We start from the raw sequence: 288,358 nt of genomic DNA, 5'->3' as shown, positions 1-288,358 counted from the left end.
CTGCGCCTTGGTCCTCCCTTCAACAAAACGACAACAACTGTTACACATATTGTGGAATTGATCTTGCTTTTGGGGAGAAAAGCTTTGGGTTTTGGTTAATGGTGCTTGCCTGTATGGACAGAGAGAGCTAAATGATGACTTCACTCAACATGCAAATGACTAGTACGCCATGCAGTGCATTTTAGTTAGATATGATATGCATGGAGCCGGCCCGTGATATTAACTTGTGTAATTTAGCATGAAACCAAGTAAGAGGTAATTTACTGAGTCTCCAGTCTCAACTTCAACAGTGAAGAGACGACTCTGGGATGCTGGCCTTCTAGGTGGAGTTGCAAAGAAAAGCCATATCTCAGACTGGCCAATAAAAATAAAAGATTAAGATGGGCAAAAGAACACAGACACTGGACAGAGGAACTCTGCCTAGAAGGCCAGCGGAGTCGCCTCTTCACTGTTGACGTTGAGACTGGTGTTTTGCAGGTACTAGTTAAGGAAGCTGCAAGTTGAGGACTTGTGAGGCGTCTGTTTCTCAAACTAGACACTCTAATGTACTTGTCCTCTTGCTCTTGCTGCACCGGGGCCTCCCACTCCTCTTTCTATTCTGGTTAGAGCCAGTTTGCGCTGTTCTGTGAAGGGAGTACTACACAGCATTGTACGAGATCTTCAGTTTCTTGGCAATTTCTCGCATGGAATAGCCTTCATTTCTCAGAACAAGAATAGACTGAAGAGTTTCAGTCATTTTGTTTCTGGCCATTTTGAGCCTGTAATCTAACCCACAAATGCTGATGCTCCAGATACTCAACTAGTCGAAAGAAGGCCAGTTTTATTGCTTCTTTAATCAGAACAACTGTTTTCAGCTGTGCTAAAATAATTGCAAAAGGGTTTTCTAATGATCAATTAGCCTTTTAAAATGGATTAGCTAACACAACGTGCCATTGGAACACAGGAGTGATGGTTGCTGATAATGGGCTTCTGTACGTCTATGTAGATATTCCGTAAGAAATCAGCCGTTTCCAGCTACAATAGTCATTTATAACATTAACAATGTCTACACTGTATTTCTGATCAATTTGATATGATTTTAATGGACAAAAAAATTGCTTTTCTTTGAAAACAAGGACATTTCTTAGTGACCCCAAACTTTTGAACGGTAGTGTACGCTACAACCCATGGAGCTGAGCATTCCTTTCTTCCCAAACATCTTAATGATCATAATTTCCATTAAAATGGCTCTGTGTCGTAAAAAGCAGCACAGGTCTTGTGATGCCTTACTGGTTGAAGACCCATCAAGTCTAAATAGGAGAGATCCTAATATGTCTGCTTCTCTTTCTCAAACTTGCAGATATGACTTCAGTTCAGCTGAAAATACACACACAAATACACACAGACATTTTGTCCTGAAACAACCCCAATGTCTCTCAACACTGCTTATACCACGAAGATGCTTTGCACATACAAACATATCCACCATCCTCCATACCATTGTTCCACAGTGTATTAGTCTTAGGCCCAGCTCCTCAGCTCATTGTATAGTCCTTCATTATCCTTCACAATTGCTTTGTCCACAATTCAAGAGGAGGATAGAGGAGTGTGTGTGTGTGTGTGTGTGTGTGTGTGTGTGTGTGTGTGTGTGTGTGTGTGTGTGTGTGTGTGTGTGTGTGTGTGTGTGTGTGTGTGTGTGTGTGTGTGTGTGCGTGCGTAGTTTATTTCCTGACTGACAAAACATCCATAAACAAGAGTTCCTCCCCCACGTCCTGTACATACTAATCAAGCGGATATCAAATAAAATAACATTTTATTGGTCACATACACATGGTTAGCAGATGTTAATGCGAGTGTAGTGAAATGCTTGTAATGAGATTAACCTATTAGCATTTCTGACAGTCCGGACTTTAAAGCTGCATTATATCACCCCAGTGGCTTCCTCAGTTTTATCTTTTTCACCCAAGGGAGTGTCAGAGGGGGTTTTAATCTCAGTATAGACCATGTGGAACAGAAAGCCCATATGTTATTTTACATCAGACATGTCCATCTATATTTGACAGATGCTTTGTAAATGACAGGCTCATATGAAAATATGGCCTGGTGTAGTGGCGTCACCCTGCCTGAGACCTGAAGTCGACTGTGGTCCCTACAACAACAAGCACAAGGAGTATATGAGAGTATGATATTGAATCAGGGTTACTGTAGGGTTACTATAGGGTTACAGTACATGCTACTGTATACAGTTTATGTTCTATGTTCTATATACAACCCCTTGTCTCCTGACCTTACCTCACCTGCCTGAGATTTTTTTGGTAATACCAAATGACCGCTTCCCATGATGCCTCTCTGAACTGAGACAAAGTTTACTATGCCCCCCTCCCCCAATCACCACAAACACACACAGACAGAAACATTCCTCACCTCCCAGTCTTTAGACTTGTCAGATCCTTGTCCAAATAAGCAGCAGAGTCGTCCTTGTTTTTCAACATACAAGCCATTCGACTCAGGTACTCAACTCCCTGTTAAACCCCCCTCAATGTGTCTGGGTAAACACAAACTCACACATACACACCTTGTGTAGCTATAGAAATTGTCAACATCATTGCCGCAAGGTCTGGTAGGTTTCAGACAGACCTGTACAGACAGACCCCTGTCTGTCTGTACGTTCCATAGAGAGAGATTTGATTGTTCTTGAAAAGACTCTTCACTTACGCACTTAAATGGTTGTTAGATTATAAAATATTGGAAACGTGTTTCTTTTTTGACTATGAAATAGAATGACAGTCAAAGAGTTTTGTATGAAAGATATTTTTCAACCAGATTTTCTGGCTTGGCAGTTTTTCCACCCTTAATTGTGCTGTGTGTGTGAGAAAGAGAGGGATACATGCAGGGGCTGCTCAGCCATCTGATGGTAGTGACACTCCAGCAGGACCATGAAGCCCCTCATGCATTTCTTCCAGTATTTTGCTTTTGGAAGGCAGATACAAAGGACACATTTTGAAATTAAATACTATATTTCATTGAAAGTCCCCCTGTCTCTCTCCCTCTCCTTCAGTGGCAGGTAGCATAGCGGCTAAGAGCGTTGAGTGATGGGCCAGTAACTGAAAGAGCACTGGTTTGAATCCTAGAGCCAGCAAGGTGGAAAACTCTGCCGTTCTGCCCTTGAGCAAGGCAGGTAACCCCTGAAAACAACCGCTCACCATGCACCAATGACAGCCCCCACACCTCTCTGATTCAGAGTGTTTGGGTTAAATGCGGACGACACATTTCTGTTGAATGCATTCAGTTGTGCAACTGACTAGGTATCCCATACCTCTCTATGTGTTGTTAGAAGTACAGGCAACGACACGAGGTGAAGGAATATTGGCCAGTGTTACCTAGTGATGTATAATTTCTAGTGGAGATTGAGGAGTTAAATTAACTCTCTAGCAGTGAAATTAACACACATTGGTGTAAATGAACCCCAGTGTTGAGAGTGTGATTGTGTTTGTTTTACTCTGTGGGGACTTAAACATTCCCATCAAAACCATGCTCAACATTATCTTATTTCCAAACATATTTAGGATTGTTTTAAATATGTGTTTTTGTATGTACATTGATTGATTGATTAATTTTACGCTACATAAAGATAAATAACATACATTTTTCTAAACTAATCCAAGCAGTTGGTTAGATTTATTGCACACGTTACTGAAATGGTTGTTCCATGTTAAAGTTAAAGTTGCTGTATGGAGGTGGCAGGTGTGGTTGGTTGGGGCTGTGTCCAGGGTTGTTGCTGGTGTTGGATCTGGGACCGGGAGAAATCTGGGTTGGTGTTGGGTCCGTGACTGGAAGTTGTGCTGGTACTGGGATTAGGGCTGGAAACTAGGGGTTGGTGCTTGGTCTGGTGCTGGGACTGGGGAACAACAGCAACCGGAAAACAGGAACGGGAACTGGGGCTGCTGTAGGTCCTGGGTCAGGATCTGGGTCTGTAGAGGGGAGGAAGGATAACCTGAGCAAGCAGACACACAAGGGAGCACTTGACCGAGAGGTCAATGGTGGTCCTCCTCTGTGGCCTGCTCGCTCTGGGTGAAGGTCTGATTCTTGGTCCTTCCTCCGCACCTCATCTGGTGGTCTGGTGCTGGGGCTTGCGCTGGAAACCGGGTACTGGGTGGATGCTGGTGCGAGGACTGGTACTGGATCTGCAGAGGGTAGGAAGGACAACCTGTGGAGCAAGCATTCACTCAGAAGGAGGAAGAAGGAGAGAGATGGAGAAGGGAGCGGTGGAGAGTATGTCCATCGGCATTGGCTGGTGCTGTAGAAGGTGTAAGCGTCAGCAAGGCTGGAGGGAACAAACAGGGCCCAGACCTGCCTCGGAGCACTCACCAACAGTTGGTTCAGTTTGAGTGCCTTTGTGAGGGAATTTCTCTGTATGTACCTTGTGCCGTCAATGGATTGATTCCCTAGCCGGGAGGCAACCATGAACAGTCATCTGGAGTGTGTCTTTCTGTTCTGAGTGCATTTTCAGGGTCATGGTGATGGGTTTTTGGGGGGGTCCCGTTCTGGACTTGATCATTTCATTGCAAATTTGGATGAGGCCCTCTAGCGGGTCGTTTGTGTTGTTGGGTGGTACTTGGCTGTTCACAGGTCTTGGCATGTCTCCCCACTGACTGCTTGGTGTCCTTCTGTACTGACTTGGCTATAGAATGGAGGATGCTGGGTGGAGTAAAGGCAGTTTGGAGGGTCCGGGGGGTCTGGATTGAGAATGGCTGATTTGCTGCTGTGCAGAATCAGGGCCAGAGAGGCCTAAAGGGGGTGGATCTGGGTCACTAAGGAGCAGGGGGGAGGAGTCAGGGGCAGTAGAGGTAATGGTAGGGGGTTCAAGGGCAGTTGGTGTACGATGGGGGATGCCTGTGGAAAGGTCTGGGTCTGGTTGTTGTCTGGTGGAGGGGGGTTGGTGAGTTTGGGATTTGGGTTAGTAGGGTTGGGTTGGTGGTGTTCACCCTTGCCCTGCCGGCATAGGAACTCGGGCAGATTCTGAATAAGTGGCCCCCTTCCCTCACAGGTTGCAGGAGCGTGTGCAGGTACAGTCTGAGGTGGGATGGTTGTCTTTACAGATCTCACAGATGATGGCTGTGTAGATGGCAGCCAGATGGCCCAGTTGGCTGCAGTTCCTGCACATTTTGAGCATGCCGTAGTAGTGGACGGAGCCTTTCTTGTTCCCCAGCGTGATGGTGCTGGGGAGGTGTTGGACTCCGCCCACTCTAGTTGGGTCCGACTGGCCTAGCCATGTTTGTGCCCCAGTCCAGACGTTGTCTTCATCCAGGACCCTCCTAGCCGCTGACTTCAGGTTGGCGAATCTGCTTTACCAAACTTGTGTCATAGTCCTGGATGCATTCATTGTGACGCTGTACTGTTACTACCTTGGATTCTGTGTCGGAAAGGGGGTATGCTCTGAGTATGTTAAATGGGGCTGAATCATTGTATTCTGACTGACCAATATGTGGTGGCAGGTTCAGTGGAGAAGAGGTTGGGGACTGTTGGTGAAAGTATCTCAAAGTGGATTTGTGATGATTTATTGTGTTTCACCAAAAGTTACTGATCCCCTCCTCTATATCACACACTTGGATTCAGGAGGACGGATTATTGAAGAGATAGGTTGACATCACCCTAACTCTCATTTTAATACACCAATGGTAAGATATTCTCTTACCTACAGTGCCTTACAAAAGTATTCATCCCTCTTAGCGTTTTTCCTATTTTGTTGCATTACAACCTGTCATTTAAATGGTTTTATAGTTGGATTTCATGTAATGGACATAAACAAAATAGTCCAAATTGGTGAAGTGAAATGAAAAAAATTACTTGTTTCAAAAAATTCTCAAATAAAAAATTAAACAAAAGTGGTGCGTGCATATGTACTGTATTCACCCCATTGCTATGAAGTCCCTAAATAAGATCTGGTGCAACCAATTACCTTCAGAAGTCACATACTTTGTTAAATAAAGTCCACCTGTGTGCAATCTAAGTGTCACATGATCTGTCACATGATCTCAGTATATATACACCTGTTCTGAAAGGCCCCAGAGTCTGCAACACCACTAAGCAAGGGGCACCACCAAGCAAGCGGCACCATGAAAACCAAGGATCTCTCTAAACAGGTCAGGGAAACAGTTCTGGAGAAGTACAGATCAGGCTTGGGTCATAAAAAAATATCTGAAACTTTGAACATCCCACTGAGCACCATTAAATCCATTATTAAAAAATTGAAAGAATATGGCACCACAACAAACCTGCCAAGAGAGGGCCGCCCACCAAAACTCACGGACCAGGCAAGGAGGGCATTAATCAGAGAGGCAACAAAGAGACCAAAGATAACACTGAAGGAGCTGCAAAGCTAGGACCACATTAAGCCGTACACTCCACAGAGCTGGGCTTTACAGAAGAGTGGCCAGAAAAAAAGCCATTGCTTTAAGAAAAAAATAAGCAAACACATATGGTGTTCGCCAAAAGGCATGTGGGAGACTCCCCAAACGGATGGAAGAAGGTACTCTGGTCAGATGAGACTAAAATTGAGCTTTTGGCCATCAAGGAAAACAATATGTCTGGCGCAAATCTAACACCTTTCATCACCCTGAGAACACCATCCTCACAGTGAAGCATGGTGGTGGCAGCATCATGCTGTGGGGATGCTTTTCATCGGCATGGACTGAGAAACTGGTCAGAATTAAAGGAAGGATGGATGGCGCTAAATACAGCGCAATTCTTGAGGGAAACCTGTTTCAGTTTTCCAAAGATTTGAGACTGGGACGGGGGTTCACCTTCCAGCAGGACAATAGCCCTAAGCATACTGCTAAAGCAACACTCGAGTGGTTTAAGGGCAAACATTTAAATGTCTTGGAATGGCATAGTCAAAGCCCAGACCTCAATCCAATTGAGAATCTCTGGTATAACTTCAAATTGCTGTACATCAGCGGAACACATCCAACTTGAAGGAGCTGGGTCAGTTTTGCCTTGAAGAATGGAAAAAAATCCCAGTAGCTAGATGTGCCAAACTTATAGAGACATACCTCAAGAGACGTGCAGCTGTAATTGCTGCAAAAAGTGGCTCTACAAAGTATTGACTTTGGGGGGGTGAATAGTTATGCACGTTCAGGTTTTCCATTTTTCTGTCTTATTTCTTGTTTGTTTCACAATAAAAAATATTTTGCATCTTCAAAGTGGTAGGCATGTTGTGTAAACCAAATGATACAAATCCCCCAAAAATCTATTTTAATTCCAGGTTGTAAGGCAACAAAATAGGAAAAATGCCAAGGGGGTGAATACTTTCACAAGCCACTATAATTGAAATAAGTACCTCCTTGGAACCAACATTGCAGAAGGCAAATTTGCGGAGGGGTGTGGTGTTGAGAGAGAGAGAGACACAGCTGCATGTGAGCTCTCACATTTTTCAACATGTTTTTTACAAAAATATAGATTTGGAGTTAGATAAACTTGGATTTGTTTGGCAGGAACCTATACAGGATGCTACCCTTCACAGCATAACCTTCAGTCCAGATCAAAACTCCAAACCTACAACCTAATTTTGGACTAAATTACCTGGAAGGAATAATGCACCATCCAACCTGGAATGAGACAGACCAGACAAACCCTGATACAACTTCAGTTATCACTGACGTGTGAAGTGAGTGGTGTCGAAGCCTTTGAGCCCAACAAATGGCGGGCTACCCCACCCAAATCCGGAGGTCTTGAAGCCCCTTCCTGCTGTTCAGAGACCATCTACTGGCATTTTCTACAAGACATCTGCCTCCAGAAATAAAAGCTTCTCCCAAGTGGGTGTGACGCCTACTCCCGTTGCCTGCTGCACTGCTGCTTGGATTCCACCTGGCGATCTGTTCACCGTCTGCCCTGGTTGTCTCCCCCTGTCTGGTACAGGTACCCCCACCACACTCCCCCCTCTCTCAGAGGTTTCGCTCACCTCCAGCACATAGGCACTGTTGGGGCGAGTGACTCTGAACATACAATGGCTAGCCCCAAGTCGTCAAATTTTTGTCTTGTGCATTTTTCTATTTTGCTATTTGCCTCATGACTCCAGCATGCTTTGCTGACTATGAACGTTCTTGTTCACCCAACCGTGGGACAGACTATGTTCGTTTCCACACTCAGGATTCTGACTCTCTATTGGTTACACAGACTTTTGGCCTCCCATCCTATTCTAACTACCTCTCGCCAGCTTTGTATTCACGTTGCCTGATGAAATTGCTGTATAATAGGATATCTAATGCACATTCAAATGTCATAAATCAACACTGCAGAGCTGTTGATGATATCTGGAAATGTGCATGTACACCCTGGCCCATCTACTGTTGCTAGCCCCAATTCTGACTTGTGCTCTGATATCTGTTTCACTGATTTCTGCTCTCGTAAAAGCCTGGGTTTTCTGCACGTTAACACTAGAAGCTTATTACCTAAAATGGATCAATTGAAAGTGTGGGTTCACAGCTCCAATCCAGATGTGTTGGTCATTACTGAGAAGTGGTTAAGAAAGAGTGTTTTGAATACTGATGTTAACCTTTCTGGTTATAACCTTTTTCGTCAAGACAGATCTTCCAAAGGTGGGGGAGTGGCAATCTTTACCAAGGATCTCACCTTCAGTGCTCGGTTGTCTCCATCAAGTCTGTCCCCAAACAATTTGATTTGCTGGTTTTAAGCATTAAACTTTCAAATAGATCTTTGTTGACTGTTACTGGGTGTTATCGTCCTCCATCAGCACCGGCCTGTACCTACCTGCCATAAGCTCTCTCCTGGCCCCTTTCTTATTTGTCCTGCTAGGTAACCTAAACTGGGACGTGCTTAAACCACCTGACCAAGTCCTAAACCAATTGGACTCCCTCAGTCTTTCTCGGATTATTACCAATCCCACAAGGCATGACTCCAAACACCCAGAAAAGGCTACTCTCCTCAGTGTAATCCTCACAAATAATCCTGATAGGTATCAGTCTGGTGTTTTCTGTAATGACCTTAGTGATCACTGTTCGTAATGGCTGCTCAGTGAAAAGACCTGTCCTGATTTGTCATAGACGTTTGCTAAAAAAAACTTTAATGAGCAAGTCTTCCTTCATTACATTTACATTTTTTTTACATTTTAGTCATTTAGCAGACGCTCTTATCCAGAGCGACTTACAGTAGTGAATGCATACATTTCCTAAAAAAAATTGTAAATTATTTTTCCCCCCCGTACTGGCCCACAACCCTGGCGTTGCAAACACCATGCTCTACCAACTGAGCCACACGGGACACTAGACAGCTAGCCTACCATTAGACACTAATGCACAGCCAATCCATCCAACAAGTATACGTTAAGGACAGTAGGCCTATAACGTGACTCTCAGATGAGGTTAAAATTCAGTTAGAAGCATTCGATTTTGCAATGGCATAGGCCTACATTATTTTGGATTTGTGTGCCCTTGAGAACTTTTCACGCTGAAACATAATGAAATGTTAAATTCATTATAAATTTAATATTCATTATAAATTCTTCATGACCTGTCCTCTGTAAATTGGTATAGAATCAGCTTGATCCCCTTTGTCGAAGACACTTGGACATTCTTTTTTAATATTTTCAGTGATATTGTTAACAAACATGCCCCCATAAAGAAAATGAGAATTAAAAACAGGTTCAGGTACTGGTTCAACCGTGATCTTGCAGAGTTACTCCACCCCAAGAATTGCATTTGGCGAAAGTCTCGACACACGCATACTCAGGCTGATTGACACTTGTTCAGGCAAATGAGAAATAAGTGCACTCATGCTATCTGGAAGGCCAAAGTTAGTTACTTTGAGGAGCAGTTCTCTCTCTGTGGGTCTAACCCCAAGAAGTTCTGGAAAACAATTAAAGACCTGGAGAATAAACCCTCCTCACAGCTTCCCATGTCCCTTAAAGTTGATGATGTGGTTGTTATTGACAATAAGCACATGACTGAGCTTTTTAATCACCACTTCATTAAGTCAGAATTCCTATTTGACTCAGCGATGCCTCCTTGTCTGTCCATTATTTCCTGATCTCCCACCCCTTCTAATGATACTAGCCCCGATGCTCCTCCCTCTTTTTCCCCTGCCCCGCTACAAAGTTTCTCCCTGCGGGTGAAGGTGCTAAAGGAGCTCCTTAAACTTGACCCCAAAAAAACATCTGGGTCAGATGGTTTAGACCCTCTCTTCTTTAAGGTTGCTACTCCCATTATCGCCAAGTCTATCTCTGACCTTTTCAACCTGTCTCTCCTCTCTGGGGAGGTTCCCATTGCTTGGAAGGCAGCCACGGTCCATCCTTTATTTAAAGGGGGAGATCAAGCTGATCCTAACTGTTATAGGCCTATTTCTATTTTGCCCTATTTATCAGAAGTGTTGGAAAAACTTGTCAATAATCAACTGACTGGCTTTCTTGATGTCTATAGTATTCTCTCTGTTATTCAATCTGGTTTCCACTCAGGTTATGGATGTGTCACTGCAACCTTAAAGGTCCTCAATGATGTCACCATTGCCCTTGATTCTAAGCAATGTTTTGCTGCTATTTTTATTGACTTGGCCAAAGCTTTGGATACGGTAGACCATTCCATTCTTGTCGGCCGGCAATGGAGTATTGGTGTCTCTGAAAGATTTTTGGCCTGGTTTGCTAACTACCTCTCTCAAGGAGTGCAGTGTATAAAGTCAGAACATCTGCTGTCTCAGCCACTGTGTCATGTCCTGACCCTAGTAAGATGTCATTTTCTATAGTAGAGTAGGTCAGGGCGTGACAGGGGGTGTTTTGTGTTTTTCTATGTTTTCTATTTCTATGTTTGTGCTCTAGGTTTTCTATTTCTATGTTGTTGTTTTTTGGGTTGATCTCCAATTGGAGGCAGCTGGTCCTCGTTGCCTCTGATTGGAGATCATATTTAAGTAGGGGTTTTTCTTCCTGGGTTTTTGTGGGTAGTTTTCCATTTTGTGAAGTGTACCTGACGGAAGTGTTGGCTGTCGTTTTGTTTAAGTGTCTTCATTAAAGTAAAAAAATGAACACTCTACACGCTGCGCCTTGGTCCCCTTTATACGACCCATGTTACACACTGCCTGTCACCAAGGGTGTACCCCAAAGCTCGATCCTAGGCCCAACGCTCTTCTCAATTTACATCAACAACATAGCTCAGGCAGTAGGAAGCGCTCTCATCCATTTATATGCAGATGATACAGTCTTATACTCAGCTGGCCCCTCCCCAGATTTTGTGTTAAACACTCTACAACAAAGCTTTATTAGTGTCCAACAAGCTTTCTCTGCCCTTAACCTTGTTCTGAACACCTCCAAAACAAAGGTCATGTGGTTTGGTAAGAAGAATTCCCCTCTCCCCACAGGTGTGATTACAACTTCTGAGGGTTTAGAGCTTGAGGTAGTCACCTCATACAAGTACTTGAGAGTATGGCTAGACGGTACACTGTCCTTCTCTGAGCACTTATCCAAGCTGCAGGCTAAAGTTAAATCTAGACTTGGTTTCCTCTATTGTAATTGCTTCTCTTTCACCCCAGCTGCCAAACTAACCCTGATTCAGATGATCCTACCTGTGCTAGATTACGGAGACGTAATTTATAGATCGGCACGTAAGGGTGCTCTCGAGCGGCTAGATTTTCTTTACCATTCAGCCATCAGATTTGCCACCAATGCTCCTTATAGGACATCACTGCACTCTATATTCTTCGGTAAACTGGTCATCTCTGTATACCCGTTGCAAGACCCACTGGTTGATGCTTATTTATAAAACCCTCTTAGGCTTCACTCCCCCCTATCTGAGATATATATACTGCAGCCCTCATCCTCCACATACAACACCCGTTCTGCCAGTCACATTCTGTTAAGGGTCCCCAAAGCACACACATCACTGGGTCGCTCGTCTTTTCAGTTTGCTGCAGCTAGCGACTGGAACGAGCTGCAACAATCACTCAAACTGGACAGTTTTATCTCCATCTCTTCATTTAAATACTCAATCATGGACACTCTTACTGTCAGTTGTGGCTGCTTTGCGTGATGTATTGTTGTCTCTACCTTCTTGCCCTTTGTGCTGTTGTCTGTGCCCAGTAATGTTTGTACCATGTTTTGTGCTGCTACCATGTAGTGCTGCTCCTGCCATTCTGTATTGCTACCATGTTGTTGTCATGTGTTGCTGCCATGCTATGTTGTTGTCTTAGGTCTCTCTTTATGTAGTGTTGTGTTGTCTCTCTTGCCGTGATGTGTGTTTTGTCCTATGTTTTTATTTAATTTATTTTCATTTTTAATCCCAGCCCCCGTCCCCACAGGAGGCCTTTTTGTCTTTTGGTAGGCGGTCATTGTAAATAAGAATTTGTTCTTAACTGACTTACCTAGTTAAATAAAGGTTAAATAAAAATAAAATACAAAATATAGTTTTAAAGCTACTCTACTGGTGGCATAATCTGATTGTAGGGTGTCAGCAAATGTAATTACAAGTTTAAACTATTAATCTATGACAAAGATACTTATATGCCGTCCCTTTGATATGTGTCTGGTGTTACCTTGTTACTGGGTCGCTAGTGCTTCAGCCAGAATGGAACAAAATGGGGGGGAAGGGTCATTCAAGACTCTGACACAGTTATAATGTCAACACATCCTTCAGTGCTGCTGTGAACCACATCACAAGAGCCATGCCAGATGACAAATATATTACATTGATGCAAAATTGACATGGATGCAATTTCAATGTTGTTTGAGTTGTTTTGTGTATCATCAACTTTGTTTGAGCTGCTTTTGTTGCAGCACTGCTCACTGCATCCAAGGTTCCTGAAATAGGCATTTCAAAGAGCTGTCAGTCAAGGTGTTCATGAATATAACCTCCCTGCCCACTCAGCCTGTCTTTTCAAACTTCCTGGTAGTTAGCCATGAGAGAAAAATACATTTTTCTACCCCAAAAATGTATATCGCCCAAAAATATTATGGGTGATATTAGTCACTCAAAAGGCTTTTTTACATTGGAATTGTTCAGGAACTACTATATAAGGTGTTATTGCATAACACCGTTTGTGTAAACTATATACATTTATATTTTAGTCATTTAGTCGTTAGAGGTTGAAAAACCAATAATAAGATGGAAATGGTTAGAAGAAAGCCACTGTTGTCTTCATTTTTTTTTTATATGTTAATTTACCATATCCAGAGCGACCTGCAGCAGCCATTAGGGTTAAGTTTCTTGCTCAAGGGTACATCGACAGATTTCTCACCTACTGTAGTCCGCTCCTATTGTTAGAAATTCTATATAAAAATGTTAATTCCCTAACACTGACAAAGTGGAACAGCATCAGCACTAAGCGCAGTGTTTATTCAACACTCAAAAGTGTGGACACGTATAGACACTGGCCCAGTGTTAAATTTAACACTGTCAGTGTTTATTTAACACTGGAGAATTTGATGTGTGGCATGTGAGGATTCAATATATTATTTTTATAAATTCTACATTAAAGTCATTGCAGATAAAGATATCGACAGGAAACGGGACAAGAGGAAGTGATTTGAAGACAGAAGGACACATGAATGAGATGCAGAGCCAAAAAAAGATGGAGAGACAGGGAGACAGAGAGCATTGTTGGAATGCAGCCCACATCACTCCCACACATCTCCCTGCACCCACACTCTCTCTGTTGCTGTGACGTCCTCTCATCCTCTCTTCCTCTCCACTCCTCCGCTTCACTGTGTGGGCGCTCTGTTCTTCATTCATCCGTCCAACTGCACCATTCTGCTTTTTTCCCCTCCCCTGGGAGAGCTGTTTCCGTTCTTTCGGTTTTGGAGGAGTGAGTTGGAGTGTAAAGATGAGGGCAGGAAGAGGGGGAGGAAGAGGAGGAGGACGAGGAATAGGAAGAGGGACCATGTTTGGCTTTATCCGAATACATTGTCGGATGTCCGATCATATTAAGATTGGGATCGTTGTTCACATGAGAGCCAAGTTCTACAGACGGAATCATTATGGTCACCATTTAACACCATTATATAACTAACACACTAGTATACAGTACATTAATATACACCAACATAGAGTTTGGGCTACAGTTAACCCTTGAGTTGGCTGTCACAGTGCCTGGCTGGGGTGTATCTGTTTGTATTAAGTCATAACAGAGGGCTCATGTACCTGGCAGGGCTGTGGTGTGAGCAGGTGGCTCAGGCTTGTCTATGTGTAAATAAGGATTTGATTGGTTGAGGTGAGACTAAGGATGTGATTGGTCCAGGTGTGAATCAGATGCTGATTGGATGATGCCTCTATGGGGAATCTTCAATGGGAGGAAACGATCACATCACAGATAGACATATAAAGTAAATATATAATTCCATATTCTGACAGAGAACCCTGTCTGTTTTGAATATATTTTCCTTGAATATTCTGTTGCTACATATGTCCTCCTGAATAATCCCTTCACATGAGACGATGTGAAACTAGCCATAATGATTGACTATAGGAGTTAATCCAGAGCTATTCTATGATTTATTAATTATCATCATTCTGTACTGGTTTGGCAACTCAGTTGTGATTGATGGACTAAGATGGGGATGAGCGGGTGAGAGAGGGGGCAGGAGAAAGCTCTTATGGGCTTCAAGTACTGCACCGAGCTCACCTGGTTACGACGCTTGTCTCTCTGTTTACCTGTGTGGTTACACTATTTGTTTGTGGTTTGTGGTTGCGCCCAGCACACATATAGCCTACCATTCATAAACACCCTGATCAGGTGTCAGAGTGTTGTGTTACAAAATGCTCCAACATACTACATTTTGAAAAGGCTAATACACATCCACTGCACTGACATTAGGCATTATACCTATAGTTACCTTATATTATGTCATCAGACATTTATTGATTTCTTTGTCTCAACTGTACAACATGTAAATGTATGTGCTTGTGTGTGGGGGTATTGTGTGTGCTGAATTTGCACGTGTAAGCCAAGCGCCACCATTACGATCACTGTCAAAGCTGTACAATACTGCATTGGTAATAAGGCATTATTTGTTTGACCCGAATGGGAAAAAGTCTGTGTGAGGATTTGAAATTAGATCAGGATCAAACGAGCAGGATCAAAAATGTTTGCAAATATCTTTGATATAGATGTTATTAGCAACTTCTGAGGTAGCTAGCTAGCTTTAGCGTGGTACCTAGCTAGCACCAATGCAACCAGCCTGAAAACACTGACCATTTTAAATATTCTTAGCAATGGTTTAGGAATCCATGTGATTCCTAAGTAGCCACTTGTTGTTAGTATGGCTTGACCGGACCGGGTTATGTATTGTGAAGCTAGCCACAATAAGGATTCGCCACAATAATGGAAAGAAACTAGCCACAATAAGAATAAGCCACAATAGTGGAATTTGCATTTCGCCTTCAAAATAAAAGGCCCTTTTGAAAGTGATGCAGAAGGTTACAATTGGTGGAATCATGCCATATTTAGACTAGGTAATGTTAAACAAGGTTGGAGTGTTGTAATGTGGAGCAATGGAATGGAGTATGAGTCTACTTGGTGACACCCACAGAACACAACTGTGAAGAGTTTACACAAATATTAGCGTCGTAGTAGCTCTTATTGTGGGACTTTGACTGTGGGAAATCACTTCCCCAGCCAGCCTATTGTGTGTATTGACATTTGTATTGCACTGTACAGCCTTACCTAAGAATTGGGGATCAACAAAATAGTGTATCAGTCTACTCAGTACCCAAGTGCTTTTTTACAAAAGTCCTCCTCAGAGATATCAGGCTCAAAAACATCCACGTCGTATTGTTTTTCCTCTGGAATAGTGTTCAATACACATAGTAGGTTGACTGATACAATAAATGTGGCTCAATTCACAGTGGTTTCAGAGTCCCACAATAAGAGCCACGACGCTAATGTTCTCTGGGTGTCACTGAGTAGACTGATACCCCATGTCATTGATCCACAATCCATAGGTAAGGCTGTACAGTGAAATAATTATGCCCCCAATGCAATTCTAAAGTCTAATACATCCAGTGTGATTAACAGATTTTTGTCAAATTAACAAATTATTGTCTTTTGTTGAATTTATATAAGAAAATTCCAACCTCGCTAGCATGATCTACTCCGTTATGGCATGATTCCACTATTTGTATTAATTTTAATCACTTTCAATGTGACTTTTATTTTGAAGGCGAACTGCAAATTCCAATAAGAATGTTTTATAAACAGTGGCGATCCGTTATTCAGGGCAGAGCCCCACCTGTTTTGGCCACCACACTTTATGCCTGTTTTGCTTGTTATTTTGGCATTAATTTGTGTTTGCAAACAATGTTTTTGTTTCTTGAGTAAGGCAGCTCCAAAATGCAGGTGTTTCAGCCTAGCTCAGTGCTTTCTGTGGTGGGGCTAGTCAGCAGAAAACACAGAGCGTTATGCCTGATTGGTTCAGTTTGCTGTCATGATTGGCTCAGTTTTCTGTCACTCATGGGACTGTACGTCATCCCCAATTCTAAGGTTAGAGCCTGAAAATGTTGGCCCGTCGTGTACTGCCATAGAGTTATATTAGAAGTCCACATCCAAGAAGGCTCAAGGTCATTGGCCACAGATAGAATAAAATCAAATCACGTTATAACTACAGTAGCTTTGATTGAACTGTCAACATCTTACTTTCAAAGTCTTAGCTAGCAATCATCATCAGTTGTCAACAAGTCGACAATCTACTGGCAAATCCTTTTTAATCCTTGTCATATGAAGAGAAATAATGAAGAGAAATTATAGGTAAAACGTATCGGTGCTATTCAGCCATTGTACACTGCTCAAAAAAATAAAGGGAACACTAAAATAACACATCCTAGATCTGAATGAATGAAATAATCTTATTAAATACTTTTTTCTTTACATAGTTGAATGTGCTGACAACAAAATCACACAAAAATAATCAATGGAAATCCAATTTATCAACCCATGGAGGTCTGGATTTGGAGTCACACTCAAAATTAAAGTGGAAAACCACACTACAGGCTGATCCAAATTTGATGTAATGTCCTTAAAACAAGTCAAAATGAGGCTCAGTAGTGTGTGTGGCCTCCACGTGCCTGTATGACCTCCCTACAATGCCTGGGCATGCTCCTGATGAGGTGGCGGATGGTCTCCTGAGGGATCTCCTCCCAGACCTGGACTAAAGCATCCGCCAACTCCTGGACAGTCTGTGGTGCAACGTGGCGTTGGTGGATGGAGCGAGACAGGATGTCCCAGATGTGCTCAATTGGATTCAGGTCTGGGGAACGGGCGGGAGCATCAATGCCTTCCTCTTGCAGGAACTGCTGACACACTCCAGCCACATGAGGTCTAGCATTGTCTTGCATTAGGAGGAACCCAGGGCCAACCGCACCAGCATATGGTCTCACAAGGGGTCTGAGGATCTCATCTCGGTACCTAATGGCAGTCAGGCTACCTCTGGCGAGCACATGGAGGGCTGTGCGGCCCCCCAAAGAAATGCCACCCCACACCATGACTGACCCACCACCAAACCGGTCATGCTGGAGGATGTTGCAGGCAGCAGAACGTTCTCCACGGCGTCTCCAGACTGTCACGTCTGTCACATGTGCTCAGTGTGAACCTGCTTTCATCTGTGAAGAGCACAGGGCGCCAGTGGCGAATTTGCCAATCTTGGTGTTCTCTGGCAAATGCCAAACGTCCTGCACGGTGTTGGGCTGTAAGCACAACCCCCACCTGTGGACGTCGGGCCCTCATACCACCCTCATGGAGTCTGTTTCTGACCGTTTGAGCAGACACATGCACATTTGTGGCCTGCTGGAGGTCATTTTGCAGGGCTCTGGCAGTGCTCCTCCTGCTCCTCCTTGCACAAAGGCGGAGGTAGCGGTCCTGCTGCTGGGTTGTTGCCCTCCTACGGCCTCCTCCACGTCTCCTGATGTACTGGCCTGTCTCCTGGTAGCGCCTCCATGCTCTGGACACTACGCTGACAGACACAGCAAACCTTCGTGCCACAGCTCGCATTGATGTGCCATCCTGGATGAGCTGCACTACCTGAGCCACTTGTGTGGGTTGTAGACTCCGTCTCATGCTACCACTAGAGTGAAAGCACCGCCAGCATTCAAAAGTGACCAAAACATCAGTCAGGAAGCATAGGAACTGAGAAGTGGTCTGTGGTTACCACCTGCAGAACCACTCCTTTATTGGTTGTGTCTTGCTAATTGCCTATAATTTCCACCTGTTGTCTATTCCATTTGCACAACAGCATGTGAAATTTATTGTCAATCAGTGTTGCTTCCTAAGTGGACAGTTTGATTTCACAGAAGTGTGATTGACTTGGAGTTACATTGTGTTGTTTAAGTGTTCCCTTTATTTTTTTGAGCAGTATATATAAAGATTACACAACAAGTTGGAAATCACAAATTCAACAATGAGTCATTTGGAAGGAATCAGTGGCTAACTGCAAGCGTTGCAAAGAAACCACTAACGTTAGCCTGCTATTCAATGGAGTGGCTGTGATTTTTTCAGAGTTCCCACCATAAATCCAGAGAATGCCAGACTTTGATGACAAAGTTTGATGACAATATTTGCCCACAAAGGACCACTGCGCCACCTTCACAAGGTAAGTCCAAAAATGTCTTGTATGCTGCTGCATAAATGATGTAATATGCCAGGGAAAAATGTATACAGTAGCTAAGCTTCCTGGGAAGCAGCATCACACCGATCTGGCTAGCATGATGAACCAGGATGAGAATACGAAGATGGGGAGGATCTTTCCAGGAGTGTGGAAATGGATCAGCCTTTCCAGAGGCCGATCTGTCCACTCCCAGAGGATCCAGGACTAGGTCCAACAGAGAGCTATGAGGGCCCCCACCAACCACATCTGGTTGGGTAATTTTTATTTTACCTTTATTTAACTAGGCAAGTCAGTTAAGAACACATTTTTATTTACAATGACAGCCTACCGGGGAACAGTGGGTTAACGGCCTTGTTCAGGGGTAGAACAAAATATTTTTACGTTATCAGCTCGGGGATTCAATCCAGCAACCTTTCAGGTTACTGGCCCAACGCTCTAACCACTAGGCTGCCTGCCACCACTCATAATGGGCAGTGAGTGGGCAGTGGGCAGTGGCTACCAGGACTGGGCCCCTGGCCATGGGTTTAGCATGTCGTGGGTAATTGGGATTCTTGTTGGACCTCCCACTCTACTCTGGAATCACAATACATTTACAGAAAGCCGCTACTTGCTATAGATTTCTGGAGTTTTTGATGATATTACTTACTGATAGCATTAAATGACTTTAAGGATTAAGTGGAGGGTAAGGAATGTATTTTCTAAATAGTATTTTAAATGTTAAATACTCCAAATGCAATTAAATGTAACAGTTTGAATTTAATTGATAACAGATAAACTGTACACCTAAAACTAGCTTCATTGATGATACTGTATGTATACTGTACTTCTGCTGATTTGAGGGAGTAAACTTCCGTCTATCACCAGTTTGTTTGTTTATTTGGATCCCCATTAGCTTTTACAGAAGCAGCAGCTACTCTTCCTGGGGTCCACAAAAAACACAAAACATGACAACAAACACTCATAAACTAATAGACATAGTCACACAAAAGTAAAATACAATGATATCCAAACAATACAACAACAAAAATAACACAAACAATACAACAAATAATGATGTGTGTGTTAGAGTGTGTTTGGATGTGTGTGTTTGTGTCTGTGTCCCCTCAGTCCCTGCCGTTCCATGAGTTGTTGTTTATTCCTTTTTTTAAATGTAATTTCCAGTTGGGGTGCTGTTTACCTGATCTGTAAGATAGAGTTGGATAAACATGTAGGCAAAACACAAAAACAACACCTTTTATCTGACCCTACTCCTTCAGTGTTCAGAGATCTAAAGGAATTGGATTGGTGTAAGCTATATGGCGAAAGATCTCTCTCTCACGCACACACGCACACACACACACACACACACACACACACACACACACACACACACACACACACACACACACACACACACACACACACACACACACACACACACACACACCTAGCCATGCCAGGAGAGAGGGCTGCTGCCTTATGTGATGCCTAAAAAGTGAAGGAAGAAAGGTATAAGACAGGGAAAAGAGGGAAAGGAAGAGGTGAAGGTTCATGTCCTAATAAGACAGAGCAGTATTATCAGGGCCTGGAGGGGTTAAGTGTTTGGTCCACTGTGTATGTGCATGCAGACATGCACAGAAAAACACACATAGACACATGCGCGTGTGTGAGATGGGGTGAATCTATTCCTGTCATACATGAAACTGTGTAAGACAGAAGGACAATGTTATGGCTACGTGAGGCTGCCCAAGGCTCTTACCCCATCTGGGACATCCCGGAGTCCTGGCTAGTTTATCATAGAGATACCTTATAAACACAACTGTCTGTATTCTACTGTTGGTGAGACATGCAGTAAGGCCCTTGCACATTTCCTCTTTCCAGGGAAAAAATAGGAGCATCATGTTCGCATGTTGTACGGTTGCATGCTGCTCAGAAGGAATGAATAACATCACACAGACATTGTAGCATCAACAACAGCATCCCACATAGGTAACATCAAATATCTAACGTCACTCAACAGAACATCACATAGATCCAGAGAAGTCATGAACAGGAACTGTAGGATGGTCATATATCGGTGCAGGATATAACTGAGATACAGGAGGATCAGAACAGGCTGGGAGAGGGACACACTGGTAACAACAGGTGAGCTCTACTTTCAGTCATACTGGGTGTTACATAAGTTATTTTTGTTGTATTAACAATACAACAAACCACTGACCCAACACACATAGAACTGACATAATGCAGCATATTATGCTGGAATAATTTATTAGAATTAATTACATGTTTTGATCACAGATAGCTAAAATAGGTACAGTACCACAAAATGTATATAAAATAGTGATATTAAAGGCAACTTGGGAAAAAAATATTGTTCATCAAATGTATACAAAATCATTGTTTTTGCCCTTACCTCAACAGTGGTTGGTCTGTGTGATCATCCTAAACTCAGGTCAGTGCGTGCGTGCCTGCATGCTTGTGCTTGGGTATGTGTCCGTCCGTCTGTCTGTCCGTCTTTCTGAATGTGTGTAATGCATTCCATCTGAGCTCATAATATTTATATATTTATTTACACAGGAGTTTGGTTGCTTTCTTCAGGTCTCAGTCATGAGTTTCACTTTGTTGAAGACCTCATGACCTGGTCTGAAGCCCTGGCCACCATATACAACATGGAGGATATAGACAGGCTAATCAAAACTTTAGACAGTGGTTATACAGGCGAGGCTTGGGCTGTATGATAGCTAGCAGTGGTCTCTGGTTGATTAAGATTTTTATGGAGCGGGAGAGGCTGAGTTTAGGAACTGGAGGTATGGAGAACCAAACCAATCAAAAGGGTCAATACATCCTAGTAGAGGAATGGAAGACCTGGGAAGCAGCTCAGTTACTGCAGAGAGAATCACACCGACCTGGCTAGCGTGAGGAACATTGATGAGAATACGAAGGTGGCAAAACTTCTTCCAGGGTGGAATGGATCGGCCTTTCCAGAGGCAACTGGGGGTGGTCTAATCAGAGGAACACCTTATTCACCAACTGGCAGCAGGGAACACCAGACATTGATGGCAACAAGAAAAGGAAGACTGCTTTGTCCTTGTTTGAATATGAAGGAAGATGGAAGGATGTGCCATGTGATTGAAAACACCGTTTTTGTCTGCTATGATGATCTTTTCCTGCCACAGCGTTTTGGCTGATCTTTACTAATGTGATTAGATGACATGTCTATAGGTGCAGAAGAGTTGATAGACTATATGAAAAATATGACAATAAGGATTATTCATACAAATTTACCAACGCTATCAATATTCCCCCTCAAAATTATTTCAAAAAGGATATTTGGGAGTAAAATATGCTTTCTATGTCAAATCTGTATGATTTCTTTCTGTCTTGGAAGTGTTCAATTCACTGAATCCCTCTTCTCTCCCCAGACAAGCTACGAAGAGAACAAGACGTGGGGTGAGGCCCTGGATTACTGCAGGGAGAAGCACGTTGACCTGGTCTTTGTCCACTCCCAAAGGGTCCAACAGAGAGCTAGGAGGGCCTCCACCGACCACGTCTGCCTGGTCCTGCGCTCGGGCAATAGAGACGGACAACGATTGTCAGTGGGTCACCAGGTCGGAGACGAACAACAATTGTCAGTGGGTCACCAGGCCGGAGACGGACAAGATCAACTTATTTTGCACCAAGTATGAGGGTGAGTGTGGCTGGGACTCAGTGATCTGATGGGAGAGAGATTCATGGTGTGTGTGTGTGTGTGTCTTTTTTGTCCCCAGAGATGAGCTGAAGCATGTCGTGGGTCATTAGGATTCTTGTAAGACCTCTCACTCTACTCTGGAATCACAGTACATTTACATTAGAAAGCATCGACATATGCATTGCTACTTGTAAAATATATTGTTTTTGATGATATGACTTATTGATAGTGTTAAATGATTTTAAGGATTAAAGGTATAGGGTAAGGGTTGTATTTCCTAAATATGTATTTTGTTGTACTGTACTCTAAATGCCTTTAAATGTAACAGCATGAATTCCCTTGATTACCTCAGGTTCTTCTCTGGCAGTATATTTACATTAGAGACCATCTACATATCAGTTGCTATACTACATCTGAGCATTATGATATTACTTCTTGATAGAGTTAAATGACTTTAAGGGTGAAGGGTAAGGGTTGTATTATCTAAATATATATTTTATATGTTATGAACTCGAAGGCCAGGACTCGGAAATCTGCAGCATTTTACTGTTTATGCAATCTTCATCAACACGATAGCATTGCCTTTAAAAGCAGCATAGGCAAAACCCGTAATCGGATTGAATCCCAACCATTATGCCTTGATATATAACAGCTTGAATTCCCTTGATAACACCTGGTTATTGTCTGGCATAACAGTACATTTACAATAGAGACTATCTACCTAACCAATGAGCATTAAAATTATTTAAAAAAAAAAAAATTGAGTTGTTGATGATTTTACTTATTGATAGTGTTAAATTACTTTAAGGATTAAAAGTGGAACTGACAGCATTTTAGCAACATTAAATCTAGATTTTTAAAAATTGAATATTAAAACATGCAATCTACTTGCAGTGAAGCCGCTTAACCTGTCTGGGATAGGTGGCAGTATTTTCACGGCCGGATAAAAAACGTACCCAATTTAAACTGGTTACTACTCTTGCCCAGAAACGAGAATATGCATATTATTAGTAGATTTGGATAGAAAACACTCTAAAGTTTCTAAAACTGTTTGAATGGTGTCTGTTAGTATAACATAACTCATATGGCAGGCAAAAACCTGAGAAGATTCCAAGCAGGAAGTGGCCTGTCTGCGAATTTGTAGTCCTTCTGTTGCTTCTCTATCGAAACTACAGTATCTGAGCTGTTACGTGACACTTTCTAAGGCTTCCATTGGCTCTCTACAGCCTTCAGAAACTGGATTGAGGCGTCTCCTGTCTCTGGGCAGATAACAGGAGCACAGTTTGTCAGTGGACTGCCTGGTGACAAAGAGATTGGAGATGCGCGTTCACGAGACCTCACCATTTTTTCTCTTCCTTTTTGAATGAATACAGCATTGTCCGGTTGGAATATTATCGCTATTTTATGAGAAAAATAGCATAAACATTTATTTTAAACAGTGTTTGACATGCTTCTAAGTACGATAATGGTACATTTTGATTTTTTTTGTCTGGAAATGCGCTCGCGCGTTACCCCTTGGATAGTAACCTGAACGCACGAACACAACGGGTGTATTTGGACATAACTATGGATTATTTGGAACAAAAAGTAGCAGTGGAAGTAGCAGTCCTGGGAGTGCATTCTGACGAAGAACAGCAAAGGTAATACCAATTTCTAATAGTAATTCTGAGTTTAGTGAGCGCTGAAGTTGGCGGGTGACTGAATAGCTAGCCTGTGATGGCTGAGCTATGTACTCAGAATATTGCAAAATGTGCAATATTTTGTATCTATAATTCTTAAAATAATTGTTATGTATTTTGTCAATGTTTATGATGAGCAATTTAGTAAATTCACCGGATGTTTTGGGTGGGAATGCTAGTTCTGAACATCACATGCTAATGTAAAAAGCTGTTTTTTGATATAAATATGAACTTGATTGAAAAAAACATGCATGTATTGTATAACAATGTCCTAGGAGTGTCATCTGATGAAGATCATCAAAGGTTAGTGCTGCATTTAGCTGTGTTTTGGTTTTTTGTGACATATATGCTTGCTTTGAAAATGGCTGTGTGATTATTTTTGGCTGTGTACTCTCCTAACATAATCTAATGTTTTGCTTTCGCTGGAAAGCCTTTTTGAAATCGGACAATGTGGTTGGATTAACGAGAGTCTTATCTTTCAAATGGTGTAAAATAGTCGTATGGTTGAAAAATTGAAATGATTGCATTTTTGAGGTATTTGTATTTCGCGCCACGTTCTTCCATTGGATATTTGGCGAGGCGTTCCGCGAGCAAGAGGCTAACATTTACATTACATTCAGTCATCTAACAGACTCCCATTCAGAGCGACCCACAGAAGCAACCAGGGCGACGCCCTGCTCAAGGGCACATCGACAGATCAGCGATCTACCAGCCACCGACCCAAGCTCCCAACCGCCAGACCACCAGCCCTCCAAGATCCTCCGAACAGTTCCCCGAGAGCTGCCCCTCAACCATCCGAGACCCCCCCATCACAGCCCCCCCCCCAAAAAAATGTTTTAACAATGGAGAACTTTTGTTAGTAATCTACTTGAGAACCATTTAGGGTTCAAGTAAAACATTTGTATAAGTGAAGCTTTTAGAGAGAGGTTTAGTGCTTTTATATTTAATCATCTCAACCCACCCAGTTGATATTCACTATATTGATAGGCACACTTGATCTTGTCTGGTTTGGCATCCCAGATAAAGCAAAATATTTTTTGCTCATATGATTTGAAAAAACTGTCATGACCCATCTATTTACACTTGTAACATATAGAGATATTTTATGGCTGCTAATGACACCTACATAAAAGTGTCACCAGATATACACCAAAAACTAGTTTTATTGATTCTATCATTTATGATACTAAATGTATACTGTACCTCTGCTGATAGGTGTTGGGCCAGTAACCAAAGGTTGCTAGATCGAATCCCCGAGCTGACAAGGTAAAAATACGTCGTTTTGCCCCTGAACAAGGCAGTTAACCCACTGTTCCTAGGCCATCATTGAAAATAAGAATTTGTTCTTAACTGACTTGCCTAGTTAAATAAAAATATATATAATTAAAAAAAATATGAAGGAGTGAACTTCCATGTGTCACCAGATCAACCAGATCTGTAAGATAGATGTTGGATAAACATGAAGGGCAAGTACAAAAACAACCCCTTGCATCTGCCCTTACTCCTTCAATGTTTGAAGAGCTGAAAGGAACTGGATAAATGTAAGCAATATGGTGGAAGCTCCCCTTCGTCTACTGGAAGGTTAGGTGTAGCCAATCAAGTTCCTTCCGATCTACTATATCCAATAGGTAGTGGTTAGGTTAAGGGGCTGGACATTGCTTATGGATGAGGACGTAATAGGAGCCTATATTCTCTGCTCGACCTGGGTTACCTCAGTCTCTGTTTACACTTCCTGGTCATTGGTCAAGCGCAACATGTTTTTATTGGGCTGCTGGTGACAGCAGAGGAAACAAGGGGGTAGGATTCCAGTAAGGGATGAAAAACAAGAGGCGGAGAGATGAAGGGGAGGTTATCGTGCTCCCTCTCTCCCCGGAGTGCATTGATCCGTTAATGTTTAGCAGCCTGGGGTGAGTGGGTTTGTTGGCCTCGGGCCTAGTAGAAGTGCTGATGTAGAGGCTGCCATCCCCTATGTGGTGGTGCATACTCTGCCACTGGAAGCAGGTCAGAAACACACTCAAGGTGAACATCCAAGTTGATTGTTGGGCCTACTTGACATTGGTGGCTCGGCTGCATTGTAGTCTCGACCATCTTCACTCTGGGTAATATCATCTGCTGAATGACTAAAATGGCAAGGTGGAAATTAAGTGAATATGGCTTCCCACTGAACTGTAGTCTTCACTACAGTGGACTGAGTTTTCCCTCTAGTGGATGAGACTACTACTATAGTATATCACAGAGCTTTTACATGTACAACACAATGGACAGAAAACATTGAAATTGATTTAGGCTGTTGGTCTTCCCAACAGTGACTATCCCACCGCTGCCACCAATAGGAGACAGTTGTGATTACACACCATATTTTATACAAATCATTTTATTGTATGATTTACACAGCATGGGAACTGAGAGGTGAGAAGAATAGTTGGCAAAACATTTGGTCGATTGGTTAATCATGAGCTAGGGACTACAACCAAGAACTCTCATGTGAAATTTGCCAATGAACTCAAACGTATTCCTCAACAAGTGCTACTAATATTGTATGTATGAATGAGCATTTTCTGAATAATAATAAAACAAAAACGTTTTGAGTTCAGTCTGCTAATGATAAGAGCCTTTTACTTTCAAAAGGCTTTGATTGGAGCAAACCTATGAATGATTGCCGGTTACAAGTAGTTTGAGGTTTGGAAGCTTTATTTCTTCCATCTCAATAATTTAGTACTCGACTGATTCTGGGCTTGGACAGGAGAGTCTTGGTTCTAGGGTTTTTGTGTTCACCCTCAGACAAAAGGGGGAGCAGCAGGGTAGGATTCATGTAGTAGATTAGGGACAAGTGCCAAACAGAGCAGTAGGGAATATACGTACATTTTAAAAGGGAGATTGAAAAGTTGATTCAAAATACCCAGGAATATGTAAAAGCACTTAGTCATAAATATATCCTTCTCTGTCTTTGACCAAAATGGAAACTCTAAATATATCTAGCTAATTATCACAGGAATAATATTGCAGGAGGCATGATCAAGTATATCAGCGTAAGAATAAGAGTACACATAGGTGTGCGTGTGTATACATGTCTTTCTTTGGCTTCTAGCATTTGATTAATAAGCTTTAACACACAAAATAATATGAAGGACGTATTCAGGAAACGTACATTACACAGAACTATTGATGCACACAGAGTAGATTGAGTGGCCAAGTGAACTGACGAGTGTTTTGACGACTCTCTGTCTTAAGGATTGTTCTGCACACAAACTACAAGCCATGAACTTCTTCTGTCAACAGGTCCGTGTGTGAAAACTCTTATGGCTTGTGACAACACACACACCCTCTGCATACTACAGATGACAAGCTGTGTCAATGTTCCCGCTCGTACTGACAGGGTGTGTACGCGCTAGTGTGTGTGTGATGCGGGCGGCACCTTCATTGAAGAGGACAGGCTCGTAGTAATGGCTGGAACGTAATCAATGGGATGGCATCGAACATATGTTTTCCATGTGTTTGATACCATTCCGTTAACATGAATTATTATGAGTGGTCCTCCCCTCAGCAGCCTATGTGATGTGTGAATATGTGCGCTCCAATGAAATAACACACTATCAGTGATGCTGCCACCACTATGTTACTGTTCTGCATACTGACAGGTAAGGCACTGAGGGTGTTGGCCTATAGCGGCAGGACTGATGTATGCTAACTGTAGCATGTAACATTAAACCCAGTATTATAACTATAAGTGCCTAGGTCAGGTTGGAACAGAATTACATACTGTACTTTCTTTAGTCACATTGATTATGGTTCTTTGGCAACTCAAATCCACTCGAGCTCTACATTTACTCAAATAAATACAAATTGAAATAACACAAATTAAAATGTAAATACCTGAAGAGATTATGGTGGCTGTTATTTTAGGAAGGAACAAGAAAAGTAATATATTTACAACAGAACCATCGCTATGCATGCTAGCAACCGTTAAAGCTCTATTCAATCTGCGTCGCTGAAGCGGTAGATTGCATGATATAAATGTAAAGGTCATTTCCGATTGAGCCGACATATGCAGCGTTTACTGTGAATGCAGTCTCTGCTAATGTGGGAACATTGCCTTTGAATTTTCAATCATGCTTTAACGATGAACTTCCGTGATAGATTGAATAGAGCCCTTAAACTTACAGTGATGACTCAGCATGACAAGCATCTGTAACCAGTGGTAACTCCCATCCTTACATTAGTATTGTGTTATTACAAAAATAAAAGTGAGGAGCAATAACAATATATATAACTAACTCAGAGCTGAAAGTCAGTGGCATTGAGTGAAAATACAAACATACTGTACTGGAATAAGGCAAGTAGATTAGATTCAATAGCACCTGACTTACACAAACACCCCCTTTCAAAATGGACGCCAGTTTACTAATGGGGAGGGGGGCGGGATGTACTCAGTGCAGTCGTAAACTGGGCGACATTCGCTAGAGAAACGTTGTGAAAATGTTAGTAAAGTGTTCTGCATGACAGAGCGTAGGGCCAGTTGATCTTATGGTTTGGTCTCTGGTGTATCAGAGGAGGCTGGTAGGAGGAGTGGCTCATTGCAATGGCTGAAATGGAATAAATGGAACGGTATCAAACATATATGAAACACATACTTTTACTCCGTTCCATTATTCCATTCCAATGAGCCTGTCCTCCTATAGCTACTCCCACCAGCCTCCTCTGACGGTGTGTTCTGTTCTTTCATCAATCTTTCTGGGTGTTTTTTTTGTTCTGTTTCACAGTGTGTCTGTCTGTTCCTCTCACACACGCAGTGAAATAGCACCATCCTTTGGTCAATAACACGAAGTCACGCCCCGGACCGTCGGACTGGGTGGGGTCAGGGGTTGTGGTGGGTGGTTAAGGGTCACAGAGATATCAGGGGGTAGGGCCTATGTCCTCTTCATGCACACCTGGCAACGGCTAATGTTACTCCGGAGATTTCCTGCCTTTTGTGTGGTGGGCACAGGTTTCCTGGAACCAGACAACATCAGTCAATCCCTCCATTCAATCAAGACCATGTCAGAGCACTGATGAGAGAGGAAAAGAGAGAGAAAAAGGAAGTAAACTTACGTAAACATCTCCTCGTCCTCGATGGTGGCCAGCCAGAAGCTGTAGGAGTTGGCGTAGTAGTTGCAGGTTCCACGGCCGTGACACTCGATGAACGGAGCACCACGGAACTCCTCTAGACAGGAGCCAGGAGATGCCAGTGCCTGTCCAGAGCCCTCAGCACCTGCACTGGTGTGCTGCACAGAGACAGAGACATGGGGGGTTAAGGATATGTAAACAAAAACATTGGTAAGTTTATCAAAGCAAGTACAGATAAGTACACTAGGTATGGCGTTGCAATACGAGTTGTTTTTCTCTCACCATGACGAAGGAGTAGCCAATCCAGAGTGAGTCCCAGCCATTGGGGCATGATGGGATCATGATGTTCTGACTGTGTACTGCTATCACCATGGCAGGAGCCTCACACACTGAACACCTGGAGGAATAGACTGAGGTCAATACACAGACAGTCACACACACACACATACCCTAGGTGAATACACAAACATATACTGCCATCAATGCAAGCGCCAAATGCACCACATATAGAAACAAGGAACCCACACACCTGCTAATGAAGGGCCTGATGCTCTGGCCGGTGATAGGGGCCATGTTCATTGGCATGGGCTCAGGGGAGGTGAGCCAATAGGAGTAGTCGTTACGGGAGGCAAAGTTACAGACGTTGTTGATGTTACAGAAGAGGAAGGGCATGGGACTGAACTTCCTTAGACAGCTACCAGCCGTACCTACACACAAGTAGTTTAGTGTGATGCTGATCTGAATCACAAGATAGATACAAGATAGCCTCATCTACAGTACCTCCCCTCCCTCTCTAGCTTACCCAGGTCCTGGCCGTGGGAGCGCTCGTTGCCCTGGACGTAGAGTAGGGAATATCCATCATAGATCACTGACGTTCCCTCAGGACATTGTGGAACCTCCACCGATTGGCTGTGCCTGGTTACCAGGAAACCATGTTCCATGGAGGAGGGGCCAGGAGGACCCACCTGACCCGGAACACCGTCAGGTCCTGGGGGTCCAGGGTACCCTCTGGGTCCTATAGGTAGGAGAGATAAAGTTGAAATGGAACGTTTTCTGAGAATAACCCCAAGATATAAATAGTACATCTAGAATGATCAGACATTCTATTCTACATGCAGTGTAGTGACCTTTTTAGTGTGGCTATTAACTGGACAAAGAGGGTGTGACTCACCTGAGGGACCAAGCAAGCCTGGTTCTCCCTTGGCGCCGGGGAGACCATTAAACCCTGGGTTCCCCTCATCACCTTTAATACCCTGAATACCTGTCACACCTGGGAGACAGAGGGAGGAGAGAGAAAGAGAACAATGAATGAGAGGGGTGCAATATTACAGGGTGATCAGAGCTGATGTTCAGTCATAATAGATTGGCTCGTTGTAGATAGGATGGTTTGAAAAAAGGGGATACCTAGTCAGATGTACCACTGAATGCATGCAACTGATATGTGTCTTCCGCATTTAACCCAACCCCTCTGAATCAGAGAGGTGCGGACTCTCACCTTGCTGTCCTTTCAGCCCAGGGATACCCGAGGGCCCCACAGGCCCCTGAGGGCCCTGATTACCAGGGAAGCCGCTGTCTCCCTTGATGAAAGTGTGGGGGCCAGGAGGACCAGGGGGACCATCATTACCTGAAAGGAGGAAGGGAAGGATGATTAATACCATTTCATGTAATGAAACATATCAGAATCCATATACTCATAACATCCGCACAGTAATAATATAGGTGTTCGATGCTATAGAAGCTCAGGAGAGCTTTTCACAGTGAAACGAGCACTAAGTGATTCGGTTTAATGGCGGTTATGTTTCTCTTCCTTTCACCTTTGTCTCCTGGGAATCCTCTGTCCCCCAGCTCTCCTTTGAATCCAACCACTCCGAATTCACCCTTTGTCCCTGCAAGAGAAGAGATTTAGCCACAAAACCAACAGAACCACAGACTCATACACACAGTGTACAGGCACAAAGAAACTGTGTACACCATCTAAATCAGCTGCACCACTCACCTGGGAAACCAGGCACTCCCGGCAGTCCCATCTCTCCCTTCAGTCCATCAACACCTGGAAGGCCAGCTTGACCCTGTAACACATACACACCAGTCGGATGGTGGACACTAGTCAAGTGTCATGATAAACAGACTAGACTGACATGGATCGGTCAGTGAGCAACAGGAAGTGACCTACAGAAAGTCCAGGGTATCCTTGATCTCCTTTGAAACCCTGCTCCCCATGTACTCCTGGTTCACCTTGGTCCCCTTTTTCTCCCTTCCCCCCCACGCTGCCTGGAACACCAGCAGGACCTGGAGCACCACTGGTACCTGAGATGGGGATGAGAAGAGGAGGATAATGAGAGGATGGTCATATGTATCCAAATGTACATTACAGCAGGACTCAGGTGTGTGGCATTCAGTACCTGGTTCTCCAGGCTTTCCTGGCATTCCTTGGTCTCCTTTGGGCCCCTCCATGGCGGGTCCTGGGAGACCCCGTTCTCCTGGCTGGCCATGGGAGCCCTCGAAGCCTGGTGTACCCTTGTCTCCCCTGGTCCCTGGGATACCCGGGATACCTGGAGAGCCTGGGAAACCTGGAGAGCCTTTGTCACCTTTATCCCCAGACGATCCTGGTGTCCCTGAGAAGCCCCTGCCGGGTAAACCTGTAGGAGAAACACAAAGAACAGAGTTGATAAAACTCTAGGCCATGACTAGAAACACTTCACTTGCCTGCGCTGTCAATTAACTGTTTGGATCCACAGTACATGAGTTGATATGGAGACAGTCAAATGTGGGGCTTCTAATAGAAATATAGCACAAATCATTAAACCATGTGGTTCACAAGTGGTTTATAAGATGATAAACACACCTGATCATCTTCAAGGTCAGGAGAGGTCACTCACCTGTGTCTCCTCTCTCTCCTGATGATCCAGGTATGCCGTCCACTCCTGACGCTCCTTTCTCTCCGGTTGTACCTGGTGGACCCTGCAGACCAGGCTCACCTAGGAAACAATATACAGTGGGGGGGGAAAAAGTATTTGATCACCTGCTGATTTTGTACGTTTGCCCACTTACAAAGAAATGATCAGTCTATAATTTTAATGGTAGGTTTATATGAACAGTGAGAGACAGAATAACAACAAAACAATCCAGAAAAACGCATGTCAAAAATGTTATAAAATGACTTCCATTTTAATGAGGGAAATAAGTATTTGACCCCTCTGCAAAACATGACTTAGTACTTGGTGGCAAAACCCTTGTTGGCAATCACAGAGGTCAGACGTTTCTTGTAGTTGGCCACCAGGTTTGCACACATCTCAGGAGGGATTTTGTCCCACTCCTCTTTGCAGCTCTTGTCCAAGTCATTAAGGTTTCGAGGCTGACATTTGGCAACTCGAACCTTCAGCTCCCTCCACAGATTTTCTATGGGATTAAGGTCTGGAGACTGGCTAGGCCACTCCAGGACCTTAATGTGCCTCTTCTTGAGCCACTCCTTTGTTGCCTTGGCCGTGTGTTTTGGGTCATTGTCATGCTGGAATACCCATCCACGACCCATTTTCAATGCCCTGGCTGAGGGAAGGAGGTTCTCACCCAAGATTTGACAGTACATGGCCCCGTCAAATGATGCAGTGAAGTTGTCCTGTCCCCTTAGCAGAAAAACATCCCCAAAGCATAATGTTTCCACCTCCATGTTTGACGGTGGAGATGGTGTTCTTGGGGTCATGGGCAGCATTCCTCCTCCTCCAAACACGGCGAGTTGAGTTGATGCCAAAGAGCTCCATTTTGGTCTCATCTGACCACAACACTGTCACCAGTTGTCCTCTGAATCATTCAGATGTTCATTGGCAAACTTCAGACGGGCATGTATATGTATTCTTGAGCAGGGGGACCTTGCGGGCGCTGCAGGATTTCAGTCCTTCACGGCGTAGTGTGTTACCAATTGTTTTCTTGGTGACAATGGTCCCAGCTGCCTTGAGATCATTGACAAGATCCTCCCGTGTAGTTCTGGGCTGATTCCTAACCGTTCTCATGATCATTGCAACCCCACGAGGTGAGATCTTGCATGGAGCCCCAGGCCGAGGGATATTGACAGTTCTTTTGTGTTTCTTCCATTTGCGAATAATCGCACCAAATGTTGTCACCTTCTCACCAAGCTGCTTGGCGATGGTCTTGTAGCCCATTCCAGCCTTGTGTAGGTCTACAATCTTGTACCGGACATCCTTGGAGAGCTCTTTGGTCTTGGCCATGGTGGAGAGTTTGGAATCTGATTGATTGATTGCTTCTGTGGACATGTGTCTTTTTTACAGGTTACAAGCTGCAGTTAGGAGCACTCCCTTTAAGTGTGCTCCTAATCTCAGCTCGTTACCTGTATAAAAGACACCTGGGAGCCAGAAATCTTTCTGATTGAGAGGGGGTCAAATACTTATTTCCCTCATTAAAATGCAAATCAATTTATAACATTTTTGACATGCGTTTTTCTGGATATTTTTGTTGTTATTCTGTCTCTCACTGTTCAAATAAACCTACCATTAAAATGATAGACTGATCCTTTCTTTATCAGTGGGCAAACATACAAAATCAGCAGGGGATTAAATACTTTTCCCCCCCACTGTAGTTACCTGTGTGTCTCTCTACCCGCTGGGGTATAGTAGCTACCAGTGGCGGATTGGCCGTCGGGACATTTCCCGGTGGCCTGAGGGTCGTTTTGGCCTGCCGTGATTAGTCAACTTGACCAGCGATAATATAGCAAGCAGGAATGAGTTAACGGAGAATCCACGCATCAGACGCGACTCTCACTCTCTCCCTGCAGTGTGCTCGCGCCAAAAATGACATCAGGGCTCTCCGCGACGCACATAGCAACCGTCTACTTGCTTCTCTACCGATAACGGCGAAATGGACGGTCAGTAAAGGAAAGGTGGAGCAGAGAGGGAGAGAATAAAAAAAGAGAAAGGCCCTTTCCACAGATGCAGGTAAATGCTGCAAAATAAACAACATGTTCGCCAGTAAGGAACCAGGTCAGTCAAAAACACCGGCTAAAACACACACACTGACACACAGCATGGCTAGCTAAGTCGCCTAGCTATTAACCTGTTAGGGCTAGGGGGCAGTATTGACACGGCTGGATAAAAAACATACCCGATTTAATCTGGTTACCACTCCTACCCAGTAACTAGAATATGCATATACTTATTACATATGGATAGAAAACACCCTACATTTTCTAAAACTGTTTGAATGGTGTCTGTGAGTATAACAGAACTCAAATGGCAGGTCAAAACCTGAGAGATTCCTTTACAGGAAGTGGCCTGTCTGACCATTTCTTGAACTTCTTTTCCATCTCTATCATTTACTAAGGATCTCTGCTCTAACCTGACACTTCCCACGTCGTCCATAGGCGCTCAGAGCCCGGGAAAAAACAGAATGTCGTCATTCCAGCCCCAGGCTGAAACACATTATCGCCTTTCTCAAGTGGCCGATCAAGGGACACTGGGCTTATGCGCGTGACCCCGACCGCCCCCGCCTTTGGGATTTTTTCCTCTGTTTGCCGAAAAGGAGATTCCCTGTCGGAATATTATCGCTTTTCTACGAGAAAAATGTCGTAAAAATTGATTTTAAACAGCGGTTGACATGCTTCGAAGTACGGTAATGGAATATTTAGAATTTTATTGTCACGAATTGCGCCATGCGCGCGACACTTCTTTACTATTTCGGATAGTGTCTGGAACGCACGAACAAAACGCCGCTATTCGGATATAACGATGGATTATTTTGGACCAAACCAACATTTGTTATTGAAGTAGCAGTCCTGGGTGTGCATTCTGACGAAGACAACAAAAGGTAATCAAACTTTTATAATAGTAAATATGATTATGGTGAGTGCTAAACTTGCCGGGTGTCTAAATAGCGAGCCCGTGATGCCTGGGCTATGTAGTTAGAATATTGCAAAATGTGCTTTCACCAAAAAGCTATTTTAAAATCGGACATATCGAGTGCATAGAGGAGGTCTGTATCTATAATTCTTAAAATAATTGTTATGCTTTTTGTGAACGTTTATCGTGAGTAATTTAGTAAAATGTTAGCGAATTCCCCGGAAGTTTGCGGGGGGTATGCTAGTTCTGAACGTCACATGCTAATGTAAAAAGCTGGTTTTTGATATAAATATGAACTTGATTGAACAAAACATGCATGTATTGTATAACATAATGTCCTAGGGTTGTCATCTGATGAAGATCATCAAAGGTGAGTGCTGCATATAGCTGTCTTCTGGGTTTTGGTGACATTATATGCTGGCTTGAAAAATGGGTGTCTGATTATTTCTGGCTTGGTACTCTGCTGACATAATCTAATGTTTTGCTTTCGTTGTAAAGCCTTTTTGAAATCGGACAGTGTGGTTAGATTAACGAGAGTCTTGTCTTTAAATGGCTGTAAAATAGTCATATGTTTGAGAAATTGAAGTAATAGGATTTTTAAGGTTTTGAAAATCGCGCCACAGGCTGGCAGTGGCTGCAAGCGTCCCACCTAGCCCATAGAGGTTAATAGTGACACAACGGCCGGTAGGCTAAACAGTTTGCACGTCTACAGTCTTCATGGAGGAATTATATCATAGCAATGAGTGCAACATAGTGATCATAATATGACATTGAAGGCAATATGTTTCAAATAGTAAAAAAAATGTTAACCTGTTGGGGATAGGGGGCATTATTTGCACGGCCGGATAAAAAAACGTACCCGATTTAATCTGGTTACTACTCCTGCGCAGTAACTAGAATATGCATATAATTAGTAGATTTGGATAGGAAACACTCTAAAGTTTCTAAAACTGTTTGAATGGTGTTTGTGAGTATAACAGAAGTCATATGGCAGTCAAAACCCTGAGACAAATCCTAACAGGAAATGGAAATCTGATGTGTGGAATAACTTCAAACCTTTGCCATTGAAACACACAGGGACTTATTAATCATTGAGCACTTCCTAAGGCTTCCACTAGATGTCGACAGTCTTTACAAAGTGGTTTGAGTCTTCTATGGTAGAAACTGACCCAAAGAGAGGCTTGGGAAGTTGGTCACAGGGGGAGGGCCATTTACTACTATGACGCGGGCGCCCATGGCTACCCTCCCCTTTCGAAACGTTTAGTAAGACAATGCAATCGTCCGCCTTGAATATTATTGAAGCTCTGGTTGAAAAAGGCCCTAAAGATTTATGTTATACAACGTTTGACATGTTTGAACGAACGTAAATATATTTTTTTTGCACATTCGTGACGAGAAGTCCCGCGCGCTTCAGTACATTATGAGTAGCCTTCGGAACGCGCTAACAAGAATGAACTATTGGGACATAAATTATTCACTTTTTCGAACAAAACTACATTTGTTGTGGACCTGGGATTCCTGGAAGTGCCTTCTGATGAAGATAATCAAAGGTAAGGGAATATTTACAATAGTATTTTTGATGGTTGATGGTTCCAAGATGGCGCTAACATGTATCGCCTAGCCTATTTTTCTGAGCATACCACGTCGTTTATTGCAAAGTTTGATTTCCCAGTAAAGTTCTTTTTAAATCTGGCAATGCGGTTGCATTCACGAGATGTTAATCTATAATTCTTTGAATGACAATATTACATTTTAACAATGTTTTCGAATAGTAATTTTGTAAATTGTAGCGCTGATTCACCGGAAGCATTTGAGGGAAAATATTTTATGAACGTCACGCGCCGATGTAAAATGCTGTTTTTATATATAAATATGAACTTTATCGAACAAAAAATGCATGTATTGTGTAACATGATGTCCTAGGAGTGTCATCTGATGAAGATTGTGAAAGGTTAGTGCTGCATTTAGCTGTGTTTTGGGTATTTGTGATGCATGCTAGTTGCTTTGAAAATGGCAGTGTGATTATTTCTGGCTGGGTACTCTCCTAACATAATCTAATGTTTTGTTTTTGCTGTAAAGCCTTTTTGAAATTGGACAACGTGGTTCGATTCAGGAGAGGTGTATCTATAAAACGGTGTAAAATAGTCATATGTTTGAGAAATTGAAGTTATAGCATTTATGAGGTTTTGTATTTCGCGCGACGCGATTCCACTGGCTGTTGACTAGGGTGGGACGCTTGCCCAGAGACTATGGACTTGCCAGCATTCGGTCATGACTCATGCCACATAAGCTAGGGAAAGTGCAGCCTGTTTCGCTGTACAGTGTAACGTAACCATAATACATCCATGAACGTAACACAGTAGCCTGTGTGACACAGCACAGGCAATGACAAAGTTCATTTGAGCCATTAGTACCAACATTACAAGTTAATACAATAATATACAGCTCTGGGGAAAATTAAGAGACGACTCCAAATTAAGAGGCCACTCTTACATTTTTCCAGAGCTGTATTAATGTAGCCTACTGATACACTAATGATAGTGAGTATGATAATAGAGTCTTTTCTTTGTAAAGGTGGAGAAGGAAGCAGCAGCAGCACTAGAGCTACTGATACACTAATGATAGTGAGTATGATAATAGTATTTTCTTTGTAAAGGTGGAGAAGGAAGCAGCAGCAGCACTAGAGCTTCAGGTGCTCCTGCAGAACTGGAGATGGTGGTCAGTACAGAGTCAGACTCAGAGCAGGAACCTTCAGGTACAACTTAAGAGCACAAACCTAAACATGTAGGCTATGATTTTACATTAATATGTGCTTTATTTATGAGATTATCAGTAGGACTGTAATCGTGGGCATACAATCGATGACTGCACAAGTAATGCAAGTTTAAGTTATTTACAATGTTAATCTCATTCTGCAGAGCAACCAGATGTAGAGAGAGAGAGAGAGAGAGAGAGAGAGAGAGAGAGAGAGAGAGAGAGAGAGAGAGAGAGAGAGAGAGAGAGAGAGAGAGAGAGAGAGAGAGAGAGAGAGAGAGAGAGAGAGAGAGAGAGAGAGAGAGAGAGAGAGAGAGAGAGAGAGAGAGAGAGAGAGAGAGAGAGAGAGAGAGAGAGAGAGAGAGAGAGAGAGAGAGGTAAGGGACATGCCCATGAGAGAAGCAAGAACCATAGAGAAAGTGCAGAAGCCTTTTTCCTCAGAGCCAGCAAAGCAGACATCCGTACCCTTCTGAGTGATAATGTCAGTTCAACGAGACCAGGTCAGAAAGAGGAGGCAGGTCATGGAACGTGTGATTGATGTAGTTAAAGTTATTGTAAATGTGGGCTTAGCTACAGAGGACACAGGCACGAAGCTGCATATAACTTGGAAAACATGGCCGTCAATCATGGCAAGTTTCTTGAGCTTATATTGTTATGATGCAAATATGATGTCTGCCTACAAGAGCATGTTAGTGATTGCATTGAGAAGAGCAAGAAGCAGATGGGAAATAAAGGAAGAGGGCCCTTGGTAACTATGATGCCCAAAACAACAGCAAATAAAGTAATTGAAGTCATCAGAATGTTGATTTAGCAGACAATTGCTGTTGAAGTGAGAAAGGCAGGGATGTTCTCAATACAAATGGACACAACACAGGATTTAACATCCAAAGACCAGTGTGCAGTAGTTCGTCAATATGTCACTGATGTTGTCCACGAGAGACTCATTGCAGTCATTGACTGTGAGTCATCGACTGGACAGTACTTTGTGGACCTTGTGAAACAGACCCTTGAGAAGATGGACATAGATATCAAACAGTGTGTTGGTAATGCAACAGACGGAGCAGCAAATATGCAGGGACAGTACAGGGGCTTCTATGCATTGCTCACAGGAGAGTCTCCTAACCAGGTGCACATATGGTGTTACTCACATGTCCTCAACTTTGTGCTAACTGACACCACAGGGGTTGTTGTGGCAAGTGAATCCCTTTTCTCACAACTGAATGACATTTCAGTGTTCGTTTGAGATTCCTACAAGTGCATGAAGCTATGGGAGGAAACCAGTGAGGACAGGAGACACAGACGGCTTGATGTAATTGGTGAAACACGCTGGTGGGTCAAAGACGAGGCCTTGAGGAAAGAATTTGGAAGCTTTGCAAAGCCTGACCGTGCACTTTACACGGATGTGGTCATCACTATGGAAAGAATTGAAAAGGATGTGACCATAAAAACTGCCATCCGAAGCAAGGCCCAAGGGTACTAAGATGCTCTCCTAAAGTATGAAACCATACTTACAGCTGAGGTTTTTCTCAGGATTTTTGAGCAGACGTTCCTTCTCTCTACATACTTGCAAACAAGTGGCATGGATATCGTAACAGCACAGCACTTGGTGACGGGAACGGAGGATAACTTGAGAAAGTATGCCCGAGACTTTGAGGGTGTGAAGAGAGCAGCAGACGACATTGTTGAGTGGGCCAATAGCATTCTGGAGGAGCAGCAGGACTGTGATGCCGAAGCTCAGACTGCTCTCCCAGAGAAGAGAACAACAAAAAAAGAAGAGAAAACCATGTGAGCTGGCAGAAGACAAGCCCATTGCTAATGCAGACATGGATTACAAAATCAAGATCCACAATGTGGTACTGGGCACTGTTGTTGAAAGTATTCACTGCCGTTATGCAGCAAATGCAGTGCTGTGTGCAGATGTCTCCTGCAGGAATCCGAAGCATTTTCCTGAGATCAGAGAAAAGGGCCTTCCAAAGACAGCCATGAAGGAGCTCAGCAAATGCTTACTGGAATTTGATGATCATGCCACTGTTGAGGCATTGAAGGCTGAACTGATCAGCCTTGCACAACAGTGGGAAAGACTGAAACAGTCAGCATTGGAGGAGTACAACACCAGGGCTGCCGCCGGCAGTGATGAATCAGGGGAAGGCTTTGAGGATCCTGATGAAAGTGTGGAGTTGGTGAGCAGAAGTTGTTCCACATGTAAAAACTGCCCAATATGCTGCTATCTTCTCCTGTCTCAGTACAATCTGCTCACGGATGCGTATCACATCATTGGTTTGGGCTACAAGTTCCTCCTCACCCTATCCATCCCTCAGTGGCTTGAGAAGACCTTCTCCACCCTGAAATTTGTGAAGAACCACCTAAGAACCTCCCTCACGCAAGAGAACCTTGAAGCGTTCCTTTTGATGGCAACAGAGAAGGAGATTCTTATGGGACTTGACAAAGATGACATCATTGACAAGATGGCAGAGAGCAGTGAGTTACTGCGCCGCCCACTGGTTTACTACAGGTAATTACTTACTGGTTACTCTGAAGTAGCTATGCTATGACTCTTCCTTAACCTGTTTGGGCTAGGGGGCAGTATTGAGAATTTTGGAAAAAATATGTGCCCATTTTTAACTGCCTCCTACACCAACTCAGAAGCTAGAATATGCATATTATTGTTCAGGTTTGGATAGAAAACACCCTGAAGTTTCTAAAACTGTTTGAATGGTGTCTGTGAGTATAACAGAACTCCTATGGCAGGCAAAAACCTGACAAGGTTTCATGCAGGAAGTGGCCTGTCTGACAAGGAGTCGTGCGTCTTGCATCTGTTTATTGAAAAGTAAGGATCTTAGCTGTAACGTGACAATTCCCAGGGCTCCAATAGGCTCTCAGGACGCGGGAAAATCATGAAGGTTGACGAGGCAGCCTCAGGCTGAAACAGATTATCATCTTATTCAAGTGTCCCATTAGGTGACAATGGAGTGAGGCGCGTGCGCGATTAGCCCCCGTGGAGTATTTTAATTCGGCTGTTTAGTTTATTGCAGATTCCCGGTCGGAATATTATCGCTTTTCTACGAGATAAATGGCATAAAAATTGGTTTTAAACAGCGGTTGACATGCTTCGAAGTACGGTAATGGAATATTTAGACATTTTTTGTCACGCCATGCGCTATGCTCGTGACCGTGGATTACCATTCTGATAGTGTCTAGAACTCACGAACAAAACGTCGCTGTTTGGATATAATGATGGATTATTTGGGACCAAACCTACATTTGTTATTGAAGAAGAAGTCCTGGGACTGCATTATGACGAAGAACAAGAAAGGTAAGAACATTTTTCTTATAGGAAATGTGATTTTGGTGAAGGCTGAACTGCGTGGGTGTCTAAATAACTAGCCCTGTGATGCCGGGCTATGTACTTAGAATATTGCAAAATGTGCTTCATCCGAAAAGCTATTTTAAAATCGGACATATCGAGTGCATAGAGGAGTAATGTATCTATAATTCTTAAAATAATTGTTATGCTTTTTGTGAACGTTTATCGTGAGTAATTTAGCAAACTGTTGTAAATTCCCCGGAAGTTTGCGGGGGGTATGCTAGTTCTGAACGTCACATGCTAATGTAAAAAGCTGGTTTTTGATATAAATATGAACTTGATTGAACAAAACATGCATGTATTGTATAACATAATGTCCTAGGGTTGTCATCTGATGAAGATCATCAAAGGTGAGTGCTGCATTTAGCTGTCTTCTGGGTTTTGGTGACATTATATGCTGGCTTGAAAAATGGGTGTCTGATTATTTCTGGCTTGGTACTCTGCTGACATAATCTAATGTTTTCCTTTCGTTGTAAAGCCTTTTTGAAATCGGACAGTGTGGTTAGATTAACGAGAGTCTTGTCTTTAAATAGCTGTAAAATAGTCATATGTTTGAGAAATTGAAGTAATAGGATTTTTAAGGTTTTGAAAATCGCGCCACAGGCTGCAAGTGGCTGTTACGTAGGTGGGACGAATTCGTCCCGCCTAGCCCAGAGAGGTTAACAAGCTGACAAGGGTGAAAGAACATTTGCTGGGACTTAAAGCTTTTGTACAGAGGCATGTTTTTGGACTTTCGTATTATACCAGACATAAAGAAGTGGATGGCTGCAAACGTTCTACTTTTAAACTCGGACAAAACAGAGATGCTTGTTTTAGGTCCCAAGAAACAAAGAGATCTTCTGTTGAATCTGACAATTAATCTGGATGGTTGTACAGTCGTCTCAAATAAAACTGTGAAAGACCTTGGCGTTACTCTGGACCCTGATCTCTCTTTTGAAGAACATATCAAGACTGTTTCAAGGACAGCTTTTTTCCATCTACGTAACATTGCAAAAATCAGAAATTTTCTGTCCAAAAATGACGCAGAAAAATTAATCCATGCTTTTGTTACTTCTAGGCTGGACTACTGCAATGCTCTACTTTCCGGTTACCCGGATAAAGCACTAAATAAACTTCAGTTAGTGCTAAATACGGCTGCTAGAATCCTGACTAGAACCCAAAAATTTGATCATATTACTCCAGTGCTAGCCTCCCTACACTGGCTTCCTGTTAAGGCAAGGGCTGATTTCAAGGTTTTACTGCTAACCTACAAAGCATTACATGGGCTTGCTCCTACCTATCTTTCCGATTTGGTCCTGCCGTACATACCTACACGTACGCTACGGTCACAAGACGCAGGCCTCCTAATTGTCCCTAGAATTTCTAAGCAAACGGCTGGAGGTAGGGCTTTCTCCTATAGAGCTCCATTTTTATGGAATGGTCTGCCTACCAATGTGAGAGACGCAGACTCAGTCTCAACCTTTAAGTCTTTACTGAAGACTTATCTCTTCAGTAGGTCCTATGATTAAGTATAGTCTGCCCAGGAGTGTGAAGGTGAACGGAAAGGCTGGAGCAACGAACCGCCCTTGCTGTCTCTGCCTTGCCGGTTCCCCTCTTTCCACTGGGATTCTCTGCCTCTAACCCTTTTACAGGGGCTGAGTCACTGGCTTACTGGTGTTCTTCCATGCCATCCCTAGGAGGGGTGCGTCACTTGAGTGGGTTGAGTCACTGACGTGGTCTTCCTGTCTGGGTTGGCGCCCCCCCTTGGGTTGTGCCATGGCGGAGATCGTTGTGGGCTATACTCGGCCTTGTCTTAGGACGGTAAGTTGGTGGTTGGAGACATCCCTCTAGTGGTGTGGGGGCTGTGCTTTGGCAAAGTGGGTGGGGTTATATCCTGCCTGTTTGGCCCTGTCCGGGGTATCATCGGATGGGGCCACAGTGTCTTCTGATCCCTCCTGTCTCAGCCTCCAGTATTTATGCTGCAGTAGTTTATGTGTCGGGGGGCTAGGGTCAGTCTGTTACATCTGGAGTATTTCTCTTGTCTTATCCGGTGTCCTGTGTGAATTTAAATATGCTCTCTCTAATTCTCTCTTTCTCTCTTTCTGTCTTTCTCTCGGAGGACCTGAGCCCTAGGACCATGCCTCAGGACTACCTGGTATGATGACTCCTTGCTGTCCCCAGTCCACCTGGCCGTGCTGCTGCTCCAGTTTCAACTGTTCTGCCTGCGGCTATGGAACCCTGACCTGTTCACCGGACGTGCTTGTTGCACCCTCGACAACTACTATGATTATTATTATTTGACCATGCTGGTCATTTATGAACATTTTAACATCTTGACCATGTTCTGTTATAATATCCACCCTGCACAGCCAGAAGAGGACTGGCCACCCCTCATAGCCTGGTTCCTCTCTAGGTTTCTTCCTAGGTTTTTGGCCTTTCTAGGGAGTTTTTCCTAGGGAGTTTTTCCTAGCCACCGCACTTTCACATGATTTGCTTGGTGTTTGGGGTTTTAGGCTGGGTTTCTGTACAGCACTTTGAGATATCAGCTGATGTACGAAGGGCTATATAAAAATAAATTTGATTGATTTGAAATTTGATACTTGCAGTTATGTAGCCAATGTTCAATTTCATTGACTCAGTGTATAGATGTGTTTATTGTTGTGCTGTTTGCTTTATAGACACCAGTTAGTGAACATTGTAATCTACTTTTGTAGAGGAGTGCTTTTTCGACTTTTGTATTATACTTACATTGTTGTAGCTTATGTTCAAGTTCAGTGAATGTGTGAAGTGCTGTGATACTTTTGATATGCTGGATGCTTGAATATAAAGATAATCATTTGAACATGAGAGATAACTACATATCTCATTCTCTTTTAAAAAAAGTGTAGGCTAATTGTTTTGTGTGTCTAGCCCATTTGTATGTGCTATCATTGGTGTATTCCTAGTGAGTTTGAGGGTGCACCCATAGCCATAGCATACCTTGAAAACTCAGTGTTCAGATAGGCTACTTGTTGGTCAGTCCCAAATGTTTGTATTTTGTAATGTGGATAACTTTCTTCCCAGATGAACATAGTGGTCAAATGTATAACTCGTGTGGTACCCGTTACATCAACAAATAGGGTAAGCCTACAATATTAGCGATCTGGTGGTTTGCATGAACAGGGTGGCCAGGGATGGAGTCAAATTCCCGGCCTGAATTATTGTTTCAGCCCCTGGTAGCTACAGTATGTACACTTGGGAAATGATTCAGGGGTAAGCTTCTTGACTAGCTGTCATATTGTACTGAAAGGAACCTGGGGCATTGTTACTGTGTTCCATCTGTTAGAGTACTTACCTGGTCGACCTGTTTGACCTGGCTCTCCTGGTGACCCGGGAAGCCCACCAATACCCTTCTCTCCTGGCTGACCCTGCTGACCTGCACATTACAACACACACCTGGGTTTAGAGGTTGCCAAGCAACAAGACATATCTCTGGGTTTGTGAGATGATCAAAAATTCTATGTACCAAATAATGCTTATTTTTAAACAAAATAAAATCAACCAACTAATCAATCAGTCAGGTCGAACAGGAGTAGTTCTGGTCATGGAGACCGGAGCCTCACCTTGGTAACCGATGTGTCCAGTGTCTCCCTTGGTTCCTGGTGTTCCTGGCATCCCGGGCACTCCCATTCCTCCCTTCTGACCCTTCTCTCCTGCGTTACCAGGGAAACCAGGCAGACCCAACTGACCCTGAGAGAGAGGGAGGGGGAAAATGAATAGAAAAGAAGAGCATAGAAAGATTGATTGAAAGAAAAAGACAGACGGTTAGTGGCATCTAATTACAAATATGTATGTACTGTAGCAGACACACAAACACAAGTAGCTTACCTTCTCTCCAGGGGCTCCTGGTACTCCAACACCTGGCAGACCGGTTTGTCCCTTGTCTCCCTTCACCCCCTCTGTACCCCTGAACCCTGGATGACCCGGTGTGCCCACAATGCCTTTATCACCCTTCGTACCTACAGAACCTGTGGAACCATCAGGAGAACCCGGTTAGAACCAATTTAACCAGAACTGAAGCGCATCAAGACCAGTAGGCCAGTTAGCATATCTTAGCCTTAGACTTGACACTTCCACAATTGACACTTTTTTTCTTGGAAATAGCAAACAGATCTGAGTGGATGTTCTATTTAAAGGATGATGTCTGTTCTTGTCAGTGAAAGGATTGTGTTGTTTTCTTACCTGGATATCCCATTTCGCCAATGCCTCCTTTATTTCCAGGATATCCAATACTGCCGGGCTCTCCAGGAAAACCTGTGTCTCCTTTATCACCTGAGAAACAAGAATCATAGTGTCTGAAAGAGAGTTTCATTTTATCACTACATTGACTGTGTCCCAATACCCAAACTACAGTGCCTTCAGAAAGTATTCATACCCCTTGACTTACTCCATAAGTTCAAAATTATTAATTGATTATTTTTCCTCACCCATTTACACACAGTACCCCATAATGACAAAGTGAGAATGTTTCTAGTAATTGTAGCTAATTTATTTAAAATGAAATACATATCTGATTTACATAAGTATTGACACACGTCAATACTTTGTAGAACCACCTTTGGTGGCAATTACAGCTTTAAGTCGTCTTGGGTATTTCTGTATCTGATTTGGGGATTTTCTCCCATTCTTTCTTCCTGAATCTCAAGCTCTGTTAAATTTGCTGTTCATCGCCACTCCCCAGCTAACTTCAAGTCTTTCCACAGATTTACAATGGGATTTAAGTATCGGCTTTGGCTGGGTCACTCAAGGACTTTCACATTCTTGTTCTGAAGGCATTCCAGCATTGCTTTGGCTCTATGCTTGGGGTCATTGTCCTGATGGAACATAAATCTTCCCAGTCTAAGGTTATTGGCATGCCAAAGCAGGTTCTCATCAACTCTTTGTCTGCATTTGGCTCCATTCATTGTTCCCTCTATCCTTACCAGTCTCCCATTCCCTGCCACTGAAAAGTATGCCCATAGCATGATGCTGCCACCACCATGCTTTACAGTAGGGATGGTGTTTTTTATTTTTATTTCATCTTTATTTAACCCGGTACGCTAGTTGAGAACAAGTTCTAATTTACAACTGCGACCTGGCCAAGATAAAGCAAAGCAGTTCGACACATACAACAACACAGAGTTACACATGGAATAAACAAACATACAGTCAATAATACAGTAGAAAAAGTCTATATACAGTGTGTGCAAATGAGGTAGGATAAGGGAGGTAAGGCAATAAATAGCCCATGGTGGCGAAGTAATTACAATAGAGCAATTAAACACTGGAGGTGCTATGGTGACCAGTGAGCTGAGATAACGCGGGGTTTTACCTAGCAGAGACTTGTAGATGACCTGGAGTCAGTGGGTTTGGCGACAAGTATGAAGCAAGGGCCAACCAACGAGAACATACAGGTCGCAGTGGTGGGTAGTATATGGGGCTTTGGTGACAAAACAGATGGCACTGTGATAGACTGCATCTAATTTGTTGAGTAGAGTGTTGGAGGCTATTTTGTAAATGACATTGCTGAAGTCGAGGATCGGTAGGATGGTCAGTTTAACGAGGGTATGTTCGGCAGTATGAGTGAAGGATGCTTCATTGCGAAATAGGATGCTGATTCTAGATTTTTATTTTGGATTGGATATGCTTAATGTGAGTCTGGAAGGAGAGTTTACAGTCTAACCAGACACCTAAGTATTTGTAGTTGTCTACATATTCTAAGTCAGAACTGTCCAGAGTAGTGATGCTGGACGGGCGGGCAGGTGCGGGCAGCGATCGGTTGAAGAGCATGTATTTTGTTTTACTTGCATTTAAGAGCAGTTGGAGGCCACGGAAGGAGAATTTTATGGCATTGTTGTACTTGGTGGATCCATTGATAATTTGTGAGAGATTGAGGGCATCAAGCTTAGATTGTAGGATGGCCGGGGTGTTAAGCATGTCCCAGTTTAGGTCACCTAGCAGCACGAGCTCGGAAGATGGATGGGGGGCAATCAATTCACATATGGTGTCCAGGGCACAGCTGGGGGCAGAGGGTGGTCTATACCAAGCAGCAACGGTGAGAGACTTGTTTCTGGAAAGGTGGATTTTTAAAAGTAGAAGCTCGAACTGTTTGGGCACAGACCTGGATAGTAAGACAGAACTCTGCAGGCTATCTCTGCAGTAGATTGCAACACCGCCCCCTTTGGCAGTTCTATCTTGTCGAAAATTTTTATAGTTAGGGATGGACATTTCAGGGTTTTTGGTGGTCTTCCTAAGCCAGGATTCACACTCGGCTAGGATATCCGGGTTGGCAGAGTGTGCTAAAGCAGTGAATAAAACCAACTTAGGGAGGAGGCTTCTAATGTTAACATGCATGAAACCAAGGCATTTACGGTTACAGAAGTCAACAAATGAGAGCACTTGGGGAATGGGAGTGGAGCTAGGCACTGCAGGGCCTGGGTTAACCTCTACATCACCAGGTGAACAGAGGAGGAGTAGGATAAGGGTACGGCTAAAGGCTATAAGAACTGGTCGTCTAGTACGTTTGGAACAGAGAGTAAAAGGAGCAGGTTTCTGGGCGCAATAGAATAGATTCAAGGCATAATGTACAGACAAAGGTATTGTAGGATGTGAGTACATTGGAGGTAAACCTAGGCATTGAGTAATGATGATAGAGATATTGTCTCTAGAGATGTTTAAACCAGGTGATGTCACCGCATATGTGGGAGGTGGAACTAAATAGTTGGTTAAGGCATATTGAGCAGGGCTAGAGGCTCTACTGTGAAGTAAGACATTTATCACTAACCAGGACAGTAATGGACAAGGCATATTGATATTAGGGAGAGGCATGCGTAGCCGAGTGATCATAGGGGTCCAGTGAGTGGCTGGGCTGGCTGGAGACACGGCGATTCAGACAGCTAACAGGTCGGGGGTAGCAAGCTAGCAGAAGGGCCTTAGAGGGACGTCGCGACAGAGGAAAGTCTGTTTTAGCCTCCTCGTGCGTGTGTTAGACCGGTGATGAGCTGTGCCTGGTTTTCTCCAGATATAATGCTTTGCATTCAGACCAAAGATTTCAATTTGGGTCTCATCAGACCACATTATCTTTTTGGCTTGTGCTCAGAGTCTTTCGCATGCCTTTTTTGCAAACTCCAGGCGTGCTGTCATGCCTTTTTCTCAGGAGTGGCTTCTGTGTGACCACTCTCCCATAATGCCCATATTGGTGAAGTGCTGTAGAGACAGCTCTAGGCAGAGTCTGGGTGGTTCCATATTTTTTCCATGGACACCAGTGCGCTCTTGGAAATGTTAAACACTAACACTAATCACACATCTATCTTGCAGCTCTACTGACAGTTTCTTGGACTTAATGGTATAGTTTCTGCTCTGACAAGCACTGCCAACTGTGGGACCTTATATAGACAGGTGTGTTTCTTTCTAAATCCGGGCCAAACATTTTAATTGGCCCCAGGTGGACTCCAATCAAGTTGTAATGACATCTCAAGGATGATCAAAGGAATGCTGATGCACTTGAGCTCAATTTGGTCATAGCAAAGGGGTGTGAATACTTATGTACATGAGATATTTCTGTATTTCATTTTTAATAGATTTGCTAAAATCTCAAAAAACATGTTTTCACATTGTCAATATGGGATATTGTGTGTAGATGGGTAAGAAAAATATATATTTAATCCATTTTAAATTTGGGCTGTAACACAACAAATGTGGAATAAATCAAGGGTCATGAATTCTTTCTGAAGGCAGTGTATATATTGTGCAAGACCAATACATACTTTCAGACTAGGTAGTATACAATTTGGGACCATTCCCGATAAACCGAGGGGTGGTGCGAAGCCTACGCAGGTGACTTACCTGGCTGACCAGGTGTACCGGGCTCTCCATCCTTTCCTGGCATACCAGGTACTCCAGGCTGTCCTGGATAACCTTTCTGGCCCGTGTATCCAGGGTCACCTAATGAGAAAAAGTGGGATTTAGCACAACTAAACTATTCACAGTGACTGTTTGAAAATACCATTTGAACTAATCATCTGACACAGACATACAGTGCAGTAGGACGGGCCATGTTCATGTTGTATACCTGGGTCTCCGAGGTCTCCTTTCTCTCCCTTCATGTGCTCCATGTCAACGTCAGTCATGTTGCCAGCAGGGCCTTGGAGACCTTGCTCTCCCCTCTCTCCTTTAGGTCCAGGCTCACCGAACTCCCCCCTTGGCCCAGAGATACCAGGGTCACCTGAGAGAAAGAAATTAGTTGTGAGAGATGTAATAGTATAGTGGTGTAAAACACACTGATGGGTATTCTAGAAGTGCAGAGGCTGTAGTTCTACTGCCTCACCTCTCAGTCCTGGACTTCCAGGGTTCCCAGAAGGACCCTGATATCCTGGTGTTCCAGGTGTTCCCATGACTCCCATCTCTCCCTTGGGGCCTGGGAAACACACACACACACACACACACACACACACACACACACACACACACACACACACACACACACACACACACACATCAACAAATAAATGAAAATGGAATGGAAAAAGATCTGAGTATTGAAGGTCAGAGCTTACAAAGTATTGAAGGTCAAAGCTTCTCAATTTCACCAAATGCTCATTCAATTCAAAAACAATCAACAAAGACCTGTCCAGTCAACGAGTGTCAATGTCCTTCCAGTTACATCAGACCTCCTACACTGTTCTGAGGCATGTCAGTCTTACCTGCCTCCCCAGGGAATCCATCTCTGCCGGCGGGGCCTGGTCGTCCTGGAAACCCTTTGGAACCAGAAAGTCCAGGTAATCCTGAGTCTCCCTTCTCTCCCTGAGGGCCGGGCATGTCCAGACCAGGAAAGCCAGGCAAACCCTTATCACCCTTCACACCGTCACGACCGAAGAGGCCTGACTCTCCAGGGGGTCCCATGGGTCCAGGGGCACCAGGTTCTCCTGCTCCAGGGGGTCCAGGGGGTCCAGTGCCACCATGCTGACCAGGGGGACCGTGGTCACCTTTGATGCCCTGAGCTCCAGGTGGTCCTGTGTGTCCCTCTTGTCCAGGAATACCAGGTAGACCAAGGTTGCCTTTCTCTCCAGGGAAACCTGTCACTCCAGCAGGACCCTGAGCACCTTTAGGTCCAGGTAGACCCCTACCTGGCTCACCCTAGAGAGGACAGTAGAAGATTGGTTGGTTGTGGAGTTTGAAACAAGAGGAAGTGAAGCAATGACACACGCATATAAAATACACACTTTTGGACCAGGTGTGCCTGGTATTCCAGAGAAACCATCCTGTCCAGGTCTTCCAGGCTCTCCTGGCAACCCAGTGGCTCCTGGAGCTCCAGAATATCCTTTAGGCCCAGGTGGTCCTGAGAATCCAATGCCAGGTGCACCTGTGTCACCTTTCTGTCCTGGGAATCCTGGCATTCCTGGGTCTCCATGAGGTCCTCGGTCACCTGGGTAGGGATGGAGAAGATGTTCATGATGAGCTGTGCAGGGCCATGCAGGACCATAGCCTACCATAAGCTATACCAATACATATAAACACAAAGCTGATCCTCACCTTGTAGTCCACGTATGCCAGATTCTCCTCGAGGTCCAGGGGTGCCTTGGGGTCCAGGTGAACTCACACCTTTTCCTGGTTCACCTTTCACTCCTGACACGTAGGGAGAGAGCAGATACATATGGTCATAGGCTCCTTATACCTGCATGTGTGTGTGTGTATATATATATATATATATATATATATATATATATATATATATATATATAGTGGCAAAGAAGGGGGTCGAGTGATAAATGGCAGATATGTGAGGGCAGAACTAATAAACGGGCTCTGCCCGATCACTAAAATGGCCACCCCGATCAGAACTACAGATCACAAAATGGCCGACTGCCAAAGCTACAATTCCCAGAAGCAAGGGGAACCCTCAGAAGGTGGAGCCGACCCACAGATAAAGGGTCAAGAAAAACCAGGAAGAGAGAGAGAGGGCGGGAAGGATCTATGAACCATAGAGAAAGAGACAATCTACATCGGCTGGATTTACCATGTACGAGCTGGACTGTTTTGGACTTACCTGTTGGTGTTTAGACCTGGACCTACCGAGAACCAGATTTATGTACCGAACCCTGCGATCCTTGAACTTATCTGCGGCCTGGGTGGACCAGGACAGAGAAACAAACATACAGGTACTGTCATGTTCGAAATAACTTTAATTCTGGGCTGACTTTGGTGACAGTTTCCCACTTAATTTGTGACAAACGCTCCTAGCTTTGAAGAGGTTTGCCACACGTGGTAGAGAATGTGGGCATTGGATTAACCATACCGCTGGTTAGGCTGGGCGAACCAGCGGACAGGATAAGACTGTCCCAACAGGTGGAGGGGGGGAGAGCAGCGTGGGGCCTTAACCTGTTAGGGCTGGGGGGCAGTATTTACACGGCCGGATAAAAAACGTACCCGATTTAATCTGGTTATTACTACTGCCCAGAAACTAGAATATGCATATAATTATTGGCTTTGGATAGAAAACACCCTAAAGTTTCTAAAACTGTTTGAATGGTGTCTGTGAGTATAACAGAACTCATATGGCAGGCAAAAACCTGAGAAGATTCTGAACAGGAAGTACCCTCTCTGACCATTCCTTGGGCTTCTTGGCTCTGTTTATTGAAAATGTAGGATATTTGCTGTAACGTGACACTTCCTACGGCTCCCATAGGCTCTTAGAACCCGGGAAAAAGCTGAATGATGTAATTCCAGCCGCTGGCTGAAAAACTTTAGCGCTTTTGGCAAGTGGCCGATCAGAGGACCATCAGACTGAGGCTCGTGCACGAGGGGATCCCATGTTTTTATTTTGTCTCTCTTTGAACGTAAACACGCTTTCCCGGTCGGAATATTATCGCTTTTTTACGAGAAAAATGGCATAAAAATTGATTTTAAACAGCGGTTGACATGCTTCGAAGTACGGTAATGGAATATTTAGAAATTTGTCACGAAACGCATCGGGCGCGTAACCCTTATTTACCCTTTCGGATAGTGTCTTGAACGCACAAACAAAATGCCGCTATTTGGATATAACTATGGATTATTTGGGACCAAACCAACATTTGTTATTGAAGTAGAAGTCCTGGGAGTGCATTCTGACGAAGAACAGCAAAGGTAATAACATTTTTCTTATAGTAAATCTGACTTTGGTGAGGGCTAAACTTGTTGGGTGTCTAAATAGCTAGCCCTGTGATGCCGGGCTATCTACTTAGAATATTGCAAAATGTGCTTTCACCGAAAAGCTATTTTAAAATCGGACATAGCGAGTGCATAGAGGAGTTCTGTATCTATAATTCTTAAAATAATTGTTATGTTTTTTGTGAACGTTTATCGTGAGTAATTTAGTAAATTCACCGGAAGTTTGCGGGGGGTATGCTAGTTCTGAACGTCACATGCTAATGTAAAAAGCTGGTTTTTGATATAAATATGAACTTGATTGAACAAAACATGCATGTATTGTATAACATAATGTCCTAAGATTGTCATCTGATGAAGATCATCAAAGGTTAGTGCTGCATTTAGCTGTGGTTTGGGTTTATGTGACATTATATGCTAGCTTGAAAAATGGGTGTCTGATTATTTCTGTCTGGGTACTCTGCTGACATAATCTAATGTTTTGCTTTCGTTGTAAAGCCTTTTTGAAATCGGACAGTGTGGTTAGATTAACGAGAGTCTTGTCTTTAAAATGGTGTAAAATAGTCATATGTTTGAGAAATTGAAGTAATAGCATTTCTAAGGTATTTGAATAACGCGCCACAGGATTCCACTGGCTGTTATGTAGGTGGGACGAAATCGTCCCACTGGCCCTAGAGAAGATAAGGAAAGAATCAGAATCGGGCCGAGACACTAAGGAAAAAGCCAGAAACCGGGACTGGGGGTCGAGGAGGTCTCCCCCCCGAAACCCTATTATCTGTTACAATTGTAATCGACCGGGACATATTGCAGCCTACTGCCCTATTAAAGAAGAACCAATGCAATGTAACCTCGGTGAAAAAGAAGATGAGATATGGTATGCATGTCCTGTGGTAACTACTGTATTTGAAAGATCAAGAAACAAACATATGTGCAGGGTGAAGGTTGAAGGGAAAGAGGTTGAAGCACTACTGGATTCCGGCAGTATGCTAACCCTGGTCTTTGCAAACCTAGTGCCGACTCATAAACTGGATACAAGTCAGGATATCAGTGTTACGTGCATTCATGGGGATACCCGTCTGTACCCCACAGCATTAGTGAGCATACAAACAGAGGACGGTCTGCTGGATTATGAGGTCGGCGTGGTCCCAAAGATGCCATATAATGTAATATTGGGTAGATACTTTCCTAACTTTGCGAAGTTAGGCCAAAAGAACGGCATATTTGAGAAGCCAACAACCTTGACCAAGCAGGAAGAAGCATGGGGCCTTCAACCAAGGCCAAGAAAAGAGGTCTCCCAGGGGCCAACCTCACAGGTACTAGTAGGGGAGGATGAGGATGAAGTGGCAAACCTCGTTGATAATGAACAGCCCAGTACTAGTGGGGCTGGGGTCGATCTGAATCCAGAGGACGACTATCTAGAACCAGCAGACCTGGCAGGGTCCATGACTAATTTCGGGACGGCCCAACACCAGGATCCAACCCTGCAGCAAGCCAGAGCAGACGTGCAGGTCGTAGATGGTACTCCCATAAATGATGGGATGATACCCCACTTCATCATGAAAAATGGTTTGGTGTACAGAGTCTCAAAAATAGGGGTTGATGTGGTGGAACAGTTGTTGGTCCCCACCCGGTACAGGAAGACAGTACTGGATCTAGCTCATGGGCACATTCTGGGTGGACACCTTGGTATCGATAAAACCCGAGACCGGATTGTAAGGAGGTTTTACTGGCCAGGAATTCAGGCTGAAGTGGTTCGACATTGTGGAGAGTGCCTGGAGTGCCAGGTAACAGCTCCCCGACCAGCGTTTAGAAGCCCGTTAGTGCCACTCCCCATAATCGAAACGCCATTTGAGAGGATAGCGATGGATATAGTGGGCCCACTACCCAAATCCGCCAGAGGGCACCAATACATTCTGGTCATTCTAGATTATGCCACTCGCTACCCAGAAGCCATTCCCCTTCGGACAATGGCTTCCAAAAATATCGCCAAGGAACTAGTGCTATTGTTCACCAGGGTAGGGGTCCCAAAGGAGATCCTTACTGACCAGGGGACCCCCTTTTATGTCCCGCCTTATGGCGGACCTGTGTAAATTGTGGCAGGTGAAACAGTTGAGGACATCGGTTTACCATCCACAGACGGACGGGATGGTTGAGAGATTCAACCGGACCCTGAAGTCAATGCTCAGGAAGGTAATCGACAAGGATGGGAAAAACTGGGATTGCATGTTGCCATATCTGATGTTTGCCATTAGAGAGGTTCCTCAAGCCTCGCTGGGGTTTTCTCCCTTCGAGCTGGTATATGGGAGGCACCCCCGGGGAATCTTAGACATCGCCCGGGAAACCTGGGAACACCAATCCACCCCGTATACTAGTGTCATAGAGCACGTCACGGCAATGCAAAACAGGATAGCCACAGTCATGCCCATCGTCAGAGAGCACATGAGACAAGCACAAGAGCACCAGCGGCACACTTATAACCGGCAGGCTACCCTGAGGGAATTTCAACCGGGAGATAAGGTGTTAGTGCTGATCCCCACGGTAGAGTGCAAACTACTAGCCACATGGAAAGGACCATATGAGGTAGTGGAGAGAATAGGAGAAGTTAATTATCGGATCCGACAGCCAGGTCGACGGCCCCAGGAACAGATCTATCACATAAACCTATTAAAAGCATGGAGAGAGAGAGAGAAACACTAATTGTCACGTACCCCACACACACTCAGGAGACAGCCGAAGTAAATATTTCACCTACTCTGTCCCCAGCACAAGTACAGGAAGTAAAGACCCTGATCCAGAAAAACAGAGATGTGTTTTCAGAGGTACCCGGCCGAACTGAGGTTACAGCTCATGATATCGTTTCCCTACCAGGGAGAAAAGTGAGCATGAGGCCATATCGGGTACCCGAGGCTCGACAGGCAGCGATTAGAGCAGAGACGGAGAAAATGTTGACAGCTAGAGTGATCGAAGAGTCACATAGTGAGTGGTCTAGCCCAATTGTGATGGTCTCCAAGCCCGATGGGTCTTTGCGGTTCTGTAACGACTTTCAGAAGGTAAATGAAATCTCCAAGTTTGATGCCTACCCCATGCCCAGGGTAGACGAACTACTGGAGAAAATTGGTAAAGCTCGGTACATTACGACCCTGGACCTGACAAAAGGGTACTGGCAAATTCATCTGACCCCCAGGGCCAAAGAAAAGACAGCCTTTGCAACCCCTGATGGTTTGTTTCAATACACCGTCATGCCATTCGGCCTACACGGGGCCCCAGCCACCTTTCAACGGCTCATGGACAAGGTCCTAAAACCGCACCAAGCATACGCCGCAGCTTATTTAGATGATGTGGGGATCTACAGCCCAGATTGGGAATCCCACTTACCTCGGGTACAGGCAGTGTTAGACGCCCTTAGAAAGGCAGGGCTCACAGCGAACCCTGCCAAGTGTTACGTGGGGTTAGAGGAAACGGAGTATCTGGGATACACCGTGGGAAGAGGATTAATCAAACCCCAACGTAAGAAGGTGGAGGCAATTAGAGAATGGCCGAAACCAATAAATAAGAAGCAGGATCGAGCCTTCCTAGGGCTGACCGGGTACTACCGGAAGTTCATCCCAAGTTATGCCACAGTGGCCGCCCCACTCACCGACATGACTAGAGCCAGAGGGCCAAACATGGTCAAGTGGGATGAAAGGGCCACCAAAGCATTTAGGACATTACAGGAGGCCCTCTGCTGTAATCCAGTGCTGGTGGTACCAGACTTTGAGAGAGAGTTTGTGGTTCAGACGGATGCCTCAGAGGTCGGCTTGGGAGCAGTGCTGTCCCAAGAGGTAGAAGGGGTGGAACACCCCATCCTGTTTTTAAGCAGGAAGCTGGAACCACGGGAAACCAACTACTCAGTTGTTGAGAAAGAGGCGCTGGCAGTAAAGTGGGCTCTGGAAAGCCTGAAATACTACCTGCTGGGGCGCCACTTCACCCTCATCAGTGACCATGCACCACTCACCTGGATGCATAGGGCTAAAGAGAAGAACGCTCGGGTGATGCGGTGGTTTTTGAGTCTCCAACCGTTTCACTTTGACTTGAAACACAGAGCAGGAAAGGAAATGGGAAATGTGGATGGGTTATCCCGCATGCATGCATATTTTGCTGCGGTAGCCCGACCTAGGGGGTCGGATCTAGGGGGGAGATGTGTGGCAAAGAAGGGGGTCGAGTGATAAATGGCAGATATGTGAGGGCAGACCTAATAAACGGGCTCTGCCCGATCACTAAAATGGCCACCCCGATCAGAACTACAGATCAAAATGGCCGACTGCCAAAACTACAATTCCCAGAAGCAAGGGGAACCCTCAGAAGGTGGAGCCGACCCACAGATAAAGGGTCAAGAAAAACCAGGAAGAGAGAGAGAGAGGGCGGGAAGGATCTATGAACCATAGAGAAAGAGACAATCTACATTGGCTGGATTTACCGTGTACGAGCTGGACTGTTTTGGACTTACCTGTTGGCGTTTAGACCTGGACCTACCGAGAACCAGATTTGTGTACCGAACCCTGCTATCCTTGACCTTACCTGCGGCCTGGGTGGACCAGGACAGAGAAACAAACATACAGGTACTGTCATGTTCGAAAGAACTTTAATTCTGGGCTGACTTTGGTGACAGTTTCCCACTTAATTTGTGACAAACGCTCCTAGCTTTGAAGAGGTTTGCCACAATATATATGTTTAGCTGCATCTATAGCTTCATCTGTAGCTGCACACCCACCTGGTTGTCCAGGGATTCCAGGTCGGCCTCCTTGGCCAGGTGTACCCTTCTCTCCAGGCTCCCCCTGCTGGCCAAACCCTGGTACACCAGGAGGACCCCTCTCTCCTTGGGGTCCAGTGATCCCAGGTTCCCCATCCAGACCACGGTCCCCCTTGATGCCATCTCGGGCCTGTAGGCAGAGATCAGAGAGAGAGGGATGAGTGACTACATCACTGCATGAGCATAGATGCTGCAAGCTTTAAAGCGATGGCTGAAACACACCCACGCATGTGTGCACACACTTACAGGTTCTCCTTTGGGTCCGGGCAGGCCTGGTTGTCCAGCTTTCCCTGGCAGTCCATCCACACCTGGCAGTCCTCGTGTGCCCACGAAGCCAGACCCTCCTTTGTCACCCTTCAGCCCTGGAGCCACGTAGATATCCCCAGGCTCCCCATGGGCTCCTGGAGCCCCTATCAACCCAGGAGTACCGTAATTACCCTGAGGAGAGGAGAAGAGACAGCAGGATCAATCAACAAATCTATTTTATTAGAAAACTACTAGACAAACATACATAGCAATGACGTGTCAATATTGCACTATAAATTGTGCCTTCCTGTATTACACTTATGCTAAAAAATGTATTCTACTCAGCCATTTACTTTATGTTCGTTTTCTTATCTTCTATTATTTCTAATTGCTGTTGCATTGTCGAGAAGGTACCTGGAAGTCAGCATTTCGTTGGACGGTGTATCCTGTACATACGACTAATAAAACTTGAAATGTGAACGTCCTCTGACTACTTGTTACACACAAATAAGGATCTTGATCTTCATGGAGCTATAGTGATGCAACATTTCCACCGTAATGGTCTTCATCATGTTCTATTAGAGGAATGAGTAATGTGATGAAGATAACTCACAGGGCTTCCATCAGGCCCAGTAGGTCCAGGAAGGCCTTTGTCTCCTTTAGTGCCTGCTGCTCCAGGATATCCTACAGGAGACGAACCACACCTCTCAATCAAACACATCAACACCATCTCAAAGGAAAGAGTGTGGAGGTGGATTAATATAGGCCCTAGGGTCAGGATCTTAACCTGAGACACAGGCTGAAGATGTGGAACTCAATCTTAGCGCCAATCACTTGTTGAAATCAATGGCACCAAAGGTTTCAATGCTGTATATGTAATCTCAATTTATGATTCATTCAATAGTGTGGGTCACCTCACCTTGCAGTCCTTTAGGTCCCTGTGGACCGGGGAGTCCAGGGGGGCCGAAGGCTTCACAGTGCACACACGTGTCTCCCTGATCACCTGAAGGTACAACGCAATACAAGTTTACAGTATAGAAATAACAGGTAGGTGACGGCGTGGGATGAGATGTTTCGCTAACAAAGTCAACTTCTCAACTGCACTATATGAAATGACCAAGTCTCACCATCTCCTCTCTCCCCTCCTTACCTTTCTGTCCCAACTCCCCCTGTAGTCCTGGTGGGCCAGGGGGCCCAGGTGGTCCCTTCTCAAGGGCTGGATCACATGGCTCATCACCTATACAGAAAGCACAACACACACACATACAGAGAGAGGTGGTAAAAGTGAGAGACATCTCAGGTAACACTGAGGCACATAAAAGACTCCAGTGCTATATGTATAATCAGCTACAGTACATGACTCCAGAATGACAAAGGTCACACTATGAATGTGTAAAGTGTACCTACCAGGAGGTCCGGGAGGACCAGGGGGTCCGATGGATCCATCTTGTCCAGGCTTTCCTGTGAGAGAGTCCCCATCTGCACCCCTGTCTCCCTTCTGACCGATCTCTCCTGGTTGGCCCTTCTCTCCGGGAGGTCCTTCAATATGCCTGCCTAAGATACACCAGAGAGGAGGCACACGGTGAGGTTTGGGGACGTCAACTAACACACTACATGACAGAGAGGAAGTAAAATGTGACCAAGTCTCAAAGAATGCACTGATCACTTGATGGGTGTGTTTTTGTTCTCTTACCTGGTGGACCAAGGTCTCCTTGAAGACCAGGGAAACCTTTCAGAGGAAAAATTTACAGTTGGTGGTACATAAGGCCTATATAGAACCTTAGTGTGCATTCTTCTATGGATGCTGGTGTGATAACATAAACAGTGTAGTTTTATAAAAGGGTGGTGGTGGGGTGTACTGTACCTCTTTCTCCTTGTAAGCCCGGGAGACCAGGGGGGCCGGGAGAGCCAGGAGCACTATCAACCTTAAAATCACAGAAAACAAAAATGTATACAAAATGTTCATCCCCCTGCATACCAGACTCATATATTACTACACTATTTAAGAATAATGCTGATGCTCAGCACTCTGTTGGTCTCATTTCAATTTCAAAGACTGTATGGTGACATCTGGTGGTAGAAAAAGAGAATTGCACCTAAATGTACAAAAGTTAGATAAACGTGCTTAACGGTCTCAGCACATCTACATAGAGAGAGAACAGAGCAGAGGTTCCTAAACTAGGGGTTGCCTGATATGAAAATGAACATTTTTCTAATCTAAAAGTAAGAATTCAACGACGCACCCTTAGATTGCACCCTTAGAGTGCCGCACTTGACCGTTGCCCTTGAATCATTACCACGGTGAATGGCTAAGCCTGCAATGCTATGAAATTACACACTATTGAAGATATTTTGATATTACAGGCTGCAATTGATATGGTGAAAACAATGTGTGGGGGGGCAGAGGAACAGAAACTCACACCAATACCTTTGTAAGATAACACTGTGAAACTAAGAATTGATGCTAGCAATCAAGAGGAAACTGACTGAATGACTCAAACTCCCCACCATATGCTCTCCAAATGGACGTGAGCTGTGTGGGCGGAGACGCATAGTACTATAGTGATGAAAAACTGATTTCATGGGATCGAGTGGTGAGCTTTTGCAAAGATGGGGCTCCATCTATCACGGGACGGCGGGCAGGCCTCTTCACTCTAGTTATGTTCTCAACTGGCCTACCTTGAAGGCCATGAAGGTGAAATAAAAAAAAATGAATGTGTCTCCCTCTACCATATGGATGATACACCCACTATATAGAGATATGGGATCAGAGCAGGACAATGTTCTATTTCATAATGAGGCTTGATGGTTATCGAGGGAGAGTGTTGGAAAGATTTATCAAATTGAGAGAGGAACTGTTGTCATTCGCAATGGATGTTAAAAAAATTGACTGTTGTCTTTCTGTGTAATGACAAAATGTGTATCCTTGCCTATGCAACGACATCCAGTATTTGGGGAACTGAACGAACTGAATGCAAGCATGCAGGGGAAATACAACAAAATTCTACAGAGTGACAGAATCAGCGAAATCTGTTTGACGGTGATCCTGGCTCAGTTGACATGCCGGTTCCTGACTCAAAGGGAATACGATGCCGTCTCCCTCCGAGCATTAAATCTCATGGTATGCTGATTCAGTGCTCTCGTCTACATTAAAAACAAATATCCTTCCAGGTTGGATGTGACAGGAGAGATGAGGTGCGACCACGCCCCCTGACCTTGAGAAGCTCCGATGCGACATGGATCAAGCACACCCATCTCATTAGTGGTGGTGAGATTAGAGAAATGATGTCAGACTAATATGCAATTGACTGTCATAGCCCCAATTAAAAAAGTAAACATTGGCTGTTAATTACATAATTTGTTTTCACGTGGTGGGGTCATGATCATTTTCAGATATCAAAATGGGGTCGTGGGCCAAACATGTTTGGGAACCACTGGTATAAAGTATGCAGAGACAGTACTTACATATGCTGGAGGTCCTTTCTCTCCTTTTTCACCCTAGAACACAGAGAGATGTCCATTTTATTAGCCTCAGAACTGAAAGGTAATTCAGAGATCATTTCTAATAAGCATATGACAGGTGTGTACAGGTTGACAGGTACAGTATAAATGGTTGTGTAGTTACCGGTGTTCCATGGTATCCAGGGCCGCCAGGAAAGCCTCTCTCTCCCTGTATGACAACAGGCACATCACAATGATCAGGACAAAGACATCAAACTGAACTACTGAGACAAAACCCCAAGAGAGAGCGAGAGAAGGACAGTGACACAGACATAATGAGAGGGAGAGAGAGAAATACAAGAGGGTAGAGTGAGAGACTAGGTGTATACATGTATGACCTTGTATGACCTTACTTTAAATCCATTGTCGCCATCTTTGCCAGGTTTTCCCTGAAATCCAAGACACAGAAACTCAGTTCTTCCATGAAAGCAAATAATGTTGTTTTACTTCAATAAAATATTGAAATGTGATCATCGTCACTCACCCTTGGTCCTGGTGGGCCTTGTTCACCCTTGACCCCGTTTAGATAGGGAACGCAAGAACCCTGCAGACAAAAATGGAAATTACATCAATGTTACTCATAGTGGCCATCAAAATATTTACTTAATGTACTGTAATGTCATTTCATGTATGAACAAGTTGAAAAATAGTAAAACACTCACTTTCTCTCCTCTGTCTCCTGTCTCGCCTCGCTGACCCTGAAGGACAGATACAAACACCTTTAGTAAGCAGGCAGACCTACTTTCCCTTCATCCATTCATCAATCCATCCATCCACCCATTTATCAATCCATCCACCCATCCACTGATACCCATAGATGTGTTAACAGAATGAGGAGGACATTCGTCAGTGGCCTATGCTCCATGAAGGATTCAAGGACTTAGGTCAAAGTAAGTTATTGATTATAAAGAGCTGGGTACCGGTGGTCCAGGGAGGAAATGCGTAATGGTATTTCCTCCTACTTCCTGTGATGGGAGTCCAGGGGGGCCAGGGGGACCACGGAGCCCTTGTGCACCCTATCAGGAGAGGGAAATACCAAGGGTACTGATCAGAAACGGGAGCAAAGAAAACTATATAGAGTGGAAAGGCAGAGGGCTTTGTCCTGGAAGAAGAGGAGGTGAAGGGAGATTGGGACCAAATCTGTCCCTCAATGGTGAAGGAAGGAAGTTATAACTGTTTACAACTGATTTATTATGGCTAAATAATTTCTCATAAACTCTTTATAAAGATGTTATGAACATAAAATTGTGCGTGTTTCACCTTGTCTCCCTTCTCACTCTGGAATGACAGCCGGTCACCCTGGAGAGAGAAGGCCAACGTCATTACTGAGACAACTTATTGAACATCACAAATGAGAGCAATCTGATTGGATGAACAACAATATACAGTACAATAGGTGGGAACTTTGGCCTTTTATTAGAAGATAATTGACAACAAGCCTACCTTTTCTCCTGGGGGGCCAGGTGTACCAGGGAAACCCTAAAGGGAAAGAGCAATATAGTCAGTGTTCTAAAGACAATATGATCCAAAGGTTAACATTCTTCACAAAAGTAGTTAGAATAAGGTATTATCATAGAATTGGGTATCATTTAAGTCTAAGTGATCCTGTGTTGGCCCAGTGTTAGAGTGGTCGCTCACTCTGGGTCCGTCTGATCCCTGGTTTCCTGGGGGGCCTTCGGGTCCTGAGGGGCCATTAGGTCCCTGTAGGAAAGAAAGGATGAATATTCTGTATAAGTGAGTTGTTGTCAGGCACGCGCGCACACACACAATCACAAGCACGCACACACATACAGTGCCTTCGGAAAGTACTCAGACCCCTTGACTTATTCCACATTTTGTTACGTTACAGCATTATTCTAAAATAGACTAAATAAATAAAAATCCTCAGCAATCTACACACAATACCCCATTATGACAAAGTGAAAACAGGTTTTTAGACATTTTTGCACATTTATTAATCATAAAAGACAGAAATACCTTATTTACATAAGTATTCAGACCCATTGCTATGAGACTCGAAACTGAGCTCAGGTGCATCCTGTTTCCATTGATCATCCTTGCAATGTTTCTGCAACTTGGGTACCAAAACATTTCTGCATTATTGAAGGTCCCCAAGAACACAAGACTCTTCCTACAGCCCGCCTCCCGGCTAAACTGAGCAATCGAGGGAGAAGGGCCTTGGTCAGGGAGGTGACCAAGAACCCGATGGTCAGTCTGACAGAGCGCTAGAGTTCCTCTGTGGAGATGGGAGAAACTTCCAGAAGGACAACCATCTCTACAGCACTCCACCAATCAGGCCTTTATGGTAGAGTGGCCAGACTGAAGCCACTCCTCAGTAAAAGGCACATGTCAGCCTGCTGGAGTTTGCCAAAAGGCACCTAAAGACTCAGATCATGATAAACAAGATTCTCTGGTCTGATGAAACCAAGATTGAACTCTTTGGCCTGAATGCCAAGCGTCACTTCTAGAGGAATCCTGGCACCATCCCTACGGTGAAGCATGGTGGGGGCAGCATCATGCTGTCGGGATGTTTTTCAGCGGCAGGGACTGGGTGACTAGTCAGGATCAAGGCAAAGATGAACAGAGCAAAGTACAGCGAGATCCTTGATGAAAACCTGCTCCAGAGCGCTCAGGACATCAGACTGGAACGAAGGTTCACCTTCCAGCAGGACAATGACCCTAAGCAAACAGCCAAGACAACGCAGGAGTGGCTTCGGGACAAGTCTCTGAATGTCCTTGAGTGGCCCAGCCAGAGCCCGGACTTGAACATGATCAAACATCTCTAGAGAGACCTGAAAATAGCTGTTCAGCAATGCTCCCCATCCAACTTGACAGAGCTTGAGAGGATCTGCAGAGGAAAATGGGAGAAACTCCCCAAATACAGGTGTGCCAAGCTTGTAGACTCATACCCAAGAAGACTTCATGCTGTAATTGATTGCAAAGGTGCTTCAACAAAGTACTGAGTAAAGGGTCTGAATACTTATGTCAATGTGATATTTCAGTTTTAGATTTTTTATAAATTACCAAAAATGTATAAAATCCTGTTTTTGCTTTGTCATTATGGGCTATTGTGTGTAGATTGATGAGGGGGAAAAAAAACAATTTAATACATTTTAGATTAAGGCTGTAACTTAACAAAATGTGGAAAAAGTCAAGGGGTCTGAATACTTTCCGTAGGCACTGTACGTACCGGTAAACCAGGTGTTCCAGGGAATCCTTTATCTCCTTTCAGTGGGATGATTCCTAAAACACCACCTGGGTCTCCCTGAGAGAGACAGACAGAGACAGGTTAGAGACTGATACACTACACACAGGGCCCATCAACAATGTTTTAGTAGATGTCTTATGATGCTACAAATGCTTCCATACCTTTAAACACTGAAATGTACATACTTTATTTAGGATGTAAAAGTCCTCGGTTTTAACTTACTTTCATTCCCATTAGTCCAGGGATACCCTGAGGAGAGAGATAGAGTTGTAAATCTCGCCCGATCGAATTATAAATACATTTTATTAAGAGCTCATTATAACATCTTTCAGTCTAGTGCCTTTTGTTTCGTTAATTGATTTAGGTCTAGTATGAAATACTGGTCTAAGGTGAAGTCTGTGGCAGCGTTGAAGTAAACACTGTGACCATGTTGGTAATGTTGATGGTGCAGAGCGCTTACAGGAGGACCCTGTAGACCAGGGAAACCAGACTGTCCATCTGTCCCTCGATCTCCCTGGAAAACAGACACACAGACAAGAGACATCAGTTCACACCGAAGACAGGGTTGAGACAACATGGTTAGGTAGAAGTGGGTAAATAACAGGAATTATTAAGTCAGTTTCTACACAGGTGTGTAACAGCAGAGTTGATACCAAACAAATGACTCACCTTTGTTCCGTTGCACCCTGGAATACCTGACGATCCAGGGGGGCCGTCTTGCCCGGGGATACCCTGTGGGGGAGAGGCAGGACACACGAGGACAGGTAAGACATTTGTGAGGTAGGACACATGGCCTAAACAGTCAAAACTACTTGCATGTGTGGTTATGGTTTACAGGAATTAACAGAACTTACCGGAAGCCCTGGATTCCCTGGGAAGCCTGACAAACCATTAGATCCCTGCAAGACATCACAACACAGTATTTATATTTGAGCAATTTAGCAGATTACTTTGAATACAAGTAATTGCATTCCAAAAAGAAGGCAGAATCACATTAATCCAGTAATATGAAGTTATACGCTGTTCAAGGTAGTCCAGACAAAAGCCAAAATGCTGTAAGAAAGTAAAAACTGGTTTCCAGACTAGGAGAGGTCTGCTCTGACAGCGTTATTGTACTTACACGTGTTCCTTTCATTCCAGGAGTTCCAGACTCGCCATATTCTCCCTGGGAAGAGACAAGTGACATTGAGGTGACATTAAGACAACATAGAAGTGACATAACAAATTTTTTTGTAAATAAAATGATGAATGCGTATGTGTTATAATATAAGCATAGTAAATCACATTATACTGTCTCAAGTAAGGACTCCTGGAGGGTTGGGGAAACTCTGAAGGGGTGTGGTCTGGAGCTGACACTCACCTTAGGGCCCATCGGCCCGGCGGGCCCCTCGTTGCCCTGCATGCCCGGGAACCCCATGTTGCCTTGGAGACCAGGAAACCCCCGCTCACCCTACAGGACACACAAAGCAGGTTGAACAGATTCGAATGAAGTTACCCGTATAGATGCTGATCTATGTTTTTCAGAATCATGGTTGAGTTTAGGGTTTAAGTAAGGTAAGCTGATCCTAGATCTGTGCCTACAGGCAAGTGGGGTTAAACAAATTATGATTAGAAAAATATATGAAGGGGATTGATGAGACAGCAGCAGCTTGTCAGTAGTGATTGCTTCATGTGTTCCTTCTATCTGCCACTAGATGGAGCTACTGTTCTTTCACGGGGCCATGTAGTCTGCCCTCACCCATTGAACACTGAACAAAAATATAAACGCAACATGTAAAGCATTGGTCCCATGTTTCATGAGCTGAAATAAAAGATCCTTGAAATTATCCATACACACCAAAAGCTTTTTTCATCACACAACACAATGCCACAGATGTCTCAAGTTTTGATGGCGCATGCAACTGGAATGCTGACTGCAGGAATGTACACCAGAGCTGTTTCCAGATAATTTAATTTTCATTTCTCTACCATAAGCCGCTTCCAACATCCTTTTAGATTATTTAGCAGTACACCCAACCGGCCTTACAACCGCAGACCACCGGTGCATGGCGTCATGTGGGCGAGCAGTTTGCTGATGTGAATGCTGTGAACACAGTGCACCATGGTGGCGGTAGGGTTTATGGTATGTACAGGCATAAGCTACGGACAACAAACACAATGGCATTTTATCAATGGCGATTTGAATGCAGAGCGATACCGTGACGAGATCCTGTGGCCCATTGTCGTGCCATTCGTCCGCTGCCATCACCTCATGTTTCAGCATGACAATGCACGGCCCCATGTTGCAAGGATCTGTTCACAATTCCTGGAAGCTGAAAATGTCCCAGTTCTTCCATGGCCTGCATACTCACTAGACTTGCCACCCATTGAGCATGTTAAGGATGCTCTGGATCGACGTGTATGACAGTGTGTTCCAGTTCCCGCCAATAACCAGCAACTTCGCACAGCCATTTACGAGGAGTGGGACAACATTCCACAGGCTACAATCAACAGCCTGATCAATTCTATGCGAAGGAGATGTGCCGTGCCAAGAGTGAGAGAGAGGGATCTAGAGGGGGGGTGAGGAGTGGAAAAGCAGTGTTTTTTGGAGCCCGTTTTTGTGTGTGTGTTTCTGTGTCTTACTCTCTTGACCTCCTGCCTTTCTCTTTCCATCCCCCTCCCATATCCCTCCATTTCTAAAGCTCACACGGGGTTTGAAGTTGAACATTCAATTCTGGGCCATGAGAACCAGGACACGGGCCAGTCGCCAAGGGAACAGAACTCCGATCGTGGGCGGCAGGAAGTCACATCATCACAGCGAAACTATGCAGGGAGAATTGAAACAGCGGTTGGTTTGCCAGGCAATAACACCTTTCAACAGACAGACAGACATGAAGTATGACTTCACCAGGCTCAGTCTGTCAGACAGTCAGTAAAGGCCTGGGTCCAGAGAACACACAGCTCCTCTGTGGTATGTCTGTGTGGCTACTGTTTCTAAAACAGTGAGTCATCTTGAGAGCTTAAGGCTACACATGCAGGGCAGATAAGACACTGTTGCTAGGCTCTAATGTGAGTCAATACATACAGTAGCAGCAACATAATAGTTTTTGTCTGGAATCACTGAGAGGGTGGAGATGTAACTGAGTGTGTCATTGTTACTTTGAGATAAGACAGGCTCCCAGTGTGCAGACTTTGTCTTCAAGTGTCTTGTAAACTTCTAACCACAATTGTAAACCACTGATTGCTGGATGTACTGTAACAGTGTGATACTCTTTCAAAAGCGAGTGAGAGATTGTTCGGTCTGGTGGGAATGCGGCCTCAGCCCAGCTGTGTGTCTGGGCATGCTCTAATTCCGCCTGATTCCTGCTCCGTGTCGGTCTTCCGTTTCGCCGTTTTCCACCCAGGACTAGACTGACCTGCCTCGACTCAAAGACTATACCTAACATAGTAAATGTACAGCTGTGACACACAAATTAGTATGATATGATATGTTACGTTTGGTATGGTTACATAAGGCAAAAACGAAAGGAATTAAGTAGGTCGGGAGGATGGTGGCCTATGACATGGGTAGAACGCAAACATCTAGGAACCCAAAAAGCTGCATGTTAAAATCTTTGCATTTTAACTTTTTAGCTACTTTGCTACTACTTAGCATGTTAGGTAACCCTTCCTCTAACCCTAACCCGTAACCCCTAGCCTAGCTAACGTTAGCCACCTAGCTAACGTTAGCCACCTAGCTAACGTTAGCCACCTAGCTAACGTTAGCCACCTAGCTAACGTTAGCCACCTAGCTAACGTTAGCCACCTAGCTAAGTGTAATTCGTAACATATCATACGAAATGGATGATGGACATCCAAAAATGTTTACATACTGTACCATAAGAAACGTCCCTAGACAGTCACCACCACTTTGAGCCTAACAGGGATTGTGGAATCTGTAGTTTGTAGGTGAAAGAGATACGGTGTGAAGAAAACAAGAGAGTGAGAGAGCAATGTGAAACTGGTAGACAATGGAGTGATGGACATAATGCTTACCTTTTCTCCTTTTACTCCACTGCAGTCACATTTTCCTCCGCACGATGACCCAGAACACCCCTACAGAGAGAGAGAGAGAGAGAAAAATTAGCAATCAATCTACTTTACAGTCAACGGCATTAGTGATCAGTAGACTGAGACTGAGACCATTTTACATTTACAATTTACATTTAAGTCATTTAGCAGACGCTCTTATCCAGAGCGACTTACAAATTGGTGCATACACCTTATGATATCCAGTGGAACAACCACTTTACAATAGTGCATCTAAATCTTTTAAGGGGGGGGTGGGTTAGAAGGATTACTTTATCCTATCCTAGGTATTCCTTAAAGAGGTGGGGTTTCAGGTGTCTCCGGAAGGTGGTGATTGACTCCGCTGTCCTGGCGTCGTGAGGGAGCTTGTTCCACCATTGGGGTGCCAGAGCAGCGAACAGTTTTGACTGGGCTGAGCGGGAACTGTGCTTCCTCAGAAGTAGGGGGCCAGCAGGCCAGAGGTGGATGAACGCAGTACCCTTGTTTGGGTGTAGGGCCTGATCAGAGCCTGAAGGTATGGAGGTGCCGTTCCCTTCACAGCTCCGTAGGCAATCACCATGGTCTTGTAGCGGATGCGAGCTTCAACTGGAAGCCAGTGGAGAGAGCGGAGGAGCGGGGTGACGTGAGAGAACTTGGGAAGGTTGAACACCAGACGGGCTGCGGCGTTCTGGATGAGTTGTAGGGGTTTAATGGCACAGGCAGGGAGCCCAGCCAACAGCGAGTTGCAGTAATCCAGACGGGAGATGACAAGTGCCTGGATTAGGACCTGCGCCGCTTCCTGTGTGAGGCAGGGTCGTACTCTGCGAATGTTGTAGAGCATGAACCTACAGGATCGGGTCACCGCCTTGATGTTAGTGGAGAACGACAGGGTGTTGTCCAGGATCACGCCAAGGTTCTTAGCACTCTGGGAGGAGGACACAAGGGATTTTACACCACTAGAGGGCAACATAATCCCCCCCCCATCTGATCACCCCTAGTTTCCCAACGCTCTCTGCATTATTTTACAGTATTTAGCTCTTCTGCCAGTGGGAACACTGACACTAACATAAACACACACACAGCATGAACCAGAATCAAGTTCAAATGAAGTTCAGTTCAAATGATAAGAAAGGCAATAGTGGTGTTAACTGTTGTCATTTGCTTTGCAGCTTTGGGGCAGCTCTCCTGCAGCAACCCTACCAGGCAATTACCCACATGACAATTTACCAGCTGGCCTCACTACTCTCTCAGCTCCCTCTCCCTCTCGCCTCTTCCCCTCTCGCCAGGGACTAGAGCCTGGGAACTGGCCTGTACCCTATCTCTCCTCTCTTATCCACCTGTTCCTTCACTCACGTGTGAGGCGTGCTGTCAGAGCCCTGTCAGGCAGAGCAGGCTGGAGTATATCTACTGAGACTGGGCTAACACTGAGGACAGGGCTAAGGAGCACACAGCCATGTGAGTGACACTCCCAAGAAGCACACACACATATACACGTGTGACTAACCCTAAGTAACCCCTACAGAGCACAGTCGTACAACCCCAAACATACAGTACACACATACATACAAACATACATACAGTACACACATACAAACATATGTACACACATACATACAAGGGACTCCAGAGTGGGGCAGCGGTCTAAGGCATTAGGAGTCCCATAGGGCGGCGCACAATTGGCCCAGCGTCGTCCGGGTTTGGCCGGGGTAGACCGTCATTGTAAATAAGAATTTGTTGTTAACTGACTTGCCTAGTTAAATAAAAAAATATATAGAAACATACAAACATATAGTACAGACATTCAAACATACAGTACACACATACATACAGTACACACATACATACAAACAAACATCTCCATCATCTACCCTCACTTCCTTTCACAATTCCCCGTTCACTCCCCACTCTCACACACTTGCCTCCGCTCCACCTCAAGTCCAGGCTAAGTGGATCAATGTGTACTTGCTGCTGCTGATCTGAGAACCCTGGAAAACATGGGTATCAGTCACCCTCTAAAACTCAAATCAGATTGGATCTCCATCCTGCTATCTTCATCCTCACCTCAGGCCCCATCTGCATTCACTGTACATGTGTGGCCTGTAGCAAGTCAACCTCTCTTCTTCATACAATCTCTCTTTTTCGCCCCTTCTTTCTTGCTCTTTCTCTTTTCCTCACTCTGTAACAGTGTTGCTTCCATCCCTCTCCTTGCTCACACCTGGACTTGAACCACGGACCCTCTGAACACATCGACAACAGTCACCCACAAAGAATCGTCACTTATCGCTCCACAAAAGCCACAGCCCGTGCAAAGCAATGGAAACTCAGAGCGAGTGACATCACCGATTAAAACGTAACTAGCTCGCACCGCTAACTAGCTAGCCATTTTACACCAGTTACCTTACTTTCCTATTGTTTTTATAGAGATTTTACTAGATTTCCTTCTAATGTGCTGGAGGAATAGTCAATCAACATGGTAGAGTGAGTGCCTGCTTAAGAGCGAAAGCGAACGAGAGAGCGAGAGCAAGATTACTGACTGTATGAACCATCTACGTACATGTGTTACTTGTTATGGTAAAATCTTCTAGCTCACACCAGTATGGCTTCAGATGTACATAACCTTTTACTGTTCATTATTTTGACAAATCCCCATGATTGTTAGATACTGTATGCCAAGAAGAGCTGAAACTGACATTTGTGACATTCACAAATGTAACTGATTTCAGTGATCAATGTCCATGTGTTGTTCTCTCCGTTTCCCTCCGCCTCCAATTCTCTCTCTTTCCTGTTTGTTCCGTCTCCCTCTCTATCTCCTTCCCTCCATCCTCCTGTTAGATAAAACGTCCTTCTCTGATCCGACATTCCAGCAGGCTCTTTGCATGACTGAGATACCCCCAACCCTCTAACCCAGAAAACATTGACACGCATGATGTGGTAATGTCTCCACGTGTGTGTCATCTCCTGTGTATGTTCTCACTCTGCCATTCTGCGATGTCTATCACACACTCTCTAACCACAACATCAAAGCAAGAGTAGCTTATTTTTAGATGTCCCTTTTTGCTTTCTTTCTCAGTCTGTTTCGCATCTCACTAAACCAAAACACCAGATCGTCGAGATAGCAGGCTGACTGAACTGACATCCATACAAAAACAGATTTGTAGTTAATGACCTGTGCTGCTATAGAGAGAGACTGTCCACTGGCACAGACGTCAATTCAACATCTATGCCATGTTGGTTCAACGTAATTTCATTGAAATGACATGGATACTATGTTGATTCAACCAGTGTGTGCCCAGTGGGTTGGCTGATTGAGTATCTGGTCCTATGCGAAAAAGGGATCGTAAGAGGGCATTATCACCTAGATTCCCAAGTCTATAGGGCTATGGGGACTATCAGTAATAACAGAAAGCAGTAGAATGTATAAAACATCTCTCTGCGCGCTTGTGAGTATGTATGTGTGAGGGTTTCTCTCCACTAGTTCACATACTGGACCAATAGTCCACGACAGCAGAATTAAATGAGTGTGAAAATGATGAGAACAGAGAGGATGAGGAAGGAAATGATTGTGAAAGTACAGGGTAGGAGGTGAGGATGATGTATGAGTCTTGACTTGGCTGTAGTGAAGCCATTTTCCCAGAATGGTTGCATACTCAAACACTAAACAGATTCCAAAACAGATTTCAGATTCCAAACAGACTTCAAAAGAAAATAACCTACAGTATGAGGTGGGGAGAGATTCCTGGGTGTTGAGTGGAAGGTATTGAGTTTCTGAGTAACCAGTACACAATGGCCATGGCCAAAATCTGGCTTTCCTACTACTTACTTAAACTGCATACTGTGTACTAATCGTACTCCATACTTTTTAGAACGTATTGTTTAGTAAAAACAAATTCAGTAAGCTACAAATAACAGCATACTAGACTACTGAGAATGCAATTGTGTTGATTCCCATCATTCGTTCATTTTGGTATAGTGTGTCACCTCAGCTGATTGTCAGCTGTTGTCAGACATACCTGGGTCTCGAAATAAGATTCTATTTCTCAATAGTGAGTACAGAATTATATTAGATGAAAAGCCAAAATGAGTGTGACATCCTAGCATGTAAAGCATACTACATTTTCAAAATTTCACATACTATAAAACAAACAAAAAAAATCGGATAACCAAAATGCCTACTATTTAGAACGCAAGTAGGGGTATTCGGACACTGCCAATGGCCTGGGTCTGGAGTAGGTACAATAACCACCTCAACATAAACCTCACAAGTCTGTGTAAGCGTGGTTGTGTATCATTTGTATCCTTGTGTGTCTGCCTGTCAAATCTGTCCAAAATTATTTGTATTGTGTATATTTTTGCCAGAAGACCTGCTGGTGCTTATGTGCATGCCTGTAGAATTTTGCATGTGCATGTGTTTGCTTGTCAGTGTATGTATGCGTGTGTAATTGTGGGCGTGAGTGTTTAATCCATGGCCATGCTGCACAGGGCCCATGGGCTCCAGTATTTGTTTAGAAACAGACAGATAGCATCTCAGAGTGCCAGCAGATGAGTGAAAAAAAGGGAGAAAGGAGGAGAGAGACCAATTACCAGAGCTCATAGAGTGCGAGAGCGAAGGTCAGTTTAGAAGGAAGGGACTGTGATGGGACCAGAGGTAGAAATATCTACAAGCTTTGTGTGTATGCATGTGGGGGGATTCCACCATTTAGCCATAAATCTCCCAGTAGGCTCAATCCCAAGAGCTCAGACAGTTCAACACTTTCCCACTAGTTTGTCTGAAGTCATCATTGGTTTGTCTAATGTCACTACTCAGAAAGTAAAGCTCTTCTTAGAAACTCCCTATATTGAGGGCACAAGACACCAAGAAGAGAGGAGAGAGGTAATGTTTAGACTCCAGATTAAAGGGCTGAGGCCGGGGGAAGAGTGGATTGATACTAGGGGGTCTGACAGCCATATAAACAGTCATTATATGAGAGAGGATGAGAGTGCGAGAGAGTTATGTAACTGTATATGTCCATAATCACCTTGGCAGAGATAAGCATACAGACCTGCAGATGGATGTTCACATAGAGCCTGATCATCACTTCTCAGTGACCACGCCCGATTGACTGGCCGACTGACCATGTGCCTCTCATCAAGACAACCCTAAAATAGCCCTAAACATGCTGGAAGACTGATTCTCTGAAGGACTCTCCAACTCAATTACTGTAGAGGCCTAGCTAGAGAGACATACACACACAGAGAGAGAGAGCATGTTTGCCCTCTCCTAGCAACAGGACTTTCCCTGAAATCCTAAGGCTAAGACAAACAGGGTTCCTCTCACTGTGAAATTCTGAGGGTATTTCTGTACAAATCTGCACTTTACTGTAACATGCCATCTATATGAAGCAGCTACACTCGGTTCTCCTTCTCCCTGTTACAGACAAGCAGTGGAACAAGCTGTGATCAGACACAGATCTGGTCAAAACATCTATACTATGAAAAGAGTCCAATCACAAGGGTTTGTTTCCATGGTGATTTTGCTATGAAAAGGCAGCATGACTTTTTCCTCCCTGTGTGGGAAAGACCATTTTGGCTGGTATCACTTTTAATAGCTCACAAGGTTGCTGCCATGTCCTATGGTGGTGAGCTGAGAGTTAGGAAAGCAGTACTGTTGTTCACCAGACGGGGGCAGAAACATACCTTGGCTAGAAGCCTTTGAAACTGCAGTGTGCTCACCTTTGATACCGTAGGTTAACCTACTGGCACTTTCCTGAATGGTCTGTATAGTGTTTATGACCGTGTCTAAATAAGTGTGTACTGTAAATAGGTGTGTCAGATGCGTCATCAACACATGCATATCTAACCTATAGGTCAGGCTAATGTATGTCGAATGTCCTGTAGCAACCTTTGGAGCTTACAGCCACACTTTTGTGCTCTAGCACAACATTCCCTTCATAGCCGCCCACCACTGATTGATGCACCCCACAAACCCCCAGTCTATCCCAAAAACCCTCAGCAGCTGACTTCAACCCATGCCTGGCATGTGGGAGAATCAGTCCCTCATTCCTCATTCCACCTCTCTCCCTAAAATGTTGCTGCAATAGCCTGATGTGCATGTGCACGCATGCAGTGATTGTGATTCTGCGCTATAGACAGTCAGACCACTGCTTAGCTTTTTATTGAATGAGATACAATGGCAGTCAGTCATAACAATGTTTTGTGTCTGGCTTGAAGGTATTTCCTCTGTCCTACCACAGAAAGTACATAAGATCTCACTCATTCATAAACATGGCTCTCCTCCATAGCTCCTCAGCTGGAGTGAAGAGGAATTGCTATGGGTATTATCTCAACTGCTCATATCAGGAAGTCAGAATGTGGAAGAAGACTGCTTGTTGATGTTTTCAGAAACTAAAACAAAAGTCTTCCTGCTCCGAGTGTGTGTCTGGTCAGCCTCAGAATGCATACAGCACTGACAGTAGCGTTTTCTCCTGAAAGATGGAGGAAAAGGGGAAAGGAGAGAGACGAGGGCAGAGGGCAGAGAAGGGGATGGGTCTTCCTTACTTCCTTTCCCACAGATACGGATTTCACTGAGGGGAAAACCATGGAGTAAGTATTATTAGAATTAACAAAGTAGACAGCTTACACTGTGTTTGAACCCACAACATATGGAGTATCCAATTGGACCATTCGATCATCACCAGATTAGCCTGTTGCGCTAAATACCCTTTCAATAGAGGATAATGAGTTACAGTAAGGTTGTGCAACTATCTGGTTTGTTCCACCTGTCTCTACTGAGTTGTGAGATGTTCTAATGGGCCATAATGACCTCTGATGTAGTCTGGCTCCTTTTCCCACAGCTAGGATGATAACCATTGCAAAATATTCTATCACTGAAGATACCTCTACCAAATGCCTGGATGCTCTTGGGTGTGTCTTAAATATTCAAAGTGGATTCCACAGCAAATTCTCCAGTGTTAAATTTAACACTGGGCCAGTGTCTATACGGGTCCACACTTTTGAGTGTTCAATTAACACTGTGCTTAGTGCTGACACTGTTAGACGGTCAGTGTTAGGGAATTAACATTTTCAGTGTTATGCAATAATGCCTTTTTCTTCTTTGTGTGCATTTCCGGCAGACTAGACGCTGTGTTGCGTATTGCTGCCTTTCACAGGTCGGAGTGTGGATAGCACATTTTGGTCACAAAAAAAAGTGGAAAGAAAATTGCACCACCATCTAACCGTGCACCTATACACTATCCCCAAAAACCCACCACCCCATTCCACTACGTTGGCCCTAAACGATCCTACTCCAGGCCATCAGCCTGGGCGAATGGAACCCATTCTCTCAAAACGTCTTGTAGATATTCTGCACTAAAATCTCTCACACCCAAATATTTCTCTGCTGCTGCAACTACCACCTCTATCTTCTGTGACTTCCGCTCCATCAGCTCAGTGCAGTTGATCAGGCCAACTCACTGGAGGGCTCCCAGTCGAATCACACCCTTGGGCTATTCTCTCTTCTCTTCACTGCCTCAGCATAGGAAACGTTCTGCCTCTAGTGTGGTGCCTCTGTCCCTCTCTCACAGAGTTCTGCCTCTGTCCCTCTCTCACAGAGTTCACACAGGGTGCTCTCTCTATCCCAACTGTACACTCCCTCTAACTATGCCTTCCTGCACTTTTCTCACATCTGGAATCTCCCTTCTACACACTGCTGCGACATGTCCGAATCCTGTAAGAATATAGAGACGAGACACCATAGTGTTAGCTTTAGGAAACTGTTTAGTAAGTTAACACTGGATATCATTACAGAGCATTATGGGTAGTGTAGTACATCATGCTACATCTCCTTTTAGCTCAGCAATACTGTTTCTGAATAAACATGTTTTTTCTTTCAACATAACACTGTTCTGTTCTCACATGAACTGTTCCTTTTCTGAGGACACTTGTTACGTGTTACGTTTTTCTTGTTCCCCATTTTTCCCCTGCTAGTGTGTTTGTCTTGGGCATTACAGGTGTACCGAGTTGCGGCTAACGATGGTGGGCGTGGCTGTAGCTGATTACAGAGAGGATATCTGTTTTGCCGTGTGAGAAGAGAAGAGAAGAGAGGAGGGGGAGAGAGAGAGAGGACACTTGTTTTTTGTTTGATTATTTGTGTTAATTTCCTTGTGTTTCAGCCTGTCCTCCTGAGGCGCTCCACCCTACCTAGGTCCTGGAGAAGGGAAAAGGTAGATCTGCCCATGGGTGTACATTCTCACGTAGATAACCCATTGTTTTATACACTAGGTTAGCCGGGCGGGTGTCACCCTTGTATTTTTCTTGGAACCAGGTAGGACAGTGGGTTAGGGCTTAGAGTGTGTTAGGAAGGATTAGGAACCAGGTAGGACAGTGGGTTAGGGTTTAGAATGTGTTAGGAAGGATTAGGTGTGTAGAAGAGGAGGGACCTTTTGTTTATTTTCATTACTTGGACCCCGAACCCAAACATTTCCCTTCTCTTACCTTCCCTTGTTGTGGTTGTTTTGTTTCTTATTAATTATTTATGGGTGTGTTATATTGTTTATTTAACTAATTCACTAAACATCCCCTGAGGGTTAAAATTGAGTTCTGGTTGTGGTCTGATTTATTTATCGCTCATTGCACCCCACATTTCTTCCCTTTTCATCTGTATTACCTGGTGTGTTTAGGCCCAGGCATTTACGTCTCCTCCTCAGACGAGCTACACCCGAGGGGAGAACGTAAGAACACTGAACTCAGGTTTCTTTTCAGTCTTTACAAGTCCAGCCTTTCTAGAGCTTTTGAAACCCTGCCTGATCTAGTGAAAGCACTGGGGGAATCACCAGTAGGACAAAGGTGAATTCTATCTCTCCTGAGTACGCCCATGTCAGTCTCTACCAAATAGGATCTCAGTGTTGGGGCTGTTCTCAGAACTGATCCTGGAGTTTGTTCTGTAGTGATCCAAACTTCCTGTCCAGATGTGAGCTCTGGTAGTGATCTTGAGCAGTGGTGATGGTTGTAGTTCTTTGCTTGCTTTCCCCTTCCTTCCTCATCCATTTGGCGAAAAGCCTGCGTATCCGGCCACAAGGGATCCAGTTTGGTTGTTGTTTGTGGTAGGCTTGTGCATAGATGTCGCCCCATTAGCAGTTGTGCTGTAGAGAATACATGCTCCAATGGTGTGGCTCGGTATGCCAACAGCACTCTGCTATGGTCCATGTCTCTTTTCCAGAGATGTTTTTAAGGTCTATATGGCACGCTCCACTTCTCCATTTGCTTGCGGGTACAGCGGACTGCTTGTGATGTGTGTGAAGTTGTTCTCTTGAGCGTATACTCGGAAGATCTCTGCTGAAAACTGCAGTCCATTGTCTGAAACTACAGTCTCTGCGAAACTACAGGCTCATTTCAGCTACCTCGATGTATCTGGAGAAGTAGTCAACAATCAGCAGGTATGTTTTCTTGTTCCACTCAAACAGATCCTTTCCCACCTTTTTCTACGGTCGTTCAGGTACTCAGGTAAGTATTTGCAGCTCTCTGTACTGTGTTCTGTGTTTGAGACAGATTTTACACCGGTTAACTGCTTGTCGGATCTGGGCTGAAATTCCTAGCCACCACACTGATTGCTTGGCCCTTGCTTGGCAGTTTGAGATTCCTTGATGTCCTTCATGGATCTTTTGAAATATTTCACCTCTGAGTGTCTGTGGTATTACGAGTCTTTCTCCTTTCAGAAGGTCACCTGCCCCGAGAAGCTCTGCCCTGACCTGCCAGAAAGGTGCCACGTCTGTTTGCAGTGTTGTGTTTGTCTGGCCATTCGGTAAGGCTTGTTGTGCCTCTGATCTGTTTCTAAACCAATGGCAGATGGCTCATCACACAGCAATTCCAAAAGTTCCACAGGCTTAACTAAGCACACATTAAAACACACAAAGGAACATTGTGTCAACACATACATATAAGCAAACTCTTTCGTACATCATACAGTACACACACAGGTGACTAGCAGATTTGGGATAGTAGGAAGATCAAGGAGGCTGTGTGTGTGTGTGCGCTAGACACAATACCCACAGCGGGGGTTATTAAGGTTACCAGCTCCAAGCATTCTGATTCTAATCCACGCCAACAATGCTTTGTCTCCAATCCAACCACTTTTATTAAAAGTCCAGAAAAAGAACATCTCTTTCACTCTGTCTTTTTATGGACACTTTTTCCTCATTTCTTCCCATTGTGTTGACGTATGATTAATGAGGTCATACACTCGTAAAATTACCACAACCAACCAACACCATTCTCAACTGATTTCAAACCATCAGCTGTGTTGACCACAGTGTCTATAACCACAAACTGTAGACAGCCCGGGAGGAGAAGAGAATATTTCCTTTACCCACTCTGACTGGCTGGGATATGCAGCACGACATTCCTAGCCTTCTCTGGAGTTGGGCGGGAAGAAGAGAAGAGAGCAGGGGGAAAGGAGGAGAGGAGAGCAAAAGAGTGCAGGAGGATCTCACTGCCTTACTTGGAAGACGAGGCTACTGGCTGGTACTACTGGTTCTGTAAACAGTGTGTCTTGTGCCGTGCCATTTGTGTCATTCTTGTGCGTGCGTGCGCTTGGCTTGGCACAGTGTGCAGAGGCTGGCTTCTCTCGGCCGAAATCAATACACAGAAAACGAGTCACACATATGGCTAAGTAGCATTGCAACCAGGATTAAAGACGTACATTAGTGCTTAAATACAAACATAAATCTTACATTTCCTCTGGTTAAACTCAAGACATGGGAAACGTACACTGGACTGTACAGCTAGCTCCTGTTTCCTTCTGTTTCCCTTAGTGACTTTACATAGAGCAGAAACAGAGTACACACACAGTAGCTACACAGCAGAAAGAAACCCACCATTTAAATGTAAAACATGTCTCTTGGGCTAGAGGGCAGAAGGTATTCATCTACATTGCAGGAATATGTACACAGCAAATTCCCTAGGGTTAAATTAACATTGAAACTGCTGACCCATATAGACACTGAACAGTGTTCAATTAAAAATAGCAAGGTTGGTTTGCTGAGATATGACCCAGCGGGTCAGAGCAGAAGACTGGTGGCTTAGCTTAGTAGGGGCGTGGCTTTCAGGAAGTTATTTTTGGCCACCCATGAGAACTAACGTCATTCCGGTTCATCCATTCCATTGACTTGTTATCATGTTACGGTCAAACACTGACACCTTTGTAGCTTTAATGAAGCTTACAGAAGTTTATGCAGTCCTGAAAAGCCTACGCAACACCCACTGTGATATCCCCAAAGGTATAGCAACCACTTTTTTGCAAATAATAATAATATTTTCCCATCAGAATATTTAATGTTATATTGCTGTGTACAAAACTTAACAAGTTCAACAGGAATGACATTTACTCTCTCAGGTAGCTCAAAAATAATTATAGAAAAGCTGCACCCCTAATAAGCCACGCCTACTGGAAATAACCTATGGCTGTAACACTCCCCAGTGTCTATACCGGTCCACACTTTCAGTGTTAATTTAACAATCTCAGTGTTGATATGCTGTGTACTGTTCTTATAACCTGGACCATCACGCACACACACACACACACACACACACACACACACACACACACACACACACACACACACACACACATGACCGACCAAGCATGACCACAATATTAACATGTGACTGTGACACAGGTCCAGGTCAAAGTGGACCCGGTAGAACTAAGGCCCTGCGTTTCCCCTGGTCAGGTCACATGGTCAGGATAAATACTGGCCCAATGTGTAATCACCATGACAAAACATGCGTGACTGAAAACATAGCCAAACTACTCATAATGACCTGCTCGTAAAAATGAATGTGGACATTCCCTGATACAAAACAATCCAATGTCCATTGTTAAAACCCATAGGAGAGAGCTGTGGACAGGAAGGCTAACATATGGCATTGACATGGAAACTGGCTCTTTAACATGTGAGATAAAGTAGGAGCACTCTACTGTAGGAACCATTAGTGTACGAGACAAATCTACTGTAGAAACAGACACACAACTGTCCGAGGCAAGTCCAGGAATTATCCCATGCCAAATTCCCCCTCATTCCTTAGAGGAAATGTGACAATTGTTTTAGAGAAATTCTCAGGCCTTCTGACCTGCTCACAGTGTGTGTGTGAATAAGGAAACCTCATATGTTTGCCAGATGACAGGAAAACTGTAGCTAGTACAGACCACTTTAGAACATTTCCCTATATAACAGACTCACGAGAGAGAGAAAGAATGTGGCTGATGAAAATCCCATATTCCATTAAACAAACCCATTGCAATTCATTGAGAATAATTTGAGGGTGTTATGGTAGTAACTACAGAACACGTGCGGTCACCACCATCACCAAGTCAACATGAGTGAGTGAAGCACATGAGTGAATGAAACACACACACACTCATGCACACCGACATTCCAACACACATATCATGCACATACATGTATACTGACTCTCTACACACACACAATCGTATTAATTTATGTGGCTGCTACTCTGTTTTTCATACATCCTGATGACTAGTCACTACCATTCTACATACAGTGCCTTTGGAGAGTTTTCATACCCCTTGACTTATTCCAAATGTTGTTATTAGCCTTATTCGACCTGTGGTAAACTCTTTTGATTGGACACATTGGAAAGCACACACCTGTCTATATAAGGTCCCACAGTTGACAGTGCATGTCAGAGCAAAAACAAAGCCATGAGGTCGAAGGAATTGTCGTAGAGCTCCGAGAGAGGATTGTGTTGAGGCACAGATCTGGGAAAGGGTACCAAAACATTTCTGCAGCATTGAAGGTCCCCAAGAACACAGTGGCCTCCATCATTCTTAAGCGGAAGAAGTTTGGAACCACCAAGACTCTTCATAGAGCTGGCTGCCCGGCCAAACTTACAGTGGTTCTTCCTTTAAAAGTTTGGAGTTTATGGCGCGACCGTTTGTGGTAGATGGTGGCAGAATGTGGTAAATTGCGTCATTCTGGCAACAATGGCTTACACTTAAATAACATGCCACAGAAATCTGCGGCTCCCTGCAAGCTGTGCTGCAGTACGCCGCAACTTTTAAAGGAAGAACCACTGTAGCAATCAGGGGAGAAGGGCATTGGTCAGGGAGGTGACCAATAACCCAATAGTCACTCTGACAGAGCTCTAGAGTTTCTCTGTGGAGATGGGAGAACCTTCCAGAAGAACAACCATCTCTGCAGCACTCCACCAATCAGGCCTTTATGGTAGAGTGACCAGACAGAAGACACTCCTCAGTAAAAGGCACATGACAGCCTGCTTGGAGCTTGTCAAAAGGCACCTAAAGACTCTCAGACCATGAGAAACAAGATCCTCTGGTTTGATGAGACCAAGATTGAACTCTTTGGCCTGAATGCCAAGCGTCACCTCTGGAGGAAACCTGGCACCATCCTTACAGTGAAGCATGGTGGTGGCAGAATCATGCTGTGGGGATGTTTTTCAGTGGCAGGGACTGGGAGACTAGTCAGGATCGAGGGAAAGATGACCAGAGCAAAGTACAGAGAGATCCTTGATGAAAACCTGCTTCAGAGCGCTCAGGACCTCAGACTGGGGCAAAGGTTCACCTTCCAACAGGACAATGACCCTAAGCACAAAATAGCTGTTCAGCAACGCTGCCCATCCAACCTGACAGAGCTTCAGAGGATCTGCAGAGGAAAATGGAACCCAATTGAGTATCTCTGGAGAGACCTACAAATGGCTGTGCAGCAACAGTCCCCAAATACAGGTGTGCCAAGCTTGTAGCGTCATACCCAAGAAGACTTGAAGCTGTAATCTCTGCCAAAGGTGCTTCAACAAAGTATTGAGTAAAGGGTCTGAATACTTATGTAAATACTTATGTAATATTTCAGTTACGTATTTTTTTTTATAAATTAGCAACAACAAAAAAATGTCTAAAACCCTGTTTTTGCTTTGTCATTATGGGGTATTGTGTGTAGATTGATGAGGGGGAAAAAAACGATTTAATCAATTTTAGAATAAGGCTGTAACCTAACAAAATTTGGAAAAAGTCAAGGGGTCTGAATACTTTCCAAAGGCACTGTTTCTACCTCTATCACTCCAGTATCCCTGCACATTGTAAATATGATATTGGAACTGACCCTGTATATACTGCCTTCAGAAAGTATTCATACCCAATTACATGTTCCACATTTTGTTGGGTTACAGCCGGAATTTAAAATTGATTAAATTGAGATTTTGTCTCACTGGCCTACACACAATAAACCATAATGTCAAAGTAGAATGATGCTTTTAAAAATGTATAAAAAATGAAAAGCTGAAATGTCTTCAGTCAATAAATATTCAACCCCTTTGTTATGGCAAGCCTAAATAAGTTCAGGAGTTAAAATGTGTTTGACAAGTCACATAATAAGTTGCATGGACTCACTCTGTGTGCAATAAGAGGGTTTAAAATGATTTTGAATGACTACTTAATCTCTGTACCCCACACATACAATTATCTGTAAGGTCCCTCAGTCGAGCAGTGAATTTCTAACACAGAGTCAACCACAAAGACCAGGGAGGTTTTCCAATGCCTCGCAAAGAAGGGCACCTATTGGTAGATGGTTTGGAAAAAATACATTGAATATCACTTTGAGCAGGGTGAAGTTATTACACTTTGGATGGTGTATCAATACACCCAGTCACTACAAAGATACAGGCATCCTTCCTAACTCAGTTGCTGGAGAGGAAGGAAACCTCTCAAGGATTTCACCATGAAGCCAATGGGGACTTTATTTTATTATTATTATTATTATTTAATCTTGTCTCATCGCTGAAACTCCCCAACAGGCTCACCAATGGGGACTTTAAAACAGAGTTTAATGGCTGTAATTGGAGAAAACTGAGGATGGATCAACAACATTGTAGTTACCTAAATTACTGTACATAATGAAAAGGATGCCTGTACAGAATTAAAAATATTCCAAAACATGCATCCTGTTTGAATAAAGGTACAAAAAAGAAGTTCTCTGTATAGTTGTCTAATGTTGGTGGTGCATATTATCTTGTTTCGATGTTAGTCATGAATCAATGTGATATAGTTTTTCTTGTCTATTTTTAACAAGCTGAGATTTACTTTGAAGTCCAACGTGTAGAAATGCAGGTGAAATAATATAAATAGACACAATGTAGTCATGTGTGTCAAATATTTAAGTTGAAAACACTATGTTAAAAGCACTGTCTGTGTGTGTATCATAGCGACTAATTTTTGTTGTCACATGTAAAATGTCACATGAAGAGTTCCAAAAACACATTTTCCGTAAAGGTCCCCCACTGCATCTTTCCCCCACACGTTTCCATGACATTTCCATTGTTTTGGTCGAGTTCCATTGACCTTTTTACTGCATCTATAGAATGTATTTTTTGTAATGTCAGTTGAGTTGAATCAACAAACAGCACATATTCACAACAAATATACTGTATATATATTTTTTTTCTTCTACTCAGTTATTACGGTGACTGCGGTCATTTGGCTGGCCAATAACCGTTATCCAAAATTCCATGACCGTCACAGCCCTATACGTGTAAGTGTTTGTGCGCGCTTGTCCGTGTTAGTATGTGCGTGATGGATGCTGTATAAAGGTCTGTTTGTGTGCCTACGCATCATTACTTTTGAGCGGTTATTGTTGCACACAATAAAATAAGAAACATTCCTTAACAATCCTACAGGAATACAACGCACACTAATACGCACACACATACACAAACACACACCCAACCACATTGTTCTCAAATAAATTACGCATAAAACTGATACACACTTCTATATAAAAGTTGCACTGGCCAAATAAAACACACACACACACACACACACTCACATACACTCCCATCTGTGTCTGTTTTCAGTGTTGTGAGACTGTTCTCTGAATAATGCAGAGTTGTGTGACCTACAAAACACCAGTAAATCAGAAGACGCTGAAGCTGAAGCACCATCATCCCCAGTGAGACTCTCAGCACTTGACCTACAAACTGGCGATTACTCTCCCTACGGTGTGCGATGTGAAGGTGAGATACTGTTGCTTCTGCGCTCTCTTGTAATCGCTGTCTCTCTTTGTCTCTCCCTTTCTCTTGAAATAGAGTCTATGAAGGAGAGCGAGTGGGTGGCTTAGGAGGACAGCAGCATTTCTGGAGTCTGCTCTTTCTCTCTATGAACAAATAGGGTATTGAGAGAGGGAGAGAGCTGTTTTGTTTTATTGAGTGTGCCAACCCTCTCTTTGAGCTATTGCATGCTTGAGAGAGTCTGAGTACCCCTGCTCTGTCTCTGGCTTGTCTTCCTGTGTGACTGTATACTACTGTAGAATGTAAGATGTGGACTAAAGGAAGGAGAAAGCCCTTCTTTCTTAACCTGTCAAGGTATAGGGGGCAGTATTTTCGATTTCGGATGAAAAGCGTGCCCAGAGTAAACGGCCTAATACTCGAGCCCAGAGTCAAATATTTGCATATTATTAGTAGATTTGGATAGAAAACACTCGGAAGTTTCTAAAACTGTTTGAATGATGTCTGTGAGTACAACAGAACTCATATGGCAGGCAAAATCCTGAGAAAAATCCAACCAGGAAGTGGGAGATCTGAGAATTGTAGTTCTTCTTTTGAATCCCTTTCGAAACTACAGTCTGTGGGGTCACGTTGCACTTCCTAAGGCTTCCATTGGCTGTCAACAGCCTTCAGAAGGTTTTTTCATCATTCTCCTGTTACCGGGCAGAGAATAGTAGCTCAGTCAATGAGTGGACTGCCTGAGGACAAAGGGCTTGGTGATGCTTGATCCGGCCAGCGCGCCCCTCCTTCTTTTTCTCCTGGAATGAATACGCTATTGTCCGGTTGGAATATTATCGCATTTTTACGTTAAAAATACCCTAAAGATTGATTGTAAATAATGTTTGACATGTTTCTACGAACGGTAATGGAACTATTTGACTTTGTCTCTGGTACTGCGCTCGTGCGTTATGCCTTTGGATAGTGATCTGAATGCACGAACAAAACGGAGGTATTTGGACATAAATATGGAGTATTTCGAACAAAAATAACATTTCTTGTGGAAGTAGGAGTCCTCGGAGTGCATTCTGACGAAGTTCAGCAAAGGTAAGAGAATATTTAGAATACTAATTCAGAGTTTTGTTGATGCCAGAACTTGGCGGGTAGCTGTATAGCTTGCTTCGATGGCTGAGCTATGTACTCAGAATATTGAACAATGTGCTTTCTCCGCAAAATTATTTTGAAATCTGACAAAGCGGTTGCGTCACGGAGTAGTGTATCTATAATTCTTTCAATAACTGTTGTAAATTTTATCAACGTTTATGATGAGTATTTTTGTAAATTGATGTGCACATTCACCAGAGTTTTGGTGGGAATACATTTTCTGAACATCATGCGCCAATGTAAAATGCTGTTTTTGGATATAAATATGAACTTTATCCAGCAAAACATACATGTATTGTATAACATGAAGTCCTATGAGTGCCATCTGATGAAGATCATCAAAGGTTAGTGAATATTTTAGCTGTACTTTTGGTTTTTGTGATGCATGTCCTTGCTTGGAAAATGGCTGTGTGGATTTTCTTGTGAAGTTTATGTCCTAACATAATCTAATTTTATGCTTTCGCCGTAAAGCCTTTTTGAAATCGGACAATGTGGTTAGATTAACGAGAGTCTTATCTTTAAAATGGTGTAAAATAGTTGATTGTTTGAGAAAATGAAATTATGAGATTTTTGCTGTTTTGTATTTCGCGCCATGCTATTTCACTGGCTGTTGAATAATGTGGGACGGTCACGTCCCACCTAGCCCAGAGAAGTTTTAAGTGGGAAGGCCCCTTATCCTTGGCTTTTAAGCTGGCAAAGAAGGGTCTGCCTCACTCTCCTTTTAGAAAGCTCTGGAATCTGGAAAAGGGAGCACATGAGGAGTGTGTGGGTGTGTGTCAGTGACCTCTGTGACTTGGGAGAGACCCCCTACCAAACAAACACTCACATTAACTAATCTATTACTTTACCTACCTTTCTCTTACACAATCTATATCTCATGTTCTCACTCACTCTGTCTCTTTCAGCAAAACATTTTAGAAATAATGTGTGTTTTGATCCCATACAGGAAATATCCCATCTCCCAAACAAGGAGGAGGAGGCGGGGCCTTCAGGTCAGCGAGTGTGTGGCAAGAGGTTATGTCAGACCAACACCCATGTTTACTTTCAATGATCACGCCAGAGGTGTATTCATTACGCAGATTCTGTTGCAAAACGTTTAATCTAAACCGTTTACCTGAAATGGAAAACGTTTCGCAACGAAAACGAGAGTTTCTACTCCACATATTCAGGTAGGTCCCTCCGTTTCATTCCGTTTTCTCTGTTTGGTTCTTATAACGGTAAATGGTTTCCATTGCAAGACATAATAAATACACCACAGAATAAAGGCTCTGGCAACAGTCCTCTGATATTAGCTCCTCCTGGAATGCAGAAGTTAGCCAATATGTGAGATGTGGAATCAAGAGGGATTTGACAGTAAAAAACATATCCTTTTTATGGGAGTTATGGTTTCAACAGACCCTGTTTTGTATTGTCCAAGAAGGTAATATGAGAACATCATTAAGACACTTCTGAAATCCTTCTGGTTGACCAGGACTGGCCAAGAAACCACCAGTTTAAATATTTATCCAAGGAACCATCTTGGAGATCTATTGAAAGAGAAACAAAGAACTCTACTGAAGCCAGTGAGGTACTTATAGGGAGAAACAGAGGAACACACTAATGGGCTGACTCAGTGACTCCATATGGGTGTATACAGGTGTCTGCTAGACCATTTGGACCATAGCTACAGGAGCAGTTCCATTGTCCAAAAGTGTGTGTGTGTGTGTGTGTGTGTGTGTGTGTGTGTGTGTGTGTGTGTGTGTGTGTGTGTGTGTGTGTGTGTGTGTGTGTGTGTGTGTGTGTGTGTGTGTGTGTGTGTGTGTGTGTGTGTGTGTGTAAGGAAAGTGTTTGTTGCCATGGAAGGAATTACCCTGACGCAATCACCTCTGACATGGGACCAGGTCCACATGGATACAAATAGGTCAAAACAAAGCCTCTAAGGAAAACGAGTGGAGTGGAAACAGACAGAGGGCGAGAGGGAGAGAGGGAGAGAGAGGGCGAGAGGGAGAGAGAGGGCGAGAGATGCTTCATAACTTACTCCATTTCCCCATCTCTCCCAGACCCCTCCAGCCACCACTACAGAACAGTACAGCTGATTACTATTAAAACTATTACCATACCAGCCACATCTCTTAGATGCTTACTCAGGGCTGCCAGTTCCCCTGTTTGTCTTTACCTGTAGTCATCACTAGGGCTGTGTATTTTTTCCATGGCAAAAAAGAAAACACAAATCAGATCAAACTTCTTGGTCCTTAAAAATACCTGCTGTATATAAAACATTGGGTGCTCTAGTCTGGATGACAACATAATGTTGTTTGTTTGTTTCGAAAAAAAATCTGTTTTCCTAAATAAGTAAAATCCACTTTGTGTTTTGTTTCCTTGCCACGAAACTGACGAGTATTGCAATACTTGTATCGTCTAGTGAAGGGGGAAATATCAACAGTTCCAGAACAACAACCATCTCTGCAACACTCCACCAATCAGGCCTTGATGGTAGAGTGGCCAGACGGAAGCCACATGACAGCCCACTTGGAGTTTGCCAAAAGGCACCTAATGACTCTCAGACCATGAGAAACAAGATTCTCTGGTCTGATAAAACCAAGATTGAGCTCTATGGCCTGAATGCCAAGCATCTGGAGGAAACATGGTACTATCCCTATGGTGAAGCATGGCGGTGGCAGCATCATGCTGTGGGGATGTTTTTCATTGGCAGGGACTGGGAGACTAGTCAGGATCAAGGCAAAGATGAACGGAGCAAGTACAGAGATATCCTTGATGAAAACTTTCTCCAGAGTGCTCAGGAACTCAGACTGGGGCAAAGGTTCACCTTCCAACAGGACAACAACCCTAAGCACACAGCCAAGACAACGCAAGTCTCTGAATGTCCTTGAGTGGCCCAGCCAGAGCCCGGACTTGAACCTGCTCAAACATCTCTGGAGAGACCTGAAAATAGCTGTGCAGTGACGCTTCCCATCCAACTTGACAGAGCTTGAGAGGATATGCAGAGAAGAATGGAAGAAACTCCCCAAATACAGGTTTGCCAAGCTTGTAGCGTCATACCCAAGAAGACTCGACATTGTAATTGTTGCCAAATGTGCTTCAACAAAGTACAGAGTAAACGGTCTGAATACTTATGTAAATGTGATATTTCAGTTTTATATACAGTATATACACACACACACACACACGTGCCACAAAATCAGTGACAAAACTTTACAAAATCTGGCCAGATAATTTCAAGTAATCAGTCTAAGTTGAGTCCCGAGTCTTGAGGCTTCAAGTCAAGTCTCAAGTTGTTTTATTTTCTATCAAGTCAAGTCATCAAATTTGTGACATGAGTCAGACTCGAATCCAAGTCATGTGACTCGAGTCCACACCTTGCTTTTATTGCAATGACTGATCAAAATAAATTCTCATGCTCTCTCGTCTCTCTGCAGCAGACATACAGAGCAATATGTTTTGAACATCAAATCGCAATACATACAGAATCGTGAGCTGCGAGATTGGCACCTAAGTATCGTGATAATATCGTATCGTGAGGTCCCTGGCAATTCCCAGCCCTAGTATATCGTCCCGGCCCTAGTGATCACATACACCCAGTCTACAACCCTACATTATGACATTAGAGACCACTACAACTGACATGCACCACTGTTCTCATGCCTGTTCTTTGTTGAAGGAGATGGGAATAGAGATAACAGGGATTGATGAGTGGCTCTGATATAGGTTCAGTTAAAATGATAAATCTGCCTTCACACTGGCTCAACAATGCATAGAGGGCATATTATAAGACAATACTGTACATGTCTATGGATGCTTGTGACCCAGAGATTGAGATATAAAGTAAGTAAATACAATCATATGACTGGCTTAGCTTGTCAGATACCACCACAGAATGCTCAGGAAATCTGCAATATAATAGAATCATATCAAGCCGAATAAATGAATAGTCCAATAAGCCGACGGGGCGAAACAACAAGCAACAACAAAAAGTAGGGCAACGTTGAGAGAAATGAATTGAGCATCTGTTCTTTAAGGAAAGCGGAATAAAGAACCAGTCATGGCTATGTCAGTGTTCTCAGGTCGTGTGAATTAGAGCCTACAGTCACTCACATGACAGAGAGAAGGACCATAACAGGAATCTGCTCTCACAAATCACCATGCTTCCATAAGAACTAATAACATGTCTGATATATGGTAAAGTAACTATACACCAGTGTGTGTGTGTGTGTGTGTGTGTGTGTGTGTGTGTGTGTGTGTGTGTGTGTGTGTGTGTGTGTGTGTGTGTGTGTGTGTGTGTGTGTGTGTTGCAAAGTACAGTAACCATATACCAGTCAGGCTTGAGTGCATAACCTTATGGTCCAGACAACAGAGGGAAGAGGATATAAGGGGTGACCACTAAAACATATTACACAAGCAGACCTTCAACAGGTATCAGTATCCGCATGTTCTGTACAGCAAAATGATAAATGTTGCTCTATTTTTCTAGACATGGGCTGGGTGGTTAGTATGTCTACCACTTTAAAACATAACACTGACAAAACACGGAGATGATTTGACTCTTTTCTACTTTAGGTGTGTCTATGTCCATCCAACCTCACCTCAGCTTCAAAACACACATACACACACCCTTCCACCTTGTCTTACAGTGTTTCCCCATATATTTTTTTAAGGGAAAACAGTGTTTTAGGCGTGGCAAAGGCCCCCAAAGCAACATAATGGGCTAATGGCAATAACAATTATATTGAAAGAACAAAGCTATTTGAAGGGGCCCAGTCATGGAGGGTGACGAAAGGGGAAATGATCTCTTTCAGAGGGGAAGGGAGGGACAGAGGGAAACATCTCTCACAGAGGGGAAGGGAGGGACAGGGGGAAACATCTCTCTCAGAGGGGACAGAGGGGACAGAAAGTCAGGAGGTTCACCTCTGGTCCTCCCCGTCTGAACCTAAACCGCTAACCCTGGGCTAACCCCATGAGCTCACCATGTGACCCAGTTACATACGTGAGGGGTGTGGGGCGTAGGGGGTTGTGTGTGTGTGTGTGTGTGTGTGTGTGTGTGTGTGTGTGTGTGTGTGTGTGTGTGTGTGTGTGTGTGTGTGTGTGTGTGTGTGTGTGTGTGTGTGTGCATGTAAGTTATCACTCCCTCCTTATTCACTGCATTCTCTGAGCTTCACAGACAAACAGCTGCACAAACAAGCCAAAAACAAAACAGAAACACAGTTCTGGCTTATGAAGGACAGATCTCAAGAAAGACATCCAGACAGCTGTCAATTCATCAACAGAACAGTATGTGCTGTGTAAGGCAGGCATTACAAATCTGTGCAGCCAGAAAGCTTCTATTAATTAGATTTTATTTGTATGGTGATATTTAGTCCCGTGTAGCGCCAGGGTTGTGGGTTCGATTCCTATGGGGGATCAGTACAAAAAAAGAATTAAAATGTATGCACTGTATAAGTGTCTGCTGAATTACAAAAAAAGCTAGAGCCTGGGAATCTGCCTGGTGATTCCGAAAGTTGAAAGGTAACAGAGAAATATCCCTAATGACGAGCCATGACCTGCACATTCCCTTAAGAGCCTGAAAAGGTTACAACTACTTAATAATGTCACAGGTTAAAGACTTGAGACCAACGTGTTCTAGAAACACACAACATAGATAATAAGCCAGTCATGAACTAAACTGATGGGCGATGTGGGGCAGAGGAGAAACAGACGTGCTGTTTATCTGTAACATTTTTAAAAGTATTATTTATAACAGAACATCAAAGAGTGTAACATAACATTTAGAAAGGAGAGAGAGTCAAAAATAGAAAGGGCTCATGACCGATGTGAATTTTGATAGTTGCCATGGAGATGTCCTAAGTTGTTTTAGAATACTGGACACAAACTAAGCAAATGTTCCCTTCTTAGGCCAGTTCAAATATCCATCCGTCTGACACACTCACACACACAATTACACAAACAGTGTTTTCCATTTACTGACCTGGTCACAGACTCCAATAACAAAAGCTTCCCAGTGTTACTCACATGTAACTCTAAGACACCCATTTCTATTCTGCCTGATTCATAAATGATGGTACTGTGACCCCTGAGCCTTATCCTGGTCTGGTCTCCATATCTGCTCTAGTAAGTAGAGGCTGGGGTGACCTATGGGGTCTAAAAATGACAGAGCATGGCAGAGTAGGTGAAAACACAGAACATTGCTTAACAGATCTAGTTAAGTCATCAGCCTCATTATAATCACCAGCAGAGAGCACCAGAGAAGGCTGAGGCAGGGGAAGGGATGACAGGGGGGGCTAGTAGACTAGGTCAAGATCCAAAGAGCTAGACTAAAGTCTCTCTCTCTCTCTCTCTTTCACCTACCCTTTTCTTCCTCTACATCCCCCCACTCCTTCCCTCTCTCTTTACACCCCCACCCTTTCTGCTGCCCAAGTGTCAGACGAGGGGATGTATTACATCGTTACACATTAACTACAGCTGAGGATTAGGTTTCACCCACTTCACCCATAAATGTCAACACAATACCTTGGGACATGTTCACTCTAACCACTCTCTTGGGATAGCTGAGCTTACAGACTAGGCCTCATGTAAACAGAGTGGACCTTAATTCTGTTGGGATAGTGGCTCTTATAGAGTATGGGATCCTATAGACAAGGCCAGTTGCATATAGAGTGGATCTTCAGTTGGGATATGTGATATTAAAGACATTACTGATAAACTGTATAGAGTTAATATTGTGAGAGAAGACAGAGAGGCAGGTATTTCCATTGTCAGTCTGTGTGGGAGAGAGACAGAGGAACTGCATGTGCTTTAGTGGTACCATCACAGATCAGACTGAGCCTTAAACCAGGCTGAATAGAGGGGTTTCACTGTGATTATCCATCATCTAATCCTCTCCCTGCCTGGCACAGAGAAGGAACACACACAGAGGGGCATACCTGACACACTCGAGGACTGAGGGCAGAGGAGCATTAACTTGGGAGTAGCCCACCCAGGGATCCCTATGAAAACACATACACTACACACACACACACCTCCCACAAATGTAGGCATTTTTACAATGGGGGAGTCAGGTGTCAGGCATATGCTGTGTCTGTGACCTGTGTGTAAGCATTTCTTTGGACAGTGTATAGAATATGTATCCTGTACATTACGACTAATAAAACTTCCCCAAATAATATCAATACTGTTCCTTTGGAGGTTAGTTCCCCAGTGACCCAAAATCCTGATCTTCTCAACCAACAATCCACATTAGCAAACAATCACACTCTGGCACACACACACACACACACACACACACACACACACACACACACACACACACACACACACACACACACACACACACACACACACACACACACACACACACGGTGGAGCAGGAAGATAAACAGCAGTAAGTGCCGCTACCTCCGCCTTGGCATTCCAGGCTTCCTCCCTTGGGAAGACCTCGGGAACACCATGATCCAAACAGGAGGAAAAACTAGGAATCACTGAGGAGTTCATCTTCAATTCCCACCACTCTCCCAATCCCCCCATCCCACACACACATATTTTCCATCCAGTAATCTGTTCATCCTCCTGAGACTGATGACTCACTGGCCTGACTGACCATGACCGCCCAGGGAGAGAGGATTTGTAAGTGTATGCGTGTGTGTTAGCCCCACTGATTGAGAGGGAGACCAAACCGGAGGCACGTAAGTAGCAAGGTCTTTTCCCTCTCAAGAAACAAGCGATAAACACACGCAGAAAAAAACAAACACAGCTGGAGTACAGCCAAGCCACTGACCAGTATCACAGGACTTACATTAACCTAAAGGCAGGACACACATGTGAAACTTATGGCACAATATTTCAGGCCAGGTCGGGTTTTTTTCAACCCCAAAATAGGGCGTCCTAAATAAGTACTTGTATTGAAAGGCCCAATATTCCTCAGAGAGAAATCTGTTTATCTATTGGCTATGTTAGTCTCGACGGGCGTATGGAGAGAACATCTTTCCCGGGATCACAAGCTTCCTGCTGTTGATCCAAACACAGCTCCCGCGGGTGGGTCAGAACACTTTACGTAAATCCATACCTACCGCAGATCCAGATGAGCAGAAAATGTTGCAACTCTTCACTCTCTCCCTCACTCTTTCTAGCTCTTTCTTTCTCTATTCCCATGGTGTCATCCAAACAACAACACTATTGAATTCAACAGAACACAAAACGTTCTGCCAAATGTTTTTTCTCACACCCACGTTCACTTTTCCTTCCCCTTTCCTTTCCTTTCCCCACCCCTCTCCCTCTTCCACCTCTCCTCAGCCCTCTAAATCTCTGGGGGGTAGTCTGTCCAGATGTACAGTGTCCTACTGTCCTCCTTCCAAACACACACACACACACTGATTTAAAAAGGCCCATATTAGCATGGTATGTGTGTAGCATGGTATGTAGCATACATGTTTTTCTCCAAGCTCCCCTCATCATCTTCTTCCTCCCCCTCTTCTTCTCTCTTCTCTGTTTATCAGTAATTCTCAATCACAGACCAGAATTCCAACATGAGTATTTCTGGGAAAGTTTTCAGTGTAACATTTCTAGTTTCAGGTGTTAAATTAACTCTGTAAGTGTAAATTAAAACTCATTTGTGTAAAATAACCAATGTGTTAGTGTTTATAATCAGTGTTAAGCCAAAAGCAATCATTATCATATTTCCCAACAAGCTCTATTGCAGGTAGATTTTTTTTATGTGATCAGTAGATGCTGTTGTTTCAAATTGGTCTCGCTTGTGCGTCACTATCACTAGCTAACAGGAAAGAAATCAGAGGGTGAGCACAGAGCGTAACTGGGCCAAGCTAGAGCAACTTGTGAAGTTGCTAGAGCTGTTCGCAATCCACTCTGACCAACTTGCTGACCAGCGACTCGGCTAAGCTAGCGCAGCTTGTGAAGTTGCTGAAGCCGTTCGCAATCCACACCAACCAACTTCAATCTGTCTGATGTGGTGCCGTGTCTTCTCAACCTTGAGGCACACTTGCAGTCAACTACGGTTGCAAAACAGTTGGCACAGGTCCCCCTGAAGTCACTGTGTGAGCGCTTCACATGCATATGGAATTCTCTGGCAGCCAACTTCCATCCAACCCCTGCAGCAGCTTGCCATATGGACCCAAGTTCGCCTCTGGCACTTCGCTCAACAGAGATGGAGCCACTGATGAGGGAAGAAGAGTCTTGTGTACTTCAGCAAATCAGAGAGTACAGCCGTGAAAGCAGCAGGAATCCCGCAAGATGCCAGCACGTTGAATTCGGCAAGCATCTCGACCACAGTTATTCAGAATTATAGCTTCCTCGCACCAAATATTCACACCAAATATTGTGTCTGAGGTCATCCCAAGCGTTCATGGAGAGAATATTCAGCATGTCATCAGTCTTGAGAAAACAAAGGACCACCTCTCTGGAACGCAAAGTCTACTTGAAGATAAACCAGAAAATCTTGTTTGGTTGAACAGAAAACACACACACAAGCTGGCTGGCTGTCAACTGATAGATTTGTGAAGAAGTGTTGTATTGATTATGTTTTTGCTGCAGCTGTTTTTATTAACCCTACGGGGTTAGTCAGTGATACATGATTAATAGTACATAAACATAACATGTTAAATGTGCCATGACTTAATTTGTTGTACCTGATTCTTCTTACATCTACTACCAAAGTTTAAAAAAGCATTGGATTGGTGTAAACATGGGCAAAAGAGTTTCCTTGCACCATATTTCTTGCACCAGTCTAGGCACTTATCATTTAAATCCAAGTCACATTAAGATTGCTTTATCATTTAAACCTAACCAAACCTATGTCCTGGCCATGGAGTTGTGTGGAGTCCTATAGTGGCCAAAAGCCTGTGTTTTTGGCTGATCATTGGTTGGCATGAGTGGTGACAGACGGGTCATCAGGAGGGATCAGACAATTAATTTTACTTGTGAAGAAGAAAATTTACTATTTCATGATGAGATGGCCTCAATGGCTCCCCAGACGCCATTATGACACAGATACAGAGATGTTATATCTATCCAAGTCTATGATCCTGGCCCATCACCTTATTACTGACTGCAAGAGACAAGAACTGACATCCCAAAAAATGAACTATAAGCCTACAACGCATAAATGACTCCTAGCCTCCCATGCATAGGCTACTTTCTGTCCCCAACACTAAAAATAAAAACAATCTAAATATATGCATCACAAAGAAACTAAACAAAAACTAGTAAATCAAGTCTAAAAACTAACTGCAACTGCATTTAAAATACAAATCTAACTAATAGAAATAAAAACAAATATTGAATCACAAAATTATAATAACCTTGCTACAAACCCACATGCACGCATGCTACAAACACACACACACACAGAGATCAATCTGTGGGGCAGATTTACTTATTTCTTCTTATCAAAAATGTAAATGCAGTGTTAAAGGGATACTTCAGGATGTTGGCAATGAGGCACTTTATCTACTTCCCCAGAGTCAGATGAACTCGTGAACACCATTTTTATGTCTCTCTGTGCAGTTTGAAGGAAGTTGCTAACTAGCGGTAGCTCAATGACTGAAAGTCTGTGGTAACTGCTAGCATGCTAGCAGATACCATAGACATCCAGGCATTGTGCTAACACTAGTTAGCATTGGCTCATGAAACTACCTCTAACTTCCTTCATACTGGGTGCAGAGACATAAAAATGATATCCACGAGTTCATCTGACTCTGGGGTAGTAGATAAAGGGCCAGAACCCTGAAGTATCCCTTTAAGTACTAATAGACTAATAACACTGTAATTTATGTACATGTCTGCCCTCTATCCTTTCTAAAGCTTCTTTCAAGTAGATAGGGGAGTTATGGCTCCAGTCAACCTGTCCAAACAGTCTATGTCTTGACAGTAATACTCTCCTAACCATCCATATACCACTGCCTTCCCAGCTAATGAAAATGTATAGCCATGTCCCTATGGATGGGAGGGGAGGTGGGGGGGGCTGCATGTTCAGCATTCTCTACACATTACCAGAGCACAGCCAGGCTGTGATAAAAGACACACTGGACATTTAAGAGGTAACAGAGAAATGCAATGTGAGCTGTCTGTCAGTGTATGGAAGTGAAGTGTTGGATGGTGCAGACACTTGCAGCTGATATAGATACACACTGACACACAAATTAACTGACCACAGGCTTCTATATAATTAAATACATTTCTGAAAGCTTAGAGTTAATTTACAAACTATTAAAAAAGCACAGAGATACAGAAGTAGGTATGCCATATGAACATACAGTACATATACACACGCTGCCGTGACTAGGCTTTACTTCCCCCTGGCCCACAGCACTCCTCCCCTACTTTTTTTCCCCATCAGCCCTTCTCAGGCCACCATCCAGACAAGGACCATCCAACCGCCAACCATCCGGAGCAGTTCAACAGAAGGAGAGACCAGACCAGACTCAGAGAACACCACCACAACAAGGGTGCTGAGGAAGGAACCCCGTAAAGCAGTGTTTCCCAAACTCGGTCTTCAGGACCCCACGTTTCATATTTTTGCCCTAACACAACACAGAAGACTCAAATAATAAAATCTTGATGATTAGTTGATTATTTGAATCAGCTGTGTCGGGCTTGGGCAAAAAAAAAAGCACTCCTTGGGGTCCAGAGGACCGAGTTTGGGAAACACTGCCTTAAAGATACCAACCTACGGCTGGAGCGACCTGACCACAGGGGACTGCCTCCTTTGACCTCCGAGTCACTGGCTTCCAGGTGTGTCTGCTCACTCTGAGGCTGTCCTTCCTCCCCTCTGCAGATCCAGCACCAGTCCCAGCACTAGAACACCAGACGAGGCGCAGAAGAAGGACCAAACATCTATTCTTCACCCAAAGCGAGCAGACCACAGGGGAGTACCACCACTGACCTCCAGGTCTAGGGGCTCCCTTGTGTGCTTGCTTGATCATCAGGTTATCCTTCCTCCCCTCTGCAGGCCCAGTCACAGCACCAAACATCTAACCTTCACCCGGAGAAGGCGGACCACAGGGGAGTGCCATCATTGACCTTCCTCCCCTCTGCCCAGTTCCCGGTTTCCAGTACCTGTCCCAGCAGCAGACCACCAGACAAGGTGCAGAGGAGGGACCAAACATCAGACCTCCACCCGGAGTGGGCGGACCACAGGGGAGTGCCTGTGTGCCTGCTACCTTGTGGGCTACCTTGTGTGCCTGCTTAATCATCAGGTTGTCCTTCCTCCCCTCTGCAGGCCCAGTCACAGTACCAGCACCAACCCAGTTCCCGATTTCCAGTACCAGTCCCAGCACCAGAACACCAGATGAGACCAAACATCAGACCTTCACCCGGAGGGAGCAGGCCACAGAGAAATGCCACCACTGATCTCCGGGTCAAGGGCTTCCTTGTGTGTCTGTTTGCTCCTCAGGTTGTCCTTCCTCCCGCTCAACAGACCCAGATCCCGACCCAGCACCTACAGCAGTCCCTTGTTTTCCTGATCCTGGTTCTCGGTGCCCAGTCCCAACACCAGAACCAGCATCAACCCCTTCGCCAACCCTGGATACAGCAGCGGCCAAACTAACTGCCACCCTACCCAACTGCTGCGAGCCCAGACCCCACCCCTTCTCCTGCCCCAACAAAAGGACACAGACAGACTGCCAACCATATAACCAGACCAACCACTCAAGCAAAAAACCCAATCTCAAGCAAGATTCCCTCACACTGTGAAATGAAAGCAAACATCCAAGAAATATGTATTGATTTCCCTTCTCCCCCGCTTTCCTTTGACTATTTGATTTTCCTTTTGATTTGATCTGCCCGTTTTAGCAATGATTTGATGACTTATTGATTTTATTTCTTATTTATTGAACCTTTTGAATTATCTTTTAAAGTGACTGATATCTAAATAATGATACCGTATTTATATTACATTAGGTTTACTGTAATATGAAATACAGAGCTTTACTCGTCACAGAGCTGCATGTAAGATACTGTCAAAAACAGACAGAACAGAGCGCTCCTAGCAGAATAATGTCTCTGTAGAGATTCTCAGACCCACATTAAACCCTGTGACTGACAATGCTGCCTTGCTCTGGAGGTAGGATGCCAGAATAAGTCAGAGCAGCATGTATTGTGAAGGTGAATCAATTACATTCAGAGTATCATGATGTCTAATGTAAGTATTTTAATAACAAAAATATAATGAATATGTTTATATATTTGGAGCACGTATTTAAATTGTGTTTGTTTTTCACATAAAAATCAAAAGAAAATCTGTCTATGTTTTTAATTGTAATTCTGAAGCATTCATTGGATGCCCAATATGATCCTGATAAATGGTGATAAGTCCTAAGAATTTGCTACCCTGAGTTTGGACATAACAATGTTTGGCAATATTCACAACTACTGCATAGCTCTATATATTGCAATATTAGAAATGGATAAGTTCCAATACATTTTACAACATAACACACGCACTCACTGGTCACTGCTGAGTCTTGGAGAGACATGGAGCGCACCATGAGTGTGCCTCACAAAACTCCAAACTCTAAATACACAACTTATAGCCTACTTCTCAAGTTGACACATAGATAGTAGTAACATAATACAGTTTGTACATGTTCATTTAAAAAGTTAGTTAAATTGTCCTTACCTTAGCCTCTGTCCGAAATATAGTGCAGGATACAGCCACCAACAGAACCAGCGTACCACTATGGACCATCATTGCGATGGGGTGCAATGGACACGTATGTACAACTGTGCCGAATGCCCACTAAAGACCACTTGTTGAAACGTTCTTGTTCTTCAGGGGGAATGTAGATTACCAGCAGATCATGTGCAGTGCGTTGGGCTGCATCTTTGCCCAAGACGTTGTGAGCTTCTGAGCAATGCAACTTGTTCTTGTTTCTCGTCCACCCCACCCCCTATTTACGACCACCCTCACCCATACGCACGGACACAGCCCTGTTACAAAGGACCACTTCAACTTTTGACTGTTAGGAGAAAGACTGCCCTCAGTCTTTTGGTAATTTTGTCTGTACATTTGAGGCTAGTGTGGTGCGCGAGCGACCGGGACAACTGTGCGGTGATTTGAGTTCTTGCCGCGAGACTCTTCCCCGACAGCGCAACACGTCCCTGGAAGAGTGCACACAACGACTGTAAGTGCTTTTTGTGCTAATTGTTGTCTCGTTCATTAGCTATACAGACTAGAGGTCTTATGTTGTTTTGCCATTTCCATTGTTAATAGCCTACAGGGGTATGACAGCCCATGCGTAAAGCCTACAGACAAAGTCGCTTTCCAAATCCAACCATTCTTGAAAGCTATTTCTAACTGCATCCATTTTTATATGAATATCATGTGTAAATCAATTCATTGAATAATGTTGTCCACCAAAAATAGGTACCTTTCACAAACGTTTACGCACGCGTGGGGCGAACGGTGTCAAACGTGTTGATATTCTAAATGTACTTTTATAATGTCCAGTTCAACAAATAAATTGCATTTTTTTGTCTCAGTTTCGTTCGTGGCCCGCCCGATATGCATTAGGGCAATCGCACCTGGAGAAGAAGATAGGCGCAGTAAGAATGAAGTTTGAAGTTCGGATGAGCGGGACAATGCAGACAAGACACCAGATTGAACTGAAGAGCCTGAAGTAAGTGACATTGTGTGCTCAATGGGCCCGGTTATGTGAAGCAATTGTCCATGTAAAATGTGTATTAAATGTGTATTACTCTCCCTTTTCTTTTAGGTTTCTGTTTCTATGTCTTTCCGTTGCCATCCTAGCATCAGGAGTTGACGCAGTAAGTTTTATTTGCAACTCTTCATGGGGGGAGTATTGTTGACAAGTCGTCGACTTAACATTTGAATGATTTAAATTGCGCTATTAGCACATGCATAACACGGAACCAAACCGGCTGTGCGCGTGCGCAATCGTGCATACATTTATTTTGTCCCCCACACCAAACGCGATCACTACTCGCAGGTTAAAATATCAAAACAAACTCAACCAATTACATTCATTTGGGGACAGGTCGAAAAGCATTACACATTTATGCAATTTAGCTAGCTAGCTTGCACTTGCTAGCTAATTTGTCCTGGGATATAAACATTGAGTCGTTAATTTACCTGAAATGCACAAGGTCCTCTACTCCGACAATTAATCCACACATAAAACGGTCAACTGAATCGTTTCTAGTCATCTCCCCTCCTAGGCTTTTTCTTCTCTTGACTTTATATTGCGATTGGCAACTTTCATAAATTTGGTGCATTACCACCACTGACCTTGTTCGGTGTGGTCAGCCTGTAAGAGGGTACAGTAGGCCGATTGCGCATTGGTTCAAGTTCCAGGCACACATTCAGCTAATAAATATGTTTCAAGGGGACAGTTGTGTGCACGCGTACATTTACGGTAATGGATGCGGATTTTCTACGGGCTGTGGGCGTGTCAGCTCAACTCGAGCATTTCTAGGTAATAGTTGCAGCCCGCAACTGCGGGCATTCCTGCATATAGGCATTCCATTTGCAGGAACGCCCCCCTCGAGTATGCCATTGGTTCCTGCATGAATCAAGGGGCAGGTTCCAGTCTAGACGCACGGTTTCGACTGCTCCTACAGTTTTTGACATGCGGCCCAGAAAGACAATTTCCATAGAAGGCCACATAGAGTAGTCAGATTTAATAACCTCCTGAGACCCCCCAAAAAGTTTGGTATTTGCACTTTTGTTTTTAAGTAACATAAGTCAAAGTGTTTGGGGTGAAAAAAAAACATGTTACCAAAAATGTTTTTGTCCTCTGTTGTCTACTGTAGTGGTCTTCAGGAAGTAAATATTTTTTTTAAATGGCATTACAGTCAATGGGTACAGTAGGTGAAAGACAGTTGAGGCAGGACAATTTTTTTGTTGATAAGTTCTTATTTCATGTAAAAAAAAATTACACAGTGATGACAACTCGCTAATCTATTCCTGAGATAGTCACTTACTAGAAACATTTTGAATATCAAATTCATAGAAATGTAATAATTACACACTTTTTAAAATGTCCATAAAATGTGCACATTGTTATTTATTTTTATCAGAATTGTTTTATTAGCCCAGTTGTGTTGTGACAAGGTAGGGGTGGTATACAGAAGATATCTCTATTTGGTAAAAGACCAAGTCCATATTATGGCAAGAACAGCTCAAATAAGGAAAGGGAAAAGACAGTCCATCATTACTTTAAGACATGAAGGTCAGTCACTGTGGAAAATGTCAAGAACTATTAAAGTTTCTTCAAGTGCAGTCGCAAAAACCATCAAGCGCTATGATGAAACTGGCTCTCATGAGGACCGCCACAGGAAAGGAAGACCCTCTGCTGCAGAGGATAAGTTCATTAGAGTTACCAGCCTCAGAAATTGCAGTCCAAATAAATACTTCACAGAGTTCAAGTAACAGACACATCTCAACATCAACTGATCAGAGGAGACTGCGTGAATCAGGCCTTCATGGTCAAATTGCTGCAAAGAAACCACTACTAAAGGACACCAATAAGAAGAAGAGACTTGCTTGGGCCAAGAAACACAAGCAATGGACATTAGACAGGTGGAAATCTGTCCTTTGGTCTGATGAGTCCAAGTGTGAGATTTTTGGTTCCAACTGCCGTGTCTTTGTGAGACGCAGAGGTGGTGAACGAATGATCTCTGCATGTGTGTTTCTCACCGTGAAGCATGGAGGAGGAGGTGTGATGGTGTGGGGTGCTTTGCTGGTGACACTGTCTGTGATTTATTTAGAATTCAAGGCACACTTAACCAGCATGGCTACCACAGCATTCCGCAGCGATACGCCATCCAATCTGGTTTGCACTTAGTGGGACTATCATTTGTTTTTCAACAGGACAATGACCCAAAACATCTCCAGGCGGTGTAAGGGCTATTTGACCAAGAAGGAGAGTGATAGAGTGCTGCATCAGATGACCTGGCCTCCACAATCACCCGACCTCAACAGAATTGAGATGGTTTGGGATGAGTTGGACCACAGAGTGAAGAAAAAGTAGCCAACAAGTGCTCAGCATATGTGGGAACTCCTTCAAGATGGTTGGAAAAGCATTGCAGGTGAAGCTGGTTGAGAGAATGCCAAGAGTGTGCAAAGCTGTCATCAAGGCAAAGGGTGGCTACTTTGAAAAATCTAAAATATATTTTGACACTTTTTTGGTTATTACATAATTCCATATGTGTTATTTCATAGTTTTGATGTCTTCACTATTATTATACAATGTAGAAGATAGTAAAACCAAAGAAAAACCCTTGAATGAGTAGGTGTGTCCAAACTTTTGACTGATACTGTATATATACACACACACACACAACATTTTGAATAGTTAGTACTCGGACATCTATCTAGTGTTTTCAGTAATAATTATTACCGATCATGAGCTTGAATTAACAACTGTTGAATCAAGCTTTGTTTTGTGTATTAGTTCATACACCATGAGTCGGGGAATTACCATACACACCTGTATGGCACAGCTGTCAACATTTTTGTCCTCAAATGAAACTCAAATGAAACAGCCATAGAGTTGATCAGGCTGTTGATTATGGCCTATGGAATGTTGTCCCACTCCTTTTTTAATGGCTGTGCAAAGTTGCTGAATATTGTCGGGAACTGGAACACACCATCATACATGTCGATCCAGAGCATCCCAAACATGCTCAATGGGTGACATGTCTGGTGAGTATGCAGGCCATGGAAGAACTTGAACATTTTCAGCTTCCAGGAATTGTGTACAGAACCTTGTGACATGGGGCCGTGCGTTATCATGCGAAAACATGAGGTGATGGCGGCGGATGAATGGCACAACAATGAGTATCTCAAAGTATCTCTGTGCATTCAAATTGCCATTCTCTAAAATGCAATTGTGTTCGTTGTGTTCTGAAGCTTATGCCTGCCCATACCATAACCACCACCGACACCATGAGGCACTCTTTTTACAACGTTGACATCAGCAAACCGCTCGCCCACACGACGCCATACACGGGGTCTGCAGTTGTGAGGCCAGTTGGACGTATTGCAATATTCTCTAAAACAACGTTGGAGGCAGCTTTTGGTAGAGAAATTAACATTCAATGTTCTGGCATCAGCTCTGTTGGGCATCCCTGCAGTCAGCATGCCAATTGTACGCTCCTTCAAAACTTGAGACATCTGTGGCATTGTGTTGTGTAACAAAACTGCACATTTTAAAGTGGCCTTTTATTGTCCCCAGCACAAGGTGCGCCTGTGTAAGGATCATGCTGTTTAATCAGCTTTTTGATATGCCACACCTGTTAGGTGGATGGTGTCACGTCCTGACCAGTAAAAGGGGTTGTTTGTTATTGTAGTGTGGTCAGGGCGTGGCAGAGGGTGTTTGTTTTGTGTGTTTCTGGGGTTTTGGTGTATGTTCTATATTTTCTATTTCTATGTGTTTATCTGGATTTTCTATTTCTATGTTGGGGTTTTGGAACGACCTCCAATTAGAGGAAGCTGGTTGTCGTTGCCTCTAATTGGAGGCAATATTTAAGTGGGTTAATTTTCTCTTGTGTTTGTGGGTGGTTGTTTCCCTTGTATAGTCTGAGCACATTACGGGACTGTTTTCGTTGTTTGTTTTGTGTAAGTGTTTTGTTTTGTTTTTCTTCAATAAAAGGAAGATGAGCATTCACATACCCGCTGCGTTTTGGTCTACATACAACGACGCTTATGACAGATGGATTATCTTGGCAAAAGAGAAATGCTCACTAACAGAGATGTAAACAAATGTGTATGCAAAATGTGAGAGAAATACGTTTTTTGTGTTTATGGAACATTTCTGGGATCTTTTATGTCAGCTAATTTAACATGGGACCAACACTTTACATGTTGTAGTTATATTTTTGTTCAGTATAGTACTGTTCTGGATTTGTGAAGAGACCTCTGGTGGCAGGTCTTGTGGGGTATGCATGGGTGTCCGAGCTGTGTGCTCGTAGTTTAAAACAGACAGCTCAGTGCATTCAACATGTCAATACTTCTCACAAATACAAGTTAGCCCTCCTTATACATTTAAGGGCCAGCCGTTCTTCCCTATTCTGGGCCAATTCTAATTTTCCTAAGTCCCTCTTTGTGGCACCTGACCACACGACTGGACAGTAGTCCAGGTGCAACAAAACTAAGGCCTGTTGGACCTGCCTTGTTAATAGTGTTGTTAAGAAGACGGAGCTGTGCTTTATTATGAACAAAACTCTCCCCATCTTAGCTACTATTGCATCAATATATTTTGATCATGACAGTTTACGCTCCAGGGTTACTATTAGCAGTTTAGACTCCTCACCTTGCTCAATTTCCACATGATTCATTACAAGATTTAGTTGAGGTTTAGGGTTTAGTGAATGATTTGTCCCAAATGCGATGTTTAGTTTTGTAAAAATATTTAGAACTGACTTATTTCTTCCCACCCATTCTGAAACTGACGGCAGCTCTTTGTTAAGTGTTGCAGTGATTTAATTTACTGTGGTAGCTGACGTGTATAGTGTTGAGTCATCAGCATACATAGACACCCGGGCTTTACTTAGAGACAGTGGCAGGTCATTAGGAAAGATTGAAAAAAGTAAGAGGCCTAGACAGCTGCCATGGGGAATGCCTGACTCTGCCTGGAATATGTTGGAGAGCCTTCCATTAAAGAACACTCTCTGTTCTGTTCGACAGTAAAGCCATAACACATTTTTCCAGCAGCAGATTATAATCGATAATGTCAAAAGCTGCATCCAATGGATTTGGATACTGCTTTGGAGCAGATTTCTGCAGCATTAGTAAAGATGTGATCAACACATATGGATGATTTCATTCCTGTGGTGTTTGTAAATACCCTAGTAGGTTTACTGATAATCTGAACCAGGTTGCAGGCACTGAAAGTTTGAAGCTTTTTCTTGTGTAGGCAGCTTGATGAATGCCAGTCAATATTGTGGTCACCCAGAAAATACCAATCTGTTGATATCACATATATTATCAAACATTTCACACATATTATCCAGATACTGAGTGTGGTCCTGTTTGCCCCTGATCAGTAATGTTTGTGCCAGATATGGTCAGGAGGTCTGAGGGTTCAGATCTACAATAAGATATTTAATATCATAAAGTGATTTTCTGGGCCAGATAAAGATGCTTGTTGTCCTAGTCTCTTATCAGATTTTGCCTGATGAAAGCATGTGACATGGCTCAGGCCCTCTGTGTATTGTGCTGCTTCTGGCCAAGCCTCTGATACCAGTGATACAAGGACAGAACACAGGCTATTTTTAGACAGGCAGTATCCAAGACTACCCTGTGTTCAGTTCAGCATTGGAACTTTTTCAGATTCAGTGTATGTCAATGTGGCTACTGTGCCCTTTTAGAATTCCATATTTTATGTCAGGTGAATATTATTAAGCTTTTTACATAGCATACATGTTATACCTATCAAAATCATATTTATTAATTCCTTGCCAAAGTAGATGTTATCATATAAATACACTACTGGTCAAAAGCTTTAGAACACCTACTCATTCAAGGGTTTTTCTTTATTTTTGCTATTTTCTATATTGTAGAATAATAGTGAAGACATCAAAACTATGAAATAACACACATGGAATCATGTAGTAAACAAAAAAAGTTAAACAAATAAAAAAATATTTTATATTTCAGATTATTCAGCACCCTTGATGACACTTTTGCACACTCTTGGCATTCTCGCAACCAGCTTCACCTGGAATACTTTTCCAACAGTTTTGAAGGAGTTCCCACATATGCTGAGCTTTTCCTTCACTCTGTGGTTCGACCCATCCCAAATCATCACAATTTGGTTGAGGTCGGAGATGACGTGACTTCCACAATCCTAATGCAGCACTCTATCACTCTCCTTCTTGGTCAAATAGCTCTTACACAGCCTGGAGGTGTGTTGGGTCATTGTCCAGTTGAAAAACAAATGACAGTCCCACTAAGCCCAAACCAGATGGGATGGTGTATCGCTGCAGAATGCTGTGGTAGCCATAAAGGTTAAGTGTGCCTTGAATTCTAAATAAATCACAGACAGTGTCACCAGCAAAGCACCCCACACCATAACACCTCCTCCATGATTTGGGCTGCAATTTCTGAGGCTGGTAACTCTAACAAACTTATCCTCTGCAGCGGAGGTAACTCTGGGTCTTCCTTTCCTGTGGCGTCCTCATGAGAGCCAGTTTCATCATAGAGCTTGATGGTTTTTGCGACTGCATTTGAAGAAATGTTCAAAGTTCTTGAAATGCCGAGGGGTGCCGTATACCTGCGCCCAGAGGAGAGTAGTTCAAAGTCCGGGTACAAGGGGTGGCTTGGGTCTAAAATGATTTTGTGAGCCTTGCAGAGGGCCTTGACCTTAAATATCTGCTGTGGTGATAATCCTTCTCAGCATATTTCACTGGCTGACAGTGAAATTGCCAAACCAACAAACAATACAAAAAGTTAAAATACTCTCAATGAAAGATTTGTAAAACAGAGTCAGTATAGTACAATTAACATTAACCAGGTAGGCTAGTTGAGAACAAGTTGTAGCCTACCTGGTTAAATAAAGGTGAAATGAAAAAGGACCGGGCCATGGTGTTCCTCGTCATCATGCAACAGGCTGATCAAGGCAGTGTCATCAGCGAACTTAACGAGGTGTCTGTCAGGATGGAAACTAGTACAACTATTAGTGTACAAGATGTACAGGAGTGGGGACAAAACACATCCCTGAGGAGAGCCTGTGTTGGTGTTGCATATGTTCGACACGTGGGGACCTATTTTGACCCGCTGTGACCGTTGGCTCAGAAAGTCCAACAGCCACAAAACCAGCCCCCATCTAAGGAGAAGTCCCGAATGAGTCTCTGTGCCAGAATGTAGGGCTGGATTGTGTTGAAGGCAGAAGAAAAGTCAACAAACAAAACCCTGACATGGGAGTTGGCTCCTTCTAGATGTCTATAGACCATGTTGAGGAGAGTACACCCTCTAGATGTCTGTAGACCATGTTGAGGAGAGTACACCCTCTAGATGTCTGTAGACCATGTTGAGGAGAGTACACCCTGTAGATGTCTCTAGACCATGTTGAGGAGAGTACACCCTCTAGATGTCTGTAGACCATGTTGAGGAGAGTACACCCTCTAGATGTCTCTAGACCATGTTGAGGAGAGTACACCCTCTAGATGTCTGTAGACCATGTTGAGGAGAGTACACCCTCTAGATGTCTCTAGACCATGTTGAGGAGAGTACACCCTCTAGATGTCTGTAGACCATGTTGAGGAGACGACACCCTCTAGATGTCTCTAGACCATGTTGAGGAGAGTACACCCTCTAGATGTCTGTAGACCATGTTGAGGAGAGTACACCCTCTAGATGTCTGTAGACCATGTTGAGGAGAGTACACCCTCTAGATGTCTGTAGACCATGTTGAGGAGAGTACACCCTCTAGATGTCTGTAGACCATGTTGAGGAGAGTACACCCTCTAGATGTCTCTAGACCATGATGAGGAGAGTACACCCTCTAGATGTCTGTACACCATGTTGAGGAGAATGGCATCATCAACTCCTCTGCTGGGCTGATATGCAAACTGAAATGGGCCGAGGAGCTTCTGGGTGACGCTGAGAATATGACTTTTCACAATTTTCTCAAGGCATTTCATTACTAAGGATGTCAAGGCGACAGGGCGGTAGTCATTCAGCACAGAGGGATTAGATGCTTAGACATATTAACTGACCATGGAACGTCCTATAGCATGTCATCTGTTTAATATCTCATTCCCATCTGATCTCCCTGACCATGTTTTCCCTTTACAGTACAACTCTTTCCCAGGAATCACAGCAGCTGCACTCTCGATATTCTAGTATATTCGGAAATCCCCCAGCTTTACCCCAATGCCTCCTTGTTAAGATGTTTGCCTGTGAGATTTTATAATCTATTACCATTATATTTACGTTCCTCTGTAGCCAAACAGATGTGGGACTGCATAGGGAAGAGTGCTGCTTTCTAGCTCACTAATTGAGATATGGTGTGGTAATAAGGAGAGCTAGAGTCCCATATGTACATGAGCAAGGTCATGTGCATTAGTCTTGACTGTTTGACCCTACTGTGCCAGAAGCCAAGGACTCAGGGTTATGGACCACAATGCAATGGGATATCATATTTCATTATGATTTCCTGTTGTTTGGTCTCCATGGAAATGCCATACTTTTTTGGGTTAATGTGTTGAGAGAAAATGCACACACACACACACACACACACACACACACACACACACACACACACACACACACACACACACACACACACACACACACACACACACACACACACAGGGGTTTTATATTTGACCTACCTGCAAAGGGAAGCAAAGGTTTGGAGGCAGTAATGTTAACAGGATATTCAGAGTAGGACCTTCTTGTGATTCTTGTGATTCTCCATTTGGAGAATACATTTACAGATGTGTCTCATATTGGCGGGAAGCGGATGCCTGAGGTGATGGGAAGCGTGTTTGATCAGGGGTTCTGTGGGAGGAACAGGATATTTCTGGATGCAGAATATTTAACCTGGCAAACAGTCTGCTCTAGTGATTATTGGCTTCTTAACTACATAACAATTAATATTAGTGCTGCTTGTAGTATGTGAATACTCCTGCTGCAAAATCAACAGTTGTCCTCGAGGAGGAAAATAGTAACTGACCAAAATCAGTATTCTAGTAGCGGGAAACACAGTATTCTAATAGCGGGAAACTGCTACACAACAAAAAAAGAGGTACAGTGGCCACTAGGGCATGTATTAGAGGATCGTGGTAGTGACCAGGATGAGTCTGGCCTACTGTGGCTGCTGGGTTATTTTATTTTATCAGGGTGTCATACTGAGACCAAGGTCTCTTTTACAGATGATCCCTGAATTACATAAATTACAGAAAATACACACCCAAAATAAAAATACAAAATGCAAACAGAAAGAAAAACACGGTCATAAAACAAAGACATTCATCAGTAAAAAGGTCCTCAATCAGCGTTCTGAATTGGCCTAGAGGAACTAAAACATCACATTCCAAAACATTTTGAAGATTGACTCCAGACCTGACTGCCCTTGACCAGCATAAAAACATTCTGTGGCGTACTGCATTAGCATCGAATAGCCCCCGCGATATGCAACTTTTCAGGGAAGTTAGGAACCAATATACACAGGCAGTTAGGAAAGCAAAGGCTAGCTTTTTCAAACAGAAATTTGCATCCTGTTGCACAACTCCAAAAAGTTCTGGGACACTAAAGTCCATAGAGAATAAGAGCACCTCCTCCCAGCTGCCCACTGCACTGTGGCTAGGAAACACTGTCACCACCGATAAATCCACCATAATTAAAATGTTCAATAAGCATTTCTCTACGGCTGGCCATGCTTTCCACCTGGCTACCCCTACCCCGGTCAACAGCCTTGCACCCCCCACAGCAACTTGCCCAAGCTTCCCCCATTTCTCCTTCACCCAAATCCAGATAGCTGATATGCTGAAAGAGCTGCAAAATATGGACCCCTACAAATCAGGCGGGCTAGACAATCTGGACCCTCTCTTTCTAAAATTATCCGCCGAAATTGTTGCAACCCCTATTACTAGCCTGTTCAACCTCTCTTTCATATCGTCTGAGATCCCCAAAGATTGGAAAGCTGCTGCGGTCATTCCCCTCCCCAAAGAGGGAGACACTCTAGACCCAAACTGCTACAGACCTATATCTATCCTACCCTGCCTTTCTAAGGTCTTCGAAAGCCAAGTTAACAAACAGATCATGGACCATTTCGAATCCCACCGTACCTTCTCCACTATGCAATCTGGTTTCCGAGCTGGTCATGGGTGCACCTCAGCCACGCTCAAGGTCCTAAACGATATCATAACCGCCATCGATAAGAGACAATACTATGCAGCCATATTCATTGACCTGGCCAAGGCTTTCGACTTTGTCAATCACCACATTCTCATCGGCAGACTCAACAGCCTTGGTTTCTCAAATGACTGCCTTGCCTGGTTCACCAACCACTTCTCAGACAGAGTTCAGTGTGTCAAATCGGAGGGCCTGTTGTCCGGACCTCTGGCAGTCTCTATGGGGGTGCCACAGGGTTCATTTCTCGGGCCGACTCTCTTCTCTGTATACATCAATGATGTCGCTCTTGGTGCTGGTGATTCTCTGATCCACCTCTATGCAGACGACACCATTCTGTATACTTCTGGCCCTTCTTTGGACACTGTGTTAACTAACCTCCAGACGAGCTTCAATGCCATACAACTCTCCTTCCGTGGCCTCCAACTGTTCTTAAATGCAAGTGAATCTAAATGCATGCTCTTCAACCGATCGCTGCCCGCACCTGCCAGCCTGTCCAGCATCACTACTCTGGACAGTTCTGACTTAGAATATGTGGACAACTACAAATACCTAGGTGTCTGGTTAGACTGTAAACTCTCCTTCCAGACTCACATCAAACATCTCCAATCCAAAGTTAAATCTAGAATTGGCTTCCTATTTCGCAACAAAGCATCCTTCACTCATGCTGCCAAACATACCCTCGTAAAACTGACCATCCTACCGATCCTCGACTTCGGCGATGTAATTTACAAAATAGCCTCCAATACCCTAATCAATAAACTGGATGCAGTCTATCACAGTGCCATCCGTTTTGTCACCAAAGCCCCATATACTACCCACCACTGCAACCTGTACGCTCTCGTTGGCTGGCCCTCGCTTCATACTCGTCGCCAAACCCACTGGTACCAGGTCATCTACAAGACCCTGTTAGGTAAAGTCCCCCTTTATTTCCGCTCACTGGTCACCATAGCAGCACCCACCTGTAGCACGCGCTCCAGCAGGTATATCTCTCTGGTCACCCCCAAAGCCAATTCCTCCTTTGGTCGTCTCTCCTTCCAGTTCTCTGCTGCCAATGACTGGAACAAACTACAAAAATCTCTGAAACTGGAAACACTTATCTCCCTCACTAGCTTTAAGCACCAGCTGTCAGAGCAGCTCACAGATCACTGCACCTGTACATAGCCCATCTATAATTTAGCCTAAACAACTACCTCTTCCCCTACTGTATTTATTTATTTATTTTGCTCCTTTGCACCCCATTATTTCTATTTCTACTTTGCACTTTCTTCCACTACATATCTACCATTCCAGTGTTTTGCTTGCTATATTGTATTTACTTTACCACCATGGCCTTTTTTTGCCTTTACCTCCCTTATCTCACCTCATTTGCTCACATTGTATATAGACTTATTTTTCTACTGTATTTTTGACTGTATGTTTGTTTTACTCCATGTGTAACTGTGTTGTATGTGTCGAACTGCTTTGCTTTATCTTGGCCTGGTCGCAATTGTAAATGAGAACTTGTTCTCAACTTGCCTACCTGGTTAAATAAAGGTGAACTAAATGTTTAAAAAAAATCTTCTGCACATCTATCACTCCAGTGTTTAATTGCTATATTGTAATTATTTCGCCACTATGACCTATTTATTGCCTTACCTCCCTAATCCTACCTCATTTGCACACACTGTATATAGACTTTTTCTATTGTATTATTGACTGAATGTTTGTTTATTCCATGTGTAACTAACTTTGTGTCACACTGCTTTGCTTTATCTTGGCCAGGTCGCAGTTGTAAATGAGAACTTGTTCTCAACTAGCCTACCTGGTTAAATAAAGGTGAAATAAAAAATATATATTAAAAAAATTGTTCCACAAGTAAGGTTTAAAAAAACTAAAAGCTGATTTACCTAACTTGGTAGACACCAAAGAAATTTCCAGAGTTAGCCATCCCTGAGTCCGGGAGTGGTAACTCGTATGTCTAAAGTTTAGTAATGATGTTAGGGTAGGTACAGTGGGACTTTTTGTAAAAGGGCTTTATAAATGAAAACATAGCAATGTATCAACCTACGTCACATCAAAGAGGGCCAACCAACTTTCTAGTAGAGAATGCAGTGATGAATGCTAAACCCGTCGCCCATAATAAAGCACAGTGTGCTATTAACAACTGCATCTAACAGCTTTAATGAAGTTGCAGATGCGTTCATATAGATGATGTCGCCATAGTCTAGGATCGATAGGAACATCGACCGAATAATCTGCTCTCTACTATTTATCGAGTGGCAGGACCTATTTCTATAGAAGAAGACCATTTTTATTATCAGCTTCTTAACTAACTCGTCAGTATGCTTATTAAAAGACAGCTTTTCATCTATCCAGATGCCCAGATTCTTATAAGCAGGGACACAATCATTATAGACACCCTCCAAATACATATGCTTAAATCAGAGTTATTTTTATGTGCTTTGGAGAACAACATATACTTAGTTTTACCTGCATTCAATACTAATTTCATGTCAATCAAGTTTTTCTGTAATACAATGAAGGCAGACTGTAGTTCTAAAGTAGTACTCAGGTCCAGCATTCCATATCCTGTGTCAATGGAGAAATGTATTGTATTGAAAGAAGACAATTTTTGTTTATGTGTGGGAAGTCCTCCTTAATGAATGCTAGGGGAAGTGTTTGTAGGCGTGTGAATACCCTCGTGTATGTATGTGTGTGAGCATCCATGAAATCATATTTGTACATGCTTGCGTCTGTGCAGACATACAGTCCATGCGCATGTGTGTTTTTGGGTCACCCGAAGAGTTGACAGGCAGGGACGTGAGTGACCCACCTAAGTGCTCTGTTAAAGGGTAGGTAGCACAGAGTAGATTATCTGTATGACGTTGAGAAATAGTGCATTATGGGTAGTTTAGAAGATATCCAGAAATAAGTTAATAAATATGTAATAACCCCAAAACATAGCTATGTTCTTACTTATAGATAACCAGATCGTTACTACAAGTTACTAAGTCTTTGACCACACTGTTGTTACATTGCTAAGTAAAAACTCATGCTTCTTACCCTTTAATGGGGGAGGAAGGCCTGTGTCCGGTGCGAAGAGGGGAAGATGTCTAGTGGCGATAAGGCCAGGAAAATGGCCGCCACATCCTCTGCCAAAATAATGCCTGTGTTATAAAGAGTACCCTGCAGTACAATTAGGGGAAGTAGCCATTGTACTGGTTATCAGGAAGCAGCTAGGAGCCTCAGATGAGAAGCCCATGTGTGGAGGAATGGAATGGGGCTCCTAGGTCACTGTTTGAGCTGCAGCATGTGTGTGTGTGTATGTAGCATGCGGTCTTAAATGAGGTCCCACTCATGTTTGAGAGGTGCCGCCCTCACCCCAGTAACCCTCCCAACCTCCCTGACCCTCTCTGGGCAAAGTCTGTTCCTGGATCAGTATAACTTCATTCCACACACAAATGCACACACATACCAGGCCTCACACATTTGCACGATTCCCATTAAGACATAAAATCAAAGCTGAGGGAATGTGTGAGTGTGTCTGTGTGATTATGTGTGTTCTGTTTAGTTAAGCACTGTTTCATCGGCTGTGGTGCTTTCCATAAAATAGGACATTGTTTGGTGATCGCTTTATGAGACAGTGAGGCTGGACAGATGGACAGAGTCAGGAAATTCTGTGGCGGCCTTGCTGTTTTCCTTCGTATTGGTTTATATATCACTCATTACTGTTATGAGCCCAATAACTAGCCTACGGATATTGTTGCATTCACTTTGTCTAGGGGTCCTAGGCCAAGTTACATGGACTGTAACGTAATGAATGTTTATGTGAGAAATCATAGTTCAGGGCCAGCTTCGTCTTCAAGGCCAGCTCCGTCTTGACCTCATGGTTGGCCAGTCCAAGAGGATTATTATTTGTTCAGATGGTGACGAAACATAAATATGTACAAAAAGGAAAAATTCCAAAGGCATGCCCAAACTCGAAACTCAAAAATAGACTCTGACTGACAATCACCCTAATTGGCAGCATCTGATGTGCTTATCAAGCTTTGGCTCAGAACCTAGACCAGGTTGCTGCCACCTGGGGATGTAGTGTGGAAGTGTATCCTGGATAGTGTGTTGTCTATGTCCTAACACTACCCAGCTAGCACATAACGTTCTGAGAACCATATGTTTCTTAGAGCTTGGTAAGAGTGTGGTTGTCCTATGGTTATTTTGCATACAACCTTCCCACAACTTTCTGGGAATGGTGCAAGATAGTTGCTTGACATTTAAGGAACTTGACAAAATTATATTAACAGATCGTTTCCTAAAATTTCAAACATAGTTACGTATAATTTCAATTTTGGTAACGTTTGTCTATGTTTTTCAGTACTTCAGCATAACATTTCCTACAGGTTTTCTCATGATTCTATTTAGAGTCATGTTCTCAAATAGTTTGAAGAACGTTAAGAAAACTTTAGGCTTCCCGAGTGGCGTAGTGGTCTAAGGCACTGCATCTCAGTGCTATCTGTACCACTAAAGATCATGGTTCGAGTCCAGGCTCTGTCGCAGCTGGCCGTGACTGGGAGACCCATGGGGCAGCACACAATTGGCCCAGCGTCATCTGGGTTAGGGGAGGGTTTGGCCAGGAGGCATGTTCTTGTCCCATTGCGCACTAGCGACTCCTGTGGCGGGCTGGGCGCAATGCACGCTGAAACAGTCGCCGGGTGTTTCCTCGGATACATTGGTGCGGTTGGCTTCCAAGTTAAGCGGGCATCGTGTCAAGAAGCAGTGCAGCTTGGCTGGGTTGTGTTTCAGAGGACGCACGACTCTTGACATTTGCCTCACCCGAGTCTGTACGGCAGTTGCAGCAATGGGACAAGGCTGTAACTACCAATTGGATACCACGAAATTGTACGTTTGCCCACTGACAAAGAAATGATCAGTCTATAATTTTAATTTTAATTCCCTCACTGTATAAAAAAAAATATATAACAAATTTTACTTAAAAACCACAAGAAAACTTTAGTAACGTTTTAAGAATGTTATTTTTTTTTTAAACATTCCGTTCTCAGCATCAACACAACTCTCTTTTCTCTATCTTGCTAAGTGTGTTCAGGTGTGGCCAACTAATTGGTCACACCTGATCTTAATGAGTGCTTGTTTCCTGTGAAATGGGGTATCCTTTGAAAAGGAAGTTATTAAAAAACCTCAGCATAACCTATAATTTCCTTTCTCAGAGCGTTAAATAAACCCCCCAGGAAAACCTTTGAGGAACCTCCCTGCCACCTAAAAATAAACTTTCCCAGGACTGCCAAAATGTTCACTTCCATTCTCAGAACGTTTAACAAATTTTCTATATTACCAGTCAGAAAACTTATGGCTTCCTTCCCAGAACCAATGGGAAACCAAAAAGGTACGTTCCAACAACATCCAAGGAACCAAATGTGGTAGCTGGGTGACCTTCCCCCCCATATCATAACACTACCCCTAGAAAAGCTGTTGACCTATTGAGGATGCTCATGAGACATTTCTCATTTGAATTGTAGTGAAGTCATTTTTGAATTGAATTTTTGTACTCTGTCAATTAAGAGTCTTTATCCGTTAGTCAATAAGTCTAGTTTGGTTTGATAGAGTGGTCTATTGCCCTGGCTCTTTCCTTTCCTTTTATTACACATCTAAACCCTCCGCTCATACCTTCTTCTTCATCCCTCCATCTTCAGCCCAATTCGGTTAGTTTTATCTGGGTCAGTCCCGTCAAACAGGGGTGCCTTCACACGCTCCCTCAAATGTGACATGGGTCAAACTGGAGGGTCAGAGTAAAGGGAATGTACTTGTAGTTTTACCATAAGGAATGCCTATCAATTGTGCATACAAAGGGCATATGTTGGGACACACACATGCCATCACCACCAAAAACACCCCAACTGTGCCAGCCACAGGTTAATGATAAAAACTGCTGAAGTAGATCATTGGTGATAGAAGGGACCAAGTGAAGGAGAGTGAGAGAGAGAATGAGACAGAGAGCGGGAAGGCGAGTTAAAGAGACAGAGAGCAGGAAGGAGAAAGGGGGTGATGAAAGGGAGATCTAAAGCTAATGGGACACCTGCGCTTACCTTTAAGTGGCTAGAATATTATTTACTTAGCTGAGCTATTTATTTCCATGTGTGTGTGTGCATGTGTGTGTACAGTGTGTACAGTGTGCATACATTAGTGGTTGCATGTGTGTGAGTGTGGGTCATGTTTGCCTAATCCTTGGAGAAGTTAGATTTGGAGCATCTGTGGAGAAAAAAACATCCTGATCACAAATTGTGTGAACAGCAACCTGATGGATTGACTAAAGTGGATCTCCTAAAAAGGAATGGGAAATGTGGGGGGTACCAACTGGGTGGTCTTTGGGGCCTGATTCCATTGTCATCTCATGCATTTTCCCAAAGCTCCTATGCCTTAAATTGTTCTCAATCTGATGGGTGTTAAGAACATGATGAATTCTTCTGGTTTATTTATTTCACTGAACAACTACTTTCCGATCTGTGAACACTCTAATTCCTGGCCATGTTTGTTTACATTTACATAGCAGACGCTCTTATCCAGAGCAACTTACAGTAGTGAATACAGTTCATACATTTCATTTGATGCATTTTTTTTCTTTCTTTTTTTTGTACTGCCCCCCCATGGGAATCAAACCCACAACCCTGGCGTTGCACACACCATGCTGGCATTGCAAACACCATGCTCTACCAACTGAGCCACATGTGACTTGTATCTGAATGGTCAAATATGATTTGTTTGCCCTTGAGGGTTTTTTAGACTGTTATTCAGTATATCTTGTTGCTTGCTTGCTACTCTGTTGACAGTTTGACATGTGGTAGCTAACTAGCTTGTTAATTGTTTACAATGAAATGAGTGAATGTGATAGAAAGCCAAACAGCTACCTAGCTAGCTAGTTGACTGCTGTGGCTAGCCAACAATTATATTTAAAAGAAGTTGGATCATGTTGAGTGATAGGAAGCACAAGCACCACCACCAATCAGCCTACACCACTGCACACACACCCATCGTTACAATGACAACTAGCGTACCGTTGTCAGTAAATGACTGCTGTCTGACCACACACAAATCCGATTTGGTCACTTGTAACTTGCTGTTTGACAGTCAGTAGTCCAAAACGGATTTGGAAAAAAAAGACGGATTTGAGCATTAAGACAAGGGGTCAGGGGCCAAAATGGAACTGGACCATGGTTCATTTCAGGGTGTTTAGTACAGAGTGTTAGATTAGTGAACTAGTGACATAGTCCTGTAGCTACAGATGTTGTTGACTTAGACATTTATGAGAAATACCTCAGTGATATACGACAAGATATATGAAAAGCAGATCCTGTTGGAAACACATGTCTGATCTAAACCAGTAAGAAAACTCCTGTTGGACCTTAATGTATATATTTATGTCACTGTACATTATGTATTCATGTCTTTGATGTGTTGTGTAGCGTGAGAGGTTCATATTCTGCAGATGCATAGCATGTGACTGTGTGTTAGACCATAAAGGGAATGGATGGGAGTGGGGCTTTTATTCTCAGAACAGTGGAGAGAGATGGGTGTGGGATTTCCGGGGTATCTGATGCCATGGATACCTGTTTCTCTTCATGCCTCATATTCAACCTCAGTCTTGTGTGACAACCTTCATAATGGTCAGACTCACACACACACTTTGGGTTTGGACACACACATACTTTGAGCATACATTGAAAAAAATGTAGGTTTTTAAATGGTTCTTCCTCAGCTCTTAAGGTTCCTTGGAGACCTCTAAAGAACCTTTCAGTTAAGTGTGGGGTTCTTGATGTGGCATCTACAGTTCTTGAAATGTATGGAAGCCTGCAGATGTGTGTGATCCTTTCATAGCACACCGAAAATTGGCTAGTGTTGATTTTTCAGTTTAACATTTCTAGTATTGATTCAAGAGATACATTAACACTGTAAAGAGTTAAATTAACACTCATTGGTGTAAAATAACCCCAGTGTTTGGTGTTAATAACCAGAGTTGATAACTAGAGTTAATACAATTCAAAATGTTGGATATCCCCACTCTGGCTGGATACCAATATGAATTACACATCACTTTGCAAGCCAGCATAATGTGACTTGGGTTTACCTCATCTGACCTTTCATCTCATTTGGGGGAAGGATCACCTGGGTGTTGGGTGGTCTTTGGGGCCTGGTTCCATTTCCACCTCTTGCACCTTCCCAAAGCTCCTATGCCTTATATCATTTTTGGATTTTATGGGAACTGATTGGTGTTAAGAATATGATGACTCTTCTGGCATATTTATTTCACCAAACAATTATTTTCTGATCCGTGAACAGCAAAATGGGTAGGGCTCTAAGAGAAGAGGTTAAGGGCTGAAATGGAACTGGACTTTGGTGCATTTCAGTCTGTAGAGTACAGGAGGTTAGAATCTATAATTTAATAATAATATAATATATGCCAGGATGCTCATATCTTAATCTTCCCAACCTTAGCAGTCATTCTGAATGCAGGTTGTGAATGAATAAAAATTCAAAATGTTGGATATTCCCACTCTGGCTGGATTCTAATAATAATTACACATCACTTTGCAAGCCACCATAATGTGATTTGCAGACCGGATTAGGCATATAATCCAGTGATGGGAACCGAGGCTTTCCGAAAGGCTTCGACACTTTCTGTAGGCTTCTGCGCTTTCACCAAATTGGGCTGAAAAACAGTTCATTACTCTGAGCTTCATTATCTGTTCACAATGCAAATAAGTGACATCTGCTAGTCAGTAATAGATAACAATGTGTGATTATCAGATAGACATTTTTTCCCCACTATTTTCATCAAAACTCCTTGGCGCAGCAGTTAATTGTTGGCGTTAGTAGTCTACAATCAGTTGGAATACCAGGTTTGTAGCTTACATCATGCTTCCCTTTTTTGCATTCAAGTTTACTAGTTTTCAAAAACGGAATCTATGGCATTATTTAGGATGCTTAAGAGAGAAGCTTATACTATACTAAATGAAACAAATTATTTGAACAACAGAAAGTGTGGTTTCACAAAAAACAATTTTAAAAATAGTGTGCCTTCAATAAGATTTGACCTCATACCCTCAGGTCCCTGACTGTTCCATCGTTCCCTACTCTACCTGTTAAACTACCAGTCAGGTGAACATTTTTGTAAAAAATCCTAATTATATTTGTAAGTACACTGTCCAGTAGAGATTGGTGTTTGAAAGCAGCTTGGAATCGAAGGAAGCACTAGAACCACAGCGAAATCACTGGGATCTTGCATTTGCAACACATGGTTTGAAAAGCATGTGATCCAACAAAGCTTCGGATGTCATTGATGACATACTTCCGATAAAGTGATGCATGCATCGGCACACTGCTCCGAAGTTTGCAGCTTAGTAATTTTGACACATGCGCCGGAGCTCCGGTATCAAACGTAACATCACTGCTGTAAACTAGTTGTATTAGGGTAAAACTAGGCACTCAAAAGAAGGCCTCATGAAATATGTATTGTGTTCTCTTAAATAATTTAACTAACACCATATTCACTTAGGGTCTCACTTGGTGAAGGTCACAGCACTGAAAGTGAATGAATGCAACTGTAATCGGCCTGTGTGTAGCTGGTGTAGAGAGTCAGGCGCAGGACAGCAGATATGAGTAATCAACGTATTTACTCAAGTATTTCACAAATACAACACAATATACCGTGCCCACAATAACGGACCGTATACAAGACAAAAAATTACTCACAAACAAAAATGGGGGAACAGAGGTTTAAATAATGAACAAGTAATTGGGGGATTGAAACCAGGTGTGTAAGACAGACAAAACAAATGGAAAATAAAAAGTGGATCGGCGATGGCTAGAAGGCCAGTGACGTCGACCGCCGAACGCCACCCGAACAAGGAGAGGAACCGACTTCGGCGGAAGTCGTGACACTACCCCCCCTTGACGCGCGGCTCCAGCAGTGTGCCGACACCGACCTCGGGGACGACCCGGAGGAAGAGGCGCAGGGCGATCCGGGTGGTGACGGTGGAACTCCCGCAGCAACGAAGGGTCCAAGACGTCCTCCACCGGCACCCAGCATCTCTCCTCCGGACCGTACCCCTTCCACTCCACGAGGTACTGAAGGCCCCTCGCCCGACGCCTCGAGTCCAGGATGGCTCGAACAGCATACGCCGGGGCCCCCTCTATGTCCAGAGGGGGCGGAGGAAACTCCCGCACCTCAGACTCCTAGAGTGGACCAGCCACCACCGGCCTGAGGAGAGACACATGGAACGAGGGATTAATACGGTAATCTGGGGGAAGCTGTAACCTGTAGCATACCTCGTTCAGTTTCCTCAGGACATTGAATGGCCCCACAAACCACGGACCCAGCTTCCGGCAGGGCAGGCAGAGGGGCAGGTTTTGGGTTGAGAGCAAGACCCGGTGCGAACACCGGGGCCTCACTGCGGTGGCGGTCGGCGCTTGCCTTCTGCCCGCCTCACGGCCAGTTGCAGGTGCACATGGGCAGTGTCCTAGGTCTCCTCTGAGTTCTTAAACCATTCGTCTACCGCAGGAGCTTTGATCTGGCTCTGATGCCAAGGTGCCAGAACCGGCTGATACCCCAGTACGCACTGGAAGGGTGAGAGGTTAGTGGAGGAGTGGCGGAGTGAGTTTTGGGCCATCTCTGCCCAGGGGATGAACGCCGCCCACTTCCCCGGCCGGTCCTGGCAATATGACCGCAGAAACCTACCCACATCCTTGTTTACTCTCTCCACCTGCCCGTTACTCTCGGGGTGAAAACCTGAGGTGAGGCTGACCGAGACCCCCAGACGTTCCATGAACGCTCTCCAGACCCTGGACGTGAACTGGGGACCCCGATCAGAGACTATGTCCTCAGGCACCCTGTAGTGCCGGAAGACGTGAGTGAATAGGGCCTCCGCAGTCTGTAGGGCCGTAGGGAGACTGGGCAAAGGGAGGAGACGGCAGGACTTACAAAACCGATCCACAATGACTAGGATCGCGGTGTTGCCCTGTGAGGGAGGAAGATCGTCAAGAAGTCCACCGACAGGTGCGACCACGGCCGTTGTGGAACGGGTAGGGGTTGTAACTTCCCTCTGGGCAGGTGCCTGGGAGCCTTGCACTGGGCGTACACCAAGCAGGAGGAAACATAAACCCTCACGTCCTTGGCCAAGGTGGACCACCAGTACTTCCCACTAAGGCAACGCACCGTCCGACCGATGCCAGGATGACCAGAGGAGGGTGACGTGTGGGCCCAATAGATCAGACGGTCGCGGACAGCAGACGGAACGTACAGGCGCCCAGCTGGACACTGGGGGGGAGTGGGCTCTGTTTGTAACGCCCGCTCGATGTCCACATCCAGCTCCCACACCACCGGTGCCACCAGGCAAGAGGCCGGAAGTATGGGAGTGTGATCCATGGACCGCTCCTCTGTGTGTTACATCCGGGACAGTGCATCTGCCTTAGCGTTCTGGGAACCTGGTCTGTAGGATAGAGTGAAAACAAAACGGGTAAAGAAGATGGCCCACCTTGCCTGTCGAGGGTTCAGTCTCCTCGCTGTCCGGATGTACTCCAGATTGCAGTGGTCAGTCCAGATGAGGAAAGGGTGTTTAGCCCCCTCAAGCCAATGTCTCCACGCCTTCAGAGCCTTGACAACAGCCAACAGCTCCCGGTCCCCCACATCGTAGTTTCGCTCCGCCGTGCTGAGCTTCTTCGAAAAGAAAGCACAAAGGCGGAGCTTTGGTGGCGTGCCCGAGCGCTGCGAGAGCACTGATCCTATCCCAGTCTCGGATGCGTCCACCTCTACTATGAACGCCAAAGAGGGATCCGGATGAGCCAGCACGGGAGCCGAGGTAAACAGAGCCTTCAGGTGACCAAAAGCCCTGTCCGCCTCAGCCGAACACTGCAGTCGCACCGGTCCCCCCTTCAGCAGTGAGGTAATGGGAGCCGCTACCTGACCAAAACCCCGGATAAACCTCCGGTAGTAGTTGACAAACCCTAGAAACCACTGCACTTCCTTTACCATGGTGGGAGTCGGCCAATTACGCACGGCTGAAATGCGGTCACTCTCCATCGCCACACCTGAAGTGGAAATGCAGTACCCTAGGAAGGAGACGTACTGTTGGAAGAACAGACATTTCTCAGCCTTGACGTACAAGTCATGCTCCAACAGTCGACCAAGCACCCTGCGCACCAGGGACACATGCTCGGCGCGCTAGCGGAGTATATCAGGATGTTGTCGATATACACCACTACACCCTGCCCGTGCAAGGCCTGGAAGACTGATGGAGCATTCATCAACCCATACGGCATGACGAGGTACTCATAGTGCCCTGAGGTGGTACTAAATGCCGTCTTCCACTCGTCCCCCTCCCGGATACGCACCAGGTTGTAAGCGCTCCTGAGATCCAATTTTGTGAAGAAGCACGCCCCGTGCATTGACTCGATCGCACTGGCGATGAGAGGCAGCGGGTAGCTGTACCTCACTGTGATCTGATTGATACCCCCATAGTCAATACATGGGCGCAGACCTCCATCCTTCTTCTTCACAAAAATGAAACTCGAGGAGGCAGGTGAAGTGGAGGGCCGAATGTTTCCCTGCCCCAGGTATTCGGAGACATATGTTTCCATAGCCGCCGTCTCCTCCTGTGACAGAGGATACACGTGACTCCTGGGAAGTGCTGCGTCTACCAGGAGATTTATCGCATAATCCCCCTGTCGATGGGGTGGTAATTGAATTGCCTTCTTCTTGCAGAAGGCGAGAGCCAAATCAGCATATTCTGAGGGGATGCGCACGGTGGAGACCTGGTCTGGACTTTCCACCATTGTCGCACCGATGGAAACTCCTACACACCTCCCCGAGCACTCTCGTGACCACCCTTTGAGAGCCCTCTGTTGCCACGAAATAGTGGGGTCATGACAGGCCAACCAGGGTAGGCCCAGCACCATGGGAAACGCAGGAGAATCAATAAGGAAGAGACTGATTCTCTCCCTGTGACCCTCCTTCGTAACCATGTTTAGTGGAGCGGTGGCCTCCCTAATCAGCCCTGACCCGAATGGTCGACTATCTAGGGTGTGCACAGGGAAGGGCATATCCACAGGAACAAGAGGGATCCCTAAACTATGGGCAAATGAACGGTCAATAAAATTCCCAGCTGCGCCTGAATCTACGAGTGCCTTATGCTGGGAATGCGGGGGAAACTCAGGAAATGTAATAAACACATACATGTGAGCAACAGTGGGCTCTGGGTGAGCCTGGTGCCGACTCACCTGGGGTGACACTATAGTGCCCTGCCTGCTGCCTCGACTCCCTGAGGAACCCCCCCAGCACCGACCAGCAGTGTGCCCTCTGCGGCCACAGATGGTGCAGGGAATGGCCCCTCCTCCGGTCGCCCTAAGCGCAGCGCCTCCCAGCTCCATGGGCGTCGGAGCGGAGGTGTGCTGGGGGATGGAACTGACAGGCCCCGATCCGGACGTCCGTGGGTAGCCAGCAGGTTGTCCAGCCGGATGGACAGGTCCACCAGCTGGTACAGCGTGAGGGTGGTGTCTCGGCAGGCCAACTCCCGACGGACGTCCTCGCGCAGACTGCACCAGTAGTGATCGATCAGGGCCCTGTCGTTCCATCCCGTGCTGGCGGCTAGGGTCCGGAAGTCCAATGCGAAATCCTGCCCGCTCCTCGTTCCCTGGTCAGGTGGAACAGACGTTCACCCGCCGCTCGACCCTCAGGCGGGTGGTCGAAAACTGCCCGAAAGCGGCGGGTGAACTCTGCGTAATGGTCCAACACCGCGTCTCCTTCACTCCGCCATACTTCACTCCGCCAAAGACAAAACAAATGGAAAATGAAAAGTGAATCGGCGATGGCTAGAAGGCCTGTGACGCCGAACGCCGCCCAAACAAGGAGAGGGACTGACTTCGGCGGAAGTCGTGACAGCAACAACCATGTCTCTGTCACTAGCAAAGACACTTATGGGTGGTACTGGTAACTCTAAAATTAACTCAAAAGACACCTTTGGAAATATGCAAATAAGGCTTAAAACCCTGTAGCAAGTCTATTCAATTCCTGTCCTGGAAGGTCGAAACATTGCTGGCTTTGGATTTTTGTATGGTTCTTCAAAGAACCATCCCATGTATGGTTCTTCAGAGATCCTAAAATTGTTCCCCTATGGTATCGCTCTCAAGAACCTTATTTATGTATGTAGTTCTGGCCTTGAGCTGTTCTGGTCTATTGATATCAATTTGGCCTTGTTTTGCTACAGACATAGACTTTGGCATAAACTGGTCCATAGAAGACTGTGTTGCTGTGGGTCACCGAGTAGGCTTACCTGACTGAGTGGATACTAGTTTCTCGAAGCTCTGCTACAGCTAGCTTCACAGTTGGGTGCACAGTTCGCATATGTCGGTGTAGGTTGTGCGTAGAACCAGCTTTATATGAGATTTTGTTTTGGCAAATTCTACACTGTGCTCTAACATTGTCTACATTATTAAAATGCATCCATATGCTACTGTGCTTCTGACTCATTTTCCAAGTGTGGTTTTCACAGCTGTTTTTCCTCTCTCTCCTCGGCTTCTAAGTGTGTGACTGTGAGTTGGCTCGGCCCTCCCTCACGCATCTTTGGTTCATTGGTTGACACTGCATGTCTGATTGACAGGAACAACGGGTGAGGCTGTTAGTCTGAGCAGACAGGCAGAACGAATGTGTGTGCGCTTGAGCATTTAGGCCTGTGAAATTGTAATCAATTTGGCACAGATGGATTTTAGTCCTCTCTGTCCATACAGAACATTTTGAAGTCTTGTTATTGAGGAGATAAGAAGGCAGGGAGAAGCTAAACATTTCTCTCAGATACAATTTTCTCCGTCTTCACAGTTTGGAAGCGTTTGCTATATTATTTTATTTCTTTTTTCGTTCTTTGAATTAGTTAATTCTATTCATTTAAATCTTTTGATTGTTCATATCTTAATTTTTAAAATATTTTTATAAATAGATTTGGCTCTTCTGATATGCGAGCCCTTAGAGCCGACTCGTTCGTGGACGACCCATCACTACTACGAATCACATTATTCTGGCAGTCTGCTTTCAGAATGACTAAAGCAACTAAACTTGAACAACCATTTCATTAACAGGTTCAAATTAGTCCAAGTAACAGATTGGAATAGTTTTCAAAAATGTATGTTATTTGAGTACAATATAGATGTAATTTGAGCCAGTTTACTACACCAGGAAAAAATCCTGCAGCACAGGAAAATGTAATTATTATGTGACTTATAATTCATGGAACTTTTTGTAGGGGTTGATACATTTTTCACCAGGGCAAATTAAGTCTGAAATTTCAAAATAGTAATTACAAACTTTAGAAGCCTTTTTAAAACTCATACACTACAAGTTTGCATTTCCTACTGTGTAGGAAAATTCTCAGCAACATTTAATTAAGATCCTCCATCTGTACGATTAATGAATGTACATGCAAAAACATAGATATTGAAATGAGCTATTCTAAAAATCAACCTGCGATAGAACATTTTGGGAAATATTATAATGATGGGCGTGGTTTTGGTTCAATCAACACTGTAGTTCTTTTACACCACTGAGTGTTAATTTAGGTCATTAAAGTGTTCATTTAACTCCTGAAACAACACAAAAAATGTTACACAGAAAAATCAACAAAATTTAACACTGGCAAATTTGCTGTGTGCTACAAAAGGGAAACATCTGCAGGCATCCATGCATTTCAAGAATCTTTTAGAATTCTGAAGAACCGTAGATGCCATGTCAAGAATCCCCCACTTAACTCAAAGGTTCTTTATCGGGCAAAAGTTCTCAATAGAACCTTAAGAGCTGAGGAAGAACCACACATTCTTCTAAATGTCTCTCCCTCTGTATAGCCCCTGTTCTTCTGATTTTGTCCTGTTTTGTCTCTCTTTTCCCCGTACAAGCTCAAAGTTATACAGTATGTACTGTGCAATGTATTTTTTTGCTTCTTGAAAGGACAGTATTCTTATGAAGGAAGTCCTCTGTTCAGTGTGTTTCTCTGTTGACCTCCTATGGAGAGGAGACTCTGGGGAGTGTTTATGGTGTGAATGGTAAGTGTGTGTTCTGGGATGCCCCTCTGTAGATGTGTCCATTCTGTATGTGTCCAAACCTTAATCAGAATGGCCATAACTGCTCTTCCTCCCAAAGACTCGCTCGCTCGCACGCACGCACGCTCGCACGCACGCACGCACGCTCGCACGCACGCACGCACGCACGCACAGTGACGTGAACCTACCAGAAGAGCTAAATGCCTTTCATGCGCGCTTCGAGGCAAGTAATACTGAATCATGCATGAGAGTACCAGCTGGTCCGGACAACTGTGTGATTACGCGCTCCATAGCCTATGTGAGCAAGACCTTTAAATAGGTCAACATGCGGGGCCAGACAGATTACCAGGACGTGTACTCAGAGTATGTGTGGACCAATTGGCAAGTGTCTTCACTGACATTTTCAACCTGTCCCTGATCGAGTCTGTAATACCTACGTGTTTCAAGCAGACCACCATAGTCCCTGTGCCAAAGAAAGCGAAGGTAACCTGCCTAAATGACTAGCGCCCCGTAGCACTCACGTCAGTAGCCATGAAGTGCTTTGAAAGGCTGGTCATTGCTCACATCAACACCATCATCCCAGAAACTCTAGACCCACTCCAATTCGAATACCGCCCAAACAGATCCACAGATGATGCAATCTCAATCGCACTCCACACAGCCCTAAAATGTATTAAATCGTTTTTCCCCCTTGTTAATATACATGCAATACCCCATAATGACAATGGAAAAACAGGTTTTTAGAAATTGTTGCTAATTTATTAAAAATAAAAACCGGAAATATCATATTTCCATAAGTAGTCAGACCGTTTACTCAGTACTATGTTGAAGCACCTTTGGCAGCAATTACCGCTTCGATTCTTCTTGGGTATGATGCTACATGCTTGTCACACCTGTATTGGGGGAGTTTTTCCCATTGTTCTCTGCAGATCCTCTCAAGCTCTGTCAGGTTGGATGGGGAGTGTTGCTGCATGGCTATTTTTAGGTCTCTCCAGAGATGTTCGATTGCGTTCAAGTCCGGGCTCTGGCTGGGCCACTCAATGACATTCAGGGACTTGTTCCGAAGCCACTCCTGGGTTGTCATGGCTGTGTGCTTAGGGTTGTTGTCCTGTTGGACAAAGGTGAACCTTTGCCCCAGTCTGAGGTCCTGAGCAAATGTCCATTGCTACTTGCAAATGTATATAGGTGTTAATGAAACACATTACAAAATGCAAGTATTTTGTAGTTTATTTTGATACATTGATCTTTATGGTATTTTGTGTCTGTATTTTATCATTGTATTTTGATATTTTTGCCCGTCCCTGCACTTACACATCACACTCACTTTCCCATAGGAAACTAGTGTACCCAAGCCTGGGAAACCTCAACCCAACTACTTATAAGCTGCTGTTGGCTTATTTATATGGCTCTAAGTTATACTATATGGTAGATTAATGGTTTTTGATAGCCGCCTCCTATCTAGCTGAACATATTTAGCTGTACTCTGTTATAAGTGTCTTTTATTCTTGATTAGTCAAAAGGAAATGGAGATAGATTCTGTGCGATCTGTCTCTTTTTACAATCTCTACAGACTTCCTAGCTCCCTCTCTTTTTCTCAATCAATCTCTTTTCTTTCTCTCCTCCTTTCCTTACCTCCCTTATCTTACCTCATTTGCACTCACTGTTTATAGATTTTTCTTTTTTTCTACTGTATTATTGACTATATGTTTGTTTATTCCATGTGTAACTCTGTGTTGTTGTATGTGTCGAACTGCTGTACTTTATCTTGACCAGGTCGCAGTTGTAAATGAGAACTTGTTCTCAACTAGCCTACCTGGTTAAATAAAGGTGAAATTAAAAAAATAAAAACAAATAATGTACCATTCCCATGTTCCCTTTCTTTTCCTCTCTGTATTTCTCCATGGTATGTCTGCCTCTTTCTCTCTTCCCCTTCTCGCTCCCTCTCTCTTTATACAGTACACCCCCTCTCTTTTTCTCCTTCTCCCCTTTTTCTCTCCCTCTCTCAGTGATTGATAGAGAAACTATGGGGTCTCTTCAGGCTAAGCTGAAGAGATTCCAAGACCTCATTCTCCCCAATCCTCCTGGGCTTCCAAAGCCGAGCAGAATTCCCCTCCTCTCCATCTCTCCCTCTCATTCTTCCTTTTATAGTCTTGTTTCTGCCGTCGTCTTTCGCTCCTCTGTTTCCCTCCATTTATCTTTCAAACTGGTACAGTCTTGGCAGAGGGGCAGGAGAACTGGGAGTCTGTCTGTCTGTCTGTCTGTCTGTCTGTCTGTCTCTCTCTCTCTCTCTCTCTCTCTCTCTCTCTCTCTCGCTCCTTCGTATCAGGGTCTGGTCTTCTGTGTCTCCTCAATGGGGATGACTGAAGAGAATGAGCTCAGATGGAAGGATTGTTTCAGCTATGTTTGGATGTAGGACACACACCTCACACTCACCCACTCATGCCCTGGACACTGCTGAATGCTGTGTTTTTCTGTCTGCAGGTGTCCTATGCTGAATATGGGGTTGTCATTTGTTTGACTCCATAGTTCAGACTGAACCTATGCATGATCTGCAGATGTTTTGAATCCAGAGTGATGTTCCATATCCCCTGAAGTCATGTTCTGATTGTTCACGTTGAAAACTGAATGACTAACAGTACAGTACCTTAAAGAGATAGTGTGACATTTTGGCATGTAAGCCCTTTTTTTTATACTTACCTAGAGTCATACATTCCTTGAAATAAATTAGAATCTTCATTTAGCAAACCCTCAGTCGCTCCTCTCTCAGTACCTCTGTATTTAAGATAGAAGTGCATGCCAAGCCTCCCCTAGCCCCCCATGTGCAGACAAGAGGGGGTGAAGCAGTCGTGTTCAGGTCAGTTGTTGATTTGTTGACCTTCTCTCACCTGTTCCACTCAGGTTTGGAGATAGGACATCTCACTCCATGTGACGATGCACTGTGATCTGATTCGATAGAATCATGTCTTATCAGAACGAGAACGCTGACACACAAACACACACAACCACTCATTCACCGTTTCTTGGCATAACCCTCACCAGGTCTGTTTTATCTCTGATAACACAGCCCAATCCACATCCTCTTTCTGTTTTTCCTTCCCCTTTTCTCTCTCTCTCCTGTTCTCCTTCACCACAGTCTAGTTGAGAGCCACATGACAGTAGGCCAATTAATCTGTGTTACTGACACTACCACAAAGAGTGGAATGGCAAGATGGCTGCCATTTCCCTCTGTCTTATCTTGTCTGGTTCTTCGGCCTCAGGAATCACACACACAAACACACTCTAGGGCCACACACTCACTCTGGGGCTGGCACAATTACTGTCCACAGTGCCTTCCGATTATCCACATTGTGTTTTGTTACAGCCAGAATTTAAAATGTATTAAATTAGGATTTTTTTTGTCACTTGCCTACACACAACACTCCATAATGTCAAAGTGGAATTGTGTTTTTCAAAATTAATTTACAATTTAATTATCTGAAATATCTTGACACAATAAGTATTCACCCCTTTGTTATGGCAAGCCTAAATACGTTCTGCAGTAAAAATTTGCTTAACAAGTCACTTATTAAGTTGCAAAATAGTGTTAGAATTTTTTTAGTTGATTTTATCATTCTTTCTTTTGTTTAATATTTGTTTTTGTTTTTTAAAATGTATTAAAACATTTTAGATTTTTTTTTTCATTTTCTTTACCCCAATTTCATGGTATCCAATTGGTAGTTGCAGTCTTGTCTCATCGCTGCAACTCCCGTACGGACTCAGGAGAGGCAAAGGTCGAGAGCTGTGCGTCCTCCGAATCCCAACCCAACTGCTTCTTGGCACAATGCCCAATTAACTCGGAAGCCAGCCGCACCAATGTGTCAGAGGAAACACCATACACCTGGCAATTTGTAGCCCTTTCCTGCAGTCAAATTACCTAGTGGCCTCATGGGTGGAATGTTATTAATATTTTTCATAAAATAAAAACGCTGAAAATCTGGTGATTCTGTCTTCTGTGATGTATATAAAGTGTGATATTGGGTTGCAAGCTAAAATACATTTCAACTCTATATTTGACATGCTACAGTTGTCTTCTTTTTCATAAGCCCATAACCATGTGTGTGAAGTGTATACTTTTGTTTCAAATTAGATTTGTTTAAGACTACCAAGAACCCTCCGTGGCCCTGATTTAGCCCACTGCAGTAAAAGATTGTAACTTGTTTAGCATATTCCGTTTGTAACTCCGCTCACTACTTGAAGCTGTAAAGTCTGTTTGTTTGTGTTGATCTTGGCTAGCTCAATGTTCCGGTCAGTAGCTAGAACGAGGGAAGCCCTACAATATCTTTTTTTCTAAGTAGTGAGAACGCTCGGGAGCAGGCAATGTTGAAAAGTAATCTTTTTGTACCTTTCTTAAATGTAGTTTTATAATTGACTAAAACAAGCAGACAACAAAAAAGTTGCATTTGGAAAAAAGTCATGTTTTTGCTGTGAGCCAATGGGGTAACTTAGGTAACCACAGGTTGTTTTCCCCACAGGCAGGCGAGGCCGCGATATTCTATCTAATACCGAGTGGGACTATGGCAGCCAATTCACCAATTAAGCCATAATTAACTTGAATGGGGGATGCCATTTCTATTCATTTTATTTCTATGGCAGCTGTATGCAGTCAGGAGCGTAGGAGAGGAGAAAATGATTTTTGCTATTCAAACGGTTATTATGGTGACCGCGATCATTTGGCTGGCCAATTACCGTCATCTACAACTCCAGGACCGTCACAGCCCTAACATACATGCACACACACAGTTCTCAGGGCTCTCAGGTCCCAGTGTTGTTATTGAATGAATCCCCACCACCTGGATGTCATTGATTAACTGATTAGGCTCAGTTGGTAGAGCATGGTGTTTGCAACGCCAGCATGGTATGTGCAACGCCAGGGTTGTGGGTTCAATTCCCACAGGGGGCCAGTACTAAAAAATAAATAAAATAAAAAATAATTTGTAAAAAATGCATGAAATGAAATGTATGCATTCACTACTCTGGATAAGAGCGTCTGCTAAAATGACAAAAAAAAAGTTTTAAAAAAATAAATAAATAAAAGAGAAGCTGAGGTGACAGAGGGAGACAGGTTAGCCTATTAGCAGTGGTGGAAAAAGTACTCAATTGCCATACTTGAGAATAAATGAAGATACCTTAATAGAAAACGACTCAAGTAAAAGTGAAAGTTGCCCAGTAAAGTACTACTTGAGTAAAAGTCTAATAGTATTTGGTTTTAAATATACTTAAGTATCAAAAGTAAACGGATTTGCTAAAATATACTTAAGTATCAAAAGTAAAAGTATTAATAATTTCAAATTCCTTACATTATGCAAAGCAGACAGCACAATTTGTTGTATTTATTTTTTATTTACGGATAGCCAGGGGCACACTCCAACACTCAGACATTAATTTAGAAACAAAGCATTTGTGTTTAGTGAGTCTGCAGTAGGGGTGACCAGAGATGTTTTGTTGATAAGTGTGTGAATTGGACCATTTTCCTGTCAAAATGTAATGAGTAATTTTGGGTGTCAGGGAAAATGTATGGAGTAAAAAGTACATTATTTTCTTTAGGAATGTAGTCAAGTAAAAGTAAAAGTTGTAAAAAAATGTAATAGTAAAGTAAAGTACAGATACCCCCAAAAACTTCTTAAGTAGTACTTTAAACTATTTTTACTTAAGTACTTTACACCACTGCCTGTTAGCAACTTAGCTCTAGGAAGGCACACCAGAGAGCCTAATCCCACGTCCATTTACCTCAGTCAAAGCAGGAAGTGCTGATTAGAAGCACGGCCCCCTGGGAGGTGGAGTTGAGGCTCTTTGTGACCCAGAGCTGGTTTAGTGTGGAGGGGTGGAGCTGTGAAGGGCCCAGGGCAGAAACCAGACCTGTGTTTATTCTGGAGCACAGCCAGTCACAGCACAGTGAGAGACTCTTGCTCTCTCTCTTCTCTCGTTTTTATCCTTTTCTCTCATTCACACACTCTTTCTACTCTCTGTCTCGCTCATTTGCTTTTTCAATGATCAGTTATTCACATTAAAATGTTCTACTATCTTGCACTTCTCCTATGATTTTCTCCCACCATTCCCTCCCTCCCTCCCTCCCTCCCTATCTCTCTGTTCGCTTCATCTATCCTCGTTCTCAGACTTTTCTGCTCTGAATGGTTTCCAGGAATGGTCCGTGGGGACCTATTAAATCACAATCCAGTCCCACAGTCCAGTCCCACAGCTGTTCCCATACTGGAGCTCATGGAATGTTCTGTCACTCACATTCCCTCTCTCTCCCTCTCTTCACCCGTAACTAATTTCCAGGCTTCCTCACCCTCTCCCTATTTGTACATCATTTATTCATTGGTCCATCTGTTCATGAATCATCAATCTTCTTTCACAACACTGTGTGTGTTTATGTGTGCAGTAATGTGCATATGTGAATGTGTAGTGTCTCTGAGGTGTTCTGGGCTTAGGCTATCTAACACTCCTGAGTCCCACAGGAAGTGGATGGTGATGGGGCAGGAAGTTGAATGTGCTGAACAGGGCCGATAGTGAAGACTGTGGGCAACAATGCGACTGAAGGAGACAAAATGGTCAACATGAAGTGGCCCTTAGTGGAGAGTGGCCCTTAGAAATCCCCCCTTATCTATGTAATGGAGGGCTTTTATGGGAGATGCATTGTTGCTTCAAGATATGATTCAATAACAAAACGTTAGCCAAGAAAAACATCAATATGTTTGATGTATTGCATTGTTAGTGTGTGTGTGTGTGTGTGTGTGTGTGTGTGTGTGTGTGTGTGTGTGTGTGTGTGTGTGTGTGTGTGTGTGTGTGTGTGTGTGTGTGTGTGTGTGTGTGTGTGTGTGTGTGTGTGTGTGTGCGTGCGTGCGTGTGTTCAACACAATTGAGAATAGACTCTAGCATCAGATTTGTATCAGATGTTATTTTAAGCCTTTGTTAATGAAATTACATTTACAGTAGCTACTGTTGACTGGTGTACAGTGACATTACTAAAATGTTATAAGACCACTCAATTGAACTCAAATCAAAATGTAATTTTATTTGTCACATGCGCCGAATACAACAAGTATAGACTTTACTGTGAAATGCTTACCTACGAGCCCTTTCCCAACGATGCAGTTAAAAAGTATGAAAATTAACAAATAGATCAAAAGAAAATAGTAACACAATAAAATTACGATAATGAGGCTATATACAGGATAGATATAAGTAGTATCAGTACTGGGTCAGTGTACTGGGGTACGAGGTAGTTGGGGTGATTGATTGAGGAAATAAGTACATGTAGGTTTTGTTAGGTGACTGATTGAAGTACTATGTACATGTAGGTAGCAGAAAGTCCAGGTAGCCGTTTAATTAACTGTTCATTATTCTTATGGGTTTGGGGTACCGCATCCCGGTACCGATTACCATGCGGTAGCAGAGAGAACAGACTGTGACTTGGGTGGCTGGAGTCTTTGACAATTTTTAGGGCTTATCCTCTAACACCACCTGGTATAGAGGTCCTGGATGGCAGGGATTTTGGCCCCAGTGATGTAGTGGGCCGTAAGCACTACCCCTGTAGCGCCTTACGGTCGGATGCCGAGCAGTTGCCATACCAAGCAGTGATGCAGCCAGTCAAGATGCTCGCAAGGGTGCAGCTGTAGAACTTTTTGAGAGCCCATGCCAAATCTGTTCAGTCTCCTGAGGGGTATGTGTTGGTGTATTTGGACCTTGATAGATCCTTAGTGATGTGGACACTGAGGAACTTGATGCACTTATTAATGAAGCCGGTGACTGAGGTGGTATACTCCTCAATGCCATCAGATGAATCCCGGAACATATTTCAATCTGTTCTAGCGAAACAGTACTGTAGCTTAGTGTCCGCTTCGTCGGACCACTTCTGTATTGAGTGCATTACTGGTACTTCTCGTTTGAGTTTTTGTGTGTAAGCAGGAATTAAGAGGATGGAGTTATGGTCAGATTTGCCAAATGGAGGTCGAGGGAGAGCTTTGTAATGCGTCTCTGTGCGTCGAGATGATATAGAGTTGTTTTGCCTCTAGTTCCACAGCAGACATGTTACTAGAAATGAGGTAAAACAAATTTCATTTTCCCTGCATTAAAATCCCCTTCCACTAGGAGCACCACATCTGGGTGAGCATTTTCTTGGTTGCTTATGGCCTTATACATCTCGTTGATTGCGGTCTTAGTCCCAGCCTCGGTTTGTAGTGGTAAATAGACAGATACAAAAAATATAGATGAAAATTCTCTTGGTAAATAGTGTGGTCTACATTTTATCATGAGGTATTCTAACTCAGGCGAGCAGAACCTTGAGTCGTCCTTAATATTAGAGATTGAGCACCAACTGTTGTTGACAAAGAGACACACACACACTCCCCTCAGCTTACACAACACAGCTGTTCTGTCCTGCCGATGAATAGTAAAACAGCTAGATTTATATTTTCCATGTCTTTGTTCAGCCATGACTCTGTGAAACATAGGATATCACAGTTCTTCAGATCACGTTGATAGCATAGTCAGAGCTCATCCAGTTCATTTTCCAATGATTGCACGTTCGCCAATAGAATGTAGGGTAATGGCAAATTATCCACTTGCCGTCAAAGTCTTGTTAGATATCCCGCATGCCAACCTCTCTATTGCCGCTTCCGCCTCCTCCGAGTGATGGGGATTTGGACCTGGTCTGGGTTGAGCATTATGTCCTTTACCTCCAATTCATTGAAATAGAAGTCTTCATCCAAATCGAGGTTAGTAATCATTGTTTTGATGTCCAGTAGCTCGTTACGGTCAAATGAAATGATGGTCGAAACATTATGTACAAAAAGTTAGGATCAGCGCAAAAGAACACACAAAATTGGTCAGGAGACCGTAAAATGGTGGCCATCCCCTCCGGTTCCATTATTACACCCTATTCTCCTACCCTACAATCTTAGAAAATATGGACTTTTTTAACACATCTGTGTGTCTAGTTAGGGACAACACATTGTTACTTTTAACCCAATCACAGTGTTGGCACAACATGATTTCTGTAAATGTTCCAACACATTTTGTGTCAATTCCTTCAACTAATATGTTAAAAGCTGAAAACCATACAACACACCCTAGATGTGTCAGATTATTGACCAATCACATTGCAGATCTGAAGTCATCATGCATCTGCACTCTTAGTTAGGGACGACACGTTGTGTTATTTTTAACACAATCACCGTTTTGGCAGTTTTAACACATGATTTCTGTATATTTTTCAATGCGGGGATTATGTTCAAAGTAACATGTGTCCTCCCAACTAGATGCACAGATGTGTTAAAACATGTATTGTTGTTTTATAACACATATTGTGTTGTATTACACTTAAATATTCTGTAATCGACTGGGGAAAACATGTATAAAAAAGTTGACATTTTTTCAATTAATTTATCACTTCATATACAAAATCTTACACAAAACAAATTCTACACATGGAAAATATACTTTTTGTTAGTGCCAGTTATGTACGCAGTCCAGAGAAAACCTACACATACAATTTTATATTTGAGATGGAGGAGAACAGACTGTTGTTAGATATGATTCTTGTTAAAGTACAAAATGTACCTCTACCATAGACAGTTAAACTGGTAAAACACTTCCACTCATGGGTGGCCAAAAATAACACACTGAAAGCCACGCCTCCAGTATAATTTCCCAGTGTTCCTTGCCTTTTCAAGTGAATTGGAGAGTTACCACCCATGACTGTATTTGTAAGTGACAGTCACCAAGTCAGTTCCAAGGCAAATGCTATCAATTAAATTAATTATAATGGCAATTACATATCTTATATGGCCATATTGTGAGGCCCAGTTTCTAGAGTAGCCTGAACCTCATGGTTTACAGGCCACATCAGGCCTTCAAGTGGGGTTGTAAAGTTCCCAGAAACCCTGATTGAAGGAGTCCAGATTTTCTGCCTATTCTCTCCCACGTTGAGAAGTTTCCAACTGGGATTTTTCGAAAACTTGGGAATGTTGCAACCCTAACTGCAAGTCACATTATGCTGGTTTACAATGTGATGCATAATTCCTATTGGAATCTAATCAGTGCTAGGCTATCCAACAGTTTGATTTTTGTTATTGTCTTTTTCTGCAACATGCATTCAGAATGACTGCCATGGTTAGGTGTGTTGTGCGGATCACTACCTAAGTCATTTAAACTGGAACAACCATTTCAGTAACGGGTGCACAAAAATCGAACTAACTGATTGGATTAGTTTAGAAAAATGTATGTTATTTATATTTGTGTAGCAGAAGATGAATCAGTCAATCAATGTACATGCAAAAACACAGATATTAAAAACAATCATAAAAAAATCTATCTGCAGTAGAGCATGCTGGGAATATGATAATGATGTATGGTAAAAATCTGCCAACATATATCTTTTGCCTAACTAGCCTCACTTCTTGAAAACTTGTCTGAGACAAATTATATTTCTATAAATCAGGGCTAAAATGTTACCGTGTCTGCTCAGCGTTAGCCTTAAATGGTCACCTCATTCGGATAGAGTCAATTTACCTTGTTTCGTATTCCTCCTGCTGGCTGGCTAACGCTCACTCCAGGCTATCAATTGTTACTTCACTTTTCAGAGCTTTAAGACAAGGGTTTTGACTTCAACCCTAACTAGACACACGGATTTGTTAAAAATCAAACACATATTTTGTAAGAGTGTACTTTCTCTTTACTAAATAAACTAAAGTAAAAAAAAGTTAACACAATAAAATAATAATAATGAGGCTATATACAGGGGGTACCGGTCGGTACTGAGTCAATGTGCGGGGTTCAGGTTAGTTGAGGTAATTGAGGTAATGTGCACATGTAGGTACGGGTAAAGTGACTATGCATAGATAATAAACAGCGAGCAGCAGCAAGGGGGTGTCAATGCAAATAGTCCGGGTGGCCATTTGATGAATTGTTCAGCAGTCTTATGGTTTTGGGGTAGAAGCTGTTAAGGAGCCTTTAGGACCTAGACTTGGTGCTCCAATACCGCTTGCCGTGCGGCAGCAGAGAGAACAGTCTATGACTTGGGTGACTGGAGTCTTAGAATTTTTTGGGGGCCTTCCTCTGACACCGCCTAGTATAAGAGGTCCTAGGTGGCAGAAAGCTTGGCCCCAGTGATGTACTGGGCCATACGCATTACCCTCTGTAGCGCCTTGCAGTCGGATGTCGAGCGCTTGCCATTCCAGGCGGTGATGCAACCGGTCAAGATGCTCTCGATGGTGCAGTTAAATAACTTTTTGAGGATTTGAAGACCCATGCCAAGTGTTTTCAGTCTCCTGAGGGGGAATAGGTGTTGTCATGCCCTTTTCACGACTGTCTGGTGTGTTTGGACCATGATGGTTTGTTGGTGACGTGGCCACCAAGGAACTTGAGGCTCTCAACCCGCTCCACTACAACCCTGGGCGTGTTCGACCCTCCTTTTCCTGTAGTCCACGATCGGCTTCTTTGTCTTGCTCACGTTGAGGGAGGGGTTGTTGTCCTGGCACCACACTACCAGGTCTCTGACCTCCTCCCTATAGGCTGTCTCATCGTTGTCGATGATCAGGCCTACCACCGTTGTGTCGTCAGCAAACTAAATTATGGTGTTTGAGTTGTTCTTGGCCACGTAGTCGTGGGAGTACAGGAGGAACTAAGCACGCACCCCTGAGGGGCCCCCGTGTTGAGAATCAGCGTGACAGATGTGTTGTTGCCTACCCTTACTACCTGGGGGTGGTCAGGAAGTCCAGGATCCAGTTGCAGAGGGAGGAGTTTAGTCCCAGGGTCCTTAGCTTTGTGATGAGCTTTGTGGTGTTGAATGCTGAGCTGTAGTCAAAGAATAGCATTCTCACATAGGTGTCCCTTTTGTCCAGGTAGGAAAGGGCAATGTGGTGTGCAATTGAGATTGCGTCATCTGTGGATCTGTTGGGGTGGTATGCAAATTGGAGTGGGTTTAGGGTTTCTGGGTTGATGGTGTTGATTTGAGCCATAACCAGCCTTTCAAACCACTTCATGGCTACCGACCTGAGTGCTACGGGGGCAGTAGTCATTTCGGCAGGTTACCTTCGCTTTCTTGGGCACAGGGACTATGCTTGAAACATGTAGGTATTACAGACTGGGTCAGGGACAGGTTGAAAATGTAAGTGAAGACACTTGCCAGTTGGTTCGCACTTTCCTCAATCAAAAGACTGAGAAAGAGAAAATGTATTAAAACAAAGGATAGAATACACACAGAGATAAAGGAAGATTGAGGAAAGGGCGAAAGAGACTAATGGATAACGTACCGAATATGTGTTTGAAGTTGCGATACAATGTCTTGGTGTCAATGGTTCCAATGACCCTTATGGGAGTCATGGAGACAGACGTAAGCATTGAGCAGCAGGACTTGTCCAGTAAGTCTGCTTTACAGCCCACATCTACTGTACTATGTGTGTGTTACTCAAATTGTGTAGGCCTGTCTGTGAACTGCAGGAACCATAATTTGCTTTGTCCTCAGATGAAAACTTACAACCCATGAGGATATATTAAGGAAATTATCTAAAAATGATCTTGGGATGGGACACACACTCGGAGAGAGAAATACGTTTTTTATGTTTTATTTTTTTATTTAACCTTTATTTAAACTAGGCATGTCAGTTAAGAACAAATTCTTATCTACAATGACGACCTGCCAAAAGGCAAAAGGCCTCCTGCAGGGACGGGGGCCTGGGATTAAAAATGTAAAATCATTACAATAGAAATATAAGACAAAACACACATCACAACAAGAGAGACAACACAACACTACATAAAGAGAGACCTAAGACAACATAGCAAGGCAGCAACACATGACAACACAGCATGGTAGCAACACAACATGATAACAACATGGTAGCAACACAACATGGTAGCAGCACAAAACATGGTACAAACATTATTGGGCACAGACAACAGCACAAAGGGCAAGAAGTTAGAGACAACAATACATCACACAAAGCAGCCACAACTGTCAGTAAGAGTGTCCATGATTGAGTCTTTGAATGAAGAGCTTGAGATAAAACTGTCCAGTATGAGTGTTTGTTGCAGGTCGTTCCAGTCGCTAGCTGCAGCGAACTGAAATGAGGAGCGACCCAGGGATGCGTGTGCTTTGGGGACCTTTAACAGAATGTGACTGGCAGAATGGGTGTTGTATGTGGAGGATGAGGGCTGCAGTAGATATCTCAGATAGGGGGGAGTGAGGCCTAAGAGGGTTTTATAAATAAGCATCAACCAGTGGGTCTTGCGACAGGTATACAGAGATGACCAGTTTACAGAGGAGTATAGAGTGCAGTGATGTGTCCTATAAGCAGCATTGGTGGCAAATCTGATGGCCGAATGGTAAAGAACATCTAGCCACTTGAGAGCACCCTTACCTGCCAATCTATAAATTATGTCTCTGTGATCTAGCATGGGTAGGATGGTCATTTGAATCAGGGTTGGTTTGGCAGCTGGGGTGAAAGTGGAGCGATGACGATAGAGGAAACCAAGTCTAGATTTAACTTTAGCCTGCAGCTTGGATATGTGCTGAGAGAAGGACAGTGCACTGTCTAGCCATACTCCCAAGTACTTGTATTAGGTGACTACCTCAAGCTCTAAACCCTCAGAGGTAGTAATAACACCTGTGGGAGAGGGGCATTCTTCTTACCAAATCACATGACCTTTGTTTTGGAGGTGTTCAGAACAAGGTTAAGAGTAGAGAAAACTTGTTGGACACAAAGAAAGCTTTGTTGAAGAGCATTTAACACAACATCTGGGGAGGGGCCAGATGAGTATAAGACTGTATCTGCATATAAATGGATGAGAGAGCTTCCTACTGCCTGAGCTATGTTGTTGATGTAAATTGAGAAGAGCGTGGGGCCTAGGATCGAGCCTTGGGGTCCTCCCTTGGTGACAGGCAGTGGCTGAGACAGCAGATTTTCTGACTTTATACACTGCACTATTTGAGAGAGGTAGTTAGCAAAGAGGTGAGAGAGAGACAGACTGACAGAGACAGGGAAACAGTGACAGAGACAGAGAGAGAGAAAGATAGAGGGAGAGAGTGAAATGGGAGAGGGAGAGGGAGATAGGTGCATGTTATGACTGAGTCTATCTACAACATATGGGTCATTAAATGTAAGACATACTTGTGTGTGTATTTGCGTATGTGTATTCCCGTGCCACGTCCAAGAGAAGCAATGGGGATGTAAGAGATAACATCTGGAGACAAACATAATATACCACCTTTTTCTTCCTCTACAGTTTCTGTCCCTCTAAAAGATTACTGCCATTTCTCATAGTAACATTGGCCTTTTGGTCAGGCCCTACTGGCCATTTGTGAGGTAGTGCTTGAGTCTGTGTGGTTTTTAATTCCAATCTTTGACATTCAAGAGGGTGATCTAACTTTCTCTTGCATAAGGAGACTCTGACCCATGGAACTAACCTCATCTTATTGACCTGAATGTTTGGTTCACAGTCATTGACTGACTGACACAAGCCCAACACTCTCTGTTGGAGTGTACTGATTTTACCAATGAATTGGTCATGGCTGGTTAGCAGTACTGAACTAGGACATCAACATGTGGGTCACATTCCTGTTTCCATTTAAGAGATTTAATTTGTCACCTTCAGCCAGAAACAGAAATCGCTGAACATCAGTTAAGTGAAAGAAACGTCACTCCCATTGATTCCTGCATTATTGCTCACATAGCCAGATCACATACCCAGCTCTATTTTCATGTCATCTGACCATAGTATCGGTTCCAATCCAAGTTCCGATGCTGTTTAGCAAACTTAAGGCATTTACATTTGTTGGATGACATGAAAATAGAGCTCTTCGGCTCCGCACACCAGTAGTGGGTTTGGCGTCGAAATAAGGATGAATAAGCAGAAAAGAACCCCATACCTACTGTAAAATATGGTGGTGGATCTTTGATGTTATGGGCTATATTTTGCTTCCACTGGTCCTGGGGCCCCTTTTAAAGTCATGCTTTTCTACATCTATTAGTGTGAGGTACTGCAGCTGCCGTGGTATACCCTGGCCATATTTACACGCACACACACACACACACACACACACACACACACACACACACACACACACACACACACACACACACACACAGGGTCAGTCACATTCCATCTCATAAAGCATGTATTGAGTGGACAGGTGGAGTCTCTTCCTCCCCCATACTCCTCTTCTCTCTGAATCAAACATTCCTTCCCATCTTCACCGCCTACACACACACACACACACACACACACACACACACACACACACACACACACACACACACACACACACACACACACACACACACACACACACACACACACACACACGCGCACACACACACACACACACACACACACACACACGCGCGCACACACACACACACACACACACACACACACACACAGTAAAAAGGTAAACTAAAAGGGGAGACTGGGTCTTAAGTCCTAATCAAGGGAGAGCAAGCTGCTTTGGGAGAACAACACAACCTCCAAGTTAATTAAATGCCAATTAATTATATTGCATATAGACTAATAGTGCTGGTTTCAGTTCAGTAGAAAGTGTATTATGACTCTTGTAGAGTTGATCTGAAGGTTGATGGTCCATTAAAACTTTCTCCATCACTTTGGGAGCATGTAACCATGACAACAACCTTTTCAGCCCCTTGCGGCCCCCTGCCATAGCTCAACAGTAGAGTGGAGTAAGATCAGACATTCTTCTGGGCCAGGGTCAGGGATTAAAAGTCAAAGTTCAGTACTCCACAAAGCATGAGCAACTACAGTCGCCAAACGGTCTGACCATGAGGTGCACGGGCGACCAAAGCTGAACCGCTCATGGTCATGTTTCCTGTGGTTTAAAGTCAGGAGATTCACTTACCGTCAACACCAAAGGCATTTAGACTGAGATTGGTGTACTTAGAGAACCTTTATTTTACCTGCGTCTGACCTCTGATGTATTTCCTCTATATTGTACTGATATTGGAATACCAATCGTTATTAGTGAAGCAGTATTTTACTGTTATTTGCTCTAGTGTTTCCTTTGAACACAGTGTCAGTGGTGATCAGACGATCACAGATCAAACAGTGGTCCTGACCTCCCGTCCTCTCTGATCTGTGATCTGGGTTCATCTGATCTCCTGGAGCTACGGGGAGTCACAAAGAAAACAGTATTTGTGCTCCACTTCACCGTTTCATGTGTGTAAGATGAGAAGCCATCTTTGAAGAAATATTGGTCATATCCTTCACTTCGGGTTGATTGAGCTTGATGACTGTTTTGGCATGGCGGTCATGATCTGTCAATATATGTAACTACCACTTTGTGAGACTTATGGTAGAAGTTAACCACTGATACAGGGTCTCCCTCGTGGTATAGCTAGGATGTGAGGTATTTTCCTTGATCTGTGGTTAAGGACAGCTTTCACCTTGAGCCATTATAAAAAAGGCCCAGAGCACCACACATAACATACCCCTATTTAGAAAAAAGTAAAGTACAGGTGGAAACAGGAGATTCAATTAGTTAATTAGAAATGCCGTCATTGTCCTTTCCCCAAAGTCCAGCTGTCATTCCCTAAATGAAAAAGCTATCTTTATGTTTCCTCTCCATATGTCTCTATCTGAAGTCTATAAGTGTGGGACAGATTAATGACCTGATACGGATTACAAAATGTCACAGGAAATGATGTGCCCTGCATATGTGCACAGCTGTGCGTCGGCAGGGTTAGAGTATGGGCCGGAGACGTACGTATGTACGTATGTCCTCATTGATCCAACGAGGACCTCATCATCAGGGGACAGAGGTCTGGTTTTCTTTGAGGTGCTGTAAACCTCCCATGATGCTGTGGGACAGCGTGGGCTGTACAGTGGAACACTGTTCCTCACTGGGGGTTCAGTAGCAGTAGCGGTGGGTAAAATCACTGGGGAAGCCAAGCCAGGCAAAAAATACATATTACAACCTATGTGTTGTGATAATTGCATTGTTTGCGCTATAACCTATTAGTTCATATGCCTTGCCACCCTGATATAGGCCTAAGGCTGAGACAACCAGAAGGCACAGTGGCATAATAATTTCATCACAAAACCTGTCTGGAGAAGTCCACCAAGAATTTTGCATGTACTGTAACAAACAGTTACATGACCAACAGCATGGTCAAGCAAGTTAATGTTTCCGACATTTTCTGACTACTAAACAACCATTTATTTAGAACCATGGAGAGTTACCGCAAGTCGAAAAGAAAACAGGAGCTGCCTCCACTATTCCAGCACCACTTCAACATTTCAACATCATCAAATCACCTATACTTAGTTTAATACAGGGACAACTAAAAGATACCAAAAACTATTTAGTCCAATCAACGTAAGCTAAATACAGTATGATGTGGTTGCCCATTTGTGTGTGTGTGTGTGTGTGTGTGTGTGTGTGTGTGTGTGTGTGTGTGTGTGTGTGTGTGTGTGTGTGTGTGTGTGTGTGTGTGTGTGTGTGTGTGTTTGTTTGTTTGTGCATGCAAGTAGAAAAACATGTTTACTACTTGTAGAGAAACGTCAATGGCATCTTTCATGTTGATGAAACGGTCTATCACTCTGTCATAGAGTACATGCTTTTAGTTTTTGTTGTCGTGGACTTACTCTCCAGCTTAACTTCCTTTCATGGGCTATGATGCACCAAGCTAGCTAGTTAACATTAGCCTACTACATCAATCTACATATTGAACTTCCATCCTCTCAGGCCAGAGGCACAATGTATGAATTTATGGTTATATCATAATCGCCGTTATAGTCATTGGCCAGTACAGAGAATTAAGTAAAGCCAAGTCCAAATCCCTATCTTCATCCATGGCTAATTTAGGAAAGGGAACATTTTAGCTAGCTAGCCACTGGAGGACAACGACACGAGAGGCAATTATTCAAATGTAATAAAAATTGTAAATTACTTTTTTATTTTGATGTGATGTGATTGGTGTGAGGCCAAATCTACACTGGCGTCCCTTGACACTTTTTTATGGTGCGCCAGGACCTCTGATTGGCTATTATGTTATATATTTTTTATCAAGGGAGGCCAAAAGCTCACTGGCTTCATTTGCATTCAATGCTAAGGGTGGCAACAATATAATACTCTTTTTGACCAGACAGCATCAGATAGATGGGCTACACACACTGGAAAAGAAGGGCGCTGTTTTGCTTGCTCGGATGCTTTCTCCGATGAGATACATTTAGCCTTTTGCAAATTGAAGGAAAATTATGAAACACAGCGAGAGGAAAGATACATTATTTTATACTGAACAAAAATATAAACGCAACATTTAAAGTGTTGGTCCCATTTTACATGAGCTGAAATAAAAGATCCCAGAAATGTTCCATACACGCAAAAGCGTATTTATCAAAAAACAAACAAATGTATCCTTCGCCAAGATAATCCATCCAGCTGACAGGTGTGGCATATCAAGAAGCTGATTAAACAGCATGATCATTACTCAGGTGCACCTTGTGCTGGGGACAATAAAAGGACACTCTAAAATGTGCAGTTTTGTCACACAACTCAATGCCACAGATGTCTCAAGTTTTGAGGGAGCGTGCAATTGGCATACTGACTACAAGAATGTCCAACAGAGCTGTTGCCAGAGATTTGAATGTTAATATATCTACCAAAAGCCGCCTCCAACGTCGTTTTAGAGAATTTGGAAGTACGTCCAACCGGCCTCACAATCACAGACCATGTGTAACCACTCCAGCCCAGGACCTCCACGTCCGGCTTCTTCACCTGTTGCATCATCTGAGATCAGCCATCCGGACAGCTGAAGAAACTGTAGGTTTACAAAGAATTTCTGCACAAACGGTCAGAAACCGTCTCAGGGAAGATCATCTGTGTGCTCGTCGTCCTTACCAGGGTCTAGACCTGATTGCAGTTCGTGGTCGTAATCTACTTCAGTGGGCAAATGCTGGCCACTGGCACGCTGGAGATGAATCCCGGTTTCAACTGTACCGGGCAGATGGCAGACAGCGTGTATTGCGTTGTGTGGGCAAGCGGTTTGCTGATGTCAACGTTGTGAACAGAGTGCCCCATGGTGATGGTGTGGTTATGGTATGAGCAGGCATAAGCTACGGCCAACAAACACAGTTGCATTTTATAGATGGCAATTTGAATGCGCAGAGATAAAGTGACGAGATCTTGAGGCCCATTGTCATGCCATTCATCCGCTGCCATCGCCTCATGTTTCAGCATGATAATGCACGGCCCCATGTCGCAAGGATCTCTACACAATTACTGGAAGCTGAAAATGTCCCAGTTCTTCGATGACCTGCATACTCACCAGACATGTCATCCATTGAGCATGTTTGGGATGCTCTGGATCGACGTGTACGACAGCGTGTTCGAGTTCCCGCAAATATCCAGCAACTTCGCACATCCATTGAAGAGGAGTGGGACAACATTCCACAGGCCACAATCAACAGCCTGATCAACTCTATGCAAAGGAAATGTGTCACGCTGCATGAAGCAAATGGTGGTCACACCAGATACTGACTGGTTTTCTGATCTAAGCCTCTATCTTTTTTTAAGTTATCTGTGACCAGCAGATGCATATCAGTGTTCCCAGTTATGAAATCCATAGATTAGGGCATAATGAATGTATTTCCAATTGACTGATTTCCTTATATGACTATAATTCAGTAACATTTCTGAAATTGTTGCATGTTGCGTTTATATTTTTGTTCACTGTATATGTATTTCTTCTTGTTACATTTTTGGGGGAAGCCTGGCTTTCCTTGGAATCCATGAGTAGACTCCACTATCGAGGTTGGAACTGCAAACAAAACAAGTAATGAATAGAAAAATCTGACATTCCCACAGTAGAATAGTTTATCCATTTACCTAGTCGGCTGGTTGTTGTATGTTCTATGCGAGATAAATATTCCTCTCGAGGCGCATTCAAGTTATGAGTGCCATATGGAGGGAAACATACATTGAAGTTATGAATGCCATATAGAGGGAAACATACATTCAAGTTATGAATGCCATATGGAGGGAAACGTACATTCAAGTTATGAATGCCATATGGAGGGAAACGTACATTCAAGTTATGAATGCCATATGGAGGGAAACGTACATTCAAGTTATGAATGCCATATGGAGGGAAACGTACATTCAAGTTATGAATGCCATATGGAGGGAAACGTACATTCAAGTTATGAATGCCATATGGAGGGAAACGTACATTAAAGTCATTGCACAACAATTCTTGCAATCACGGGGAAAAGAGCAGTTTTAACGAGTACTTTTGGGTGTCAAGGAAAATGTATGGAGTAAAAAGTAAAAGTAGTCAAAAATATAAATAGTAAAGTAAAGTACAGATACCCCCAAAAACTACTTAAGTAGTACTTTTACTTAAGTACTTTACACCACTGCTCTTGAGTCAATAAATATTGAACCCCATTACAAACGGCAAGCCTAAATAAGTTGAGGAGTAAAATGTTGCTTAAGAAGTCACATAATAACTTGCATGGACTCACTGTGTGTGCAATAATAATGTTTAACATGATTTTTGAATGACTACTTAATCTCTGTACCCCACACATACAATTATCTGAAGGTCCCTCAGTTGAGCATTGAATTTCAAACACAGATTCAACCACAAATATCAGGGAGATTTTCCAATACCTCGCAAAGAAGGGCACTTATTGGATATCCCTTTGAGCATGGTGAAGTTATTAATTACACTTTGGATACAGGCGTCCTTCCTAACTCAGTTGCCGGAGAGGAAGGAAACCGCTCAGGGATTTCACCATGAGGCCAATGGTGACTTTAAAACAGTTACAGAGTTTAATGGCAGCGATAGGAGAAAACTGAGAGTGGATCAACAACATTGTAGTTACTCCACAATACTAACCTAATTAACAGCATGAAAAGAAGGAAACCTGTCATCAAAAAAATATTCTAAAACATACATCCTGTTTGCAACAAGGCAGTAAAGTAATACTGCAAAAACTGTGGCAAATCAATGAAATTTTTGTCCAGTTTTTTCTGTTAAAGTAGACTTCAGCTTACATCACATCTCTCCAGTCTTAGTATGGTAAGAGATAGCTTAGGCACAGACAAAGTAAATCATCATGTGTTACACAGTCTTTGAAGTGTGTTTCAATGGGAAGAGATTCTTTGTACCTGTTTCAGGGAAAGATAGACTGTACAGGAAACAAAGCCACTAACGTTGCTCGTAACGCTTATCTGGGTGAGGTACGATGTGCACCACTTCCGCAACTAGACAGACGTGTTTTTATCCAAGAAGTCGTAGGCATGTCCAAGAAAATAAATACATCACAGTTTGACAGTGTGTGTGTACGAGCGTGCGTGTGTGTGATGTTTGTCTAATTTATCCCAGACTCTCTTTTTTGTCTCATTCCCATGTAAGACAGCATGTCTGACTGTTTGTTTATTGTTGTGGTCAATGTTGTCTGGAATATTCTGGATTCAGAAATATGGGAACGTTTTCCATTTTCTTTTCTTTTGCTGTTTTGTCACGGTCATGCTCTTTAGACTTTTAGATATCGCCCTGGTCAAAACATAGTCCCATAGAGTTCTGGATTTAAGTGCCACAGACCTGCCGTTCACATGGTTCCAATTTTCATGCATGTGTTCTGATCAGACAGCCCACGGAGAGTAGATGGTTGTGACCATGAAGGGTCTCACGGACCACAGAGTCTAGCCAGTTCTGAGCATGAAACATGAAAGATAATTAACATTGGACAGTCACAGAGACAACTACAAAAGTGAAGTTTCAAATAGAAACAGATTATACAGTCTCTCTTATTGGAGTACGTTTGGTGCTTGTCATGTTGGGTTTGCTAGAAACAAACAGGATAGGCACTGAAACTATAGCTCAGACATTCACTATAGCAGTCCCAGACTGTCCAATTCATTCAGATAACGGTAGAAGACGGATCAGATCCCGTCTCAATTCATCATGTCAATTTTTACATGAGAGTTACTGTACAGGAGTTACTGTACAGGACCTACTGTACAGACACAGGAGGTCTGGAGTTTTCTGTTATACACTCCACAGACATAGAGTCATACAGATTACCATTCCGTCCTCCATCTTGGATCTTCGTGTGAGGCAGTCTTTCTGTAGCTTTCCTCTGTCACCCTGACTGTCCCGCACACTGCAATAGTGTTGAGTTTGGCTCCATTGTTCATTAGGTCACTGACGAGACTGGGACTTGGTCCTCTGGCCCAATGGCTTTAAATACTGTAGGTGTCAGATAAATGTTGATAATCCAAATGCTTGTCTCTGAGCCAAAGCCTCAGCTGGTGTGTTGGGTACGTGGGTGGTCTGGTCTGGTGTGTTGGGTATGTGTGTGGTCTGGTCTGGTGTGTTGGGTATGTGGGTGGTCTGGTCTGGTGTGATCAACTGTTCAGGGACACCATTCTAGGAGGACGTCTTGCTTCGTGTCTGGGAACGCTGGTTCTGGACAGCTGGGAATGCTGGTTCTGGACAGCTGGAAAAGCTGGTTCTGGACAGCTGCAGTGTATGCGGGCCTTTGTCCCAACCCAATCAACTAGTCCTCAAGACCATGCTTAGCTAGCTGAAGTAAAAGTGCTGGGCTATGACAAAAGCCTCCGCACTCGGTACTTCCTCTAGGACCAGGAGTGAGGAAGTGAGGATAGAGAGAACAAATGGAGAGGAAATTAAATACCTTTGTGGTTTGTGAACTAATTCATTCAATTGACCTTTGACCTCCTTTGGTTGACCCATTGCAAGTCTATGAAATGAAAAACCACGTCTTTATTTGATGTGAATAACTCGATTAACCATTGACTTCATGGACAGGACCATGTTATAAGCCCCCCCCCTATGCGGACCTCAATCCCCCATTCTCCACCAAATGAAACCCCTGGGCTCTCCTTGAGAAGCCTCAGGCTCTCGCTATGCTATGAAGGATGTTAAGGTAATTAGTGTAGCGCCTGGAAAAGGTGATGTCGGAAAGTGCCGGTTGTTGTGATGGTGGTGGGTGGGGGCAGGATGTACTGCAACACAATATCATTGTCTTCAGCTGAAATAATCATAAACTATTTTAGGCCAAACAGCAAACCCAAATGGATTCCACAGGCACATATCATGTTTTTGTCCTTTTTTGGAGGTGGAACGTCTTTGTCCTTTGTGTCTGTCCGGAGGTGATGTATCCTATTGTGTAGCTTGTGGGGTTTCCAGTCTACTGTCCAGGCGATTCACGCAATGCCTCTGTGATGTCACATCTCAGCAAGGGTCCATCCCAATAGTCTGACGTGGCTTCCTCTCCTTATCCTCTGCTGCACCTGTACTGGTGCGAGAATACAGGTTGGAAGGAAGCAATATGGAGGATGCTGGTTGACTACCAGATACGCTTTCACCTGTCCAGTCCTATGTTAGTGCAGATTAAGGAAAGGTTGCCAAGTAGTGAAAGCCAGTTCAGGTTGTTTTGATCTTTAAAAGCAGGTGGAATATAGATTTGAATGACACTGTCTCAAGTCAAGTCTTTGGTGTAGGCCTACCACTAAGCAATTATTCAGTCTGGGCTATTCATTCCCACACTATGGCTCTACTGCAGCTCTATGGTCTGCTAAAGACGGGTTTCCTTTAGATTCACAGATCCTCAGATAGATACAGCCAGTTAGAGAGGAAATTGAGCCCCATGCATTCCATAGGGGACGAGAATAAGGTCCTTTGTGTTGGGGCAGATAGGGGATCATGAAAGGACGTCGTCTGCGTGGTGAAAGACTCTCTTTGTGAGCCCGGGGAGGGTCTCAATGTGCTCTTTGTCAGATCTGTGCCTAACATGTCGTGTCGCAGTAATGAGGGACAATTCTTACCAGTCCTGATCCGCCACTTTGTGTTGCTGAGGACATAAAGTGACCGTTTTTACCGTTTTGGGAGTTTTTTGAAAGGGGGGTTGAGGGATTGAGGTTGACGATTGCTGTCTAAGCAGGCCCTGGTGTAATTGTGTAGGTGGGGGGTGTAGGAGGACACAGTCCAATGATGTCAGAAGATAAACCAGCCTTAGAGACTCCTTGCATGGTCCACTATGGACTCAATGGGCAGATTGGATTATGCTGAGCTGCGGGTCACCAGTCTATGGCCCTTGACGTAAACGGCAAAAGCGGTGAGGGAGGAGCACCCTTCTCAAATCGAACAGTAATCTGCGTCACTCGGTCATGTTTTCAACAAGGCAGCATGGTGCATTGTCCAGAAACATACAACATCTCTTTTCCATTAAGTACAGTGCCTTCGGAAAGCATTCAGACCCCTTGACTTTTTCCACATTTTTGTTACATTACAGCCTTATTCTAAAATTGATTTTTTTTTTATATCCTGAGCAATCTACCCACAATACCCCATAATGACGAAGCGAAAACTGGTTTTTCGCATTTTCGCATTTTTGCAAATGTATTTAAAAAAAAAACAGAAATACCTTATTTACATAAGTGTTCATACCCTTTGCTATGAAACTCCAAATTGAGCTCAGGTGCATCCTGTTTCCTTAAATCATCCTTGAGATGTTTCTACAACTTAATTGGTCAATTCAATTGATTGGACATGATTTGGAAATGCACACACCTGTCTATATAAGGTCCCACAGTTGACAGTGCATGTCAGAGCAAAAACCAAGCCATGAGGTCGAAGGAATTGTCCGTAGAGCTCCAAGCCAGGATTGCGTCATGGCACAGATCTGGGGAAGGGTACCAAAAAATGTCTGCAGCATTGAAGGTCTCCAAGAACACAGTGGCCTCCATCATTCTCAAATGGAAGATGTTTGGAACTACCAAGACTCTTCCTAGAGCTGGCCGCCCAGCCAAACTGAGCAATCGGGGGAGAAGGGCCTTGGTCAGGGAGGTGACCAAGAACCTGATGGTCACACTGACAGAGCTCTAAAGTTCCTCTGTGGAGATGGGAGAACCTTCCAGAAGGACAACCATCTTTACAGCACTCCGCCAATCAGGGCTTTATGGTAGAGTGGCCAGACAGAAGCCACCCCTCAGTAAAAGGCACATGACAGCCCGCTTGGAGTTTGCCAATAGGCACCTAAAGACTCTCAGACCATGAGAAACCAGATTCTCTGGTTTGATTAAACCAAGATTGAACTCTTTGGCCTGAATGCCAAGTGTCACGTCTGGAGGAAACCTGGCACCATCCCTATGGTGAAGCATGGTGGTGGCAGCATCATGCTGTGGGGATGTTTTTCAGCAACAGGGACTGGGAGACTAGTCAGGATCAAGGAAAAGATGAACGGAGCAAATTACAGAGAGATCCTTAATGAAAACCTGCTCCAGAGCGCTCAGGATTGGGGCAAAGGTTCACCTTCCAACAGGACAACGACCCTAAGCACACAGCCAAGACAACGCAGGAGTGGCTTCGGGACAAGTCTCTGAATGTCCTTGAGTGATCCAGCCAGAGCCCGGACTTGAACCCGATCGAACATCTCTGAAAATAGCTGTGCAGCGACACTCCCCATCCAACCTGACAGAGCTTGAGAGGATCTGCAGAGAAGAATGGGAGAAACTCCCCAAATACAGGTGTGCCAAGCTTGTAACATCATACCCAGGAAGACTTGAGGCTGTAATTGCTGCCAAAAGCGCTTCAACAAAGTACTGAGTAAAGGGTCTGAATACTTATGTAAATGTGATATTTCAGTTTTTAGTTTTTAATACAAAAATACTAAAAACCTGTTTTTGCTTTGTATTGTGTGCAAATTGATGAGGGGAAAAACGATTTAATCAATTTTAGAATAAGGCTGTAATGTAACAAAATGTGGAAAAAGTGAAGGGGTCTGAATACTTTCCTGTATGTCTATGGTGTATGTACTATGTAGGCTCCTGAGCTGAGCCATAAGGGAGACTAGGCATCTACCAACCTCCTACCACAATCAGATTAGTGGGGGATGGGACAATGTAGCCTGTGTTTTTTGTCCCCCCACTTTGTTCTGAAATAACCATCACCCACTAATTCACTTTTTTTTCACAGATTCATTGTTCTGAGCTAGTAATGTATAAATATTACCCACCATAGGCTACGGGACTTCTGTCTTTGATCGTGTCATGTGACACGTCCACACTGACCTCTGGTCATAGTTTTGTCCGTGTTTGTGTCCAGTCCTGTACAGGCTGCCCCGTTGTAGTAGTACTGGTATGCAGCCTAACGTCTCTACGGGGAGTCTGGGGATTTTTCACCAGGCCATTCTCACTGTCAGAATAATGATATCAGTCCAGGGGGGTTAATGGCTGGAAGTCCAGGGGGGTTAATGGCTGGAAGTCCAGGGGGGTTAATGGCTGGATGTCCAGGGGGGTTCATGGCTGAAATTAGTCATACGAACCACTATAAAGTACACAGACCACTATATAGTACACATCCCAGACAGCACTCAGACTATTATACGCAGTCATGCAATGACCCGACAGTCATAAACAACTAGTCTATACAGACAGTGTACAACCACGCTATACACACAGACAGTTCTGCATTTTATAAATATATATATATATATACAACATTCACAGCACAGCAGATCCTATGACTATATAGAGTGCTGTATACAATTAAGTGACATGCCTGTTCAACTATTGACATGCACATGCATATACCATAGAGCACCTTTAAGCTACACATTAACAAATTGTTCCATGGGTTTGATATACAGTATATTTTGCGGTCATTACTGTATTACTCTCATGTGGTGAGTTGTCATGATATTGTTTTGTTGTCTCTAACCCAGTCCTCTGTGTTATGTTCTCCAGGGTGGTAAGAAGCAGAGTGGGCCGTGTGGAGGAAGAGACTGCAGCGGAGGGTGTAAATGTTTCCCTGAGAAGGGCGCCAGGGTAAGTCACATTTTCTTCATTGTTTGGCTGTCTAACTCCTATACAACACTCACATATCTCCATCTCTACACAACTCTCCTCAACTCTATACCTATAATGAAGGTATTCATTGGCTATTCAGGAGGTATGAAAGCACCGTAACAGTGCAACTGTGATAACACCCAACCAGACCTTCATCACTATGGACCTCTCTATCTGCGTAACACATGAACTCAGATCCATTACTGTTTGACTCCCAGTATATCTACTAATGGGCTATTGTCCAACCTCTTTGTCTCACGTCTTTATCACCTTATCACACATGCTGTTAGGGAAAGTGGTGAAACTCACACCATTAACTTAACAGTAAAGAGAGGGGATGGGTGGGGGGCGAACTGTTGTCCTCTAGAGGGTCAGGGCCCTGTTAGTAAAATGGAGGAGAGGAAGGACAGGAAGCGAGGACAGGAAGAGAGGTGGGGAGGAGATAGGGGGAGAGGTGGGGAGGAGAGTGGGGGAGGTCCATGACAGATGTTGTGAATGCAGGGAGGAAGTGAAACACTAAACACCAGGTTCATAATAAGATAATGGACCAAGAGGGAGAGACAGAGGGGCTTCACAATCAACCAATAAGGAGAGAGGATCTGTAAGAGGAACCAATCACTTATTGGCAGTGAGCTTTGAGCTCTTGACGGTGTGTGTGTGTGTGTGTGTGTTATCTCTTAGGAGTAAGGGTGTGTCATTACCATGGAGACCAGCTAGAAAGTCACAGGGGGCACAGTGTCTAACTTTGGGGCGGCAGGGTAGCCTAGTGGTTAGAGCGTTGGACTAGTAATCGAAAGGTTGCAAATTCAAATCCCTGAGCTGACAAGGTACAAATTTGTCGTTCTGCCCCTGAACAGGCAGTTAACCCACTGTTCCTAGGCTGTCATTGAAAATAAGAATTTGTTCTTAACTGACTTGCCTAGTTAAATAAAGGTAAAATATGTATATATTTTTTTACTGATAATATGGGAAGAGTTGTATTCTAACAGAGCCCTTGTTACTGTGCATGCTTAAACTCAGACAAAGAAATGCTAAGTACTCAAACCAAAGATTTCACTCATAAATCAGCTGATCAAGGGCTGTGTAGTATCTCCTACAATGTGCTCAGTGCCCAGTTTGGTTCTTTCCCACTCATCTTCAAAGTATTCTCATAGGAACTGTTAACCCCCCAGTTCAAACTTTATGTGACGTTAAACCACAAGGACGAAGTAATTCAGTTCATAAAACACAGAGACAGTGAGAAGAAGAATGCTTTGTTAGTGAGTTCTTAAAAAGAAAAGAATGTGGCTTGAGGGCATTGTAGTCTGACCCGGTTGTGTTGGGACTTGGGAATTTACCGGGTCGACTTTACAGTATGCATCTGACCTTTACAGTCACCGTTATTAAAGGAAACCCCATAAGGAGGAGTAGATGGGAGAGACAGGAAGAACATTCCACAGCTTTAAGGATGCGAAGGCCTTGTGAGCGAGGGTCAGACTGTCTATGTTCTCTCTCTCTCTCTCTCGCTCGCTGTCTCTCTCTCTCTCCCAAGGTTGTAAGAGGGGATATCTCCCTAGTTGGCAACTTGGCATGTTGTTCCCCTGACCTTTGTTGCAGCAAACAAAAGAAAGAAAAACATCCTCTTGTCTCTATCACTCCCTATTCTCACTCCCTCACATTCACACATTCACTAGACCTAGTTACACTCTTTTGGTTCCAAAAGGGTTTTTCGGCTGTCCCCATAGGAGAACCCTCTGTGGAAATGGTTCTACATGGAACCCAAAAGGGTTCTATCTGGAACCAAAAGTGTTCTACCTGGAGCCATAAACAGTTCTTCAAAGGGTTGTCCTATGGGGACAGCCAAAGAACCCTTTAAAGTTCTAGAATCTAGATAGTACCTTTTTTTCTAAGAGTGTATACTATATATTGGTAAATTATTCATTTGTGTTTAACATTATAAACACTCGTGCTGAGTCCTCTAATGTTTATATGAGGTGGGATAGCAAGTGTGGCCTGCTATTTTGTTTGAATATCCTAAAATGGCAATAGTCTGTTTTCACAATCCTCGTTTATTTTCTAAATTTGTTTTGTCTTTTGTTTTACTCTTTATTGCTTTCATATTTGCACCTTCAATTTTCCAGGCCCTGAGCCAAATCCACATATTCTGCTCATCAGGTTGATGGATTAGTCCATGAACCAAACATTAAAGATTCTCCTCCCAGATGTCTGTCCTTCTCTTTCTCTCGCTCTCTGTGTTTCTTTGTCTTCCTCTCTCTAGCTTTCTCTCCAACTATCTATTTCTCTCTGTCTATCTCTATCTATTGTTTCTATCTTAAATCTCTCTCCCTCCATCTATCTATCTATCTCCTTCTATCTCTCTCCCTATCTCTCTCTACCTCCATCTATTGTTTCTATCTATCTATCTATCTATCTATCTATCTATCTATCTATCTATCTATCTATCTATCTATCTATCTATCTATCTATCTATCTATCTATCTATCTATCTATCTATCTATCTATCTATCTATCTATCTATCTATCTATCTATCTATCTATCTCCTTCTATCTCTCCCTATACCCCTCTCCCTCCATCTATCTATCTATCTATCTCCTATCTCTCTCGGGGTTGTTAGATATATATCACATATATCAACACCTCCCAGGGGTTGATCATATTCATACATTGTTCTGTGTTTACGGCTGCTCGACACTATGCGGATGGTGCAATGCAGTTGTAGAAGGGCATCGACCAACACATTCACTCTCTTGTATTCATCAGTCTGACATCTGTGTTAGAATATGTCTCTTAACTACATGATTATTACACTGAGGAACAACCCTAATCTCCCAAAACTCTATGGTCCTTCAGCTTGTTGACATCTCCTACAGAACTCATTATTGTAGGAAAAACAGAGGCTGTGGTTTCTCAGGAAGGAGAGACTGACAGAGAGCAGAGAGAGGAGTTGATTGTGTGCGGGAAAGTTATGTTCCAGAGATGGTAATTTCATGGCTGTTTAGCATCGGGCAGAGAAGTGATTTGGCAGGGTTGTTCTCTACCCCTATCGCCCACTCCCCCTGGCAGACTGTGGAGGGTTTTATACACAGAGGGCGTTCAAGAAAATATCACACTCCTCTAGGAACTAATACAAGCTCATAGTTGTTTCATAGTCAGCTAATGTGGGTTGTATCTTGTAATGCCAGTCCAAAAAAACGGGGTAATCAACAAAGTGTTTGTGTCCAGAAGACTATAAAGTGTTGACAAATGCATGTAAAGGGTTTGACAAGCCCAAAAATAGATGAAGTACTTGTGTCTATAGCAGGTTGGTGATTGCAAGGTATGGATATTTGAGAGGTATTTTAACTTTTGAAGGACAAATTAAATCAAGAGCCTCTAGGCCAGAGGCCCTAGTCCAGTTGAGTACAGTCCAGCGCCACACACCAAAAAATGCTGGGTTGTTTGGTTGATCCAACTGCTGGGTTGCAGGCATGGGTCACTTAGTTGGGTTATTTACTTTAAAAAGAGCAAAGTTGGGTTCTTGTGCTGGGTTATGGGTGCTGGGTTATTGAGATATGACCCAGCGGGTCAGATCGAAAGACTGGAGGCGTGGTTTAGTAGGGCTGTGGCTTTCTTTTTAGCCACCCGAAATGAAATGTCATGTCTGTTCATCTATTCTGTTGTATAGTTATCACATGTTAAGATATTACATTTTTGTTTTGATGAGGTTTACAGAAATGTATGAATTCCCTAAAAGCCTCTCTAAATCCCATTCTCGGGACGCAATAAGGTGGCATAACTTATTATAATATGTAATAAATAATCATAATATTCCAGAAGGTGTAGAACTATATATAAACTTAACATGTTGAAGAGGAATGACATTTACTCTCACAGGTGGTCAATAAGATCTATCTGAAAGGATTACTGTTATTTATCTTTGTGTTGCATAAGATGAATCAATCACTTAATGTACATACAAAAACACAGATATTAAAAACTATTAAAAAAAAATCAACCTGCTGTAGAGTATGCTGGGTAAAAAGTACCTTTGGTATCGTAGCTTTTAAAAATGTAGTTGATGTGACTTCTCATTTAGTTTTGAGTCAGTACCACATACAAATTTTAAGTAATAATGGCTTTTCAAAGACTTTGAGTTCAAATTATTAGAAGCATTTGAGTTAAAAATGCCTTGGTGTTTACAGTGTGTGTTTGCGTGTCTATAAATGGCATGATTTCCTTCTTCCATGAAACAAGGGCCATATATACATACCAAATTCCGTGCTCTCGCCCGTCGTCAACTTCTCTGTCTCCATAGGGATGGAATATTTGAACAATCTGGAATGCCATGGCCTGTCTCTCTGAGGGAAGATCTGAGAGGCCACTTGTTCTATTTACAGTGTGTGTGTGTGTGTGTGTGTGTGTGTGTGTGTGTGTGTGTGTGTGTGTGTGTGTGTGTGTGTGTGTGTGTGTGTGTGTGTGTGTGTGTGTGTGTGTGTGTGTGTGTGCGTGCGTATGTATGTGTGCATGTGTGTGTGTGTGTGTGTGTGTGTGCGTATGTGTGTGTGTGTGCGTGCCTGCCTGCGTGCGTTCGTGCGTGTGCAAGAGAGACAGCCTTGGTGAACCTTTTGATTAGGTGTTATTAGAGAATGTCAGCATAGATTGAACTTCATCAAAAACTAAACAAACTCTGTTTGACAACGGTTTGATTGACACAGTGTATTGAGCCTAAGACAGTGAGATAAACCCCTAACCAGAGCAGGATCAGGTGGGATGTGATCTGGACTGATTCGCTGACAGGTTAGACATCTTGTCTATTGGCCTATACACCTATACACCTATTTGGGTTATTTGGGAGCCCAGTGCTGGCAAAATATTGTACAGAATAACCATAGATACAGAACAAACAAAAAGACTGAACGACTGGGTCACGTCTCTGGCAACCGAACCGACAGAACTAACGACCAGCCGGCTTGGGAAGCAACCCTAGATTTGTGTCAGGACTTTATCTTGTGGAAGGATGAAATAGTATGAATAAATTAATCAAAATACATTTTTTTATGAAAATATGTCAATCATTATTTGAATATGTTGGTAACCCGTTGTATAAAAGTGACAATGCCCTCAAAGCCGGTATTATCACTTAAATAACACCACAGATGATACGATTACAAATTGGAAAGACTAGAGAGGAGTGTAACACTTAAATACAGGCCACTAACAAAACTCCATGACAAATTGATAAGATATGGTATGCATTCACATGGAATGATTTTGATGATGCTACCAACCATCAAAAACTTCAAGACTGCATCATTCGTAATGATGAGAGACTGAAATGGACTACAAGGGGGGATTAACCATCATTTTCAGATAATTGACATGGACAGCCAATCCCACTCCAACCAGAGATACCTCTATAATCCATCAGTCTGAAGAGCCTTTGTACTCTCCCGTTGCCAGCTGGCCTGTCTGAAGTGTCCATATGGGTCAAACGTTCCGATTCTGGAAAACTCGTACTTTCCCAGGCTGGAGTAAAGCCCCCTCTCTCTCCCCAGCTGTGAAGGGCATTCCTAGACTGTTGCACACCGGACGAACTAGCCAATCGGGGCAGAAGTCCAAGCGTGGGCAGTAGAATGCGTTGAGAAGTTGACCCATCATGAAGTTGACCCATTATCAGGAATTGATACACAAAGGCAATGTGATGGGGGATCCCTCTGCAGGTTATGTGTCTTAAACTTAGCTTGGACAATGGGGAGATATGAAATTGAGGTAGAGCTGAGCACATGGAATATTCACTCCATGAAACACACACTGTGTACAAACCATTGACACAGACGCCTATAGTTGCTAACACACAACACCGTACGCAACACTCCACTACCAGTAACGTACCCTGCTCTGCTGCTCTCTCTTACTGAGAGGTAAATTAGAGTGGAGTAACAGCGGGACTTATTGTTTCCTCTGCAGCCAGTAGGCCCCTGCCCTGGGCTCTAATTGGCCCATGCCCTGGGCTCCAACCAGCTCCAACAACAGGCTCCAACAGGGCTGACTGATGGAGAACACATGGGGTTGCCATGTTGACCCACCACTCTGGTCACATACCACAGCAGACCCCAAAGACCCTTTCTCTACCTGGAGGACATTCTAGTACCTCATCAACACCACAGGAAGGACCTTTCACATTTAAGACACATGTAAAGCTAAATACAGGCGGATTAGGAGGAAATGTAGTAAACACTTTGACCTGAGTTGGGAGTGTGTGTGTGTGTGTGTGTGTGTTGGGTGTGTGCATAGAAAATCGGTCAGTGTTACCTAGTGTTAGATTTTTTTGTGTAACATTTCTAGAGTTGATTCAGGTGTTACATTATCTCTGTAAGTGTTAAATGAACACTCATTGGTGTAAAATAACCCCTGTGTTGGTGTTAATAACCAGTGTTAAACCAAAACCACGCCCATCATTAGCATATTTCCCAGTATGCTCTACTACAGGTACATTTTTTGAATTGTTTGTTTCAATATCTGTGTTTTTGCATGTACATTGATTGAATAGTTAATGCTATGCTACTCAAAAATACATAAACATTTTTCTAAACTAATCCTAACTGTTACTTTGATTTATTGCACCCTTTACTGAATGCTTTAGGTAGTCTCATATCTTAGTCATCCCAACCCGGCAGTCATTCTGACTGCAGGTTGCAGGGGAATAAAAACAAAGTGGTTGGAAATCCCCACTCTGGATGGATTCCAATAGAAATGTCACATCACTTTGCAAGCCAGCATACTGTGACTTGCAGGGCTGATTTTCCCTGCAAACCATGAGTTTCAGGCCACTGTATTAGGCTAAAACTAGGCCTTCAAAATAAAGGCTTACAAAATATGTACTGTATTAACCTCCCTGGGCAAATTGGGATGCTTGCGTCCCACCTAGTCAACAGCCAGTGGAATCACGTGGCGCGAAATACAAATACCTCAAAAATGCTATAACTTCAATTTCTCAAACATATGACTATTTTACACCATTTTAAAGACAAGACTCTCGTTAATCTAACCACACTGTCCGATTTCAAAAAGGCTTTACAGCGAAAGCAAAACATTAGATTATGTCAGGAGAGTACCCTGCCAAAAATAATCACACAGCCATTTTCAAAGCAAGCATTTATGTCACAAAAACCAAAACCACAGCTAAATGCAGCACTAACCTTTGATGATCTTCATCAGATGACACTCCTAGGACATTATGTTATACAATACATGCATGTTTTGTTCAATCAAGTTCATATTTATATCAAAAACCAGCTTTTTACATTAGCATGTGATGTTCAGAACTAGCATAATTATTTTAAGAATTATAGGTACAGAACTCCTTTATACAATCGCGGTGTCAGATTTTAAAATAGCTTTTCGGCGAAAGCACATTTTGCAATATTCTGAGTAGATAGCCCGGCCATCACGGCTAGCTAATTTGACACCCACCAAGTTTGGCCCTCACCAAACTCAGATTTACTATAAGAAAAATTGGATTACCTTTGCTGTTCTTCGTCAGAATGCACTCCCAGGACTTCTAGTTCAACAACAAATGTTGTTTTGGTTCGAAATAATCCATAGTTATATCCAAATACCTCCGTTTTGTTCGTGCGTTCAGGTCTGTATCGTGACAAAAAATGACAAAATATTCCATTACCGTACTTCGAAGCATGTCAAACGCTGTTTAAAATCAATTTTTATGCGATTTTTCTCGTAAAATAGCGATAATATTCCAACCGGGCGACGTTGTATTCATTCAAAGAGAGAAAGAAAAACATGGAGAATTCACATGAATGTGCATCTCCAGTGTCACTGTTCTCAGCCTGACCACTCACAAAATCTCCTGCTGTTTTTCACCCAGAGACTGGAGAGACGTCATTCCACTTTCTGGCGCCTTCTGAGAGCCAATGGAAGCCTTATAAAATGTCACGTTACAGCAGAGATGCTGTATTTTCGATAGAGATGCAACAGAAGGACAACAAATTGTCAGACAGGGCACTTCCTGTATGGAATCTTCTCAGGTTTTGTCCTGCCATATGAGTTCTGTTATACTCACAGACACCATTCAAACAGTTTTAGAAACTTTAGAGTGTTTTCTATCCAAATCTACTAATTATATGCATATTCTCGTTTCTGGGTAAGAGTGGAAACCAGTTTAAATCGGGTACGTTTTTTATCCGGCCGTGCAAATACTGCCCCCTAGCCCCAACAGGTTAACGTTCCATTGCCATACTGGCTGGCAATGTTCTTATACCTTGCTTGCTAGCTAGCCAACTACGGCTAACTTACAGTCATGTCAAAATGTGCAGCCAGAATAACTGCAAAGTAGCTGCATTTGCATTTGTTTAAGATGTTTTCTAGTGACATTTATTTGGTACATCCATAACAATAAGCTAATGACGTGTGATTTCGCCTGGCATAGAAAATGTGCTCTCTCGTCAGGACACTGATGTTCAGAGGAGCTAGCCAACAACACAGCTAACACAATCACTTCAAACTGAAGCTGGAAAGACTGCAAACTAGCTACACTTTGTTTCATTGTACCTTTTTTCAGTTGATATTTCTTTGTATATATCCATAAAAATGATGACAGCTGATTCATGATTTACACTGGCTGAGAAACATTGCCTGCCTGTCTGTCTCATCCTGGCTCGTTCATTACTATGGGACAGCTGGAAATTGAATTTGAATATTGAAACAGTGTTGCAAATATCGGAGAGAGACAGCAAATGTTATACAAATCGCCACTGTTGAAAGCTAAATGTTAGTTTAAAAGAAATTTGAGATAATATCTAGATGCTTTTTATAGTGGAGATCAAGTTTCTAAATTGCTTGGCTGGGCTGATGAGATAGTGGATTGCATTTTAACGTAAATAGGCATTTTAACGTCATTGATTTAGCCGGTGGTAACTTGTGGAATAGACACAGGGCTGGAATGCGGTTTTAACCAATCAGCATTCAGGATTAGACCCACCTGTTGTATAAACGTTGTTAATCCGTTGGAGTTTACAGACTATGTTCAATGATAACGGACTATAATGTAATTGGCTGCTGTCCATGTGTCAGTCAACGCAAAACGTTGGGGGATACTCCCGCCTTGAGATTACCGCTCAAATACTCCCATTTAATAATGGTATCATCATCTCAAACTATGCATGAAAAATTCCTTATGAATGCATTCCTGAGTCTAGAACTTCTGTCCCACATTTTATTCCATTATTTCTGGAGTATTATGTGGTTTTTAAGACTGTTCAACTCCCCTAAAGTCATTTTAATATGTTACTCTATCCTCAGTGGTGCCATATGAAGTTAATGCCATATTGTGGCTATGTGAGGAAATGGAGTGTGTCTTTTGATAACTATGGTAAACAGAAGGAGACGATGGCCTGGGGGGCTAGACTATATGGAAGGACGTGAGCTGAAATGGCTCTAGAACGGTGCTGATTAATGTAACAATTGCTTTTAGGGGCCACACGCCCCTATTCGATTCCTTTAAACACACACACACACACTGCAGCTGGGTCCAGTTCTCACACACGTGTCTGGGCCTCAGACCACAGATGTCTCATTCCAGCAGCGTGAGGCAATCACACAGGTGTAAGGCTCCCAAAGACCCCTGGGATACTGGAGGGCCAAGCCCTGCTGTTCTCAGCCTGAGATCCCCCAGAGCCTTGATATTTAGCACACACACACACGTGCACATGTTATGTTCTTCTATCCACGTTGGGACCTAAAATGTATTTCCATTCTAAATCCTATTTTCCCTAACCCCTAACCATAACCTGTAACCCTAACCCAAACCCTAAACCTAACTCCAACCCAACCACTAACCACTTACCCTAACCTGTTGGAAATGTCCCCATGAGGGAGAATGTTTCTTGTTTTGCTATCCTTGTGGGCACATTTGGGGATTTTAGGTCCCCACAAGGATAGAAGAACCAACCCACACGCACACAATGAATCCAGAGTTTGTCTAAGAAAGAATATGCCAACATTGCACGAAGACCTTGGTCAACTGCATCATGTGTAGATCTCTCCATCCCTCTTTCTCTCTATCTCCATCTCTGCATCACTCTCTGGGCCCTCTCTATCTGGGCCCTTTCAGTCAAGTGTGTTTGCACGTGCACCCTATTTCTACACAGTGATGCATCTGTAGAAATTAGATCTGAGTCTAAACACATTAAGGCTAATGTAAACGGCCCACAGCAGCTGGACAGATATACTGTCCCTGTGTTAAACACTCCTTCACTCCTCCATGAGAAACAGAGAGAGTGACGACAAATGACAAACATTGTCTATCCTCCTCCTCTCACCCCCCTGTTTTTTTCTGCAGGGAGAGACACGGGATAATGAGTCAGAAGAACTGTGTGTTTTAGGAGGATGAGAGCAGGGGGAGATAGGTGTTGACAGAAATGTTCTCACTGGTCCCCCTTCTTTCCCTCTGGATGCAGTTTTTTTTTGTCTTTTCCAGACTATTTCATTTTCAACAACCAAACGTATTCATATAATATACTGTATCATATCCCCCTTTGTTTGTCCATATTGCATGTGATCCTTTTACAAACATTTTTATATAAACAGGTCCTGGGAGGGTTTTCGGGAACTAGGCCATGTAGCCATGGGGAGGGAAAGACGGGAAGCTGATCTGCTAACCTCTCGCTGGCTGGATCACTGAGATCTAAACACACTCTCAAAGGTAAACATAATCTCCCCAGACATTTATTCATACTGTTTGATTTCTCCTCGGGCCAGCCAGTTTGGGACCCCTCCTCTCCTCACCCCCTCAGGGGCACACTGAGACCCAACTTCCCCCTGGGCACCATGGAGAGGGGCAAGGGGGATGTTGATTTTCAGGGAGTGTGTCCAAGAGAAACATGGGGCTGGGACAGGGCACAGAGGGGCTGTACTCCACCTGAACCCCTCTGAGTCTGGGTCAGGGCTGTGAGAGGCAGAGCGACAGAACACAGGGTCCTGGTACTTACTAAATACATCCTCCCTCACTCCTTGCTTACTCCCTCACTCATACTTCCTTGATGCAATGCTGAAAAGGATCTGAGACCTGAAAAGGTTGGATAGGTGAAAGCAGTGGAGGGTGGAAACCTTATACCATCACAAACAGGTCAATTTTCTAAGTATCCAGAGAGGCCCCAATGGCTCAGGCAAGAGACAATACCCACAGCTTCAGGTTACAGAACCATTAGAGCCTCAAAGTTTCTACTGCACCATCAGTCACCCCACAGATCTCACTCTCTGCATGAAACTCGTTCCATTCTCAGCACATTCTAAAAGATGCTGGGTTAAAAACAACCCAGAACTGGGTAAATAGTGGACAGAACACACACTGGTTATTTTTGACCCAGCCAGTTGGGTCACTTAGTTGGGTTATTGCACTATGATCCATTGGGTCAGATTAGAAGACTGGAGGTGTGGCTTAGTAGGGGCGTGGCTTTCAGATGGTTCTTTTTGGTCACCCGTAACATGTCATTCTGGTTAATCTTTCTGTTGTATCATCAACATATTAAGGTTGATCGCTGACACTTTTGTAGTTTAATGAGGCTTACACAAGTTGAGTTCTTCAAGTGCCTATGTGTATTCCAATGTTAGTGTACAGTAATTACTTCTTTGTTATGATATTTCAATAATAATGTTATTAAATGTATATTCAAATATGTACTGTGCAAAGATATTTAAGAGAAAAATAACATGATGAACAGAAATGACATTTACCCTCATGGGTGGCCAAAAACACCTAACTGAAAGCCATGCCTCCAGTAGGCCATGCCTCCTGAAAATAACCTATGGATTACATAAAAAAATACCCATCTGCTGGGTTAACCCAGCATGAAATTGAATAAACACCCAACTGATGGATAAATTAACTCATGTTTGGGCAATCCAAAGGCGTAGCTTTCAGATAGTAATTTTGGGCGTCCTGTGAGAGTAAATGTCATTAATTTTCAAGCTGCAATAAATAACTTTTGGGCACCCTGACCAAATTATCATAGAAATGTGAGTAATAGATCTGTCATTCTCATTGAAAGCAAGTCTTAGGAGTGGTAAATGTGTTCTATGGGTGCTATTTCTATGCTTCCAGTTCTTAAGTTTTGTTTTTGTGTCTTTTGGTTTTGTACACGAGCTTCAAACAGCTGAAAATACAATGTTTTTGGTTATGGAAAATATATTTCACCGCGGTTTAGATGGAACAATGAGTCTCTACACAATACTGCTTGTTTTGTCACATAAACTGAAATTAGGCGAACTGTTTGAATTTTAGCAACCAGGAACTGGCGTAGCGATTCCTGCATAGTGCACCTTTAAGTTTGTACATGGCAAATTCAAATTTTCCTTCAATATTTTTACACATTACATATATTTTTATGTAAAATGAATAACATTATTATTTAAATATTATAACTAAGTGGTAACTATCCCAACATAAAGCCCCACAGTGGAGGAATCATAATACCCATAAAACCTAGTGGTCAAGCAGGGAAATGGTTCCAATAATATTTTTCCACCATTCATTTTTCCCATAGGTAATTTTAGAAACACTTAAAATAAGGGCTGTGTTTCATGTGGGCTTACCCTGGTGTGAAGTTTTGATAACCATGTAAATCTCTCGGACAAGGTCATTTTTATCAATATATTCGGCTCTATTTATTCTCAGATTCAAAAATGCTAAGTAGCATAAAAGTAGACATCATGCAAGACTACAATTCCCTGCAAGCTCCTGCGCGTCATCTCTAGCTGACACCATTGCTAACAGGTATTGTGTACATTTTTTTACTTGCACAAGACAGTTCACAGAAATGTCTATTTAAAAACTTTTTGCCAATTTATTCATTAGCTAACATTAACAGATTGTTAATCCAGCGATTATTAACGTCACCTCAATTTGGAAGTCTCGTCCAGGTCCTCATGGCATTTGTAGTTCTTTATGATAGCCACATTAGCAGCTAACTACCATTTAATTTTTGGTGGGTAAATGCATGCAAATATATTGCTAAAAGTCACCTTGTTCTAGAGATATTTACAGGTTATAAAAATGTCACGCCAGGGTAAGCCTACACTCATACGCTTTCGTAAACCTTATTAAAGTTACAAAAGTGTCAGTGTTCAACCTTAACATGTGTTGACAATACAACAGAACAAATTAACTGGAATGACAGTTACACTCATGGGTGGCCAAAAATAACTATCTGAGAGCCACTCACCTACTAAGCCATGCCTCCAGTCTTCTGCTCTGACCCAGTGGATCATAGCTTAATAACCCAGCATCAACAACCCAAATTAAAGAAAACAATGGGTTGTTTGTGACCCAACTGGCTGGGTCAAAATAATCCAACGTGTGTTCTGTCCAATATTTATCTAAATTGGGTTGTTTTTAACCCATAATTTTTTACAGTGCATGGAAGCTCACGAGTTCCCACAACTTCTTGAATCTCCACAATGGTGGAGGAGTTTGATATGACTTTATTGGGATTGATCGTTTTGAATTGGACCTAGAAAAGGGACGTATGTGCTACGTGTGTGTGTGGGACAACTCACTAAATTTCAGTTTAGTTAGTGGGGAGGGGTATAGTGTGTGTGTATGCTGTGTGTGTGTGTGCGTGTTTGTGTGCGTACATGCATGAGTACAAGTCCATGCTTTTCCCAAGGCTTGGAGATATTTTACAGCATGGATCAGTCACAGACTAAATATCCCAAAGCTCCTTAGGGAGAGAGGCTAAACCAACGGACAAAGAGCTAATAAATGGGCTGTGTTCTGGGGATCAGAACAGTTTGAAAACTAAAACCCTCTCAGACATTACACTTCTTACGTTAAACTTGTATTAACACAAATTAACCTCTTCAAAATCTTCAGGTCACATTGATTCATTCCACATTCCTTCACTCTGTGAATACCTATAGTGTTTGTTGTAGATCATTGGTCGTCACTTCCACATACTGTACATGTATGGACATACAGTAAATAGTACGTATACCCTCGATGTCTGTCCATGAACGTACATACTGTATGTTCATAGATGTCTTCATAGATCATAGATGTCTTCATTGGGGCGGCAGGCAGCCTAGTGGTTAGAGTGTTGGACTAGTAACCGAAAGGCTGCAAGATTGATCCCCGAGCTGACAAGGTAAAAATCTGTCGTTCTGCCCCTGAACAAGGTTCCTAGGCCGTCATTGAAAATAAGAATTTGTTCTTAACTGACTTGCCTAGTTAAATAATGGTAAAATAAAAATACAAAGATATTCACTGACAAACACACACCTTCATACACTCTGCCTATTTGTCAAGGTGTTACTTACATCAATCACCCTTTCAATTTTAGGCTATCACCAATCACCTCTGACCCTCAACCCAAATCCCTCTCATACATCAGGAATCAGACCCAAGGGGTTATTCTGTTGTTCCCCGCCCTCAGACAGAAAGACGGACAGACAGACATTCTGATGTTATATACAGTATATACACATAAAATCGGCCGATTAATCGGCATCCGGGTTTTTGGGCCCCAATAATCGGTATCGGTATCGGCTTTGAAAAATCATAATCGGTCGACCTCTAGTCTGTATGTCTGTCTGAGGGTGGGGGACAACAGAATGTCTGTCTGTCTGAGGGCGGGGAACAACAGAATGTCTGTCTGTCTGTCTGTTCGTATATATATATATATATACAGTGAGGGGAAAAAGTATTTGATCCCCTGCTGATTTTGTATGTTTGCCCACTGACAAAGAAATGATCAGTCTATCATTTTAATGGTAGGTTTATTTAAACAGTGAGAGACAGAATAATAACAAAATAATCCAGAAAAACACATGTCAAAAATGTTATAAAATGATTTGCATGTTAATGAGGGAAATACGTATTTGACACCCTCTCAATCAGAAAGATTTCTGGCTCCCAAGTGTCTTTTATACAGGTAACGAGCTGAGATTAGGAGCACACTCTTAAAGGGAGTGCTCCTAATCTCAGCTTGTTACCTGTATAAAAGACACCTGTCCACAGAAGCAATCAATCAATCAGATTCCAAACTCTCCACCATGGCCAAGACCAAAGAGCTCTTCAAGGATGTCAGGGGCAAGATTGTAGACCTACACAAGGCTGGAATGGGCTACAAGACCATCGCCAAGCAGCTTGGTGAGACACACACACACACACACACACACACACACACACACACACACACACACACACACACACACACACACACACACACACACACACACACAGCGAATCTTAACCCCCTGCCTTGCCCTGGTGCTGAAGCAGGCCTCTGGACTAGAAGAGGCAGACTGTTTATAAGTGATAGTCTGGGAGCTTGTCCAGAACTAGTTTGTCATCACTGGGCCCTGGTCAGCTACGCACAGAGCAGCTCTCTGATGAGGGCATGCTGAATGATACACTGCACTTACAGAGGAGTGTGTGACTTCAATTACATCTCTGTCTAAAGTAGGCCAAACAGACACACACACACACAAGTATGTAAGCAATTATTCATGCACCGAGGCTGCTTGTCTTTGTCTTTAAAAGGTAAACGTGAGAACAGAAATAATGGCTGCCAATAAACACAATGGAGAGAGAGAGAGAGAGAGAGAGAGAGAGAGAGAGAGAGAGAGAGAGAGAGAACTTAAGAGGCTCACACACACACACACACACACACACACACACACACACACACACACACGCAAGTCTGAGGAATGTCAGAGCCACTGTGTGTATGTACTGTATGTTTGTGTGTGTCACACCTGTGCCTCTGGTTCTCCTTACTGAGTGTAAAGTGGACTTCCTCACATTAGACCAGCTTAGACTAGGCCTTTGTTTAGTTAGTGGGATAGATTCAGTCCCCTCTCTTCTAATAGGGATCAGATCCCTCCTGATCTTTACTTTCACACGGCACAGCTAGATTCCTGCTGAAATGTCGGAATCGGATTAATGATCCCAGTCCAAAATTCCCCACACACACTCTTATAGATGTCTGTTGGGTCATTTCATCGGTGACTGCCGGTGATAGTGGGGGTAAGCTTAAGCATTTGGAGAGAACCAACATGATATTGCAGTGTATGGATTGATGTGTAGGTATGCAGCAGAAGCAGCAACAGGTTAACAGTATTGCAGAGCCTTATGAGCTTTCATTGAGGCTCTGCTTCAAGCAGACAGAACAGCTGCAAGAGGGAGAGAGATGAGAGAGGGGAGAAGAGGCTTCAGTGCTGTTAAGAGTTCTGTCAGTAACCCATCGACACACACCTTTACACACCACTCACTCCTCACCTCTGACAGTATGTGTGTGTGGTTAGTGCCATTCTGATGAGGTGAGAGGCGATCTGATACTTGGAGACAGAAAGCAGAGAGTGGATGGTAGATCTAATCCAGAACTGGAAGGAATGGTGCTTTACTGAACTTTTATTATGTCTCTCTCTCTCTCTCTCTCTCTCTCTCTCTCTCTCTCTCTCTCTCTCTCTCTCTCTCTCTCTCTCTCTCTCTCGTCTCTCTCTCTCTCTCTCTCTCTCGCTCTCTCTCTCTCTTCTTTCTCTTTCCATCTCGCTAGCTTTCCCCCTATCTCACTCACGTTTTTATTTATTTACTCTCACTGTCTGTCTGTGTGTCTGGTAATTTGCTAGTCCAGTTCCCATGGCAGGCCTGGGCCTGTGTTTCTGGGTGGGGGTACAGAGAAGACTTCAGTGTATGTGTTTCAGGGGGTGTCTGTTTTGGGACCATAGCATGTTTACTGCTGTGGGCTTACAGAGTTACACACTAATCAAAGCCAGGCCTCTTTTTCTCTCTTACTCTACACTACCACTGGGCTCTAAACATGGACCAGTGGTATGGAAGAGTAGGAAGGGGAGCCTGCTTGGCTGGTCTCTCTCTGTCTCTCTCTCTCTCTCTCTCTCTCTCTCTCTCTCTCTCTCTCTCATACACACATACAGCATACACACCAGTGCTTCTGCCCCTAATATGACATGGTGAGGTAACTGGGAATGTGTAACATTGTTCATTTGGAACCTTTGCATCATCACATCACAAACCCAAGGTCAGCTACCGTCACCCTGTGTGTGTGTTGATATGCTGTGTTATGGGCAGAATGTAACAATTATCACTGTTAATGCTGTGTTATGGGCAGAATGTAACTATTATCACTGTTAATGCTGTGTTATGGGCAGAATGTAACTATTATCACTGTTAATGCTGTGTTATGGGCAGAATGTAACTATTCTCACTGTTAATGCTGTGTTATGGGCAGAATGTAACTATTATCACTGTTAATGCTGTGTTATGGGCAGAATGTAACTATTCTCACTGTTAATGCTGTGTTATGGGCAGAATGTAACTATTATCACTGTTAATGCTGTGTTATGGGCAGAATGTAACTATTCTCACTGTTAATGCTGTGTTATGGGCAGAATGTAACTATTCTCACTGTTAATGCTGTGTTATGGGCAGAATGTAACTATTCTCACTGTTAATGCTGTGTTATGGGCAGAATGTAACTATTCTCACTGTTAATGCTGTGTTATGGGCAGAATGTAGCTATTCTCACTGTTAATGCTGTGTTATGGGCAGAATGTAACTATTCTCACTGTTAATGCTGTGTTATGGGCAGAATGTAACTATTCTCACTGTTAATGCTGTGTTATGGGCAGAATGTAACTATTCTCACTGTTAATGCTGTGTTATGGGCAGAATGTAACTATTCTCACTGTTAATGCTGTGTTATGGGCAGAATGTAACTATTCTCACGGTTAATGCTGTGTTATGGGCAGAATGTAACTATTCTCACTGTTAATGCTGTGTTATGGGCAGAATGTAACTATTCTCACTGTTAATGCTGTGTTATGGGCAGAATGTAGCTATTCTCACTGTTAATGCTGTGTTATGGGCAGAATGTAACTATTCTCACTGTTAATGCTGTGTTATGGGCAGAATGTAACTATTCTCACTGTTAATGCTGTGTTATGGGCAGAATGTAACTATTCTCACTGTTAATGCTGTGTTATGGGCAGAATGTAAGTATTCTCACTGTTAATGCTGTGTTATGGGCAGAATGTAACTATTCTCACTGTTAATGCTGTGTTATGGGCAGAATGTAAGTATTCTCACTGTTAATGCTGTGTTATGGGCAGAATGTAAGTATTCTCACTGTTAATGCTGTGTTATGGGCAGAATGTAACTATTCTCACTGTTAATGCTGTGAAATGTGCCAAAACCAGAGTGGCACAGGGGTTCTTTGTAGCATCATCACCTAGTTGGATCACAAGATATGACGTAGGATCATTTGACCATGGTGGTGGTGTGGAAAAAGAGACATCTTTGTAGCAGAAACAGGAATTTAGCCCTTCATATCTTCTACTCTCTCTCTTACTTTATCCATGTTTCTCTTTCTTTCTCCCTTTATTTCTAATACTTTGATTAGAATACTTGGGGGATGAAGCAAGAAAGAGAGAGGCGCAGTTGAAAGAGTTGAAGAGGGCAAAAAGAAGAAAGCTCCAATCAGCAGGTCAGGTCATGAACTATTGACCCCCATCCATTCCTTTCAGACCATGCCCATCCCTCTCTTTTTTTCTGTCTTCATTTTTTTCTTTTGATTTAGATCCTAATTGACAGCTAGCTGTGTCCCTTTAGGCCTGATTTCTCATGAAATGAGACGGAGGGAGACGAGAGGATAGAAAAAGATAGAGGAGTAATCAGCAGTTGCAGGGCAGCGGATATCTCTGTCATGCTGGAAGTTCTGTTATATCCATAACCAGCCTTCAAAGACTGAGTGAGCAAAGCTCAAAAGGGGTGTTTTTCAAAATACTCCAAGCATGCAAATTGGAGCATGGGAGGATCGGAGTATGAGTCCAAATCAAAATATGCGAAACAGAGCACGGAGGGCACTTCTGGAATGCGTACTCCATTTGTACATATTTTGAAGCATGCATTGATGCAAACTTAAATGGAAAGTATGCAATGAAATAGGACGCAACCACATAAAAATGAAGACATTTTTCTTGAAATCAATGGCGACCATTATTTGAACTGAAGCGAGAGAAAATACACTCCGACTTCAGCATGAAATGCTGCCTATTCACATCTCATATGTTGCCTGACTACAAAATGTTATCTTGATATGTTAATAAATACATGCTTTGTTAATTTTGGTATGGTTACCTGGCTACAATGCCCGTAGGTCGCATAGGTCGTAAGCACATAGTAAGTCAATAGAGCTAACTGGCTAACTACTACTGTTAGCTAGCCAGATAGCCACAAATAATTGTTAGCTAGCTACCTATGAAGAATTGACATCTACCTTGGATAACATTGGTTTTAGGTCATTTTTGCCTGTTATACTATCTGTTTAGCTACATTATTATGATTCACATGTAGCTATCTAACAGCTATGAAGTAAAGTGTTTCCTTTGTGTATATCTTGTTTTATCTCTATTGCCGTTGTCCTGGCTAGTTTATGCACTGGTTTATGACACTGAATATGTGTCAATGCTTTCTCTCTCTTTCTCTCTCATTGTCTTTCCTTCTTTTTCTTGTACTCTTTTTTCCCCTTCTCCCGTGTCTCTCTATCTTTGGCCCTTCCTTTGACATCTGTTAAGTATGATTGAGGGAAGGCCCCTTTCCACCTGGAAGCAGTTGTAGAGGCGTGAGTCTTTTTGCGATATGCATGTGTGCTAAGGTGGGTTAGTGTGGCAGGGTTTAAAATAGCTGTGTATGTACTAAAATAGCTGTGTATGTACTAATCCACAGTGGGTCTATATCATTTTAATGGATATTCCGAGAGTCTATACTCTGTCTACGGTACACTAAAGCTGTTTTCAAACACCTCTGTATCTGAACCGTCTCATAGCTCTAAGCAGGTTGGGCTGCTCATTCACTCTATAACTCTACTTTTTAAAATACAGTCCAGATGTTTTCTTTCTGTCTCTCCTACCTGTGGTGGAGGAACATCTCACTGCTACAGTATGTATGCCAAAGTGCTGGCCTTTACTGTTTGGTATTACTTCTCTCCTGCTGTTCTCATCGTATTTCTTAAAGAGGTTGGCCTGGGACTGATATCTATCCTCACTACTACTTTATGTATCCCTCTATTTGTGAAGGAGCTGGGCTTCAGATATAACAGCGAGGACTAGGTCACTAAGGGTGAGAGGACAGGATATTTGTTACATGGTGTTAGAGTAAGGAGGAGAAGGAACAGAGAAAGAGGAGAAGAGGTATATAGGCAATAGGAGATTTAGGATTAAGACAGCAAATAGATAGAAGAGTAGTGATAGGATGAAAGAGGGGAGAGAGAATAGAGAGAATAGAGAGTTAATGTAGGGGAGGGTGGACAGAGTGGACAAAGGAAGATTGGCAAATGAGGAAGAGGAGAAGCAGGAGAGGTAGGAGGGTAGGAGGGAAAGAGAAAGGGAGTAGGAGTAAGGTCATGGGGTTCATTTGCTTTAGACATAACTGTCAGATATTATGCTGTTTGTTCAGGCCCACTGTGCTGATTTCCTCCTGTTTTGGTTAAGGTGTTCTCCCCTGATTCATACAAGCACACCCTGTATAAATAGCTCCCCCCACCTTTATCAGCTTCACACAACAAATGGCAATTATCTGCTCTGTGTTTTAGCCATGCAGAAAGATTCAGCCCAGTGTACATACCATAGCACTGCACTAGACGGTAATCTCTTACACACGCACATTTACACAGACACAGACACACACACACACACACACAAGACATGTATGTCCTTGGGTACTTAGAGGAAAATTCCCACATGCTATCCCATCCATCTGACTCTGGTCGGGTCCTCCCATACAGCAATGTATATTTTCTCATTCACTGTGAATTATATAGCAGACCATGATGTATTAAGACAGTATCATTTATCATAGAGGAAAATAATAGATTTAATAGATGACATACTTATGGATTTCATATACATGTATGTGTTAGGGTATTTCATGTGTGTGTGTGCGCATGTGTGCGTGCCGGTTATGTTCCCTCTGACATAACATGTCCCATTCTAAGGATTTCTGTGTGTCCACTAATGATGATGTATGACTTCTGTGTCCATTCCCCTGGAGAGGGGTGAGAATGAGGATGTCATGTGATGAACCTAACAGGTGCTGGTGGTCGTAAGCCCTTAACTTGTCATAACAAACCAATTAGTCTATAAGACTGGGCAAGACACAGGTAAAGTTCAGTGAATGTAATGGTCTTTTTGGTTTGGATTATAAAGAGAATGGTCACCAGTCAAATTATTATATGGACACAGCACATTTGTTCAATACATTTGACATCCAGCCATAGTACCATTAAATGTGAACTATTTAGCGTAGTTACCATGAAACTAAAGGTCCTGCAATAGACTAGTGTCCTTTACAAATCCAAATCAAATCAAATTCTTTTAGTCACATGCGCCAAATACAACAGGTGTAGATCTTACAGTGAAACACTTACTTACGAGCCCCTAACCAACAATGCAGTTAAAAAAAAATATGGATAAGAATAAGAAATAAAAGTAACAAGTAATTAACCTCTTGACGGTCGCCTAGGATAGGGGGCGCCACAGCGCATTTTAAAAAAAATTTGTGCCCATTTTAAACGGCCTACTACTCAAACTCAGAAGCTAGGATATGCATATAATTAATACTTGTGGATAGAAAACACCCTAAAGTTTCTAAAACTGTTTGAATGGTGTCTGTGAGTATAACAGAACTCATATGGCAGTCAAAACCCCGAGACAGATCGAAACAGGAAGTGGAATTCTGAATTGCGAACTCAACTTCATCACGTTGCCTATTAATCACACCGTGAGCTATTGTTCATTGAGCACTTCCTATTGCTTCCACTAGATGTCCCCAGTCTTTACAAAGTGATTTGAGCCTTCTACTGTGAAAACTGAATGAATGAGACGCAGTGGAACGTGGTCACACGGAGAGGGCCATCACCATTATGACGCCGGCGCCCCTGGTTACCCTCCCCTTTCGAAACGTTTTGAAACACAATGCAATCGTCCCCCTCGAATCTTATTGGAGCTCTCGTTGAAAAAGGCCCTACAGATTTATGTTATACAACGTTTGACATGTTTGAACGAACCTAAATAAGAAAAAAATGCATTTTGTTGAAAGAGTAGCCCCGCGCACATCGGAACTTTTGGTTTAGCCTTCAGAACGCGCTAACAACAACAAGCTAATGGAACATAAAGGATTAACTTTTTCGAACGAAAATACATTTCTTGTGGACCTGGGATTCCTGGAAGTGCCTAAGGATGAAGATAATCAAAGGTAAGGGATTATTGACAATAGTATACAAGACTAGATGTGATATGCGATTGTTCCAAGATGGCTAGCCTATTGCTATTGCTAGCCTATTGTTCTGAGTATCGCATCCCCTTTTATCGCAAAGTGTGATTACCCAGTAAAGTTATTTTTAAATCTGGCATTACAGGTGCTTTCAAGAGATATTCATCTATAAATCTTAGAATGACAATATTACATTTTAAAAATGTTTTAGAATAGTAATTTAGTAAATTGTAGCACTGTTTCACCGGATGCATTTGAGGGAAAATAGTTAGTCAACGTTACGCGCCGATGTAAAATGCTGTTTTTATATATAAATATGAACTTTATCGAACAAAAGAATGCATGTATTGTGTAACATGATGTCCTAGGAGTGTCATCTGATGAAGTTTGTAAAAGGTTAGTGCTGCATTTAGCTGTTTTTTGGTTATTTGTGATGCATGTGGTTGGTCGGAAAATGGCTATGTGGCTACTTTTACGATATACTCCTCTAACATAATCTAATGTTTTGCTTTTGCTGTAAAGCCTTTTTGAAATCGGACAACGTGGTTCGATTCAGGAGAGGTGTATCTATAAAACGATATAATTTGGGAAAAAAATGAAAAAAAAAGTATTACATTTTGTTATGCTAATGGCGATATGATTTTTCGCTGGATGTCCGTCCCGTATGCCGCACAGGGGTTAAAGAGCCGCAGTAAAATAACAATAGTGAGACTATATACATGGGGATGACCGGTACAGAGTCAATGTGCGAGGGCACCGGTTAGTTGAAGTAATATGTACATGTAGGTAGAGTTATTAAAGTGACTATGCATAGATGATAACAACATTTGATTAGGTGTTGGGGGTAGAAGCTGTTTAGAAGCCTCTTGGACCTAGACTTGGCACTCCGGTACCGCTTGCCGTGCAGTAGCAGAGAGAACAGTCTATGACCTGGGTGTCTGGAGTCTTTGACAATTTTTAGGGCCTTCTGACACCACCTGGTATAGAGGTCCTGGATGGCAGGAAGCTTGGCCCCGGTGATGTACTGGGCCGTTCGCGCTACCCTTTGTAGTGCCTTGCGGTCGAGGGTTGAGCAGAGGCCATACCAGGCAGTGATGCAACCAGTCAGGATGCTCTCGATGTCGCAGCTGTAGAACCCTTTGAGGATCTGAGGACCCATGCCAACCCTTTTCAATTTCCTGAGGGGGAATAGGTTTTATCGTGCCCTCTTCACGACTGTCTTGGTGTGCTTGGATCATGTTAGTTTATTGGTGATGTGGACACCAAGGAACTTGAAGATCTCGACCTGCTCCACTGCAGCCACGTCAATGAGAATGGGGGCGTGCTCGGTCCTCTTTTTCCTGTAGTCCACAATCATCTCCTTTGTCTTGATCACGTTGAGGGAGATGTTGTTGTCATGGCACCACACGACCAGGTCTCTGACCTCCTCCCTATAAGCTGTCTCGTCATTGTCGGTGATCAGGCCTACCACTGTTGTTTCATCGGCAAACTTAATAATGGTGTTGGAGTCGTGCCTGGCCGTGCAGTCATGAGTGAACAGGGAGTACAGGAGGGGACTGAGCATACACCCCTGAGGGGCCCCTGTGTTGAGGATCAGCTTGGCGAATGTGTTGTTACCTACCCTTACCACCTGGGTGCGGCCTGTCAGGAAGTCCAGGATCCAGTTGCAGAGGGAGGTGTTTAGTCCCAGGGTCCTTAGCTTATTGATGAGCTTTGAGGGCATTATGGTGTTGAAAGCTGACCTGTAGTCAATGAATAGCATTCTCACATAGGTGTTCCTTTTGTCCAGGTGGGAAAGGGCAGTGTGGAGTGCAATAGAGATTGCATCATCTGTGGATCTGTTTGGGCGGTATGCAAATTGGAGTGGGCCTAGGGTTTCTGGGATAATGGTGTTGATGTGAGCATGACCAGCCTTTCGAAGCGCTTCATGGCTACAGACATGAGTGCTATGGGTCGGTAGTCGTTTAGGCAGGTTACCTTAGTGTTCTTGGGCACAGGCACTATGGTGGTCTGCTTAAAACATGTTGGTATTACAGACTCGGACAGGGAGATGTTGAAAATGTCAATGAAGACCCTTGCCAGTTGGTCAGCGCATGCCCACAGTACACGTCCTGGTAATCCGTCTGGCCCTGCGGCCTTGTGAATGTTGACCTGTTTAAAGGTCTTACTCACATCGGCTGCGGGGAGCGTGATCACATAGTCTTCCAGAACAGCTGGTGCTCTCATGTATATTTCAGTGTTATTTCCCTCAAAGCGAGCATAGAAGTAGTTTAGCTCGTCTGGTAGGCTCGTGTCACTGGGCAGCTCTCGGCTGTGCTTCCCTTTGTAGTCTGTAATGGTTTGCAAGCCCTGCAACATCCGATGAGTGTCAGAGCTGGTGTAGTACGATTCGATTTTAGTCCTGTATTGACGCTTTGCCTGTTTGATGGTTCATCGGAGGGCATAGCGGGATTTCTTATAAGCTTCCGGGTTAGAGTACCGCTCCTTGAAAGCGGCAGCTCTAGCCTTTAGCTCAGTGCCGATGTTGCCTGCAATCCATGGCTTCTGGTTGGGGTATGTACTTACGGTCACTGTGGGGACGACGTCATCGATGCACTTATGAATGAAGCCAATGACTGATGTGGTGTACTCCTCAATGCAAGCAGAGGAATCCCGGAACATATTCCAGTCTCTGCTAGCAAAATGGTCCTGTAGCTTAGCACCTGCTTCATCTGACCACTTTTTTATTGATCTAGTCACTGGTGCTTCCTGCTTTAATTTGTGCTTGTAAGCAGGAATCAGGAGGATAGAATTATGGTCAGATTTGCAAAATGGAGGGAGAGCTTTGTATGCATCTCTGTGTGTGAAGTAAAGGTGGTCCAGAGTATTTTTTCCTCTGGTTGCATATTTAACATGCTGATAGAAATTTGGTAAAACGGATTTAAGTTTCCTGCTTAAAGTCCCCGGCTACTAGGAGTGCCGCCTCTGGGTGAGCGTTTTCTTGTTTGCTTTTGGCGGAATACAGCTCATTCAATGCTGTCTTAGTGCCAGCCTCTGACTGTGGTGGTATGTAAACAGCTACGAAAAATACAGATGAAAACTCTCTAGGTTGATAGTGTGGTCTACAGCTTATCATGAGATACTCTACCTCAGGTGAGCAATAGCTCGAGACTTCCTTAGATATCGTGCACCAGCTGTTATTTACAAAAATACATAGTCAGCCGCCCCTTGTCTTACCAGACGCCACTGTTTTATCCTGCCGGTGCAGCGTATAACCAGCCAGCTGTATGTTGATAGTGTCGTCGTTCAGCCACGTCTCCGTGAAGCATAAGATATTACAGTTTTGAATGTCCCGTTGGTAGTTTAATCTTCCGCCTAGGTCATCTAATTTATTGTCCAAAGATTGCATGTTTGCTAGCAGAATGGAAGGAAGTGGGGGTTTATTCGATCGCCTATGAATTCTCAGAAGGCAGCCCAGCCCCTACCTCCGGGCCCTTTTTCTCTGCCTCCTCTTCACACATATCACGGGGATCTGGGCCTGTTCCTGAGAAAGCAGTATATCATTCACATCGGCCTCGTCAGACTCGTTAAAGGAAAAAAAGGATTCTGAGTAATCGCAGTCCTGATGTCCAGAAGTTATTTTCGGTCATAAGAGACGGTAGCGGCAGCATTATGTACAAAATAAGTTTAAAAAATAATTACAAACAATGCAAATAAACCAACAAAAAAACACAATAGGTTGGGGGCACGTAAAACGTCTGCTTCTTCTCCGGCGCCATCTTATCTTAACTCCAATTAGTAGAGGGTGTACTTGGATAGGACGAGCTGGAAGAGCTGCTTCACTCTACAGAAACAGGAGACTCCTGCCCCTATGGGCTGTTCCCGGCTTAGACAAGGCTACGTTTCTTTACTACCATGAAACTACACAAGAATACCATCCTCTTACTGAACCAGAATGCACTCATCCAATGGGTGTATGGTTTTGAAATCATCTCTAGTTTGTTTGAAAGACGTTGTTTCTAGCAGTTGTGTAACACTTCTGTTTTATTGTTGTTTTCCAAATTCCTATTCCAACTGTTGCACCCCAAGCAGCCATTGTTTACATCCTGTGTGTTGCAGTATAAATTACAACAGAGTGATTGAGATCACCAGCCCTGTTCCAGGGAAGAGGGCCCATGTTGTTTTGTCAGGACGGTCTGTCTGTCTCTAATTGAGAACAGCGGTTGACGTTGGGACCGGTCAAAACAACCCTTGTACCCCAAAACCGTCTCACCCAAAACACCCCAGAATACATGCCAAGCTTTATACTGCCCTTGACTAGGGCTCATGTTGACCTTTGACATCTAGCCATATCACTTTTAAACTTTTTTATGGTCATGTTGTTTTCGAACTCATATTGGTATGCGTTGCCAAAAGCCATTGCCAAAAGCCATTGCCAAAATGCATACACATACATCGATGGCGCGCGCGCACACACACACACACACACACACACACACACACACACACACACACACACACACACACACACACACACACACACACACACACACACACACACACACACACACACACACACTCCCCCTCTCAAGTGCAGTACTTGGTGGTAAGATACATGACAGACTCTAATCCACAATGACTAATCTACAATGAGCCACTCTATCACTCTGTGATAATGGGGTTTAGGGAGTTTGTTTGCATTGTTGTCTGACTTTGTTTACGCTCTCTCTGCTCCCTCCAGCTCCTAGGCCAGAGGTTCCCAAACAAGGGGTCGCGACCCAATGTGGGGTCACTTGATGCACTACATGACCAAAAGTATGTGGACACCTGCTCATCGAATATCTCATTCCTAAATGATGAGCAGTAATATGGAGTTGATCCCCCCTTTGCTGCTATAACAGCCTCCACTCTTCTGGGAAATCTTTCTACTAGATATTGGAACATTGCTACGGGGACTTGCTTCCATTCAGCCACAAGAGCATTAGTAAGGTCGGGCACTGATGTTGGGTGATTAAGCCTGGCTCTCAGTCGGTGTTCCAATTCATCCCAAAATTGTTTGATTGGGTCGTGGTCAGGGCTCTGTGCAGGCCAGTCAAGTTCTTCCACACCGATCTCAACAAACCATTTCTGTATGGACCACGCTCTGTACACGGGGGCATTGTCATGCTGAAATAGGAAAGGGCCATCCCCAAACTCTTGCCATAAAGTTGGAAGCACAAAATCGCCTAGAATGTTATTGTATGCTGTAGAGTTAAGACTTCCCTTCACTAAGGGGCCCGGACCATTGAAAACAACCCCAGACCATATTCCTCCTCCACCTAACTTTACAGTTGGTGTAAGGGTTGCGGAACTGGTGGCAGTGAAGTCAGACGCAGGAGAGCAGAAATAGGTAATAGCCGGAGCAGTTTAATTACAAAACCCACGGCAATACAAAAAGAACCTACATGGGTACAAAAACCCGACGTGCACCAGTAACATAGAGTACAAGCACTTACAAACAAACAATTCCACACAAGGACATGGGGGGAAACAGAGGGTTAAATACACAACAATTAATGAGGAAAATGGAAACCAGGTGTGTAAGAAAACAAGACAAAACAAATGGAAAATGAAAAGTGGATCGACGATAGCTAGAAGACCGGTGACGCCGACCGCCGAACACCGCCCGAACAAGGAGAGGAAATGACTTCGGTGGAGTTCCTGACAGTTGGCACAATGCATATGGACAGAGAGTTGTCCTGGCATCTGCCAAACCCAGATTCATCCGTCGGACTGCCAGATAGTGAAGCGTGATTCATCACTCCAGAGAACACATTTCCACTGCTCCAGAGTCCAATGGCGGCAAGCTTTACACCACTACAGCCGACACTTGGCATTGTGCATTGTGATCTTAGGCTTGTGTGTGGCTGCTTGGCTATGGAAACCCATTTCATGAAGCTCCTGGCGAACAGTTATTGTGCTGACATTGCTACCAGTTTGGAAGTCGGTAGTGAGTGTTGCTACCGAGGACACAAGGCGGTCCCGTTCTGTGAGCTTGTGTGGCCCACCACTTTGCGGCTGAGCCGTTGTTGCTCCTAGACATTTCCACTTCACAATAACAGCAGTTACATTTGACCGGGGCAGCTCAAGCAGGGCAGAAATTTTACAAACTGACTTGTTGGAAAGGTGGCATCCTATGGCAGTGCCACATTGAAAGTCACTGAGCTCTTCAGTAAGGCCATTCTACTGCCAGTGTTTGTCTATGGAGATTGCATGGCTGTGTGCTCAATTTTATACACAAGTCAACAACGGGTGTGGCGAAATAACCGAATCCTCAAATTTGAAGGGGTGTCCACATACATACTTTTGTATATGTAGTAAATCTAAAAGATCAAATTCAACCAGATTGCCCTTCGATCGTGGGAAAAGACTGCACTTGACAGTTGCGCTTGAATCGAAATGATTCAAGTGCAACAGTCAAGTGGGGCCTTTCGAGCTGTCATGTGACCGAACACTACAGACAACGCATTCAAAGGCCACTACGGAGAAATTTTGGTTCCTGACTCAAAGGGAATAATACCCTGCCATCTCCCTCAGAGCATTAAAACTCATGGTACCCTTTGCCAGCTCATATCTGTGTGAAGCTGGATTCAGCAGTGCTCTCGTCTGCATTAAAACCAGATATCAAAATGGGGTCGTAGACGAAAAAAGTTTGTGAACCCCTGTCCTAGCCCATAGCCCCAACAGTTTCGGTACACAGAACAAATGTCCCTTGGACTTGAGTTGTTTGTGTGTTTGTTGGTTCTCAGTAACACGGTCAACACCAAACCTCACAGGTTACGACCTTATGACCCCACTCAGGCCTTATACATGGAAATACATGGAGACCGTCAAAACACACTGTCAAGCTGAGAGACCGGCGATGACTGTGTTGTGACTAAATTAAGTGTCTGTGTGTGTGTGTTTGGTTTTTTCGCTCCTTGTGGGGACAGAAGTCCTCACAAGGATAGTAAAACTAGGAACATTTAGACAAATAGGAAAATTTCGCCATTCCCCACAAGGAAAAAGGCTATTTTAGGTTTAGGGGATAAGGTTTAGGGTTGGGCTTTACTTGGCTCACCGCCCTCTAGCGACTCCTTTTGGCGGGCCGGGCACCTGCAGGCTGACTTAGGTCGTCAGTTGTGTTAAGGAGAGGTGTTAAGGAGCGCAGTTTGGCGGGTCATGTTTTCTGAGCCCATTAGGGAGTTGCAGCGATGAGACAAGATCGTAATTTGATATGATGAAAAAGGGGCGTAAAAAAATAATTAGGGTTAAGGTTAGGGTTACAGGCGTCAGAATACTTCGGTTCGGCTTGCTGCTAGCCGAAGTCAGCTAAGCGAACCGAACGAGTGTGCTAGCATACTCCCTTAAAATATATTCCCTTTCACAGCCGGCCGTGACCTGGAGCCCCATGGGGCGGCGCACAATTGGCCCAGCATCGCCTGGGTTAGGGGAGGGTTTGGCAGGCCGGTATTTCCTTGTCTCATCGTGCTCTAGGGACTCCTTGTGGCGGGCCTGGTGCCTGAAAGCTGAATTCGGTCATCAGTTGGACGGTGTTTCCTCCGACACGTTGTTGCGGCTGGCTTCCGGGTTAAGCGAGCAGTGTGTCAAGAAGCAGTGCTGCTTTTACATCTAAGATGTTTGGTGCAGGATTTCGTCATTAAAAAATGTGCATGATAACAAGTCGTTGAATGACAACAATAACTTTATTGAAGAGTCCCTACTGTTGATCAATTACCGACAACTTCGGCTGCGAACTTCGGCTTGCCTCCAGAAGAACATGTTCTGTGCCCAAACAGCCAAGTGCAAAACGAACAAAAACGTCACAAAATGTGGTCATAATATACAGTGCATTCGGAAAGTATTCAGACCCCTTCCTTTTTTAAAGCCTTATTCTAAAATTGATTAAATAAATGTTTTTCCTCATCAATCTACACACAATACTCCATAATGACAAAGGGCAAAAGCAGTTTTCTTTCATTTTTGCAAACAAAAAAAACAAACATATATACCTTATTATTTACATAATTATTCAGACCCTTTTCTATGAGACTCAAAATTGAGCTCAGGTGCATCCTGTTTCCTTAAATCATCCTTGAGATGTTTCTACAACTTGATTGGAGTCCACCTATAGTAAATTATATTTATTGGACAATTTGGAAAGGCAGACTCCTGTCTATATAAGGTCCCACAGTCGACAGTGCATGTCATAGCAAAAACCAAGCCATGAGGTCGAAGGAATTGTCCGTAGAACTCCGAAACAGGATTGTGGACCTCAGACTGGGGTGAAGGTTCACCTTCCAACAGGACAACGACACTAAGCACACAGCCAAGGCAACGCAGGAGTGGCTTCGGGACAAGTCTCTGAATGTCCTTGAGTGGCACCGCCAGAGCACGTACGTGAACCCAATCAAACATCTCTGGAGAGACCTGGAATTTGCTGTGCAGCGATGGTCCCAATCCAACCTGACAGAGCTTGAAGAGGATCTGCAGAGAATGGGAGAAACTCCCTAAATACAGGTGTGCCAAGCTTGTAGAGTCACCCTGTATCAGACAGAACATCCTGCATCAGACAGAACATCCTGCATCAGACCGAACACAGTGCATCAAACAGAACACAGTGCATCAGACAGGACACCCTGCATCAGACAGAACACCCTGCGTCAGACAGAACACCCTACGTCAGACAGAACACCCTGCATCAGACAGAACACCCTGCATCAGACAGAACACCCTGCATCAGACAGAACACCCTACATCAGACAGAACACCCTGCATCAGACAGAACACCCTGCATCAGACAGAACACCCTGCATCAGACAGAACACCCTGCATCAGACAGAACACCCTGCATCATACAGAACACCCTGCATCAGACAGAACACCCTGCATCAGATAGAACATCCTGCATCAGACAGAACATCCTGCATCAGACAGAACACCCTGCATCAGACAGAACACCCTGCATCAGACAGAACATCCTGCATCAGACAGAACACCCTACATCAGACAGAACACCCTGCATCAGACAGAACACCCTGCATCAGACAGAACACCCTGCATCAGATAGAACATCCTGCATCTGACAGAACATCCTGCCCCAAGTTAGCCTCTTATCTGACTGTGTGTGTGTGTGTGTGTGTGTGTGTGTGTGTGTGTGTGTGTGTGTGTGTGTCTGAAAGAGAAAGAGGTGTGTGTGTGAGATATAGTAGGTTGCTGTATCAGAGGTACATTGCATGAAAGCACTTGTTCTGAGTGGTTATCACAGATCAGAACAGATACTCATATATGCAGAGTTTGGAGTGCTCCCAGGCAGAGTTACCAGATATATGTCATCATTCACATAGTCACTCTCGAATAGCATAACTGCTAGGAGTAGAACACACTTGAGTTTTCTTTCACAGTAAAATCATCTCTCACATAAACACTGGATGGCAGAAGAGAGCAGTTTTTCAGTATGCATAACTTTACAAGCTCCAGAAGATAAACGTCTCACCCTTGTGGCCATAAATTGATACTACAAGGCCAAGGTTTTGGGTGTTTCCAGTTCACTCTGAAGTTATGCTAGCCCAAACATAGACCTCTTTATTATTTATTTCATTTATTAATAAGACAAGGTCTAATTGCATTCCGTAGTGAATGCGTTTGAGATAACTCACAACCAAATCTGTAACTGTGTAGCAGCATTTGTTCTACGTCGCAATGTACACTGTACAAAACATTAAGGACACCTTCCTTTAAGGACACCTTCCTTTAAGGACACCAACAAGGTGTCGAAAGCATTCCACAGGTATGCTGGCCCATGTTGACCCCAATGCTTCCCACAGTTGTGTCAAGTTGCCTGGGTGTCCTTTGGGTGGTGAACCATTCTTGATACACACGGGAAACTGTTGAGCATGAAAAACCCATGAGCGTTGCAGTTCTTGACAAACCGGTGCACCTGTCACCTACTACCATTCCCCATTCAACAGCACTTAAATGTTTTGCCCATTCACCCTCTGAATGACACACATACCCAATCCATGTCTCAATTGTCTCAAGGTCTAAAAATCTTTCTTTAAACTGTCTCCTTCCCTTCGTCTGCACTGATTTAACAAGTGACATAAATAAGGGATCATAGCTTTCACCGGATTCACCTGGTCAGTATATGATCAATGTCACGGAAAGAGCAGGCATCCTTAATGTTTTGTACACTCAGTGTTGATCCGTAGTTGGTAGACAGTTCTTAATAGGTTGTCCCTTACATCACTGAGCGGTGCCCAGGAAATAATTCAATCCAATTGTTAGATGCTACCACCCCACCCCCCAAATCAAAACCAAATATGGATGTCCATGTTTACGTGCACACACTCCATTCTACTTCTTGTCTGCTTCCTGTCTGTGGCAGCGTTGAACAAGGAAAAAAACAGCGGGTGGGGTGTTTCGCTTCCTCTTCCGTCTCTGGTGCCCGTACAGCAACTGATTAGCTAGGACAAACAGGTGTGAAACACAGACAGTTGTGCAGACACAAAGGGAGAACACATCATATCCATATTTGGTTTTGATTTGGAGGGGGAGCAGAGACAGAAGAGGAAGCGAGACATGCCACTCCTTCATCTTTTCTGGTTGATATACAGTCAATGAACTAAGTAGACCAGATCCAGCTGCTATCGCATTGGTGTCTATGGCAGAGCCACCCCTTAAGTAGACCGGAATTGTGACTTCTTATTTCATTGGTAACCGGCTTTAGTAAGACATCTTCATTTATCCACCATCTTTGGTGTTATCATCTAACAATTTGATTTAATATCCCTCACCCTGGCCCTTGCCTGGACTCCATCTCTCTGCATCTTTACTGTTCCCCCAGAGTGGAAAAACTGTTTCTCCATGTAGGTTGTTGTAATAAACCCATAAACCACCACTCGGTGGAGTCTCACCCCCACTGCAACATGTTGTTTTATATAATTTGACATTGTTGTGGTGCTTTCACCTCTATTAAACACTAAAGCCCAGTTACTGGCCTATAAGGGGAGTGAATGATCTTTCCATGTTCTTTTTGCAACAAAGGTAAGTCTAAAGTGCCAGTGGTGTAAAATACTTAAGTAAAAATACTTTAAAGTACTACTTAAGTAGTTATTTTGGGTATCCTTTGACAAGTTTTACTTTACTACATTCCTAAAGAATATAATGTACTTTTTACTCCATACATTTTCCCTGACACCCAAAAGTACTCGTTACATTTTGAATGCTTAGCAGGACAGGAAAATGGCCCAATTCACACATTTATCAAGAGAACATCTCACTAAACATACACGCTTCATTTGTAAATTATGTCGGAGTGTTGGAATGTGCCCCTAGCTATCTGTACATTTATTAGATTTTTTATTTTGGGGTTTTAAACAACTAATCCACTGACGTCAGTTCAATTATTTGAATTCTATTTGGTTCAGGTTTTTTTCTGTGAGCTCAATGTGCAGTTTCTGTAAAGATACATCAGATCAAATCAAATGAATTTATAAAGCCCTTCTTACATCAGCTAATATCTCAAAGTGCTGTTCAGAAACCCAGCCTAAAACCCCAAACAGCAAGCAATGCAGGTGTAGAAGCACGGTGGCTAGGAAAAACTCTCTAGAAAGGCCAGAATCTAGGAAGAAACCTAGAGAGGAACCAGGCTATGAGGATCAAGCCTGAACTGTGAAATGTAGTAGGAAGTTGTAGTTTCCTACAGGCCAATATTCTACATAGTTTAGTGCAGAAAACGTGGTAATTAACTACAATGACCATAATCCATTGCACGCCCGCTTAAACTTGCCCAATTTGTGTGGAGCAGACACAGAGATGGCCCATGTACGCTAGGAGCGGCACCGCACAGTGAAACACCTCTTCCCATTCATTTTCAATGGAAGGAAAGCGATGAGAAGCGGGTTGTGCGAGGAGAGAAGATATATCGACATGATCTAAGTGATTCATAGTTGGTATTCAGCAGTCATAAAAGTATGCCTTATTTACTTTGAAGAACTACTAAAATAGTGATTTTGTCAGACAGCATAGCCAGCAGCGCTATAGAGATGAGATGATGACTTTGAATTAAGTAATAAAGTCATCGAATAAAACTAATATTTTATTAAAGTAATGTGAATAAATGATGCTTAATAAGTAATAAGCATTAATGGGCAGTCACTACCATCATGGGACTTGTATTCCATTTTTTTCAGCTTTGTTACAGCATTCAACCCACATAATGCATAGTGCATTTCATTTCCCCCAAAATTATTGAAACCGAAAATAATTTTTTAATAACGAACCGAAACTGAACTGACCTCAAAAAGCACTAATCGCTCAGCACTAATATTTATCAGTCTCCATCCCTTGATGTGTTTCATAATCTGTTGATTAACATGTCTCTCTCCTCCTCCTCAGGGCCAACCTGGTCCTCTTGGCCCGCAGGGCCCCCAGGGGCCTCCAGGGAGCCTAGGGGACCCAGGAGTCCAAGGAGTCCAAGGAGAGAAGGGCGACCGGGGCAGAGGAGGCTTCATCGGCCCCAAGGGTTCTGTGGTGAGGAACACTGACTGGAGAATTCTTTACTAGAGATCTCAGACTCTGGCTTAGTGGTGTGTCTACTCATCAAATGTTGGTATGGACTTGTATAAGTGTTTTTAATTTCTCCGCAGGGGATGACTGGTGTTCCTGGGTTTTCTGGATCGGACGGTATTCCTGTAAGTGGGATTATATTGGGATTTTTTTCTCTGAGCAAATAAATAGCAGACACACACATGCCAATAAATCATCTATTGTTGTCTTGTTAATACTGTAAGTAGTCTTAATACAACATGGAATGATGTTGTAAAGGTCTGTTATTAACTCATCCATATCATCTCCAGGGCCATCCAGGACAGGCAGGGACTCGTGGGAAACCTGGAGCAGACGGATGCAACGGAACACATGGAGATTCAGGGTTGTCAGGGAAACCAGGCAACGATGGTCAGCCCGGGTATAATGTACGTATGAACCCAGTGATGTCACCAGCAGTTGCAATTTTAGTATGTAAATCTTGGTGGGAAAACAATATATATATTTTTTTACATGCATGTCAGCAAAGCCACTACACAACACAACACTAAACAATACATGAATTGAACTATAACGGTGACAAACGGTGCCCACAAACTATTAGGGCCTAGATAAAGCTGTCCCAACAGCAGAGTCCCAACAGCAGTTCCAACACCTAACACCTTGCTACACCTGGCTATCAGCAGAGCCTTCATTCAGCCTCATTTACTGCATTTAAAAAAAAACAGCTGATATGGCTGACTTGCTGAAACAAAATGTGGTTTCTAGTGACAATTGAGATGTACAAGCTATGGCATAAGGGGACGACGAGCGGATAAGAGGCAATCCGTAATTTCGATTAAGTGAGCTAGGACGGACGTAGTCAATATAACTATTTGTTCATCATTTTTTAAATATACAGCGACAGAATTCAGAACATGGGGCGTTCTTACAGTATTCTCCCTGTACACCAAGTCAGAACCGTAGGATAAATAAAGGAGGCTTATAAGCAGACAATGAAAGCTCTTACAATATTTGATTATTACATTTATCTAAAACAGGCTATAGGCTACATGTTCCCCACCAAGTCAGAACAGTAGGTGAAATTAAGAGGGGGGAAAGGGACCAAATTATTAGGGTGAGGCACATGAGCTACTAACATCTTACTACACAACATACACTTAGTATTACTTTCTTAGCTACAGTATACATATCTCCCTGGTATATTATATAATTTATGCAGCGTACGAAACATTTTTGGACTCACCTTGTTGTGCTGTGCTCACTTGAACAGGAAGGTGGAGCGGCGGTCCTTCATAGGCAAATTTTGTCATCAAACTTTGCCATCAAAGTCTGTCATTCTCTGGATTTATGGTGCTTTCAAGACAACTGGGAACTCAGAAAAAAATAAGGTTGAATCATGATGACAGTGATCTTCAGGTCGAAGCTGTAGAAAGAGGCGCGAGTTCCCGACTTGCAATTCCGAGTTGGATGACCATTCAAAACATTTTCTCCCAGTCGGAGCTAGTTTTTTTCTGAGTTCCCAGTTGTCTTGAACTCACCGAAGTCAGATTTCCCAGTTCCAAATTTCCAGTTGTTTTGAGCTGGATAGACAGCATGGCCATAGTTGAATGTTTATCCTTTTAAGCTTGGGAAAGAGACCCTTAAACCCAGACTTGGGACCACACATCCACTCCACTGAATAGCAGGCTAGTGATTGCTTTGCAATGCTTGCAGTTGGCCACAGATTCCTTCCAAACCACAAATTTTTTAATTTGCGAATTCCAATTTGTTGTGTAATGTTTATGGCTGATGAGCATCGATACATTTTAACTAACATTTCTCGTCATTATTTCTCTTCATATGACAAGGATTAAAAAGCATTTGCCAGTAGATTGTCGACTTGATTCATGATGATGACTGCTAGCTTGCCAATCAAAGCTACTGTAGATATAATGTGATTTGACGTCATTTTATCTATGGCCAAAGACCTTGACCCTTCTTGGATGGGCACTTCTAATGTGACTCTATGCCAGCACCCAAGGGGCTTGAATTTTCGAGCTCTTCCCTTAGATTTGGCGGTGACGTAGTGTCCCCATGAGTGAGAGAACACTGAGCCAATCACAGCGTAACCAGAGAACATGACCCAATCACGGCGCAACTAGAGAACATTACCAACCCCTAGTTCAAAACAGGTGGAATGACAGGTCACCAGAGACGTTTGTAGAGATAGAATCAAGGATTCCACCTTGTAGTCTGAGACATTGAATAACTCCCTCTCCTTCATTTTATATTTTCGTTTGATTTTCTACCTCCACCCCCTTCCTTTCTCTCTCTCTCTCCACAGGGTCAGGCAGGCAGGAAGGGACAGAAGGGAGACACTCTGGAGCTGAGTGTGTTCATGGAGCGGTTCAGGGTAAGAGGAGAGGAGAGGGCTAGAGAACTGTGGGATAGACCTGCTATCAGTACTACAGTATTATCAATGTACAGGCTACTTTGAACGGTACATCATGTCATGATATTGTACAGTACACAAATATGATGTACTCTTGTACTCTACACAGAAACAACCTCTTCTCTCTGTGTGTCTTTTCAACAGGGAGATTCAGGACAGCCCGGATACCCTGGATTTGTTGTAAGTATGGCGCCGCCGCCTTTCCCTGTCACTCTAAAGTTATGGTACAAGATAGCCAGCATCATTATACTATATATATATATATATATATATATATATATAGTATAATGATGCTGGCTATATATATGGCTATGTGTATATATATATATATATATATATATAGCTACTCCATATCAAAAATGACATTGCACTCTGACATTCTATCTTTCTCCATCCTCCCTTCTCTCTCTCAGGGTCCTCAGGGTTACCCAGGTCGATCGGGCTACAGAGGACTCCCAGGACGACAGGTTAGTGGAGTGTGTGTGTGTGTGTGTGTGTGTGTGTGTGTGTGTGTGTGTGTGTGTGTGTGTGTGTGTGCGTGTGCGTGTGCGTGTGTGTGTGTGTGTGTGTGTGTGTGTGTGCGTGTGCGTGTGCGTGCATATGAATGTGTTGTTGTACCATATACACCCTTCTGTGTACTAGATAGATACCCAATCATTCTTCTGGTTTGTTTCCTGACTCAGGGCCCTTTAGGGTTTCCTGGCCTTCCTGGACCAAAGGTAAGGTCCTCACATCAAATCATTTGAACCATGTTTCATCTCTCATAGAAGATAAATGGCTAGTGAATGAGATTAAAATAAAATAATACGGATGTGTTTTAACCTGGTGTGTTTTCTGCTCAGGGCACCATGACCAAAGTGTTGAAGGGGGTCAAAGGAGAAGCGGTATGTGACTGCATGTTTCAAATAGTTTTTTACTGCCCAGCACTTAATGTGTTTGACTACAAAAAATAATGATTGTCCTTGCCGTCCTCATCTCTGCTGCATGATTCTCACTGCACTTCCCTCTCTCACCACAGGGTGAGGCTGGACAGCAAGGTCCCCCAGGGAACTCCACCCATCCCCATACCAGTCCAATTACCGGACCCTACGTCAGTACAGCTCCACACTTTAATATGTTTAATAACAATAAATATTTTGATTGTGTGTGAACTGAATCACTCTAACAATGTTCTGCTTTGTCTCCTCCAGGGCAGAAAGGGTGAGAAAGGGTTGAAAGGTGAAACTGGAGTTGAGGTAAGTGACCCCTCTTCTCCTGTGGTCTCTATAACACCATGTTCCATCTTGACTGGCTGCATCACTGCTTGGTATGGCAACTGCTTGGCATCTGACTGCCAGACACTACAGAGGGTAGTGTGTACGGCCCACTACATCACTGGGGCCAAAATCCCTGCCATCCAGGACCTCTATACCAGGTGGTGTTAGAGGAAGGCACCTAAAAATTGTCAAAGACTCCAGCCACCCCAGTCATAGACTGTTCTCTCTGCTACCGCACGGCAAGTGGTACCGATGCACCAAGTCTGGAACCAACAGGACCCTGAACAGTTTCTACTCCCAAGACATAAGACTGTTAAATAGTTAGTTACATAGTTAACCAAATAGCTACCTGACTATCTGCATTGGCCCATTTAGCACAAACATAATTGACTCATCACATACGCTGCTGCTATGTTTATTATCTATCCTGTTGTCACTTTATTCCTAGTTATAGGTACATATCTACCTCAATAACCTTGTACCCCTGCACATAGACACGGTGCTGGTACCCCGTGTATATAGCCATGTTATTGTTACTCATTGTTTATTTTTTTATACATTTCATTATTACGTGTTATTACTTTTCTATTATTTCTCTATTTTCTTTCTCTCTGTATTGTTGGGAAGGGTCCGTAAGTAAGCATTTCACTGTTAGTCCACACCTGTTGTTTACGAAGTATGTGACGAATAAAATGTGATTGTATATGTTACTTATCAGGCTGACAACAAAGGAGAGACTGGGATTATGGGGATGCCTGGGCAAAGGGTTAGTATTACACAAACATTATACTGTATAAATTACACATACATTATTATACCTTATTGAACCTGTGTTTGTTGCTTGTGAGATACTGACCTGTTGAATATCCTTGTGTGTTCGTTCAGGGTGTCCCTGGTCGGGATGGAGAGCAAGGACTAAGGGTATGTTTGCGTGGCCTAACAATGCCAAGATCTCCATATTATTGCAGTCAGTAGTATGTGTTGGTTTTTGTGGGCTAATAGAGATGTTGCAGTTGTATCTTTTGTGCTCTTGATGGTGCTGGACACCTTTCTCATAAACTCTCTCCCTCCGTCTTTCCCTTTAGGGGGACCTTGGAGAACCAGGATTTAGGGGCAGAGATGGCCAAAAGGTGATCCTACAGTTGATACTCACATCAAAACACTGTGATACTAGCAGATCTTTGATTGGACAGTGGTCCATTCTAAACTTTCATTCAAATTCGAACACACAAGCTATATACATGTAGTAGGTTTTAACAGGTGGGGATTATTTTTAGGGTGCCATCGGAGAACCTGGGGAGTTGATCTATTATGAAGGTCCCTCAGGAGGGCCTAACAGAGGTATGATTAGCCAATCAAGTCATCAATCACTTTTCTATCAGCATCAACTATCTATCAACTATCAATATACAGTATCGTCTTTCTCCGGGTAGTCAGCCTTTCATTGAATATGATGTTGAACATTAAAGACTAGCTTGTAGAGTTGTTCTAATATATTGCTTACTGTTTTATTGTTATAATACTGATCGTTATATTGATACTGATTGATGTCCATGTTGGGGTGGGGATGTAGTTGGTCCCCCTGGGCAGCTGGGACCCCAGGGAGAGATGGGTTTACAGGGGGAGAAAGGTCTGCCAGGCCGGGCTGGACCTCCTGCTAGGAAGAGTGATAGTCAATTACAAGGTCAGTACCAAACCCTTACTTATCTAGTCAGTGGCCAGTAGTGTTAGAACGTTTTTACACTAGTTACAGTGATGTAGCAATGTAGATCTATTGTACTTATTAATATGGTATAATAAGAATTATTATAATTGTATTGTTAACAAGTTGTGCACTGTTTTGTGTTTTATTTATTTTTTTACGTTTGGTTTTCTCAGTAATCATTCATATTCTCCTCTCCTATCTCCCTTATCCCTCATGCTCCAACAGTGGAGTACCTGTGGGGTCCGTTCGGGGAACCGGGGGTAAAGGGAGAGACGGGCCCACCTGGAGAGCCAGGTATCCCTGCTCTCAGCCCCGGACCCCCAGGTATCGAAGGCATTTCTGGGTTGAGGGGCCCACCCGGACCACCAGGATCATGTGAGTGTGGACATGAAAGAGATTCATATTGATATTTTATTGAAAGGTTGTTTTGTATGATGGAATGATATTAAAGGAATGTTGTGAGTTGTAAATGTGTTTCTTAATATGTGTATGTGTCAAAATATCTGCAGGGGCAGACTTCTACAAGGGATTTGCTGGGTCGAGAGGGCGGCCAGGCTCTGCAGGGAGAAAAGGACTGAAAGGTTAGAGTGTGTGTTTATTCAGACATGTAATCCGTGATGTATGTTTGTGCGCTGTATGCTCACATGTTATGTCTTACAGTACAGCTGATCTGAGTTGTGTATGTGTTTTAGGTGATCACGGGTTGTGTGAGTGCAACATTGTCCACTCTCCTCCGGGCCTGCCTGGCCCTGCTGGTAGCCAAGGCGACCCTGGAATGAGTGGCGAGTTTGGTCAGCAGGGCGAGCCAGGCGAGCCAGGACCCCAAGGTGTCATCGGACTGCCTGTAAGAACAACTAACACCACCTCAGCTTGACAACATCTACCTCGCAACAAATATCAGACATCACTTTCAGTAGGGCAACATTCATCTTAAACAAACGTTTCTCTTAATAGTTTTTTTTCCTCTCCAATTCTCTCTCACTGGCTTCCTATCCCTCTACTATATGTCCCCGTATTTCTTTCCTCCGTAGGGGTTCCCTGGTGCCACAGGACAACCGGGTCCAAAGGGCAGGAAGGGCGAGTTCACTTGGGCCAAAGAGAAAGGTGGATCATTTCTTATTCTTTCTTTTCACACACTTCTATATCCTTTAAACAGTGGTGAGTGTGAGACACCATTAAGCAAGTGTATGTGTAAATGAGTGCATTTGTGTGTGAACTCTACAGGACATGCCGGGGACCCAGGAGACCCGGGTGCGACTGGTGACCCAGGATTGCAGGGCTTCCCTGGGCCAAGTGGGAACAATGGATTCCCTGGGAACCGTGGTCTTTCAGTAAGTGGCCTACTAGTGCTACATAATACCCGCTAAAGATCCATTCTTGTCTTTCCCACCACCTACTTTCTAAGATAACCTGCTGTTCAAGCACCTCAAACACTTTCGACCTGATAATGTGTCTATAATACTAGCTGTTCGAGCCAATGCAGCTGTGTAGATGTTTATCATTACAGGGAGGGATATGTTCTGAGCTATATGTCCTGTGTTCTCTGTTCTAGGGGGACGCACCTGAGGGACTCACTGGAGAAAAGGGTTATCCTGGCCGGTCGGGGCTCCCTGGGTTGTTTGGACAGATGGGAGAACCGGGAAGGGTTCTAGGTGCCACTAAAGGGGTCAGAGGGTTACAAGGCGATGATGGGGAGCCGGGTTACGCTGGTGTCAAAGGTCGAGCTGGAGATCCTGGTGTGTTACCCTCTCCCTCTTTTATCTCTCTTTCTCTCGCTCTCTTTCCCAATCACTCTGAGTACTTCTGTTTTTATCTCTCTTTCCCAATCACTCTGAGTACTTCTGTTTTTATCTCTCTTTCCCAATCACTCTCAGAGTACTTCTGTTTTTATCTCTCTTTCCCAATCACTCTCAGAGTACTTCTGTTTTTATCTCTCTTTCCCAATCACTCTCAGAGTACTTCTGTTTTTATCTCTCTTTCCCAATCACTCTCAGAGTACTTCTGTTTTTATCTCTCTTTCCCAATCACTCTCAGAGTACTTCTGTTTTTATCTCTCTTTCCCAATCACTCTCAGAGTACTTCTGTTTTTATCTCTCTTTCCCAATCACTCTCAGAGTACTTCTGTTTTTATCTCTCTTTCCCAATCACTCTCAGAGTACTTCTGTTTTTATCTCTCTTTCCCAATCACTCTCAGAGTACTTCTGTTTTTATCTCTCTTTCCCAATCACTCTCAGAGTACTTCTGTTTTTATCTCTCTTTCCCAATCACTCTCAGAGTACTTCTGTTTTTATCTCTCTTTCCCAATCACTCTCAGAGTACTTCTGTTTTTATCTCTGTCACGTTCCTCGTATTCTCCCTCATCGGAAGATATGTCGAAATCACTCGATGACCAATACGCAGCAGGTTGACTGTTCCACATCATATTTATTTTAGATGGAAACGACAAAACAAAATAAACACGCACAGTGCAAAATTACAATTACCCACAAAAATCAAACACAAACACACCCCACTATATGGGACTCTCAATCAAAGGCAGATAGACAACACCTGCCTTCAACTGAGAGTCCCAACCCCAATTAACCCAACAGACATACACTCACCAAACTCCACATAGAAATACCTAACCTAGAACCTACCCCAACACTCACAACCCCACTATACCATAACCAAACATAACTGCCACGTCCTGACCAAATATAATACAAAAAAAACCTAAGTATATGGTCAGGACGTGACATTACCCCCCTAAAGGTGCATACACTGAATGCACAAAACCAACAGAAAAAAACAAAACAAAAAAAAACAACACACAATTAACCTCCTAACTAAAGGGAGGGAAGGGAGGGTGGCTGCCGTCAACGACGGCACAGTGCTACACCCCCCCTCCCCAACCCACCTATATTGGAGGTGGCTCCGGTTCTGGCCTACTGTCCAACAGACCGTAGACAGACCTGTTGGGCTTAGGACAGTAGGCAGACTTCTTTGGTTCTGGTTCGTGGGCCGACTCCGTCGGTCCCAGGCTGTAAGCAGACTCCTTCGGTTCTGGGTTGTAGGCAGAATCATCACAGTCATAGTTAATCAACTTTATTTTAGAATTGTGACCAGACTCACCCGGTTCTGGGTCACAGGCAGCTCCCCTCAGTCCCGGGTCGCAAGAGGTTGTCGGATACTCTGGTCCGCACCCGGTGTCGGATCCTCTGGGCCGCACCCCGGTGTCGGATCCTCCGACGGCCCTGACCCAGGATTCACCAGGCTGGGGAGACATGATGGATGCCTGGCCCTGGGCACAGGCACAGGACTCACCAGGCTGGGGAGACCCACTGAAGGCCTGGTCCTGGGAGGTGGCACAGGATGAACCAGGATGGGGAGACCCACTGGAGGCCTGGTCCGAGGAGGTGGCACAGGACGGACCAGGATGGGGAGACCCACTGGAGGCCTGGTCCTGGGAGGTGGCACAGGATGAACCAGGATGGGGAGACCCACTGAAGGCCTGGTCCTGGGAGGTGGCACAGGACTCACCAGGCTGGGGAGACCCACTGAAGGCCTGGTCCTGGGAGGTGGCACAGGATGAACCAGGATGGGGAGACCCACTGGAGGCCTGGTCCGAGGAGGTGGCACAGGACGGACCAGGATGGGGAGACCCACTGGAGGCCTGGTCCGAGGAGGAGGCACAGGATAAACCGGGCTGTGGGGGAGCACTGGAGTTCTGGTACGGACACTCTTTACCCACACTCCAGGCTGAATGCCCACTTTGGCCCGGCACGGGCGGAGAGCAGGCATTGGGCGAACTGGACCCTCCCAGCGCTCTGGAGACACAGTGCGCAACGCCGGCGCAGGATAACCTGGACCGAGGAGGCGCACTGGAGACCAGATGCGCTGAGCTGGCACCATCCGCCCTGGCTCGATGCCTGCACTCGCATGGCACTTGCGGGGGACTGGTATGTAGCGCACCGGGCTTTGAACGCGCACTGGGGACACCGTGCGCTCCACAGCATAACACGGTGTCTTACCAGTACCACGCTGCTTCCGGTAAGCACGGGGAGTTGGCTTAGGTCTACCACCTGACTCCGCCAATCTCCCCGTGTGCCCCCTTCCAAAATAATTGTTGGGCTGCCTCCCTTGTCCGTTGCGCTCCCTCTCCTCATACCAGCGCCTCTCAGCTCTCGCCTCCTCGATCTCCCACTGTGGGCGGCGATAATCCCCAGCTTGAGCCCATGGACCTTTCCCATCCAGGATTTCCTCCCAAGTCCATGACTCCAGAATGCTTTTCTCCTGGTGCCTCTCCTTGTGCTGCTCCTTCCTCTGCTGCTTGGTCCGTTGTCGGTGGGTAATTCTGTCACGTTCCTCGTATTCTCCCTCATCGGAAGATATGTCGAAATCACTCGATGACCAATACGCAGCAGGTTGACTGTTCCACATCATATTTATTTTAGATGGAAACGACAAAACAAAATAAACACGCAGAGGAGAAAGGTGACAGTTTCACAGGTGAAACGAAACACAGTGCAAAATTACAATTACCCACAAAAATCAAACACAAACACACCCCACTATATGGGACTCTCAATCAAAGGCAGATAGACAACACCTGCCTTCAACTGAGAGTCCCAACCCCAATTAACCCAACAGACATACACTCACCAAACTCCACATAGAAATACCTAACCTAGAACCTACCCCAACACTCACAACCCCACTATACCATAACCAAACATAACTGCCACGTCCTGACCAAATATAATACAAAAAAAACCTAAGTATATGGTCAGGACGTGACAATCTCTCTTTCCCAATCACTCTCAGAGTACTTCTGTTTTTATCTCTCTTTCCCAATCACTCTCAGAGTACTTCTGTTTTTATCTCTGAACGTTCTCATTCTTTTCTTCTCTATCTACCCTCTCTCCTCCTCCATTAATTGTGGGGAAAACAGAAAGACTAGTTGAAGTAGGGAGCGGCAGGTATCCTAGCGGTTAAGAGCATTGGGCCAGTAACCGAAAGTTCGCTGGTTTGAATCCCCGAGTCGGCAAGTTGTAAAAAATATTCCATTCTGCCCTTGAGCAAGGCAGTTGACCCCCAAAAACAAGTGCTCCCCGGGTGCCGATGACATCGATTAATGCAGCCCTCGGCACCTCTCCGATTTACTGCATTCAGTCGTGCAAGTGACTAGGTATCCCCTTTCCCCATAGTTGTAGACTTCAAGGACTTGTCATGAATAACCAGGTGGCGAATCGCATCTCTGCATGTCTGGCAGACATATCAGTGTGGATGACGGATCACCACCTCAAGCTGAACCTCGGCAAGACGGAGCTGCTCTTCCTCCCGGGGAAGGACTGCCCTTTCCATGATCTCGCCATCACGGTGGACAACTCCATTGTGTCCTCCTCCCAGAGTGCTAAGAGCCTCGGCGTGACCCTGGACAACACCCTGTCGTTCTCCGCTAACATCAAGGCGGTGACCCGATCCTGTAGGTTCATGCTATACAACATTCGCAGAGTACGACCCTGCCTCACACAGGAAGCGGCGCAGGTCCTAATCCAGGCACTTGTCATCTCCCGTCTGGATTACTGCAACTCCCTGTTGGCTGGGCTCCCTGCCTGTGCCATTAAACCCCTACAACTCATCCAGAACGCCGCAGCCCGTCTGGTGTTCAACCTTCCCAAGTTCTCTCACGTCACCCCGCTCCTCCGCACACTCCACTGGCTTCCAGTTGAAGCTCGCATCTGCTACAAGACCATTGTGCTTGCCTACAGAGCTGTGAGGGGAACGGCACCTCCGTACCTTCAGGCTCTGATCAGGCCCTACACCCAAACAAGGGCACTGCGTTCATCCACCTCTGGCCTGCTGGCCCCCCTACCTCTGCGGAAGCACAGTTCCCGCTCAGCCCAGTCAAAACTGTTCGCTACTCTGGCACCCCAATGGTGGAATAAGCTCCCTCACGACGCCAGGACAGCGGAGTCAATCACCACCTTCCGTAGACACCTGAAACCCCACCTCTTTAAGGAATACCTGGGATAGGATATAGTAATCCTTCTAACTCCCCCCCAAAAAAAAGGATATAGATGTACTATTGTAAAGTGGTTGTTCCACTGGATATCATAAGGTGAATGCACCAATTTGTAAGTCGCTCTGGATAAGAGCGTCTGCTAAATTACGTAAATGTAAATGAATGGGACTGTGCGAAAATGTCTTATACCCTTGTGTCCAGAGATGGGCAGTATTTCTGTTACATGTATTTCAATTACTTCTGAGTATTTTGTCATTTGTATTACACTAGGCTGAACTAGGGCTCCCGAGTGGTGTAGTGGTCTAAGGCACTGCATCTCAGTGCAAGAAGCGTCACCACAGTCCCTTGTTGAAATCCAGGCTGTATCACATCTGGCCGTGATTGGTAGTCCCATAGGGCGGCACACAATTGGCCCAGTGTCGTTCGGGGTAGGCCGTCATTGTAAATAAGAATTATTCATTTTTGCCCATCCCTGCTTGTGTCCATGATTGAAATGATGCTTCCACTTTCCTCATCTCTCTCTCCAGATGAGCCCTGATGCAGTCTGTCTGCATCACTCAAACCAGCCCCAACAGTGCTTGTATGAGATCATGCTTGAGCTTTTCTAACCCTTATGTTGAATATCTCTTTTTCTTTCTCCCTCTCTCGTTCCAATCGCTCTTATTGCCATTGAAAGGAGTGTCTGACTGTAGTCCGGGAGGAGATGGACGACTGAATGACAAAGGTAGCTGGAGTAACAGCATTTTCATTACATTAACCTTTTTCTACTGGTGCTTTGCTTCCGTAGCCTTTTTGTCTTGTTTTTTTTTACAGTCAGTGAGTATGTTAACATGCACACAAATCATTCGATATTAAACTGATTATGGCAGTAAGCCAAGTATGGCATTAGTCATGTAAACACTTTACTCGGCTTATCTTAATCAGCGTAAGGTCATAATCGATATAAGGATACGACAATTAAAAACACCTGGTTTTCTAGGCAATCGTTCAAATTATTAGGACATGTAAACGCCTTAATCAAAGTAACAACGGTATATATGATCTGTGCATGTGCTAGCACGAGCAGTGTGAGCTTCCTTCTTTTGCGCGAGTGAAGTGAGTTCAGAAAGTATTCATCTTAGAAATAGTCTTCACATACAAACTGTATGTGTCCCAACTCAGAATCAAATATGCTTCACAAAAATAACATGGTCGCAGTGGTAGAACGTTTATTTTGATTGGTGATTTTCTGCATATATCAAAGTCCCATCGGGTAGCCTGATTTGAAGTCCCATCAGGTAGCCTGATTTGAAGTCCCATCAGGTAGCCTGATTTGAAGTCCCATCAGGTAGCCTGATTTGAAGTCCCATCAGGTAGCCTGATTTCAGATGTGTCCATGTAAACAGGATTATTAAGGAAATCATTCTTCAAAGTATGAACTGTTTAAATCAAAATATTAATCTGACTATTCACAATAATCATATTATTGTTTGCATGTAACCGTGCTCACTGTGTATAGAGTAAGAGTTAAGTGCACTACTTTTTTGTAACTGGTTTCTCCCGTCATAGTCTTGTCTTTGATTAGTTGGCTAATATGTATAAATTATTTTATTTTCGCTATGCTCTGATCCCCAATCCACACTGGGCAACAGTATTGTCGAACCAAGGCAACAAGCAGGCAAAAGCACAGAAGTTTCCACAGATATGTACAGTATTAGATGTGGAGTAGAGCTTCATTAAACAGTAGTGAAACAGCAGTTATAAAAGGAGGACCGTTCTCATAGTAATTATTGATACAATCTAAATATGTCCATTGTGTGTTATTTTTACTCAGGCGATTGTGATGCCGTACCCGGACCACCCGGTATGCCAGGACCACCAGGACCCCAAGGGTTAGTGGGTTTCCCAGGTAACTTATCCTTTAAGTTCAGTTTGAGCTTTAGAATGCAAAACAGAAAATGTGTCATATGCCCTGCATGGTCTTTTCCTGTCAAGATCCACATTTATGATTAACGTCCTGTATGTCCTTTTGTCTGTGCTTCAGGCATCCCAGGTCAAAATGGATTCACAGGTCCACTTGGAGATGAGGGGGCCAAAGGAGAGATAGGAGAGCAAGGCATAGGAGGGTCTCAAGGACAGCCAGGTAATATTGTTGCTGCTTTAGTTGTAATAGCAGTCTTTTTGCTCTAGTTACAGACACATAACATCCAATCCCTCTACACAGGTACATTTACTCCCACTTGTAATGGATACACTACTATAGTGCTTTAATACTTATTACATCTTAGTCCAGGTTCTAACCTCCTACCAGCTGATGGTGATAGTTCTGATGGTCTGGTCCTCTCTCAGGTTTCACTGGCCCCCGTGGAGACTTGGGTCAGCCCGGCGTCAAGGGTAAACCTGGAGATCAAGGGCTGCCAGGCCAACAGGGTCGGGACGGGGAGTCCGGGGAAAAGGGACCACACGGGGAGATCTGGGGAGCGTCGACCGGACAACCTGGAGAAGTGGGTCTTCCTGGAGAGCAGGGACCTAAAGGTTTTGTCGGAGAACCTGGAAACGAGGGCTACCCAGGTGGGTACTACCATAACGTACCAGTGTACTGAAGTTGACATTCAATAAACTACAATGTCTCCACCTTTTCAAGAGTGGTAATGTATAGCTATTGTAATGGCTTCTCTCTCTGCCCGTCTCTCTCAGGGATGGGTGGCATGCCTGGGATGATTGGGTTCAAGGGCCACGTGGGTTCTTCAGGTCTACAGGGGGAGCAAGGAAGACCGGGAGCTGCTGGGAAGTACGGCTGGAAAGGTGTACCTGGACAGGCTGGAGTCCATGGACCAACAGGAAGCATCGGACAACCAGGTCAGACACACAACTGACTAACTTCTCTTTTTGAACTTTTTTTTATTTGCTTTGAAGAGGAAGAAACTCTTTGACTCACAGCTAATACACTGTGTATTTGTATCTTCCAGGTTTGAGCGGAGGCAGGGGTGATCAGGGGGACCCTGGCGCCCCGGGGCCAATAGGACTGAAGGGGACACCAGGAGAGTTTGGAGGTCTGGGTGCTGAGGGAAACACCGGACACCTGGGTGACCCTGGAGAGCCAGGACCTATAGGACACTCTGGCCTGCCAGGGTTCAAAGGTTACTTACTATACACATACTATACTCAGTGGAGTCATGTTCTGTTCAATGTTCTAATTATAGAGTTCGTGGTCATATACAGTATGGTCATACTCTGATCACATTCCACATGTCATTTCCTGATGAAGAGTTGATATGAGGATATAATGTCACACTGGAGTTTTGCAGTGAGTAATGCTGAAATATATAATAGCCACATGTTGCTGTAAGGACGTTCCTCCTGACCTGTGATGTCACTTCCTGTTCCAGGTATCAAAGGTTCTCGTGGCATGTCAGGGTTTGGAGGTATGCCCGGTGAGACAGGCCAGGAGGGCTTCTCTGGACAGAAGGGAGAGGATGGCATTCCCGGTGGATTTGGACAGAAAGGAATCATGGGCGACTATGGTTCAAAGGGTGAGACTGAACTGTCAATTAGAATGGTGTGTCTTTCTGTGCTCTACCACTCTCTTTCCCTGTCTCTCTCTTACTCTTTATCAGATCCTTCTATCTGATTGGACACTCACACTTAAACCCGCTGTCTCCTAGGTGAACGTGGTCTGAGTGGCCTGCCAGGCGAGAAGCCCCACATCCCTCGTCAGATCATCAATGACATGAAGGGGACCAAGGGAGAAGATGGAACCCCAGGACAAATCGGATTTACTGGACCCAGAGGTGATTCAGGCTTCATACCCTCCCTACCCTCCCGCTCTTCTTTATTCACATACTCTCATCCTTCTCTCCTTTTAATTTCACTCCTCTCATTCTCATTCCTTCTTCACCGTCCCCACTTCTCTTCTACAGGTCCTAAAGGTTTTCCCGGAGTTCCGGGTATGGAGGGCTACCACGGCGTTCCCGGAGACCCCAGCGATAAGAAGGGTTTCCCAGGCAACCCAGGGGCGCAGGGACTTCCAGGGCCAAAAGGAATGCCAGGTCCGACTGGATCAAACGGAATCGGCGGCTTTCCTGGGATGTCTGGTCACAGGGTGAGACCATGTAGTCTGGTTCCCATTGTTTCTCTGCTGCAGCCAGCCCCCTTTATTGTTCATGCTAAACATGTTCTACAAACAGGTTAGACACATCTCTGTCCGATCTAATGTGGTGTTTCTTGTATTTGTTTCTTAGGGGGAGAAAGGTACCCCCGGTGCCTACGGATCTTCAGGAGATCCAGGAGTGAAGGGTGTCAAAGGTATGACACCCCTGTCTGTCCCAAATCTCACAGATGGATAAGTACAGTACCGTAGACCACAGGAGGTTGGTGGCACCTTAATTGGGGAGGACGGCTAGTGGTAATTACTGTAGCGGAAAATAAGTGAAATGGTATCAAACACATGGTTTCCACGTGTCTGTTGACATTCCATTCGCTCCGTTCCAACCATTATTATGAGCCGTCCTCCCATCAGCAGCCTCCACTGCCGTAGACGCCAGTAGTCATCCAAACTTCATTTTCCAGCTGTTTCAACTCAGTTTAAGCTTGTCTTTGTTAAGCACTTGGATTCGAAGCAAAAGTCCCAGGACAATTTAACATTTAAATAGAAGAGTGAGTAGTGAAAGGCACTGGCTGAAATACGCCTCATTGTTTTCTTCTCCAGGTGAGGGGGGTCCCATAATCGACATGCCCGGATCCACAGGACTGAGGGGGGAGGATGGTTTCCCAGGGGTTCCAGGTGAGTCACTCATTGAGGCTTGCTTCCTTCATTTGCATTAGGAACTGTGGACTGGTGAGAGAAAACACAGTGCACCTGGTAGTGGTAGGCCTCCACCATATTGATAACAGTACAGATGAAGAAAAGGAGTCTAGTTTTACTAAGATGCTGTCTGAGATGCGTTAACATGGTAGCAGTGTTCCTGATACCCTCTGTCTCTCCCTACAGGTCAGAAGGGCTTCATTGGGAATCCGGGAGACAGGGGCGGTGGTGGTTTCCATGGTATTGACGGCATGAAAGGGGCGCCGGGAGAGCCTGGCACAGGAGGACCTATAGGTAAGAGACTTGACTTCCTACCATGTTGCTCACATTTTATAAATGAGTGTCATTCATTGCCTGTGTCTGACTGTGGTTGCTGTCTCCAGGATCTGATGGTCAAGGAGGGTTTCAAGGCAACCAGGGTACGAAGGGATGGCCTGGGATCCCCGGAGAATCAGGCGAAAATGGACGACCAGGCTTCCCAGGACAGAGAGGTACACACACACACACACACAAAAGCACGGGTGTGCACACACAACACCTTTGCCTTATCATTGTGTTTGATCTGCTCCTTTCTGTAGGTTTTCCTGGACTGAATGGTATATTGGGACTGGATGGACTGAAGGGTGAGAAGGGCATCCCTGGACTTCCAGGTCAGGATAACTTGGGAACCCCAGGTGTTCCTGGTGCTAAGGGAACGAGGGGTGAGACAGGTATAGCCAACTCAGAGGTCGGGACCCCAGGATCGCTGGGTTTGAAGGGCATTCAAGGACAACCAGGTTAGTCATTGCTCCAAAAGACTCATTGCATCTTTTTGTTGCAATGTTTGGAGGACATTTAGTGTTTCAAAGTATCTAAGTATCTCCCCCTTCTTCTTTTTTTTGTCCCTTGTACTCAGGTGACCAGGGCCAGGTGGGAGCTCCAGGGTTTCAGGGCCCCCAAGGACCACAGGGCACCTCAGACAAACCTGGACCATCAGGAGACCCTGGCTTCCCTGGACCCAAAGGGCTGCCAGGTATAGTAGAGTGGGGAATGCGTGGATTTACAGTAGATTAACTAAGTATTTATCCTCTGGGATGTGGTGTGCATGGTGTGTGGGATGTGTTCGGTTGGTGTGTGTATTTGGTGTGCTAATAATGATTGTTCTGTTTCATAGGTTTCCCTGGGCCCCGTGGATATCCTGGTGAGCCCTCTCCATACGGAGAGAAGGGTTTAGCTGGCCACTATGGCTTCCCCGGATTCTCTGGTCTGAAAGGAAAGCAGGGGGATCAGGGACCATCAGGCTACAAAGGACAGAGCGGAGTGTCTGGGAAGAAAGGTACAGATCATAGAATTATAGTAGCCCAAGTGGGAATTCCGAAATACAATCCAGAATTATGTTTTATTATTCATCGTAGATGGCTGTCTGTTTCACATTTGACAAGGAGGAATTATTGAGCTGGTTACTTTGTACTGAAACAGTAAAATTAGTAACAGCCATGGTTTTTGTCCCAAAGGTGTGAAGGGAGAGCAAGGGATGATGGGAATTCCTGGTAGGTTTGGTTTCCAAGGAGACCGAGGTCCTTCCGGCCCAAAAGGAAATACTGGACCCATAGGTAGACATCATCTCCCTTGGTTTGATATCAATCTGCACCTCACTATAATTCACCTGAAAATCACCTACACTATTATTAAAGTTGCCTGTTTAACACGTACAAAATGTGTGTGACCTGGTTTGGTCCTGCAGGTTACCTGGGAGCCCCAGGTAACCAGGGCCCAGCCCCAGTCCCCCCCAGGGTGTCAGGAGAAAGGGGTGCTCCAGGGCCTCAGGGCATCCGAGGACCAGAGGGGGTACGAGGGGAGACTGGCCCAAAAGGACCCCCTGGAGCTCCAGGTAGGAGGATCCAGCAGCACAACTACCTTATATTGTGTAACAATATTGTTATATACTTCTCTATGTCAAATGTTGTTCTTTATACAAGTGCTTCTATAGGATTGGCTGACTGTCTTCACTGAATGACCATTCCCCTTCTTTTTGCTTCTTCCTTACCCCTTCTTTAAACCCCCCCCCCCTTCCCATTTAGGCTACCTGGGCCCCCAGGGGCAGAAGGGGATGCCAGGGGTGGGTGGCAGACCGGGTACCCCCGGGTACCGTGGGAAGGACGGAGGGAGGGGTCACCTTGGTCTTCAGGGCATGGAAGGTAGGTACAGTAAGGCAGCCATGCCAGGGAATATAAGGATTACAGCAATCAGGCCTGGATTAAGGGATTAAGAATGGGAGTGAGGCAGGGAGCTAGTTTCCACCAGAGGGTTTGGGTCAGAGTGTTATTTGTCTGAATGAGCCGCAGGTGTTTTATGAGAGAAATTACCCATGGCCTGTAGGGATTATTAGTTATGTAATTAGTTTAGTGCTGAAGGGGCCAGGATTTTTTTATGTGGCTGATCTGAAATGAATTAAAACCTGTATTCCATTGACAGTTCTCACGGTTCTCTTGTTTTACCTGAAAGCAGTGGCGAACCGTGACTATAGGATTTAGGCCTTCAGAGGGACCAAAAATCTTCCAATACATTGTATCAAAAATCTAGAATATAACAGAAACATAGCTTCACTTAATGTGCCTGACATTATCTTCTGTAGTCTGACCATTCTAGTTCTAGTGAAGGAGGAACAATGCTTTTTGATGGCATTATGAATGAATCAAACAGGCCTGGCTGCACTTCGGGCTGCTGCACACACAGAGACAGAACCGGAACAGACGCAACATGTGACACACAGTATAAAATAATGCAACCAGCCAGGTAGCCTAACACCACTATCACCAATAGCGACAACAGCAGTGTCACATCAAAGGTGACAGGCTTGTGGTGCTGAAAGACCAGCGACCGTTATACTTGTGCACTTGGTTAAACACATAGACAGGCGACAGCAGTCACACACAGCATCAAATATTGTTAAAGAATAAGCAGCCCATTATTCACTCCAGTAGGCATAAAATCATAACCTTACAAAAGCACAACCATTTCATTTCCAGAATGAAATGAACAAACCAGCTATTACTTCCCATTGCAAATATATTTTATCACGGTCATCCCACTAACCGGTGATCTAGAGTTTAAATGCAACAATGTCATTATTTCAGTCATTATTTTTCAAGAGACACTGTAGCTAACAGCAAGCAAGCTGCAATAAAAAACAGTGCCCCCCACAGATTATGATCATTCGTAAACGAAGTTTGAAAGATAATCTTGAAAAAGGTGATGCTAATAACTGAGCAACATCATCCACCTTAAAGTTGAGAACAGCTGCTGCAGCCGCTGTGGCCATTGTCACATTACCACAACACAATCTAGGTAATGTTACTTGCATTATGGGAAAACTACAGCTTGCACCACTGATTATTTGCTTTTGCGCCCACTTTGTTTTTATTTTTCTGTGCTACCTATTGCAAGTCAAAATGTGATTGGTTAATTCCACTGTCACTCCAAAATTCTGCTCTAATACAGTTGAGTGGCAGAGGACTTCATTCCAGCTTCTGAAGGCCAATGGCTGGTTGAGCCAGCTCGATTTTTCTACACAGAGACCACCAAAGAAAAATCCTGGATATTTTTTTATCTTCAGTATTAACCTAACACTTCTCTTTCCAACACAAACAGAAGAGATGAAATCAGAAGATCATTAAAATGATTGTAAAGATGAAAATAACAATATATACATAGAAGGCCCTCAAGGTTCCCTACTGTCTGAAAGTGTTATTTCATGTTATGTTCAATTCATTTTAACCACACAAAAATTCTAAAGAAACATATGAATAAATTGCACACAATTTCTCTCTTATACACAGAGGCATTTCATATCAAATGTTATTGGTCACATACACGTTTAGTAGATGTTATTACGGGTGTAGCGAAATGCTTGTGTTTCTAGCTCCAACAGTTCAGTAATATCTAACAATACACACAATCTAAAGTAAAGGAATGGAATTAAGACTATATAAATATTTGGATGAGCAATGTCAGAGTGGCATAGACTAAAATACAGTAGAATAGAATAGAATTCAGTATATACGTATGAGATGAGTAATGCAAAATATGTAAACATTATTAAAGTGACTAGTGTTCCATTATTAAAGTGGCCAGTGATTTCAAGTCCATGTATAGGGCAGCAGCCTCTAATGTGCTAGTGATGGTTGTTTAACAGTCTGATGGCCTTGAGATAGAAGCTGTTTTTCAGTCTCTCAATCCCAGCTTTGATGCACCTGTACTGACCTTTCCTTCTGGATGATAGCGGGGTGAACAGGCAGTGGCTCGGGTGGTTGTTGTCCTTAATTATCTTTTTGGTCTTCCTGTGACAACGGGTGTTGTAGGTGTCCTGGAGGGTAGTTTGCCCCCGGTGATGCGTTGGGCAGACAGCACCACCCTCTGGAGAGCCCTGCGGTTGCGGGTGGGGTAGTTGCAATACCAGGCGGTAATACAGCCCGACAGGATGCTCTCAATTGTGTATCTATAAAAGTTTGTGAGGTGTGTTAGGTGCCGAGACAAATTTCTTCAGCCTCCTGAAGAAGGCGCAATAGCGCCTACTTCACCACACTGTCTGTGTGGATGGACCATTTTAGTTTGTCAGTGATATGTATGCCGAGGAACTTGAAGCTTTCCACCTTCTTCACTGTGGTCCCGTCAATGTGGATAGGGGTGTGCACCCCCTGCTCTTTCCTGAAGTCCACAATCAGCTCCTTTGTTTTGAAGAGGTTGAGTGAGAGGTTATTTTTCTGGCACCACACTCCCAGAGCCCTCACCTCCTCCCTGTAGGCTGTCTCGTCATTGTTGGTAATCAGGCCTACTACTGTTGTGTCGTCTGCAAACTTGATGATTGAGTTGGAGGCATGCGTGGCCACACGGTCATGGGTGACCAGGGAGTATAGGAGGGGGCTGAGCACACACCCTTGTGGGGACCCTGTGTTGAGGATCAGCCTAGTGGAGGTGTTGTTTCCTACCTTCACCACCTGGAGCCGGCCCGTCAGGAAGCCCAGGACACAGTTGCACAGGGCAGGGTTCAGACCCAGGGCCTCGAGCTTAATGATGAGCTTGGATGGTACTATGGTGTTGAATGCTGAGCTATAGTCAATGAACAGCATTCTTACATAGGTATTCCTCTTGTCCAGATGGGATAGGGCAGTGAGCAGTGCGATGGCGATTGCATCGTCCGTGGATCTATTGTGGCGGTAAGCAAATTGAACTGGGTCTAGGGTGTCAGGTAAGGTAGAGGTGACATGGTCCTTGACTAGTCTCTCAAAGCACTTCATGATGACAGAAGTGAGTGCTACGGGCGGATAGTCATTTAGTTCAGTTACCTTTGCTTTCTTGGGTACAGGAACAATGGTGGACATCTTGAAGCAAGTGTGGACAGCAGACTGGGATAGGAAGAGATTGAATATGTCTGTAAACACTCCAGTCAGCTGGTCTGCACATGCTCTGAGGACGTGGCTAGGGACGTCGTCTGGGTCGGCAGCCTTGCAAGGGTTAACTCGCTTAAATGTCTTACTCATGTCGGCCACGGAGAAGGAGAGCCCACAGTTCTTGGTAGCTGGCCTCGTCGGTGGCACTGTGTTATCCCCAAAGCGGGTGAAAAGATGTTTAGCTTATCCGGAAGCAAGATGTCGGTGTCCACTACGTGGCTGGTTTTCCGTTTGTAGTTTGTGATTGTCTGTAGACCCTGCCACATACGTCTCGTGTCTGAGCCGTTGAATTGCGACTCCACTTTGTCTCTGTACTGACATTTTGCCTGTTTGATTGCCTTATGGAGGGAATAACTACACTGTTTGTATTCTGACATATTTCCAGGCCTTGCCATGGTTAAATGCGGTGGTTGGCGCTTTCAGTTTAACGCGAAGTCTGCCATCTATCCACGGTTTCTGGTTTGGGTAGGTTTTAATAGTCACATTTGAACCTCTCTCTCTGACCCCTAGGACACCATGGTAACCCAGGTACTACAGGGTTGCCTGGCATGCCTGGACGCAGTGTGAGTGTGGGATATCTGCTGGTGAAGCACAGCCAATCAGAGCAGACCCCCATGTGCCCCGTGGGAATGTCCAAGCTGTGGGATGGCTACAGTCTACTGTACTTCGAGGGCCAGGAGAAGGCCCACAACCAGGACCTAGGTGAGACAGAGAAGATGAGAAAACCTAAAAGACAGGAAATTAAAAAATGACCACACAATTATTAGATTATACTTGTATCTATTCAGATTTTATTTGATATTTCATTGGCAGATAGAACCCATTAGGCTCTCTCAAGTTTGCCTGTAGTGGCTGTAGCACTGTGTCATCCTTTTATATGAATACATGTATTGATTAATTGGTTCATTCAATGTTTCTATTGATCCCAGGTCTGGCAGGCTCCTGCCTCCCTCGTTTCAACACCATGCCCTTCCTGTACTGCAACCCCGGAGACGTCTGCTACTACGCCAGCCGCAATGACAAGTCCTTTTGGCTGTCCACCACCGCACCACTTCCCATGATGCCCGTGGAAGAGGGCGAGATCAAACCCTACATCAGCCGCTGCTCTGTGTGCGAGGCTCCATCCGTCGCCGTCGCCGTGCACAGCCAGGACATCACCATCCCACAATGCCCTGTGGGCTGGCGCAGCCTGTGGATTGGCTACTCCTTCCTTATGGTGAGTCTGTTGCTTTCTGTTCTGACAGTCTAATGTGGCCTATTCTAGTCTCCTTTTCATCTTTATTGATCTGAAAACACAGGACATATGAAAGCAATCTCTTCCCCTCCCCTGTCTCCCCACAGCACACAGCAGCAGGTGACGAGGGCGGTGGTCAGTCTCTATCGTCCCCTGGTTCCTGTCTGGAGGACTTCCGCACCACTCCCTTCATCGAGTGTAACGGGGCCAAGGGCACCTGCCATTACTTCGCCAACAAACACAGCTTCTGGCTCACCTCCATCGAACAGTCCTTCCAGGCAGAGCCTGCCTCCGAGACCCTGAAAGCAGGCCAGCTCCTCTCACGCATCAGCCGCTGTCAGGTCTGCATGAAGAACCTGTGACCTGGCTCACACTTAGTCCCCTTTGACCCTGTGATGTAATTTCCTGTGACTGTACCCCCCCACCAAACGCAATTCAGGTAGACATTACACTTAGGCACAGATCTAGGATCAGCTCACCCTCCCTAAATCTTAACCTTCGCCATAAAGGGGAGAACAAAAAACAGACCTTAGATCAGCATCTTGTGATGACTGAAGGACTGTGTGAACGCTTCAAGTGGAGAGCAAGTGTCCTGTGGTGATAATTGGAAAAGAAGCCCCGCCATGAAGTCAACAGCGATATGAAATATACATGTTATTTTTTAAATTGTTTGTCCTATTTGATATGGTGCTCTAACTTAATACCTCAGCTATGTTATATACAGTGCATTTAGAAAGTATTCAGACCCCTTCACTTTTCCACATTGTTACGTTACAGCCTTATTCTAAAATGTATTAAATAAAACAAATTCCTCAGTCTACACACAATACCCCATAATGACAAAGCAAAAAACTTAAAAAAAAAAACATTTTTAAATTTTTTTTAACAACACAGAAATACCGTATTTACATCCAGACCCTTTGCAATGAGTCTCTAAATTGAGCACAGGTGCATCCTGTTTCCATTGGACATCCTGTTTCTACAACTTCATTGGAGTCCACCTGTGGTAAATTCTGTGGATTGGACATGATTTGGAAAGGCACACACACCTGTCTATATAAGGTCCCACAGTTTACAGTGCATGTCAGAGTAAAAACCAAGCCATGAGGTCAAAGGAATTGTCTGTAGAAACTCCCCAACTACAGGTGTGCCAAGCTTGTAGTGTCTCCAGGCTGTACTGAGTAAAGGGTCTGAATACTAATGTAAATGTGATATTTCCGTTTTTTGTTTTAATACAAAAACACTAAAAACCTGTTTCACTTTGTCATTATGGGGTATTGTGTGTGATTGATGGGGGGAAAAAACAATTTCATCCATTTTAGAATAAGGCTGTACCGTAAAAAAATGTGGAAAAAGTATACTATCCGAATGCACTGTACCAAACATGTTTAACTGACCATACCAAGAACATACAGCTGAAAGAACCAAAGATGCCTGTGTACGCACTGCTTCAGTTATCAATGAATCTAGTGATTGATAAAATAGATTGTGTGTGCACTGCTTCAGTTATTTAGATTTTTTAAAGTGCGCTTACGTTTTATTATTCAGGTATACAGTAATGCCACTACACTAACACTGACCCTCTACCAATTGTAAATGATGAGGTTTGGTTGAGGTTGGTGAGAAGAAATGCTCTTAACATTCAGTATTAATCTGCTTTACATCAAGTCTTCTTCTCACGTAACATAACATTTATGCATCAAGAGGCCTTACAGTGCAAACGGTTTGTTAGCAATATATCAAGTGTATGTATCAATATATATTACAGGTCTTACCCTAATCTTACATTCATATATTGTTTTGGTCACAAAATGCACTGATTTACTTTCCTACGTATATTTATATCCACTGAATGAACTTGATTTTTATTTTGCTCAGAACTAAAAATATATTTTGTAAAATTGGCCATGAGTTTGATGTGCTATGAATCCATTGAATTCTATTGTAATTGAGTCATAACAAAAAATTAAATGTTTTGTTTGTTATACTTCTGCTGGTGGTACATGCATTGACATTCACACTTTAGCTCAAACAAACTATATCCCCTTATTTCTAAATGAGAAGAATCTTTTATCGTATATTTGAAAATATCAAAGTTGTATCTTACACATATTGTAGTGTAGATTTGGTGCAAATTACATGAAAAAAGGAATCCGTAAAAAAACATGCAACAGAACACACCTAAGCAAATGTAAAACCTGATTGTTAAACCAACATTAAAACATCTTTAAAATAGGATTCATTTACACAATTCAGTGTGGCCACCCTGGTAGTCAAACAATTACTGCTGTTGAACAATGGAATATGTAGCTAGGTTTCCATCCATTTGGCGACAAATTCTCATGTGAATATTCTAACATCCACGAAAAGAAAATCTGCACACTTTCCCACCAGTGGTGTGCGTCTACTAAACGGATGTGTTGCGGATCAACAAAAAAGATCTGTGCGTGATGACGTAGTGCACACAAAATATACTTTCGCTTAAGTTTTCATAAAAACTGTTGCGTTAAAATAGCAAATGTGCCTACTCTGGTCTTGGCATGTGTGCTCTAGCCAACAGCTCGCAGATACAGTGTGGGTAGGCTTAGTCTACGTGATGAGATTATGGATATTTTTATTGGTCAAACGGCAGTCAAGCATCGATAATCACGTCACCAGAATAAGACCCTAGATATTTATTGAAAAGGAGCATCATGCTCATCACCTTGCACTTTCACCACCCTGTGAAGTTCATCATAACTTATTTTATCTGTAGCCTAATAAACTGTTTTCCCGAGTCTTATTGGGGGACCACACACACCATATCATCGTGTGACTCCAAGTTTACTTCGATATGCTGGTTATTGTAACAATATCTGTGCATAAAGGCATTTCCACCGCCATTTCTCGCGCAATTAATTTCACCGACAGAAAGATGCCACCATGTCGAACGAACAAATCTGTTGGCATTTATAAAATTGTACCGAAACTTCCTGTTTCCCTCACAGTCGTCGTGCTTTTGTTTTTGATACAGAATGACTTTACTCGCATAAAAACTGAGGATGGAAACAAAGTTAGTGACATTCTCATTCCAAAACATGAACAAAAAGTCAATGATTGATTTATAAACAGGTGAACTGTGTACCAGTAGCCTATTTCCCATATCCATATGCAAGTTGACATGTCATGCATCTCGCCCTAGAGCCAATAGATGGGCCACCTGCAAAGCCAATATTGGCTATATTGTAAAAATTCATGAAAACAAAAAATAGCTTTTTCCTCTTAATTTAAGGTTATGGTTAGCATTGTGGTTAAGTTTAAAAATCTGATTTTATGACTTTGTGGATGCGCCAGCTAGTGACCACTCTGCCGAGAAGATGAATTACAAAAATGCTAACCTGCTCTATACATACAGAAATTCTGGCCTAAACTCAAGTCCATACAGAACCTCTTGAAGATGTTTAAAATCCAAGAACTCCAGCTCTCCACTATAGTACTTTCCAGCTCATTGAAAGAATAATTAAATTACTTGTTTTAATTATTAATTTGGTTGACAGCTTGATTGACAGAATGTGTGTGCGTGTATATCAAACAGTCACCTCTGAAAATTCTCGGAATGTCCTGGGAGACCAATACAGAGATGACATGAACTCCCCTCTTTACGGTCAGTCTAAAACCCCCAAACAGTGTATCCATCCATCCCTCCCCACCTCCCCCTAATCCCTAGCAGCAGGCGGCCCTAGCCCGGTTTCCTGTCCCTTTGCACTCTTCCAGGTCCACGGTGGGCGATCCCTCTCTCTCAGTCCTCTTCTTGAGGACGGAGGGCAGCACCATGTCGAACAGCGTCTCAAACAGAGCATCCACGTTATAGCCTGTCTTGGCACTAGTCTCGAAGCACATCTTGTCCGCAGGCAGGCTGTTCGTCTCTTCCAGACCCTTGTATCTAAGGATCCTCCCATACAACGCCTCTGCGTCCTCTCGGCTCACCTGCTTGTTGACTGACACCCCTGACAGGGAGATGGGGGAGGCTGGAGGGGTGGGACAGGCAGAAGGCACCCTGGGCTCCCCAGTCCTCTCCCAGTCCGCTGTCAGGCCATCCTGGTTGGCTAGCAGCTGGGCCTGGGGATCTGTGAGGTCAGCCTTGTTGCCCACGATGGCATAGATGCAGTCATTATTGGCCGTGTCGGTGAGGGACAGGAAGCGCTCCTCCAGCTCAGTCAGGCTCTGCCAGTTGGTCACATCGTAGGTGAGAATGGCAGCAGCAGCGCCCCGGCAGTACATGGAGCCCAGCCCGTGGAACTGCTCCCGACCTGGGACACACACAGGGAAGGATGACCAGAAAACGTTATAAGCACACAGGAGAGTAGATGCATTCACATAATAGTTGACATAGATTCATGATGTTCTTATATAGACCAACAAACACCAAGTAATAATAATAAATTCCATTTAGCAGATGCTTTTAACCAAAAGGACTTGCATACATTTTTTACGTAAGGTTGATCCCACCATCTTAGCGTTGCAGGCGCCATGCTCTACCAACTGAGCTATAAAAGGTAAACCAACCGCAGACAAAAAGGTTTAAAAAGAATGGGCTTCCAAACTACAGGTAGGCTTATAGCCTACATGTTACAAAAGGGAGAGAGAGGGAGATATAAAGAAACTGCGAGAGAAAGAGAGCGAGACAGCCAGTAGCCGAAAAACAGAAGCATCCATTGTTGTAGAATAATGCAAAAGCTCTTCAGAGTGTGTGTGTGTGTGTGTGTGCGCGCGAGTGTGTTTCAGTACAGCAATCTCATCTGGGAGCCTTTGTGCAAGTGTGGAGTGTGTGAGAGAGCTCTTTGTTCCCAGTGTTTAGAATGTCGGCCAAATATGTTCAGAAATCCCGGGAACCTTTGAACTAGGTCCAAATGAAATGTTTCACAGGTCGTAAGATATCTAATTACAAACCTTAGGCCTGACTATCCAGAAGTAGCTTGCCTGATACATAACCCACCAAATAAGGAGAGCTGAGCTGAAGTCTAGTTTATGCTGACACATCCATTTTCCTGTGATCAACAGAGTTTGAGGAAGATTTTGTCTGAGAAGAATCTCTACAGGGTAGATAGTCGTTGTGGGGCAGCAGGGCTAGGGTCCTATTCTGCCCAGAAACAGCCAGGATGTGGCAGTGTCATAAACAGGAGATGATACATCTGTAGGGAGGAGGGCCAGTCAGGAAGACATGAACTGGTTAGAGATATGACCCAACACTCCAGGGTTATATTAGGTCCAGTAAATGGGTGGGAGGTTGAAGCATATGCTGTCACCCCAAACCCCCTCCTCGCGACGCAGTCTTCATGTCATGTGACTTAAGGGCGAAAGACGACGGCAGCCAGCGGCTACTGGCTCTATAACTTCCATAGGAAGTTGATCCATCTACCACTGAAACATCCATTGGTTGAAGTGAGACTGAATGTGTAAGTAAGTAGTATGTGTTTGGAAGTAGGCCTAGGTAGGCTACTGTTTACTAAAAAGCTAACCCTCCCCAATAGTCATAAGAATTCAAGTAAGCAGTAAAATAAATCACAGTTGAAACTCCCATAGAGAATAAGGAACCAATACTGTGGCTGTTTGACAATGGTCATTTCTGTTCTGTTCCCCTTTCATTTGCTTAGTTTCTGATACTATAGACTTCTCTGATATTCATTCCTTGCATTCAATTACGATACGGGGGGGGGCACACACCTCTGGTTCCATGATTGCAGAATAGCATGATGTCTGGCCGGGATTGGAGGACTTCGGTGAAATTACAATGTCTGAGCTCTACTATATACTGTAAATCATTCACTTACAAGGCTCATAACCCCTTCCCCAAGAACTTTGGACTTGATTGTGCAATCATAATACTTCCTATTTTAAACCTGTGATGTGGACATAGCAGGCAACAGCATACTGCTGAGAGGTCATGGGGATAAGGAGCAGGGACGGGAAATTGTGTTTTGGTGACTCAGGGGTTTTTCTATCTTTCTAAAACAACAAGTCACTGGGCTGGAGTTAAGCCCCATACTGCTTTTGACAATGGTGTGCAAAGCAAACACACACTCGTTTTAGCATTCCGTCATCAGTTTCTTACAGTAAGTCAACCAAAATACACTGCTCAAAAAAATAAAGGGAACACTAAAATAACACATCCTAGATCTGAATGAATGAAATAATCTTATTAAATACTTTTTTCTTTACATAGTTGAATGTGCTGACAACAAAATCACACAAAAATAATCAATGGAAATCCAATTTATCAACCCATGGAGGTCTGGATTTGGAGTCACACTCAAAATTAAAGTGGAAAACCACACTACAGGCTGATCCAACTTTGATGTAATGTCCTTAAAACAAGTCAAAATGAGGCTCAGTAGTGTGTGTGGCCTCCACATGCCTGTATGACCTCCCTACAACGCCTGGGCATGCTCCTGATGAGGTGGCGGATGGTCTCCTTAGGGATCTCCTCCCAGACCTGGACTAAAGCATCCGCCAACTCCTGGACAGTCTGTGGTGCAACGTGGCGTTGGTGGATGGAGCGAGACATGATGTCCCAGATGTGCTCAATTGGATTCAGGTCTGTGGAACGGGCGGGTCAGTCCATAGCATCAATGCCTTCCTCTTGCAGGAACTGCTGACACACTCCAGCCACATGAGGTCTAGCATTGTCTTGCATTAGGAGGAACCCAGGGCCAACCGCACCAGCATATGGTCTCACAAGGGGTCTGAGGATCTCATCTCGGTACCTAATGGCAGTCAGGCTACCTCTGGCGAGCACATGGAGGGCTGTGCGGCCCCCCAAAGAAATGCCACCCCACACCATGACTGACCCACCGCCAAACCGGTCATGCTGGAGGATGTTGCAGGCAGTAGAACGTTCTCCATGGCGTCTCCAGACTCTGTCACGTCTGTCACATGTGCTCAGTGTGAACCTGCTTTCATCTGTGAAGAGCACAGGGCGCCAGTGGAGAATTTGCCAATCTTGGTGTTCTCTGGCAAATGCCAAACGTCCTGCACGGTGTTGGGCTGTAAGCACAACCTCCACCTGTGGACGTCGGGCCGTCATACCACCCTCATGGAGTCTGTTTCTGACCGTTTGAGCAGACACATGCACATTTGTGGCCTGCTGGAGGTCATTTTGCAGGGCTCTGGCAGTGCTCCCCCTGCTCCTCCTTGCATAAAGGCGTAGGTAGCGGTCCTGCTGCTGGGTTGTTGCCCTCCTACGGCCTCCTCCACGTCTCCTGATGTACTGGCCTGTCTCCTGGTAGCGCCTCCATGCTCTGGACACTACGCTGACAGACACAGCAAACCTTCTTGCCACAGCTCACATTGATGTGCCATCCTGGATGAGCTGCACTACCTGAGCCACTTGTGTCGGTTGTAGACTCCGTCTCATGCTACCACTAGAGTGAAAGCACCGCCAGCATTCAAAAGTGACCAAAACATCAGCCAGGAAGCATAGGAGTGGTCTGTGGTCACCACCTGCAGAACCACTCCTTTATTGGGGGTGTCTTGCTAATTGCCTATAATTTCCACCTGTTGTCTATTCCATTTGCACAACAGCATGTGAAATGTATTGTCAATCAGTGTTGCTTCCTAAGTGGACAGTTTGATTTCACAGAAGTGTGATTGAATTGAATTGGAGTTACATTGTGTTGTTTAAGTGTTCCCTTTATTTTTTTTGAGCAGTGTATTTTTGCTTTTTCTAATAGTCATAATATTCCTTGTGTCATATAACCAATTCACCTTTCTTTCAGCTGCTGTGATTTAAGTTGATTTTGATAAATGTTTACCCAAGTTCAAAGCACTGATATATCCCAATCTCTCATCTCACCTGTTATTATAGAGTATCAGAAAGTGCCCATTTGATACAGACGACCAAAACAATGCATATCATTACTTCCAGGTTACAACCTCTGATGAGGCGAGGGCTTTAGCCCCACAAGTGTGCCAATCAGGATTTCAAAAACACTGAATGTCGAGTTTAGGCCTAGGCCTGTGTGTCTTTCTGAAAAGTAGGTCTAATAACCCAAAACCTAATTAATTGAATCTCTGGTCAATACAATATTGCATATACAGTTGAAGACGGAAGTTAACATACACCTTAGCCAAATTTATTTAAACTCAGTTTTTCACAATTCCTGACATTTAATCCTAGTAAAAATCCTCTGTCTTAGGTCAGTTAGGATCACCACTTTATTTTAAGAATGTGAAACGTCAGAATAATAGTAGAGAGAATGATTTATTTCAGCTTTTCTTTCTTTCATCACATTCCCAGTGGGTCAGAGGTTTACATACACTCAATTAGTATTTGGTAGCATTGCCTATAAATTGTTTAACATGGGTCAAACAAACGTTTGGGCTTTGTGATGGCCACTCCAATACCTTGACTTGGTTGTCCTTAAGCCATTTTGCCACAACTTTGGAAGTATGCTTGGGGTCATTGTCCATTTGGAAGACCCATTTGCAACCAAGGTTTAACTTCCTGAATGATGTCGCTTCAATATATCCACATAATTTTCACCCTCATGATGCCATCTATTTTGTGAAGTGCACCAGTCCCTCCTGCAGCAAAGCACCCCCACAGCATGATGCTGCCACCCCCGTGCTTCACGGTTGGGATGGTCTTCTTCGGCTTGCAAGCCTCCCCCTTTTTCCACCAAACGATGGTCATTATGGCCAAACAGTTCTATTTTTGTTTCATCAGACCAGAGGACATTTCTTCAAAAAGTACGATCTTTTTATTTATTTTATTTCACCTTCATTTAACCAGGTAGGCTAGTTGAGAACAAGTTCTCATTTGCAACTGCGACCTGGCCAAGTTAAAGCAAAGCAGTTTCACACATACAACAACAGAGTTACACATGGAATAAACAAACATACAGTCAATAATACATTAGAAAAAGTCTATATACAGTATGTGCAAATGAGGTAGGATCAGGGAGGTAAGGCAATAAATAGGCCATGGTGGTGAAGTAATTACAATATAGCAATTAAACACTGGAATTGTAGATGTGCAGCAGATGAATGTGCAAGTAGAGACACTGGGGTGCAAAGGAGCAAGACAAATAAATAAATACAGTATGGGGATGAGGTAGTTGGATGGGCTACTTACAGAAGGGCTATGTACAGGTGCAGTGATCTGTGAGCTGCTCTGACAGCTGGTGCTTAAAGCTAGAGAGGGAGATATGAGTTTCCAGCTTCAGTGACTAAGGCAGTTCGTTCCAGTCATTGGCAGCAGAGAACTGGAAGGAAAGGCGGCCAAAGGAAGAATTGGCTTTGGGGGTGACCAGTGAGATATACCTGCTGGAGCGTGTGCTACGGGTGGGTGCTGCTATGGTGACCAGTGAGCTGAGATAAGGCAGGGCTTTACCTAGCAGAGACTTGTAGATGACCTGGAGCCAGTGGGTTTGGTGACGAGTATGAAGCGAGGGCCAGCCAACGAGAGCGTACAGGTCGCAGTAGTGGGTAGTATATGGGGCTTTGGTGACAAAACGGATGGCACTGTGCTAGACTGCATCCAATTTGTTGAGTAGAGTGTTGGAGGCTATTTTGTAAATGACATCGCCGAAGTCAAGGATCTGTAGGATGGTCAGTTTTACGAGGGTATGTTAGGCAGCATGAGTGAAGGATGCTTTGTTAAGAAATAGGAAGCCGATTCTAGATTTAATTTTGGATTGGAGATGCTTAATACGAGTCTGGAAGGAGAGTTTACAGTCTAACCAGACACCTAGGTATTTGTAGTTGTCCACAAATTCTAAGTCAGAACCGTCCAGAGTAGTGATGCTGGACACGCGGGCAGGTGCGGGCAGCGATCGGTTGAAGAACATGCATTTAGTTCTACTTGCATTTAAGAGCAGTTGGAGGTCATGGAAGGAGAGTTGTATGGCATTGAAGCTCGTCTGGAGGGTTGTTAACACAGTGTCCAATGAAGGGCCAGAGGTATACAGAATGGTGTTGTCTGCATGGAGGTGGATCAGAGAATCACCAGCAGCAAGACCGACATCATTGATGTATACAGAGAAGAGAGTCGGCCCGAGAATTGAACCCTATGGCACCCCCATAGAGACTGCCAGAGGTCCGGACAACAGGCCCTCCAATTTGACACACTGAACTCTGAGAAGTAGTTGGTGAACCAGGCAAGGCAATAATTTGAGAAACCAAGGCTGTCGAGTCTGCCAATAAGAATGTGGTGATTGACAGAGTCGAAAGCCTTGGCCAGGTTGATGAAGAAGGCCAAGTAATGTCTCTTATCGATGTCGGTTATGATATCGTTTAGGACCTTGAGCGTGGCTGAGGTTCACCCATGACCAGCTCTGAAACCAGATTGCATAGCGGAAAAGGTACGGTGGGATTCGAAATGGTCGGTAATCTGTTTGTTAACTTGGCTTTCGAAGACCTTAGAAAGGCAGGGTAGGATAGATATAGGTCTGTAGCAGTTTGGGTCTAGTGTGTCTCCCCCTTTGAAGAGGGGGATGACCGCGGCAGCTTTCCAATCTATGGGAATCTCAGACGATTGAACAGGCTAGTAATAGGGGTTGCAACAATTTCGACAGATAATTTTAGAAAGAGAGGGTCCAGATTGTCTAGCCCGGCTGATTTGTAGGGGTCCAGATTTTGCAGCTGATGTTCTGAAAGAGCTATCTGGATTTGGGTGAAGGACAAATGAGGGAGGCTTTGACGAGTTGCTGTGGGGGGGTGGAGGGCTTTTGAACGCGGGTAGGGGTAGCCAGGTAGAAAGCATGGCCAGCCGTAGAGAAATGCTTATTGAAATTCTCAATTATAGTGGATTTATCGGTGGTGACATTGTTTCCTAGCCTCAGTGCAGTGGGCAGCTGGGAGGAGGTGCTCTTATTCTCCATGGACTTTAGTGTCCCAGAACCTTGAGTTTGTGCTACAGGATGCAAAGTTCTGCTTGAAAAAGCTAGCCTTAGCTTTCCTAACTGCCTGTGTATATTGGTTCCTAACTTCCCTGAAAAGTTGCATATCATGGGGGCTATTCGATGCTAACGCAGAATGCCACCGTATGTTTTGTGCTGGTCAAGGGCAACACATTGTCCTCATGTGCAGTTGCAAACCGTAGTTGGGCTTTTTTATGGCGGTTTTGGAGCACTGGCTTCCTTGCTGAACGGCCTTTCAGGTTATGTCGATATAGGACTCATTTTATTGTGGATATAGAGACTTTTGTTCCCGTTTCCTCCAGCATCTTCACAAGGTCCTTTGCTGTTGATCTGGGATTGATTTGCACTTTTCACACCAAAGTACGTTCATCTCTAGGAGACAGAACGCGTCTCCCTCTTGAGCGGTATGACGGCTGCGTGGTCCCATGGTGTTTATACTTGCGTACTATTGTTTGTACAGATGAACGTGGTACCTTCAGGCATTTGGAAATATCTCCCAAGGATGAACCAGACTTGTGGAGGCCTACAATTTTTGGGGCTGATTTCCCCATGATGTCAAGCAAATAGGCACCGAGTTTAAAGGTAGGCCTTGCAATACATCCACAGGTACACCTCCAATTGACTCAAATAATGTCAATTGGCCTATCAGAAGCTTCTAAAGCCATGACATAATTTTCTGGAATTTTCCAAGCTGTTTAAAGGCACAGTCAACTTAGTGTATGTAAACTTCTGACCCACTGGAATTGTGATACAGTGAATTATAAGTGAAATAATCTGTCTGTAAATAATTGTTGGAAAAATGACTTGTCTCGTGCACAAAGTAGATGTCCTAACCGACATGCCAAAACTATAGTTTGTTAACAAGAAATTTGTGTGGTGGTTGAAAAACAAGTTTTAATGACTCCAACCTAAGTGTATGTAAATGGGGCGGCAGGTAGCCTAGTGGTTAGAGCGTTGGACTAGTAACCGGAAGGTTGCAAGATCGAATCCCCAAGCTGACAAGTTAAAAATCTGTCGTTCTGCCCCTGAAGAAGGCAGTTAACCCACTGTTCCTAGGCTGTCATTGAAGATAAGAATTTGTTCTTAACTGACTTGCCTAGTTAAATAAAAAATGTATATGTAACAATCAGCACTGCTGGCTGTTGGGCATTGCCCCCAGCCCAATATCTAACACCAGATATGGAAGGATCATGACTTTCAGTTCGATTACATTACACGTAAGAGTTAAGCGTTGCGGCGCTCGGACTGAACATTAACACGCATCGCTTGCGGCATGGTTTTGGAAGCATAAGTAACTTATCTTTCATATCAGTGAGAAATCATTTTCAAAAAAACAAAAAAAGGTTAAACAGAACATGTAAGGTCCTTGGACTAAGGCGTAATGTTAGGCTCCTTTAGTCCAATATTGGGCTAGGAAGGATATGGTGGATGGAATAAATCTAGAGAAACATAATGTGATGTTATTGTCCCTGAACATCTTGAACCTTGAAAATGTGCAACATCATAACATTTTAGTGTAGCACTATATAAAATCGTGATTTTATATAGTGCCAACAAGAATTTGATATGGGTTTTTGTAGAATTAGAATAGACCAATTTCAGATTAACCATGATTTAATGGCAATTTAACTGAATATGTACAATATGACCTAGTCCAACATAATAGTAATCAACTTGTCCAACATCTGTAATTCTTGTCCAGTAGCCCATTTAACCTGGTAAGCCAGATCACTAATCTGATCTGGCCACAGTCACATGAAAGGGACTGTCCCAGCCAAGCAACCCTCAGGTGGTGGAGTCACGTACTCTCCACAGGTAAACACAGTGGAAATCAACAACAGAGCTGACCATTGTAAAGTGACAAAGGTTACTCAGGCTACACTGATTGTTACACGTGTAGGGCCCTACTCCAAACAGGCTGTGGATATTAAAACAATGATGCAAATAACGTAAGACCTACTATAAACGAGACCTACTCATAACAGTCAATAATGAACACCTTACCAGCAGTGTCCCAAATTGAGATATTGTAGGGTCCCCACTGTTTGAGGAAAAACGCCCCTCCGACGGTGCTCATGGTATCTTTAAAATTCCTGTCCATGTACCTGTGGAGCAGTGATGTCTTCCCAACGTTCATGTCACCCAGAATGACAACCTTGACGTCGGGCTTCCTCATCTTGGAAAGCTCGGGCATGGTTCTTGCCCCGTGCCGCTTGGCAGCCTTCCTCAGCGGTGTAGCAGAGACACACTCCAAACTATCTTAACTTTACTTTCCTTTAGTTTAGTTTACGGATAAAGGACAATGTAGGTACAGATTTTCATTAAAAAACATAGCTACTTAACATCGACAGATTAAAACACACATACATCGTCCCGCGTCTTCGTTATTACTCAAGCAATTATCAATACAATCACCATCTCGATCTAACAAGCACGACTAATCGGAAGAACACTGATCTCCCCTCTCTCGTCCACTTGTTGAAAGTGAATTGCAAAGTTGTGATGAAACCGGAAGTTGATTTAAACACTTGGGGAGGTTCGATACATGAGGTGCACTTGATTTAGCTCTTTATGAGCTCCATCGGGGCAAATAATATATATTTTTAAACGAACACCACTGCGCGCAGGAGAGCAATCGAGCAAACCTGTTTATTGCTAGCATTTAGACGAGACAGGTGATGAGCTGCTAGTAAGAATGTAAGTGTAACATTCGACTATTCAATGACGTAAACAAATTACAAATCAATAGGACATTCAATATCCCATGTAGAATAGACGTCTATCTGTGAACTTTAGCCTATATTAAATTGCATAAAGTACCTCTGTTTCTTTAAGAGCTTAAAAAACCAATCAGATTCCAGTGTCATATCATAGCAAGAACCATCTTTGGTGAGTTTGGTCATATCTCCTCGCCTACCCACTTCCTGTTTTGGTTTGGGCTCTTTTAGCAGCTCTCATGATCCCAGTGACGCGTCTCTCTATCCTATTTTCAGCAGTAACGCACAGTTCGTGCCTAGGTAAGAGCTGTCAATGTGTGCGCGCTGTCTGTGACACCTCTAAAACCACTGTTTATCTAAATAGGCTCGCAAGGGCATGTCAGAATCATGCAACATGGAAGTTGGATGGTTGTCTTTTGCCTCAGTACTGTTGCACTGACGATTGTTGTAACACTTCTGTATCTAAACGAGGAAGGTAAAGTAAAAACAACAAATACTGTACTTTAACATTACATACCTGGCACTATAATTGTATAAATCACAATAATCACTGAATTAATAGAGTTCCTTTAGGACCCAGCAGAGCTCCTCGGCGTCTACCCCTGTGATGTAGTACACATTCTGCCCCTGACGTTTGTGTTGTAGTGTACTGGTAGGGCTCTATAATCAATCAGCTTTGCAGACTGTGGGACACACTAATCTCCATTATATGAAAGTGTATTGTCTGAAACTCAACATCAGGCTGCTGAATGTGCGCCTTCCATGTCTAGGTAAATTGTTACCTGGTATCAATCTCAGTCTGAATGTCGAGCTTCGAGGTTTGATGCAGGCTGTTGCTGGCTAGCTAGCTAGATAGCTAACGTTAGGACATTTCACTAGCCGAATTGCTAGCTAACTTTTGGGGGTTTTCAAACTTCTGCATGCTTTAAAATATCAATCACGTTGAACTCGCACCTAATTATGCTAGCCATTTCAACACGGGGCTTTCTGTGGTCGGATGTCGAGACCAGAACCTTGCTTAACATCTGGGGCGAGCAGGACATCCAGACAGCGTTGGATGGAAACTTCAGAAACAGTCATGTTTACCGCGACGTCGCCCGAAGGTTGGGAGAGATGGGGTTCGAAAGAACCCCAGAGCAGTGTAGGGTGCGAATCAAAAGCCTGAAAAGGCAGTTCCTCCTGGCCAAGGAGGGCAACCTGAGGAACAATGGACAATACCACAAGATCTGCAAATTCTACGATGCCATGGAGCGGATCCTGAGCAGCCGTCCCCAGATTGACCCCCAGGAGCTGCTAGACAGTGGGGCTGTGGGGGATGAGACCATGGACGGGACAGAAGAGGAAGAGGACACAGACCCTCCACAGCACCCATACCTGGAGAGCACAGGGGAATGCTCCTATCCAGAGACCCAAGTGAAGCTGGAATACCCTCCCATCCCTATCCCAGTGACAGTGGGAAATGGTAAGTACCATTTATATGGCATGTTGTTACATTGTTATCATATTGTATGCAGATACTACCACAGTCACAGCCCTCAAAACCTTAATTCACAACTCCACAGGCACCACCGTCAGACAGACCAGCAGCAGCCAGTCAGCTAGTGGGCCGTCCTCCAGCCGACCCAAGTGGCCCAAGAAGCGGCACGCCGACCTGCCCATGGACAGTCTGATGGAGCGATTCCTGGAGCAGAGTGCCGAGGCCGAGCAGAGCTTCTACCAGTTGGAGGAGCAGCGTCTGCAGGTCGAGGACCGCCGGCGAGAGGCCGAACATGCCCGCGAGCTCCACATGCTCCAGGTGTTGGGACAGATGTTCTCCAGCATCGCCACCAGAAACCCTGTTGCCACAGCAACCGCAACCACAGCAATGCCGCCTGCTCGGAATACCATGGAGTCTACCATGCAACCCGGTGTTCCGATGTCCGCCTCCAGCCATGTGACGCGTGGTCGGTCGTGTCACCTCCGAGTCCGCTCGCCCCAATCCCAGGCTGAGTGGCCCAGCTACCACACTCAGCCACAGTCCAACCCAGGTTCTCAGACTTTAGGTATTCACTTCTCTCACTCAGTTGGCCTGTGTTTGAGCAATGGCCAGCCCTGGTGAGACTCCCTGTCGAAAAGCAGGTCAAACAGAACTGAATAATGCGGAAACAGACGCACAAAGATGTCTAAGCCTAAAAGCACATACAACACACAAGCAGCTAGCGCAGGGAAGCTACACATTTTAAGGAGAACTCTGAATACTTCTCTCTTTTCTTTCTCAGTCATCGAGCGCTCCTTCTCCCTTGGGACAGCCGCACGCACAGGCATGGATGATATCCTTCCACTGGTGAAAAATATAGTCCCTCCATTGACATCTAAAAAGCACAAAGGCCAAGACGGGCGGATTGGGATTATTGGGGGATGTCAAGAGTAAGTCACCCAAGTGACCCAACCCAACTCCACCATCAACTTTGATTTCTAAATGAAGGTTTTCTGCCTTATACCAATATTGTGTGAGGTAACCAAAGTCATTTACACATTTTTTTCTCCTTTGTGTCCTTTCATTCCATTCACCCTTCCTTCTGACAATTGTTCTTGTCATGGTAAGGTATACAGGAGCTCCGTACTTTGCTGCTATTTCTGCATTGAAAGTGGTAAGCACACATTAGCTTTCTTGGTTCTGTGTAATTTGTTCTCTGCTGGAGACATTGATAAGATGACAAAACCTCTGTCGCTTCTTAGGGGGCCGACCTGTCACACGTGTTCTGCACTAAAGACGCAGCGATAGTGATCAAATCCTACAGTCCGGAGCTCATAGTTCATCCTGTGCTGTAAGTTACGTCTTAGAAGCCAATGTATACACTGACAAGCCAATGTATACACCTTCCTAATATTGAGTGGCACCCCTTTTGCCCTTAGAACAGCCTCAATTCTTCTGGCCATGGACTCTACAAGGTGCTGAAAGCGTTCCACAGGAATGCTGGCCCATGTTGACTCCAATGCTTACCACAGTTGTGTCAAGTTGGCTGGATGTTCTTTGGGTGGTTGTCCATTCTTGATAGAGGGGAAACTGTTGAGCGTGAAACACCCAGCAACATTGCAGTTCTTGACACCCTCAAACCGGTGTGCTTGGCACCTACTACCACTTCAATATTTTGTCTTGCCCTATCATCTGAATGGCACACACACACAATCCATGTCTCAATTGTGTCAAGGCTTAAAAATACTTATTTAGCCTGTCTCCCTCCTTAATCTACACTGATTGAAGTCGATTTAACAAGTGACATCAATAAGGGATCATAGACTGACCAGGTGAATCCCGGTGAAAGCTGTGTCATTGAAATGGCAGATGTTCCTAATGTTTTGTACACTCAGTGTTTGTAAACAGTGTGTATATGATGTTGATGATAACTGTGTACATAGGGACAGCCCCAATGCAGTGGAGGAGATAGAGAAATGGCTCCCCAGACTCCATAGCCTGGTGGTGGGACCGGGGCTAGGCAGAGATGACAAGCTGCTGAAAAACGCCAAGGCACGTGGGACACTGAATATACACACACAGTCAATTTTAGATTAGACAGTCCACATGATATTACCAATGTTCTTATGAGTCTTTTTCTTTAGGAAGTAATTGAGAAGTCCAAAGCAAGAGATATCCCTATAGTTATTGATGCAGTAAGTACTGTACACACAACCAATTTTTGCTTTGGTAGTAGATTAAAAAATATATATATTACAAGGATGTTCAGTGATTGTGTGTGTTCCACCAATAGGATGGGCTGTGGCTGGTTGCTCAGCAGCCATCAGTCATCCAAGGGTACCAGAAGGGCATCCTGACTCCCAACTACATGGAGTTCACCCGGTTGTATGAGGCTATGGTGAGTCAGCCAGTGCTAGCGCAGTGTGTGTGTGTGTGTGTTCGTTCATTATTAACCCTCTGTGTTTTCAGCACCATGAGCCTCTGGATAGCAGTGACCATCAGAGGAGTGCCATGGAGCTCAGTGTTGCCATGGGCAACCTGACCGTGGTGCTCAAGGGGGAGGAAGACCTAATCACCGACGGTAACAAGGGTTAGTATTACAAACACACACAGCTACACTCAGACTAAGTGCTACACTCACAAATATTCCTGTAAAAAATCTGACTGTGTTTCTGTGGTGTCCAGTGATCTTGTGCAGACAGGAGGGCAGCGGGCGGCGGTGTGGGGGGCAAGGAGACCTCCTATCTGGCTCTCTGGGAGTGCTGGCACACTGGGCATACACCTCCTCAGCAGACATGACCAAAAGGTACCATATTCATCTCATCATTGTGTGATTAAACACTGACACGACCAAAATGAATATAGCTTTATGATAACATATCGTCGCTGTCTGATGACAACCTCGTCATTCAATTTTCATGTATCGAAAGCAGTAACTTTCATCAATGTGCTCCGAACATTTGACTCTAGGACCAAGAACATTTATTCAAAATAGTTTCTGTAGTTTTGAAATTGTATATTTGTTTATTGTAAACCAAAGCAATTTTTTATTTTTTTTATATATGTTTTGTAGGATATGTAACCTAGTTGGTCTAATTTTATAGTGTATTCGTCATTGATCTAACTGTTACGTATTCTCCAATCTCTTCTTCTGCCTAAGTGTGAACCCATCAGTGGTGGCAGCTTTCGGGGCCTGTTCTCTGACCAGACAGTGTAACAGACAGGCCTTTCACAAACATGGCCGAGCCACCACCACCACAGACATGATCCAGGAGATCAGCTCTGCCTTCAAAAAACTATTTGAGAGCTGAGAACAGTCTATAGGGGCAGAGTCCAAGATACGCTCACATGCATATGTACTGTACATGCACTATATATACAAAAGTAAGTGGACACCCCTTCAAATGAGTGGATTAGGTTATTTCAGCAACACCGTTGCTGACAGGTGTATAAAATCGAGCACACAGCCAGGCAATCTCCATAATCCAACATTGGCAGTAGAATGGCCTTACTGAAGAACGTGGTACCGTCATAGGATGCCACCCTCCCAACAAGTCAGTTCATCATATTTCAGTTTGACGAACAGGTGTCCACATACTTTTGGTCATGTAGTGTACTGCACATGTATACATAAAGTATTACATTCATACACACAAACAACACTTTCTTCCATGGGAATCCTGAATATCCATTCTCTTCTTTGACATTGGGCCAAAGAGCCCAACTATCAATGTAGCTAGTCTTTACCTCAGACAGAAAAGCTAAAGCCCGGAATTGAATCCGATCGCGCCTGTCGACAATGTGCCATTTAAAGGTACTTTCCGATTGAGTCAACATTTGCATCGTTTTACCATGAATGCAATATTCACGAACGCGGTAACATTGCCTTTAAAAGCTGCATTGTTGACAACCCTCGATCGGATTGAGTTAATAAGAAATAATTCACACAAAAAAGAATGACTCCCAACATAAGAAACCACTTCTAGCATAGTCGCAGGAAGATGTTTGGGGGTGCTGCGCTTTTTTTTTGCCCGCGCTACAGAAGGCTATATGGTTCACTAATGCGGACTAGTAAAGGCCCAGTGCAGTACTTTAGTGAAAAAACGAAATACATTTTAAAAAATGCATTAATTAACCACTACTTCCCACTGTTATGACTCGTAGTTTATTGGTGCTCAATAAGCTATAGACCTTGATTTTTTTTTTACATTGATAAATACATTTTGGCTATGTTGTCTCTCTTACACTGGACCCATTGAAACAAAAAATGACAATGGAATATTTCCTTTACACTGGAGTCTGTTATTTTCTTAGTGTCTCCTTTGCTATTCAAAAGAATGTGAAAGCCAGCACTTCATAATTAATGGGGCACATGAGGGTGTGCTGAGATTACACATCTTAATATCAGACTACCCAATGTATAACAGGACACGTTCTGTAACACACAGCAATACCTGGTGAAAGTTAGAGAATAAAATGATTTAGAATCTGTGATTTGTTTCCAGACAGTTAATCATATTCCATAATGACATCCCGTCTTTACTGTCATCAATAATATAATCTTAGTAACATATGGTGTTGTCTCCTGTTTTTGTCAACCACCCTATATTAAAATGTTGGAGTTCACTTATTTGTTCTGTCTTTTCTGTCTTTACTCTTCATCGGTCGCTTTTTCAGTCTTCCATCTCCTTAACAGTGTTGCAGAGAGTTGGTTTCTAACGTATCAATGATAACTGTCTTGCTCAAACAGTACGAACATGTGCAACTGTAACTAGCTAAATTGTAACATCAAGCATGGACCATTTTCACTAGATCTGCATCACTACTAATTAAATGTATTAAAACGACTGCTTAAAGTATCATCACTCACTGAAGAAAATTACCAATGGCAGATTTATATCTGATACGATGCGCATGCGCATACAAATGTGGAGTTCTCCACGTTAGACCAGACGCAATCAATACATAGTTGAGTTACAAGATTCTCCAGTTGGATTGAATACATTGTATGAAGTTCATTCAACGGCAAATATAAAGTTGCTGGTGAGTAAGAATTGCTCGCTAGTTGCGTAGCTTCATTTTCGTGTTCAGACAATAATTAGTTTGAAGGCTAACGTTAGTTCGCTTCTAGACTGTTAGCCTACCTAGCTTTCCCATAAACGAGCTAACAGTAGTAACGTTAGCGTGTCAAAAGTAAGCTCAGAGAGTTTGCTAGATAATTATTTTTTAAATAAAAGTTCAACGCATATCTTTAGGATTATGAGTTTCGTATGTTCTGTGTAACAAATATATCTTATTTTGTTGTGGACAGCTTTGTGTGGACTTCGACAGAAGAACATGCTAAATCCGGCAAACGGTGACCCGGTCCACGTCGTTACAAATTATGTGGAAGAATATTTGGACTTGGTCGAATCACTACCATTCGACCTACAGAGGAGCGTGTCTCTTATGAAAGAAATTGACGCAAAATACCAAGGCAATTTGTTTACATTTCATCCACCGACTATCTATATACATACCTCTAATCATAATGTAGCTAGCTAACGTTAGCTAGCGAAACTGTTAGCCCAGCTAACTGACGTTAGCTACAGTAACTTAGTAGGTAGCAAGCACCTGGCTACTGCTGGCATTCAGCTATACCAGCTTGGCAGCCTGTGCATCAGTAATGTAGTTGGAGTAGTAGATACCCTTTATTCACATGTTGTCACTTAGTTATGAACTAGATTTGTTCCAAAGTATGTACATGTATTTAGCTAGCTACAGTAAAACTATTGTTTACCTAATTAACTTGTTTTCCACTTTACTAATGTGCCATGTTTGTTACATTATTTAACTAGGCTTGCATAATTTGTTTTTCTCAGATGTCCTGCAGGAGCTGGATGATGCTTATGAGCGCTATCGAAGGGAGTCCGACCCTCTCCAGCGGCGCAGAATGCAGCTGTCCATCCAGAGAGCTCTCATCAGCAGCCAGGAGCTAGGAGATGAGAAGATCCAGATTGCTGGGCAGATGGTGGGTAAACGTGGCTGGCTGCCTGTCTACTTTGCTGAATGACTGTCCAGCTTGAAAATAACAATAATATATAGATTAGGTAGCCCCGCATTGGTCACTCTCTTTGACCAACCTATGTCACCCCACTGATCACAACCCACACAGTATATATAATAAACCCTGTACTGTCCTATTGTTCCAGGTGGAGTTGGTGGAGAACCGTAGCCGGCAGGTGGACTGGCATTCTGAGCTCCTCCACGCCTCCCAGGAGATCCCAGAGATCCATGTACCCACATCAACTGCTATGACGACTACTGCAGCCTCCACGATGTCAACGTTGGCAGTGACAACCACACCGGGCAAAGCGGGTCACCACGACAAGAGGCGTGACGAGGCAACGCCAGGCTCAGTCGGTGGAGGGGAAAAGTCTGGTGGGAAACGTTCGCGGAGGCAGAAGAACGGAGAGAACCGGGAGAGCTATGGAGGCATGGATCATGGTGATGAGGCGGGCATGGGGGCAGCCAGGGAAAAGAGGGCCAAAATGTCATCGTCCAAGAAGAAGAAGAGGTCAAAGGGCAAGTCAGAGAGGGAGGTGTCACCCCCAGACCTGCCTATCGACCCAGATGAGCCCACCTACTGCCTGTGTGAACAGGTGTCTTACGGCGAGATGATTGGCTGTGATAACGACGAGTGTCCCATCGAGTGGTTCCACTTCTCCTGTGTGGGGCTGCATCACAAGCCCAAGGGGAAGTGGTTCTGCCCCAAATGCAGGGGTGAGAATGAGAAGACCATGGACAAGGCCCTGGAGAGGGTGAAGAAGGAGAGGGCCTACAACAGGTAGCTGCTCTACCTGGCCCAGTGAACGTTGTTTGTGGTCATGTCAGTTTTGTTTTTTGTTATTGTATTTTTCTACTCCCAATTAGTATCAATGCTGTTTGAAAATGAAGAATTGGGGCCTCCCGAGTGGCGCTTCAGTCTAAGGCACTGCATCGCAGTGCTAGAGGCATCACTACAGACCCGGGTTTTATCCCAGGCTGTGTCGCAGCCGGCCGCGACCGGGAGACCCATGAGGCGGCACACAATTGTCCCATTGTCTCCGGGTTAGGGGAGGCTTTGGCCGGCCGGGATGTCCTTGTCCCATCACGCACTAGCGACACTTTGTGGTGGGCAGGGCGTATGCATGCTGAATCGTGACGCTAGTTGTACGGTGTTTCCTCTGACACAATGGTGCGGCTGGCTTCCGGGTTAAGCGAGCAGTGTGTCAACAACCAGTGCGGCTTGGCAGGGTTGTGTTTTGGAGGACGCATGGATCTCGACCTTCGCCTCTCCCGAGTCCGTGCGGGAATTGCAGCGATGGGACAAGACTGTAACTACCAATTGGATATCACAAAATTGGGGAGAAAACGGGTTAAAAAGTTTTAAAAAATAATAAAAATGAACAAAGAGGGACTTGTCATTTTAGTGAAGGCTGTACTGTAAGATGGACATCCTAGTTCAGGACCACTGGTTTAGAGCAGATATGTAATACAGATTATTGTATCATAGCCACACCAATGATTGTTGACGCTAGTGTATCATGCATGCAACCATACTAGCCATATTGCTCCGAATGAACAAATAAAAATGTTTAACCAAGATTGCGTGCTGAAAGTCATTCTAGACATGTACTATATTACAAGGTGGCTTACAGGTATGAATGCAATATGCTTCCTATGTTGAATTGTCTTTGCATCACCTGTATTTACCATGGGATGTGACTGCTGTTTGTTATAAGTGCCATTAGTAATAGGGCTGCCCTAGCAGCAAAAGTTATTGTTGATAGATGGTTAAATTGATAATATTAATGTTTGACTGAGTGCATGAGGCCTGTAGTAGTGAGGACAGTCACTTGTGACACCAGTAAAAATATTATTTAAATGCATCTTGGGCTGGAGCCCATTGTGTCTGGTCCAATGGTAGTATTCTTGAAGACCTTGGCATGTATATTATGAAATCCTTTGGTCCCTAGTCTGTGCTTACTGTCTGTCAAAAATAGCAAAGCAACAACTCACGTGGTATGTGTACACCATCATGCCATGTCTGCGATTAGTTTGTTTAAAGAGTTCCTTGCCAATAAACCATATCCTCATTAAGTTTGTGTCAAATGTCAATACTGCAGAGGCATTGATGAAAGTGTGCAGCTAGTTTCTCAGTGCTAGCATTGCAAGAGATCACAGATTTCACAGTATTTACCAGATAGCGAAAGCTAAATATAGAGGTGATTGATGACTACGGTAAGGAGCACAACATGGTTAACCAGCCAAGAGAAACACAGTACTACGGTCATAGTAAAGGTAGCTTTGACGACTTATTTACAATTGCTGAAAAAGTGACATGGTGGACAACCAGTGCAAAATCTGTACAATCAGGATGTATGTTCTATATACGAGTACTTACTGAACAGAGAACAAGAACACACTATCACTGTCATGCATGAACACAGCTCACAACACAGCAAAGACATGGGTTAAGCATGTGGGTCTAGTTCTGAAGCAGGTTGTTTAAGGATGAACACACAATTTTCCAAAGAATGGTAATGAGCTTGATAGCTCAGATGCTGCTTTGTAAAATGAGCTTATGTATTAAAGGGTAAGGGGAGCACACCAAAGAAAGGACCTACAAGCAGGTTAACATGATTAATTGATATTTCTTCCAAACATTACACATATCAGTCCAACTCATTTATTTCAGTGTGGGAAGGGAGGAGGCAGGTAATTGACGTCCAAAAATTGTACTCAATTGAAGACGGTGGCGACAAAAACAAGATTCAGCACACAAGTCCCCTGATAAGCCAAAACGGGAGGGAGAAATAGAAAAAATAACGAAAACTCCACTCCAAGCGTGTCTGGAAAAATAAAATTCAACAAGGGACAGGTAAAGTGCATAAATATGTCAAATTAAAATGGAGGAAGAAACAAAAAAAATCTAAATTAAGATGTACTCCTCAAACTCTCAAACTCGCATCACACACAGCTCAGCGCTGGGGATAGAGGAGGCCAGAAGGGAGAGGATGTGGTCAACTGTCCCTCCAGCTCTGTTCTACAATGGCCGACACACGCTTCTCGTACTCCCTCTTGTTTTCTTGGTAAAGCTGGGCCGCCTGACTGTTGGCTGGACTGTTGGGGTTTGGTTCGTCTAGCAGAGACTGGAAGAAGGGAAGGGAGCGAGGTGATGAATAATGAGCCAACTGAGTAGACGAGACAGGTATTCTACAGCACAGAGAGCAAGACATAAAAGTGGGCATGCACCATGACACTTCAGGATGTTCAGTATGGGAAGTCTAACATATATTGTGTTTTATCTCTGCTTTGTCACAGTAGGACTAAATGTTGACAGGGAAGGGAGGATACATGGAATATAAAATGTATTATGGAAAACAAGATATTTGCCTACCTGGATAGAGGTAAGAATGGATGACACATCATAGGTTGGACTCCATCGATTCTGCAGAATGTCTAGACATATACTGCCATCTGCATACACTGTAAATAAAACGGAAAGGTTAAAATACCGTTAACCTTTGCAGGCAATACTAACCATAATCAGGATGTTTTGCTACTGTTGTTGTGACAACATACCATTTGGATGAAACATCTTTGACACAAATCGTACTGTGGGGGGTTTGTTAGGGTATTCTTCTGTGAACTCAACAGTAAGCTTAAACGTGCCTAGAACATACAAGATGGGTAGGAAAGATGAATTAGAACCATGGCTCTAGCTCATATCACTCATACTATCATGCAACCAAGAATGTTAGAAAACTTAGCATTTACAGGTGTTGCATTATCTGTAACACTGCCGCTAGATAAAACAGGAAGTTGATGATTGACTGCTTTAGCCTACTTTAGACTACAAATCAACAATTACATCACACACAACCCTTAGCTCCATAGAGTATCCAAACACAAAGAATGGGGTGCACAGTTCTGTACTCACCGTCCTCAAAAGGTGTCCCTTCTGGGCTGTAAAGGGAAATAAATATGTTTAAAGGTTTTCTCTGTATGTGTGAAATATATGCATGTGTCATTTCCCCGTAAATAACTTAACGGATGAAGGAGGAACATTGTGATGAGCAGATGAATCACTTCACATTTTTGGTATCATTGGCCCAGAAAGGTATTGAAATGACCTTGATCTCAGAGAATTACCAAGAATTACCACTGACCAGCTGGCAAGTGTCTTCAATGACATGTTCATCCTCTCCCTGATCCAGTCGGTAATACCTCCACGTTTCAAGACCACTATAGTCACTCTACCCAAGAATGCCACGGTAACCGTATAAATGACTATCGCCCCATAGCACTCACATCTGCAGCCATGAAATGCTTTAAAAGGCTGGTCGTGGCTCACATCAACACCATCACCCTAGCCACCCTGGACCCACTCAAATTCGCATACTGCCCAAACAGATCCACAGATGATGCAATCTCTATTCGGCATGGCCGATTAATTAGGGCCGATTTCAAGTTTTCATAAGAATTGGTAATCTGCATTTTTGGACGCCGATTATGGCCGATTACATTGCACTCCACGGGGAAACTGCGTGGCAAGCTGACCACCTGTTACGCGAGTGCAGCTAGGGGCCAAGGTAGGTTGCTAGCTAGCATTAAACTTATCTTATAAAAAAAAAACTATAAATCTTAACATAATCACTAGTTAACTACACATGGTTGATGATATTAATAGTTTATCTAGCTTATCCTGCGTTGCATATAATCGACGCGGTGCCTGTTAATTTATCATCGAATCACAGCCTACTTCACCAAACGGTTGATGATTTAACAAACGCATTCGCGAAGAAAGCACTGTCGTTGCACCAATGTACCTAACCATAAATATCAATGCCTTTCTTAAAATCAATACACAAGTATATATTTTTTAAACCTGCATATTTAGTTAATATTGCCTGCTAACATGAATTTCTTTTAACTAGGGAAATTGTGTCACTTCTCTTACGTTCTGTGCAAGCAGAGTCAGGGTATATGCAGCAGTTTGGGCTGCCTAGCTCATTGCGAACTGTGTGAAGACCATTTCTTTCTAACAAAGACCATAATTATTTTGCCAGAATTGTACATAATTATGACATTACATTAAAGGTTGTGCAATGTAACAGCAATATTTAGATTTAGGGATGCCACCCGTTCAATAAAATACGGAACAGCTCGTTCCGTATTTTACTGAAAGAATAAACGTTTTGTTTTCGAAATTATAGTTTCCGGATTTTACCATATTAATGACCTAGGGCTCGTATTTCTGTCTGTAGGCAGCAGCGGGCTCGTAAGCATTCATTCAAACAGCACTTTCCTGCGTTTGCCAGCAGCTCTTCGCTGTGCTTCAAGCATTGCGCTGTTTATGACTTCAAGCCTATCAACTCCCGAGATTAGGCTGGCAATACTATAGTGCCTATAAGAACATCCAATGGTCAAAGGTATATGAAATACAAATGGTATAGAGAAATAGTCGACGCGTCATAATTCCTATAATAACTACAACATAAAACCTCTTAACTGGGAATATTGAACCACCAGCTTTCATATGTTCTCATGTTCTGAGCAAGGAACTTAAACGTTAGCTTTTTTTACATGTCACATATTGCACTTTTACTTTCCAACACTGCGTTTTTGCATTATTTATTTGAGACTAAATGTATTTTATTTATGCATTATATTAAGTAAAAATTAAAAAAAGTCTTCATTGTTCATTCAGTAATGTTGTAATTGTCATTACTACAAATATATATATATATTTTTTTTAAATCGGCCGATTAGTTGGCATCTGCTTTTTTGGTGCACCAATAATCGGTATCGGCATTGAAAAATCATAATCGGTCAACCTCTAGTATAGAGCTCCAGGATGGCAGGAAGTTTGGCTCCAGTGATGTACTGGGCCATTCGCACTACCCTCTGTAGTGTCTCAATTTTTATTTTATTGTATTACTCTTTACTTTTTTCCCCAAAATGTTCTTACTTTTTAACTCTGCATTGTTGGGAATGGGCTCATAAGTATTTCATGGTAAAGTCTACGCCTGTTGTTTTCGGCGCATGTGACTAATACAATTTTACTTGAAACTACCAAGACAGAAGGCTGTTTCTGAACCCTAACTCTGCAATATTTGCTGCCGGAGCATGGGGTTACAAATAATATTGCACAGAAAATCTGTGACAGTCTGAATGTGCACCTCTGACCGGTTGCGCTTCGCCATCTTACCCGAATATGACTGCATTCCACACCATTATGTTGTTTTCGGAAGGGGCACCACTGACGCCAGCCGGAGGGTCTTCTTGTAACCTATGGGGCCCGAGAAAAACAACTTTAGTTCCATGTGTCAAATTGCTTGCTACCTAGCTAATATATACTTATTAACCCCATTTTCAAACTGATAGTTATTTTACAAATCGACACATTACTGAACTCACTCTTACTTGCAATATTATCAACCCATGCAGAAACCCATAAAAGTGTTAATGTTACTTAACTAGCTCAACCTACTACCCTGTTCAGTAGTTGGCGGTTATACACCTTATGAGTGTGGACTGCCAATAAACCTCAAAGAAGGGACAGAAGTGGGAAGATGGCGGAAGTGGATGCCGAGTTCGAATCGAGCAGCACGTTGAGCAAATTTGGTGAAGACAAATGTTCTGAATGGACACAGTAGTATTGAAAACTGTAACAAAAAGGAAATAGTCTAAAATTGGATTGGAGGATACATGTGTGAATGATAATGAATCGCTTCTTGTTGGGATGCGTTTGTTGAGTAAGGATGCATATGTGGGAAACCCATTTGAGGTGTCAAATGGTGAAGTATGCGCTTGGAAAAGTCTGTCAGTGTGGCCAGTAGTGGTCTTATTTTGATTAATTGTATTTCTAAAAAGCATAGGAAGATTGCTGTGGGCCTAAAAAGAATCCGGACAACAGAAGTTGTGTGTTTTGAACTTCGGAGTAGAGCACCCGTCAAACGAGTCATCTCAGGGGTGACGACGGATGTTCTGGTGGAATACCTGAATTGAATTCCTGGTGTGGTTGATGCACAGCGTCTGACCAGCTGGGTGAATGGGGAACAAGAATGTCTGTCGGGCCTGTTGTTTTTTGGTAAAGAGCAATTACCTACGCATGTGAAGCTTGGTTACGTAAGATACGCAGTAAGAGCTTTCGCCTGAGTGTAAGGATGTAAAAGATTTGGCTATTTTTCAAGTGTTTGGACTTAAGGTTCGACATCTGAAAACTTGCATGGGGGTAACTGGCACCGGAAGACCCGCCCTCACAGGTTCCCCATGAGCCTGTGTAGGGAACAGATCTGTTTTATTTTTTTTTACAGAAAATGTGTTTATTTTCTTTTGGTAGTTTGTTCACTTTTTGGGGGGAATCCTGTTTCCATCCCGCATTGTGGCGGGATGCACATTTTATTGTTTTCGCCAATATACCATAGAAGAAACCTCAAAGAATGAGCTAAACGTCAGTCACAAACCGTAACGGTTAACGTTATGCATCGCACGGGACATCGCAAAACCAACCTGAGTAATCTTATGACGTATTGTTAATCTAACCAAGTTTCGCTTGCGAGTGAGCTATGGTGACTCGCATTGGGAGAGCAAGTTGTTTTCTTCGCTAGCTAATCTGTAGCCAAGTATTGGCTGGCAAGCTAAATAATTAACGTAGCTGACTGTTTTAGAGTTCAACGACTTTCTCGGCATGAGCTATTTTCAAACGCAACATTAAACATTTGAGAATTGTAAACTAGATAAACCCCAAAATGTCATGAAACAGACGGCTGTGTGACTTGCTAGTTAACGTTTGCTAGCTAGCTTGGTAACCTTCGCTGACTAGCTTTGCTAGTTAGCTTCTTCAGACATCAATAACACCATCCGTGAAAAATGTTCATCTCACCGTTTAAAATCTCTCATCAATCGTCTTCTTGCCGGAGTAGACATCGTAAGCTAAATATATAAAGGTAACACAAATGTACTGCTTTATTTACAACAAAAGTGTTTATAATATAGCTTGTTAATGTTGTGTTTACAACAACATTCAGCTCTTTTTCCGCTGTCGCCTCGGTGAAACGATATCCTTCGAGTTCTACCCTAGCCGCTGGTAAGTGGTATATTAGACGATACCACTTCAGCTAATAGGGGACGTCGTCGTTTCCGTATTCTTCTGAAGAAAACCGAGACGTAAGATAATTTAGGTAATAATATAATGTATTACATTTGTATTTAAAAACGATTTAATGCGTATCTAATTACTTACTCTCACCTTATTTTTATTTGAGACCGTGTTTGACGGGGGGCGTGGTTACAGGGAAGTAGCGTTTGTACAGTTAGGTATAAAAAAAAAAAACTCCAGCTATGAAGGTCGGTCTTGGGGACAGGTGACAAACGGGTATTCGCACAGGTGAAATAGTGGGCATTGTCCAGATACAAAGGGAGCGGAGAGGAAGACCATATTCATCAACTTTACCCAGTACTAGGACATTTTTGCCAAAATCATGGTTGCCTCTGGCAGGAGGCTGAGACTTGGCCGCAAGTGGATCTTCCAACAAGGCAATAACCCCAAGCACACATTAACATCTACAATTAAATAATAATTGACCACAAAATCAACATTTTGCAATGCCCATCTGTCTCTGGACTTCGAACCCCATTCAAAACCTGGGGTTTGAAAAGAAGAGGGCAGTCCAAAAAGGCAGACTACGTATATCAAAGATCTGGGAAGATTCTGTATGGAGGAATGGTCAAAGAGCCCTCCCAATGTGTTCTCCAATCTCATATTTTCTTCTAGAAAAAGGCTGTGTCGGTCTATCCTCACAAGGTAAGGTATTGAAAACAGGTGTCAATTTTGACCCCTATAATTCTGAAACAAATATTACTTGTTAAATAAAATGTATTTGTTTCTTCTATAAAAATACACTACCGGTCAAACGTTTTATAACACCTACTCATTCAAGGGTTTTTCTTAATTTTTTTACTATTTTATACATTGTAGAATAATAGTGAAGACATCCAAACTATGAAACAACACATATGGAATCATGTTGTAACCAAAAAGTTTTAAACAAATCCAAATATATTTTATATTTGAGATTCTTCAAATAGCCACCCTTTGCCTTGATGACAGCTTCGCACACTCTCAACCAGCTTCACCTGGAATGCTTTTCCAATAGTCTTGAAGGATTTCCCACATATGCTGAGCACTTGTTGGCTGCTTTTACTTCACTCTGCGTTCCGACTCATCCCAAACCAACTTAATTTGGTTAAGGTCGGGGGATTGTGGAGGCCATGTCATCTGATGCAGCACTCCATGAATGTCTTTCTTGGTAAAATGGCCCTTACACAGCCTGGAGGTAGTGTGGGGTCATTGTCCTGTTGAAAACAAATGATAGTCCCACTAAGCCCAAACCAGATGGGATGGTCGTATCGCTGCAGGATGCTGTGGTAGCCATGCTGGTTAAGTGTGCCTTGAATTCTAAATAAATCAGTGTCACCAGCAAAGCACCCCCACACCATAACACCTCCTCCTCCATGCTTTAAAGTGGGAAATACACGTGGAGATCAACCGTTCACCCACGGCGGTTGGAACCAAACATCTCCAATTTGGACTCCAGACCAAAGGACAAATTTCCACCGGTCTAATGTCCATTGCTCGTGTTTCTTGGCCCAAGCAAGTCTCTTCTTATTGGTGTCCGTTAGTAGTGTTTTCTTTGCAGCCCTTTCTTTCGACCATGAAGGCCTGATGCACACAGTCTCCTCTGAACAGTTGATGTTGAGATGTGTCTGTTACTTGAACTCTGTGAAGCATTTATTTAGGCTGCAATTTCTGAGGCTGGTAACTCTAATGAACTTCTCCTCTGCAGCAGAGGCAACTCTGGGTCTTCCATTCCTGTGGCGGTCCTCATGAGAGCCAGTTTCATCATAGCACTTGATGGTGTTTGCGACTACACTTGAAGAAACGTTCAAAGTTTTTGAAATGTTCTGTATTGACTGATCATGACTTAAAGTAATGGACTGTCGTTTCTCTTTGCTTATTTGAGCTTTTCTTGCCATAACATGGACTTGGTCTTCTACCAAATACAACTGATTGGCTCAAACACATTAAGAAGGAAAGAAATTCCACAAATTAACATTTAACAAGACACACCTGTTAATTGAAATGCATTCCAGGTGACTACCTCATGAAGCTGGTTGAGAGAATGCCAAGCGTGTGCAAAGCTGTCATCAAGGCAAAGGGTGGCTAATTGAAGAATGTAATTTGTTTCACACTTTTTTGGTATACATGATTCCATATGTGCTATTTCATAATTGCGATGTCTTCACTATTATTCTACAATGTAGAAAATAGTAAAAATAAAGAAAAATCCTTGAATGTGTAGGTGTTCTAAAACTTCAGACAAGTAGTGTAGGTCATGTCTCTCACTAAATAGCAGAATGTCAACATTCCTTCCTGTCCTGGACTTTAATTTTACCTTTATTTAACTAGGCAAGTCAGTTAAGAATAAATTCTTATTTTCAAGGACGGCCTAGGAACAGTGGATTAACTGCCTTGTTCACGGGCAGAACAACAGATTTTTACCTTGTCAGCTCGGGGATTTGATCTTGGAACCTTTCGGCTACCCGCCGCCCCAGACTACGGTGACATACAGTGCATTCAGAAAGTATTCAGACCCCCTTGACTTTGTCCAAATTTTGTTACGTTACAGCCTTGTTCTAAAATTGATTAAATCGTTTTTTCCCTCATCAATCTACACAAAGCAAAACCAGGTTTTTAGACATTTTTACAAAACAACTGAAATATCACATTTCCAGTATTCAGACCCTTTACTCAGTACTTTGTTGAAGCACCTTTGGCAGCGATTACAGCCTCAAGTCTTCTTGGGTATGACGCTACAAGCTTGGCATACCTGTATTTGGGGAGTTTCTCCCATTCTTCTCTGCAGATCCTCTTAAGCTCTGTCGGCTGGATGGAGAGCGTCGCTGCACCTCTATTTTCAAGTCTCTCCAGAGATGTTTGATCGTGTTCAAGTCCGGGCTCTGGCTGGGCCACTCAAGGACATTCAGAGACTTGTCCCGAAGCCACTCCTGCGTTGTCTTGGCTGTGTGCTTAGGGTCGTTGTCCTGCTGGAAGGTGAACCTTCGCCCCAGTCTGAGGTCCTGAGCGCTCTGGATCAGGTTTTCATTAAGGATCTCTCTGTACTTTGCTCCATTCATCTTTCCCTCGATCCTGACTAGTCTCCCAGTCCCTGACGCTGAAAACCACCACCATGCTTCACCGTAGGGATGGTGCCAGGTTTCCTCCAATCTTGGTTTCATCAGACCAGAGAATCTTGTTTCTCATGGTCAGAGTCCTTCAGGTGCCTTTTGGCAAACTCCAAGCAGGCTTTCATGTGCCTTTTACTGAGGAGGGGCTTTTGCCTGGCCACTCTACCATAAAGGCCTGATTGGTGGAGTGCTGCAGAGATGGTTGTCCTTCTGAAAGGTTCTCCCATCTCTATAGAGAAACTCTTGAGCTCTGTCAGAGTGACAATCAGGTTATTGGTCACCTCGCTGACCAAGGCCCTTCTGCCCTATGGCTGAGTTTGGCCAGGCAGCCAACTTTAGAAAGATTTTTGGTAGTTCCAAACTTATTCCATTTAAGAATGATGGAGGCCACTGTGTTCTTGGGGTTCTTCAATGCTGCAGAAATGTTTTGGTACCCTTCCCCAGATCTGTGCCTCGACACAATCCTATCTCAGACCTCTATGGACAATTCCTTCGACCTCATGGCTTGGTTTTTGCTCTGACATGCACTGTCAACTGTGGGACCTTATATAGACAGGTGTGTTTCTTTGAATTTACCACAGGTAGACTCCAATTACGTTGTAGAAACATCTCAAAGTTGATCAATGGAAACAGGATGCACCTGAGCTCAATTTCGAGTCTCATAGCAAAGGGTCTGAATACTAATGTAAATAAGGTATTTTTGTTTTTTATTTGAAAGAAATTAGCAAAAATGTTTAAAAAATATATTTTTGCTTCGTCATTATGTGGTATGGTGTGTAGATTAATGAGGATTTTTATTTATTTAATCCATTTTAGAATAAGGCTGTAACATAACAATGTAGAAAAAGTCAAGGGGTCTGAATACTTTCCGAATGCACTGTAATCTACACAATTGCAGCCGCATCTTCATTAAAGCCTTAAGATGCAGTTTAACATAGTGCACTTTGTTTTATCAAGTGTGACAGATTTTGCACTCATCACTGCTCGCTCTATCAGAAAGTAAGGTGGCCCTCTGACCTCCCGTAGGTTGAAACACTGCATTTTATTTATTTATAAAGTCCTTTTGCAAAAACTCCCACATTACCTGACATCTTTACTTATCCATAGAAGTAAGAGTTACCATACCCGATCACAATGATGACTAACTCTGGAAATTCCATTGTTGCTACAGACTTTAAAAAAAACTGCTTTTACACTGAACAAAAATATAAATGCAACATGCAACAATTTCATAGATTTTACTGAATTATATAAAGAAATCTGCCAATTGAAATATATTCATTAGGCCCTAATCTATGGATTTCACATGACTGGGAATACAGATATGTTAATCACAGAGACCTTAAAAAAAAGGTAGGGGCGTGGATCAGAAAACCAGTCAGTATCTGGTGTGACTACCATTTGCCTCATGCAGTGTGACACATTTCCTTCACATAGAGTTGATCAGGCTTTTGACTGTGGCCTGTGGAATGTTGTCCCACTCCTCTTCAATGGCTGTGCGAAGTTGTTGGATATTGGCAGGAACTGGAACACGCCGTCGTACATGTCGATTCAGAGCATCCCAAACGTGCTCAATTGGTGACATGTCTGGTGAGTATGCAGGCAATGGAGAACTGGGACATTTTAGCTTCCAGCGATTGTGTACAGATCCTTGCAACATGGGGCCGTGCATTATCATGCTGAATGAGGTGATGGCGGCGGATGAATGGCACGACAATGGGCCTCAGGATCTCATCACAGTATCTCTGTGCATTCAAATTGCCATCAATAAAATGCAATTGTGTTTGTTGTCCGTTGCTTACGCGTTCCCATACCATAACCCCACCGCCACCATGGGGCACTGTTCACAATGTTGAACAGCAAGCCGCTCGCCCACACAATGCCATACACGCTGTCTGCCATCTGCCCGGTACAGTTGAAACCGGGATTCATCCGTGAAGAGCACACTTCTCCAGCGTGCCAGTGGCCATCGAAGGTGAGCATTTGCCCACTGAAGTCGGGCACGACGCCGAACTGCAGTCAGGTCAACACCCTGGTGAGGACGACAAGCACGCAGATGAGCATCAGTTTCTGACAGTTTGCGCAGATATTCTTCAGTTGTGCAAAGCAAGTTTCATCAGCTGTCTGGGTGGCTGGACTCAGACGATCCGCAGGTGAAGAGGCCGGATGTGGAGGTCCTAGGCTTGCCGTGGTTACACGTCTGCGGTTGTGAGGCCGGTTGAATGTACTGCCAAATTCTCTAAAAACGATGTTGGAGGCGGCTTATGGTAGAGAAATGAACATTAAATTATCTGGCAACAGCTCTGGTTGATATTCCTGCAGTCAGCATTCCAATTGCACGCTCCCTCAAAAGTTGAGACATCTGTGGCATTGTGTTGTGCCAAAATTGCACATTTTAGATATTTGTGTATTTCCTGTGTAATTTGTTGTGTAATTGTAAGATGCAGGGCTCCCTTGCAAAAGAGATCTTGAAGTCAATGGAACTCAATTAAAATTAAAATAAATACATGCAATTCTAACCTGTGGTGTGTGATTCTAAGTTCTGGACAATTCAAGAGAATTATGCCAGTGCCCAACCAAGGTCCCATTGTTTGTGTCCATCTCACCTGTGTGGACCGTGGAGTGGGCATAGTCCCCAACCACAGGTATAGGACCTCACATGGACAGAGCGTAAATCCATTGTCTGTGGCGTTCCCTTCCACTGCACGGGCAGATGCCGTTGCCAGGCTCCTGGGTGGTCTTATGGCGTTGAATAACACTCATAATGCAAAACACAGACATATTGCAGTAATTATTGGTTCATTGAGTACAACTCAAAACAACAATTTAACAAATGGGTTATGACGTGCAATCCAACAGAGGACCCAGTGCACACAGGGTAAGGTTCAGTTCACTCAATACAAAAAGTTAATTGCAATTCCCAATGTGAAAAATTGGAACTGGAATTTCAGTTTACTTATTAGATAAACTATGGGAGGAAATACACACTGCACAAAACACCTACTCTTTCCATGACAGACTGACCATGTAAACTCTGATCCCTTATTGATGTTACTTGTTAAATCAACTTCAATCAGTGTAGATGAAGAGGAGACGTCTTAAAAATCCTTCTTTAACCTTTGAAAACAACAGAGACATGGATTGTGTGCCATTCTGAGGGTGAATGGCCAAGACAAAAATGTAAGTACGTTAGAACACGCTGAACAGTTTCCCGTGTATATCAATAATGGTCTACCACCCAAAGGACATCCAGCCAACTCACATATTCAAGCTTTATGAGGCGTAAAGGATACAGGATAGTAGTTCAAGACAAAAGTCCTGTATTCCATTTTCATAGCATACCGTATTGTTCCCCATACATTAGTGTAAGGAGCAGTCACATTTTCTGACAATTTGAAGAACTACATCCCAATGTGCTTAAGGTGATCTCATATTTAATTCTGATCAGGATACAGATGAATGAGGATGACAAAACAAAGAACCTGACTTCAAGACATTCTTCAAACAGAGGTTGAGGCATTGTTTCATTACTCAGAAAAAAATACATTGACATAACATAAAACTTGAATTTACATTCAGACTAGTTTTAGCCCCAGAACTAGATCAATGGGTAAATTAACAGTACATGACTAATTACAGGATAACTGAACAGTTAATTTTTTTTAATAAACATTAAGTTGAAAATCAAAAGAATGCATTATATGCATTTTTCTTTAATCACTCAAAATCAACTTTTCACATTACAAAACAAGTTACTGTTCTACAGAACATTTCATATCCAAAAACGAAACACCTCCTTTAGAAGAGGGATGGGCCTTCCCTTTACATAAAAAGATATATAAAAAAAAATCACAATGACCATATGAAAAAGGAACCACTCACTCCATGGTTTTAAGGCGTATGAATGCTTGTTTACATCAAGCATAAATGACAGGCAAACCGAGGGACGGCCTGACAACGGGGTCCTTCCAACTTCTTAGGAGCCGTGGTAGAGGTGCATGGTGCTGAGCAGGGCATGGTTATACTGCTGATGGTAGTACTGCTGCTCTGCCTTCACCGACATCTGGTGTTCCACCTGGCTGCCTGCGTTACCAGTAGCAACCATGTGCTCCGCTGTATCCCAGTAGATGTGGTGGTGTACGATGTCGGCGGGGGCGATGGTAGAGCCGCTCAACGCGGTCCCCTCACACCCTAAACCTGCTGCTAGAGGGTCACCTGCCATTGGAAATGGGACACCTGGTCAAAATTATTTCAATGCTGGTTTTGCCAGTGCGGGGCCAAAACTTCCTGCTCACAGATGAGCAAAGATTTAAGAATTGATTTTGCACAACTATTACTGATGGAGATGAACATTTCATTAACGGAAAACCTGACTACAGATTGCCAAATAGGTTCCAGTAAACCTCACAATATTGTGTTACATCACTGTACAGTACTCTTCCAGGGTACATTGACACACAAACCCTGCTCGCCGCTGCACTAGGGATTTGTTCGTAAATTCATTCTGTAGTGCCAGAGTGCGATCTGGGTGTTCGTAAATTCAGAGCGTTGTCAAATTGCCCGTTCGTAAATTCAGAGTTTTGCTCTTGGAGCGTTCAGAGCGCACACTGGACGATCTGGCAGATGAGTAGGGTTGACCCAAGCGTTCTGACCTAACATCTTTAGTCAAGCACCCAAGCTAACTGGCTAATGTTGGCTAGCTACTTCCAGACACAAATGAGAGAACACCCCACTCTGACCATTTTACTCGCACTAGCAGAGCTGGTTAGGCTGTTTCCATGTTATCCAGAGTGTTGGCGACTAACTGTGCTGCTGGCAACAACTTAATTATGCTTTTTTTGCAGTCGTTTACTGACACCGGCCATATTCAACGGGTGTTGAGCATTCGTAAATTCATAAGTTATTCTGCACTCTGGTACACTCAGATGAGAGTGCTCTGAAATGGGAGTAGATAGCCAGAGTGAATTTACGAACGCACCCCTAGTTCCACCCCCTTCCCCGCTCCCATTGGTTTAGCCATCATGCCAAGACAATCTAAATGACAGCATAATCCTTAGAAATGAGACGGCACAATTGAGGGGCTGCACAGCCTTCTCAATATCACTAGAGGGCACTAAACTACTCAGTTATTCAGGTGAACTATAGAAAATATGAAATAATATTGCTTCTCTGTGTTTTCAGACGATTGTAGATCATTTTTTGTGTGCATGAGAAAGTAACAAATTAAGAGAAAAATCATTGCCCCACCATCAATGTTATTCAAAATAATTACCTTTAATGAGTTTAAACCATACAAAACTACTCCACACTGAGCATCAGCTCTAATTTGCATCAATATATGCCATCTACTCATTAACATTTGTGATTCTGAACAGACTGAATAGTACTGCTGAGAGGATTGCTTGACCAAAAAATTGTCATGAAGCAGATGTATGCAGGGAGGGATTTAAAGTTTGTGACCAATACATTTATGAAGATTCCTATTTTTCCTTAAAAAAATTGCCTTAGGCAAGAGTAGCTTTGTCTTGCTTTATAAAAATTGTAGCACTACTAATCAAGCTAATTTGTCATAGATCAACGTCTACATTTTGTCATTACTGCAGTTAGCAAAGCAATACAACAAAACACAAGCCAAATAAAGCTGCAAAAACTTAGAAAAACAGTCCAAATAAACACACCATTTTCAACACCAGACACAATAGATAGGCTATACAGAAAAGCGTACAAAGTCCTTTCCTAGAAAAGTAGAATGAGAGAAGATGAGGGCACTAGGAGGGGCTAATCCAACCAAAGTCTCCAGTCTGCTAGCTAATAGGACAGAGTCAGGCCATATAGCACACCTTGGAAATACCTAAAAGCTCACATAATACAGAAAAGCTGCACAGTAAAGATGTATGTACTTTAAACATTAACGTAAAGATATGCTTTGGCATAACAAGGGAGTTCTTGTATATATATAAAAAAAAATAGCTATGAGAGAGTCACCACCAGAAATGTCCAAAAAGGTAGATTTTCTCAGGGGGAATAAAAAAAAGCAAATAAAACAAAATATGCTTTCCCTTATTTTTACTTTAAGGGCAGGAACATTCTCTAGTAGTCTCTTCATTCTGACATGAGATGGACAAATTCTGTCTTTATCCCCTTATTGGCCAAAGTGGTGCAACAACATTGCTACCACTAAATGCAGTACTGGATGTCTAACTCAGTGGTTCCCAACACGCACTTATAAAACGGGACCTGTGGAATGCACATAGAATTTTTACTTTGGCGCACTAGTGTCGGTTATATCATTTGTATCATTTTACTTAATCTGTGAAAACCATTAAGCTTAGCCGGAGTCATTTAATTCCTACTATATGGCTCTGAGTTTAGCTATACCACAGCCTGTGCTATAGAAACAAACAGAGCATGGCTTTGTGTCCTTGGTTGCACATTTACAATGCAGAAACCTGCTTGTTTGTTGCGCTAACCGTTAAAAACTAGACATTTAACCAGTGCTACATTTTGTTCTTTCTGGTGCAGATTCGGGGACGCTCTTAAACGGGTAGAGGCCTTCACGGGTCCAAAAAGATGGATCCATTCTAAAATGGACCTGGGGTTTCCCATCCGGACCCGATATGCATAAATAAAATACAATTATATACAGACCCGTTCCGAACAGAACCGAGGACAACTAGACCCGAGGACAACTAGCATAGACCTGATCGATACAGACCCGGTCCTGAAGCAACATAAAACTACATTTTTAGCTACTTTATTAACCGGAGCTGATAAAACGCAAGGGAAGAGGTAGAGAGAAATGACGCTCTAGCAGGGGCCATGCTGCGTGGTAGGCTACTGTGAGTGTGCGTGAATGAGTGACACGGGAACAGGGAGGGAGAGACCGCAACCAACCAATCCGACTTGCGCTATAGTAGACTAATAGCTGCCATAACTAGGTTATTTATCATCAAATATGATTAAGTACTAGTACCCGTCTTGACGGCATCAAACCGGGAGAAGCTAGTTAAAATCGCTAGCTACACTATTTGATGCTGCATGCGCTTTCCCGTCCTACACAGTTACAAACTCGCAGAGCTGTTGTGAAGGAAGTTGTCAAGGAAGTCAGGACCTCCCGCCCTCACCTACAGTCAACCAATCAAGTCAACGCGGAGCTATACGGAGACCTCCGCATTTGAGTGGCGCACAGCGATGCGGTATAGCTCAATTTGGCCTCTGCGTGCCCTCGGAGGCTCCGCAATTGTGTCACACCATCTATATGGTGCCTTGACCCCATTTTCGGATCAAGCATACATTGGCTCTTATGATTGGCCAACAACAAGCTACACGTACCACTCGTGAAAAACAAAGAATAGCAGCAAACATTATACAATATCTCTGTCTCTCTCTCTCTCTACTGCAGCATTCGTGTTCGAATTTATGTGGGTCCTAACAGACAAGTCAGTTAAAATTACACATACCCAAGGCAATCATATCAGAGCCGACCCAGACCCTTGATATTATTAAGAATTCTCGACCCGGTCATGCTTGCGTCCCAGATCTGGTCTCGGGGATTCATGTACAGCTGGATTCACGAAGACCTCTAGTACACACAAATTAACAACCATGAGTAAGGAACTATTTCAAACAAACCATATTTAATATATAAAAACACTTGTCACAGAAAATAGATTTGTTGTATGGATCAGATAAAATAAGAGGTCATTACCACTAAATAAATGAATAGTGAAATGCTATCCCATCAAGGTGTGCCACTGTTAAAAAACAGTTGGGAACCACTGGTCTAACTTCCTAAAGGTCAGAATTCTGCCATTGCATATTCATGATGCGGAGGGAAACTTCAGTGCAGTCTCTAGGATTTGAACTAACCTAAGTCTAACCTTCTCCCTATTCTTCTCCGTAAACCAAGTGAGGCTGGTTTCAGTAAGTTGTTACCAAGGTGTGGGCTTTTCTACATCAAAGAAATGTAGATTAGAATTTCACAACATTATTACAGTTACCATTGGGCAATGTAGGGCGTGGAGGGATAATTGTGCAGAACAGAAGTCACTCAACCTAAGGGGCTTTGCCAAAAACACAAGATTATTTAAAAAGAATTGTGTGGATCATTCAAAGATACTGGTATAACAACAAAACATAAAACTCACGTTTCTCTATCAATTAAGTATGGTAGCAAGGCAATGTATTTCATAACATGTATGTAGAATACAATAAATTAACCATTTATGCCTTTATTTCTAGAACCGGAAATATATCATCATGCCAAGAACCCAACAATGGCACTAAAATGAATTTAATCAGTGAGAGAACATGGCCAGAGAAGGCCTGATGGACATTCTACCAAGATACAACCACTAGGAGGGTCAACACTCAACTCAATACATGCACTCTAAGGTCTCTACAGGTAGGCGTAGGAGTTAGTGCAGCGACAGGGGATCTGCATGGAGGCCACAGTGAAGATCTCCAGCTCCTTAGGGGCCGGTGTGGACACCTCCACTCCCCCCTGGTCCTGCCCTTGGTCCACCAGGCCTGGCACCAGCGCAGACCCATTCATCCCAAACGCCAAGGGTCCTGGCCCACCTGAGCTCACTGCCGGCGGCGCTGACTCCATGCTCTCCATCAGGAACTCTCCGACGCCGCAGACCGACCCATTCAGCATCCCCAGCGGCAGGCCCATACCTAGTTAGAGCAGTGGAGGTAGTGGATGAGCATGTTGGGCAACCATCTAGAATACAACTAAATAAGAATACAATGACATACAGGTCAGAATACTTTACAGTCCCAAAGAGGCCATTCCATCATGCACAGGCTGTCTGGGCAGAAGGGGAGACATTGGTATTTAGCATGCTAGAATAATCAACCTTACTCAGCGAGTCCAAAGTCCAATTTTAGGCTTTATCATTCAGCAATAAAAATCAGCCACTGCCCCATTTTCTGATTCCCTACAGCCTGTATCAACTTCCTGGCAACAGCTCAAAACTCTGCTCCAGATTTTGCAGAAGTGCAATAAAACAAGCAGATGCTTTTACATGTCAACATCAGAGGCCTGGCAAACAGCAAAGGGTAAGTCCCCTGCCACCCCCTTCTTCCTCATACTGCTCGTTCTAACGCTGCACAATTAAGTGAACAATGTATTCTACCAGTTTCTCATATGGGCTAGGCCAGTTTAATCATGGTTTTACAACAGGATTTTAGAATCTGAAAGGTTTTATGACACTCTGTTTTATTACGCATAATTAGGTAAGAAGAACATTCAGTCAGGAATAGGGCTGCAAATGGAGGCTATACTACTAGAAACGTTCAAAAGTTTACCAACATTTTGGTAACTTAGTATTCTTTTAAACATTTTATCAGACGACATCTAGTGCCCTTTTTTTGGGAACTTCAGATTATCACAGGTGTCCATCTCTGGCCAACAAACAAATAAAAGGGTATGACAAAGCTGTAAACATTATCCTAAATATAACCCATCAACTTAGTGAATACCATTGGTGTTAAATGAGGGCTTCAACATGAAATATCCCTAATATACACATCCAGTCAAAAGTTTGGACACACCTATGGTGTGGGTTTTTCAAGTGTTTTTATTTTTAATATTTTCTACATTGTAGAATAATAGTGAAGACATCAAAACTATGAAATAACACACATGGAATCATGTAGTAACCAAAAAAGTGTTAAGCTTTGCACTCTTGGCATTCTCTTAACCAGCTTCATGAGGAATGTTTTTCCAAAAGTCTTGAAGGAGTTCCCACATATGCTGAACACTTGTTGGCTGCTTTTCCTTCACTCTGCGGTCCAACTCATCCCAATCCATCTCAATTGGGTTAAGGTTGGGTGATTGTGGAGGCCAGGTCATCTGATGCACTTCCCTTGGCCAAATAGCCCTTACACAGCCTGGTGGTGTGTTTTGGGTCATTGTCCTGTTGAAAAACAAATGATAGTCCCACTAAGCGCAAACCAGATGGGATGGCGTATCGCTGCAGAATGCTTATGTAGCCATGCTGGTTAAGTGTGCCTTGAATTCTAAATAAGTCACAATGTCACAAGCAAAGCACCCCCACACCACCTCCTCCATGCTGCACGGTGTGAACCACACATGCAGAGATAATCCGTTCACCTACTCTGCGTCTCAAAGACACGGCAGTTGGAACAAAAAAACATCAAATTTGGACTCCAGATCAAAACTACAGATTTCCACTGGTCTAATGACCATTGCTCGTGTTTCTTGACGAAGTCTCTTCTTATTATTGGTGTCCTTTAGTAGTGGTTTCTTTGCAGCAATTCAACCATGAAGGCCTGATAACAAACCTCCAGACGAGCTTCAATGCCATACAACACTCCTTCCGTGGCCTCCAACTGCTCTTAAATGCAAGCAAAACTAAATGCATGCTCTTCAACCGATCGCTGCCCGCACCCGCCCGCCCATCTAGCATCACTACTCTGGACGGTTCTGACTTAAAATATCTGGACAACTACCTAGGTGTCTGGTTAGACTGTAAAATCTCCTTCCAGACTGACATTAAGCATCTCCAATCCAAAATTAAATCTAGAATCGGCTTCCTATTTTGCAACAAAGCATCCTTCACTCATGCTGCCAAACATACCCTCGTAAAACTAACTATCCTACCGATCCCTGACAATGACGATATAATTTAGAAAAGTCTCCCACACTCCACTCAGCAAATTGGATGCAGTCTATCACAGTGCCATCCGTTTTGTCACCAAAGCCCCATATACTACCCACCACTGCGACCTGTATGCTCTCGTTAGCTGGCCCTCGCTACATATTCGTCGCCAAACCCACTGGCTCCAGGTCATCTATAAGACTTTGCAAGGTAAAGCCCCGCCTTATCTCAGCTCACTGGTTACAAAAGCAGCACCCACCTGCAGCACGCGCTCCAGCAGGTATATTTCCCTGGTCACCCCCAAAGCCAACTCCTCCTTTGGCCGCCTTTCCTTGCAGTTCTCTGCTGCCAATGACTGGAATGAATTGCAAAAATCACTGAAGCTGGAGACATATCTCACTAACTTTAAGCACCAGCTGTCAGAGCAGCTTACCGATCACTGCACCTGTACATAGCCCATCTGTAAATAGCCCACCCAACTACCTCATCCCCATTTTTTTTTATTTTTTATTCCTTTGCACCCCAGTATCTCTACTTGCACATTCATCTTCTGCACATCTATCACTCCAGTGTTAATGCTAAATTGTAATGATTTCATCTCTATGGCCTATTTATTGCCTTACCTCCCTAATCTTACTACATTTGCACACACTGTATAATAGATCTTTCTATTGTGCTAATAACTGTACGTTTGTTTATCCTATGTGTAACTCTGTTGTTTGTGTCGCACTGCTTTGCTCCATTTTGGCCAGGTCGCAGTTGTAAACGAGAACTTGTCCTTAACTGGCCTACCTGGTTAAATAAAGGTTAAATAAAAAATTCACACAGTCTCCTCTGAACAGTTGATGTGTTTGGTCTGTTACTTGAACTCTGTGAAGCATTTATTTGGGCTGCAATCAGAGGTGCAGTTAACTCTAATGAACTTATCCTCTGCAGCAGCGGTAACTCTGGGTATTCCTTTCCATTTGGCGGTCCTCATGAGAGCCAGTTTCATAATAGCGCTTGATGGTTTTTGCGACTGCATTTAAAGAAACTTTCAAAGTTCTTGAAATGTTATGAACTGACTGACCTTCATGTCTTAAAGTAACAATGAACTGTTGTTTCTCTTTGCTTATTTGAGCTGTTCTTGCATTAATATGGACTTGGTCTCTTACCAAATAGGGCTATCTTCTGTTTACCACCCCTACCTTGTCACAACACAACTCATTGGCTCAAACGCATCAAAGAAAGAAATTCCACACATTAACTTTTAACAAGGCACACCTGTTAATTGAAATGCATTCCATGTGACTACCTCATGAATCTGGTTGAGAGAATGCCAAGAGTGTGCAAAGGGTGGCTACATTGAAGAATATAAAATATATTTAGATTTGTTTAAAACTTTTTTGGTTACTACATGATTCTATATGTCATTTCATAGTTTTGATGGCTTCACTATTATTATACGATGTAGAAAATAGTAAAAATGAAGAAAGACCCTTGAATGAGTAGGTGTGTCCAAACTCTTGACTGGTACTGTATATTTTACACACTTATTTCACTATGTCAATAAGTCTTTGTTGTAAACATTTTGGCTGCTGGTGAAAAAGTAAATCAGTAGTTTATAGAATAAAACAAATTTTCATTTTACTCAAACACATACATATAAATAGTAAAACCAGAGAAACTGATCATGTTGCAGTGGTCTCAATGCTTTCCAGAGCTGAACATGAATACATTTTTTTAATGTATAAATTAGCAAAATTACCAGATTGCAGAAGATGCTGGTGACTTTGGTAAATCACCAGTTTTCTTTGCAACCATAGTCAGGAGAGATTAATCACCCTAAAATTCTTGTCATTAAAAAAAAAGTCACTGGAATACGTTAATAATCCCTCGCAAGTTGAAGTTATTTTTATAGAGTATTAAAACTGCAAAAATCTACCGTCAGTTCTGGCCTTCTTGATTTGATTGGCTTCCATGTTATCAAACGATCTCTTTCTATTGGGTGCCCCGTTAAGGAGGCTCCGCCCTTGGATGAGAGGGTGGGAGTGGCCTCCGTTCTGGGTGGTACCGTTCAGACAGAAGCCGTTAAGCTGTGTCTGGGTCAGGTTCTGCGCATTGGAGAGCATCTCAGCACATTCGCGGAACCCCTGGGCATGGGCCAGGTCAGCGGCGGACAGCCCACTAGCGTTCCTCATACTGCGCAATAAGAAAAGAGAGCATTAGAGAAACCTACGCCCTGTCATAGCCAGGGATCACACACACACACACACACACACACAAATCCCTGACTGCCTATTACACTAACCTTGCAAATCTTCACTACCATTATCTCTTTGAGGGAGAGATGACGACTGATCCTTTTAGATATTTTTTCCCTGAAATTAAATGCATCTGGAAATAAAAATCTCACATCTCTTTTTTTAAATGAAAATGTAAAGCTGTCCACCGCAAGAGAACATGATAAATAACTATCAATATGCACACATTTGAAAAATGCCTGAATCAGGAGACCAAAGTCATTCCCACATCCCAGAAATGTTGATACATTTCAAAGATGCAAAACATTGAGTGGAAGAAATGCACGTCCTTGGAGATAATGGACAAGTTCATTCTGATTGACGGTGACCTCAAAGAAATATATAAGAGTCAAAAAGAGGAAAAGTTATACAAGGTGGTGTTCTGAAAATAGCACATGATTTTCAGGTACAGAGATGTTGAACAGGGTCAAAATCATGGTATCAAGTCATCAAGTCCACCTTGCAGAAAATGTATGTGCATGTATGTGTGTGTATGTGAGACGTAAATATGAGTGAGTGGGTGTGTGTGAAGCTAACAGTGTCTCGAAAAAAGCTGATAACAGTTAAATTCTTGCTAAAGTGAGTAGAGACTGGCAACACAGGATCAAAGTTCTGCTTATACGGTACAAAGAAAGTCCACAAGACAGGCTTCAGGGTCCTCCAACTCTTCATCGGTCACAGGGAAAGCTAGGTGTTTTTCCAGTACATCCATGTTCATGATTTGATGCAGATGGAAGAGACAGAAAGACAGAGATACAAATGGAAAAGCATAAGAGAGAAGAAAGATTCAGCAGAGTAATCTTCAAGGAACAGGGATGACGAAAGATGTCCTTTCTTCCAGGATAGAAAAGCAAAAATGAGACAATATGTTGGAGCTCTACAGTGCCACTCACTGTTTAAGAAGAGGGAGAAAAACGATTGAAAACAGACAATGTCAAAGCAGCCGGCATCCAATCAGAAGGAACCAATAAAGGTTAAGAAAACAACAACCATTCATGTTGGTATCACAGCAGACACCAAAAAGACCTATGGTTGATTTGGTCTCAGATTCAGGCATGTGCATAACAGATAGTCTGTTTAGTCATTTCCTGTTGACACTATAAACCTGTAATAAACCTACAGTAGGACTTTATGAATGAGCAAACAGCAATGCAGTGAGCATAGTTGATCATGATTTCTGATCACGATTCTCATAATGCTTATAGATATGCTAGCCAGAAGACAAGGATGTCACTGGGTGGGTAACAATTCAGAGCATCAGTGTTTGAGCTGTTTTCTGTGTCTGGAATTCTAAAATCAGTTGGGTAAAAAGTAAAAGGGATAAGTGAGCATCAAAGCAAGTTAGTCTAAAAAGATTGGACTACTCTAACCTGGCTACTAAGCCAAAATTGGCCATCTAAAGCGATAAGACAGGGCCAAACCAGTGTCCTGCTTCTAAGTAGGTCATAAACAAAAACAGACACCAGGTAGAGAATTGCCTGGCCACTGTTCCTGTCCTGGCATGTGCTGTAGCAGACCAAAACGATTCCCTTGTAAGGATGGAGGTCTGCTCTGCCATGGAAATGGCAGGAAGTGTCTGGAAAAATACTCTAAGCTAACAGAGGCCCGAAACTTGACTGTTTGGATGCCAATTGCCAAACATTTCTGCTGGCTAGTGGGAGAACCATTCTGCACTTGTTGTTCCGAGGCTAAACACCATTGGATTCCATGGCAAAATAATTTTCCAAGGTGAACAATCAGGTCTTTGTAAGGGGAAGAGGGCATTCGAGGCAGGTCCCCCGTATCGATGTAACTTTTTGTTGTCGTCGTATTATTTAGAAATGAGAAACACTTGACCTTGTGGGCAGTCTCTGCCTCATATAGATTGCAATGATGCAATAGGAAAAAATAACCTGCTACTGCAGTGTTGCTGTAAGGGGTTGTAGGACGTTCAAAAGACGTGTAAAATACATACTTTCCAGACGTTGAAGTTGGGTTCAATTTAGGTTCTGTATGAAAGATGAAAAGACGTATTTTCCGTATGTTTAAAATGCATATTTTCCAGGATGTTGAAAAGGTATCTTTTCCGGACGTTGAAAAATATGTATTTTCCCGATGTTGAAATCAGGCAATTTTTTTGGTTTGAATTAAAGTTAAAAATATGTAATTTATAGACGTCTATGATTAGTTCAGACTTTGGACTGCACAAAAAAAGACGACGACCAAAAAGGCATTAGTGTTGGTCCGTGCTTACTGACATACAGCCTACAGTTTTGCCTGAGGTTTAAATTTATGAATGCCCATCTGTGTGGTAAGCCTACCACTTGTAAAACACCAAAAAAAGACATCCGGTCCAGACAGGAAGAAAGAGAGACGTTGCCTCGTGGTTATTGGGGTGTAGCCTGCCATGACAGCCACAATGGAATTGTATAAATGCCCATCCATGTTGTAGGCCGACCATTAGTAACACAGGCTGTTGCATAGGCTTTATTAGTCATAAATGCTGTGACTAATCAATTTGGCAACTTAAGCTCTGAATATCAGATATCCAACTTTATCAGGAGTTATCGTGAGCCTATTTGCAATGTGTTTACACTGCGGGAAATGCAGAAGTATTTAATTTTTTGCTATAACCAGTTTGTCAAACATTGACAGATACAAACTTGAAACTACTGATCATGACAATGGGGTGAAACTCCTGGACAACAGTTGTGTCCATTTCATATTGTCAATTTTTCTTTGACCCGTCCTGTTTTTAGAATTGTTTGTTATTAACATGACAACGCATTTTTTATTTGATTGGGCGCCATTTAGGTTACGCTATTTGATCGGAGAAACCTGCATGTAAAAACTGTCAGTGTCATTACATTGTCATACATTTTATCTACAGCCTGTAGGCTACAGAAAAGACCACACTAACATATTCTATATTTGCTACACGATTTAAGTCAAAAATTGACGTAATGTTGGTGCAACACCGCAGCGAGGGGTCTCTCGATGAGCACCCTGAAGAGGCACGCTGAGAATGGACAAGCAAAATATTTTGCTCCCCTGACTTTGCCAAAGTGGGCACTGCTTATCACAGGGTGGCATCAGCGCTCATCTAAAAAGCCCATATGCCACTGGTTGAGAAAAATGGTCATGTTTTGGGGCAGAATTAGGTCAAGTTGTGTGTTGTTGTTGGAGGTGCGTCTTGGTCAGTTTAGCTCAGAAAATGCCTCCCTCGTCAATCTGCCGCCATTGCCGGCCTCCTAATCCTGCCTAATGAGCGGGCCGGACATACGTAGGATCATTCGCAGTGCTTAAAAAGTATTGTGAGCCATAATATGAATATACAAATATGAGTTATAAATGTGAATAAAGTGAAAGGTGTAGCAACCCAGTGACATCCATGATGCAATGTATACTCTCCAGTTTAGATACTGTTGTTCACTCATTCATAAACTCAGTGCTTTGTCTTTCTTACGATCCCTAGAACTATCTTAGTGTACAAAGTCAAAACAATAAATTAAATCAAAATGCACTGTAATTAACGTGCTTAAGATCACATTCCTCTGTTGAATTAAAATTTTTACAAAATCACACATGATTAACTTGCATACATATCCCATTTCCCCCCATTCTGACTCAGTTTGAAAAAACAAAAATTAACGCTTCCCAGAGATCCCACCTTCAAGCAAAAGCTTTGTTTATATAGAATTTGTGAGCATGTACTGTAGACTGACGGGTCTCACTAAGAGGACTAACAATCATTCATGGTGCCAGAGAATCTAATACAACCAGTGTAGGGAACATTATGTGCACAAAGAACATGACATCAAAGTATTCTATTCTGGCTTCTGAAAAATAGCCTATTTTTGAATTAGTAATCAGGTAACATTTCAACCCAGCACTAAGTGAATTTGTTGAAGGGACAAACAGGATATAGTGTAGTTTATGATCAACCAAACAACGTAATACTATGTGTATGTCATGTGTATTATATGTAATGTGTATTGTAAACATATACAGTTAAAACTAGACCGGAAGATTGGTTTCTATCTGAACTATGACCAAAAATAATGAGCTACTGATGAAAGGATGTGTTCTTATATTAGGAAATAAATAAAATCAGGCACTAAAAAAGGTCAGAGTTGAGAAACAATCCCAACAATAATCCCTAATCCTGTCCCAGTTAGTTAAAAAAGAAAGTCTAACCCCTCCAATCTAACTATCCTATCCTATCCCATCCCAGGCCTGGACCCACCCCCTGCTGTCACTGACAAAGACCAGAGGTTTCATTAAAAGAATAGTTCAGGATTTTGGCAATTAAGAGGTAGTTTCGCGAGCCAATTCTAACTAGCGTTAGTGCAATGACTGGAAGTCGACGGGAACAGCATAGACTTCAAGTCATTGCGATTCCTTCAAACTGCACGCAGAGACATAAAATGGTATCAACGAGTTCATCGGACTCAGGGGAAGTAGATAAAAGGACCCATTGCCAAAAACCCAAACTATCCATTTAAAGTAGAGGGATTAAAAAAGATAAAAAAGGATAGCTAGCAACTTCATCTCCTTGAACTAGACTCATTTATTATGGATCAAATTAGACTGACTAAGATGTTTTTAAAAGGTTGCTTCTCTTCTCTCTTTTACTTAGAACAAACTGCAAAAGTGTTCTTCATTACAATGAGAAAAAAATTGGTTAGAAAATTAGAGAACATGGGCTTGAAGAAGGAATCATGGAAATAACATTCCAAAAACATGTATGATAGTGACTTTTGGTTGAACATAATCACACAAAATGTTTGCTAATTGTATGTTAGCAGATGCTGGAGTAACTGATAGGATACCATTCACCCAAAAGTATCAATGTGACAGGTTATAAACTATTTTTAAGCCACACAACCACAAGTAACACTAATATAGGCTTAACCCATCAGTTTTCACTGGTTTTAAAGAACTACAGAACTTAGTCCAATAAGTTAAAAGGACTGAAAATGTAAAAATAATATCTAAAATATATATAAGAATTATATATTATTAATTACAAGTATAACCACATGTTCCCATTCACTTAAATAATAAACACTTGTAAAAATCCTAATTACTTTATTACAATCAATTATCTGCATAATAAAGTTAAAGATTTGGATGCAACACATAGGTAGATATAAAGACACAGTAAGAGTCAAAATATGATGGATTTGTTTTATGTGGTGCCTTGTTCCTTTGTACACATAGTGCCCCCCATTAGATCTTTCATAGGGCTACAGTTTAAAAATCAGATTTCTGGCCAGACTGGATGCCAGTCTGTTTATGGTTTAACTCATTTGTCAGTATCATGCCATGTTGTTTGGAATGACAATGACAATGCGAGTTGGATATGGCAGAAACAGTCTGGCATCCTGTCTAGCTTCTGGCACCAAACATATGAAAAACTTCCAACATAGGCAATGGAGCCATTGTGAACAACCATTCAAGTAAAGTGTGCTTAAATCATGAACCCTCAAAGTGAATATCAGCATTCAGAAGATTAGTTTATGAAATCCTGCTGGACGATATGCTCTTAACACTACATACATGACTTCTAGTTACTGAAATACAACTGCAGAGACAAACTGAAAATATATAAATGTGTCTTGAAAATGTGTGTCAACGTAGCAATTCATTATTGCACTTGAATGAGTCTGTAGATAACGTTACAATCTTAGCATAATGGCCCTTTGACTCAAGCACAGTTATGGACAGATGATCCATCCAGACGAAGCGATAAGGTCTAATCGAAACTTTGGATCCTCAATAAGTTCAGGTGGATCAGATGTTTCACTTTAAATTCACCATTATTAGAGTAGATAAAAATCTTACAGGTGTAGTTTTAAGTGTATGAAAATCTCTGCTATGCATTTCATAACAGAACACATGCTTATTTGCATGTTAACCAGAAATATCATAAAATATAGAAAAAAAAAACGAAAAAAAAAACCACAAGAGCATTAGCGAGGAAGGGCACTGATTTTGGGTGATTAGGCAGTCGGCGTAACAATTCATCCCAAAGGTGTTCGATGGGGTTGAGGTCAGGTCTCTGTGCAGGCCAGTCAACTTCTTCCACACGGATCTAGACAAACCATTTCTATGTGGACCTCGTTGTGCACTGTGGCATTGTCATGCTGAACAAGAAAGGGCCTTCGTCAAACTGTTGCCACAAAGTTAGAAGCAGAGAATCGTATGCTGTAGCGTTAAGATTTCCCTTCACTGGAACTAAGGGGCCATAGCCTGAACCATGAAAAACAGCCCCAGACCATTATTCCTCCTCCACCAAACTTTACAGTTGGCACTATGCATTCAGGCAGGTAGCGTTCTCCTGGCATCCGCCAAACCCAGAGTTGTCCGTTGGTCTGCCAGATTGTGAAGCGTGAGTCATCACGCCAGAGAACGAGTTTCCACTGCTTCCACTGAGCTTTACACCACTCCAGCTGACTTTTGCCATTGCGCATGTGATCTTAGGATGGTGTGCGGCTGCTCGGCCATAGAAACCCATTTCATAAGACTCCCGACGAACAGTTCTTCTGCTGACGTTGCTTCAAGAGGCAGTTTGGAACCTTGGTAATGAGTGTTGCAACCGAGGACAGACGATTTTTACACTCTACGCGCTTCAGCAATCCCGTTCTGTGAGCTTGTGTGGCCTACCACTTCACTGCTGAGCCGTTGTTGCTCCTAGGTTTCCACTTCACAATAAAAGCACTTACAGTTAACCGGGGCAGCTCAAGCAGGGCAAAAATTTGACAAACGGACTTGTTGGAAAGGTGCCACGTTGAAAGTCACTGAGCTCTTCAGTAAGACCATTCTACTGTCAATGTTTGTCTATGGAGATTGTATGGCTGTGCGCGCGACTTTATACATCTGTTAGCAACGGGTGTGCCTGAAATAGCCAAATCCACAAATTTGAAGGGGTGTCCACATACAAATACTTTTGTACTATATAGTGTAAGGGTCTCCATAGAAACCCCTCTATTTTGGGAACACTGTTCTGAGAGTTCTATTAAAGCCTGATAATGTAGCATTTCCCTTCACAGGATCAGAGCGGCACTGGAGATACTCTATTTTAGTTGCTCTAACTGCATTTGTCATCTTGGCTTTAAACCGTCAATAGACAAAAGGAAATCCCCTTTCCCCCTGTGAATTATATACTGCTCAAAAAAATAAAGGGAACACTTAAACAACACAATGTAACTCCAAGTCAATCACACTTCTGTGAAATCAAACTGTCCACTTAGGAAGCAACACTGATTGACAATAAATTTCACATGCTGTTGTGCAAATGGAATAGACAACAGGTGGAAATTATAGGCAATTAGCAAGACACCCCCAATAAAGGAGTGGTTCTGCAGGTGGAGACCACAGACCACTTCTCAGTTCCTATGCTTCCTGGCTGATGTTTTGGTCACTTTTGAATGCTGGCGGTGCTTTTACTCTAGTGGTAGCATGAGACGGAGTCTACAACCCACAAGTGGCTCAGGTAGTGCAGCTCATCCAGGATGGCACATCAATGCGAGCTGTGGCAAGAAGGTTTGCTGTGTCTGTCAGCGTAGTGTCCAGAGCATGGAGGCGCTACCAGGAGACAGGCCAGTACATCAGGAGACATGGAGGAGGCCGTAGGAGGGCAACAACCCAGCAGCAGGACCGCTACCTCGGCCTTTGTGCAAGGAGGAGCAGGAGAAGCACTGCCAGAGCCCTGCAAAATGACCTCCAGCAGGCCACAAATGTGCATGTGTCTGCTCAAACGGTCAGAAACAGACTCCATGAGGGTGGTATGAGGGCCCGACGTCCACAGGTGGGGGTTGTGCTTACAGCCCAACACCGTGCAGGACGTTTGGCATCTGCCAGAGAACACCAAGATTAGCAAATTCGCCACTGGTGCACTGTGCTCTTCACAGATGAAAGCAGGTTCACACTGAGCACATGTGACAGAGTCTGGAGACGCCGTGGAGAACGTTCTGCTGCCTGCAACATCCTCCAGCATGACCGGTTTGGCGGTGGGTCAGTCATGGTGTGGGGTGGCATTTCTTTGGGGGGCCGCACAGCCCTCCATGTGCTCGCCAGAGGTAGCCTGACTGCCATTAGCTACCGAGATGAGATCCTCAGACCCCTTGTGAGACCATATGCTGGTGCGGTTGGCCCTGGGTTCCTCCTAATGCAAGACAATGCTAGACCTCATGTGGCTGGAGTGTATCAGCAGTTCCTGCAAGAGGAAGGCATTGATGCTATGGACCGGCCCGCCCGTTCCCCAGACCTGAATCCAATTGAGCACATCTGGGACATCATGTCTCGCTCCATCCACCAACGCCACGTTGCACCACAGACTGTCCAGGAGTTGGCGAATGCTTTAGTCCAGGTCTGGGAGGAGATCCCTCAGGAGACCATCCGCCACCTCATCAGGAGCATGCCCAGGCGTTGTAGGGAGGTCATACAGGCACGTGGAGGCCACACACACACACTACTGAGCCTCATTTTGACTTGTTTTAAGGACATTACATCAAATTTGGATCAGCCTGTAGTGTGGTTTTCCAATCCAGACCTCCATGGGTTGATAAATTGGATTTCCATTGATTATTTTTGTGTGATTTTGTTGTCAGCACATTCAACTATGTAAAGAAAACAAGCATTTAATAAGATTATTTCTTTCATTCAGATCTAGGATGTGTTGTGTAAGTGTTCCCTTTATATTTTTGAGCAGTATATTTGGAGACAGGTCCCACAATATTGGTAACCTGGTTTCTGGGATGAGTCAAAAACATCCACTGTGGACAAATGTATTAATACACCAACATATGTCAGGACATTTTATTTTGTGAATTTTAGTGGTTTTCTTAAACTCAGATCTCACGTCACTGAATGTTGTAAATGTGCCTACTAATGATGAATGTCCAATAGAAACGTAAAAACATACTCAGTTAAGCTAAGTGGGTTTTTGATCCTGTAGCTCTTCTGAAGTTTTCAGCTATGGTTCTTTGTCTCTGGCGTAACTCATCACATAGCTCAGTACAGGAGCCAATCGAATGACACGCCAGAGCTGACATGAACAACAATAGACTGCTAACCGGCTTGCTCAGGGCAAATCCCTTAGATAAGGGAGGCCTTGCATTTCCCCCCTCTTCCTTCCCCTGAATTCTAGCCGACTACATTCCATCTCCCACCCTCTCCCATTTGGTTCCTGTAGTTACAAAGTGAACCATTTTGATTTTTTGTTTAACTGCAAATTTTCTGATGAATACATAGTTCAGGTCGAGAAGAGAGCGGTAAATGAACGCCAACTTTATTTGAAACACAATGATATCTGCAATCACACTCATGTCCTGTTATTGAGACCCGTCATGTGTGTGTGAATGCTAAAGGGTAATACAGTACCTTGAAGAATCAGCCTGTTGGATTCGAAATGGTCTATAATTAAGCAATAAGACCCGAGGTGGTGTGATATACGGCCAATATACCACAGCTAAAGGCTGTTCTTCACACGACGCAACGCAGAGTGCTAGGACACAGCCCTTAGCCGTGGTAGATTGGTCATATATCACAAACCCGAGGTGCCTTATTGCTATTATGAACTGATAAACATAATTAGAGCAGTAAAAATAAATGTTTTGTCATACCCATGGTATTCGGTCTGATATACCACGGCTTTCAGCCAATCAGCATTCAGGGCTTGAACCACCCAGTTTATAATACAGGATGACCATGTCCAAACCTGAATAGTAAGTAAGGAAGCGTTAATTTCTCTTTTAAATGCCTGGTATGCTTTGCTTTTCAGTTGTGAACACACAACCACTGCCTTCTGTTGCTAGCCTATCACCTTTGAGAGAGATCCTAAAAATCATGCTGACCTGTAACTTACATAGGACTAATTAAAAGACCACTAATCATAAAATGGGTCCTATGGTTAGTTTACAAATAAAATACAGGGACAGGTAATATTAAGCAAAGCATGCAGGTCTAAACATGTCTAAAGAAATCAAACTTTTTAAAAGATATTCATAAATGTCCTAGCATTAAAACCAATCACCGCATGAAATACCTCAACAGTTTGCAGATTTGTTTGTAGATAGGAAGCGATAGTGAGAACACTCAATGCCACAACAGTACGGCTATCCCAGGGAACGGGGCAGACTCTGCAGTGTCTATTCTCCCCCTTTTCTAGGATTACTTGAAAAAATCAAGTCATTTCGAATTCAATGGCTGCAAAACATTGAGATGTGGAGGTTTCTGAGTCTTATTTGTTGACAGTACAAAAAAAGAAGAGATCATACGTTTTTCTATTAAGTATTTTTTCTCTCTTCTTATTGCCACTTTCATAAGAGAAAATGTGACATAAGATCAGATAATCAAAACAGATCTTACGGTATATCATAGAAATGGGTTAATACTGAAGGTGACATTCAAAAACAGAACAGGTCCTTCTATACAGCAAAAATATTTATAGCATTATAATGTTAGCATTATATACAGTTAAATAGTATGACCCTAGTGACTGCTCTACTCTGGACTATTCTCTATCCACTACACTACCCAGTGATTCTCTATTCACTAATCTACTGAGCTTACCCCCTAGAGTAGCTCATTGTAAAACCCTAAAAGTGCTTGAGGCTCATGACAAGAAATTCTAAAGGAGAATCCAAAAGTGAAATTAAATGAAGTTTGATGTTTTAGGGTCAAAACGATCTACGCATGTTTCTAGATATTTAAGGTTTTGATTGTGAATGATGCTATTTTTTCCCCACGCCAAAATAAAAATTGATAACTATTTGAATGAAACGAACACTAATAAATATTCATTGCCCTATTATGATGGTGACGTAAAACCATACATTTATATATTTTAATAAACCAGAACGTTTGACCTGAAATTTCCTAACAAGGAAGTTACCACTTGCTGCTCCATGTATGTATTGTTGAAGAATATCTGTGATTAATGATACCAAGAGATTGGGTAAATGATCTGGAAAGAGGGCAGTAGTGTAAACGTTGGAGGAAAAAAAACATAACTGAATCAACGATAGAACACAACCAAGCTTCTGTGAGTAAGTATGCAGGCTGAGATATTCATGGTTTGTGCAGGATGATTCAACATGATCAGGGCACAAGAAAAGCACCGGTCCAGAATAATGGGCCAAGGTCCTTGTCAATGTACTGCCACTGACAAACAACAACAAAATAGGTCATCGTCTTAATATGTTGAACTTGAGTCTTGAGATGCAGAAAACACTATGATAGATGGTTGAACTATCATTTTTTTATTAGAAAATTATCCTCTTTCAGAAAGGCTATTTGAGATGGCTCAGGGACAAACCCACCAACAAGGACATGCTCCATGGCTTCAGAGATTTCAGAAGAAAATGAAAATATTTAATTAAAATCACACATACTGGGTGATAAGATGACGCAGACAGATATGGCAGCTCTGCTTCTAAGCACAATCATTTTGCTACACCCGCAATAACATTTGCTAAATATGTGTATGTGACCAACAAAATTAGATTTTATTTGATTTATATCAAGGTTATGGTCAACATACTTGACTTCCCTTGAAGATGGAGCAATTCTAGCTGCACTTCATGTTGTGGAGGTTTGAGAAGCCTAATTTGCTTAGCCTCTGAAGAAAATCATGTAGCACATTAATGAAGCGGTATTGGTCAGTTAAATGGTAAAGGTCAGTCTGGAAGGGGGCAATTGGCAGCAGACAAGAGCTCAAATGTCCAAGGAGAAGGTCATTCTAAGTTTAGGTCATAGCGACGACCAGTAGAGTGGCATAAAGCGGGAGGGAAAGAGTACTGGGGCAAAGTGACGAAGCAGAAAAAAACCCAGCGCAACATCAGTCATGATGACGACTTCTGTGATTGGTAAAGTTTGAAATGTCCTCTTCAGAAGTGAGAAAGAGGTCTGTTTATGACAGTGAGAGATGATACTAGAACTATGAATGACGTGTGTGCAGCAGCAGAAACAGGGGGATGAGTTTGACCAAGGAATATCAGATCAAATCACAGTTTGATTAAGAACAAAAGCAAGTTTGAGAGTATTTTAGTTCACCCATATTAGTTATTATTTTGAAGTAAATATCAACCTCTGAATACATTAAAAGGGATGGTTTGAGATTTGGGGAATTAAGCCCTCTATTTTCTACTTACCCAGAGTCAGATGAACTCATGGATACCATTTTTATATATGTGTCTACGTGCAGTCTAAAGAAAGTTGAAGGTAGTTTCTGGAACGATTGCTAACTAGTGTTAGCACAATGACTGGAAGTCTATGGGGTCCGGTAACATGCTGGAGATGCTTTTGGCTCAACGATTGTGAATGTCACAGTGAAGGGAAAGACAAGGGAACATTCTCAGAATGGAATCATCCTTGTGGAACTGTGCCATGTAACAGTGACAACAGAGTGCCTTGCTAATGGTGGCGGTTGGTACGGGAGGCATCCATTACTAGAGCATCAAAGAATGTGTGGTGTGTTTGTCTGACAGTCACACCAGACAGCAGCTTAGACAAAGTATTTTGAAAGTAGGATAACAGGTTTAAAATGGTTGGGTGCATTTAATAGTTCAATATTCTCCCTATTCTACAGAAAATTATTTTAAAAGGTAAACTTATAGTTGGTAACAGTGGGAAATTGCAATATTGCGGCATATGATTCATACAAATATTAATCTGCCTGGCACAGACATAACTTCCAGAATTCAAAGGAAGCAGCTGCGGAAACCTGGAACAAATGGCACCAGTCCGTATTGGAATGTCTGTGCAACTAAGAACTATGTTTACAGTAGCTAGAGCTGGCTGGTCAACTACAGGCCCAGTAACAACCTTGTTTGTAGAAGCTATTTAAAGCTGAACGCATTTATGTAGCACTGCCATTTATTTACCAGTAAGTAAACATCTGAACATTTAAAAAAATGAGATTTAGTAATGTTATACTTCATAAAACCAATATGCACATTTTGTTTAGCCTTCTTTGCATACAACCGGCTGGTGCTTCAATTACTATTAGGCTAGATTTACTCAAACTACAGCTGCCTTTAGCACAGGAGAAACATAGAAATCACCGGTCAAATGTGTTTCCATTGCAGTTTTATCAGCTCCCTCTGGGTACTGAGAGCAGATAGTGGTTGCTTGCCTAAGCACAGGAGAAAATGGCTCCATCCAAAAGTTTTTCCTACCCTTATAGGTGGTCTTTCGAAAGCAGAAAATAAAAGCTGGTTTCATATGGATTAGCCTATATTTTACAACTTGTTTGCTATTGGTTAAAACCTTTAGACTTTTGAAGCACCATAGTGCAATAGAAGATTGCAGGGGACAAAAATGGACATGACTAACAATAATATTTTTAAAAGGCTTTAAATAATTTTATTTTCACCTATAATTCCTTAATACGTCACTGTTTAGACAGGGTAATGTTTTTGAATTTGAGAATGTATAGTAAAGAAAAATGAGAATCTGTTGCCATGAGCCTCCTGTCTAGTTTGCCTTTTTCTTCCATACTCTAGAATAGTGGACCATCAGAATCAACATGAGCTACAGCTGTCAAAGGAAACAACATTGTGACATCAAACAGTAACTCAAACAGCTGCACAGTAGCATTTCTAGGACCTTTAGGGAAAAACAAACAGCTTTCAAAATTTTTCAGAGGCTAGCAACCATATGCACATTTCATCATAATGAATAGAATAAAAATAATCTAGAAGTCATTTTTCCCCCCCACTGAAATTGTCACCAGTGATTTTAAATGCCATAGACCATCAACCCCTTAACCCAATACAAAGCGTTTTCCCTTTTTTTAACCTGGGTTAACAATATTACCATAACAATATTGTCCAAATCTGTTCTACAATGCTTGTTGGAATTTGGGTTTGTATGACTATAATTTATACCACGTTTGGTTAGCTTGCAACTCTACATGAGAATTGAGAATCATAAAAATTGTCATAGTGCCTGCCAGAAACTAAAATACACGTCACCTCAATGAAGTATGGCAAAACTCACTGTATGTCAGCTGAAATAAGGAGTAGAGTACCCTATAGTCACCTGAAAGAGAGATTACATTTCACTAGCTCAGGGATGTAGAACTCAAATTCTCAAGTGCTACAGTGTCATGCTGATTTCTGTTTCTCCCTGGCAATAAAAGTAGTTTCTTCCTGATCAGAAAGGTTCTTGTAAAAGTTATATAGTAAACCCAGGTAGTGTTAGAAATTAAAATACAAACATGGCATATAAACTCACTGGTGTTTCTGGTTTAAGGTGTGTGCGTTGGGGTTTTAATGGACAGATGAAAAAGGTATAGGCTACAGGTTGTCCCACAGATGACACGAAGAGGGTACTGTAACTAAAACACCTATTTCTGCCTTAAATGTTGAACTATCCTTCAGGGTGAATCCTTCCAACACTTGCTAAGAATTTTGGGGAGCAATAACATTCCCTTGAGAGAATCGGACTATGCATGTTTGTGAGCAATTTGTCGTTGAGACATAAAATTTATAATCAATTTAAACAGACAATGATTATCATTTAGTAACTAATTTAAAATACGCTGTGAAATAATTAGATCCCTGTCAAATTGAGGCAGTGTCTGCGGTCTGCTGTCAACAATGTGTCTTGCCCACGCTAACAGATGTGCATTTGTCAAGGTTTCAATACTGCTCTTGTAGAAGTTAATGGTTCTAGTATCTCTGTCTACCTAAACACGATGGCACTTGGTCATACAATGAGGAGCACCCTAAAACTGTTGGTAAAGCCCTATTTGCAGGGCATGGTGGTGACCTTGACTAAATATATGCACTAACTTTCAGTACTTACAGTGCATTCAGACCCCTTGACTTCTTCCACATTGTTACGTTAAAGCCTTATTCTGAAATTGATTAAATAATTGTTTACCCCTTATCAATCTACACACAATATCCCATAATGACAAGGCAAAAACAACTTTAGGAAAAAAAGCTGAAATATTTACTCTTTACTCAGTACTTTGTTCAAACACTTTTGACAGCGATTACAGCATTGAGTCTTCTTGGGTATGACGCTACAAGCTTGGCACACCTGTATTTGGGGAGTTTCTCCCATTCTCCTCTGCAGATCCTCTCAAGCTCTGTCAGGTTGGATGGGGAGCGTCGCTGCACAGCTATTTTCAGGTCTCTCCAGAGACGTTCGATCGGGTTCAAGTCCGGGCTCTGGCTGGGCCACTCAAGCACATTCACAGACTTGTTCCGAAGCCACTCCTGCGTTGTCTTGGCTGTGTGCTTTGGGTCGTTGTCCTGTTGGAAGGAGAACCTTCGCCCCAGTCTGAGGTCCTGAGTGCTTTGGAGCAGGTTTTAATCAAGGAGCTCTGTACTTTGCTCCATTCATCTTTCCCTCGATCCTGACTAGTCTCCCAGTCCCTGCCGCTGATAAACATCCCCACAGCATGATGCTGCCACCACCAAGCTTCACTGTCGGGATGGTGCCAGATTTCCTCCAGACTTGATGCTTGGCATTCAGGGCAAAGAGTTATATCTTATTTCTCATGGTCAGAGTCCTTTAGGTGCTTTTTGGCAAACTCCAAGCGGGATGTGCCTTTTACTGAGGAGTGGCTTCCGTCTGGCCACTCTACCATAAGGGCCTGATTGGTGAAGTCCTGCAGAGATGGTTGTCCTTCTGGAAGGTTCTCCCATCTCCACAGAGAAAATCTGGAGCTCTGTCAGAGTGACCATCTGGTTCTTGGTCTCCTCCCTGACCAAGGCCCTTCTCCCCCGATTGCTCAGTTTTGCCGGGCGGCCAGCTCTAGGAAGAGTCTTGGTGGTCCCAAACTTCTCCATTTAAGAATGATGGAGGCCACTGTTCTTGAGGAACCCTTCCCCAGATCTGGGCCTCGACACAATCCTGTCCTGGAGCGCCTACGGACAAGTCCTTCGACCTTATGGCATGCTTTTTGCACTGACATGCCCTGTTAACTGTGGGATCTTATATAGACAGGTGTGTGTCTTTCCAAATCCTGTTCAATCAATTGAATTTACCACAGGTGGACTACAATCAAGTTGTAGAAACATCAAGGACCATCAATGGAAACAAGATTGACCTGAGCTCAACTGAGTCTCATAGCAAAGGGTCTGAAAACTTAGGTAAATAAGGTATTTGTTTTTTTATTTGTAATAAATTAGCAAATGTCCCCAAAAAATTTGGCTTTGTCATTTTGGGGTATTATTTAGAAAAAGGACGTAACGTAACAAACTGTGGAAAAAGTGAAGGGGCCTGAATACTTTCCAAAAGCACTGTATGGACCCAGAACTTCATTGAGCATCTGACCAATTACGCAAGACATTCGTTCTGGGTTAACTGAGATTAGGCAGCGTCTAACTCACAGAATAATTGACAGCAGAGCAAATGTAGGCCTATATTAAAAATCCATCAGTGTTATACCATGCCTTCTAAAATAATCTCTCCCCTCTTTGAGACTGTTTCGTCATCTGTGGGAAACTGCAGATATAGCCTACCCTCTACAAAACATTTGATTGGGCACTTTTGTTTCAGATCACAATATGAACCCATTTACTTGCAAGGAGATAAAATAGCTGGCACGGAGAGCGCTTTTAGAAGCACATCCACAGTATGGCGAGCAGAGCTTCATCTGTATCTATTTTAATCATGTCAAACACAGACCTTTCAAGTTGTGCTAGTTCTGAGGGATTATGCAAGTATTACGTCATAGTCCAATTCCTCTCAGGTATATCAAATGCAATCAATCAAAACACAAAACAGGACTGGCAGGTTGTATGTTTCTGTATTTGTCCACTTATTAGAGTCTCTGGAAAACATACTGAGGGTGTGAGAGATTAAGAACGTTTGGTGTTAACGATAATTATTTCATGGTTCGTTCTGGAGTTATGCTAACCTAATATATGGCTAAACTAAAAACACAGGCGTCGTCTAGGGTGAGGTCTGTAGTTCACATGAGGTAAACGACTTATCAGCTTTCTGGAACTTTGGGCACCTGCGCTGAACGGCTGGAGTAGTTTATCTGTGTGTTGTCTTATCACCAAACAAGCCTTTTTCAAATGGCAACAGCGTCTATCCTTTGTTCGGATCATAGGAGCTGCTGCACAGCATATAATTGTATTCTCTATTAAGAAAGGTTGCACATTTCTCTTGGGTTATGCATTTAACGTTTTAACCAATCTGCTGACAAGAACAAATGGGGGTAATTAACGCTACAGTATTCATACTTTTTTGTCAGTGTGTCTCTCTTCGCTCCCTGTCCATATCTCTCGCTCGCCATTTACCTGCATGCACCGTACCAGCCCTTTGCAGTGATGGGAGACTAGGCTGGCTACATCCTGATATGGTTAACAACTTCTCAACTAGATGTTTTTTCATTTATGACAAATGGTCAGAAAAGGACTGGATAGGTGAAACCAGTTTGTTATGTGGCGTTTCTGCCACATTGCCTAAAAGTTTAAACGATCCAATCCTTTCACATTGTTTGGTTCAACGAGGACAGAAACTCATTAAGGGGTTTTGGGACATCATTTGATGTGTTTTCAGTGTCATCTCCAAGCAAGTAAAAAGGATTTAAAAAACACATTTTACCTCCATTTTGTTCAAATCTACCAGAAATTGTCCGTTTCTCCTCTTCACGTTCGTAATGAGGAAATGTGCATTTGGTCAGGCACTACAGCTATAGAAAAACACTTACCAAAGCAAACGTGAACAAAGAGAAAGTAATGCTCTATTAATTCTACAAATAATCATCTACAGTTAAAACATAACATCAAAATAATTTCCAGATGGTAAAGCTTATCAACCTGGGTCACATTTGCAGGAGATCTCCACCAAAAACAATAGAGGTATCACAAATATTTCCCCCTGAAAAAGACACTGCTCCATGTTCAGACTGTCTAGTGCAGGAGGGAGAGATTCTCACACACCAATTTATAGACTAAGGTATTCAACCCTGGTCCGGAAGAGCTACTGGGTATGTAGGCTTTTGTTCCAGCCCTGAACACACACATTCGGTTCGGGTAATCATTGTCCAAACAGAAGACCATGATTAATTGAGTCAGGTGTGATTACAGGTCTGGAACAAAAGCCTGCACCCTCCAGTACCTCTCCAGGAATAGAGTTAGAATCCCTTGGAGTAGGGAATGTTCCAACGTCAGATGGCCCAAATTGAGGAACAGCAACAGATTGCGGCGCAACATGTTGGGATTCAGCATGAATTTATCAGGAATTGTATTATTGTTCTCCATCCTTCCAAAGACATGTTGTTCTGATTTCCTTGTCTGGTTGCTACAGTAACAGGACTCACACAGAGGAGGAAATCTCAACAACACATTACTTTTTCATAGGCGTAATTTCAGGGTAACTACTAACTGTAAGGGTATAACTCATGTAATTACCTTGTAACAAAGTCTAAGTACAGGCAGCTATATTTCTTACCTTTGTTAATCAAGTTTTGAACCTAAAAAAAGGTTCTAAACACAGCATATCTGCACATAAATAACTTGTTACAGGGTAAGAACATAGGTTATTCCACTGGTAGTCCCTATGCAGTCATTATACCTCATTATCTGTCCAGAGAACCTATGAACCATTCCCGAAAAATCCACACCAATTTCCACAGTTTGAACATGGAGCAGTGTCAACTGTCCTAAAAAAAGCACAGCTTGTTCGGGTTTTGATTGAGTCCTCTTGTAAATGTGTAGGTATAGGAGATTTTGGGTGTTACAGTGAGGGGAAGACAGAGCACACAAGGGGTGCAGTAGCACGACTTACTCAGCTTTCGCCCCCTGAATCAGGAGAGCGTTGACACAGTCCAAACTGCCTGCACGGGCAGCCTTATGGATGGGTGTCTCACCCACATAGTCCTGAGAAAGAGAGAGGGAGGTTATAGAGAAAGAGAAGGAAAGAGAAAGAAATATGTTACACACTGTATTTACACAAACTGAAGCAGTTGCTTACATTGGTTTCTTGTGCTGCAATAATATGCAGCAGGTTAGCCTCCCCCCTCTCATTTCCCTTAGAGCAGTGTCTGGTGAGATCTGCCAGACACCAGGGTAAAGTTCTCCAGAGGCAGAGTGAACTCTTCACCCCAGCTGCACAGCCGACCACATGGCTGTAGAGTATCAAGCATGAGAGAAAGATATTGCAGTAGAGAGAGAGAGAGAGAGAGATGTAGAAGGCTGTGGCAAGAGCTAGCAAAAAAAAATAGATCCCTCCTCCACGAGAGAGAAAGTGAGGGAGGTGCTGAAAGAGTGGTAGAGAGAGATTGAGTGTTTTTCCAACAAATCCCTCCATCCATAACCACTGTTCTTCACATCCAGAGAATGTAGGCCATTTGACATGCTGTAGTGGTGACCCACCCTGCACCTCATCCCTGGGTGGCTCTATTCAATCCATACAAGCGAGGGGTTAAAAGAGGGTGATGGGTTTAATGGAGGGGAAACTGTATGGCTATTTTTGAAATGGGTGTTGATTTTTTTTATGTAAGCTGTATTAAAGCTCTATTAGAAATAAGTGACATGCTGCAGCAAGCCAAGAGAAGAGGTAGGAGTTATGCCATCATGACCTACTATTCAGATGTCTCTGAGTGGTGCAGTGAAGCATCAGATGGTCAGTGAAAATGTGTGCACACAAGACAGGAGCGTAAGCAAAAGAACATGTCAGAAAAACACACAAAACACCAATGACATCAAGTCTAAATAAAAACAATATTGTCTTTTCATATGTAGATTGTGGTTTTCTGTCAGTCATTAAATCCAACAGCATGGAGATAAAAGCAGGCTGGCTGGGGCTCGTAACACACACGGGGTTGAGGAGGTTTTATAGATGTAATAACAACCATAGCCACAAAACAGAATGGAAATCTTTCCTCATAACATACAGTACCAGTCAAAAGTTTGGACACCTACTCATTCAAAGGTTTTTCTTTATTTTTACTATTTTCTACATTGTAGAATATTAATTATTAATCATAATCAAAACTATGAAATAACACATACGGAATCACGCAGTAACCAAAATAAGTGTATATTTGACATTCTTCAAAGTAGCCACCCTTTGTCTTGATGACAGCTTTGCACACTCTTGGCATTCTCTCAACCAGCTTCATGAGGTAGTCACCTGGAATGCACCTCAATTAACAGGTGTAACCTTGTTAAAAAAAGTTACATTTGTGGAATTTCTTTCCTTCTTAATGCGTTTGAGCAAATCAGTTGTGTTGTGACAAGGTAGGGGTGGTATACAGAAGATTTGGTAAAAGACCAAGTCCATATTATGGCAAGAACAGCTCAAATAAGCAAAGAGAAACGACAGTCCATCATTACTTTAAGACATGAAGGTCAGTCAATCCAGAACATTTCTAGAACTTCGAAAATGTCTTCAAGTGCAGTCGCAAAAAACAATCAAGCTCTATGATGAAACTGGCTCTCATAAGGACCGCCACAGGAAAGACCCAGTTTCCTCTGCTGCAGAGGATAAGTTCATTAGTTACCAGCCTCAGAAATTGCAGCCCAAATAAATGCTTCACAGAGTTCAAGTAACAGACACATCTCAACATCAACTGTTCAGAGGAGACTGAGTCAGGCCTTCATGGTTGAATTGCTGCAAAGAAACCACTACTGAAGGACACCAATAAGAAGAGACTTGCTTGGGCCAAAAAAACACGAGCAATGGACATTAGGCCGGTGGAAATCTGTCCTTTAGTCTGATGTGTCCAAATTTGAGATTTTTGGATTCCAACCGCCGTGTCTTTGTGAGATGCAGAGTAGGTGAACGGATGATCTCTGCATGTGTGGTTCCCACTGTGAAGCCTGAAGGAGGTGCTTTGCTGTTGACACTGTCTGTGATTTATTTAGAATTCAAGGCACACTTAACCAGCATGGCTATCACAGCATTCTGCAGCGATACCAGCCTATGTGGTTTGACGCAACACACCTCTAGGCTGTGTAAGGTCTATTTGACCAAGAAGGAGAGTGATGGAGTGCTGCATCAGATGACCTGGCATCCACAATCACCCGACCTCAACCCAATTGAGATGGTTTGAGATGAGCATTGAGGTTGGGGACCGCAGAGTGAAAAAAAAAAACAGCCAACAAGTGCTCTGCATGTGGGTACTCCTTTAAGACTGTTGGGAAAGCATTCCAGGTGAAGCTGGTTGAGAGAATGCCAAGAGTGTACAAAGCTGTCAAGGCAAAGTGTGGCTACTTTGAAGAATCTCAAATATATTTGGATTTGTTTAACTTTTTTGGGTTACTACATGATTCCATGTGTTATTTCATAGTTTTGATGTCTTCACTATTATTCTACAATGTCGAAAATAGTAAAAATAAAGAAAAAAAACGGTATTTATTTATTTTATTTCACCTTTATTTAACCAGGTAGGCTAGTTGAGAACAAGTTCTCATTTGCAACTGCGACCTGGCCAAGATAAAGCATAGAACCCTTGAATGAGTAGGTGTGTCCAAACTTTTGACTGGTAATGTACATTCAATCTAAATGTGTAACTGGTACCAATTCAGATGGGTCAAGGGTCAGGTGGCCCAAAGCCAGGATGATCCCTTTGATTGGATCAGTCTGAGCTCAGCCTCTCTCACAAACACTGGATGCTGTCATTTTTACTATGTCTGTTCCCCTTTTCCTACTGTGTGTGTGTGGGTAGGTGTATGCATCCATGTGCACTGTACCTGTCTGTTGATGTCGGCGCCAGCTTGCAGCAGCCAAAGCAGGCATTCTGGGTGGCCCCCAAACGCAGCGATGTGAGTGGGTGTCTGAGCAAACCTTGTGGTTACTGCGTTGACTCCACAGCCCACCTGCACCAGACGCATCACACACTCCAACTGAGAAGAGACAGAAATATATACAGTTATAAACACACACAGTTGAAGTCAGAAGTTTACATACACCTTAGCCAAATACATTTAAACTCAGTTTTTCACAATTCTTGACATTTAATCCTAGTACAGATTCTCAGTCCTAGGTCAATTAGGATCAGCACTTTATTTTAAGAATGTAAAATGTCAGAATAATAGTAGAGAGAATGATTTATTTCAGCTTTTATTTCTTTCATCACATTCCTAGTGGGTCAGAAGTTTACATACACTCAATTAGTATTTGGTAGCATTGCCTTTAAATTGTTTAACTTTGGTCAAACGTTTCAGGTAGCCTTCCACAAGCTTCCCACAATAAGTTGGGTGAATTTAGGCCTGTTCCTCCTGACAGAGCTGGTGTAACTGAGTCAGGTTTGTAGGCCTCCTTGGTCGCACACACCTTTTCAGTTCTGCCCACAAATTTTCTATAGGATTGCGGTCAGGGCTTCGTGATGGCCACTCCAATACCCTGACTTTGTTGTCCTTAAGACATTTTGCCACAACTTCGGAAGTATGCTTGGGGTCATTGTCCACTTGGAAAACCCATTTATGACCAAGCTTAAACTTCTTGACTGATGTCTTCAGATGGTACTTCAATATATTCACATAATTTCCCTGCCTCATGATGCCATCGATCTTGTGACGTGCTCCTGCAGCAAAGCACCCCCACAACATGATGCTGCCACCCCCATGCTACACAGTTGGGATGGTTTTCTTCAGCTTGCAAGCCTCCCCCTTTTTCCTCCAAACATAACGATGGTCATTATGACCAAACAGTTCTATTTTTTTTTCATCAGACCAAAGGACATTTCTCCAAAAAGTACGATCTACGTCCCCATGTGCAGTTGCAAACCGTAGTCTGGCTTTTTTATGGCGGTTTTGGAGCAGTGGCTTCTTCCTTGCTGAGCGGCCGTTCAGGTTATGTCGTTATAGGACTCGTTTTACTGTGGATATAGATACTTTTGTACCCGTTTCCTCCAGCATCTTCACAAGGTCCTTTGCTGTTGTTCTAGGATTGATTTTCACTTTTCGCACCAAAGTACATTCATCTCCAGGAGACAGCACACGTCTCCTTCCTGAGCGATATGGCGGCTGCGTGGTCCCATGGTGTTTATACTTGCGTACTATTGTTTGTACAGATGAACGTGGTACCTTCACGCGATTAGAAATATCTCCAAAGGATGAACCAGACTTGTGGAGGACAACAATTTTTTTTCTGAGGTCTTGGCTGATTTCTTTTGATTTTCCCACAATGTCAAGCAAAGAGGCACTGAGTTTGAAGGTAGGCCTTGAAATACATCCACAGGTACATCTCCAATTGACTCAAATTATGTAAATTAGCCTATGAGAAGCTTCTAAAGCCATGACATATTTTTCTGGAATTTCCAAGCTGCGTAAAGGCACAGTCAACTTAGTGTATGTAAACTTCTGACCCACTGGAATTGTGATTCAGTAAATTATAAGTGAAATAATCTGTCTGTAAACAATTGTTGGAAAAATGACTTGTGTCATGCACAAAGTAGATGTCCTAACAGACTTGCCAAAACTATAGTTTGTTAACAAGAAATTTGTGGAGTGGTTGAAAAACAAGTTTTAATGACTTCAACCTAAGTGTATGTAAACTATATTTATATATATATATATATATATATAAGTTTACATACACTTAGGTTGAAGTCATTAAAACTTGTTTTTCAACCACTCCACAAATTTCAAATATATATATATATATATATACACACACATAATACAGTGTGTCAAAGCCCCCTGCTGTGTCTGTCCTGCTGTGAGGAAATCCACAGGCCATCAAGCAAAACAGTATAGTGGAGAAATACAAAAGGCCTACAGTATCAGTATTTCCTGTAATCAAATACCTCCCTGCGGTTATTTTACAACCGGTACAAATCACACTAGGCTGGGGTGGTATCCAGATTGTCATACCTTCATACTGACCTTCAGCCATACATGGATATTTGATAATACCGCCACTGAACACAAGGGGCGCTATTTTCAAACACCACTGAGCCTTTGTAATCCCAAGGTTAGCAATGCTAACAAGTACATGCAAGACTCTTGATCCACGAGGCGATTCTCTGCTGTTACTGGCAAGCGAAGCTTGATTTTCAAAGACGCTAACCACTTAGCTAGATAGCTAACTAGCTACTAATTTAGCACACCAAATGCACAACTGCAGAGCATTTAGCAAACTTTAGACAGTTAACTTAATAGTTATAACAAATCTTAGCTGGCAAACATTTAGTTGTGAATTCCACACTGTAACTAGACCACCTGGCTCGTGCTGCACAACAGCGAGTGACTCACAAGGCTCCGGTCTCTCATTGTTGTGCTTGTAAACAAACACCACGTGAACGGGTACTACCGTTATGCTTCATAATGAAAAATTGTGACAGGTGAAATGAAGAAGGCAATCTTCTTTATCTCCTAACATATTGCACAAGTTGACTGCAGGTATTTACTTAAAAAGTAGCTACAACATTCAAATGTATAAAAAAAAAGAAATTGTTAATGGTATTGAAAAACCATTTGTGGTTATTTCCAAATACTCCGGTATATGGTATACCGCCAAAGCCTAAATCAGACCCAAATAACTATATTACATTTGTGTAATGCATCTTATCCAGAGTGAGTACAAACATTTTTGCACTGGTCCCTCGTGGGAATCGAACCCACAACCCTAGTGTTGCAAGCACCATACTCTACCAACAGCCTCGTGGGACCTACCACCTCACTTAGTGTTAAACCAACCTATAAAGGGTGTTTTTAATTTTTTTATTCAAACTATTTGACATGTCAAATGTTGATTTCTGCAAGAGTGAGGTGTGATTTAAAGTGCCACTGCAGTCTCCTTTTCACCTCATTTAACACCTGATTTAGTTAGAAGGCACATCGCAATAGGTGGTGCAGGTAATTCATGGCGCAGTTTGGGGGGGGGGGCTTTCCATAACCCTATGCAAATACAGTCTGACCCTCCGTGGGAGTCGCTTGATCAACCATATGTTTTTGCAGCAGTAGCAACAGTGCTGTAGCAGGACATTTATTAGACAAGGATGTAACCTCGAAGTTGACCATGCTCCATTTTGTTTGTATATTGTGTGTGTGCAAGTTAGTTTAATCACTTGTGATGATCATAAAAACTATGCTTCTCACAACCACAAACTGCCTTGTGTTCAGTCATTGAGTCATGCAGACCATGCCTCGGGCTATTTGTAAAACCCTGCTCTAACAGTAACAGGATACAGTAACAGTGTGAATACTAACTCAGCAGCACAGAGAGTCAACGGATGACTCGATTTTAGTAAATGCCTGAGGCTGAGCTAGCATACTGTCACTAACCAGGCAGGGACAGGGAAATAGAGAGGGCAGAATGTGTTGTTCTCAGTGTGTGCTTAAAATAGATTGACCGTTTATACAGTGTAGCTATTGTACTTTCACTTCTCTCTCAAATCGATCAGCATCCAGTCAGTGATGAGGCTGATTTGCACAGCGGTCTAAAGCACTGCGTCTCAGTGCTAGAGGTGTCACTGGACACCCTGGTTCGAATCCAGGCTGTATCACAACCGGCAGAGATTGGGAGTCCCATAGGGCGGCGCACAATTGGCCCAGCGTCGTCCGGGTTTGGCCGGTATTGTAAATAAGAAGTTGTTCTTAACTGACTTATTTAGTTAAATAAAATGTTAAATAAATAAAAATTAAAAACATGGCTTTATAATGTTCCTCCTAGTTAAACAATCAGGTAGGCTGGACAGGAGCTCACCCCGTCCTTCGGTTGAGTTGTTTACAATGTTAATGTATACACTTGCACATGGGAAGGAGTCCAGTGTGCTTACAAACTGCCTTTTGGCGCATTACAGGTTATTGGTTTTCCAACGCAACCAATAAACAATCGAGCCCGCCACACTGTAACCGGCTGAAAGACGTTCAGTGATGGTCTTGTTCATTTTAAACAGTCCCAATGTAAATCATTACACAATTTGACACATTCTGCCTTCTCCCTACAGTTCAGCCATTAGCTTCGCCCATGACTGCCTCGTGTGAACTACAATCCCGAAGCTGTTTTAACGTTTAGAAACGTCTAATAATCATAGCTTGCAATATGGCTTTCGAAGCATATGGCCCTTATTTTTCATCAGTGATAAAAAAAATAATTCAAATAAAACGACACTTACTGTAGCAGTTTTGCACATATCAAAGAAACGACACTTCCCGAGTTAAACCTACACACAGGTGTTCGGAGCATGCTAGATAGCTAATTAGTACAGGTGGTCACCTCTTGGCTTCCATCTGTTGTCCGTAAACAAGCGCTGTAACATGGAGATATGGCCGTGTGGGAACACGTTATCAAGGTGTGTATCAAATTGTTATTTCTGGCTGATATGAATGATATGGTCCTTATGCTTCCAAAACCGGGCAGCATGCGACACATGTTAATGTTCAGACCGAACCGTGTCAGGGAGGGACCTTAAAACTCCCCCTGAAGACGCCTTCGTCCAATGACTTGTGTAATCTAATGGAACTAAAGAGTCATGATCAAGGGCGAGCTAGCTAACGTTACCTAAATATTTATAATTCAGTCGCGGTCAGTCTGTCTTAAAATGGCAGCTGGAAACCTCGGCCAAAGATGGTTAGAAACTCTGTGCCTCGGCCTTTTCATTTCTTGGTAATAAAAAAAAATCCCATTACCTTTCCAAAATGAGCAGCCCAATGTATGGGTGTCCAGCCGTAGAAAGAGTCCTCCACGGCTAAATCCGCCGGGTTTGAGGTGCATTGAAGAAGCGAGCACAACGCACCGATATCTCCATCCCTGCACGCCCGGTGGAGTGGGAAGCGAACGTTAAGAACCTCCTCACTTGAAAATCCCGACTCATTGCCCAAAGACATTATCAAACGAATATAAAACACTATTTTAGCAAGGTAACGGTAAACGCAGTCGCCTGTTTCCAAATGTAATTATTGTGGTAATGCTTCTTTGAGTGCCTTTTCACGAAGGCATCGGCATCTGCTTGCAACATTGAGCACACAGAGACAGTGATGAGGCTCGAGTTTCTTGTCCAATGCACTGAGAATAAAACTTGAAGCGACTTGCAAATTCAGGAATGGAGTTTTGTACACATGACTCGGCACTAAATTCACACCTTATTATCTGATACATGTAATAGAAATACTGGCAATCTCTGCCTGTATCCTAGGCTATTATACCTGCAAAACGTCAACAAACCTAGCCGATCTACTTACAATTGGATGCATGGCTCTTTGCAATTAGATTGCACAAGAATATCGGCCTAAATAACTTTTTATTGCAACAATGAAACCTAAGATTGAGTTACATACTGTAGTCTACGATTCACAAAATAAACTCAGTGTACTTCTCAGCAATGTCCATTTTAAAAACAATGGATTGTAGTATCCTATATTCAGCTAAGGTAGGTCAAAACAGCCACATATAACAGTCTGGCTATTTTGACTGTGATTTCAGTATGTGCATGGCTTATGCATAAATACGTGTAACACTTACTGCTAAGGAAAACTTTTCTCCAACTTACTATTACTGTGGCCAAGCTCAGTGGTTCCCAAGCTGTGGAGTGTGCGAGGGGATAGTGCATCAGCAGTTTTCCTCTTGTCATGTCAGTCATTGCATACATTAGAGAGCTATTTATAACTTCTCAGAAATGTCCAGCTCAACTAGACCATGTCAGCAAACGTTATTTAGCTAGGCTTTTTAGCCAATTGATTTTGTTGTAATGCTTGAGTCACTAACATAATAAAACACTGGGGGTCACCAGTTTATAAGGACACACAGGTGTCTAATCACTGCCGGGTGTTTTATTTATTTAATCTTTATTTAACTAGGCAAGTCAGTTAAGAACAAATTATTATTTACAATGACGGCCAAACCCTAACCCGGACGACACTGGGCCAATTGTGCGCCACCCTGTGAGAGTTCCAATCACGGCCGGTTGTGATACAGCCTGGAATCGAACCAGACCGCTGCGCCATTCGGGAGCTCACATGAACACATAAGACATGGCAAAAATGTCTAGAATTGCTGAAAATCTGCTTTAAAATGGCGAAAAAAAGTCTCCATCCCATGGCAAAATGTATTGAATTGCAGAAAATAAGCTTTAAACATGCAAAATGTTATCTCCACCAACGAGGTGTGTGAACAGTTTGTCACAAACAGACTTCTGCCCATGGAAATAGACGTGGGGCGCGGGATGTTCGCCAATGCTGGAATGGTGGCCAGAGTGAAAACGTTTGGGAACTCCTGGCCTACCACCAAAAATACTGGTGATTAACTATACCCTCTTCTATTCAATTCAAGGGGCATTTTTGGCATGGGAAACATATGTTGGGAAACATATATAACGTTGCCGAAAGCAAGTGAAGTATATGTGCTCATACTCAGTATTGTCGTGGCTGAAGTAATGAGATGCTGTCTCTCCTCCATATCTGGGGGTTGTATGCCACCCTGTGGTCGATGGTCTAATTGCAACATGTTTTACTGAGCGCAGAACACAAGCACAGTAAAACACGTACTTTTGTGATATCCGACAGACGTTTTAGATATTAAAAAGTCAATTTATAGGTCATTTCTATCGTGTTGCATGATTGGAAAATTATCGGATATTTTTATAAAACAAAATTAATCGCTTTTCCACTGCTCTGTCCGCAACTGCATTCATAAACGCCATGTAACCCTGAATTTTAACCCTGAATTTCAAACACAGATTCGACCACAAAGATCGGGGAGGTTTTCCCAATAATAATGGCCTTTAATGTTCGTTCAAATCGGTGCGAGGTTTTGTTCAGTTATGAGGTTATAGATGCACTATTGTAAAGTGGTTGTTCCATTGGATATCATAAGGTGAATGCACCATTTTGTAAGTCGCTCTGGATAAGAGCGTCTGCTAAATGACTTAAATGTAATGTAAAATGTAATGAGGCAGAGACAGGCTACGTCATCATTGTTCAGAAAAGGGTGGACGTGAGTGAAGGGAGGTGGCGTGAGCAGCAGAAGCTACGTAGAATAAAATGTGTGCGTAAAATACATGCGCAGAACGCATCCGTAGTTTTGAGAAATGTATTTCCAGAAGTGCGGGGTGCAGGCGAAATAGGGCTATCCTCCCTAATCAGTGTATCTTGCTTTGTTGGTATGCTTTCTAATGTTTGACTGTGTCAAATGGAATACACCTTATTCAATTCAAAGAGTGCCGATCTCTCTACTGATGATTTTAAGTCGATAGGCTACACCAACTAACCATCTACTCTAAAAGTTCAAAAAGGGTTCTTCTAAAATCCTCAAAGTTCTTTGAAGAACCTTACGGTTCTTGGCACTGAAAATGGGCCCCCAAAAAGTTGTTCCAAGTACACCATAGGTGGTAGGGTTCGAGGAACCTGCTTAGTTGGTGGGGGTTCTTGCAGGAACCTAACTGCCCCACTGAAACATGTGGGTTTGGATTTTAAAGGACAGCAGGTGAAGGCACATAAACTGGACACAATTCAATTAAGAGGTAAGAATATGTCGGCTATAAGAATAAGTTGCAGGCTAGCTATTTTGGGTGCAGATGACTGAACTTTTCACTTGTCTGCAGGTATACAGACAAGGAGGCGTGCAAAGGTATGTTATGCAGATCACATTTACCATCTTCCTGCCTTAAATAAATATCCCATAGGCCTCTACATTATGGACAAGGAATGTGTACGAAAACCATTATCAAAAGTTTTTCTATTCACATTCATCACAAACCAAGGTATGAATACTGTTGTGTGCATGTTTTGTTAATCTGTATAATTTGTGATTGACTTCACCCTCCCTACACCTCTGAATATAACAGGAAACCTGTTCAATCACCATGCACTGCAAAATCATTCTGGCTATGGATATGGAGAACATGAACACGCCAGAGGATAAACTCATCGGTCTTGGGGCTCTGCTGGGAGTTTACCTCATTTAGATTTGTATATTCTGCTTTGCCACTAAAACCATAATTAAAAACTGAAAACTAAGTGTGTTATTGTGTACCCCAAAAGGTTGAGGATCCATTAAAGGGGGTTCTTCAAAGAACTTAGAACACATTTTCAATTTGAAGAACCCTTAAAGGATACTCCAGGAATCTTTTCTTTTTAGATTGTATACCTGCAACTGAATTGTAATAGCCATCTACCCTGTTTGTCAGAGGTTGCCGTCAAGTCCCCTCACACGCCCATCCGCAGGGTCAGGAGGGAAGACGGCCAGTATTAGAGAAACCATGCATGGGATTCCAGAGAGGATGTACAATGTTAACTTCTGCCTATTTCTGTCAGCAGGAGGTGCCATTGTATAATTATAGAGTACAGTTTGATCAAAGATTCTTAACTAAATTAAGAGAACACAGCCTGTCATTTCCAATGGGAACAAATGAGTCATTGTGGGCAGAACAAGCACAAGCAAGCGAGATCTATTGGCCCTTTCTAACATGCATCTGTGTTACATACGCCTCTAGGAAGAGAACGCAACACCCTACTACAACTCAACTCCCCGTGGAGTGAAAGAGGTATGGGACTGTAGGTGCGAGTAAGGATGACAAAGGCAAAGAATTTACCGTTTACTAGGATTTACTAGGATTTCAAACAGTAAATTTGGGGGAAAGGGGCTGAACGGAACCAAAGAAAGTAAATGTCAAAGCCCCCCTCTCCTACCCAACTTAGCACCACCACCTGGTGCGCTAACCAAAATACAGGGGGTGATCCGCACTGGTCTAACCTAGTGTGTATAGACAGTAAATACTACAGGTTATGTATGCCCACAGGCCTCTTGCCTAAGCACTCCCTAGGTGCCTTCCCCCTGGGAACAAATGAAACAGAATATTACAATTTCACACAAAAAAAACCCCTCAAACACAGGACATCAAATAAGCTCTGACTGAGCAACAAACTAACACAGAACATAACCATCAGCAACTACTAACATAGTACATACCAAATCTCTTTCTGAGAAACAATCAACATTTGATATAACCCTCAGCTTTTTCTTCAACAACCAACATAGGACATACTAATCATCTTCTGAGCAAAAGAACACTGGCTTATATAGCTGGAGAAGCAGTCTGTAATGGGATACAGCTGTATCCTCTGACGAGAGGGCGGGGTCAGCTCCAATTAGCAATGGCCGACCAATCAGCTGCTTGGGGGAATTTCAGGAAGCCATCCTGAAACACACACATACCAACAATCCCACAACACAGAAACTGGGGAATGTAACAATCTGCATATTTCCGTTAGAGAACGCCTAATGTGTGACGTGCGCGTGTGCAATAACTCAATTTGCCTTTGCACTCCTTCTAAACAGCACAATTTATTAAAACTTTGCCAAAGGGTAAAAATCCATCTTCAACCACTGTCGGCCGCTGAGCTTCCTCTCATTACCATATTTGGATGTTTCACATTTATACATCCGGTGAAATATCTGGTCTCATTGTTCTATCTGTGGTGTTGTGGTAACACATTTTATGCTTTAATTCACCATATGGAATTCAGGATTTGGGACTTTGTCAATCAAGTATTTGACCCAGCTCTGCTTTGTAGTGTTGCAAATGCTCATAAAGCTGTAAACTAAGGATGCCCCTAATTTTTACAATTTTCTACATTGTAGAATAATAGTCAAGACATCATCACAATGAAATAACACGTATGGAATCATGTATTAACCAAAAAACTGTTAAACAAATCAAAAAAATATTTTAAATGAGATTCTTCAAAGTAGCCACCCTTTGCCTTTGACAAATTTGCACACTCTTGGCATTCTCTCAACCAACTTCATGAGGTAGTCACCTGGAATGCATTTCAATTAACAGGTGTGCCTTTTTAAAAGTTAATTTGTGGAATTCCTTTCCTTCTTAATGCATTTGAGCCAATTAGTTGTGTTGTGACAAGGTAGGGGGGTACAGAAGATAGCCCTATTTGGTAAAATACCATATTATGGCAAGAACAGCTCAAATAAGCAAAGAGAAACGACAGTCCATCATTACTTTAAGACATGAAGGTCAGTCAATTCGGAACATTTCAAGAACTTTGAAAGTTTCTACAAGTGCAGTCGCAAAAACCATCAATCACTATGATGAAACTGGCTCTCATGAGGACCGCCACAGGAAAGGAAGACCCAGAGTTACCTCTGCTGCAGAGGAGAAGTTCATTAGAGTTAACTGCACCTCAGATTGCAGCCCAAATAAATGCTTCACAGAGTTCAAGTAAAAGACACATCTCAACATCAACTATTCAGAGAAGACTGCATGAATCAGGCCGTCAGTGTCGAATTGTTGCAAAGAAACCACTACTAAAGGACACCAATAATAAGAAGAGACTTGCTTGGGCCAAGAAACACAAGCAATGGACATTAAACTGGTGGAAATCTGTCCTCTCAGACGTGTCCAAATGTGCGATTTTTGGTTCCAACCGCCGTGTCTTTGTGTGACGCAGAGTAGGTGAACGGATGATCTCCGCATGTGTGGTTCCCACCGTGCAGCATGGAGGAGGTGGTGTGACGGTGCTTTTCTGGTTACACTGTCTGATTTATTTAGAATTCAAGGCATACTTAACCAGCATTGCTACCACAGCATTCTGCAGCGATACGCCATCCCATCTGGTTTGGGCTTAGTGGGACTATCATTTGCTTTTCAACAGGACAATGACCCAAAACACACCTCCAGGATGTGTAAGGGCTATTTGACCAAGGAGGAGAGTGATGGAGTGCTGCATCAGATGACCTGGCCTCCACAATCACCGGACCTCA

General features: G+C 43.4%; 7 protein-coding genes across 14 annotated transcripts; 3 read left to right on the top strand and 4 right to left on the bottom strand.

Annotated features, from left to right (window-relative positions):
- Window positions 1–65,021: 65,021 nt before the first annotated feature.
- co4a1 (Collagen alpha-1IV chain) lies at window positions 65,022–98,946 on the bottom strand (the record flags this gene model as incomplete). The annotated part of the gene is given in 4 exon segments (NM_001165264.1): window positions 65,022–65,035; window positions 65,231–65,320; window positions 67,885–67,944; window positions 98,660–98,946. Coding segments are annotated over 4 exon segments (236 nt in total), but the record flags the coding sequence as incomplete, so codon positions are not given.
- On the top strand, window positions 98,882–212,465 carry LOC106582131 (collagen alpha-2(IV) chain). The gene is made up of 47 exons (XM_014164896.2): window positions 98,882–99,164; window positions 99,523–99,659; window positions 99,756–99,807; window positions 152,700–152,780; window positions 187,481–187,615; window positions 187,732–187,776; window positions 187,942–188,058; window positions 189,957–190,025; window positions 190,209–190,244; window positions 190,478–190,531; window positions 190,748–190,783; window positions 190,907–190,948; window positions 191,083–191,154; window positions 191,255–191,299; window positions 192,039–192,086; window positions 192,206–192,241; window positions 192,406–192,450; window positions 192,598–192,661; window positions 192,894–193,004; window positions 193,251–193,400; window positions 193,535–193,606; window positions 193,718–193,869; window positions 194,057–194,129; window positions 194,250–194,356; window positions 194,578–194,761; window positions 199,709–199,756; window positions 200,846–200,920; window positions 201,056–201,154; window positions 201,361–201,582; window positions 201,709–201,870; window positions 201,981–202,151; window positions 202,401–202,544; window positions 202,677–202,802; window positions 202,932–203,113; window positions 203,253–203,316; window positions 203,720–203,794; window positions 204,002–204,109; window positions 204,199–204,306; window positions 204,394–204,591; window positions 204,711–204,827; window positions 204,969–205,130; window positions 205,309–205,407; window positions 205,539–205,685; window positions 205,876–205,992; window positions 209,755–209,946; window positions 210,174–210,460; window positions 210,586–212,465. Exons 2-47 carry the CDS (start codon window positions 99,592–99,594, stop codon window positions 210,838–210,840), a joined length of 5,052 nt encoding a protein of 1,683 aa, XP_014020371.1. The 5' UTR covers window positions 98,882–99,164; window positions 99,523–99,591; the 3' UTR covers window positions 210,841–212,465.
- On the bottom strand, window positions 210,008–223,855 carry rab20 (RAB20, member RAS oncogene family). The gene is made up of 2 exons (XM_014164903.2): window positions 223,381–223,855; window positions 210,008–214,767 (listed from the first exon to the last, which is right to left on the bottom strand). Exons 1-2 carry the CDS (start codon window positions 223,568–223,570, stop codon window positions 214,181–214,183), a joined length of 777 nt encoding a protein of 258 aa, XP_014020378.1. The 5' UTR covers window positions 223,571–223,855; the 3' UTR covers window positions 210,008–214,180.
- A 57-nt stretch (window positions 223,856–223,912) lies between these two features.
- Window positions 223,913–230,175, top strand: naxd (NAD(P)HX dehydratase). Of its 6 annotated transcripts, none has more exons than XM_045704624.1 (11): window positions 224,577–225,555; window positions 225,656–226,120; window positions 226,352–226,499; window positions 226,678–226,723; window positions 226,812–226,900; window positions 227,493–227,601; window positions 227,694–227,744; window positions 227,843–227,947; window positions 228,019–228,139; window positions 228,235–228,355; window positions 228,710–230,175. In XM_045704624.1, exons 1-11 carry the CDS (start codon window positions 225,054–225,056, stop codon window positions 228,858–228,860), a joined length of 1,908 nt encoding a protein of 635 aa, XP_045560580.1. In that variant the 5' UTR covers window positions 224,577–225,053; the 3' UTR covers window positions 228,861–230,175. The 6 variants fall into 6 exon arrangements, with proteins under 6 accessions (XP_014020376.1, XP_014020374.1, XP_014020373.1 ...); XM_014164897.2 differs by having other exon boundaries at window positions 224,578–225,555; window positions 225,656–226,135; XM_014164901.2 differs by lacking the exons at window positions 224,577–225,555; window positions 225,656–226,120 and adding an exon at window positions 223,913–224,073.
- A 269-nt stretch (window positions 230,176–230,444) lies between these two features.
- On the top strand, window positions 230,445–233,175 carry LOC106582134 (inhibitor of growth protein 1). Its single transcript, XM_014164902.2, has 4 exons — window positions 230,445–230,592; window positions 230,861–231,025; window positions 231,411–231,559; window positions 231,741–233,175. Exons 2-4 carry the CDS (start codon window positions 230,887–230,889, stop codon window positions 232,377–232,379), a joined length of 927 nt encoding a protein of 308 aa, XP_014020377.1. The 5' UTR covers window positions 230,445–230,592; window positions 230,861–230,886; the 3' UTR covers window positions 232,380–233,175.
- Window positions 233,176–233,860: 685 nt separating this feature from the next.
- Window positions 233,861–245,521, bottom strand: LOC106582136 (ubiquitin-conjugating enzyme E2 A). Of its 2 annotated transcripts, none has more exons than XM_045704626.1 (6): window positions 245,433–245,521; window positions 237,785–237,865; window positions 235,514–235,539; window positions 235,156–235,245; window positions 234,971–235,059; window positions 233,861–234,722 (listed from the first exon to the last, which is right to left on the bottom strand). In XM_045704626.1, the coding sequence occupies exons 1-6, from the start codon at window positions 245,504–245,506 to the stop codon at window positions 234,594–234,596; spliced, it is 489 nt and encodes a 162-aa protein (XP_045560582.1). In that variant the 5' UTR covers window positions 245,507–245,521; the 3' UTR covers window positions 233,861–234,593. The 2 variants fall into 2 exon arrangements, with proteins under 2 accessions (XP_045560582.1, XP_014020380.1); XM_014164905.2 differs by lacking the exon at window positions 245,433–245,521 and adding an exon at window positions 239,462–239,806.
- A 2,558-nt stretch (window positions 245,522–248,079) lies between these two features.
- Window positions 248,080–282,667, bottom strand: LOC106582137 (ankyrin repeat domain-containing protein 10). Of its 2 annotated transcripts, none has more exons than XM_014164906.2 (5): window positions 282,274–282,667; window positions 277,390–277,542; window positions 274,481–274,572; window positions 255,379–255,635; window positions 248,080–251,505 (listed from the first exon to the last, which is right to left on the bottom strand). In XM_014164906.2, the coding sequence occupies exons 1-5, from the start codon at window positions 282,469–282,471 to the stop codon at window positions 251,225–251,227; spliced, it is 981 nt and encodes a 326-aa protein (XP_014020381.1). In that variant the 5' UTR covers window positions 282,472–282,667; the 3' UTR covers window positions 248,080–251,224. The 2 variants fall into 2 exon arrangements, with proteins under 2 accessions (XP_014020381.1, XP_014020382.1); XM_014164907.2 differs by lacking the exon at window positions 282,274–282,667 and adding an exon at window positions 281,760–282,038.
- Between the last annotated feature and the right edge of the window lie 5,691 nt (window positions 282,668–288,358).

This window comes from Salmo salar, chromosome ssa21, assembly GCF_905237065.1.
Source record: "Salmo salar chromosome ssa21, Ssal_v3.1, whole genome shotgun sequence".
Taxonomy (NCBI): Eukaryota; Metazoa; Chordata; class Actinopteri; order Salmoniformes; family Salmonidae; genus Salmo; species Salmo salar.
This window is presented reverse-complemented; position numbering and strand designations above follow the sequence as displayed.

What these genes read in the sequence shown, in the direction of transcription:
- LOC106582131 (XM_014164896.2), top strand. Translation starts at nt 99,592, where the DNA reads ATGAAGTTTGAAGTTCGGATGAGCGGGACAATGCAGACAAGACACCAG. An exon ending in AGGGTCTCAAGGACAGCCAG is followed by an intron (nt 201,155 to 201,360) that starts GTAATATTGTTG and finishes GTCCTCTCTCAG; the next exon opens with GTTTCACTGGCCCCCGTGGA. An exon ending in AGGACCCCCTGGAGCTCCAG is followed by an intron (nt 205,686 to 205,875) that starts GTAGGAGGATCC and finishes CTTCCCATTTAG; the next exon opens with GCTACCTGGGCCCCCAGGGG.
- LOC106582136 (XM_045704626.1), bottom strand. Translation starts at nt 245,506, where the DNA reads ATGGATTTACGCTCTGTCCATGTGAGGTCCTATACCTGTGGTTGGGGA. An exon ending in TGGAATGCAGTCATATTCGG is followed by an intron (nt 235,540 to 237,784) that starts GTAAGATGGCGA and finishes TTCCCTTTACAG; the next exon opens with CCCAGAAGGGACACCTTTTG. An exon ending in AAAGATGTTTCATCCAAATG is followed by an intron (nt 235,060 to 235,155) that starts GTATGTTGTCAC and finishes TTTTATTTACAG; the next exon opens with TGTATGCAGATGGCAGTATA.
- naxd (XM_014164897.2), top strand. Translation starts at nt 225,054, where the DNA reads ATGCTAGCCATTTCAACACGGGGCTTTCTGTGGTCGGATGTCGAGACC. An exon ending in ATTATTGGGGGATGTCAAGA is followed by an intron (nt 226,500 to 226,677) that starts GTAAGTCACCCA and finishes TGTCATGGTAAG; the next exon opens with GTATACAGGAGCTCCGTACT. An exon ending in AATCACCGACGGTAACAAGG is followed by an intron (nt 228,140 to 228,234) that starts GTTAGTATTACA and finishes TGTGGTGTCCAG; the next exon opens with TGATCTTGTGCAGACAGGAG.
- rab20 (XM_014164903.2), bottom strand. Translation starts at nt 223,570, where the DNA reads ATGCCCGAGCTTTCCAAGATGAGGAAGCCCGACGTCAAGGTTGTCATT. An exon ending in CTCAATTTGGGACACTGCTG is followed by an intron (nt 214,768 to 223,380) that starts GTAAGGTGTTCA and finishes TGTGTGTCCCAG; the next exon opens with GTCGGGAGCAGTTCCACGGG.
- LOC106582134 (XM_014164902.2), top strand. Translation starts at nt 230,887, where the DNA reads ATGCTAAATCCGGCAAACGGTGACCCGGTCCACGTCGTTACAAATTAT. An exon ending in AATTGACGCAAAATACCAAG is followed by an intron (nt 231,026 to 231,410) that starts GCAATTTGTTTA and finishes TGTTTTTCTCAG; the next exon opens with ATGTCCTGCAGGAGCTGGAT. An exon ending in TCCAGATTGCTGGGCAGATG is followed by an intron (nt 231,560 to 231,740) that starts GTGGGTAAACGT and finishes CTATTGTTCCAG; the next exon opens with GTGGAGTTGGTGGAGAACCG.
- LOC106582137 (XM_014164906.2), bottom strand. Translation starts at nt 282,471, where the DNA reads ATGTCTTTGGGCAATGAGTCGGGATTTTCAAGTGAGGAGGTTCTTAAC. An exon ending in GGGCTGCTCATTTTGGAAAG is followed by an intron (nt 277,543 to 282,273) that starts GTAATGGGATTT and finishes GTCTCTTCTCAG; the next exon opens with TTGGAGTGTGTGATGCGTCT. An exon ending in ATTCAGGGGGCGAAAGCTGA is followed by an intron (nt 255,636 to 274,480) that starts GTAAGTCGTGCT and finishes CTTATTGCGCAG; the next exon opens with TATGAGGAACGCTAGTGGGC.